This window comes from Rhinichthys klamathensis, unplaced genomic scaffold (assembly GCF_029890125.1).
Source record: "Rhinichthys klamathensis goyatoka isolate OS25496 unplaced genomic scaffold, OSU_Roscu_1.1 h1tg000786l_1, whole genome shotgun sequence".
NCBI lineage: Eukaryota > Metazoa > Chordata > Actinopteri > Cypriniformes > Leuciscidae > Rhinichthys > Rhinichthys klamathensis.
The window spans coordinates 403,578-665,030 of record NW_026607183.1 but is presented as its reverse complement, the minus strand read 5'-3'; the positions used below and the strand labels follow the sequence as shown (position 1 = coordinate 665,030).

Here is a 261,453-nt window from a genome sequence, read left to right as displayed (position 1 = left end):
TTAGGTGAACTATCCTTTTTACATATTAGAGCATTTAGAAGATTGAATAAGGATGGCTTTGAGAGAGGGACTGTGTCCTTTTAAGAGTTGATGTATCACTAAATGATGATGATAATGTGAAATAGCCAATGAGCAGTGATCAGGTGTTGGCGTCACTTAGCAATCGGCTGGTTTAGCTGTCAGTGATTTGAGGGACCAATGCAGAGGTTTTTCTGCCAATTAAAAATGACAACACAAACTCTGTTTTACGCTCTGCTGTCCAGTGGTTGCCATTGAGACACTGCTCTGTAGTTGTTTGCGCTGCTGTGGGCGGGACTGTGATGTCATGCTGAGGTGTGGTTAAGCCACACCCCTAAAGATGGGGCTGGATCTCTAAAGCCCCTCCCCTCACTGCCATCCCCATCACACAATCACACATCTTAACCTGCTTATTTAACACACACTAGACATTAGACCAACACAGAGACACTGTAAACCATGTACGAATGCACATAAAATACAGGCACTTTTCAAAAATTCTATCAGCACATGCTCACATACACATGTACAAAGCTGGCATCCAAGTATAAAGCATTGCCTTGGAGACCTGGGTTCACTGTGACTAAAAAAAATACTTTAGGGAGGGGCTTAAAGGTCAGTAGAATGATGTAATAAAGGTTTACACATAACCCTACTAACTAACATAACTAACAAAAGTCGCCACAACGAAAACACACAACAATGTAGTAGTTAGGGGGGAAAGGTAAAAAACCAAAAACAGAGGGGGTGCTCAGTTCTGCAGACCCCCAGATGCAGTAGCACATGTCACCAGTAGATGGCAGTAACAGCCTAGTGTTCTTCATATGCACTGCGTTCCAATTCGCATACTGTGTGCTCCAAATATGTACTTTACTGGAGAAGGGAAAGTATATACTTCTGAGTGCACTGCATTAACATTAACACATTACAGTAACATTAACATTTATTACCTTAAATTCATATCTTAAAACATAAAATTCATCAAAACTCAAAGTATTTTGGTCAATATTACCAGAAAAAAAATATATTCATGAGTGTACATTTTGAAAAAGTATATCATCAAATCATTCTTTCTATTTTCAATTTACTATGATTTGGGACACAAATTATAATCTAATATATACTATATAGGATGCACAGTATACAAATTGGGATGCAGACAAAGCAGAATTGCATCATGGTATTAGCCTATAGTGAGTCTAACCATCTATCTTTATAGTTTCTAAATGCTATAAAGATTAAAAGCCAAAATGGAAATATTCAGGTTTCTGGGGGAATCTGAAACCATTTAGATCTTTGTATTGCGAGTTTAGAACAGTTAGTGATCTCAGATGTCACTCAACACAGTGAGTTCCTATGGAGTCACATTCATGGATCCTGAGATGAAGCCAAACAGGTTCAGGTTCTAGAACACTTGCATGGGCGGCGCTATAGGGAGGGGCTAGCAGGTGCTTCAGCACCCCCAAGAAAGACCAAAGCACCCCGATAGCACCCCCAAAAATGGAAGCCCTGAACCACATGGTGAAAAAAAAAGAAAACTTATCTTGTTATTTCGAGATTTTAAGTCGTTATTTCGACATATCTCGTTATTTCGACATAATTACTCATTATTTCAACATAATATCTGTTATTTCGACATAATATCTTGTTATTTCGACATAAGTCGTTATTTCGACATAATATCTGTTATTTCGGCATAATAACTCGTTATTTCAGCATAATAAGGGGACATTCTAATCTGCATTAAGCCACATTAAGCATTCTTATAATGGTTTTCTATGGGAGGAAAATGCTTAACATGTAATTAAACACGTTGCGTTCAAATTCTGGGCTCATCTGATTTTTTGTACACAGTATAGCCTACTTTATTATGATTTAGCATCATAATGATTAATAAATGCATGCACAATTATCCGTGAACTTGATAAATGTTGCAGATATGTTTTACTATGCACAAACAAACGCCTTTCAACTTATGTGTGCAAAATTCAGAATTAAATGAATGTGCAGCAATTTGTACAAATAGAGAGTCTGTAGGCCTACTATATGTGTTGTAGCCATTAAATAAGTGCATTTAGTTTCATATTTGTTAAAATATTATAATATATATATTTTTTTTCATCTATGTTGATTATAAAAAGTGAACAGCATGAGTAAGATAGGATGCGCAATATATCGGGAGACATGGAGTGGGTCAGACATGATTTTGACCACTTCATTAAGTTTTGTTTTGTAGAAAGCGAAAGTGTATTTCGTTTTGTATAGTTGTATCTTAATTTGAATCAATTTTTCATCAACCAATTGCCTGGATTTAATAAATAAGAAGCAAATATAGCAGACAATATATTCATGACATGGTGGCGCTGTTGCGGTCACTTGCATTGCACGTGAACTGGAGTGCATCTCATCATAAATTAACAGAAACTCAGCGTATGCCTAAAGAAACTCAGCGTATGCCTCAAGAAACTCAGCGTATGCCTCACAGACATGGGAAACATATCTATAGAAATCTTGAAATGTCTTCAAAACAATTCAAAACGAAAATAAATAGGCTACTCTCTGATTATGTAATCCATTATGTGCATTTCTCTATATAGGCGAGTTCACTACGGAGATGGCGATCGTCAACTTCATCTTTGCAGCCGACACTGACACAGAAAACACTCGTTTATTAATAAAAATCAATGCACGAGTGTCACCGGATTTACAAATGCACATCTTGCTTGTTGCACGCGCACATATTATGTCGAAATAATGAGATATTATGTTGAAATAACATTATTATTAATAATAAATCTTTAAGAATATTTGATTGAATGCTGAATGTTGTGCTTGTTCAATTTAATACAATTAAAACTTTAAATATTGAGTGGCCAAGTTTTGCTCATTTATTAATAACGGAAGAATTTATATATAATATACTGTATATATATATAATTGCGCAGCTCCCCTGCCAATGATCTAGCACCCCCTCGGCACCTGCGTTAAAAATTATCTGGCGCCGCTCCTGCAAGTGGAGTTCTATAATGCATCCTGATTCTAATGCAAAATGTTTTAGAATACGGGTTTTCGTGGCATATACTTTGAGAGTTTGTTCTTTTACCACCTAAATTGAAAGAGCAAATTATTGTTCCTCCAGAGTCGTTTGCAGTGATTTTCCAGTGCACTTATATTTTACCCATACAAAGGGATCTTCTTATATACGAAACATTTAGTTTCCTAGATGTTGGAGAGAAAAAAATCAGAAAATGAATCAGTGTATACTTCATAACGATGATAAGATAACTTTTTAAATCAGAGGAGTTCAAATAGTGGTTGACACACAAACACTCTCATTCACACACAATCTGTTTCTGCAGTTTTGAGTATTTGCAGTGTGTAAATATTCTCTATTTTAATCAGTGGACGCGTTTGTTGCACTTTGGGAGTGTAACATAAGCACAGTGGTGTCCAAGTGTGCGTGTGTGTGTGTGTGTGTGTGTGTGTGTGTGTGTGTGTGTGTCTCTTTTGCACTCAGAGTGTTGAAGTCTTTACCTTTTCTAGTATTTTTATTTTAGAATGTCAAAAAAAAAGAGTACAAACGAAAAGAGTATGCTCTTTGTATCACTGTTTTTGTTTTGAATTATTTACAGAGTATGACAGAAATAAATACGTATGTTTTTGCATATTGCTGTCGTATGTGTGTTCATTCAGGTTTCAAACTCTCTGACTTGTATGCTCACCAAGTCTGAATTTATTTGAGCAAGAATACAGTAAAAACAGTAATATTGTGAAATATTATTACCATTTTAAATAACTTTAATACATTTTTTAAGAGTAATTTATTCCTGTGATGACAAAGCTGTATTTTCAGCATCATTACTCCAGTCTTCAGTGTCACATGCTCCTTCAGAAATCATTCTAATATGATGATTTGCTGCTTAAGACACATTTCTTATTATTATTATCAATGTTGAAAACAGTTGTGCTGCATAATAATTTTGTGGTAACTGTGATATTTTTTCCCAGGATTCTTTTATTAAATAGCATTTATTTAAAATAGAAAATATTTGTAACAACATGTCTTTACAGTCACTTTAGGTTAATTATGCGTCCTTGCTGGATAAAAGTATAAGTATGTGTAACTTCTTTAAAAAAAAAAAATCCTCTGTATGCTACATACAGTAAATAATAACATCACACTCCCATGGAATCCATGATTTTTTTTTTAAATGTAAACCATGACTTGATCTGCTCCACCCTAAAGTTGTTTTTGGGTGCCTTTGCAAATAAATAAAGACAATGAATATAATATCAATAGCAACAAACCATAAAAGGATCCACATTAGAATCCACAAGGAATCTCTAACCTGCCACAGGAGAATTATTGTAAGAACCTGTTTATTTCTATAGTTCTCTACATAATTGTGCTTTAAAGAACCCAGAAGGAAATGGGCCTACACAACAACAGACCTACACACTGTTTTGAACATAGTATAGCCCCAAAATCTAAAATGTACATGTTAACAACAAAAGTGTGTGTTAGACTAAACTGACCTTGTCTGGGCAATATATTCATTATATATTGTCTGGGCAATTAAATTAATGTTAATTTCAACATTTACTAATACATTAATAAAATCAAAAGTTGTAGGCTATTTGTTAACATTAGTAAATGCACTGTGTAAACTAACATGAACGAATGGACAGCTGTATTTTTATTAATGAACGTTAACAAAAATGAACAAATACAGTAACAAATTTCATGGACCGGTACGTAGTTCATGTAAGTCAATACATTAAATAATGTTAACAAATGAAACCTTGTTATAAAGTGTTACCATAGGGAGTTAAGCAACATCAAACATATTTCTTTATGAAGTAGGTAGGATAGCTAATTAGCCTGCTAGCTTGCCGTAAAGCTAACAATTAGCCTAATTAGCATCACATTAAATTATTTGCCTGATTGCTTTTATGTCAGTAACCCAGAAAATGTATAAGGGCTATTATATAAATGTTTTAGGCCTAAATTATAACTAATTTGAATATTTTATATAATTTATAGGCTGGCTATATCAATTATATATTTTTACACAGGTTTGTCCACCACGAAACAATGTTAGGGTAATGCAGATTTTAGAGAATAGTCTAATCGATGTAGGCTACCCTATTTTGCTTATAAACCATCAAAATGCACGTACCTGTTTACTTCCATTTTAAGTGCCTTTCGTAACTGTGACTTTTCATAATCTGTAGTATTAAACTCAAAGCATTCCCGAAGGATAATTGTTTTGGGACGTGACACTGCACGAATGGAACACAAGATGGCAGTGTACTTTATCAATCAGCATCACTCTCAAACATTCAAGAATATATTGCCACATTGCGCCATGTGTGTGTGTGTGTGACAGTGTGAGTGAGCGTTCGGTTCGTGCGTGCAGTCCGTTGCTGTCAGATATGACCACCAGCATCCCAGGTGTAGGTTACATGGAAAATATCCTGTCAGCGATCACATACCAGCATGCACTTTAACAGCACACGTTTATTTCCCTCCATAGACTAAGCGTTTCCACTGTAAGTGCAGAAAGTGTGTGCGCTGTCCTATCAAATGCATGCAAGTGTGTGTGACGGCCGCTACCCCAGGGCAAAAGCCTGTTATTTACTTTATAAGGGCATTCCTTCGCTTACACCTTTACCAGAGAACCTATTCGTGCTTTCTTCCATATGTTACCTCTCTCTCTCGTTCTCTCTTCTTTTTCTTTTGCTTCTGACCCTCTATCTGTTCACAGCATGTCTGCCTCCATTCTTCTATTATTCATCTCTCTTTCATTCATCACTTTCTTCATTTTTTACTTCAGTGTTCATGCCCCCTTCAGTCCCCAACAACAACCCCCCAAAAAAACTCATGAGTGAAAAAATAGTGAGAGAGTTTGGGGCAACTTGAGGCAAGGAACCCCCCCCCCCCGCCCCCCCCGCCCCCCCCATGAACTCACTGACCCCCCCATACCCGCCCCACACACACACACACACACCCACCCGGAGGACTAATCCAGGCATTTATCAGCCCAAATAGAGGCAAAGATAATCATTCCACCCCCATGAGATCACCTCGCTACCACCCCTGCGAGTGTGTGTGGATGCATTTATGTGTTTGCCTTCCCCTCGAACCTCAGAGCGCCACACAAAGGACACAGGAAAAGACACGACATCTCCCTAAAACACAGGGCCTCCAAATGAGCCTCGGACTCCTGAAGCGGTCTCCAGAACAAAGACATGCTCATTCCCTGAGAGCAGAGTACAGCAGAGACACATGAAGACTTCATCTGTGCGCTGTGATGCCTGGAGACAAAATAACCTGCTTTTTAATCTGACATTTGTTCTTCAATAAAAATATGTAAACATCTGTGTCTATGTCAGATGCAATAAGATCATATTGAAACTTTCCAGAGAAATACAGGTGTTTTATATATATAACACTCTTACTACTCTGAAAAGTCTAATATAATATTATCTATTTAGTATATTATAATTATTATGATTATTATTGTTATAGGCTACTATTCACGTTCACTATCCACATTTGTACTTATTATTTTATATTTAATTTATGATTTTTTGTTATTTTAAACAGTTTATATTTTTATTTTGTCTATTTAATAAGTAATATAAAATATTATTTATTATGCATATAATTTATATTTATTGTTTTTTTTATTTAATATTTTTTTATTATATATATATATATATATAATTTATATTAATTATAATTAATACAAATCTCTCATTGTAACCATAAAACGGCTACATTTCAAAGTTAGTTTAGACTTTAAACATCCAATAAAACTGACCTGGACCAGTTGGTTAAAAGTGAATGCAAAAATGTTTCATAAAATTCAAGTTTGGTTTGGAACAAAATTAATACATTGTAAGTGACTTAAGAGTCATTAATGTCTTAATTTAATGCCTCAGTAGTCAAAGAGAATTTTTTTTTTATATTAAAGTTTTTTATATAATATATATCATTTTTTCAATAATTTTTCATCACCTGTCCTTCGAAATATTCTCATTCAATTGGCAGATTTGTTGACATTTTCAACAACTTTTCATAAAACAACGGAGTTGCATTGTCACCTTATTAAATGAATGATTGTACTTTTTTCTTATATTAAATAATACACAAAACACATTGCATATTTAAAAAATACATACAATATTTGATTGTACATATTATTGTGCTACTTTCCAACATTCATCTCCATGTTAAGTAATGCCCAGCACATTTCAATGTGAGATGTCTGGCATTTGTGCCTGAAAATGTTTTTATTTATACAAATAATTAATAATATATTGTTTTTTTAATACATCTTTTTAATTAATATCCGCATTTATTTAATTTCCACATTTTACAATTCTTTATTATTTTATTATTTTAAATATGAATTCATTTATTATATTAGATTAATTTTCTATTTATTATAATGATTTATACTAACTCTATTCCTTAAAACGTTATTTCAACTTGCTTAAGTAAATGTAAACTAAACTAAATCCATTCAAAATGACTTTGGGACCATTTGGTTAAAAATAAAAGTGCAAAAATGTCTCAGAAAAGTGAGTTAGTTCTGAGCAGATCACCAAGTGTCTTAAGTGTCTTTTTAACCCACTGCAGCTCATAATGTGAGCCTCTATAAAACACATTAACTTTGGACAAAAGTCAGTAAGTCAGTGAGTCTGTGAGGATGTGTGTGCACGAGTAAAACGACAGAGAGAAACACTAAAGATTTTATTTCCACACAAAAAAGTCTTTCTCTCGCTCATAAACACAGACAATTCAAAACAAAAACACTCAGTGTTGCCAGCCAGAGGACTCAGGCTTTTGTGAGTCCTCTCTGTCGAGCTCCCTGCCTCGACATCACATTTTAGTAGACAAAGCTGGCCCCCCCATGCACACTCACACACACACACACGCACGCACGCACGCACGAACGCGCACGCACGCACACACACACACACACACACACACACACACACACACACACACACACACACACACACACACACACACACACACACACACACACACACACACACGCACGCACGCGCACACACACACACACACACACACACACAGCTGAATGGTCTGCCTGTGCTTTGATCTGTTAGGCTGTCAGTGCCACTTGTCCAGGGTTATGGGTGGAAGTAATGACCACAGAGAGTTCACTCCAGGAAGGGCACCCCTCCACCCCGTCCACACACACTCACATCAGCGGGGTCATACGGGACAATGGGGTCAGCCCTACCACATCCACACGCACATGCACGCACACACCGACTTCCAAAACATGAAACTGACTCCCTATAAAAGAAGCTGTGGGCCGTGATGAGGAAACTCGTCAAACACTTCCAGATCCCACACTTAGCCACACACACACACACACACACACACACACACACACACACACACACACACACACACACACACACACACACACACACACACACACACACACACACACACACACACACACACACACACACACACACACACACACACACACACACACACACACTCTCTCTCTCTCTCTCTCTCACACACACTCTCTCTCTCTCACACACACACACACACACATTGACTATTATTAAAAACACTAATATTGACCAGTTCAATAATTTTAATCAAAAATATTAATCGATACCTACTATAATAAAAACTCAACAATATTATAAACGATGTTGATGATATTGACAATAACTATAAAAACAGTAAAACTGACGAAAAACATTCATATTACTGTAATCGATATATGATTCTAAAAACTAAAATTTACCAATATCATGAATAAAAAACACTTTTATACAGTAATTAAAAACATTAATATTGGCCAAACATAAAAACACTAATATTATTTTAAAAGCACAAAAAATTTACAGATACGTCAAAATAAAAACATGAAACAAATATTGATCAATAAGATAATTCAAAAACACTAATATTGATACCAATCATTTTAAAAAGTACTAATATAGACAAATACATGAATAAAAAACCCCCACTAATATTAATTTATACAATGATTCAAATATAAAACACACGGAAATATTGACCAATACCAATTATTAAAAAATGGATCAATGTATAATAAAAAACACAAATATTGATTAATATTGAACAAATGCCAATTTAAAAAAAACCCCACTAAAACTGATGGATATGATAATAAAATAAACACAAATAATGATCACTATGATAATTTAAAAACACTAATATTGACCAATAATTAAAAAAAAGGACTAATAAATTAATAAAAAACACTAATATTGATTGATACAATGATATGATAAAAAGAATAATATAAAACACACAAATATTGACCAATACCATTTTTTTAAAACAGACCAATGCATAAAAAACACAAACATTGACCAATATGATCATCAAAAAACACTAATTTTGACTAATATGAATACTTTTAAAAACCACTAATGTTGACAAATACATGAACAAAACTTCATTATTGAAAAATACTGAAAAAACACTAATATTGATCAAAAATAAAAATAAGAATTGGCCAATAAAAAGACATAATAGTGTTATGGCTATCAGTATTTTACGTTTATTTTTTCTTTGACTTTTGATAGCAGTAGAGTTAGTCTAGAAGACACTTTCTCTCAGGATATCTAAAGCAGGAGACTTCAGCAATTCTACATTTAGGCCTAATCTAATTGCTGTCACAGAGAAAAAGGTGAGATATATCCAACATTTATTTTCTAGGACTTTCTCTGCACTTTCTTATGTTCAGCGTGAAGTATCTTCTGCTAAGATTCTGAGCTTTTCTCAAGTTCCTCTCCATAAACGTCTTCATACGTTTGTCCTCAAAAGCCCAGTGATTCATGTGCTGAATTACAGATATTAGAAAACACAGACACACCTTCACAGACGATGTGTTGTTGGACTTTCTGTTACTGTCACCCATACACACACCCGTTGGATGCTCTGTGCGTTATGTAAGAGCGTGTGTGTGTGTGTATGTAGGTCAGTTGTAGCCCGTCTCCACGCGGCGTCAGACTGTGTAATGAGTCCTGCTGTTCTGTCTGTACTGGGCATTACATCATCCCAAGCTAAGCGGACACACACAAACACACTAGCTCATGTCTGCTGTGTGTTCATACGTCCAGTAAACAGGACGACGCTTGTTGTTTTACCACTGAAAGAGGAACGTTTGCTCTCTGGTCTTGATTGCTGCATTACACTGTGTAATCGAAAGGCAGTCGTGTTTGGGTTTTTATTGGTGAGAATCCATAAATGAAATTGTTTTGTGAGTTTGTGCATGCATATGTATGTATGTGTGACTACTTTGATGCACAACACATCAAAATGAATGTCAGATTTAGGGTCAGGGTTCAAAGGTCATAGGTGATGGGGCACGGCAGGTCTTTGATTGCAGTTTCTATTTGAAGCACCATGTGAAAACACAGAGGAAACACACACACACACACGCACGCACATTAACACATTCTTTTCCCATGCTCCCATTGAGGAAGAAAATCAGTTAGTACGCAGTTTCATATAATTGAAGCAGTGACATTCTTTTTTCTCTTTTTTATTTGATTCGTTTAAAAAAAAAGACATTTAAAGGTGCTGTGTGAAGTCTCTGCAGTGTGACGACGTGTTTCCATAATTATTAACATAGCAAATTAAGTATTTCATATTTTCATTATATTTAATTTCATATATGTGAACCTGGATCACAAAACCAGTCACAAACAGCACGGGTATATTTGTGGCAATAGCCAAAAATACATTGTATGGGTCAAAATTATCGATTTTTCTTTTATGCCAAAAAATCATTAGGATATTAAGTAAAGATCATGTTCCATGAAGATATTTTGTAAATTTCCTACCGTAAATATGTAAAACATTTATTTTTATGAGTGAATGCAGCACAATCAAGAACATAAATGGACCACTTTAGAGGCGATTTCCTCAATGTTTCGAATGTTTTGCACCCTCAGATTCCAGATTTTCAAATAGTTCAGACACATATTATCCTATCCTAACAAGCCATACATCATTAGAAAGCTTTTTTATTCAATATGTGGTCCAGGCTCACATATTTATAACACCTTGCATGATCATACCTCTGCAGTAAATTAAAAAGAATGATAATGTACGCTGCTGTGTGAGTGTTTCAAATGCAACGGCTAAGGGAGTGATGGCAAATTTCACATCATTTTTGGGAAGTTGTGGAAATGCGATCATGGATTTTTTCTTTTGCTATTGGAGTAAATGGAGATACAAAAATGGTATTTGCTGTCATCTCTCGTTCTCCACTATAGACGTTTAACCAACTATGACGACTTCCCGGAAATGTGAAAAAGGGCCATTTGTGGAACCAACGCGGCTACTCACTGCAGACTCATGGGTGGAGCGTGAAGTCCAGCTCCCCCTCTCTGGCTGTAATATGGTGCAATGAGTAGAAGGTTAGAAGGCTAGAAGGTTCAACCACACCCTAACCCTATCCATAACTCCACCCATTAGATCCAGAAAGGTGGAACTCAACCCATGATGGGGGAGCTGGACGTCATTTGGCTCTGCAGTGAGCAACACTTGGCCAAAATCTCCATGATTGACTCTAAACAGGTTTCCAAAACACTCCCTAAATCCCCAAACCTGCCATTGGTTAAGCCGGTGGGTCTCATTCTCAGACATGCGAATGCATGTAGTTTCATGTAAAATTTGCAATTGTATAGCCTATTGTAATTGAAGCCTATATTGTAAAAAAAAGGTTGTAAATATTGTAAAATTACACTCACCTAAAGGATTATTAGGAACACCATACTAATACTGTGTTTGACCCCCTTTCGCCTTCAGAACTGCCTTAATTCTACGTGGCATTGATTCAACAAGGTGCTGAAAGCATTCTTTAGAAATGTTGGCCCATATTGATAGGATAGCATCTTGCAGTTGATGGAGATTTGTGGGATGCACATCCAGGGCACGAAGCTCCCGTTCCACCACATCCCAAAGATGCTCTATTGGGTTGAGATCTGGTGACTGTGGGGGCCATTTTAGTACAGTGAACTCATTGTCATGTTCAAGAAACCAATTTGAAATGATTCGAGCTTTGTGACATGGTGCATTATCCTGCTGGAAGTAGCCATCAGAGGATGGGTACATGGTGGCCATAAAGGGATGGACATGGTCAGAAACAATGCTCAGGTAGGCCGTGGCATTTAAACGATGCCCAATTGGCACTAAGGGGCCTAAAGTGTGCCAAGAAAACATCCCCCACACCATTACACCACCACCACCAGCCTGCACAGTGGTAACAAGGCATGATGGATTCATGTTCTCATTCTGTTTACGCCAAATTCTGACTCTACCATCTGAATGTCTCAACAGAAATCGAGACTCATCAGACCAGGCAACATTTTTCCAATCTTCAACTGTCCAATTTTGGTGAGCTCTTGAAAATTGTAGCCTCTTTTTCCTATTTGTAGTGGAGATGAGTGGTACCCGGTGGGGTCTTCTGCTGTTGTAGCCCATCCGCCTCAAGGTTGTGCGTGTTGTGGCTTCACAAATGCTTTGCTGCATACCTCGGTTTTAACGAGTGGTTATTTCAGTCAAAGTTGCTCTTCTATCAGCTTGAATCAGTTCGGCCCATTCTCCTCTGACCTCTAGCATTAACGAGGCATTTTCGCCCACAGGACTGCCGCATACTGTATGTTTTTCCCTTTTCACACCATTCTTTGTAAACCCTAGAAACGGTTGTGCGTGAAAATCCCAGTAACTGAGCAGATTGTGAAATACACCGGCCCGTCTGGCACCAACAACCATTCCACGCTCAAAATTGCTTAAATCACCTTTCTTTCCCATTCTTACATTCAGTTTGGAGTTCAGGAGATTGTCTTGACCAGGACCACACCCCTAAATGCATTGAAGCAACTGTCATGTGATTGGTTGATTAGATAATTGCATTAATGAGAAATTGAACAGGTGTTCCTAATAATCCTTTAGGTGAGTGTATATACTACATGCAACAGTTTGTTTCTGGGATAGTCCTAAAATGGTTCAGGTCATACTTAGAAGGGAGAGGTTATTATGTGAGTATAGGAGACCATAAGTCTGAGTGGACATCCATGAGATGTGGAGTCCCTCAAGGCTCAATTCTTGCGGCACTCCTGTTCAACCTGTATATGCTCCCACTGAGCCAAATAATGAGAAAGAACCGAATCTCTTACCACAGCTATGCAGACGGACACACAGCTCTACTTAGCCCTATCGCCTAACGACTACTGCCCCACTGACTCCCTGTGCCAATGCATTGATGAAGTCAACAGTTGGATGTGCCAAAACTTTCTTCAGTTAAACAATGACAAAACTGAAGTCATTGTGTTTGGAAACAAAGATGAAGTTCTCAAGGTGAACGCATACCTTCACTCTAGGGGTCAAACAACTAAAAATGAAATCAGGAATCTGGGTGTGTCTCTAGAGTCAGACCTTAGTTTCAGTAGTCATGTCAAAGCAATAACTAAATCAGCATACTATCATCTGAAAAACATTGCAAGAATTAGATGCTTTGTTTCCAGTCAAGACTTAGAGAAACTTGTGCATGCTTTCATCACCAGCAGGGTGGATTATTGTAATGGACTTCCTAAAAAGACCATGAGACAGTTGCAGCTCATACAGAACGCTGCTGCCAGGATCCTGAGCAGAACCAGAAAATATGAACACATTACACCAGTCCTCGGGTCTTTACACTGGCTCCCAGTTACATTTAGGGTTGATTTTAAAGTATTATTACTGGTATATAAATCATTCAATGGGCTAGGACCTCAATATATTGCAGATATTCTCACTGAATATAAACCTAACAGATCACTCACATCATTAGGATCACATCAGCTAGAAATACCAAGGGTTCACTCTAAGCATGGTGAGTCTGCTTTTAGCCATTATGCTAGCCGGAGCTGGAACTAGCTTCCAGAGGAGATCAGATGTGCTCCAACAGTAGTCACATTCAAATCCAGACTCAAAACACTTCTGTTTAGATGTGCATTTATTGAATGAGCACTGTGATCTGAATCATTCCCTTCCGAATCTTGCAGAGACTGAGAGAGTGAGTAGGAGCTGTCCATGAGCTAGCAGCAGGAGCAACTTTATGACTCTCTATGGGCTTCTCCCTTGACTTTATCGGACGTTATGCCTCCACGTCCCCCCGATTGCCCATTAGCTTCTCCTCCTGTCTATATGGTAATTTCTCTACTGTGCGACAGAGAGTCGTGTGGTTATGACGCAATCGTTAGCCTATTTTTACAAAAACGGCTTCTACAGGGCCGTAACATAAGATACAAGGTAATAGAGCCTTTTATACATTGTCGTGTTTCTTTAGAAATAAACAATGGACAAATGGAGTCTTTAAACGAATTAGGTCTACTTCCAAATCCACGTGACCATATCGTAGCCTACCTGCGCCTGTTATCCCTCTTCTTTCCCAGCGCCACCTGTTGAGATCTGCTACTGGGTTCTACTACCATTTATTGCCGCAGCATTTCCTTTGTTTGTTATTTTTGACTAAGCTGAACAACTTATTGTATTCGTTTATACCGTTTATCACTCATGTAGGCTACCGGCCGCCGAGAAGAGCTTTAACTCGAAGTTTCTGCCGCGCATGCTCAGTGTGCGCGAGAGTGAGCTGAGATGAGGTTATGCGGAAAGCCCTCGTGCTCGTGCGTGTTTTATGCAAAGTACGCTGTGGTACTCGCTCTCTCATTTAATTTAATACGGATTCATTATTAGAATGAAGGTAAGAAAATCTAGGCTACGTTTATGTCCGTGCGCACCTGTCGCATGATAACGTTTTCTGCACACATAAATAGGCCTACGCAAATTTTCAGACATTAGCCTATTAGTGAATAAATCCAATGTTTTTAAATTGAACAATTTCAATCTAAATATTCAAGCAAGGAACAGTAACTTCCACATACAAAAATATACATACATTATAGCCTATAGACACATAAATTGGCCTAAATCTCAATACATCTATCTTTAGTGCTTTCGCAGACTCAGATGCTCTAAATAGTAGCCTATTAAAAATCAGTATAAAAGAAACAAAAGAAAAATCAGTATTAAATAAATAAAACTAAAAATGTACTTAATTTTTCTTTTGCAAGTTTTTGCACGCAAATGTGTCGTAGTCCTGAGAATATTAGCCCACTTTTTGAATTCTAACCGTGTAGTAGTGTGTGTTTGTTTTTGAGTGGATGAGTGAGTGTGTGTGTGTGTGTGTGTGTGTACGTGCCGGAGGAAATGTCTCCACCAGGAATGTGTTAAAGGGTTAAAGAACCGGACTTTGTTGTTGGCATTGAGGTTGTCGTGGAAACAGGAGAGGAATGTTGAGACCTGCTGTCCCTGGTGGGGCCGCACTCAGAGCAGCCGTGTGTGTGTGTGTGTGTTACTGAAGTGCGCAGGCCAGGGGTAACACATGCCTGGCGGTCGTCCTGGAAATCGTCCCACCATCCTGAAGGACTTAAACACATACACATTGATATTGCATTCACAGATATACATTTACAGTTCAAGAAAGAAAGTATATTTAGTATTTCCTTTTAAAGTACTTTTCAATATACCTTTCTTGAAATGAATACACAGAGATTACTTCCCCCCAAAGTTAAAACATCTGCAGAATTCTACAAGACCCATTACTAAGACGTTTTGCTGTATGTTCCTCTGCACTTATACGCACTTGTTTATTAAATATTTTGGCCAATTTGGGTTTAATCTTTTCAGCTTTAGTTCCATGCAATTCCACTGACTTCCCCCACAATCAGCACAGAAAACATGAAAAATATGAGAAGATTAACTTGTCAAATGGATTCCCCAAATTTCAAACGAAATGTCAAATGAAAGTCCAAAAACAAATCCAAACCAAGCAAACTTAACTAAGACGGGGAATTATTAAAACCAAACCAAAGATAGTTCAGATGAAGTTGTGCGCTTTGCTGTTTGTGTTTGTTTTGGAGAAAGTGTGTGGAAATGCGCAGAGGCTGATGAAATATGTAAACACACACAAATTGCATCACTTTTTCTAAACCCGGTAATCATTTGGTATGAGACATCGTTAAAATCCAATCTCTAATCTCACCTGCAAAGGCAATTTCATATCCCATATTTTTTTCTTTAAAAAAGTATGCAATAAAATATGCAAACATTTCTATTCCCATTATGATTTTCACATTTAGAATAATGATACAGAATGCAGCTATACACTATAAAAGATGATCTTTCGAAGCTGTACATAGCTAAATACATGGACAAAGTTAATGAAATGAAAGGAAAGAATAATTCTAATATTTACAAACGATTATAACCCGTTCAGCATTTTGAAGGCAAGCACATTACTCTGGCAACATTGTTGTTTGCTCTGTTCTTTGCACTGGCTCCTCCTTTCCCTGAGGGCATCATTAAATGTGCCCCTGTTCTTTCTTGTTCTCATGACACCTTTTTGCCTGTTATGAGCAAAAGAGATTGAATTGAGAATTGCTACAGAGATGCACTGGTCTAATAGCCTAATGTAATAAGCAGGATTATTGCTGAAGTCCAAAAATGTTTTTGTTTTGTGGCTTTTAGACCTGTTAGAGGTCGTCTATATGTTTGTGTACATCTGAATGTTGTCAAAACAAATGTTAAGCACAAATTTACGGTCTTTGTCTTCCAAGAAAAATGGAAAATGTATATCTTTTTTTCCAATGAAATCCTCTCTAGAACACCCTCCCCCTAATACTAAGCATTTGCCAGTACAAATTACGTTTTAAACTAAAGACTATTGGCTATTTAAAAATTATTTTTGACATATCCTACCACAACTTCGTTTTTTAATAGGAAAAACATGCACTGGAAAGAAAATGAAATAATATGCTAATATGCTCACCAAGGCTGCAATTAAAAATAAATGTTCTCTATTGTATTTTTTTTTTTAAATTGAATTTATTCCTGTGATGTCAAAGCTGTATTTTCAGCATCATTACTCCAGTCTTCAGTGTCACATGATCCTTCAGAAATCATTCTGATATGATGATTTTGTGCTCAAGAAACATTTATTATGATCAATGTTGAAAACAATTGTGCTGCTTAATATTTTTGTGTAAACAATGATACTTTTTCTTTAGGATTCCTTGATGAATAGAAAGTTCAAAAGGACAGCATTCATTTGAAATATAATTTTTTGTAACATTATAAATGTGTTTATTGATCAATTTAATGTGAATAAAATGTTAAATAAAACCTCTTTTAAAATCTTACTAACCCTAACTTTTGAATGGTAGTGTAGCTATATTTGATAAAACTAATCTAAATATTTTTTTCCCGTACCACAATTCACATTCTACTTACAGTACCGATTTATCTCATGAAACTAAACCTATCCGGCGTATAAAATGATATCTTGCTGAAGTGTTTTGCGAGTGTGTGATATAGAAACGCATAGCTTCTGCTGGCCTGGCTTACTCATCGATGACTCAAATTACCCTCATGCCGTTTGACCACAGCGTCAATCAAATAGTCCCACACGCTTATACTAAGATTCCCGTCTCTTTCACTGTCACACGCACATATTGAGATGTGGAATGTAGCTTGTGATCTGATCAAAGACTTTACACTCTCCCTCAACAACACACACTACAGTGCTGTATATGTGTTTGCTCAAATGAGTGTCTGTCCGTTCTAACATCGTGACCTAGAGAATGCAAAGGTCAGTAGAGCACACCACACCTCACACAACATGTTTATCAGAGTGCTCGTGTATATATTCGTTCATGACATGTCAACCTTTGTAACATATTCCAAATGTCACAGTGTGTATATGTTTATCCGTGGAGGCTCAGACTGAATGTTAAAGTAATATTTAGCTAAAGATATACGGGAACTGTAGTGCCAAGGATAACAGCATGCTGCAAACACTCATAAATACGTCTACTGTGATTTCATTCTCACGCCTAGCTTAATTCGCCTTCTGTTAAAGCGTCTTGATGACATCGCTAGGGCAAAGGTCAATGACTTATAATGCGTCTCTTTTGCGTCATTACGAGGAAGGCGGCAACATGTTCCCTGGTGGTTTTATAACAATTACTAGTGGCGACTTATACTTGTGTATTATAATATTTACACAACTAGCTTATGATTCAATCCAACGTCATTATCCCACTTACATAACTGACAAATGCATCAAACACAAACAGTTGAGGACATGCAGATTGTGTTTTTAACTCTAATGTTGTAGACTTTTATGGTTAATCTCTCTCTCTCCCTCGATTTCCGTAAGCTATTGTTTTTATTGTGTCTTGGGACTCACAATGTCTTAAAGAGTTACAGCAGCTTCTGTCTGTGACAGTCACCCATCTTTCTGTCTCTGACAATTTCTCTTTGTTATTGGTAACCATAGTTTCTACATCTACACTGTAAAAAAAAAAAAAAAAAACAGAAGTTGAGAAAACTCAAAAACTTCGGCTGCAGGACTTTTTGAAAACTTGAAAAACAAATGTTGGATTAACTTAAAGGGGTCATGACCTGTTGTCTGAGGTCCACCTATAATGTTATCAAGATCTTTACATCAAAAACATCCTAATTTAGGAGTAATAAGCTATTTTCTATCGTGTTTTTGACCGTCTTTCGATCACTAAGTTTTGATTGCCGTCTATTATGTTATAAACGCCCACTGCTATGATTGGGTAACAGTTTTGCATATCAAAATAATTGTTGTCGCATGTGGAATTGTTTTGAAAACTTTGAAAAATATCTCTTTACAATGTTGAAACATTTGCCAACAATGTGAAACATTTATGTGTATTACATATGCTTTAAAAGTCTTGGTTGTAAAGTATAAGTACTTGGTGTTCCCACAGCTATAATTGACAAAGGATGACTTGTGTGTTTCATAAACGGAATTATGAATGAATGTACCATTGATTGTTGTCACACTGTTGTTCTTTTAGGCTATTCAGTTCATCCTATTCAATTAAGTGAAAACGTATACATTGTCATTTGCAGTGTCTTACTGACGCGATCTGACTGGAACTTCAGTAAAAATAAAGTTCATCCCTGCTTTAATGTTAGGATCATCAGAAAGGCAATGCACAGACTGTTTTTCCACAAATTGCCACTTTGGCACATCTTGTAACTCAGAGGCATCCTGTGTTTGCACTTTTACTATGACATCCGTGGATTGGTGGGTGGGGCTAAAGAGACAATGGGCCCTATCATACACCCGGCCCAATGCGGTGCCAGGCGCGAGCCGCGCGACGCAAGTGTTTTTTGCTAGTTTCAGCCTGACGCAGTTATCATTTTCACGTCATGATGTTTTATTAACAAAGTTCGGGAGGAGCACGTTCAGTTAATTAACACGAGTGGAGTGAACTCAACCATCAATGATAAGAGGTGTATATATAGATTCAATCTCACCTCACTCCATTGATAGTTTAGCAGCATCCCTCCACTGCCCCTTCTCCACACTTCCAGTCCTAAACACTTACATAGGGGGAGAGTACTCTGGGTTCGGGCCAAACTCCGAGCTCGGAGCCCTCCCCCCGGACAGCACGCCAAATACGCATTAAATCTTATCCACTCTAATTATATGTAAGTGTGAACTCGTGAACTGCGCCATGTTGTTTAAAGGGGTCATATAATGGTACATGCACTTTTTCAAGTTGATTGTACTGAAATGTGTGTTGGCAGTGCCTGTACACAACCATCATATAATGATAAAAATCCATCCAGTGTTTTTGTTTTAATCTCCTTATATGTTTTCCCCTGCCTCAAATCGAGCCGTTCTACCGTGTGACGTCACACGGTCGGACGCCCCTCCCGCGATTGTTGATTGACAGCAGCATTTCAACACAGACCCGCCCTCGCTCGTGAGGGAGCTGTCAATCATAGTCTGCGCGGACCGGCGCGGTCATTGTTGATATGCTGGAGCACTGTCTATGAGCAGAATGGTGTCTAAGCGATTGTGGTGTTCTGTTCTTGGGTGCAATAACGAACACAGCAGTCATTTTATTGTTCCCAAATCCGAACCGCTGAAGACGCAGTGGCTGAGTTTTGTTTTCGAAGGGAATATTCCCCACGAGCAACGTCAATGCTCTCATGTTTGCGCGAATCATTTCTCACCAGACTGCTTTATAAACGAGGATCAGTGTAAAGCTGGTTTTGCTAAGAAGCTTCCTGAATAAAGGATCGGTACCAGATATTCGTGTTCCTGCTGAACCTCCAGAAGAACTGAAGTGAGTGTAACGTTTTATTAACCTTTATATTAATATTTATATCTTTGCAAATCGCTTGCATGCTTCACGATGAATGAGTCTAAGGTTTACACTCAGGGTACATTACGGCATGTTTTCTATGTACGACGTTCTCAATATAATTCATAATCCCACGTTTATAATGAACAACGTGTTATGGTTATTGTGTTACAAACGTGTACGCACAGAACAGAGAGGCGGAGTGAGCACAGCTCATGATCATTTAAAGGCATATGCACTGAAATGGCGTGCTGAAAACAGAGCTGTTTTTGACCAGGTAAAATAAGTGTTTTCTTACAATACTAATGAGAATTTTTAAGTAAAGTATATTACAAACTTTTAATTTAGACCCTAAAGAATCATATTAGCTTGTACAAAAATGGCATTATATGACCCCTTTAAATAGCAAATGCATTTGTGCGCCCATGGTCGTGCTGGTCTGAAAATAAGGTGTGTTCAGGCGCATTGTTGGACCGTTGCTATTTTGAGGCAACTGAATTAGACTGCGCCATTGACCAACTGAAACCTGGTCTAGGTTAGCAATATTTTCTTTTGTTATTTAAAGGTTCTCTAAGCGATCCTGGGTGACGTCACTTCTTGTTGACGTTCGAACTATTGTCAAACAAAACGGAGGCTAGCTCGACCCTCCCTCCTCCTCATCCGCACACTAACCCCCCAAACCACACCCCAAACCCTTCTTGTCGGTCATTGGCTGGAACAGTTTGTTATGTTTCGTGGTGCGGGTAAGCCCAGTTTGTTTTTGTTGCCGTTTGTGGAGCCTGGGGTGTCTGCAGAGACCGCGTTTCTTTACAGTGTGTTCAGGGGACATGCAGCTAGCGGATAGTGAGGAGATGTTTGCTGTATGTGACAAAAAAAGTTTTGGCCTAAAAAACGCGTGACATCGCTTAGAGCACCTTTAAAGAGCATGCTAGTAATGTGCGCCTATAGGCGGGTGCACAAGCCGCACACTTGTCCCGTAGATGTTCTGCATGCGTGCTTAAACCTCGCTCACGAGCAGATCCGCTTCCACGCTAGAGAAACGTTCAGTTTTTCTGCTTGCAAATTCGGCCATGCGATATCGAATCCGCCATGGCGCGAGCGCAACTGGCTTTTAAAGGGAATGGGAGATGAGACTCTGATTTGTTTAGTGCACGTTACGCCCAAAACACACCCATTACTCATTAAGAGAATCGGGACAACACTTTTAGACCATACACCGGGCCCACCGACTAGCAAAACAAGTGGATTCTGACACGCCCTAAGTGCACTTGCGCCGTGCGCTTTAGACCATGCACTTAGATCGTTAAAATAGGGCCCAATGATGTAGACGTAGGCGTTGATCCTCTTCTGCAGAGGCTGTCTTTCGTTGCAATGTGATGTCATAATGTGACAAAATCCCAAATGAGTCGTTTTCTGAGTTTGGTTTCAATGAAAGCTGTTTTTGGACTAACAAAGAATTTTTCGTGAATTGGAATGTGTGCAAAGGATTGTGGGTGATTTAAAATGAGCTGAATGAAGGACACGGAACGAAGGCTGCCTTCCAAGGATTCTTCAAATTCAGATGGCCTTCGGCGGCACTTGATGACGTGCACCCGAGATATGCAGCCTTACGCAGCATTCCGTTTGAAAAGGACGTATACTGTTTTTTATCTACTATATAGTTTGGAAGTAGGCATATTCGGATGCAGGGACTGATTATAATGAGATCTGTTGGCTTTAGATGTGTTGCATTGCGCCGCTCGTGTCTGATGTGGACAGGCCATGTGTTACAAAAAGATCTCTTGCTTAATGTATTTCACACTCCTTATACCGTCACATCTTATTCTTAACTGAGTATGCTCCAGTAATGGAGCCGTTTCCATCGAGGACTTCACTGGCATTTCTACTGCAGCACAAACACATTCACATAGATGATTTATTGTACGCATGGCCCAAATTGACTCGGCACCCTGTGTGCCCGGTAAATCTCAATTAGCTCCCAACCGCTGAGGAATCATTTGACATTACTGAGCTCAGAGAGGAAGACCTGTGAGGATGGAAGGGCCTCGGGTATTGGCAGCAGTAAAACTGCTCTTTCAATGACCCTGAACCAACTAAGAGACGAACACGTAACAGCCTTATCAGAAAAGACTTGCTATAAATTTGAAATGTGTTGGTGACAGTGACTTCTTAGTTATGCGAGAAAACACAGATCATGTATCATCACTCTGTACAGTATTTCTACAGAATCTAGTATGGATATTGTGCTCACATTCTAATTTTCTGTATATGCACAGAATATGTGTCTTTGTGTTGAATGAACCGGAAGTAATATCAATCATTTTTGTTGGACTACCATGAGATAATTCTCTAAAGATTTTCAAAATGACGAAAATCAAGATGATAACTGGGTGTTACTGGATAACACAGTTTATATTGTGCAGCATAATAAAATGTAATTCTATCAAAACATCTTAAATAATCTATGTGTACCCTTTCATCCCTTGTAATAAAAGAAACGAGCTAATGTGTCATACGGCTGCGGTTTGAGGTCAGATGAGTCTTTAGGTTCAAACAGGTTATCTTGGATTAAGCTGGATCATTTTGTTTCTCTAACCCTTTATGTGAAAGAACATCCCGTCTCTACCAAATAAGTCTTCTCAAACCTTGTCCTCAGTGCGATACATATCACCTTTTCAGACAACGCACTAATCCTGTGTTTACGACTTGAACTGAATGCTCGCATTTTACGGCATATATCCCTAACCTAATCTGAGTCACACACGCTGAAACTGAATTACCCCCGAAACTTCCAGTGTCCGGCTTCAGATGAGCGCCGCATGACCGCAGCAGTATTTACTGTTTTTACCCAAAACGTGCCTGATTAGGATTCAAGCGAGCTATATTTAGAGACAAACACACAGAAAAGGGAGTCTGAGTCAAAGATCACGTTCGGGTTGAGGGAAAACAACACTGAGAGAAAGGAACTTCGCAACCCCCCTCTTCCAAAACCACATCTAACATCCATTCAGAGAAAAGCGGCAGAGAAATTATTGGCGTGTGCGCAGCTGTTTCAACTGTATGTATCAAAAAGATTTAAAACGCTTGACAGCGCGGCTCGGCTTCCAACCAAAATTGTTTTTGTTCCCGCTATTGAAGTGTGCTTTAAAACTAGCGGAGGCCTGCCCTTTAAATACATCTGATTATTCCCGAAGTTTCATGTGGCTACAAACCGATCGCTCCAAACGTTTTGATTTTTAAAGCTAGCTAGGAAGCTATCTGTCAGTGCAAAGATTGTGCCTACAGTCACCGCTAACTCAAAGCTTAATGACTGTTTATCAGTGGTTTCGGCCTTACTGTTAATGAAAGGGTGGCCTACCACCTCAAGAGCCCTGTCATCTCCTCTTGGCCTCTGATAAAAGCACCCGACTCGCCAGGCTTTGATAATTTTTACCCTAAAAAAGCTAAAACGTAGGACTTGGCAGTCAAAGAAGCTGCACAACAGACTTCGTCAGACCTCTTGTTGTGCCTTCAGGCTTGAAAAGCGTTTTAAGAGGCCAGATACTTGGCTGAATTAATGTTGCGTTTGGTGAGGTGACCCACCGACTTACTGGAACTTTTCGCCCTCCCTTCACATTTAATTACCAATTATCAAATCGGAAATTCCTTGGAACGTCGGTTCAGCCATTTGCGACGTTCGATTATGTTAATCGTGACCCTGAAACGGTCATTTGGTCGCAGACAGGCGTAAGCACGCATTCATACGAACAGCTCTTTTGCCATTTTCCCCTCCGTCTGAGTTCAGCTCTACCCTTCTCAGAGTCAGATAAGGACACATCTGCTGAGTATTATCCCCCAGACTGCCGTGGGGCCCCTTTATACATCAAGCCCTCACATACTGCACACACACATACATGAACACATGCACACACACCCCCTCGTGGTTTCTTCCACACTTCTACTCTGTTTTCTCTGTTCCCTTTCTGCTTCCAATGCATCGCTCTACCTCAGTTTCGTTATTCTCTCTTTTTAATCAAATTCAAACCCTATTTTTTTATTAGCTGCTTTTTCCCCTTCTCTTTATTTACCTTTATTCTTCATTCATGTCTTCTTCCTCCAGACCCAGAGGCCAAGGATAGTCCTGGCCCACCCAAACATGAGTTTGACTCATCCAATGGCAACCTCCTCTTTCTCTGGTACTCAGTATTAGAATCTGAGGCCTTGTCCACACTAATAAGTTTTTGTTTGAAAACGCATCTTTTTCTCTCCGTTTTGGCACTAAGACAGCGTTTTTATAAATGAAAACAAAGCTTTTTGAAAGTGATAAATTTGAAAACGCCATTTGCGCGTTGTAGTGTGCACTGTCAACACGGAGGCATTTAAAAATGTACGTGACGCATATTTTACCAATAGATATTCATGTTTATACTGCTATTGTACCTTTTATGTGCTATTCACTTTCACACTGTTGCTAAAATATGTTACTTTGCACACTCTTCATATCACAGTCCTGCAAAGATGACAGAAAATGTACTCACATTTGCTGTCATGCGGCAGAGAGAGCAGTTGCGTTTTAGACCAAACCTATGGTGACTGAGTGCGACCTGGACGTATCAGTGAATGGTGAGATATTTTAGTAAATACAATTATCCTGCCAGAAGAATTTCGTGATAACTTTATTTGTATAATCTCAAAGAGCTTTTTGTGAGGTTTTACGCATGCCCAGTAAGGTGAATTGACGTTTCAGTGTGAATGAGAAACTTTTGGAAAACGCCTGAAAACGCGAGTGTGGACGGTTTCGACGGTAGATTATTTTTAAACGAAAACCCCATATTTATAATGTATCCGGATTAATGTAGACGTAGCCGGAGTCCTGCTGTGTCTGGATTCTTTAGAGTAGGCTAAGTGTGTTACTAAATGTATTAACTGTGTTATAGTATAAAGCAGAAAGATGATTTTTGAAAGTGTTTCGTTTAACAGCTAGACCTTTTTTGGACCTGCTGTGTCTGGATTCTTCGGAGTAAGTGTGTACGCTTGTGATGGAGATTCAACTTTATCAAAGCAAAGCAGAGAGATCCGATTATACCACACTACAACAAAGACAACACTGGGAGCATGTGCTTTTAAAAAAGTCATTGTGTGTCTGCATGTTCTGATGGACCTCCGTCGTTCTCTCTGCTTAATGAGAGACCATGACTACATGTCTGGCATTCCTGTCAGTCAGCAACCTGGTTACCTATAAACACTTTATAAAACCAGGTGTGTGTATGTGTCCGCGAGGTGAGGAGGAGGAGGGGGGTTAAAGACTTTAAAAGCTTTCTTTGTTACAGCACGTCAGCTTCATTGTTTCAATATTGCTCATTGTCCTTTGTCAGAAGCATTTAAACGTTTTTTTAGTGGAACATAACCCATTCCTGCACCATTTGAGAAAGCATAAATGTTACCTTAAATAGTGCTGCTTGAATATAGGTGTGATTTAATCTTTTTTTAGTGATCAGATAAAATGCTCATTTATGTCTATTTTAATATTCACTTCTTAGCTGACGATAAAAAAACACTTACATTGAGCAATATCTATAGACCACAGTTTGCTTTGATTTAAATTGCAGTGATTTAAAAGCAGTTTTGCTGGTTGCTTTAATATGTTTTAACCTGTGCATAACTAATCTGAAACAGTGAATGGTACACAGATGAGTTTACTGGAGACTAATTGAGTTAAAGGAGGGTATCTGAGGACGGCGTCCCCGGCGAGAGCTCTCCGAATCTGGGGCGGTGAAACCAAGGACATGCAGGACTTTTTTTTTGCCAGAAAGCATGTTCCAATCTAATTACATACTAAATACTATTACAATCAAGGTAAAATCCTGACACAGGTTAAAGTCTTGAGTGTATATCTACCTGAGTTCTTCCACCCACACAAATTGACCCCAGACACACACACACACACACACACACACACACACACACACACACACACACACACACACACACACACACACACACACACACACACACACACACACACACACACAGAGTAAGGAGATCTTTTGTTTGCTGCTGGCCCGTCACTGAGCTCCTGCTGAAGGAATGTCTGTGGAGAACTCCATTGATGAGGTTCACCTCATGTCATTCTTTCCTTCTCCACATTCTGAAAGACTTTCCATATGTTGCAGGCCTCTAGAGCCCCAGTCTATGTGCTGCAATTCCAGACACTCCTGTTTAGTACCTGACTCTATGGAAATAAAAGCCAAGACATAGTGAAATATGACTAGAGGACAGATGTACAGGTAAAACCCCCCACCATTATACCACTACTAGATCCCACTCTGGCTCGGTTTCATACTCCAGCTGTGCTAAAACACGCTCTTCATTCGAGTATGCGTAATTTCCTGGAAAATAGGAGGAATGAGTTAAGTACAAGGGCTTTATCTTTGCAAGCACACATGTACATATATATATATATAAACAGGGGTGCACATAACTGGTACGCAGGTACGCATGCGCGACATAAATCAGGAATGCGTAATGCCACTTCTGTTACTACGCGCCTTTGCGTAACTGTCGCCAAAATGCAACCTAGGGTCTTTTTGTTAATCTACCCGAGGCAAACTTTCGTTTTAAAGCATAATTAGAATGGAAACGCCACTTTTAAGTTTGACCGTATTTTCGTTTTCGGAGAGCTAGGGGCACGTATATGATAGCAACAAAAATCGCTATTTTTAAAACACTAAGAAGGCTCGACACAACATGAAACTTTGCTCAAAGTATCACCAGGGGACATGAACTCCAGCATTGAGAACATTGTTTGTGTACACAGAGTTTACTAAAAAGAAAGATTTTGAACAACTCACTGTAGCTGTGTCTGCCGGAACAGTAACACCGGCATTTTGTCAGTCAAAAATAGTCGATCTCCGAATGCGAATGAACTGACTCTGAATTTTAGTATTGTTTCTTATGAGGATCCTTTTTCAAATACAAGGTCAATATTGTTTTTCACTTATGACAAAACAACAAATTATCCGTGAATTTTTAATGGAACTAAGCTTTAGGAGCTTTCCATCTTTACTCTCCTCCCTGTTAAGTTGCATTCGGAGATCGACTATTTTTGACTTACAAAATACCGCTGACAGTGAGTTGTTCAAAATCCTCACCATGAAGTCTAATGAACGCGATGGAAACTAAACTATCAAATTACACTTCAAAATAATTATTTCCAAAGATGTTTTCTGTCATTTTAGGTAGTTTTATTCACGCTGATGTAAATTTAAGTGTTCGTTTTTTAAAATAAGTTTGGTCTTTAGTTAGTTATTTGATGCTATAAAACCGGGAATGTGACATTATGATTGACAGCTTCTACACTGAGGAGGACTGCACTTATTAAGACCAGGCTACATATGGGGTGAGTACCAAACACCATCTCCTGGTACTCACCTGAGTAACTCACTGAAAAAGTTATGTGCACCCCTGTATATAAACATGATGATTTGACTACATTTTTCTCGTATTTTTGATCTCCCCCATTCATTTTCAGTGGATGGTCATTTTTGAGTTCATATCAATGAGGGCTATTATCAGGCCCTTAAACTATTCCTAATTGAAAGAAAACAACTTGACAAAAAGATTGAATCCAATATTTGGTGATAATATAGCATAATGAGAGATTTATAAGATTTTTTTGTAGGCCAGTCATTTTTGACCAGGAACACCACAAGGTGGGAACCCCCCAAAAAGTAAAAAAAATGATCCCCCAAATTTTGTGAAGTAGTTATACCATGTGTGAGCAAGCAAGTCAGTACGTTTTCAGTCCAATGCGATAGCATTAACAATTTTGGGAAAAAGAAAATCCTCTCCAGGTCAAAATGACTCGAACACAAAACATGAATTAAAATACTAAAGTTATAAGGCACTCAAAGCCACACTATATCATGAATCTGATTATTATGGAAGGGGTTGCAGGCACTCCACTGCATGTTTTTTAACATCAGCCTGATTCGCAGTATAGCCTCTCGACTTGTATGTCATCAGGGAGACACGGAGCTCAAAAGACAGTCATAAAGAGCACAGGAAACAAGTTCAGAAAAGATAAGCGCTTCTACTTTATTACACGTCAAGGTTCCAGAAGATACCATTCTTCTAAATAGGGGGAGGGGAGGGGTATATACAGCCCTCTCCTTACTGCCAATCATTTCATTCATTTAAAACAAACATCTGTTTACATGTGCATTCATCTGTACATACACTCATACTGTTTACATGTTTCAATTCATTCATTAAAGGTGACCAATCATCTGCTTGCTTTGAGCATCCATAAAACCAAACATCCCCGGTCAGTCCAATATCCACCAATCAACGGTTTTCTTTTATACAATTCATTATTTACAAAGAAAAACAAGTTTGTTTGAGATGTCGAAGGTTTGGCCACATAATGGTGGGAAGAGTGAAGCCCCACACCCTGTATCGCAACACAACCGCAGGGTGCTAAATCGACAACTGCAACCTATCGAATGACAGGCAACCTTTAGAACGGCCTATCAGATTACAGGAACATCACTGTCACAGCCAATCAGAGCTCAGGGAACCGTGTAACAAGTTCTCAAAAGTTATTCAATTCGGAGTTGGTGGGGGGGGGGGCAAGGGGGAAGTACCTGATGTGCGTGTTACATTGAGCATCTCTAAAAAAAAATGAAGAAAACTATAGAACCGTACCATTCTCTCAAAAATATTGGATTATACATTTTACTATAAAAGCAAATATTCCCAACAAAAAGAAACTTAAAAACAGTAGACACATTTTTTAAAACGTGTGTCGAGATTCTTAAGGAAAACAAAAATTATAATGAAACACCAACCATGAAATGTTAAATACTTTCACTCTTAAAAGAGAACCAAGAACAACATTTCTATATATTCAATAATTTACAGATTGTTCATTGTTTGTTTAATTTCAGCAGCAAACATGACAGACATTTTGAGTTTTTTTTTCTTTGTTAAACCTGCTGCTGTGACTTTACCATCGCCACAGCATATTATTTATAAGCAAAAATGAACCATACGAAATAAAAGATTCAACTCAGACTGGCTTCCAAGGCTTAACAGCAGGATGCTAAAAAAAAAAAAAAAAAAAAAAAAAATACTGCTGCCTGTAAAACCCACTTGCACTTAAAGGATTAGATGTTTACGGAAACTTTACGACACGTTCTTGTGCAAGTTTTTGTTCAGTTTGACCAAATATCAGTGAATTTGATCAGAAACATTAGTTACAGCATTAATAAGCTGTTTATTTAGCCCAACCAGGGCTGTAAGGCCTCTTATTCACTCGTGATGTTAGCGTCATATTTAAAAATGTTCGCCCGACATCATTCACAAAATCTCAACTGAATTGTCAGTTGCCAAATCAGGTAGTGATGGAAAATTCAATCTATGGTAACCAAACCCATGTGTATAAAAAATATATATGTAAATAGTAAAAATATATATGTAAATTTGTGTGGAATTTTGTTTGGAAGCCAACATATACTCTATCTGAGATATTCTCTAATTAAATTAACATAAAAAAAAAGAAAGGATTCAAAATTGTAAAAAAAAAAAAAAAAAAAAAGAATAGTACCAACATTTTTTAGGGTTGAGTTTTGTTTAGAAGCTAATATATATTCTATATAAGACATACTCTAACTGATAAAAAATTGCATAAAAAAAAAAAAAAAAAAAAATTTGGTTTTGAGGCCAGTATAACCTCCAGATAAGTTACATGCTTATTATTACAATTAAACAGGATGTAATGTGAGCAGGTATGAAATGAAACCAGGGTTTGACAGACATCACAGTGTGTGTTTGGCAGCATGAGGTCAGTCATGGCTCACAGTGCTGAAACACAGTGTGTGTGTAAACTCTTTCGTAAAGTCCTGAGGTCAAGTCTGGCTGTTTGAGGTCGTCCATACTGGGTGTATAAAAGTGTCTAATTGAGAGCTGGATTGCAACATGTAATCTCATCTGTAATGGAAATGTCTGGCAGTACTGAAGGAAACGGGTACAATCAACACTGTTGCAAGCCCAACACAATATGGCTGCTTTGTAAAGCATCCCTGTACCAAAAACACTTGTACCATCATTTACAGAAATATTATTAATGTAACATTGTTTTAGAGACTACTACCACTACTACTGAAGTAGCATTGCCCTTCACCCCAAAAAGGTGCCATTTTACCATGTTTGATCATGGTAGAAATCGATTTGTACCGAGTATGTAACAGTTGAACAGTAACGTCTGGTAATGTCAAAAAAGGTGCGCACAGTGAAAGTCCGGTTCTGGGAGATTTATGGTAAGTGGAACCCAGTGTTTGTGAGGTCCGGATACGTGATGTTATGAGATCTGTTATGTCCATATGGTTTTGGGTGATAATGTTGTCCTGGAGAATGAGGTTACTGAGTTTATTGAGGTCCAGTTTTCTGAGGTCCGGCTTGTGGTGAACGGGGAGAGATTTTGAGTCTTGGTGCTTGAAGAAGCGGCGGCTTTCTACTCTTCATTCTGGTGGAAAAAAAGGAGAAATGAACATTAGCTAGATGATCAAACAGCCACGGACAACACGAAACAAAACCTAAAGGCACTATTTACAGTGGAAATACAGTTAATCTGCTTTTTTTCGGAACACATTTGACAGTAGCCCCTTCTCGTTCACAAAAACAAGCAAATCCTCCTTTTCTTCGTTTATTTCAAAACACTCTTTCTTGGATCCTTCCTTCGGCCTGAGGAGTAACTGACCTTGCCAACGGTTGATAAACAAGCATCATTGTTTCCCTGGAAACGTTCAACACAGATTTGAACAGCCAGAGAGGAGCCAAAAGCTTTATGACATCATCGCTCGGCAGAGAGAGAGAGAGAGAGAGGCTGCTGAGGACAATCTACTCTCTTTCTGTTTCTCTCCCTTTATCCATTCAACAAGCGTATGTGAGCCTCATCCGAAAGTGCCGTTCCCGACTCCACTCCTGCCCTGTTCTATCTAATCCACTCAGACACACACAAACAACTACAAGCCGTTTTTATTATATAACACTCACTGACTGTGATTAAAAGATCAGATTTCACGATCACTTCTGAAAAAAATGGTGACGGCATTAAGACGTCACTCATATGTGCCGTAATGCTGAGCTTATGATTGGTCATGATTTCAGATACGGGGTTTAACATGTAAAGCCAACATGCAAAGGCATGCTATTGTATTTTCTATATTGTGATGAGAAACTGGATATCTGAGAAGAAAAAAAAAGAGACATTTACTCATCCTCATGTTGTTTTAAACCTGTATTTGCGCAACATATCACAGGCAAAATCCAGCCATTCCAATAGGAATCCGCATAACTGGGAGTTGTCTATGCAGAGTTCGCTTGTTTTCAAGCTTGTGTTCAGCATGCGACTTCTCCATGTTGACCAACAGAAAGCTGTTGGGTTGGAAAGGGACTTCTATGCGGGCCGTGCCTCATACATTGCGATACACTATTGACAATGGATGGTTTTTGTGAGTTTTTTTGAATAATGAAATCGTTCGCTTTTTACCACGCAATTATAATGAATGGGGACTAAGCATACAAGTATCAAAAAAGTAGTCCATACAACTTGTGTGCTACATTTCTGAAGTCTTCTGAAGCCATATGATAGCTTTGAGTTAGGAACAGACCAAGTCAGTGATTGAATGATTCGGTTGACAAATTGAACTGATTTGGTTCTTGAATTCCAGTTTTTGTGAACTGAATCAACTGATTCATTCAAACGATCCAACTCAAAAAGAAATATTTGTTCATGAAGCACAAGTTGTAAGGACTAGTTTGATGAGACTTTGCATCTTCAAATGCTCTGGTACCTGATCTTTGCAACTGCATAAAACAATGGAAAAGAACGATCAGTAAATTGCTTATGTAAAATCACACACACACACACACAAACAGGCGCACACATCTTTGTGGGGACTCTCCATAGGCGTAATGGTTTTTATACTGTACAAACTGTATATTCTGTCCCCTTACACTACCCCTATCCCTAAACCTACCCATCACACACAACTTTCTCCATTTTTACATTTTCAAAAAACATTACTTAGTATGATTTATACGCTGTTTTCCTCATGGGGACCGCTGGCTGGTCCCCACAATGTAGGTGATTTCAGGTTTTACTATACTTGTGGGGACATTTGGTCCCCACAATGTAATATAAACATGAACACACAAACACACACACACACACACACACCACATAATAAAGACAGTAGCTGTGTTTCCATTACCCTTCTAATTGCGCAATTGCGTAAATGACAGAATTTTAATTTCGATCTCTTGAAGAAATTAAATAAGGTCAATTTTGACGTTCACTTTTACTAAGTTTACAAGTGTTTGTATCCGTGTACGTATTCCTTTACTAACCGCTGCCCTCTTTCCATCCAGCTGACATTACTCTGACACAGCTCTGCCCTGGAATACACAACCACTCCTGTATCGCAGTGAGCTTATTTGTTTAGACTGGTCTGATTTTGTTCCCAGACCTTTTACCTGAAGCTGCCGTTGCTTTGGACACATGATGTCATACATGAAAGAGCACTATCCATTACGACATGGAACGACTGACCTAATTTGCTATTTACATTCTAAACAAATACAGATACATCACTTAACCTCTAAAACCAATTGTGATCCTTTTCCATTACTTATTTCTACTGTACACAGAAGGCCTGACAATCGGCCCTGTGAAGGAGCTCACAGTTATGATTAGGCCCCAGTTTAAATCTATGGGAAGGACCAGGCTTGAGCTCACAGCTGAAGTGGCAGTGGCTTGAGACAAACCTCAGCTATAAATACAGCTGTGCAGCAGTGGAGCAGAGAGCCACGGGTCTAATAGTGCAACGCTGAGAACATGAAAGCCCCCTCACATCTCCGCAGCAAACCCGACGTCAAGCGCTTTTATAGTGCGGACATTTTTAGGGCCTCTTTCCTCTTTACTTAGAAAACCAGAGAGATGGAGAAAATTGCAGAGGGCCAAATTATAAGCTGCCGGACTGTGCAAACACGTAGCGTGGGAAAAAAAAGAAAAAAAAGAAGAAGAAGAGAAGGAGTGCCACTCAAAAATGCCGCTCCCGGAAGTCACAGCATCCCGGAATGGAGGGGAAGGAGCTACTGGTAGTGTTGTGCATTTCCAGAAATCAGATTCTAGAATTCTATTCCTGGAATTATTGCACTACAACATGCATACATTGATGATATATTCTTTATTAGTACTGAAAAGTAAAATTGAAAATTGAAAATTTGGGGTCAGGAATTAATCCTTTTAAAAATAATCCTTTTATTCAGCAAGGACTCATTCAATTAATAAAAAGTGACAGTAAAGACATTTATAATATTACAAAAGATTTCTATTTCAAATAAATGCTATTCTATTGAAGTTCATATTCATCAAAGAATCCTTGAAAAAAAATACGTATCAGTTTCCACAGAAATATTAAGCGTCGCACGTTTTCATCATTGATAATAATAAGAAACATTCCTTGAGCAGCAATCCAGCTTATTGGAATGAATTCTGAAGGATCATGTGACTCAAAAGACCGATATCATGGCAATTAAATATTTCAGAATTTGGAATAGTAATACAATTTATGGATACTATAGAAATTGAGAATGTAAGATTATTAAAGTAGCCTACCTCTGCAGGCCTGGAAAATACCTTTTAAAAATGGTAAAGTTTGTCATTTCTGTACCATGAACGGCAGAAAACACAATTGATGACTGTTTCCAAACAGGTAGTCCCATAGCAATAGTTGAGCTCATGTTATTATGTCCAGCCCAACTGGGCGACTAAAACAAACTGCAATAACATTTGGATCTCACACTTCACCTTCAACATCTCATAAACTTCATCCATACACCCTGTGGGACTATCCTGGTCTCCTTATTGATTGTAATCGACAGCTTGATTTTCCCAAAGGGTATGTGTGCCTCTTCCATCCTTCTACATGCATTAACATATTACATGCATGTGTTCAAATAAGCACATGTAATAAAAGCCAGCATTACGGCGTACTGAAACGTCACACACACTCAGTCAGTACAGTTATCTGCACACTCATACAGCGTCTGCAGAGGAGGGATTTGGAGCTTTACTCTGCAGAGAGCCTTATAAGGCTGCAAGTGAGGGGTGGTGCTCATCTACCATCAGCTCAATGAACTAACGTCATTCAGCCGTGTAACACACACACACACGCACGCACAGGCATGCTGTGCCAGGACCCGGGAGAATGGGGACATTTTTAGCCCACTGAAACTTCCACACACATCCATCCCCACGCGCTGCAAGGGATATGGTTACAGATGTGTGCCGCAGTGTGTGCTGACTGACGTCAGTACACAGGTCGTATTCGCTGAGAGAGAACATTCAGCGCTGATGCCAACACACAAACACACACACACGATGAATTCAATCATAGACTTCTGAAGTGAGATACGCTTACTTAACACAGTCAAACTTACACTCGTACAGACACAAAACAAGGGATGTCCATGTGCATCAACTAGTTGACGAAATGATAATGGTGCTGGCTAGTCGACGTTGAAAATACTAGTAAATTAAATCTTTTGTGCTCATTTATGTTTCGCTTTATATTTTTACAAAAGCTACATTCAAATTAGTGTCATGTTAATACTATAGTTTAAATGAACCTTGTATTATATTTCTGGAGCGGATAATAAAATCAATTCATTTTACTTAAGACTTTGAATGTGCATGTTTTCTCCATGTCTATCGCAGCTCAGAGAAATGGCCATTCAAAGGACACACTTGCTTATATTTGAGAAATTCTGTTTATAATAGGCTATTGAGTTTGTAACTATTGGTCCTGCACTGCCTATTGATTCAGCTGTTTTTTTAATAAATATGTCTAAATATTAGTTAATGTTGATTAAGTGAATGCTTAAGTTTAATGTACAATGATCATAATGCAAGGCAGGCACACTGCATACTGCATATATTTTTCACCGGCTTTCATTGGGGTGTGATTCATTGATTAAGCAATTTCAAACAAATTGCTTTTTTGACTTTCCTCTGGGGGTTAGACTAGTCGATTACAAAATTTCCATTTAAAATACCCCTATTATGCTATTTTAAAGGTTCCTAATTTTGTTTTGGAGGTCTCCAACAATAGGTTTACATGCATCCAAGATCAGAAAACACTTACATTTTCTCATAATTTATTGTATTCTCATAAATTATAATAATACATTGGACAGAACATCACCACATTTCTCTAAGAGTCTGAAAACAGTTTATTTGAAGATTTAGCTTCTGGTCAGACACCCTGTTGTGATTGGTCTACCGCTTACAGATTAACATATCTGAATTTTCTCGGCATGTCGGCAACACAAACCAAATTCTTCCAGTCTCAGAGATAACTACAGTGTTCGAGGGTGGGTCAAAGTAGACGTCGTTCGCAGGGCACCCAATGAAGACCATGGGTGGTGGGCATTATGCACATTTTTTACATTGTGACATAGGTAACAAAAAGTGAGGCTGGTTGAAAACTCGTTTCAGCAGTTTAGAATTGGTTCTTTCTTTTGGGAGACAATAACTTTATTTGTCATGCACTTTGATCTTTAAAACACTGCAGACCTTTTACACGCACAGCTATATTACACACTGCATGAACGCTAACATCTGAAAAAGAATAATAGAGGCAATTTAAACATTAATGAAATCAGTCTTGGCGCACATCCCTAAACAAAACGATGACTAGGAACTTCCCGACTACCTCACGATCGGAGAACTTTGCGTTCTCACAGCACTGGGGGAGAAACCACACACACGGCCACATCAGAGGTTTCCACAACACACCCCGAAATAACACACCAATGAAGAATTCAGACGCAGTTGAAGGAAAAAACGGAAAAAATGTGAAATAAATCGAAGGTTCAAAACAGAATGAGGATGAAATGTTGGTGTTTGTGACAAGCAAACACAATGGTGCGGCCCGTTTTGGGGGCCAGAGAAAAACAAAGCGGCTGTATCAGCTCTGTGTGTGTGATGTGGAAGAGACAGCGTGTGCCAAATACCATTCCCTTTAGCAAAGGAAAAACTTCCATCTCCCACACACACACCAGATGTTTTGCCTACTTCAGCAAGTTGAGACACACACACACACACACTCGGTTTTCCCTCCCCTCGCCGCTGCACTCATCCTAGGAGCTGTAAACTGCAAGACTCAAAGCAGATTTTCCCTCAGCCCAAGATGGCCGACGGCCGCTGGCCTCTTTTGATATAGACGTGAGGTGAAAGTAGCTGCTGCTCTTCGTCGTCTCTGACTCCTCACATTCCTCCGGACGTGAGAAACGGCGGATCTTCAAAGAACTTATCAGGGGAGGCTTATGGAGACCTACTTCACACAGCTCACAAAGGCTCTCTCATGTTCGCTCACACTTTGAAAGCGGTTACATGTCTTGATAGAAAGGGAGAGAAATGATATGACTTATGACCTTCACAAAAATACCATGGGAAATTAAAGATTTTCTGAACATGGTATACAAGGTACTTCACAGACACTTTATTACCATGTTACCACCATGTCCGAAAAACATGACTACTTGCACCCTGATGGATCATATAAACACAATGGTATAAGAATACAGTAATCATATATAAATATACATGCAAAAAATGTCGACTAGCAGCAGCAGTATCGCTTAGTCGACTAGTCTTGCACATCCCTAATGCTAATACACTCTAAAAAAGGATCATTTGACAACATAAAAATTAAGGCAACGGATTTCCTCACTTTTTTAAGTAAATAAACTAATTGAAGAAATTAAGTTATGTGGCGTTCACATACTTCCATAGATAAATATGGAAGAACCATGGTACATGAATATTGAAAACCACATGGAAAGCAAATGATGAGGGAAGACTTGGTTAATTTAAAGTTTATTTTTGGTGAAGACAGATATAGAAGTCTCATGATAGACAGCGACAGAATAAAAAGACCAAAATGTACAAGAGGTGTGAACTTCACCTGACAAGAGTCGGCTCTCAATGTCGAAACTCAGTGTCCCTGATAAGCAAGAGCAGCATGACTCACTTACACGTGATGTACCTTTAAACAAAAGGCATCTGACAACAAAGGGCTGGAGCTCGCAACGCAAACTATTACAGAGAAAAAGGGGACGAAAAAAGAGAGAAAGAAGAACATAAAAGGCGGCTTGCTTGAGGCGCAGGCATGCCTGAGCGGACTCACTGGAGAAACTTTCCACTGACGCTCTGACCTCAGTGACAAGGGCGCGCACACACACACAGAAAGACTACACAACAAATCCAAAACTGTCAAACGCGACCTGTAAGCGCTCACACAGTGCGTAAGCCTCTCTGTGAAACATGTCCCAGAACGGCTTTCGGCTCCGCGCCATGGTCGTATTTACCGCCAGTAATGCAAACACAAACAAAAACAAATGTCAGTCAGTGACTTTGCCACAGCTTCATTTGGATGGCGTCTACTATGTTGTTGTGGGGAGAACTGTGAGGAGAATGATTTACCCCCATCCTCTAAAAGCAAATATAACATTGTAAAGAAGAATTCAGAGTCGCAAATATCGCACATCACCTAAAACAACACTCTCACTCACACACACACTGACGTCTTTCTCTGTCATATCTTTATGAACTCTCTGTTCTTGCATTGGCCTTGCCCCAACCCTGACCAGAGAGAGAGACAGAGAGAGAGAGAAATAAAAAGAAGGAGTGCGTGTGGCTGGGGTGAAGTAAGGACATGAAGCTCATGGATCCAACTGGGCCATGAGGAACACGTCCAGACCAAGAGAGCTGGGAGGAGTGGAAGAACAGTACCGCTTCTCTCTCTCTCTCTCTCTCTCTCTCTCTCTCTCTCTCTCTCTCTCTCTCTCTCTCTCTCTCTCTCTCTCTCTCTCTCTCTCTCTCTCTCTCTCTCTCTCTCTCTCTCTCTCTCTCTCTCTCTCTCTCTCTCTCTCTCTCTCTCTCTCTCTCTCTCTCTCTCTCTCTCTCTCTCTCACACAACTTTTGCTCAACAGAACTAAACATACATATGTAAGACACATGGAAACACATACTAGGGTTGTCATGACACCAACATGTCAGTAATCAATACAACAGAAAAAACTGCATGATTTAATGCATGATTATTTCCCTTAATATGATTTTCAGTCCATCTAACACTCACTAAATCTTTTAAAACACTAATAATTGTTAATAAATGTGTTTCTTTTTAACCTTTTATTCATCAATGAATCCTGAAAAAAGTTCAACAAAAATGTAACATATGTATGTATATTGAAAAGACTTGTGCCTCTTAATATTTGAAAGGGAAATATTGTGTAAAATTGTCTTAACGGTTACTTTTGACAAAATGTAATGCATTCTTGCAGAATAAAAGTATTAAATTATTTTATTAAAAAAATCTTACTGGCCCCAAACCTTTGACCGGTGGTGTGTGTAAATATCAGTATTGGCAGAACTTTAATACTGGTGCACCGCACCCCAGTTTTATTTTAGGATTTAAGTGTTGATCCTATTCCCAACCTAACACGTATATACATCTTGACAGCATCTGAGGAATGGGCACATCTAGTGCTGTCAAGGAACAAAGTCTTCTGTATTAAAGCTATTGATAGACTTGACTTGTCAGTCCAGGCATTGCGATCTCTTAAATGTCCCGTCCAAAAGTCCATACCTTTCCAGCCTGTGGCCGCACTATGGGACACCTACCAGTGCCCGACAATGCAAAACACTCTGCTCTCATTCATCCATCCGTCTGGTTCAAATGCCTGTCAAGCAGTGGTGGAATAGCAGCACGGATCAATCCCTACAAACCCATGGCTCACGTCCACCCATTTGATGCCAAGTCTCATGGTGGGAGCTTGAACACTCTGATACCTGGCCAAGCTCACCACATCCTTCCCTTCCGTTCCGACCCTAACCCTAAATAGTAGCAACACATTAGCAGTGCGAGTACTCTGTGTGAGATTTCTGACAAACTTAGAACTACTTTGAAGAACAAAAAGGGACGTGGGAGTTCATGTGGTTCTATCTTTGGCGGATAAAGCAAAAAGTAATGCTCTGATGTGGAAATGATACAATAACCACAGAATTCAACATTAATGATATAAATGAGAAGAGTAGTCATTTATGCGAGTAATCACGTCATGGATAGAGCTCATATTTGACTTCATAGCACCAGATAGAAACTGATATTTTTTGTTACTTCCACTTCAGTTTATCAGCATTTCTACAAAGCCAAGATGTTAGAAATTGCCTTTCTGTTAATCTCTATACTTCTGCACTTCAATATAGATAGTTGACTCAAAAGTGATAACACTGTCATTATTTTCTCAACCAAAACTTGTACAACTTTCTTCTGATGAATACAGGAGAGATTGTAAAGAAGTCCACTAAGCTCTTTTCTGCACATTGAAATTGGTTTGAGGACAGATGCTGTCAATGCGCAAAAATGCACATACAATAAAATGATAAAACTATTGTGCGTGATTTTCAAGTCTTGCTATCTTGTTAAACGATAGCTTTGTGTGAAGAAACGTTAAGCAGTTTTAAGTAGTTTATTTACTGAAAATGTAGTTCTCAAAACTCTTGCTTTTGTACAGCTAATACCAATATGCAAAAGAGAACATGACATTTAAGAGATGTGACCGATAAGGTTATTTTTTTTTTAAATAATGGCAGCTGTTTTTTCTTCCCAAAAAACAATTACATGACTTCAGAATACTTGGATATATAGCTATATAGCCATATACTGTAACAAGAGAAACTCTTCACTGTTTTTTATTTTATTTTGTCCTTTTTGGAGTTTGACAGCCACAGTCCACTACTGATGTATGGAAAACAACTGCATAAATATTCTTAATATCTTCTTTTGTGAAAGTCATACATGTTTGGAATTGGAAGAGCATGCATTTTCCTTTTTGCTAGGGATGTCCCGATACCACTTTTTCACTTCCGATACCGATACCGATGCCGCAGCTTTGGCTTTTGCCGATACCGATATTAATCCGATATTTTTATTTTATTCTTAAACTAATAAAAAATATAGCAATTTTCTCAATTAGCCACCTAAAATATACCTCCTATATAGTCCACAACAACAGTTGATTATGAAAGATTGCCACCCTTTATTCAAACACTACAAAAAAATAAAGAAATATATAAATGAAAGAAAATACAGATACTTCAGTACTTAAAGCTAGCTAGCAACCAACAGGTTTAAAGTTAAAACAATTTAAACAGCAGCATTCTACATTGTAAATACAGGTACAGTTTTTGTTTTTTAAATCAAGTAGAATTTCTATAACTGTGTTAAACTGATTATCACTCTTGTGTGTGTTAAACACAATCTACTTAATACAGACAGCTTCATTATAAAGATAAACAACAAATCCCCAAAATATATGATCATAATCTATTAGTGGATAATACACATTGCTCTTCTTATTGTTGTAAAATACATTCATGAAAAACAAGGGTAACAAAAATGAAAAAGATAATTATTTTAGATATAGCTAAATCTGCTATAAAATTGAGACATGTTTTAAGTGTATTGCACAGCTATTTAATGAGGCAGCAACATTAATAATTATTAATGTTAATAAGCTTTAATTGCGTCACTGCATTATGATATGAAAGGCTTCAATACAGTGCGGCACAAAGCGCGTATGCGCATCCCGAGCGGAGAATGATGCGCTTGAAGCCACGTGGAGTTACAGCACGCAGCGCGTCGAGTCCGCTTTGAAAAGTTCAAAGCACAACGGAGATACATATTGATGGACAGTGTATTATACAGTATCTATCTATGCAATCGTTTATTGAGCCTTTTCTTTTAACAGTTTTAAATTTTAGTTACTGTGCGCGTGAAGAACAATTATAGTGCTCTGACTCTAGTGTTGTGATCAAACCCTATGGATCAAACCGACAGCGTCCGACACCCGGTAGAGAGTAACACGATTGAGTTACAGCAATAAAGTCCAGCAAGATAAAGTTGTTATATGCGAAAACATAGACCTTTATCTTACAGATCAAGTATAATAGTATTAACATTGAATCATCTTGAAGATAGTTTCATCATTGACTGTAACCGAACGCGACGCGCTGTTTGAATGCTGAATGGAGAATGACTGACAGCCGCGAGAGGGAAAAGTTTACGTGATCTTGAATTTAATGACTTAAATATTAATTTCTCTCTCACATAATGGCTTCAGAACACTTATAATAGAGTGCACGAAAACGTTATGGTACTTTAGAATGTTTTTGTGCCTTTTGTGGGGCTTAACAATAACACATAATAGTATACCCACAATATCGGATTTGGATCGGCCTCGTCTGATCGATGTCTGATCGATACCCGATCCCGCAAAAATGGCAGTATCGGAGCCGATACCGATCCTGAGTATCGGATCGGGACATCCCTACTTTTTGCGTGAAGTAATTAATTTAAATACATTCTACGTACCTGTCAAAAGTTTGGAGATACATATATTTTTTAATGTTTTCAAAAGACGTCTCATGCTCACCAAGGCTGCATTTATTTAATAAAAAATACAGTAAAACAGTATATTGTGAAATATTATTACAATTTAATGTAACTGTTTTCTATTTGAATATATTTTAAAATATAATTTATTCCTGTGATGGTAAAGTTGAATTTTCAGCATCATTAGTTCAGTGTCACGTGATCCTTCGGAAATCATTCTAATATGCTGATTTGATGCTCAAGAATCATTTCTTACTATTATCAATGTTGAAAATACTATTAATATAATATAATATTAATGTGCGTAATATTTTTTTGGAAACCGTGATACATTTTTCAGGATTCTTTGATGAATAAAAAGTTAAATGAACAGTGTTTATTTGCATTTATTAAATTTATTGAAGCCTTTATTAAATAGGGAGGACATTCATAAAATGTTACAAAAGCTTTGTCGCTTTTGATCAATCCTTGATGAATTAATAGTATTAATTTCTCACTCTCTTTTTCGAAATCTTACCACAAATGTTTGAATTGTATCACAGTTTCCACAAACATTGTAAGCAGCAAAAAAGTTCTCTTACAGTTTTTTTTTTAATTATAAACATTGATGAAAATAATAAGAAATATCTCTTGTAGCAAACTATCATAGAATGATTTCTGAAGGATCATGTGACACTCAAGACTGGAGTAATGAGGCTGAAAATTCAGCTTTCACACTGCAGAAATAAATTGCATTTTTAAATGGATTAAAATAGAAAACAATTCTAATATTTTTTGTTTTTTATTAAATAAATGCAGCCATGGTGAGCATAAGAGACTTCTTTCAAAAACATAAAAAATGGTAATGTTTCCAAACTTTGGACAGGTACTATATAGATGATATATCTATAATGTAGATAAGATGCAAGACAAAAACACTTAAAAGAACTGAGGAATCCTTGCACATTCTTCCACATTACTTATATATTTGTCATTTCTGGGGGCATATGTGCTCTGAGCATCTGCTAATTTTTTTTACCTTGATACTAAAAATACAATTTGTATGAATGCACATGAGAGTACTTTAAAATGTTCAGAGGGCTGAAAGGAATAGGTTATCCCTATTAAGCAAACATTTTACTAGCTGCCTTAAAACACTTCAAAGGAAAAACAAATCCTATATGCTGTATGGATATAGATGGGTCATTCTGCATGAAACACTGATTGGAGAATTTCTGGTTCCTCTTACACACGGCCTTGATCAGTTAATCTCTTAAACCCTCCTTATTTCCCTCTCCTTCTACTGTGTGCCCCTTCCTACCTCTCTCTTTACTTCCTCTCCATCCCTCCATATCTCTGCCTGGGTCGACTTTAACAAGCGGCTCTGTAAAACAGGCACAAAAGCTGCTGTTACATTCCAACCCTGGAGCTACACACACACACACACACACCTCTCATTTCCCCGTTCACACGCATTCCAAGGATCTCATCAAAGAACAAAGCACTAGACCTGCCAACCTCATCCCACTACTGATGACCTTGACAGTGATCTCTAGTTCAGCCATTTTTATGAACCTGCTTCCTTTTTATGAACGTTGCTCATGCGTCAAATAGAGATTTCCATAATCATTTGTCATTTAAATAAATACTCAATTAGTAGTTAACATTAACAACGCAAAATGCACTGTTACTATTGCTCATACTTAGGGGTTATGGGATTTTTGTACATGATGTGCTGCATAACTGCATCATTTTATACCACAAACATGAATAATGACAGATCAAAATGATGTCCAATTACTTTTCTGTGCATTCAGAATTAGGATTTTGGTGGAGGATAAAGCATGAAAATATAATTTCCATTCTTCAAAAAATGCAAAATAATAGGCCTAATCATTATCTGAAGAATGTAAATGAGATAAATAAAATGTATGTTACATACTAAAGAAATTGGAATATTGGCATTTTTTCCCGTTACAAAAATTCAGACTGCTACATATGAATGCATTTAGAGTTCTGTTCAAAAGTCTCGAGTCAGTAAGATTGTCTCTCCTTTTTGGAAAGAAATTCATACTTTGTTCAGCAAACATGCATTAAAATTTAAATACTTATGTTGTTACACATAAGTTTCTTAAAAATTCTTTATATAAAAAACAGTATATTTTTAAAATTATAATGACATTTTAAAGTGCAGCCTTTTAAACGCTGCTTTTAATGTATTTTGGATTAAATAAATGCAGCCTTTGTGAGCATAAGATACTTCAAAAACATTAAAAAAGTCAGAGAACCCAAATTTTTGAAAGGTAATGCATGCTCAGTATACATCAATAGTATAATATATAAGCTTCAAATTATTAATGACAACTAAACAATAGCCTAATTTTTAAACTCAAAACAGCTCCCTGATTTCATCCAGAACGGATGCTTTGGTTCTACCCTGAATATTTCTCTCTGATCTGATTATGATCCCAGAGCTCCGCCTCTAACCCGTCAGGCTGCTGCACAATGGCATTTCAAATCTCTTAAAGGATGCAAGAAAGGGAGGGAAAACAAAAAGGAAAACGTGTTTGAAACGGAGCAAGAGGGAACGAGAAGGATGAGAGAGAGAGAGGGGACAAGAAGCCACTCCGCAGGGTGACCCCCATCACGGTGGCCTGAGGTGGGCTGGGCTTATAATCGTCTCACTCTCTGACCAAACCCACCGAAGAACTCTGTCACCCCGCCCCACCCCACCACTGCCCAATCCTAATGCGGCTTTCTGAAGCCCCCGACGTCTCAGCCTGTGGCCCCTTAATCCACTGTGACATGGGGAAAAAAGCAGTGCAGCAACAGCGTTACCATAGAGATGGGTGGCACTGGCGCTGAGCCACACAGGAGCATGCCATGGGCAGAACATGTGCCGATGACATTAGGAACTGGAGGTTTAGACAGACAACCTGCCAAACAGGGGCGTTTCTAAGGGGCTGAGCCCAAGACATCAGGGGCTAAAGAGGAGGAGGCATCACACACCTCTTAACTTGCCTAGATATCTCAACTCTCCTTTCTCAGAGATGCAAACTCACCAGGGGTGAAAAAGGTGACAAATTTGTGACCTTTCTAAGCCCACCTACACACAGCAGCAGAATACAGTTGTCATTTCTGTATTTGAGTCCTTAATATGGTTATGCTCACACACAGTCCAGTGATTTACGCAGTCAGTGATTTACAGAAGTGACAACCTCATTCTATAACCGAACTCACACCTGTATTTTCAGGAGTCACACAACCGCATTCTCGGAAAACTTGCGCAGTGTGAAAGAAACCGGACTGGACAACTAGTCGGTCACGTCATGCAGTGCGAGTGAGCTGCTCTGCGCTGCACAAACGTGTGTCTTCAGTGTTTCGCTTTAGAAGAGATACAGTATGAGCTGTGTTCTCCACAGGAGATGCTCCTGTCAGTTCGACGAAATTTCAGTGAAATTAGACATTTTTAATCCAAAATAATGCACTGCACTGCACTTTAACAGTTTATGGTTTCCCCGTTTACCAGTCACGTGGTGTGTGTGTGTGTATGTGCATATGTGTATAAGAGGAAAGAGAGAGAAAAGCGAGCAAGAGCAAATTCTATCAGTCAGCATCCAGTACGGTAAACAGTCACAGCACTGTACTAAGTTTAAACAACTAACATTTACTTAATTCCTTTCTCATTTCCACTAAAGTCCTGAGCAGTTGCAGGCAAAAAACATTCGGGGCTCTAGACTAAAATCATTCGGGCATACAGTAAGAAGAGGTGTTTCTATTTCCTGCAGATGATGTTCACTATGTTGCATTTATTGCAGTCGTGTTAAAACCATCACAGTCACAGTTCTTGTCTCCAGAGACACACAGGGGGTTTTACTAAAATACCAACATAGGGCTTCTTAGAGTAAAAACATAAATTGGTTACACAACACTGAAGCCCCTGTGCACTCTCTCAACAACACACACACACACAAAGCACCCTTCTCACCCCATCAAAACAACTGCTTCCTTAGAACAAACCAGGGCAAATTCATTGCACGGTTGAGCAAAAAACTAAAAATCTGAAAATCACAATTTATCAAATTCAAATCTTGAAATTCCACTTTCACAAAATAAAAAAAATAAAAAAATCATAAAGGTTTGGAATGACAAGGGTGAGATTTTTTTTTAATTCAATTAACCAATAATGCTCTTTTGTTTGTGCCAACAGCATAAGCTATGAAGTGATAAAACAACAAAGACAGTGCATGCAAATATTTAACTATAATTAACATTAATTTGGTTCAGTGAACACATAAGAACAGGAATAACAACGTCTATGCAGTAATTCTATACGAACATAAATGCGACTATACATATGAGCAATACTTGAATATGAATATAAATATGAGCTATTGTTGTCTATAAATATATATTTTCAAATGTATTTTAATGCAGTTAGTATCAATACTACCTAAATCGTTTTGATTGTATGTGAAAGGATTGTCATCAACCTGATATGCAATCATTAGGACACAGTCACACACACACACACACCCCATTCTGGGAAAAAAAGAGAGAAGTAAAGGAAGGCCAAGAGGGTGGAAAACCCTACACTCACTGGAGGGCAAGTAAATAAACTAAAACAACGACGATACAGAGTCAGCCAGGCATGACACACAAACCCTTGGGCAAAGTGAAGAATGCACAGTAGTGGCAGCTCTGTAGACTTCTCACAGCGCTTGATTCATATCAAAGACATACATGAAGAGTTGACTCGCACACTAAGTAAACTTCCATTCAGGAAAAAGACAACCTATAAGCTGCTTAGTGACTCACAATTGCATATATGTGCTGTTTTTTCCTTTTGTCGCATCAGGAACAAGTGTAGACATGCTAACCCTTTCTGCCTCCATTCACAAATATGTCTATTTATCAGCCTGAAGAGAGGCCCAGTCATCAGTGGGAGGGAATCTAAACCCCCCTCAGCTCTCTCCTAAGATTTCAGAAAGGGATTTTCCACCAAAGACTCAAACTGCAAAAATCAATGGGGGCTGTTTTATAAATAATAACATGATATGCATATTACCCATTAAATATTCTAGACAGGAATGATAACAAAGATACTAAGAAATGTATAGCTTACATTTGCCAATTGTAAAGAACACAACATTCTCAGATACTCCTTTGATAACACTTTTTCTTACCTTCTCTGTGTGCGAGATTCCCTCTGGTATCATCCGATTTCTGGAAGTTTATGCTGGCGTAGGCACTGAGCTCTTCTATACCTTCCACGGCTCCCAGCTCCACTGGTCGAGACTGGCACGCATTCCAGTCTGGAACATGCTGCTCTCCATTCTGCACTAGATCCAGATCGATGTAGTTCAGGCCGTTCCGGCCATGGTTTGTTAACGTGGGAATTGGGCCTGAAGTGGTTTCCCTTCGTCCGTTGGTTACTGTAGATGCAGGAGGAGCAGTAGAAGCAGCAGAGGCATCGCCAGGTCTTAACCATACATTCTCGAAGGAGGCGGAGCTGTGGCGTTTTACATCACCTGACTGACAGGTGGCTGATGTGTCAACTGACCCTCTTGTTGTAGTGGAGGCAAACGTCTCTGAACTGTGTCGGCGTCGGCCCTGTGGGTCAGCCCGGATTACTTTAGCCCCCTGGTTCCACCCGGAAGTGGAGTTAACCCGTGTAAATGCACTAAGACCTGACAAAGGGCCGATCAGAGCCTGTCTTCCTGGGGCACCGCTTAACGCCGTCACGCCATGATTGGGTGATACAGAACAAAGAGGGGCATCCGCATCTGGCAAGGCCTCGGTCCTCAGCATCATTTGTGTGATAGGAAAGCTAGTGCAGGATGCTAACTGCATGCTGCTGTAGTCACGTTCACATATGCTCTCACAGGGCAGAGGAGGGGTGGATGCAGAGTTTGATGGGGTGATAATGGCATAATCTGAACAGGAAGTGGAAATCTCCATTTCTGGACACAACTGCCTGGCTTGTGACCCTGGCTGCATGTTCATGTACTCAGATGATGAAAGGTCTGATTGGGCCTCAGCATCACTTACAGAAAACACAGGTGGGAACAACGACGCTAAGCTCGCTGAAAACGGCTTGTCATTGAACTCAATGTTGACATACTCGCCAGGACTTTTGGGCTCTGCGGGGAAGGGACTCTCACGTGTTCGCGGGAGAGTACTTGCTTTGATAGCATCCAATGACAGCCGTGTTGGCCGTGTCAGCCTACTGTTGCCCTCTGACCTTTTGGGTTTGACGGCAGACTGCTGGGAAGTGCCTTGACCACCCAAGCTGTCGCTGCTCGTCGAAGACGAGGACGATTCTGCGTACTGCAATCGATTAGAGCCCAGTGGTATCCGAAGAGGGCTCTGGTCCTGCTTCCTGTTGGCGTGCTTGAAGGAGCGGGGCAAAGAGAAGTAAGCATACATTGGCCTGGGAGGATCTTCGACAGGGTTGAAAAAGCAGTCTGGAGGCGTACTGGTCGTTGAACAACTAGCCGGGGACATGTTTATGTAGTCTCCGCAAGATGACACTTTACCTTCCATGCTCTCTACGGAGAGCTTAGGGTTGATGCCATTAGTCCAGATCTTGCCATAGTTTGTTGTGCCATCTGGAGAGCAGCTGCCACTTGGTGACATCATCATATAACCATTGGAGTCCACATGCGTGTGTTGCCGGGGGTTGATAATTTGCTGTGGTGCAGAAACACTTTTTGGACTCATTGGCATGTAGTCACCACTTTTCACCGTTGGGGTCGCAGGTGCAACGCCTGGCTGCATAGGCATGTAGCCGTCATCTTTGTGATCTGGTCCACTGTGGTCTTTTGCTTGTGACGCGTCTATACCTTCTTCTGGGTATGAATGTGTAGGCATGAATGAGTGCCTGTACGTTGACGACGATGATGATGCAGTGCGGCTTCGTGGGTATGTCGGCATCATTACAGTATACTCCTCCAGCGATCCGGCAGATGACTGTGAGGGAGTCTTTTGATGGCACGGAGTTGGCGGCGATGCACCGGAAGAATGAGTTCGTTTCCGGAAACATTTTTCCAACTCGGGCTCCTCTAGTCTCGATGGCGTTCCTCTGGATTGGCTTCGCGATTGGCTCCCGGTGCCTGGAAGTGAACCGGGCTTGGCCATGCAGATGTAGTTGTTTATCTCCTCCTCCCTAGCAGGCGGCGTGTGGCCAAGCGAGTCCGGAGTCACGCTACGGAAGGAGCTTCGAAAGTCACAAGGGCTGGATCCGTATTCATCAGAGGAAATGAATCCGCCATCACTGGGCGATCCAGATATGGAGGCGCTAGAGCGGCGTGGAAAGAGGCAGTCAGACGTGGATCCATGGCCGCTGGTGCTGCTGGAAGACAGGCTGATGGGGCTGATGGCTGAGGGGGAGCACCGCGAGGTGGGCGTGGGGATTGATCTGCTGTGATTGAGCGGAGGGTGAAGTCTGGATCCACCCCTGTGTCGCTGCGATTGAGGGCGGGCTGTGCTCGGGCTGCTTGGACTCCCATCCACGGACGCCGGCCTGGACATGGTGCCCTCCCCATCACTGGACGCTCTCACTCTGAATGAATGGCTGTGTTTGCCGGGTCTTACAGGAGAAGTGGCTGTCACACTCTCCGCCCGAGAGCGCCTGCCTAAGCCAACCTGACTGGGGGGAGGATTATTGTGATGATGCCTCCTGACAGGTACTGAGATGGGGTTTGAGCAGTTGGAAGATGACTGACTTTTGCTGCGGGGTCTGAACTCCTCACTCATGGCTTTCATGGCTTCTAATATAGTTTCATGCATGTTCTGAGCCACAACTGAGTCATCAACTTGCATCCAAAACTCCCCGGGCCCTGTCACGGCGGATCTCCCAACTTCAATGAAAAAGAAATTTTCAGAGTGACCACATCTTCTAATGTTCATCAACTGCAGGACCACTGCGGCCGCATCTGAATTGAGTTTCACAAAACTGATAGTCTTATTAGTGAGACATAATCTGTAAACGCCAATCAAGTTCTTTATGTGACCCAGACCCTTTGGTTTCAAAATAACCTGCCAAACCTCTTTGAAGGCAGGTCCCGGCGTGGCTTCGCCGTAATTATCCTCACCAATTCCGTGGCCTGTGGCAGTTTCGTGGACTTTACCTCTGTTATGAAGATCAACGAGGGCTTGATACCATGACTCCTGCTCTAACTCATTGTCAGCAGCGATGGCAAAGTACTCATCCTTGGCGTAAAGCGCAACGAGATGTTTGCTTTTAGAATCCGCTCTTTTGTTGATGTTAAAGCAGCTCTCCAGCGGAATGGACCTTTTCGGTGCTCCAGACTTGTGTCTCCACTTCTTCTCGTTTTCATAGTACTCCAGTCGGGACGGTCCGGAGGCACTTGCTGCCCTCAGTACAAAAAACCTTTTGTGCATGCTTTTGGGTTTCCTTAAATAACCCACCTTTTTCACATCCGAAAAACATCCTTGCTCCGTGGTCGGACTTGCCATGGTATAAAAAATAATTTATGGAAAAATTGCAGGATTGAAAGTCAAAGCCTTATACATTTACTCTTCGCCAAATGTGAACGCTGGGATATATTGCTTTCCATTGAGTAAAAATTGAAAAATAGCACTCAAAAAGACACTTTTGTGCGTACCGACAAAAGCTTGAATTATAACAGTTTCTTCAGCAGCATTACATTGTTAAAACTAAGTTTAAATAATCCACCAGGCATCCTCAAAGAATATTGCAAGTACCGCAAAAGCACCAAGTTTATGATGTACAAAAATACAAAACAGTGAAAATTAGAAAACAGTGTCCTTTTCAGTCCGGAGATCCGAATGCATTATCAAAACAAGCGCAGTCAGCAGCGTACCACGAACCCATTTACCCCGGAGATCAAAGCGCTGTCTGCAAAAATCCCCAAAGTGCAATTAAACAAAGCACGAGCGCAAAGTGTGCATCTGACCGTTATTTACAACGGAAACGTACCGAGTCCGTTTGAACAGCTGTATAAGTTCCTCCAAAAGTCGCTGAGTTTTCTCTTTTGCGAAGCCGTAACAGACCAAAACAAGGCAGCGCTCGTGTGTGTTTGTATGAAGGAGTTGAGACTGGGGGGGGGGGGGGTGGTTGCAGCCTAGCTTGTTACGACACAACTAAGAATCCCGCCCAGTTTGGAACTGACCTCGCTGATTGGAGGGATCTAATGTCAATCATCCTAGCGGGCTGTGAGAGACATGTGATTCAAATGTACTGGTGGGGATTTTGATTCATCCCAGTGACTCGAATCTTTTGAATAAGTTCACCAAGAAGATTCATTTACACGGATGTTTCATGGGCTTTCTTTAGATCCAGCGTGAAGCATGTGAGAGAACGATTCGTTCAGTTAAAAGATTCGTTCTAAACACTGAATCATTCACGAGCTAAACACCAGTATAAAGTTTTATTTAGAGGCGGTGTTGAAATACGCTATGTAACTATGCGCTGCCGTTATTTATAAACACACAATTGTAAAATGGGAAGTCATACGTTTCAGTGTTCATGTTACTGTCTATTTACATGGATAAATATAGTGACAACACAATGTAGGCCTACTTGTGTAATTGCCTTGTGGAAGTGCTTTGTAGGCTACACATTGTTATTGGTATTGCTATTATGACTATGATTAATTATAGTTACATGTAATGTGTGTAACATAGACAGTGTAATGAAAAGTGGACTTGTTTTTCTTTCCTCCTGGTGGGAAAGCGTATGTCGGTTCACCGAAACGAAAAGTAGGCTACATTAATTCACAGAGACCATATCCTCCTGAAAATGAACTAGAAAATGTATATTTAACAGAAAACATGGAATTATAACATGAACATAAATGATAATAATAATAATAAATTAAAAAGGAATCCTGCCGATGCGGGCTAGGCTATACCTTGAAAATGTATTTCTGGTTAAATCCTTAAAAATAAGAAATAGAATTGGATAAAATGGACAATAATATCATAATGTCTTGGCGATGGATCACTAAAAATGTGTTGCTATTTGTTATGGCTGTTCAACGAATAGTCATCGCTAGCCAAATGTTCTTTTACAAATGAATTTAAATGAAGCACCTAATCAAACATACAATCAGAATTACACTGTAAAGACATTTTTAAATCTAACATGAAGTAGGGGTGAATTCAGGTTGATTGGTAGATCATCTCAATGGCAAAAAGTGTCCCAATGACCCTGAATTCATAAGCCTGCAAATATAGTTTAAGAATCTCATCTCTGCATTCACTGAGCAATGCTGCCATCTGCAGTCAACATTGAAGAGAATTTCTTCACATGTAAAGTTGTAAACAGCAACTTATACATTTTATTTTTTTGTGCCTTTTGAGTTTATTCATGTACATGTAATTTAATCGTTTGATAAATCAAGTTTCATCTTGTTAAAACAAGCGTTAGGCCTAAAGGCGGTTGAAATTTCAAGGTGTGAGCCATGAGGTTATTTTCTTACATCAGCTCAAAAATATTAGTGCTGTCTAATTATGTTTTCACTGCCAAAAATGTATTTGACCAATATTGTGGGTGCACCACTGGATATGGTCAACAGCTAACCTCCCACGGTCCCACATTTTTCTCTTTTACCTTTTATTGACAACAGATAGACATCTGAACCGTACATTCATCCATCACTGTCCATGTACAGTGTATTTTGAGTCTGTGCTCTCACAGGTATTTGTGTAATGAGACAGTAACTCTTTTTGCAAAGGTCAAAGAGTTCACTTGTAGAAAAAAACCCTACAAACGTCATGAGGGATGAGGTCACGCGACCAGAAGTCCCGTTGCGTCACTTCCGTGTTTACTACCTGACGAAACATGGTGAAATGAAAGTAAAATCTGACGTGTCCTACTCTTTTTATTACAGTCTATGGTCCTACTGTTGATCGCTAATATTAGGACTCGGGAATCGCTTGACACAACATCAAATTTACAACGTAAGAACTTCGAGCATTCAAAACAGCAGCTGTACATTCAGATGTAATGGTAAGTCATAAATGCACAGTAATTCTGTCTATGTAGCCTAGAATACTTTATTTTTAATCCTCAAAATAATAGTGATTGCATGTATGTAGTAACGTTAGATAAGATTACACGCGTGATATTACCCATAATATTCTTATGATGTTTAGTATATAATAGATTCTTCATTAGGGCTTGTAAAGGGCACGTAAAATGCTCTGTAAATATTTGTTTCAAACAATTAAGAAGATACAGTGTCTTGTTTTGATGCTATTTGTATTTGAATGCGCTCGTGTGTAGCACTTACTATGAATGCATGATGACTTTATTGTCAAATGAAATGAAATAATTAATGTTATGCTAATACCTTGAAGGGATCCATTTCCAACTATTTTAGATTCAGATAAAATACACAACTACATTTAATGACTCTAAAAAAAAGCCCATCTAATTTGTTTGTGGCAAATAATACACACTTTTAAAAATTCACATCTTTTGGAAATAGACAGGAAACGTTGATGACTCATCTTGCGCCACACAGTTTTTGTCCAATCAGATGCTCTCTAGAATGGAATGCCCCTCCCCCAATACCATTGCAACAGACAGACTCCAATCATGCTTCATGATTTTACATGCTTTACAGACAGATGGTATGAATTGCACTGGTATTTGAACACATTAATGTAAAAGAAGCAGTCTTTCAAGAAATGTAAACTAAAACGTTTACATAGATATAAAACACTATGTGTATGAGAATGTGGTTGTGTGTTTTAGATGCGCAACAGACACAGGGGATCCAATCTCGGCCTGCTCCTGCTGGCCTCTCAGGTTTTCCAGCTGGGAATAGACAACATCCCACCTGTCACTCTTGCAACACTGGGCCTCAATGTCTATTTGTTCCTGTTTCCTGTCAAACCCCTCCTACAGGTAGGCTAGATAATATTATAACACAAAGTTCAACACAGAACACAGGGCACATGCAGGGTCCAAAACAAACAAACATCTGACGATAGCAAGTGAATGTATAAAATTTGCCAGCCATTAAACATATGCATACTTTTATTAAAAAAGTTAGTCAAATTTGTAGACACATTTCTTAATATGTTAGTGCTGATAAGATGTTTTGTGAATCTGGTCTGTTTGTGTGTGTTTTTTAGACGTGTTTGAGTGTTCGGGAGGCGTACTGGTACGGAGACTGGGCTCGCCTGTTGCTGTCACCGTTTCACCATGTTGACGACATGCATCTGTACTTCAACATGGCCTCCCTCCTTTGGAAGGGCATCAAGCTTGAGAGGAAACTGGGAGGCGCCTGGTTTGCGTACCTGCTGTCGGTCTTCTCTCTGCTCACCGGATTGGTCTACCTGCTCCTGGAGACAGGACTGACACGGATGACGGAAGACTCGTCGTATAGTCTACAGTGTGCCGTGGGGTTCTCAGGTGTGTGTTGTGTTGGATCATGATAACAATATCAATTTATTCCTGTGATCAAAGCTGTATTTTCAGCATCATTACTCCAGTCTTCAGTGTCACATGATCCTTCAGAAATCATTCTAATAGGATGATTTGCTGCTCAAGAAAGATTTTTCACTATTATCAATGCTGAAAACAGTTGTGCTGCTTCATATATTTCATAAATCACGATATGTTTTCAGGAATCTTTGATTAATGGAAAGTTCAAAAGAACAGCATTTATTTGAAATAGAAATCTTTTGTAACATTTCAAGTGTCTTTACTTTGATCAATTTACAGTTTTTTCTTTTTTTTTTTACAAAACTTTGCCTCTTTTTTAAAAACTTTACACACAAATCCAAGAATTGCAAACACAAACACTCTTGCAAACTGAAGCACTGCATTCTAAATATCACAAACACATCTCAAAGGCAAACATTTGTCTCACGCTGCAAACACCTTTGCCATTATATTATATTTTGGATATATCATATACAGTTATTCAAAACCTAAAGCTCTTCTTTCACGATGTACATTTCTGTACAAAATTGAAAGTAATTGGCAGAGAGATGTTGAAAAATTCACGGTAAACACGAAATCAAGATTGAAACCAAACTATTTATTTTTTTACTCTAAGCGTTTGTGGTTGTGAATTACGCAGTCCGAAAAACCTATAACTTGACCTTTGGCCTATTTATAGGCCTAATCTAAAGCCATGATTGGTGGTGTTAAGTAAAGCAATGAGTGTTTGCACATGTGAGGATTTCGTGTGAGGCATTTTGATAGGTTGTGTTTGAAAAAGGAAACAAGATTCTTCTTGTTAGATTTTTATGTGTTACAGTACATAGAGAATTCTGTGTTGTGGTTTGCAAAAAGTTTTTTATGACATTGAAAACTGAGTTGAAGGCCAAGAATTAGTGTATGGTTTTGCAGATTTGGTGTGTGGTTCTGGTGTGTGATTGTCAGGTTTCAGAAATTGTGTGACAAGTAAGGATTTTGTGTGTGAGTAGTTGAAAAAAACTGTATGAATTTCTTTTTTTTTTATGAAAAAAACAACAAAACTTGTCTCTAAACTTTTGAAAGGTAGTGTATATTTTACTATCACATTAATCCTGTGCATTGGTGTAAAGAATAAAAATGGAGTGGAACAACAGAAATCAATGAATTTATAGATGTAATTTTTATATTTCTCTTGTAAGAAATGAGCATTGCAGCTGTTTGTTGTTCGTTTTAGGTGTTCTGTTTGGGCTGAAGGTGGTGAATAATCATTATCATCCAGGCGGAGCCACGTACGTCATGGGGCTGCCCATAGCCAATCGCTACTCCTGCTGGGTGGAGTTGGTCCTCATCCATGTCATGAATCCGGGGTAGGCATGACACTCATTTCAAAGACACTAGAGAAAAACAGCAATACTATTAGACTTAGGCCAGTCCTGAAATAGGGACCTTTTTTCCCTCGCCATGCAAGACATAAGCAGTGCCCCACATTTCATTTATGTCCGTATTTTTTTTTTATAATATAATTTTTTTTTATTGCCGTTTAAAAATCCATTTGTGCAGCCATCATGTTCTAGCTAGAGCAGGAAAGTAACCAACCAGCACATTCATAGAGAGGTATTTTTCCACTTGTCCACTTTTTTTTTTTTTTTTACTGTGAATTGACAGTTCCATGTTTTTATTAAAATCAAGAAATACAAGTTCAAGATGCACTGAATCCGGTAAAATGCATTTATTGTTTGCATAGTCTAATAAAAGAAAGGTTTTTACCTACTAGCCTGTTATTCATAATATTTAGCAGACTGAACAGATGAGATGCCATGGAGTAAATGACATTGTATCACTCAAAACTGGGCAAATTAAGGGAACATTCACAGTCTCACAGAGCCTGTCACAATTAACAAAGCTTATTGGCGTTTTAAACCATGTCATTATCCATCATAATGGCAAATAGGCTTTCCAAAGATTGTAAATCAACATTTACGTAGTATAATTGTGGTACATTTATCTCTCACTCGTGTCCCACATTGTCCCGCAAAATCACATCTACATCCTGCAACAGAGCGATAACCAGGTGGTTACACTACAGATAATATGACTGTTTTTTTCCCCCTAAACTTTTTGATTTATAGTTGGCCTAGGATCTGATTCACAGCTTATATTAACACACTTTCACTCTTGCAGGACGTCATTTGTTGGACATCTGGCTGGGATCCTGGTTGGGCTGCTCTACACGAAAGGACCACTAAAGAGATTAATGAAAACATGTGCAGGTAAACACAACAATTTGAGTGTTCTTGTGTGTGTTTGACATCTTTGTACCTTAAATATGTTAATACTGTACGCATATACACTACACTACTGTTCAAAGTTTGGGGTCAAGGATGTGTTAAAGTGATCAAAAGTGACGGTAAAGACATTTATAATGTTACAAAAGATTTCTATTTAAAATAAATGCTGTTCTTTTTAATTTTCTATCAATAAAAAAAATCCAGATTTTTTTTTTTATCAGTTTCCACAACAATATTAAGCAGCAGCACAACTATTTCCAACATTGATAATAATAAGAAATGTTTCTTGAGCAGCAAATCAGCACATTAGAATGATTTCTGAAGGGTCATGCGACTCTGAAGACTGGCGTAATGATGCTGAAAATACAGCTTTGACATCACAGGACTGTTTTAACTCTATTTTAGATCAAATAAATGCAGCCTTGGTGAGCATAAGACACGTCTTTCAAAAATATTTTAAAACTTTTGAATAGTAGAGCATGAGGACACTTAATCCGAGAATAAATGCATCCGGTCACATAAACGGCCATATCTATGTCATTTCAGGCTTTGTGACATCTAATGGGCATCATGGAGGGCAGCAGACATACTACAACTCATCAGGTATACAGTTACAGATCTGGAATAATATCAAATCGGAATCATTTTTCTCTTTTTGTTTTATAGGGAAATATTCAATTCGTTAAAAAGGCAGCCATCTGATATTACTAAATCACATCCGTCCTCAGAAGAAATGGCTCTGACTTTGAGAGCCGTTAAAGATGAAAATATTTAAGGACTGCTTACCAGTCCATTATAGTCCTCAAGTCGAGATGCATCATTTGTATGTCTGTGTTCACAGGATACAGTGGCTATGGCATGCCGAATCCTCCAAACACACATTATGGACAGCAGTCATTTAATCGCAGGCAGTATGGCGCCCCCTACAGGGATCCGTACGACACACACATGCCCTCTGCGCCGCCCCAGCATCCCTATACAGCAGGACTGTCAGATGAGGAGCAGTACCAGGCCGCTGTCAGGGCCAGCCTCAGCGACAGAGGTGAGTCAATGACCACGTTATGCCATTTAAAAATGCTTAGTTATAAACAAGCTTGTAAATAAAAGTATTATACTTTCATGGGGTCAGTAAGATTATTTAGTTTATTTATTTGAAAGAATTGACACTTTTATTCATCAAGGATGCATTGGATTGATCAAAAGTCATAGTATACTATATACCAGCAGTTACAAGGTGCAACGTTGTTATTTTTGCTTTGTAGGAGATTCTACGCAGGCTAGATCTTCACATGGCACTTATTCCCACTCTAACCCGACGCCTGAAGAGATCCGCTGGCGACGACTTCAGAGGTTTACCAGCTGAGCGCTTGGGTAACGCCACTAGATCGTTTACATGAAAGACAACACTAAACAACCAATCGGAGCTAGCGGAGAAGACTCTTCCGCTGGTGATTGGTTGTGTCATTGTAGAGCAGATCCCCTCTAATGTGTGGGAGGTTTCCAAGGCTGCTGCCTGTACTTTTTAATTGCAAAAAGTTTGTAAACACATTTGTTTTTGCTTTAAATGCTGCTCTTAATGTATTTATGTTGAAAGTGTAACATCCATGACACGTGGTTGTAGATACGAGTGCCTTTTGCAGTGTTGAATGCAACTTTCAATGTGCCAATACGTCTTTAAAAAAAAAATGTTTTGTGAATCTTCTCTAGCACATTGCACTTGATTAATTCCAAACAACTTTTCTTCTTAAGTAACTTATACTTTGTTTCTTAAGGAAGTATATTTTTTGTAATCAAACAATAAACCATGCTTTTTCTGACATGTTGTTCATTGGTTCCAAGATACTTCTGTGCTCATATGGTATATTATAAAATATTGAGTAAAAATAAAACCGGTCAATATAAAGAGATGGAGATCAATTAAAAATTAAAAGTTAGGTTAGTCAGTAAGATTTAAAAAAAAAAAGAAAAGAAAGAAATTAATGTTTATTCGGCAAGGATGCATTAAACCTCAAAAGTCACAGTATAGACATTAACATTGTTACACAAGTTTTTTATTTTAAATAAATGCTGTTCTTTAACATTTTCCATTCATCAAAGAAACTTGGAAAATTGCAGTTGCACAAATGCACAAAATATGAACTGTTTTCAACTGATGATAATCAGAAATGTTTCTCGAGCATCAAATCAGCACATTATAATAATTTCTGAAGGATCATGTGACTCTGAAGACTGGAGTAATGATCCTGAAAATACAGCTTTGATCACAGGAATAAATTACATTTTAAAAATATGATTAAATTAGAAAACAGCTATTTTAAACTGTATTAATATTCCCCCAAAAATATATATTTTACTGTATTTTTATCAAATAAATGCAGCCTTGGTGAGAATAAGAGTCTTAAAAACATAAAAAATTGTACCGAACCCAAACTTTTGAACGGTTGTGTATTTATTAGATTTTTATACAGTCCACAAATGAAAAGTGTTTATTTCATTCAGAATGCTGGGTTTCTCTTTATCAGTTAGTGTTAGTGAGGATTACAGTGAGTTATGTTGAAGAAAAGAAAGTGGGATATTTTAATGGAAAGAAATCACTTCTTACATTATGAACGATATCAGAAGCCACAGAGGTAATTTCTGTAAGATTTAATGGAAGGTGCTGAAGGAGTATTCAAGTAGTGTGTTCACAACCAAAGACTGAATGTTCAAACCCCAGAAGAAGTGATACGTTTCTACCATCTGCAGTGTATGCTTAATATTAAATTTGTATCATGAATATAGTGTATAAAAGAACCCCTGTATATGATGTGAAACCCCATGCAGATTTGTTAGGTGTCTCAGTTGGGTGAGTTTATATTTTCTTTTTTCCAAGTCATTATTGTTATTACAAATATCACAATTTATTATACATTTAATACACAGTAAGAGTTTAACCTGATTGTTAAATTTAAAAATGCATATGACAATGAAAATCAAACTTCTTGGGAAAGAGTTTTTAACATTTTGTGATGTCCTTATGTGTACGTCCATGCTCAGGTGTAACAGTACTCAAGACATTAAAATGTCCCCACACACAGTGAATTGCATTTCTAACCAGCTTGCAGCAATATCAAAATCAGACAATAATAATCACTTATTTTTAAAATATGGGAACAAGTGTTTAATTCACTGTTATCCAAAATAGCACCAAAGTAATCTCTAGCTAAATAAATACTCTTGACATTTAGTAAAAATATAAAGCAAAGCTGCAACTACGGGCACTTTTGACTATCCCAATTTAAAAAAAATCAACCTCTATGAATTATCTGTAATATAAAAATTTACACAAAATAGAATGTAGTCGTTAAGATTTTAATCTGGAACATTATTTTTTATGTTTTCAGGTCATCTTCTTAAAAAGTGTCCTTACCGCAACGTTACAATAACGTTCATTTTATACATTTTTCTTTAGTAATTTCTATAAAAAAAAAAATATATTTAAATAGCTTTTTCAAATTTGATGCAGTTTTGTAAATACTGATATAAAAATAATAATATACAAAATAGGGAATTTCATGTTTTTTTTCTATGCCATGTAAAAAAATGTACAGTAACCTTAGATGTCAATTGTTTCCATACACACAAAAGATAACATATTTAACTTTTTATGACAGATGTTGCAATTTCAATGTGTTAATCATCTCAGCTTAAGTGTAAAAATATTTTTTTGTAAATGAAAATGTGAAAAAAAAAAAAAAGCGAAAATAGAGCAGTGCTGCGGTAATGGCATCTTGTGTCGGAAAGGACACAATGTTAAACTGCCACGACAGAAAATGGCATGTTTATATATATACACTAATATATACTTCAGTACTAATAATATACTGAATATTTGTAATTTAATATACAGTAAACCTTGAATTTGTCTCTACCGCAACACCTAAATTTGCTGCGGTAAAGACATGTTGCGGAAATGACATTTTTGCTAATATTTTAGCTAATTGGCAGCTAGCAAGGCCTACCACATTAGTTTTGACTCTAAGCATCTTAATATACATGAATTCAACAGTAATATACATTTATTTTTAAAATGTAGTTCAAAATACACAATTATTAAGCTGAATGGTAAGGACGCACAATAAATACTAGAGCAGAAAAGATGATGTTTACTTAATTTTTTTGGGAATCTTGTGAGTGAGGTAGTGTGGGTGGCCCAGTCTGTCAGCAATGTGCTCAAGTGATCATTTCTGTTTCCATAGAAACTAGACTTGTTTGTGTTTGATCAAATTTCATAATAAAAGCTTTTTTTCATCATTGCGGTAAGGACTCAAAAGTGTGGGACAGGCACATTTAGTTAAAAAAAAAGCATAAAAATGATCAGTAAATAATACAAAGAATTTTAAGATGCTGTAAATGAATCTATATATTAAACAATTCCATATGAAATAATGTCAAATTGTAATTAAATTAGCTTATTTTATGTATCTCAACATTGAGACCGCAGGTGTGGGACATTAAATATAATATTATGAAGCATATAGCTCAAAACACCATTTTTGTTAATCACATTAATCAGTAATTATATTTTTTGTCAAAGTGTGTAATGGCACTGTGAATATATTTATGAAACATCAAATGACAAATTTTAACATAAATCTAAAATTTCACTGCTGGGACAGTGTTTAGACAGTGAGAGGAGGGAAATATTAAAGTTTTTTTTTTTTTTACCAAACAAAAACAAAAACTAAGCAGGTAAGGTTTTCAAGTGTCCAATAATGAGTGGGAAGTTCAATTGAAATGGTCTTTACACAAAACAGCAGAACAGAAGGAGACAGAAATGAAAGGTAAAGGACTATTTTTTTAGGCTAACTACATTAAACAGAACTTTCAGATGTACCTTGTGGCCTGAAGGGTGTTTTAGAAATGGTGCATGTATGGAGTACAGTGAAATAAGGAGTGTTTTAACACTGACTGAAGTCTTGAATATCATCCAAGCATTCACATTCACAGCCATATTCTGACATGATAATGCTAGTCTTTGCCACAGGATGCGTTTCCTTCAGAAACCAGAGACAAGTCTTATAGGCCGGGAGCCAGGTCCACTCCTATGGATGTTTTCTGCTACCTTTTTTTGCACTATTATTTCCTATTATCTTATACCTTGGGCCATTACAAGTTGATAATTACCACCCCCAACTCGGCCCCGTTTGGTCTCAGGGGCCAAAAAACACCCTTTTTGTGAAAAGCTTTAGGGGGCATGTGTCGTGTCAGGATAGACCATGCAAAATTTTAGGGTTATGACCATTTATGTAGCTGCAGCACCTTAATACATCATTCTGCCAAAAACTTTTCCCAAAAAGGGTGTTTTTTGGCCCCTGAGACCAAACGGGTGGTCATTATCAACTTGTGATGGCCCAAGGTAAAAGATAATAGGAAATAGTGAAAAAAGGTAGCAAAAAAACATCCTGAGGAGTGGACCTGGCTCCCGGCCTATTAATGAAATCCAAATGTTTGTTAGTTCATGCTGTAGATTGTTGGTTAAAACAGCCATTCACACAGAACGTGTTTTCGCTTTGAAAATGCGGGCAGTGGAATGGGGAAAAAACACAAGGTTTCGAGACGCGTTTTTTAAAATTGAACTACTTTTAACTTGAGCGCCACGATTTCAGAACGCTGTGTCATGAGCGAGATGCTGCAAAAGACGCAAGACGTCTAAGCGCGTGTTTACATTGAAAAATAATGGAAAAGTAGCGCAGTGGAATGAAAAATAATGGAAAAGTAGCGCAGTGAATGGAAAAACACAATAGGCCTACTGATGTTTCCATCCAAAGTTGCGAATTTAACTGCTCAAAATTGGAATATCGGACAAACATAAAGCAATTTAAGCACAATCTCCATCCCATGTGTTCAAGAGAACAAAATCGTCACTTCCTGGGAAATTGGGCAAATTATCTGTAATAAAAAAGGAAGTTGCTGCAATGAGTGCAATGGCGCTGGTTCCATTCATTTTTCCAAAAGGGAAAACTTTAAATCGAACAGAAAGTTTAAAAAAATTAGACCAAAGGTACAACAAGACAATAGGCTTGTTTGAGATGCGCCTTGCCTCGCCTGAAATGTAGTCGAGAGAGTAGGCGGCTGCAGTAAGAGGAGGAGTGAAGAAAGCGCAGGCAAGCCGGACAGATCTCTCTTCTCGCAGAGGATCTAACACCTGCGAGATCGAAGATGGATATCGCGGGATTCACGCTCATGCACAGTGTTGCTAATAAACTGGATGTAATTTAAGTTATGTTGCTTTATTATGAAAATAAATATAATGAACAAAACACCCAAAGTAGCCTACTTGTTATTTAATTCCATTCCAAATACGTGTTTATCAATATTTTTTTCTTTAATACAGATGTGTTTTTTTAATTTTTATATAAAAATTACATTGCATAACCCATTAGATCGCACCGTCAGAGAGTTTGGGAATATTCACATAACGTATACACTTACAACATGATATCAGAGTTTTAAAAACAAACATTTTACACAAAAGAGAACAATACATCACGGTTGTTTAAACCAATGAGCATTAGGCTGTGTCGTCAGCAAGTCGTTTCCCATCGTGCTTTTGATCAGCGCAGTCGGTGGAGAGCAACTGCGCGCGACTGCAGAATCCGACACGTGCGCCTTGCGCTTGCGAGAGTTTTTTGACATACGTCAGCATGACATCAGAGCAAGGCGGACCGCACTCGGACACATTTCTTACCGGCATGCATCTCGCGCTGATCACCAGTGATCGGTTCTGCGCTGATTTTGCTCATCTCAAACAAGCCTAATGGATTTACTGAGGGAAATAAATCCCATGAAGCATTGCGGACAGAATAATCGAATTAGAAATATAAAACAACTCATCTACAAATGTTGATTATATATAAAAACAACATATTTAAAGTTTATTTCAAAATATGCATATATACTGTATATACAAACATGTAAGTATTTTGAGAGCGTAGGGAGATCGACGAGATTATGTCATTCGAAGTGCTTCATGGGAGTGGGCGGAGCTAAAAAGCTCTTTTGGCACGTTCAGTTTCTTTCGACTGATTGTTGTAGCCTACCGTAACTTTCTGTACAGTATCATGGGTAATGTAGTTTTTCCACAAGGGATTCTGCTGTTAAACACAATTAATGTAAAAAATAAGCTGAAATAATGCAGGCTGAAGGCATCAGCAGAAGCAAACGTGGATTAACAACCTCATAGCTCATAGTAGGGTTGTCTTTAAAAGATTTATAAGTTATCATTCAAAATCAATTTACCTATGGATTTTTTTCTTCTGGAACCCAACGGTTTCACTCCATAGGTGGAGCCACTGTTTTTTTTCATACGTCATTTGCACCTCAGAGCCTGTCTTGATAAACAATATATATACAACTCAATGGTACGCATACGTTTTTATACGTGCATTTTTAGAATTTATGCACATCTTGGTGTTTGCGTGGAAACATAGCAGATAATAATGTACACCTTGATTGCCTTGAGATTAATTTGTCTCCCAAAAAAAAAAAGAAGCAGATTTCTGTTGGACCACCATGAACCTTTTGTGAAATCTGTGTGAGGAAATCTTTCGCCCTCAAGTGAGTTTCCAGATTTCTTGGATTCCTATCAAAATTACTGGCTTTTGGCCAATGGATGTGCCGAACAACGGGAAAACGTGACCACAGTTTGATGCTGCACAAAATGCTAGGTTTGAATTCAAGAAAATGAGAAATTCAAGTCTAGAAAACCATTTTTTCTTTTTAACAGTCATTTGTTCATTTTTATATAAAGAAAACTGCACCTACATGACAAAAGGTGCCTTTACTCTGACCGCAATATTAATTTAGCTAGCAATGGCAATAGCTGCAAAGAGACGTTCCTATTTGATTTCACTGGATCACGAGAGTTTCATTATCAAGGTGAGCCGCCGGCCTCAGTGTTAGGAAGTATCGTGTGATATCAGGTCTCGCTAGGTAACGAATTGCTTTACGGCAAAAAACAGATCTGATAAAATTCTGATGAAATGAGCATCAAACAGAAATAACCCGGCGCCGTATACATGTGGTGTTGGGCGCGCGCAGCTCTTAAAGGGGCCACACCTTATTTCCACTCGTTACAGCGTCCATCCTACTGAACAGGTACCGGTGTACAGGGGGAGGAGATCCGGCCGTGAGTGCGAGCCATCTCTGCGTGAGTGCTATTCACGACAGTACAAGTACTCCACAGCGACTCTAGGGGTCGCTGTTTGACAAAAACGGAATTCCTACTTAGTGCTGCTTTAAAGACCTATAAGCACCATAGACCTAAACTAGCATTACTATATTGTGCTGATAATGTTTGATAATTTGCACACAAACGTAATAGTTGCTGATACAAGGATCCAGGGAGAACATGAATATTGGTGTATAGGAATTTGTTGCAAATGGTCTGGGTTTTTACAATTTTTTTAAATGTAATAAAAACTAGAAGCAAAACGTGCACTGAGTAAAGATGTAAAAGAAGTCATGTAAGACAGAGCTATGTTGGAACAAATCCAGTAAAGTAAAAAGTTCACAGTCTGTAGTTTTTTGTCATCAAAAAAATGGTCACAAATTATGTCCATTTTATCCTTAAAGCCAAAAGCATCTCCATCAATTCCAATCCAGTGACCTATTTGCATTCTAGTTTTTATTACATTTAAAAAAAAAATTAAAAACCAAGACCATTTGCACAAATTCCTATACACCAATATTCATGTTCTCCCTGGATCCTTGTATCAGCAACTATTATGTTTGTGTGCAAATTATCAAACATTATTTGTTATTTATTTTATTTTTTTCATGACTTGTATCAATTGTTGGGATCATTCATCATGCAGACGTTGCATTTGCTGACGCTCTCGTGGTTCTCCTGCACAGGACTTTGAGGATTGGAGTTAAAGTGCTGCGCGTTCACTTTTGTCAGCCAGAAACTGTAGCTGGTGGCGAAATAATGGCATGTGCCAGCCGGACCTCGGCACTCCACGAACGGCTGACTGCGGAAGTTCTGCAAGCAGCTTCCTGTTGACGCCAGAGACTGTTCACCTCCCTCTTTCTCCGATCCTGTATACTGGAACACCGAAATTAAGTTGCATCATGTGATTGGTTTAAAATGTAAAGAGATACACACTACTACTCAAAAGTTTGAGGTTGGTAAGATTTTTCTTTTGTTTCTGAAAGTCTCGTATGCTCACAAAGGCTGCATTTATTTGATTAAAAATAAAGTAATATTGTGAAATATAATTACAATTTTAAATATCTGATTTTTATTTGAATATATTTTAAAATGTAATTTATTCTGTGACCAATGTTGAATTTTCAGCATCATTACTCCAGTCTTCAGGGTCACATGATCCTTCAAAAATCATATGACAATTGTATTATTATCAATGTTGAAAACAGCTAGTGCTGCTTAACATTTTCTTTTGGATATATATATATATATATATATACACTGATTGGCTTCATCACTCTGTCTCCTCTCCACCAGTAAGCTGGTGTGTGGTGGGCGTTCTGGCGCACTATGGCTGCCGTCGCATCATCCAAGTGGATGCTGCACATTGGTGGTGGTTGAGGAGATTCCCCCTTCCATGTGAAGCGCTTTGAGTGCCCAGAAAAGCGCTATATAAATGTAATGAATTAATTAATTAATTAATTTCTTTCAGGATTCTTTAATGAATAGAAAGTACAAGAAAACAGCATTCTTTTGAAATATAAATCTTTACTGTCACTTTTGAACTATTTAAAATATTTGTGCTGAAAAAAATTATTAATTTAAAAAAAAAATCCTATTGACCCCAAACTTTTGAGTATGATGTTAGCATGATGCTAACAACGACACAAGAAAAATGACATTACAAAGATACTGGTCCATGTTAATGGTTCAGTTTAATGGTTCATGTTAAACTAAATGATTTCATTTTTCAGTATTGAATAAAATATATTCTTAATTGAAAAAATATTTATTCATCATTCATCTTGGATGAAAATATTGTCTGAGATGGTTGCAGTGCATTCTGGGATAGCCTTAAAACCCCTTTACACTGTGCGGGATGCGATAAAGCGACGAACAGTGCTTTCACACCGAACGCGAAGCGATCGATCGCCTACGGCTAATTCACACCTGCACAATAGCTGACGGAGAATGCATTTTTCCTTGTGTATGCATCTTGTAGTTTTTTCCATTTGGTTTTAACCTCGTCCACTGCACAAAAACAACAGTAAATTAAGATAAATAAAGTTTGGCACTACACCAGAAACACAAACTATAAGAGTATATATAACTATAAATGAGACCTTACAAGAATTCTTTTGACCAAATTCATCTTAAATATAATCGCATCTAGGTAGCCGGGTGCATTAGCTACAATTAGCATCAAATTACATGTCAGAATTTATAAGATTATTACGGTTTTATCTCAAAACCCATCATAACAGACTTGTAATAACTGCCGATCGCGATCTAAAGTGGATTTTGATTATATAATGGACAGACATGCATTATTTGTAGTGTTTTATAATAGACTGAATGCTACACCTTCTTAGCATTTCCCATGTAAACACCCTTTACTGTTATAAAATACCCCGAGCCTCATGATATGATCAATTATGCGTAATATGATCGACAGGTTGCGTTTTTAGACATGTGAAAGACCCCTAAGGCAGCAGCCTTCGCAGTGGGAGAACAAGCTCTTATAGGCAGCTTACTAGGGTTTGGAACAGAGCTGTACTTCTCTTCTCTTACCATAATGAATGAATATCCGGTCCAGAGGCTTCTCCAGTTTGGTGGACAAAGTGGTGTAGACAAGTCTTGACTGTGTATTGCAATGGCTGGCGATGAAGCATCACACACCACACACCTGCTGATGTGTGTCTGAATTTCCATTCCTTTTATAGGCGCCATAGAAATCGAGGCGGTTGTAGACAGCCAATAGGATTTTTCGTTGCGGCTGGAGTAATTACAGGAGTGCATATCACAGGAAGAGAACGGGATGGTGCTGAACATGGGTACACATGAACCTGCCTGGCCTGGTGAAAACACACACACAAAAATAAGTTTGAATATGTCACATGTCAATATGCTGTGTTGATATCAGGGTTTTTATAGTTAAATAAAACCGTGAAAAATATTTGTTGCTTAAATTAAAAATAAAAGTTTCATCTCAAATAAAACAAAAAAAGCAAACTTATTTTATTTCAGCTAGTTGCCAAAGCAATATTTTTTTTGATGTACTGAACTACTATATATATAGACATTTAAAACAATAACAAATAAAAATGACTAAAACGGACTAAAATTAAAATGAAAACAAAATACAAAAATAAAAAATCCCAAAAAATCTCAGTGATACTAAAATAACTAAAATTCTCTGTTCCAGAACCTAATCAACATTTAAATGGAATCACAGGCACTTTTGAGTGTGACCGTGTGTATTAGCCACATACCCAGGTCTTGTGTGTGTCCTCTCTTCTGACCCTGCATATATAGCAGGCTATAGCCGGTCCATAACACGGTTAGGCCCAGGGGACAAGTTGGCACAATCTCAGACTGGCTGTGCATCACCAAAAGGAAGCCTGAGGAAAACATCTCATTGTTTCCAGGAAGACCCTGATCACCATCTGGTCCCGGGGGTCCTGAGATAGATAAAGTGATGGACAAATGGTTGGGTTGATAATAACTGGCTCGATGTGAGTCGCTCTGGATAAAAACATCTGCTAAATGAATGTCAGTGCAGTTTGATGAATGATTGGATAGAAGGAGGAAAGAAGATATAACAGTGTCAGGCCTAGTTGAGTCAGTAAACACTCTAAGTTGTTAACGATACACAATTGCATACCCTGCGAGCCTGTGGGTCCTCTTACGCCTTCATATCCAGGGTTTCCAGAAGGCCCGTCTGGTCCTAGTGGCCCAGGAGGTCCAGGGAAGCCATCAGCTCCCATTGGTCCCTTCACACCTGAGCAGAAACTACACTGTCAACTCTACTAGAGTGACAACCTGTGATTTTACGGTACAATCAGGATGTTGATTGTTTATAAAAGCAAGAAAATATAGTTGGTATATATATATAAATTAAAGTATGGACTACTTTAATAAAGAATCTATGGTGCTTTTTTTGCAAATATAATTTAGCAATATAGTCTTGGCATTCAAGAATTAGTGTAGTGTTAGTAATATTTATATACTATTATAGTATTTATTAATATGTTGAATTGGACTTTTTTTTATATTTCAGTGTTTTATTTTTATTTTTAATAATTTAGTTTTAAATATAGCTTTAATTCGGTTTTCATTTTTTTATGTTTTAGTAATTTTAATACTTTAACTTAAGGTTATTTATTTCAGTTAGTTGCCAAGGAAACATTTTAAGTTTACGTTTTTTATATTTTATTTTAACTTAGAGCTGCAGTCCTTAACTTTTTTGGTGTTAAAAATATAAAAAAAATTATATACTAAGCGAGTACATCATGAATCCGTTTTTCAAACCGTGTTTTTGTCTTATCCTAAATCACTACGGTACACCTTTAATAAGTGCTTATATTCGGACTATTTTAAACTGGTATGGGTCGTACCGCTGTGGAGTAGCACAGTACCTGTGTGTGAGTCGTCATAGACATAAACAGAGAGAAGTAGCTCTTGTTCTTCCGCAAGACGGCATGCAGTTCTGTTTATTAACCGCTAGAGCGCCAAAAGTTACAGACTGCAGCTGATTTAATTAAGTGACTTAGTTTAACTTAACAATAACAACACTGCCAAGAATAGGAGATACTTCATGATCAAATGAATCCTGGTTACAAATATACGCCCTGCTGTTGAATTGAGTTGTACCTTTCGGTCCCTCACTGCCATTAGGTCCGTCTTCTCCATCTTCACCATATGGGCCAGATGGACCACGAGCACCAGGAAGGCCCTGAGAAGGATGACAAGGATTAGGACGTCTGACATCGCCAGGCTCTCCTTTTAGACCTACAAATACAAAGGGAGAGAGATTGAAAGGGGTATACATTATAAATATATTGATTTATAAGATGGCCAACTTGATGATCTGAAGGCTCCACTGACCTGTGTCCCCTTTCTCTCCTTTTGCACCACAGGGTCCTGAGGGTCCACAATCACCCATGGGGCCACAGGGTCCGGGAAGGCCCATAAGCCCACATTGCCCTCTTTCACCTTTGCAATAATAATAATAGAAAAACCTAAATCACAAAACTGCTGGAAAGCATATAGTTTCACAAAAAGTGCATGTATACTGACACTTAAGGTTGATTATTTTACCTTTTGGACCTCCTGGGCCCTGACACCCTGGCAGGCCGTTGGGCCCAGGGCATCCTTTTTTTCCTTTACATCCTGGTGATCCAGGAACACCTGGGACACCACAATCACCACTCACTGCGAAGACATTGCCTGGATTTCCCATCTCTCCCATGGGCCCTGGAACAGCAAAACACAGACCATGCACATAATACATAATCTTATACATAAACACATACTGCCATCCACCTTAGCTCTCATGTAAACTCTTCTCCAAATGACCACACACACCTGGAGGTCCATCTAGCCCAGGGAAACCCTGTCCTCCAAAAGATCCAGGTTTAAGAATCTTACATTCTTCACCACGAAATCCAGGAGGACCCATTGGACCAGAATCACCTATTCAAAAAAGGAGAAAGACAACAGTGAAGTTTAAAGTCATTTCTGCACCTGAAAATTGTGAATTTTCACTGGTATCTAAAATTATTGGTGTTATGATTGCAAAAATAGTTGGTAAAAAAAATACTTATGTCCGGTACATTTTCTTAAGTCACCGGCCATTGGCAGTTGTGGCAAAAAGTAAATTTTAGGCCCTGTGTATAACTATTTGTCGAGGCCTTGCTCTGGAGGCATTCATATACATATATATTTGCCCTTGTGATGTCACAAATCCCGTAATATCCAAACGAGTCATTTTTGGAGCTTGATTAAATAAAGGCTTTGTTTATATTGAGGAGGACGCTTTAAGCTATGAAACTCGCAGGATGTTTCAATGGTACAAATACCTCTTTTGTGTCAAAAGATGTCATGACCCCTTCAACAAATTGAACCTCATTGTAAAGTGTTACCTATTTATTTCATAAAAAATAACACCGTTCATTTTGAGAAGTATTATTAAAATTTAAAATAAAATTTTTCTATTTGAATTTTTTCCTGAAATGCAAAGCAAAATTCGAAAATTTCAGCATCATTACTCCACTCTTCAGGTATGATCCTTCAGAAATCATCATAATATGCTGACTTGCTGCTCAAGAAACATTTCTTATTATTATCAGTGATACATTTTCTGCTTAACATTTTTGTGGAAACTTGTCACGGTTAATAGGTTGAATAGAATTTTGAGTCATGTACCTTGGCATCCCGGTTGTCCTTTTGGACCTTGATCACCATTTTTTGATATCCCATACAACCCTGGGTCTCCTGGATCCCCCTTGTCTCCAGTCAGTCCTTGATTGCCTCTATCACCTTTTAAACCCAGCCCTAAAGCACAACGAAAGAGAGAGGGGGTGAGAGGGATGGCAACCAGGCAATAACAAAACAAGCTTCTGACAGCACATGTATCTCACCTCGAGATCCAATCTCACCCTTGACACCCTTCAGGCCATCTAGCCCATGGAGTCCTGGGAGCCCTGGAGATCCTGTAAGTGATAAATTAATTATCAAAAAAAGTCACGTTTTCAAGTTTAAAATGTATACATGATTGTTCTATTTTTTAAATTAATGGCAGCATCACTTTGTTTGTACATAGCATACGTATTCAAACCTCTAAGGCCAGGGCATCCCATGCTTCCTTTAGGGCCTGGTGGACCTGAAGGCCCTAGAACACCCTCTGGACCATGTCTTCCACACTGACCTGGGGGCCCAACCACACCTGTAAAACAGAAAGGACACTATTTGAGAACACAGCAAAACTTAATATGGTGCATGACATTGGAATTGAGATGATGTAGGCTTGCTGCGGTAGTCATAGTTACCGGTGTCACACAGTGTTCGGCCAGTTGGACAACGAACTCTACAATTTTAAACTGAAAGCATCTGCTCTGCTCTAGAGTCACAGCACAGTCAGCAGGAGTTAGATTTCAATTAAAAGTGGCGGAGGATTTGGTCACTGTCTCTCCTAAACCCCTGTGTTATCGGTAATACCTTTGTTATCACAAGTTTATTTACCGGTGGGGAGATTTCCTCATCTTGACATCCCTAGTCACAAGTGCACATGTATCCACTATTTTAGAGCCAGATTGATCCGTTTAACAATGGGTATTTTACCAGGAGGTCCATAATGGCCAAGGTTCCCAGGTGGTCCAGGTGGACCACAGTTTCCATAAGGCCCTTGTGGTCCAGGGTCACCAAGGTCTCCTATGTCACCGGGGGGAGCTATTGGGGAGAAAAGAGATGTTTCTATAGCTCAGAACTCATTTTTTTCAATGCATTTCTGTATTATAGAAATATATATTATTTACAAGAAGGGTTAATTATATGAAGTAAACGTTAAGAAAACCATACCTGACACTCCTTTTTCTCCATAGGGCCCTCTCTCACCTGTTGGTCCTGGCTCACCAATAGACTCGCCTTTGTCACCTATTCAACACAGTACAAGGAGGTTTTGCAATAGATCTCATTTCACATGAGGCTTAAAATGTGCAGATTTAATATGTAATGATTGTGTAGTGTTTGTAAGGGTTGTAGCTTTGAAAACATACATTACTGTTCTAAGGTTTGGGGTCAGTACGATTTTATCATATCGTAAGAAAAATAAATACTTTTATCCACCAACAATGCATTTATTTGATACAAAAGAAATCTATTTTAAATAAATGCTTTTAGCTTTCTAATCAAATAATCCTAAAAAAGTCACCTGGTTTCTACTATTAAGCAGCACAACTGTTTTCAAAATTGCAGCAAATCAGCATATTTATTATGATTTCTGAAAGATCATGTGACACTGAAGCCTGGAGTAATGGTGCTGACAATCCAGCACTGATCACAGGAATAAGTTATATTTTAATATATATTCAATTTATTCAAATATATACAGCCTAGATGAGCATAAGACACTTCTTTCGAAAACATTTAACAAAATCTTACCAACCCCAAACTTTTGAAGGGTAGTGTTGGTTTGTGTTTGCAAGGTTTCAAGCATTGTTTTTTACCTTTAGGACCATCAAACCCAGGGAAACCAGGGGTTCCTGCCATACCAGTCAATCCAGGATCACCCTACAAACGAACGTGTTAATGACTAAATCCTACATATATGGTCACAGACAGTTTCTCTACACAACTGTTTATGTACACTATCTGTGTTTGGATCAAAGACAATCAAACCAACAACAAAACTCAAATAATTTGGCAAGAATTAAAAAATAAGATTCATATAAATAAAAGACCATCCACTCACTGAATCACCATTTTCCCCTGGGAATCCCATAATTCCCTTCGGTCCAGGTCGCCCACTTGTGCCAGGCTCACCGGGAGACCCAGGAATGCCTGGCGGTCCACACAAGCCACTTTCAAAGCCAGGAGGACCATTAAGTCCCGGATACCCTGGTGGTCCAGGCGGACCTGGGTCACCCTTATTACCTTAGAATTAAGAAGTAGAAACTACGTGATCTGCAAGGTCTTTTCTATCAAAGTTAGAAACCAACATACTGTAGGATCTTAGGCCCTGTTTACACCTGGTATTAAGATGTTTTTTGGTCCATCGGATCACAAGTGGACGACGCTAAATACAGGTGTAAACGGCTCTAAAACGTTTTGAGCTTGTCCACTTTCGACCACTTTCAGAGGTAGTCGAAAATGTATTCGACCGGATTGCTTTCATAGTGCAAACGCTCATGTGGTTAAATGCGTTGGAACAGCCACAAAACATCGCTTACTCACCGCATACTGACTTAATGCATAAACATTATGGAAAGCGCTCTAGTCAGACGGGTTTTAAACTTTGTCAGCTGAAGACCCAAGTTTAGTTTGGAGACAAAAATGTATCAAGCACAATGTTCTCTCACCATTCCTGATTTCAAACTGTCCAATTACATGACATTACGTGTTATAGGGTTTTAATGTCAGAGCAAAAACTAAAGCTGCTGCTCCGTATGTTTTCCCGTCACCTCTGGTCACGTTCATATGTAAATTGCGTGCTCTTATTTTGTCCATTAGATCCAAAGATCTTTAAAAAAATGCATACATTTACCCACCCCTAGACCCTCCCCTCGAAGAAATCAGGACAGAAGAGTTTGAAAGTGGACAAAAGAGATGGATTAAAACACATGGGGTACATGGGTATGTGTCTCCCTTGTCCCTCGTTTAGTGATCTGAATCATCTGATCGACCAAAACGCATCTTAATACCAGGTGTAAGCAGGGTCTGAGTATCTGTTACAGATTTACCCCTTTCTCCACTGAAACCATTCTCCCCATGAGGTCCAGGTGGTCCTACCCGGCCTTTGACTGGCACTGAAATCATGTCTCCTGGAGGTCCAGGTGGCCCAATGCATCCTGTAAAAAAAAAAAGTAGTACCTTTAACTGCCATCATCACATTAGACCCGACCTAAAGTATGACAATATGGTATTTCACACTGTTTTGAAGTACCTTTCTGGCCCTTGGTTCCACTCCCCCCTGGGCAACCTGGACATCCATTCAGACCCCTAAGGCCTTTTTGTCCAAGAGCCCCTAAAGGGCCCGTCTGCCCTGTGTTCCCAGCACAGCCATCTTGACCAGGAAATCCAGGCAAACCTGAGATGTAATATGACAGGTGAGAATCATGTGTCCCACTGACACCTTTGTTTTTTAACTCTAAATATCTAAAGCACACACATTTAAAAGGAAATTTTATATATTTGATATATTACAAAGAAATTGGCCTAACACATTTTAGCGTTGAAGCTAATGTCAACATAAATGTAATACACTAACGTTCAAAAGTTTGGGGTCAGCAAGACTTTCTTTTTTTTATACTTTTATTTTGACAAGGATGCATCAAATTGATCAAAAGTGACAATAAAGACAATAATGTTACAAAATATTAAAATTTTAAATAAATGCAGTTCTACTGTATGGTAGTATATATATATATATATAGAACATTGATAGTAATATCCATCTTAACAGTAAATTGTTTCAGGCAACCAAAACATTACGAACCACAGTTAGGCATTTGTTTAAATAAGGTCACATAACAGGGTACATTCATTGAATAAACTCCCTAAAGCACATCAAGACCAGTGGAAAGACTCTTTACCCTTTGGTCCAGTAAATCCAGGATTTCCACTGTCCCCTTTGAGTCCTGAAGGTCCCTGAAGGCCTGTATATCCTTGAATGCCTGGGAAACCAGGCTTACCAGGGTCTCCTTTAACTCCAAAGCCTACAGGTCCCGGCTCCCCAAGTGATCCTTTCTCTCCAGGGGTGCCTAACACAGAAAAGTGACATTATTGTTATTAGAACAATCCAAACAAGCTTCTGTCGATACAGTGGTCTCTACTGACCTCTCTGTCCACTAAAGCCTGGTGGTCCTGTCTTGCCAGGTGGACCAGCTTGTCCTTTGTCACATTGTTCTGGTCTCCCACCTGGGAAACCAGGTGCCCCTTGTTTACCATCCTCTCCTTCTTCCCCTTTTCTTCCAGGAAGTCCAGGAACACCTGATGTACCTGCAGAAAAAGTTATTTAATATTGACTATATTATTAGTTAATGAACCGGACTATTGTGAACTCATGACTAACAACTAACTAGACTGTGCAAACATCACAAAACATCTTACATCTTCAAAACAGTGACCTTTACTATTTTTTTCTTTATATCATAATCATATTCCTGTTCGCCAGATATTATTTAACTGTCAATGCAGTACCTTGCAATCCAATTGGTCCAGGAGGTCCAGGTACACCTTTAGGGCCCGTCCTTCCCTGAACCCCAAAGGGGCCCATCGGTCCTGGGGCCCCAATAACATTGTCTCCAAAAGACCCTTTCAGACCCTGGGGTCCACGAAATCCAGGTGTGCCAGGTGAGCCGCTTATACCGTTGCCGTCGGGGCCAGTGTCACCTGGATCTCCTAAATATCCATCTGGACCTGCGGATGATATGGCAGAGATATTAGTTTGATAAAACTTTTCTAATGGATGCGTTCTAGTCAAGCTGATACTGTGGAAATATCATGCAGATATAGAATAATTAATAAACGCATTTTGAATTAGGGGTTGACCTAGTCGACATCGACTAGTCGCTGATGACGTCATTAATGAACAAATAAGCCTGAACCTCGAGCTGACACTCGAGCGCGGGTTGCCTTGTGCACAGCTATGGTTGATATACAGTCGTGCTCAGAATTAATGGCACCCTTGGTAAATATGATCAAAACTGGCTGTAAAAAATAAATCTGGATCGTTTATCCTTTTGATCTTTCATTCCAAAAATTGCCAAAAAACTAACCTTTCATTGAAGTAAAATAATTGAAAGGGGGGTGGGGGGGGGGGGTCACATTATGAAATAATTGTTTTTCTCCAAAACACGTTGGCCAGAATTATTGGCACCCCTAGACTTTTTACAAATAAAATATCTCTGAAGTATATTCCCATTAATGTTTACCTTTTTTTTAGCACACCAGGGTGACTAGGAACATGAAATTGTCTAGCTATGACTTCTTGTTTCACAGGAGTTTAAATATGAGGAAACACAAATGCCAAATTCCCTTAATCATCCATCACAATGAGTAAAACCAAAGAATATAGTTCTGATGTGCAACAAAAGATTGTTGAGCATCACAAAATAGAAAGTGGCTGTAAGAAAATAGATAAAGAATTGAAAATCCCCATTTTGACCATCAGGGCAATAATTAGCAACTAGAAAAAGTTCGTCGAGACAAACTTTAAGTTGGCTTGTGAAAGTTTGGACCGCAAAGTTTGAAGAAGTATAAAGTAGTTTGAAGTTTAAATTAGTTTAAAGTTTAAATTAGTTTAAAGTTTAAAGTAGTTTAAATTAATTTAAAGTTTAAATAAGTTTGAATTTTAAAGTAGTTTGAAGTTTAAATTAGTTTAAATAAGTTTAAAGTAGTTTAAAGTTTTAAATAGTTTAAAGTTCAAAGTAGTTTAAAGGTTAAAGTATAGTTTCAAGTAATTAAATGTTGCTAGGATGTTTCTAGTGGGTTGCTAAGGTGTTGTGGGTGGTTGCTAGGTGGTTTCTAAGGTATTTTGAGTGGTTGCTAGGGTGTTCTGGGTGGTTGCTAGGGTGTTCTAGGGAATTTTAGGTGGTTGCTATGGTGTTGCTAGGGTGTTTTAAGGCATTTTGGGTGGTTGCTAGGGTGTTGTTAGGGTGTTCTAAGGTATTTTGGGTGGTTGCTATGGTGTTGCTATGGTATTCTAAGGTATTTTGGGTGGTTGCTAGGGTGTTGCTAGGGTGTTCTAAGGTATTTTTGGTGGTTGCTAGGGTGTTCTGGGTGGTTGCTAGGGTGTTCTAAGGTATTTTTGGGTGGTTGCTAGGGTGTTCTGGGTGGTTGCTATGGTGTTGCTATGGTGTTCTAAGGTATTTTGGGTGGTTGCTAGGGTGTTGCTAGGATGTTCTGAGGTATTTTGGGTGGTTGCTAGGGTGTTGCTAGGATGTTCTGAGGTATTTTGGGTGGTTGCTAGGGTGTTGCTAGGGTGTTCTAAGGTATTTTTGGTGGTTGCTAGGGTGTTGCTAGGGTGTTCTAAGTTATTTTGGGTGGTTGCTAGGGTGTTCTAAGGTATTTTGGGTGGTTGCTAGGGTGTTGCTAGGGTGTTCTAAGGTATTTTGGGTGGTTGATAGGGTGTTCTAAGGTATTTTGGGTGGTTGCTAGGGTGTTGCTAGGGTGTTCTAAGGTATTTTTGGTGGTTGCTAGGGTGTTCTGGGTGGTTGCTAGGGTGTTCTAAGGTATTTTGGGTGGTTGCTAGGGTGTTCTGGGTGGTTGCTATGGTGTTCTAAGGTATTTTGGGTGGTTGCTAGGGTGTTGCTAGGATGTTCTGAGGTATTTCGGGTGGTTGCTAGGGTGTTGCTAGGGTGTTCTAAGGTATTTTTGGTGGTTGCTAGGGTGTTGCTAGGGTGTTCCAAGGTATTTTGGGTGGTTGCTATGGTGTTGCTAGGGTGTTCTAAGGTATTTTGGGTGGTTGCTAGGGTGTTGCTAGGGTGTTATAAGGCATTTTGGGTGGTTGCTAGGGTGTTCTAAGGTATTTTGGGTGGTTGCTAGGGTGTTCTGGGTGGTTGCTAGGGTGTTTCTAAGGTATATTATGTGGTTGCTAGGGTGTTCTAAGGTATTGTGGGTGGTTGCTATGGTGTTGCTAGGGTGTTCTAAGGTATTTCAGTTGGTTTCTAGGGTGTTCTGGGTGGTTGCTATGCAGTTGCTAGAGTGTTCTGGGTGTTTTCTATGGTGAACTATTTATGAGTTTAAAAGTTCATAAGTGTATGAATTCATGAGAGTTCATACGTGTATGAATTAATGCATTTATAAGTTCATGAGTTTATAAGTGTATGAATTTATGAGTTTAGAGTTTATAAGTTTAAATGAGTAAGAGTTCAGAGTTTATTAATTTATGAGTTTGAGTTCATAAGTGTATGAATTCATGAGTTTATAAGTGTATGAGTTTATAAGTGTACGAGTTTATGAGTTTAAAGTTTAAATTAGTTTGAAGTTTAAAGTTTAAATAAGTTTGAAGTTTAAAGTTTAAATAAGTTTGAAGTTTAATTTAGTTTGAAGTTTAATTTAGTTTAAAGTAGATAGATAGATAGATGGATAAGTGTCATAGATAGATGAGTTTATTAGTTTGAATGAGTCTCATTGGCTCATATAGTATATAGAATGGCAGTTTGATTCAGTCTAGGGTTTCAAGGGATTTACATTTGAATTTTTGACAGTTGGGGAGTTTGAAAATCTGAAGATTCCGCAATGTTAAGTCAATGGGAGTTTTTTCCGAGTTTGATCGTAGTTTTTAGGAAAACCGTAAGTCCGATCAGTTAGAAAAGATATAGCACACCGAGTCAGAACAGTTTGAGTGTCCGTGCCGAGTTTGGAGTATGTGGAGTTAAAGCTCTAGGAGGAGATAGAGTTGTAAATTTTAGTCTCAGAAAAAGAATAATAATAACTAGAATGTACATTTCCAGAAGAAAATGTGAAGTGGTGCTTGCAGTGGCAAAACTCGCCGCTCGGTTGCTAGGGTGTTGTTGGAGTTTGCTATGATGATGCAAGGCAGTTGCTAGGGTGTTCTGGGTGGTTGCTAGGTGGTTGCTAGGGTGTTCTGAGTGGTTGCTAGGGTGTTGCTAGGTGGTTGCTAGGGTATTCTGGGTGGTTGCTAGGGTGTTGCTAGGCGGTTGCTAGGGTGTTCTGGGTGGTTGCTAGGGTGTTGCTAGGTGGTTGCTAGGGTGTTCTGAGTGGTTGCTAGGGTGTTCTGGGTGGTTGCTAGGGTATTCTGGGTGGTTGCTAGGGTATTCTGGGTGGTTGCTAGGGTGTTGCTAGGCGGTTGCTAGGGTGTTCTGGGTGGTTGCTAGGGTGTTGCTAGGCGGTTGCTAGGGTGTTCTGAGTGGTTGCTAGGGTGTTGCTAGGTGGTTGCTAGGGTATTCTGGGTGGTTGCTAGGGTGTTGCTAGGTGGTTGCTAGGGTGTTCTGTGCGGTTGCTAGGCGGTTGCTAGGGTATTCTGGGTGGTTGCTATGGTGTTGCTAGGCGGTTGCTAGGGTGTTTTGAGTGGTTGCTAGGCGGTTGCTAGGGTGTTCTGGGTGGTTGCTAGGGTGTTGCTAGGCGGTTGCTAGGGTGTTCTGGGTGGTTGCTAGGGCGTTGCTAGGGTGTTCTGGGTGGTTGCTAGGGTGTTCTGGGTGGTTGCTAGGGTGTTGCTAGGTGGTTGCTAGGGTGTTTTGAGTGGTTGCTAGGCGGTTGCTAGGGTGTTCTGGGTGGTTGCTAGGGTGTTGCTAGGCGGTTGCTAGGGTGTTCTGGGTGGTTGCTAGGGCGTTGCTAGGCAGTTGCTAGGGTGTTCTGGGTGGTTGCTAGGGTGTTGCTAGGGTAATTTGGGTGGTTGCTATGGTGTTACTAGGTGGTTGGTAGTTGTCAAAGATGGTTACTGTTGAGTTTGTAGCATTTTATTGGCATGATTTAGCACTTAGCTAATCAATATTAGCATGTAGCTATTCACTGCTAGTATGTGTAGCATGTAGCAAGTCCTGTTTGCTAGCATGAGTCAAAAGACCCAACCCCCATCTCTATACGATGTTCTGATGCAGAGATATTGGTCTTGCAAAACGGTTGCTAGGGTACTCTGTTTGGTTGCTAGGGAGTGGCTTGGCAGCTGCCAATCATGAAGCTCCAAAGTCAATGTGAATGTATAAACCAACCCCCATCTCTATACGATGTTCTGATGCAGAGATATTGGTCTTGCAAAATGGTTGCTAGGGTACTCTGTTTGGTTGCTAGGGAGTGGCTTGGCAGTTGCCAATCATGAAACTCCAAAGGCTTCTTGTCACTATGAATGATATAAACCAACTCCCACGCCTTTGTGACATTCAGAATGGAAGATATCCCTCATTGGATTTTGGTTGCTAAGGTGCTCGACAATGGTTGCTAGGGCGTGGCTAGGAAGTGTTGAGGTGATTCATGATTGGCTGTTTGCTGCCCCGAGTCAAACGAGACCACCCTCATGTTTCTATGACAATTCAGTCCAGAGATATCCCTTCGATCTCTTTCAATGGAAGTCTATGGGAGTTGTTGCTAAGGTGCTCTAAATGGTTGCTAGGGCGTGGCTTGATAGCTTCACAATGATCCTGAGAGACTGATTGGTTGTCTGAGTAAAATGAGCCCGCCCCCTTGTCTCTATGACACTGTGATCCAGAGTTATGTTCAATATAAAAGCGGTTTCTATGGTGTAGGACGGCCCATTTCATGGGCCGTCCTACACCATAGTAAGTCAATGGGGAAACTTTGGGCAGCTCCTGCCCCCCAGGGGTGCAACTTTTACCCCATTGTGTGGTATGTTCTTACAGAGTCTGTCAGCCTCTTCAAATGTGGCAAATTTCACGTTTCTGCGAAATTCACACTCTGAGCTATGACTCGTCAAAGTTTTTCGCAATGTTAAGTCTATGGGATTTTTTTGGGCCGTTTTTCGCCCCTGGGGCGACCATCGTACCCCCGATCTCTTAGAAAAGTCATAGCACACCATTCCCGAACAGGCCGCACGTTTTGACACCTCATTCATGGGTCTGTGACAAAAACTGCGGGAGGAGTAGCGCGTCAAAAAGTGGCCAGAAGAATAATAATAAGAAGAATAATAATAAGTATGTGAGATAACAATAGTGTTGCTTCGCCATAGGCAAGCACCACTAATAATAATAATAAGTTTAAATAGCATTTCAGTAAGTTGGCTCTCCAAGCCAACTTAATAAGAAGTTCCAATCAACTAAAGATGTGACAAATCTGCCAGGAAGAGGACCTGTGTCTATATTGTCTTAATGCACGGTGAGGATGAAAGTTTGAGTGGCCAAAGACTCTTCAAGGATCACAGATGGAGAATTGCAGAGATTAGTTGAGTCTAGGGGTCAGAAAACCTGGGGGAAAAAAACCCCCAAAAAAACCTACATCACCACATGTTGTTTGGGAGGGTTTCAAGAAAAATCCTCCTCGCTCATCCAAAAACAAACTCCAGCATATTCAGTTGTCAGACACGGCTGGAACTTCAAACGGCACAGGGTTCTGTGGTCAGATGAAACTAAAAAAGAGCTTTTTGGCAGCAAACACGCTAGATGGGTTTGGTGCACACAAGGTTAAAAAGTACCCCATGTGTACAATTTAATATACCGTTGGATCTATAATGTTGTGGGCATATTTTTCTGCTGGAGGTCCTGGACTTCTTGTTCAGATACATGGCATCGTGGATTCTATCAAATATCAACAGATAAATCAAAACCTGACGCCTTCTGCTAGAAATCTTATAATGGGCCGTGGTTGGATCTTCCATCAGGACAGTGATCCAAAACAAACATCAAAATCAACACAAAAATTTGTTACAGAGCACAAAATGAAGCCTCTGCCATGACCTGACCTGACGAGTGGAGTGAACTGAAGAGAAGCACCAACATGGATCTGGGAATCTGAAGGACCTGGAGAGATTCTGTATGGAGGAATGGTCTCTGATCTCTTGTCAGTTGTTCTCCAAACTCATCAGGCATTATAGGAGAAAACTCAGAGCTGTTATCTTGGCAAAAGGAGATTGCAAAAAGTATTTAAAGCTGCAGTCCGTAGCTTTTTTGGGGTTGAAAATTATCCAAAATACATATTTGAGAAAATACATAACCAGCCAGTGTTCAAAACTATCTGCTTGCCTTAGCTCGATTCAAAGTGGTAAGCTTGTAATAATGTTTTTAATTCCAGTGGTACTGGTGGATTTCCGCGGGAGATTCGAGCATGTCTTTGCGTCATTACGTCACATCTGTACACATAAAGAAGAGTCTCGGCTAGTATAAGCTATATTGCGTGTGAGGATGCTGGAGGTGGAGATTTATAGCCTTTTCTCACAGCACTTGATATAATTAAACTTATCAATTTGATGGCGGATGCAGAAAGGTTCAAACAACAATCACCGGTGACAACTGGAGATTCACCCGCTGTAACATGCAAAAGACTTCGTTCGGACTTCGGAGTGGCTACAGAAAAAAAGAGACTGCAACCGGCCCATGCGAAAACAAGGATAATATCGGAAGAACATTACATGTAGTCACGCAATGCTGACGTTGTTAACATGAACAATTTGAGAACAAAGTATAATTTGCACGGTTTTGCGTGATATGATAAGCGATTTTTAGATTTAATCAGCGCGATTTACTGCAATGTCAGAACCAGAACAAAAGTGGATGTTACTTGTTCAGATGACATTTTCTGGTGAAAATTATTATGTTGGTCATACTTCCAAAAAGAATAATCTGTGATTCTGAATGGCAGTATCCACACCGGCACGGTGACTGACAGCTGCACACTCTCCTCAAACATTGTGTTCATTCGCGCTGTGCCGTGTCAAAGTACAAATCACGGCACAGCGCTTGACAGCTTGATAAAATAAGTTGATAATTCCACAAATAACTGCAATTGCAGATTTCGAACAGAGATGGCGACAAAGAGGAAAAACTGCGGACTGCAGCTTTAATAAAAGGGTGCCAATAATTGTGGCCAACGTGTTTGGGAGAAAAAACATTTATTTCATTATTTGATCCCCCCCCCCCCCCCCCCACACTTTCAATTCCTTTACTTCAATGAAAGGTTTGATTTTTGGCAATTTTTTTGAATGAAAGATCAAAAGGATAAACGATGCAGATTTATTTTTTACTGCCAGTTTTGATCATATTTACCAAGGGGTGCCATTAATTCTGAGCACGACTGTATATCAATTTTGAGCATTCAGATGGTAAAATCAAACATATCTAGTGGAGCGCTCTCTGAATATGCATTTATTTGTTATTTTAACTGTTGGAAACTGAACGTAAAAGTGTATTTCAAAGATTTCTTATCCTGTTGCCTATTATCTTCTTACTATCTATTGCCATGATCAGCGACTAGCCAACGTCGAGCTTAAAGTGTGATGGCAGAGCATTAAAGTCGACTAGTCCTATGTTGAATAGAATCAAAGAGGGTTTATTTAAGTAATGAATAATCAAGTAATGCATAATTATGCATAAAGTTCAACAAAAATGGAAATGCATCAAAACCTCAAACATGTGACTAGCTCTCAAATTATAGTTATAATCTCTACCTTTCAGTCCGCTACACCCACAATCGCCAGGGTCTCCGTTCCCTCCTTTGGGACCATCTGGTCCATTTTTTCCTATGCATCCTGGATTTCCAAGCCTACCTTTCCCACCTGGAAGGAAAAATTAAGGTTTTGGGCATAAACTGTATTTGGTCATTAATCAGTCATCTGAGCTGCCAAATTTATACTGCAATTTGAAGACATTCAACACTGTTACACAACAGAATAACTTCATTAGTCCAAAACATCAATAACTATGTCACTAAGTCTGAGTAATTCATGAATTAAGTTAAATTCTGTATTCACATTATGTCAGAACGGTTGTCTCATTGTCAGCTCCAGAATTACTGGCACCAAATAATGAGCAAAAGCGAGTATGTAAAATATAACATACAGGGAAACCTTTGAGGAAACTCTATACTTTTACATTATTGTTATTCCTACAGTTGCATCATTTCTTTTTTTTCCAACCATCCTTCTTTCTATGGAGGACCAGCTCTACCATATTTAAAAATAAATACAGAAATGTATTAATGCTCAATAAATAAATAAGCATAAAATTAATTGCCCCAAAAAATACAATAAACAAATAAATGTAGGTAGAAATTAAATTATACAGTGAGACATAAATGTATATATCTCTTAATTAGCTTCTTTATTTATTCACCTTTGTAATAATTACCTTATTTATTTATGTGCATGTTATAATATTTTTGTCTGTTTTATTCTTCCTTTGTATTTTTTTACCCTATTTATTTCTTCAATGCTATTTATTTCTGCCTGTCGTTTTTACATTTCTGTATGCATTTCTGCCTCATTATGCAAATGAGGAGGGGCTGTCTTAGGGGGTCAACTTCTGCCCATTGGTTGGTTAGCATTTTACTGCATCGGTCGAATCTACATGCCACCGGCCACAGTCACAACAAAGATGGCTACCAACGATGAAGTTGTCAGTGAGCTGAGGCATTTAGCAACTGTTTTTGAAAACAATGCTAACGTTATAAGTATTGACTTTATTATTTTTCGTTTGGACGCTCTGACAGAACGTGTGTTTCAGTTATCGGCACACATGGACACAGATGTCATGTCACAGCTGGCATCCAATGAGAGTTGCATTACTGCCACTACCACTAAACAATGCTTTATGGCGGGGAAAAGCCATGTAGATTCGACCAATGCAGTAAAATGCTAACCAACCAATGGGCAGAAGTTGACCCCCTAAGACAGCCCCGCCTCATTTGCATAATGAGGCAGAAATGCATACAGAAATGTAAAAACGACAGGCAGAAATAAATAGCATTTAAGAAATAAATAGGGTAAAAAAATACAAAGGAAGAATAAAACAGACAAAAATATTATAACATGCACATAAATAAATACTTACAAAAAATAAGTAATTAATAAATAAAGTTGAAGATTATAACGGAAAATAAATAAATAAGGTAATTATTACAAAGATGAATAAATAAAGAAGCTAATTAAAAGAGATATATACATTTATGTCTCACTGTATAATTTAATTTCTACCTACATTTATTTGTTTATTGTATTTTTGGGGGCAATTAATTGTATGCTTATTTATTTATTGAGCATTTATTTATTTCTGTATTTATTTTTAAATATGGTAGAGGTGGTCCTCCATATCTTTCACACTCTTTCATCAGAAAATCATTTAATATATGTTACCTTTACATCCAGGCATTCCTTTGCAACCAGGGGGTCCAATAATGCCAGGCCCACAGGGCAGTGTATCACCTACCAAGAATATCAACAATCAAGATGTGTGCTTTACAAATGACCATACTCTACCTTACCTACCTACCTTAAGCAAGCAAGCAACTTTATTTATATAGTACATTTTCAAACAAAAGACGTTGCCCCAAAGTGCTTTACAAAAATGATAACATTAAAATCATACAACAAAACAAACATAACTTATTCGTATTGTATTATACTTTATTGTCCCATTCCTGGGAAATTTGTCTTGGACAGCATGACACGGCCAGTGCACAACATCAATCACACACACAACACAATACATACAATAACATGCGATAATAATCAATAACACATTTCAATGAATTATATAAAAACTAGCAGCATACTACATCAATTAAAGGTATAGTTCACTTTAAAATTAATTTTTGATATGTTTTAGCTTACCTCAAGGGCATCCAAGATGTAGGTGTCTTTGTTTCCGCAGTAGTTTCAATTTTGATATTTTTAGGTCAAATCGTTCTTGTCTATCAGTCATATAATGCTGGTCTATGGTCACCGCCTCAAAGAGCATGCACAGAGAAGTCCAAATTAAACATGATTTAATGACTCGTAAATGTAAGTACACATTGATGGCCTAAGACACGAAACGAGCGGTTTGTGTGAGAAAACGAACAGTATTTATATCGTTTTTACCTCTTATAACGCACAGACCGAAGCGCCCGCACCCTCAGATCACTTGGACGTGGCTGTGTTTACAAGAGGTAAAAACGATATAAAGACTGTTCGTTTTCTCACACAAACCGCTCGTTTCGTGTCTTAGGCCATCAATGTGTACTTACATTTACGAGTCATTAAATCATGTTTAATTTGGACTTCTCTGTGCATGCTCTTTGAGGTGGTGACCATAGACCAGCATTATATGACTGACAGACAAGAACGGTTTGACCTAAAAATATCAAAATTGAAAATACTGCGGAAACAAAGACACCTACATCTTGGATGGCCTTGAGGTAAGCTAAAACATATCAAAAATGATTTACAAAGTGAACTATCCCTTTAAGTAAAAAAAAAAAACTCTATTTAAAATTTTGATCGCAGTTGGAACAAAAGAGTTTTATAACGATTAGACTTGCACATCAAGACCCTGAATCTTCTCCCTGATGGTAGCAAATTAAAATACTTGTGTAAAATATGTGTATCGGAGACTATTCTTTTAGCTTGCCTTGAAATAGATGCCTCGTACAGTTCTAATATGGTTCGTTTTTCCTCCCCCCCTATGATTTTTTGAGCTGTATGCAGCAGTCGTGCTAGTTTTGATTTAGATTGAACAGTCAGATTTCCATACCATGCAGTAATACAGTATCTAATTAAGCTTTCAAAAACAGACTGATAAAATAGAAACAAAATCCTCTGGTTTACTCCAAACATGTTTAACCTTCGCAAGTATAGCCTCTGCTGCAGTCTGGAACAAAGAGTGTCGTTGTGAGAAGACCAGCATAGTAAATTGTCCATATAAACTCCTAAGTATTTATATGAAGAAACCTGTTCAATAATATTACCATGTATTATTACAGGGCTATGGTCTCCCACAGACCTAGGATCAAAAATCATTTCAACAGTCTTCCTTTCATTTAAAACCAAGGAATTAGTGTCACACCAGCTGACAAATCTGTCAACATCAGATAAATAGTGCAAGGGATTTGTAATCTTGTTCAGTAAGCTCAATATTGCTGTGTCGTCAGAGAATTTGATGAAATATGTATCATCCTGACACACTCATTAGTGTATAGTGAAAATAAAAAGGGTGAGCTAACACAACCCTGCGGGGGCCCTATATTGGTAGTTTTCATCTCAGAATAGAAATTATTAACTCTGACTTGTTGTGTACGATTAGTTAAAAATGAATAAAACCACTTAATTCAGAATGGGTTCACTTCTGTCTCTATCAACTTCTCCATCAGTATATTGGGTTGAAGTGTATTAAAGCTGCCGTCGGCAACATTTTTTTTATTATCTTTATTTTTTATTATCTCTTATTTTTATTACCTTATATGCAAACTGAAATGGATCAAGGAATGATTTAACCTGATCCTTTAAGACAGTTACAACAAGTCTCTCAAGCATTTCATAACATTTGAAGTCAAAGCCACAAGTCTAAAATCACAATTTCCAACTGGACAAGTTTTCTTAGGAACAGGTATAATTATAGATTTCTTCCACAAAGATATATAATAATAATAATAATAATAATAATTCATTACATTTATATAGCGCTTTTCTTGGCACTCAAAGCGCTTCACATAGAAGGGGGGGATCTCCTATAAGATGGGATAATATGTGATTTCTGAAAGATAGGGCAAAATGCTGGAGTAAGTTCATTTGCACAAGTCTTTAGCAAAAAAGCTGAAATTCCATCAGGACCCATGGATTTTTTAGAACATATACCTCTAAATTGCGAGCTTACTCTATTAGTTGCTATCTCTAGCCTTTGACCTGGAGCTAAAGAAAAGCTAAAGAAAATAAATAAGACTTAAACTATCGATCAACGGAAGTTGTTTCTGAAACTGAATATATAACTTTAATATAACAAAGGTAATGGGCCACATTACGGGCAAAAAGGCAGTGCAACAGAAAGTCTTCTTGATAATTATTAACAAAGGAGACCGGAAACCCTGGAACAGGTTGCAGTGGTCAGCGGGCAGAGACCGTAGTAGAAGCAGATAGCGGGAGGCGGGATGCAGAGCCGGACCAGCCTTCAGCAGCAGGGTGACTGGGAAGAGCACAAGTCAAGCGAACATAGAGCCATTAACCAGAATAGACTCTACCAAGCAGGACTCCGACATCAGCTTGATACGAAATAATCTCGCAAGGAAGCAAACAGAGAGAAGGCTAGAAGTAGCAAACATAATCGGAGGAAAGGGAGGACAGGTGTGAGAGGATAAGCGCAATTGCTGGCAATAATGAGAAACAGCTGAAGTAGAGAAAAGGTGTGTGTGTGTGTGTGTGTGTGTGTGTGTGTGTGTGTGTGTGTGTGTGTGTGTGTGTGTGTAAATGAGTGCGCAAGAGACTATTTAGGAGAGAGAGAGAAAAGAGGAGGAGAGAAACCTGGTTCATGAAAATACTGGTATTCCAACCAGAGTATGCAGGTCAGATGGGGTAATCTCCGCTCCGTTTAGTGTTGGTATGGAGTACGACAAGGGGGGTTACTCTCCCCAGCCCTTTTCAACCTGTATATGAATGACTTATGAGAACAACTAAGAGGCGGCAAAACTGGTTGTATGATTGGTAACGCTCTAATAAATCATCTTATGTATGCCGATGATCTGGCTATTGTTTCTCCTAGCAGTGCTGGATTTCAACAGTTGCTGAATATATGTTCTGATTATGGGCTCAAATATGATGTGCAGTATAATGCTAAGAAGAGTGTTGCCATGATATGCAGAACAAGAGGGGACAAAGACCTCAACTTTCCAGTTTTTTATCTGTCAGGCAAAAAGTATTTGTAATAAAACAAAATACCTGGGGCACTTCCTCACAGATCAATTGTCTGATGATGATGACATGTATAGGCAGTGTCGTATGCTTTATGCTCAAGCTAACATGTTAGCAAGAAAATTCTGTATGTGTTCAAACCATGTTAAGATAAGGCTCTTTCAAGCCTACTGTACTCCACTCTACACTGCCCCATTGTGGGCCAAGTATTAAAAGACAACCATACATAAGCTTCAGGTGGCCTATAATGACTGTATGCGGATATTGCTTAAAAAGCAGGTGGTGTAGTGCAAGTGACTTGTTTTGTAAGGCAAGAGTCAACACTTTCCAGGCTATATTGAGAAATCTGATGTACAAATGTATTGGTCGACTGGATGGTTCTCAGAATGGTATTACTAAGCTACTGACAAATCCGAGTAAAAGTGTTGTGCGATACCAGTCACCTCTGTGGAAGCACTGGTATAACTGTCTTTTATAATTGGTAATTGTGTTGTTGTTGTTTTTAGTGTCTGTAATGTTGTATGATTTTCTAATGGACCCTGAGTCTGACAATAAAGTTGAACTGAACTGAACTGAACTATTGTTCATTTGGGGTCAGTATGAATTTTCACGCTTCTGAAATAATTGTCTTAAGGTACACCAAGGATGTATTTATTTGATAAATTTAAAATAAATTATATAAATATAATTTATTCCCATGATGGAAAAGCTGTATTTTCAGCATCATTACTCCAGTCTTCAGTGTCACATGATCCTTGAGAAATCATTTTAATATGATGATTTGCTACTCAGGAAACATTTATTATTATTATCAATGCTAAAACAGTTTTACTGCTTAATATTTTGTGGAAATGGTGACACCTTGTTTCAGGATGAGCAATGGAAAGTTCAAAAGAACAGCATTTATTTGCCATAGAAATCTTTTGTAATAATGTAAAAGTCTTGAGTGTCACGCTTGATTAATTTAATGCAACCTTGCTGAATAAAACAAAAACAAAAACAAATACTGTATTGATGCCAAAATTTTGAACGGTAGTGTACATTACTTTTTTTTTTTTTTACTTCCTCCATACTAGCATTATGGAAGAAGTTAACAATAGTTAACAACAAATTTGTTTTTACTACATACAGCTGGAATAGTGGCTTGATACCAATTTGTCACATAGAATATAAACCTTACTCAGCACTGTGACTCTTACCTTGAATTCCTTTAGGACCAGGTGGCCCTGTTTGGCCTTGAGGTCCAGGATCCCCTTGTTGCCCTCGTCGCCCATTTGACCCCATCATACATGGTCCAGGAGGACCAGTTGGACCTCTGCAGCCTTTCACACCAACAGCTCCTTGACATCCCCTGTCACCTGTCAGTCCAACAAGATTATCTCCCTGGGAAGAGAAAAAGGGTTTTTAAAAAGAAATTAATGTCTGTACATTACTGTACGTGTACATACAAATCATCCAAAATTCATATGAAGAAAAGGTTCAGTAATGAACTGTCCAATTACATTACATGATATTAATTGCTCATAACACATTGTAACTAGTAAGGAGTCTTATATATATATTTATGTTTGTGTATAGTACAGCACAACTTTTTTATGAATGTTTATGCCGTACCAGAGATCCAGGATCTCCAGGAGCACCAATCTTCCCATCAGCCCCTTTCATCCCATTACACCCTGGCTTTCCACATGGTCCAGTAGATCCCGGGTCACCTTTCGCTCCTTTAACATAATGCAAAAATTTCAATACAATTTCTGATAATTGCACGTCGGTTCACATGTAAAATTTGATTTGATGGATAACTTGATCAGAAAAATCTGAAGAAATATAAAACCTGTGTCAAAAGTCTGGCCAAATGCTCAGGGATCAAGAAACTGCACTGCAATTCTACTATCAAACATTTAATATCAAACCAATTCATGCTTTATTATTCTATTGAAAATATCCTTCGTTGTTAGACCATTTTGGGTTAGTCTTAAAATGTTTAACATATCTAACAATAATCTATAAATTGCAAATATGCTTCACCCTTTGTGCATGACACAATAACACCTCCTTTCTCTCCTTTAATCCCTCGGACACCTGTGAAGCCTCTGGGACCCTGAGAAACAACAACAGACACAAACAAAAAGAAATCCTTAGATACACAAACATATACAAGCACAATACAAACTTATTTTGAATTTCAACCAGGTTTACATACAGTAACACCTCCCACACCCATCTCTCCGATGAGTCCGATATCACCAGTGAGACCCCGGTACCCTTTTCGCCCAGGATCACCAGGGTCACCCGGAGGGCCTTGGAGACCACGATCGCCAGGTAGATCACCAGGTGGGTCACATGCACATCCCCCATCAGGACCTGAAAGGGAACACAAACAAATATAATAAGCACAGGTGCTCATACTTTGGTTAGAAAATATGCTTTTCCGCCCCCTAATGGGCACTGATACACACTACTCACAACTTTACAGCTAGGACAAAAGAACCAGAATTAAGCAGCACCATGGACAGCACCAGATAAGATGCTCTTATACTTATGAGCAGGTTCTGCACATTCATATCAGTCCTTCACACAGATACCTCCTCCTGTATGTTCAATTCTTACATATTTTGGCTAATTTGATAATGCTTCAGCTACAAACAAGCTGCATAAACAAATTTTACTATGTTTAAAAAAATTTAGAAAAATATGAAAAAGTTCACATATTCAATATAGACCTATTCATGAGATAAATCATAGATTATAGTATATAGAAATGCCTATTCACTAAAATAGTATCACTAAAAAGTTTTTGGACACTTAAGTCATGATTAAAATGTATGACTAAAAATTTATAAAAATGACAAAATGTACTATATATGTTGTAATGTCAGTCTGTGTTCCCCTGTCATTTCTTGTTTTAGCAGTTCCCCACTATGTCTATTAGTCTTCCCAGGTGTCCCCGGTTAACCACGCCCCCTTGTTATCTTGTTCAGCTCGTTTGCCCTTGTATTTAAGCCCTGTGTTTCAGTCCAGTCTTGGTGAGTTCTTGTATTGTTACTGTTAATGTTGGATGCCCTGTTCCTGTTCTGAGTCTGAGTCTTTGTGAAGTTTTCAGTTTATTTAATAAAGTGTACTGCATGTGGATCCTGCTTCCTCCGTGCTTCAACCACCATCGTAACAGAAGAACTCACCGAAACTATGGATCCAGTAGTCACAAACAACCAGGCCCTAAGGAGATACCTGTTGTCAATGTCACAAGATGGCCAGCCCATAGTAAGGTATGTGAAGGACTTCTGGGCTTGCTGCCATTTAGCGTCCCTAGACGACGTCCAGCTTATAGAGCTGTTCCGGAGCGGACTAGACGAGGGCATCGCTCTTATGATGCCAGATGACTATACCGACTGGACGCTAGAACGGTATATCGACCTGGCACTTTTCCTGAGCGATTCGTCGTTTGCTGTGGACATGGAGAAGAAACTCCATCAACCAGTAGTATCCCTTCAGTCTGGTCTTTACGTCACTCCCATTATCAAGCCACCCACCAGATCGATCTATAGCCGTCTGGTGTCCAGCGTGGCCGATCCCCCGCTGAGGTCAGCACGGGTTGCCAAAAAGGCTAACCTGCTTGGGACTCGTTTCGTCCAGACCGTCCCGCCTGCCAAGCCAGAGACCGTCCAGCCAGAGACCGTCCAGCCAGAGACCGTCCAGCCAGAGACCGTCCAGCCAGAGACCGTCCAGCCAGAGACCGTCCAGCCAGAGACCGTCCAGCCAGAGACCGTCCAGCCAGAGACAGTTCACGTCACGTCTGCTCAGCCAGAGACCGTTCACGTCACGTCTGCCCAGCCAGAGACCGTTCACGTCACGTCTGCCCAGCCAGAGACTGATCACGCCACGCATGTGCCACCTGAGCCCTCAGTGACCGCAACACTGGCCATTATGGCCACAGCCATGTGGTGTGTGTGGGCTACGCACACACTTGAGCCGGTGTCCGCTGATCCTGCGCCAGAGCCCGCTGATCCTGCGCCAGAGCCCGCTGATCCTGCGCCAGAGCCCGCTGATCCTGCGCCAGAGCCCGCTGATCCTGCGCCGGTGTCTGTTCCTGCTGATGACCCCATGGCTGCCCCTAAGAAAATTTTGGGGGGGGGCAGTAGGACCCTGGATGGGACTGTGAAGGCCGCACCGCCATGGCCGCCCGAACGGTCTTCTCCGCCATGGCCGGCCGCAGGGTCCTCTCCACCATGGCCGCCCGAAGGGTCTTCACCGCCGTGGCCGCCTGAAGGGTCTTCACCGCCGTGGCCGCCCGAAGGGTCTTCACCACCGTGGCCGCCCGAGGGGTCTTCACCGCCATGGCCGCCCGAAGGGTCTTCACCGCCGTGGCCGCCCGAAGGGTCTTCGCCGCCGTGGCCGCCCGAGGGGTCTTCGCCGCCGTGGCCGCCCGAGGGGTCTTCGCCGCCGTGGCCGCCCGAGGGGTCTTCGCCGCCGTGGCCGCCCGAGGGGTCTTCGCCGCCGTGGCCGCCGGAAGGGTCTTCGCCGCCGTGGCCGCCCGAACTACCTAGTCCACCCTGGTCGCCTGCGCAGCCTGCTCCGCCCTGGTCGCCTGCGCAGCCAGCTCCTTCCACGTCCCATGGCCCAGGTCCGCCCACGTTCCTGGCCCACCATTGCAAGGCCCTGGTCCTGTTCCCCGTGCGGACCTGGCCCGCCATCCCTCCCCCAGGACCGCCTCCGCTCCACCACCCTCCTGAAATGTCTGTTTTTTGTTTTTGTTTTGATGGGCGTCGGGAGCCGCCCATTGAGGGGGGGCTATGTTGTAATGTCAGTCTGTGTTCCCCTGTCATTTCTTGTTTTAGCAGTTCCCCACTATGTCTATTAGTCTTCCCAGGTGTCCCCGGTTAACCACGCCCCCTTGTTATCTTGTTCAGCTCGTTTGCCCTTGTATTTAAGCCCTGTGTTTCAGTCCAGTCTTGGTGAGTTCTTGTATTGTTACTGTTAATGTTGGATGCCCTGTTCCTGTTCTGAGTGAGTCTTTGTGAAGTTTTCAGTTTATTTAATAAAGTGTACTGCATGTGGATCCTGCTTCCTCCGTGCTTCAACCACCATCGTAACAATATATATATTTCAACAAATTTTAGAATAAATTTTTTTGGGGGGGTTAACATTTTGGTAAAAGCATATACAGCTCAAAATTGTAACTGCTCTTTCTGATTTAACTGGCTTTACACTACATTTCAAAGTAATTTTTTGGGGCAAGTTTTGGGTAATTTAAAAAAAAATTCAAAATACGGATTTTATGCTCAACAAGGCTGCTTTATTTGATCAAAGCTTCAGTAAATGATTGTGGAATATTATTACAATTAAAAATAACTATTTTCTATTTTAATATATTTTAAAATGTAATTTATTCCTGTGATGCAAAGCTCAATTTTCAGCATCATTACTCCAGTCTTCAGTATCACATGATCCTTCAGAAATCATTCTAATAGACTGATTTGCTGCTTAAGAAACATTCATTTTTATATTATCATCAATTTAAAATCATATGTCAATGTCTTAAAACTCACCTTTTCTCCCCTGGACACCTGGTAATCCAAAAGGCCCTCTCTCTCCAACCTGTCCAGGTTCTCCACGTTCTCCAGGAAGGCAGTAGTAACCTACGTCACAGACAGATACTCTCATCACTGTGTATCAGCTGTACTTCTTTTGAACTATAGTGTAACGTCTTATGTATTTAGGTATGATGTTACTTGCATAAATGTGTTGGATAAATGTATGTAGCATGTGACAGTTAAAATGTTGTGCTCACCGCAAACTGTTCACTCGAAACACATGACGAGACAAACGTTGACATCATGATAGGATGGACATGCACACAAAAACAACATGCGAGCAGGCAAACAAAAAATGATGACAATGCTTTAGAAGGACATACAATAACTTCATTGATGATGCACACACATGTACATTATCAATAATACCTACAAAATGAGACATATGTTAGTGTGTCTACATTAAACATGCTAAATGTTTACTTGAATGAATTACAAATCAAATGAAAATATGTCAAAGTACAAAAAAGGCACTAAGGGAACTAAGTAAATGCTTACATGCTCTCAAAAGTTTAATTGCAAAGACTAATGGCTTCGAGTCGCCCTCTAACATGCATTTTATACATGTATGTGCAGGTATGTGCAGATAGCTTGATGTGACTGAATCAAAATGTCATCAGGGCTGGTTAAGACAGACAATGGAAAATGGAAGAATGCGAGGAAAAAAATCCATATCCACTCACCGGGAATGCCAGGATTTCCTTGTCGTCCTTTACGTCCAGGAGGGCCTCGTTTTCCAGGTTCCCCTAGATGAAAAGTCATGATGTTACTAACTCACATTACAAAAGTATAAAAAAAAAACTATTTTCTTCTCTGTCTTCTCTCTCTTAAATGGAAAGAGTACGATAACAATACGCTACCGTATTTGAGGTCAGTAAAGTTTGGGGTCACTAAGGTTCCCCTTCGTCAGTTCACTATGACGTACGTCATAACTGACGAAATGGGGATCTCGCTTGAGAGACCAATCTACTTTGAGTGTAAACTAAACGAGCCATTGCACATTGGCATGTGATAATAGCACCAGCTCCTGAGCATATAATGAGCAGCAGGTGCGATCTTTGTCTTTCGCTTTGGAGCCAGACGGTGAATGCTGTTCCTGCTCTGCATTCTTATCTGAGAGTGTTTTAACTTCAAAAGACAAGTCTGCTTCCTCAGGAGAACGCAGGTGAGACTAGGTGAGAATAACAGACTTCTTTAAAAAACATTTAAAAATCTCACCGACGCCAAACTTTTGTTAGTAGTAGTGTAAGTATATTGTATGTCTTATGTAGCATCCATTCACCAGGATTGTCATTCGGAGAGTCATAGTATGGGTATATGTGAATTGGCCTTAACGTGTCAGTCACACACATAATATTCTTTAAAAATATTACAATGTCTAATAAAATGTTTACTGAATATTATTATGGTCAGCCAAAATATGGGAAAAAAATCAGAAATATTACCGTAGCTTAAGAGTGACCCATATGTTTTTCCTGGGTCACCCTTTTCTCCTTTGAATCCATTGAGACCCTGGAAACCAGATTCACCCATTGCACCTAAGAGCAAAGCAGAGCAGAGTTAGAACGAGAATCAAGAAATGAAAGAGAAACAGGCAGAAGGTTTGAGCCTAAGACCATAACTATGATTATAATTTACAAATGCCATAAAAAAGATTATATTTATGATTATTCACACCTGTTACAGATGCTCCTGAATCACCAAGGGTACCAGGTATACCTATCATCCCTCTATCCCCAGGTGGCCCGGCGGCACCGGGGAGCCCAGGATCTCCAGGTGGTCCTACAGCACACATTAATATTACATCATTTTTAAAATAAAAGGACAATTTATTTGAACACATTTTTAAATCAAATCATACATTTATAATTATATATATATATACCCTTCAAAATAGATAATGCTGTACAATGAAAATTGCATCTCAAAAATCTCAGTTCTCGCCGTCTCTGAAAAGCCAAGCCAATGCTGATTTTCGTTTTATTACGAGCTCTGTCACGCTCTCTTTTTGCCAGCAGACTCCCCTCTATTTAGCATATCTTTAAAATGGATGGTTCCCCAGGGGATTGAGATTTAGAAGCTTCCTCGCTCATTGTGACAACTAACCTATGCCACTCCCACACTATAGACGCTTCAAAGTAGCCAGAGAGCAACTTTTTCACAGCCATTTTAAGGCAAGCCTCCAAGGTTAGCAAAACAATGTGTACTGCTGCGGTACACAGGGAAGGAGACCAGAGGCCTTTTTGTCAATGGAGGAGAGGCTTTAATACATTGAATAAACAGCTTTTGTATGAAAACAGCTTATCACTTAAATGGATAGTAAACCCAAAAATACAAATTCTGTCATAATTTACTCACCCTCAAAGTTTCTCAAATTTCTATGTTCTATTAAACGCAAAGGACCATTATTTGTTTGGTTACCAACATTCTTCAAAATATCTTCTGTTGTGTTCAACAGAAGAAAGAAACTCATACAGGTGTTGGAACAACTTAAGGGTGAGTAAATTATGACAGAATTTTCATTTTTGGGTGAACTATCCCTTTAAGGAAATCGACAGCCTATCGGCTAAACTTCAACATATTTGCCCTTAAAGTGGTTAATATTATCTAGTAAATGGATTTCCACTCTAATCAAAAATTATATTACAAACATAATAAATGTAAATATTTAAAAGAAGAAAACAAAGGTTTTGTTATAGCTTTTGTAGCAAGGGCACTGCCATCTTGCATTAATACAACCCGTGACGTCACAAGGTTGGTTGGCTTCCTTGGGTTAATAAAGATTATTATAGTTTCGCTTCTGGTCTTTGATTTTTCTGCTTAGTTGCTGTAATCGTTACTAGTAATAGATAGACTCACAATATCTGTCACGAAGTAGACAACCAATAGAGGGCTTGCAACCAATAAGTCAGAACTCCAGCAGTGAAGGAACAAAATGTATTTGCGTGGTGTGCAAAAGGATAAAAAAAAGGATGATGACAAGGAAGATGATGGGACTTTTAATCAAAGATTATGTTTCTTTTTTTCAGTTTTATAGGAGAAGTCAGGGACAATTTTGCGGCAGTTAGGATTCAGTTTACGGCACTTCTTATTCATTTCTATGGAAACCGCAAACAGTGACTGCTGGTTGAGAAACACCCACTGACTTTTCTCTATTTACATATATGATGAGACATGCACGGACGAGTGTCGTATGTACACATTTCCCTACAAAAAACACCCAGTCAGGTCTAAAACATAAACTCTTATAATAGGCTTACCATAGTGAATCAGGGTAAGACAAAGACACATTTTGGAAGAAGGATTGATGATGTATTGACTCTTTTAAATTTAAATTTTGAACAAAAAAATGTGCATAGTGTACCTTTAACTTCACTGAAGCATTAATTACAGTTTGCACAATAAATTTAAGCAAGCCATGAAGTGAAACACTAATTGTACAGTTTTCAACATGTTTACAATGTGGTTGTGTACTAATGTAAAAACGATTACCTGTCATATAGTTATAATAGTACTGTGGCTTTCCTTTAGGACCGGGGTCACCTGGGAAGCCCTGCCACACATTCACAGCAGCAGCGTCAGTGAACAAATGACAATACACCACAGGTTTAAATATCTCTTACTAAATCTCTATCTTTCAAAGTTCATACAATGCAACTGAGCAATATTTAAAATGCAAATGAAAAGTCTATTCAGAATGTGTGTCTGACCTTTGGTCCTGGATTGCCAAATAGACCAGGGAGACCGTTTTCCCCAAGTTTCCCCTGTATATGTAAAAAAACATAACAACCGAAGAGACAAACAGTATAAATCAACAAAGCTATTATGTTAATATAAATTACTAATTTTGAATAATAATAAAGAATTATTAACACATGTACCTTGGGTCCTTGAAAACCTGTTCGGCCCGGAAATCCAGGAGGGCCCTATGATTATTTAAAAAATAAATTATATTAAGATCTAGTACAACAACATCTATGACTGAAAAAGTACACAAAGGATAGAGTTGAGTTAAATTACTTAAATTAGATCTGAATGTGTAAAATTAGTGGAATTTGATGTGTTGGATTGGTTCATTTTCAATGTTTTGACTGGTTGGTTTGGAATGGTTGAATTTTTATAAATTTTTGTTATTAGATGGTTTGTGGTGTTATTGGTTGGTTAGAGTGTTAGAATGGTTGGTTTGAGGGGTTATGCAGGAATCATTGCAGTGTTGTGGATTAATTGATATGGAAACGGGTAAATAGTCTTACTCTGGGTCCAGAGAACCCAATTATGCCTTTCTCTCCTTTTTCTGCTGGAGGCCCTTCAGAACCCTGAGAAACACATAAATGAATGTAAAACCACATTATTGCTTGAACTAATGTAGATCTCATACTGCTGCATGCTACGTTATTTCAGAAATTATTAGGTCTAATTATTGAGATTTACAATACTTACGTAAGGGCCAGGAATTCCACAAATTCCTTTTTGTCCCTTTCCCCCCTACAAACAAAGTTATAAGTATTTAAAAAAAATCCACCATCATTTACTATCTGGCATCCTTATAAAACTGAAAACACATTTCATATTTCACTCATTTTACCTTATCGCCTTTTACATAGTCTTCTGGGTTGGGCTCCACATATTCAAATGGACCTGGATCCCCCTGAGGACCTTGAACCCCCTGTAAGAGAATCAAGATGAAATCATTAAACACAGCTTCACTTGTATTCTGTAAATTCAGTACCACCATGTGTGTCATTTACTTCATCTCCTTTTGGTCCAGGCAGTGATCTTCCCGCGTCTCCCTACAGGGAAACAGGGCAAAATTTCATTTAAAAAAAGGTACAATAATCTAAATGATTCCATATTACTCACAGATGGCAGTCAGAGAACAAGCAGAAGTTCAAGTCAAAATAAAGGTACACTATGTAGCTTTTTTTGTTCAAAAGCCAATACATCATCAATCCGTCTTCCAAAACGTGTTTTTGTCTAATCCTGATCCACTATGGTAAGCCTATAATAAGTGTTTATATTTTAGAACAGACGTGATGGTTTTTGTGGGAAATTACATACATGCGTCACTCGCCCGTCCGTTTCTCATCATATCCGTAAATAGAGAAAAGTTGCACCGGCCGCTTTGACGCATGTATGGTGTGGGAGTGTCAGAAGTTAGTTGTTATAATGAGAGAAAAAGGCTGACATGAAGCAGCTAAATCTCAAACCTCAGGGGAATCACCCGTTTAAAACAAACACCGAACAGAGGAGAGTCTGCTGGCAAAAAGAGAACGTGACAGAGCTTGTAATAAAACAAGAACCAACATTAGCTTGGCTTTTCAGAGATGGCGAGAACTGAGGGATTTAAAATGTTGAGGGAGTTGGTGTTTTTATTACTCAACATGTGAGTAAAGTATTTTATTGAAGATATAAACTGCCATATGTATCTCTCTAACAGAGTTGATTGTAAAGCATTATCTATTGTGAAGGGTAATTTCATTATGGTTGTTGTAGCACTGTGCTGGAATTTATTTTCAAGGAAGTATCGTGTCTATTAATGGGCAAAGTTACAGTAACATCTTCAGCTAGTCAGCTTGAGATCCTCTCCATCTAAACAGATTATTTCTCTTAAGCCTAGTAGTGAATGTTTTATGAGCAGTAGGATAACCATATTCATCCGCAAAATAATGCAGAGCCGAAGCACAACCAAAACAATGTTCTTCTGCAAAATACATGCAGTTTTGTTTTTAACTGCTGGAGGGCCAAAAGTTACATACTGTGTATAGTGTACCTTTAACTTCAGTCATCTTAGAGAATATTCATTCTCATTGGCATGTACATGCAAAACTCACCGGTTGGCCTTTCGGACCTGGTAAACCCCGTATGCCCTAGGATAAGCAAAGAAAAAGGAAAAAACAAATACAAGAAATCAAATGAAAGAATTTAGAAACATTTAGATAAAAGAGATCAAGCAGCTGAGCTTAAGTTTGTATATATATATATATATACAGTATATATACAGTTGTAATCAGTTTTGAGATTGCAGAAGTCATTAAAAGTCGCATTTTCAGTTGAATTTGGGGAAACCACTTGAAACAGTTGTTGTGTTAAGCTATTTCAATGACTTTTGTCTGATTTGTTCATTGCAAACAGCTGAACGTATGTAAATATTGCCAATAAACCTGATTTGCAATGGGGGTTGAATCATTTTGATTACAACTTTATATTAATACACACAAAAACTGTTGTGATATTCAACAACAAATAAACAGGGAAAAAGAAAAAAAACATACTACATAATTTTGCAGATGTAGTGCTTGTAAACAAGAATGCTTCCCTCACCATACTTCCATCACGTCCTACTCGTCCTGGTGGACCTTGTGGACCAAAACCCCCTCTAATTCCCTTTGTGCACATGCAAACACAGACACAGACAAACAAAGCAAACCTAAGTAATAAATAAAACTGCAATAACATATAACTACATTGCACCAATTTAATCTATTATATGTTCATATAAGATCTGCTTTTTTGCTCTTAGTACATACTTGTGGTCCACGTATTCCTGGTGATCCAACAACACCCTGTGAATGAGGGTCACAAGTTTACAGATTTGTTAGGTATAAAAAGATTCATTTTTGTAAAAGTTTAACATAAATCAGTTTGGGCACTGCTTACTTTCAATACATTCAGCAGTACTAAAATATGAACGACATGAATTTATGGCATTATACGTACAGGTGTTCCAGGAATGTAAGTTATCCTATAAGAGGTGTCCCCTTTGATACCTTTCAACCCAGGTAGTCCCTAAAACACATATGCAAGTAAAAAAGAAGGGAGTCATGGAAACAATTTAGTTAAAACAATCGTTTGTTTGTTTATTATGTTTTTATCACCATTTTATAGCATAGCAAACACAAGGTAAGTATCACAATCCATAAAATCTAAATTATTAAATAAAACATTTTAACTTACCATAAGATAGAAAATCTAAAATACATTCAGGTGATACATTCTGAAATATTCCATGTAAACATGTTTCTGAATAAAAGCGTTTTCTGGCAGTATCATAAAAAATACAGTCCAACAGACTATGTTTAACAGTCAAAGAAAGTTGACACGAGAGACATAAAAAAGTCTTCAGTGACCCAGTCAGCACCTAGTGAAGACGACTTGGTCATGCCTAGATTTGAAGTTATGGAAGACACTTTTGTTTTAATCCTGGGGTTTATTTCATTGAGTTTATTGTTTTTATATTCGTCCCATTCCTTCTGCCACTTGTTGGTGAATGTGGTTTCACCAAGTACCACATGTTCCTGGATCAACATCGTTGTTGATCCTGGATCAACTTTCCAATCAACCAATCAGATTTGAGGGACAAGTTTACAGTTTATGTCAAGTTTAGGCTTAGAACCAGGGTGAAGTACTTACACATCAGTGTCATTCACCTTTCATTACCCTCTGATTTTAGGGAAAAGTTATGCGTAGGGTTAGGTTTAGGGGTAGGGATTGGGTAAGGACTACATTTTGGGACAGGAATGTTGATCCAGGATCAACAAAATATGTTGATCCAGGACCATGTCTTACTTGGCAAAATCACGGTGACCGCCACTTGTTAGTGTCCACTCTCTCATACCAGTCAGTCCAATGTGACTTGGAACCCAGCAAAAGTTGATATTGAAGTTTTCCTTCTACAAAAGATCTAATTTAGTTAATATTTTGACAATTATGGGGTGGTCAGTCTTTACGGACTCAAGTGCTTGAAGACAAGACCTTGAGTCAGAGGCAATTAAAAATTTTTGTTCTTGACCCTTCTCAATATTTTCCAGAACCAGAAATAATGCTAGAGCCTCAGCTGTGAAGATAGCGCCTTGGTCTGGAATTAAAATGTTAAAACAATCGTAAAAACTATCAAAAATCATAAAAGCTGGAGGCAGCTATGTTATTGCTGTTTTGAGAACCAGAGGAAATGGTTAAACCGAATAAACCCAGTCAACAGGAATTCAAAATGACATACTGTTACATTATTGTATGTGATTTGTTTTCTTGCATGCTCCTGTTCTAATTGTAAACGATTTACTGTGTTACACCAGGATTTTTTTTGTTGCATTTTTTTCTAATATTTCTTTTTAACCCCTCTCTTCCAGACCACTTTTCACTATCCAATCGATTCCCAAATCAATCTCACCCTACAATTTTTCTTGTCGAATATCCTTTTTCAATAAATCAGACTATGAAAATAAAATGGGTTCATGTTGACTCTAAGAACTGTTTCACATGGGGATGCTTGCTAAACCTATGTCGTACCATGGGTCCTGGCAGGCCTTCTCGTCCTATCTCACCATCCAGCCCACGTTCCCCTCTGGTTCCATTACATCCATCCTTCCCTGGAAGCCCAGGAAGACCACCAGGCCCCGGATGACCCTGGAAGATGACCAACATAAGGTGTCCATATAGGGTAAAAACATGCAGGTAAATTACTAATCAAAACTATTGTATTAATACAGTTCAGTACAATATGATATGATATGATGTAATGTAATGTAACGTAATATAATTTTTTTTAATTCAAAAAAAAACTTAATTAGATTTAACCATTTGCACTCATGATGTCTAGTAGCACATGTATGTATTGTTAACTACAAATGGATCAATCGTTGCATAGAATATAGGTTGCATTTCTATTGATGAATACTGCAGACTGTTACTTACAGGCACTCCATCTAACCCAGCATGACCGCTATATCCTTGAACACCCTATTACAAAAGAGTGGAACAGAATGAAGGTCCTTGTATTGATTTGTATGAGAATTGTGTATGGGTATGTGTGTGTTTCTGTGTACCTGGTCTCCTCTTGAGCCAAACTCCCCAGGGAATCCTATGATACCACGTACACCCTTCTCGCCGGAAAGTCCTGGGGTGCCAGGCAAACCTGGGGGGCCATTGGGGCCCTGCCGACCTAAGATACCAGGATTTCCCTGGAAAGCAAGAGAGGGAAAATAAATATAATACAATGCTATTATAGTAATATCTACTGCAACTCTACCATGGAAAGTCAAAATTCTTGTTTAAGAAAATATAGTATATTATAGTTAATTGTTATGACCATTTGTGACAGTATAGTGTAACTGAATCCATTCTAAATTTTCTATTTTGGAATGTACACTACCGTTCAGAAGATGCTGAAAATTCGTCTTTAGTCACAGGAATAAAGTACATTTTAAACTATATTCAAATAGAAAACCATTATTTTAAATTGGAATCATCTTTCATAATATAATAACAACATATGTTTATGAAATTAATGTATCAATTAAGCTTTGTTGAGCATAAGAGAATTCTTTCAAACCCAAACTTTTGAACGGTAGTGTGTTTTTACAAAATCACCACAAGGGTGTGACAAAACATAAAAAACATACTACGGTATATGCACAGCACTGCTGTGTGTCACCAATTCCTACTTGTTTTAGGATGGAGTGTGACTGGTCAGTGATGTTAAGTGAGTTGTGCTTGAGTATGATGGTTAGTTTTAAAGTGCTCTCAGTGTGTGGTGTAAGTGTGATTAGTGAATAATTCTGTTGTACATACTTGTAATGAAAGACGGTGGATGGGGTATAAAAATGCTTTTACTTCAAAAATAAATAGTAATGACTGTTGCGTGAGAATGAATTATTGAAATTCATAAATGACTGACTATCCAAAAGAGCTCTGACTGAAACAAAACACACACTGACGGGAACTGAGACCGCGCACACACACATACGGGAACAGCAGTGGAGCACTGTATATACAACAGGGGTGTATGACAAAAGTAGATGCTTCGCGATTCTCTCTCCAATGATTCTTGATCGATTCTGACAAAATTCTGTGCTTAGTTTTTAACCGCAGATATGTGTGATGACGCTGCGTGTGCTTTAGAAACACCCGTATTCTTCTCGGTTCCAGTTCCAATTCTCTCTCTCTCTCTCTCTCTCTCTCTCTCTCTCTCTCTCTCTCTCTCTCTCTCTCTCTCTCTCTCTCTCTCTCTCTCTCTCTCTCTCTCTCTCTCTCTCTCTCTCTCTCTCTCTCTCTCTCTCTCTCTCTCTCTCTCCCTCTCTCTCACCTCCATCTCTCTCTCTCTCTCTCTCACCTTCCATCTCTCTCTCTCTCTCTCTCTCTCTCTCTCTCTCTCTCTCTCTCTCTCTCTCTCTCTCTCTCTCTCTCTCTCTCTCTCTCTCTCTCTCTCTCTCACCTTCCATAAAATAATCTTTCATAAAGTTTGGAAATGTTTAAGAGAATTACAAGGGCATTCACTGGCTTCATCGCCCACAGGTATTTTCCTTACAAATGCTCTACGAAGGATCATTTATGTCGATTGGAATGCTGTGGGCTTATTAAAAATATAAAACTCACTATCAGAAGGCTGCTTTCAATTTCAAATGTGTGCGCTTTGTGAAGAGCGCTCACGCATGCGGCTGTGCGCGACTCCGTGTAAGTGGTTAAATGTACTAACATCTCAAAATGCGCTTAAGAAGCAAAATTGATGTAAACAGTCAGTTCCCTTTCAATTGGTCACGTTCGACGCCATATCGGAGTGATCCGACTGCATAGGAAACCCTCCTCAGAGGGTTACTTCAGACAGTGGTGCGGGTGACCTGAGGATCACGGTGAGCCCGCTTCCTTCGGGGCACCAACCCCCTAGGAACCACATCCCTCCAGCTCTCCACAGCCAGTTGAGCCGCAGAGAGAGCGTGCTGGACCATCCACAAGGTGTGTACCAGCCGTTTCTTTCAGTGCTCCCCCGATGACCGGATGTCGATCGCTGCATTGGAGGGTGAGTCAGACTTCTCAAGGGATGATGATTCAGCTGTGTTGTCTTCTTCGGACTTAACTGGCCAGGCTTACCGGGCCTGTGGGGAAGCCGCCTCTGCCTTACACGCCATGGCATTGTTGCAGGTCCATCGGGCCAAGGCACTGAAGGACCTGCACGAGGGTGGTCATGATCCCCAAGTTCTCCAGGAACTTCGTGCCGCGACGGACCTCGCGCTTTGAGCGGTGAAGGTGACCGCAGGCCCCTGCCAAGAGGGGTGGCAAAGCCAAAGGCAAGAGGCCCTAGGACGGGCGACCAAGAGATAGTGGGGACTGCTCTTCAGGAGATGGTGACCGCACCACTCCCTCCCACGGAAGAGGGCTGGGTGGAAAATCTTGTGTTTCCTTTTATTTGTGTTCCGCCGCTGGCGTCAAAACCAGCGGTACCCAAATTTTCAATAAAAGAGCAGTTTCTTCAATCTCTGGGTCCGAAGAGGGCCCGGAGAGCAGTGGGTGGAGACAATCTTCACCACTCTCATCCGCCTCTTCCATCGCCAGCTGGCAGCAGCGCGCAGTTCGAGACTGCAACCAAGCCTCCTCCTGCGCCCCCTGCCCTGTGGAAGCAGGTAAGTGTTGCACAGCACACTCAGACCCAGCTACGGGCTGGCATGCAAAGAAAGCCCCCCGAGCCGTGTCCCTGTGTTCCACCTCACTGCCCCACTGCGGGTACACCTGCGTTCCCTTTGGTCCCCCTTGTACGGTCTCTGCGAGCCTGGCTAGCACTCCCCAGTCCGTCTCGCTGGCTCATTCAAACCATCAGGCTCGGCTATGCGATTCAGTTCGCCCCACGTCCCCCCAAGTTTCGGGCCATCTGCTCCACTTCAGTGAGAATGCCCATGCGAGCGGAGATCGCAGTCTTACTGGCGAAGGACGCGATAGAGCTGGTCCCTCCAGCCGATGTGAGGTCAGGGTTTTACAGCCCCTACTTCATTGTACCCAAGAAAAGCAGTGGGTTACGACTGATCTTGGACCTGAGAGTTTTTAAGTCTTCTCAAGCTATCGTTCAAAATGCTCACGCTGAAACGCATTTTCGAATGCGTCCGTCCCCGAGATTAGTTTGCAGCGATCGACCTGAAGGACGCATACTTTCATGTCTCGATTCTCCCTCGACACAGGCCGTTTCTGCCCTTTTCTCCGGCCCTGCGGCCGGTCCTTGTCTCCCCGCGTCTTCACGAAAGTCACGGAGGAGGCCCTTGTTCCCATGAGAGAACAGGGCGTTCGCATCCTCAACTATCTCGACAACTGGCTCATACAGGCACACTCTCGAGATCAGTTTTGCGAACACAGAGACCTGGTGCTCAGTCACCTGAGATAGTTGGGTCTTCAGGTCAACTGGGAAAAGAGCAAACTCTCCCCCATGCAGAGGATCTCTTTTCTCGGTATGGAGTTGGATTTGGTCGCACAGAGAAACGCGCTCGGTCTGTGCTGAACTGCTTGAATATGTTCAAAGTCAGGACGGTGTTCCCACTGACCTTTTTTCAGAGGCTCCTGGGGCATATGGCAGCGGCGGTAACGCAGCTCAGCTTCACGGTAGCGTCCCGAGATGGGCGCAGCAACGCGGCACTCACCGGTGACTCACTGGCGTGCCACCAGACCTTCAGCCCGTGTTCAGACCCCTTGTTTCTGCGGGCAGGAGTGCCATTGGAACAGGTGTCTAGGCATGCTGTGGTGTTAACGGATGCCTCTGCCACCGGCTGGGGTGCCACGTACAACGGGCATGCAGTGTCAGGGGTGTGGACGGGCCACCAACTGCATTGGCTGCCTTGAGTTGCTAGCAGTACGTCTCGCTCTGAGCCACTTAAAGAGGCCGCTACAGGGCAGGGACATTCTGGTCTGTACGGACAACACTGCGACCGTTACGTACATCAACCGGCATGGTGGTCTACGCTCCAGTCGCATGTCGCAACTCGCTCGCCATCTCCTCCTCTGGAGTCAGAAGCATCTGAGGTCGCTTCGGGCCATTCGTGTCCCCGGGTGTGCTCAACTGTGTTGCCGACGAGCTATCATGAGCTGCGCTCCCGGGAGAGTAGCGACTCCACCCCCAGGCGGTGTAGCTGATCTGGAGAGCGTTTGGGAAGACTCAGGTAGACCTGTTTGCCTCTCCGGAGACCTCCCACTGCGCAAATATGCAATTCCCCCAGTGAGTCACAGACCCTGTGCAAAGTCAGGGAGGACGAGGAGCAGGTCCTGCTGGTGGCCCCCTATTGGCCCACCCGGACGTGGTTCCCAGAACTCATGCTCCTCGTGACAGCCCCTCCCTGGCCCATTCCTCTGAGGAAAGACCTTCTTTCTCAGAGACGGGGCATCCTGTGGCACCCACGTCCAGACCTCTGGAAACTCCATGTCTGGTTCTACGAAGGTTCTAGGTGACTTACCCCCCGAGGTACTTAACATCATTACTTGAGCGCGGCATTGTCTACTAGACCTGCATGCGCCTTGAAGTGGGACCTATTTGTCGAGTGGTGATCCCCCGAAGATGTTCGATAGGGTCCGTGCTTTCCTTCCTGCATCAAGGGTGGGACCGTGGGCTGCCCCCTTCCACCCTCAAAGTGCATGCCGTCGCTATTTCAGCTTACATAGATGGCAAATCAGTTGGGATTTGCCATCTGCGATTTGCCATCTGAGCGCTCTGCGACTGTACGGGGACAGAACTCAAAGCCTCAGGACCTCAGACCAGTCTTTGTCTGTTACGGAGGCCAGCAGAAGGGAAAGACTGTCTCCAAGCAGAGGTTGGCCCACTGGATAGTTGATGCCATCAAGGCGTGCCCTGTCCGTTCAGGTTGCCGGCTCACTCCACGATAGGCGTTGCATCCTCCTGAGCATTGACACGTGGCGCCTCACTAACAGTTATCTGTAGAGCTGCGGTCTGGGCGACACCTAATACGTTTGCTAGATTTTATAGCCTACAAGTAGAGCCGGTCTCCTCCCGTGTTCTCACCCTAAAGAAGCACTGAGAGGCCCAGCTCTCCTTGCTGCTCCCTACTCTGCGCTTATATTGCTCCAGAGTGAAAAACCTGTTGAGTCCTCTACCACCCTCGGAGCCAGACATGACGGAGCGTCCGGCGCCAAGCCATTATCTGTTGAATCCTTGAGAACCAGGTTTAGGCTGGGTTCCATAGGTGCGACTCTGCGGGGATCCCATATGTGTATTCTTCCATGGCTGCTCCTAAACGGAAGCCCGTGTCTTTCCCTTGGGCTAAGTCACCCCAGTATTTCATATGCAGTACAACCTTCGGGTTAGATGTATCCCCACGTAACTCCTCCGGGGAAGAATGTGGCTTCCGCAGCATTCTCGCTGTATGGGTTATCACGGAACACCAGTGTCAGACACTCTCTTTGTAAGCCCTCTCCTATAGTCCTTCCAGGCAAGAAGGGGCAGGAGGCTTGTTCAGGGCACTGGAAGAGGGCAGCTGCTGTGGCACTTTGGTAGGGATTCCTATATAGCCGGATCACTCCGAACAGGCGTTGAACGTGACCGACTGAAAGGGAACGTCTCGGTTACGTATGGTAACCCTTGTTCCCTGAAGGAGGGAACGGAGACACCACGCTACGTCGCCACAGCTCCTGTACCCCGCTGCACGGCCGGGCCAACTGCTCGGCTCCTCAGCGAAAAACTGAAGTGTAATAACTCCGACGTGGCGTCTCCGTTCCCTCCTTCAGGGACGAGGGTTATACGTAATTAAAACAGACAGGACAAACCACATCTTAAATTTTAAAAGAGATCTGTGCATTAGTGTGAATGCAGCTTATCAGATCTCCCGCAGTCTATGATGTCACCAGTAATAATCAAACAGAAAAATCACTCACAAAAATCACGTTCATAGGCCTACTGAAAGCATTCTTTGTTTATTGCATGATTCCTCTTAGTTATTTACTATTTGCTTTTGTTTTGAAGCTTAATTATATATTTAAAATTCTTAAAATACAATTGTTTTAATAAAATTTTGTAATTTGTAACTATTTTAAAAAGTAGGCTACTTATAATTACATTTGCAAGTAAAATAAAAAAAGATTTTGAGAATTTCAAGTTGGCAAACAAATGAATTAATTCGAAGAAAAAAAAAGTAGATCAAGAATCGGTTTGGAATCGGATCATGATTCTCAGAATCGGAATCGGATCGGATCTTTAGGTGCCTAAAGATTCCCATCCCTAATATACAATCAACAAAAATATTGCAAAATGTAGTGGCACATATGTCAAATATTTGACTGAAAGCAGTGCACGCACACACAGCCTCCCTGAATTGGAGGAAAGGATGCTAATTGCAGGTTCTTCCCACAGCTGGTTTGTGACAGTTTCAGTTTCAGAGCACTTTAAATTAAAATACCAGGAACGGTTTCTCTCTTTCTCTTCCTCCGGTCAATATCTTGAGCCGACAAAGCCAAACGGTTTCATCCTCTATTAATGCAAACACACACACATAAACAAGCATTTTTTATGACCCGTTTTGGCCTGAAAGGCACTTGATTTTACTTTGATCAGAGACAATAGCACAGCACTGAAAAGTTTTAAAAAGTAAACTAAACTAAACCAAGTGTGTGTGTACTTATTGCTCAAAGCATTAACACATTATCATTCTCTACTTTGCATATATTTAATGCTGCTAGAACAATGTATTCGATGTATAAAGGAAAGTGTAAATCTTATGTAATTATGTCATGTACACTACCGTTCAAAGGTTTGAGGTCTGTAAGATTATTTTTTTTTAGAAGATATTGATAGTTTTATTCAGCATGGATGCTATAAACTGATCAAAAGCAACAGTAAAGACTTTCATCATGTTAACAAAGATATCACTTTCAAATAAATCCTGTTCTTTTGAACTTTGTATTTATTAAAGAAACCTAAGGAAAATGTGTCATGGTTTCCCAAAAAATCAAGCAGCACAACTGTTTTCAACATTGATAATAACAAAGAAATGTTTCCTGATCAGTAAATCAGCATATTAGAATGATTTCTGAAGGATCATGTGAAGCTGAAGTAAAGTGTTGGGAAAAGTTACTTAACCATTTGTTCTGTTTATGGTCTTGAGCATGATATTTTATATACTGCTAGTAAGAGTGTTGTGTTGATTTGCAGAACGAAGGAGGACAGGAGTTTAAATCTTCCAATTTTTTAATTGTCTGATAAGGATCTTGCTGTGAGTGCGAAAGTGAAATATCTTGGTCATTTTATAACTGAGGACATGACAGATGATGAGGACATTGAACGGCAACGTCACATTTTGCGTATGCAGGCTAATATACTCTTGCGTAAGTTTGGTTCTTGTTCAGATAAAGTTAAGACATCACTGTTTAAAGCATACTGTACACCACTGTATCCTACTGCCCATTTGTGGACAAGTTATTAAAAATCTAGTTTACAGAGGCTTCAAGCTTACAATGATGCAATGAGAATGTTATTAAGGAGACCTAGATGGCATGGTGCGAGTGAAATGTTTGTAAGTGTGGGAGTTAACACATTTAAAGCTGTGTTAGGAAATCTTATGTACAGATTTATCTGCCGACTTAATGCTTCTAAAAATGAGGTTATCATGGGCCTATCAAATATAAGGTTTAGCACAAAGAAACCTGCGTTACTTATTTAAAAAACGTAACTCAGATATTTTAAAGGTAAAAGTAATGCGTTACTTTAGTTACTTGAAAAAAGTAATTGATTACGTAACTCACGTTACTTGCAATGCATTACCCCTAACAATGCTGAAGACTGGAGTAATGGCAGCTGAAAATTCAGCTTTGCCATCACAAGAATAAATTACATTTTAAAATGTATTACAATTTAAAATTATAACAGCTATTTAAAATTGTAATAATATTTCACAATTACTGTTTTTACTTAATTTTTTATAAAATAAATGCTACTTTGTGATCATAAGAGACTTCTTTTGAACTTTTAAACAATTAGTATGCAGTATGTAGGTGCAATATTTATCTTCCAACAAGACAAATGTTTTAAATGTACCAACTTAACAAATAAAAAAGGAGAGAAAGAGATACATCGGATCCTATTCTGCTTGACTTTGTGATGTGAAACAAGTATGAGAATATGTGTGTGTTAAGCAGCATGCACTCAGTGGTTGTGACAGAGCTAGATCAGTGTGTGATGAGGGTGTTCACAGTCTTTCAGTAAAAGCACTGACTGTGATAATTACTAAAGACTCAATGGATTCCCCTAGCAACACACACACACACACATATCCGTACATCTCTGCTTTACGATTAGGCCTTGCACAGCAAAATACAGCTGTCCACACCATAACACACGACTCCTGAACCATACAGACATCCACATGTTAAACTCATTTAACCTGTTAAGCTTCAAGCCCATTTTTGAAAAATCCCCAGATATGGCATTCCCAAACTGAAACAGATACAGTTCATGAACCCTTTGTACTAAAAGCACAAGTAAGATCTCATTTGAAAGCTGACACCTGGAAGTTTATTGTAAATGTAGAATTAATTATTATCATAATGAAAAAAAATTGTTATAAATAGCTTCAAAGTTTTGTAAAGTTATTATACATTTATTTTTATGAAACATCTTCATGAAAATAAAATTGAAGTTGGCATTGTAGCAATCTAGAAATGCACTGCAGCTAAAGCCACATGTCTAACCATGTTATATTTAAAATCTGAAGATGATAAGTCTAAAACTCTGTATTTAGTTCAATGTTTTTCAAGATCATGTCATATGACTTTATTTTGATTAGACTGGTGTTTATTGTTTTCTTATAAGCATCTATTCAGTCTATTGCCTCTATTGTTTTGTGATGCAAAAACGAGCCCCATTCAGTCTCAGTCTCCCCTGCACATATTCACACCTCTCCAGCCAGTTTATTGCTCTAAATATGCTTTTCTTTTGTCTGCATTATAATCACTAACGACTAGCAATTCACACTGTTTCAATCCCTCATTTATTTTATAAAAGTTCTCACTTCACAGTGAAACTGTATCAAATGCCCTTTTTGAAAAACGAAACATTTCAGTAAGCATTCTTATTTAGAAAAAAATCATAAAAATTACACCGAAGTAAGGTAGCAGGTGCTCAGTACTAGCTAGCATGTTAGCTTAGCACACCATCAATACACGACAATTTATGAGAATAAAACTATGTTTGTTCTCCAAACTTACTTTATAGCGCAAGTCGAGTGTTTTAAATAACTTTCTGTAATCTGATTTGGCTTCAGATAAAAAAATCAGATAGAAAATATATTATTTTATTGTATTCTGCACAATTTGAAAGTCTATCTCGATTAGCATTACATTATACATATAATCAATTATTATGAAAATACCTGACATGACTCGAAGAACACAGGTAAATCAAATATCATTGCAATCATGTTTATTGTCTTCAAAACATCTTTATCTGCACTTTACAGCGATCTCGGATAGCTTTGTTGTGGCAGGACTTCCTGAATGTCACATGATTATGGCTCTTCTTCATGTGATCCATATATGGACTTCTGTGCAAACAGCGCCCTCACTTTCAGGATGAATTGATAACACAGTACAGAGTATACAGCGCTCAAAATGATTACATCGACGCATTTGGGTATAAATTCAATAAATATTATTCCTGTCTATAGAAGTCTGATGTAAAGCTATGAGAATCTATCAATATTTCTCCAAATCTGCACATGTTTGAGCTAAAAGCCCTGAGGGACGTTGTTTTGTCAAGCGCTGTCATGACGATCGCACGGGAGTTTTTTTCTGAATGAGACCGGCTGACGCTCATAATTCATATTAAAGGTAACGACTCATTTTTTAATTTCATAACTCCTGACACAAATTAAGACATAACTGTCACTATAAGTTTCTCAGAATACAATAGTGGTCAAATACTGAATCTTGAGTCTTATATCTTTTTAATGATGTATAGTTTGTCAAGGTATAACATTAAATCTGATAGTATATTTGAACTAAATAAAAAAAAAACGCTTCAGTGCGCCGACGCTCTGGAGACGGTTAAGAGGTTTTAAAGATCAATAGAGCTGTTCGGGTTATAATACTAAACACTGGAAGTGAAACCTTTCTTATTATTATCAATGTTGAAAACAGTTGTGCGGTTTAATAGTTTTGTGGAAATCATTATATTTTTTTTAGGGTTCTTTGACGTATAGAAAGATCAAAAGAACAATTTAATATTTAATAAAAATAAAAATATTTCAATGAAACCCCTTTTGATCAATTTAACCCATCCTTGCAGGATGAAAGTATCAATTTCTATAAAAAATATATGGACTACAATGGTGACTTGACATAAGGTCATGGGTTCGATTCCCAGGGAGTGCATGAACTGATAAAATGTATACCTTGCATTTAATGCAAGTCACTTTGGATAGAAAAAAGGGGATATTTCCGGTGAACGAATGCCTGCTTTTACAAGACCCCATAATCCCTTTCATGCAAACATTCCACCGTTCTAATGACAGCCACGCAAATGTCCTCAAAATCCTCCCATAATCTCCTATTTAAGACTTCCGCTAGACCAACACGCGTGACACACCGACCAAAGTACAAAGTTAGAATTAAAAAAAGCTGAGGTAGACCATTTAATTCAATTAGATATACTTGAATACTTAGCAGCTATGCCCGCTGTGTCCCAGCAGTGAACTCTCAGAGAAAGATAGGCGACATGATGGATAGTATTATTATTTACAGTAAAACACGCTGAAAAGAAAAAAACCATAGGTACAAGCAAGCACGCAAGCGCGCGCACACACACACACACACACACACACACACACACACACACACACACACACACACACACACACACACACACACACACACCTTTCATTAAAGAAAGAACAAGCTGTTAGCATCTCCAAGTCAAAAGACTCTGTGATGATGGGAGCCAGAGAAAGTGACTCGCACACTCACACAAATGCACAGACGCTGAGCTGTACCTTAATAGTTCAGAGGTCAGAGACTAGACTAGCAGGCATGTGGCCTGAGGCATGCGAACTTGTGGCAATAGGCCTCATTTTGGAACAATAGAACTAAGACATGAGAGACAAAGTAATACAACTGGGTCCATTGTTATAGGTTAGAAGGCTTATTCCTCTATGCAGATTACTGCTTATTACTTCACTAAGACTCAATATGTGGATATGGTCAAAATGGAACACTAGTTTACTACATACTGCATAATCTTTAAAAAAATATTGTGTGAAGCAGTAAGCAACATGTCATGGTAAAAGTTTAGGGTCGGTTAGATTTTTTAAATGTTTTTGAAAAGTCTCTTATGCTCACCAAGACTGCATTTATTTAAGTAATATTGTGAAATATTATTATAATGTAAAAGAACAGTTCTCTATTTTAATTTAATTCAAAATGTATTTTATTCCTGTGATGGAAAAGCTGTATTTTCAGCATCATTTCTCCAGTCTTCAGTGTCACGTGATCCTTCAGAAATCAGTAATATGTTTTTTTTTTGATTCTTTGATGAATAGAAAGTTCGAAATAACACAATTTATATGAAATAGAAATCTTTTGTAATATTATAAATGCCTCTACTGTGACTTTTGATCAATTTAATGCTTGCTAAATAAAAGTATTAATTTCTTTCAAAAAAGAAAAATAATAAACTTTTAAATGTATGTATGTGTTAAATTAATGGCACCCCTGGTAAATATGAACAAAGAAGCCTGTGAAAATAAATCTGCATTGTAAATCCTTTTGATCATTTTTTAAAAAAAGAATTGAAAATGGAAGGAAAATCTCATTATGAAATGTTTTTCTCTAATACACATTAGCCAGAATTAATGGCACCCTTTATTCAAAACTTTTTGCAACCTCCTTTTGCCAAGATAACAACTCTGAGTTTTCTTCTATAATGCCTGATGAGTTTGGAGAACATCTGACAAGAGATCAGAGACATTTCCTCCATACAGAATCTCTCTAGATCCTTCAGAATCTCAGATCCATGTTGGTGCTTCTCTTCAGTCCAGCCCACTCATTTTATAGGGTTCAGGTCAGGGGATTGGGATTGTCATTGCAGAAGCTTCATTTTGTGCTCAGTGACACATTTTTGTGTTGATTGTCCTGGTGGAAGATCCAACCATGGCCCATTATAATATGTCTAGCAGAGGCGGTCAGGTTTTGACTTTTTATCTGTTAGTATTTGAAAGAAAATTATGCCATATATGTGAACAAGATGTCCATAACCTCCAGCAGAAAAATAGGCCCATAACATTAAAGATCCAGCAGTATATTTAACCGTGGGCATGGGGTATATTTTATTCTCAGTTTGCACCAAACTAGGGATGTGACGGTGAGGATATTTTCCCACTGGTTAATCGACGTGTGACAACACCGGTAATACCGGTATCACCGGCGGGGGCTTTTAAATCACTAATTTAAAGGCAAACATAAAATGTGCGCGTTTGCACGGGCATTCATAATTGTGCAGTCGTGCGGAGCAGCACTGTTTCGTTGTTGTGCCCTAAATTGGCGCTAATTTGAAAACGAAACTAACATGTGCACGGCCGCACATTATATATATATATAAAAAATAAAATCGACAGTGGGTGGGGGGGGGGGGTGGGGGGGGCTGCCGTGGTGGGCAAGAAATGTAACCGGTGTTGCTTTTGAACACCGGTAACACCGACTATCGTAGTAGGCCTACACCAAACCCATCTGATCATAGAACCTGGTCCCGTTTGAAGTTCCAGTCGTGTCTGACAACTGAATATGCTGGAGTTTGTTGCACATGTCTGTTCCTTCGCATATTGCAGGCGACAGAGGGGAATGTTTGGGCTGTATATTGCAAATAAAATTTAAACCAAACATGTCTCAACATCAGAGCTCTTTTCCACCTAACTCTTTCTTGTGCATTATAAGCAGTCCCGCTTTCGATGATGTCAACATTCCCCCAAAAGGCGGCACCCTGTTATCATCATGGATGCTCCTGGCAAAGCAGGCGATAAAAACAATACCACCGGATCATATGGAAAGTGGTAGCCTGACGTCGTCATACTCAGATTCTAGTCAGAATATGAGTCTGATACTGCTCCATTGAGCTATGATTATAGGGTGTGTTTCAACCGAACCAGGAAAGAAAAAGCCTCTGCACTCAATTGGATAGACCTACAACTAATCAGAGCAATGGTGACGTATGTTGAATCCCGTAGAAAGGACGTCAAAAACATCTTTCCGATCGGCAAATGCCTTGATGGCGGTTCTCTGTTCCTCTTTTAAAATGAATGCGCTGTCGATATCTTCTATAACAGACGCGAAGATGGAATCTACACATTTCAATTCTCCAGCGGCAGCCAACTTTGTTTAAACGAATTCAACCCAAGCGCTCTTTGGTGACGTGGATGATTACGTTACTGTTGATCATCTGTCCATCATTGTATAAAGCCCACCCTCACAATTTGATTGGTCCGAACAGCTCTGGTTCGAGCATAGTTGCTCGACAACGGATCAAGTCCAGACCGAACTTCCCGACTTCAAATGTTGTGGGCGAGGCTAAGTTCAGCTGGCATCCAGGCTAGGAAAGAGGCCTCTACAGTCGCTATTTCCTAGTCCCCAAAAATGATTTCAGATCTGAGGCCGCTGAATCGCGATGGCGAAGCGCTCATTCAAAATGATAACTGTTAAACAGATCCTCTCGCATTCAGCCCGGAGATTGGTTTATCTCGGTGGAACTAAAAGACGCCTATTTTCATATCCAGATAGCCCCTCGTCACAAGCGCTTTCTGAGATTTACGTTCGAAGGCAGAGTTTATCAATTAAAGGTTCTCCCATATCGGGCTAGCGTTGGCTCCAAGAACCTTTACGGAATGTGTAAATGCGGCTCTTTCCCCTCTCAGGTAGAGTGGAATATGCATTCTGAATTATCTTGGCAATTGACTTATAGCCCAGTCTCAGGACGTGCTAGAAAGCCACAAGAGTCAGCTTCAAGACCACCTGAAGAGTTTCAGGCTGTCAATCAATGTGCGGAAGAGCATGCTTCGTCCCAATGAACTTGGACTCGCGAGCAATGAGAGCCTGTCTTTCTCAGGAGTGCACACAGTCTTTGCTCGGCGCTCTCGCCTCATTCAAACCGGGGAGAGTTGTTATTCTGAAGTGTTTTTTAGAGGTTGCTGGAGATGATGGCAGCAGCGGCAGTAGTGTGCTAGCTCGGGATTCTACATATGAGACCGCTTCAACTATGGCTGAAAGCGGCCAGATGCGCGTCTTAGTGACTATTTTACCAAGACATTTAGCTCCGAAGCTCTGGAATAGCCTTCCTGATATTGTTCGTTGCTCAGACTCGTTCTCCCAGTTTAAAACTAGACTAAAGACGCATCTATTTAGCCAGGCATTCATATACATTTTTTATCTTACAGTTACTGTAAATTCGGCCTCTACTTCATAAACGTTTTTTTTTCTCCATTGGGTCATCTGATGGAGTTTTAGGACACCATCGGGTCACTTGATGGAGTTTTTCGGTTCCTTGCCACTGTTGCCTTTGGCTTGCTCAGTTGGGGATATTCAAATTAAATGACCCATCATACCACTGATCAGCTCTACCAAACTTGTATGTCTTTTTCCAGTAATAAACAAACACTGTTAAGTTGTTTTGATTGATACTGTTAAGCAGCTTTGATACAATCTGTATTGTGAAAAGCGCTATATAAATATATTTGACTTGACTTGACTTGACTATTTCGGCACTAAGCCCTATTTCGGATCTGATGCAGCTGAATCGCATGCTGGCGAAGCGAAGCTCATTTAAAATGGCACATTTTGACCCTTTGAACCACTGCATGCAACAGAGTTGAAATGGTCTCATTCAAGAAGGTGCTATTGCTCGCTTTAGCATGTGGTACGAGGGTGGGTGATTTGCATGCACTGTCTACAGGCGCTGCTTGTATGAAGTTTGGTACGGACGATTGTATGGTCAGACTACAGCCCAGACGGGGATATGTGCCTAAAGTGCTTTCTACTTCATTTAGAGCACGGGTAATGACCATAGACTGTAAAAAAATATGGACGTAGTGTCCGTGACGTCACCCGTAGGTTTCTGAAGAGCGTTTTTGAAGCCTAAAGTGGGCGGGGCCGGCCGTCGCCATCTTGGCAGCGCGTCACCTCTCGTCACTACCGGATAACAGAAAATGGGCAAAGAGGCGGGACGTGGGTGGAGCTGAGGTGCTAATGCTATATGCTACTGGCCTCGCGCTAAAGTGATAGCTGTTTGAAGAAGTAAAGCCAATAGTGAAAGTTCATGTTTTTGCCCTTTGAAATATTATAATAGTTAAAAGACATAACTAAAAGTGAGACTGTGTATCGTGATGTATTATTATTCTGCTATAGAAATGTATTATCATGCAGTAACTTACAATATTGCTCTGAGCTTGCGTGTGACAGTGATTCATGCACATACATGTCAGTCAGCATGGCATCACACGTCAAGTCCGTAAAGAGCTTTATTCAGTCCATTTTAAAATCTGATTTTGGCCGCCTCTCATTTTCTCAAATGGGTTACACCAAAGATATTACCTCAGAAGTTCAAGTAAATGCGGTAAATGCACTAGAAATCCGCGCTCATTCAAGGGTGTGCATCTACTGCATGGACGGAGAGAAAGCACTGACACCTGCAGGATTTCATCTGACGGTACTTTTTATTTAACACTAAAAAGTAAAATAAGCATCTGTTCCGTGAGAGCAACAGTACATAACGAGTGTGGTCTCTCTATCTATAGACTTTTTTAGCAAGGAAATTGTCAGACATTCATTAACGTTAGTGCATGCGAGGAAAACAACTGGAAATACAGCGCTGGTTGTTCTCTCCATACCAGTCTATGGTCCATACTCGACGACAACAACGGAATCCAACGGCGTGGGCGAAGGTATAATGCGTGTATTAAATTGTATGAAATAATCCCGAAAAAAGCACAAACACGGCAGAGATGGCAAGTACAGCAGCTGCTGGAATTAGCTGAGAGTGACAGACAAACGGCCGCAATCCACCTGTCACTCAAGTGGCCACGCCCTTAATTATGCAGGCTTAATATAATTTAAACGGATGAGTTGTAAAAAAATTCACCCCCCTCACAGTTGTCATGAAGGGCAAAATAAGCTATAAAGACCAAAACCACTTTTTGCTCCAGGCTGTAAACATGTTTTTTTTCTGCTGTAAAGTTGGGCATTTTAACATGGGGGAGATGCAGATTTGACTCACTTCTGCAGCCTGCCTCAAGCGGTCAGTCGATGAATTGCAGTTTAATTCACTTCCGTGTTGGTTTCAAGAGAGAGATAGGAGTTGCCGCTTGGTAATGACGCTGCAAGGATTCGCTCCTCAAGACTCTGCGTCAACATCGCATCCCCGATGCCCAGTACGCGCTCTGGACAGGTCCAGTCACTTTAGTCTGTCTGAGCAGCTGTCTGTTTCATTGGCCGCACTAAGGGACTGCCATTTTCGAAACAGAGGCTGTCCCATTGGATAGCTATTTTCCAACAATTTTATTTTCCAAATAATTTTACAGCCAATTTAAATAAGCTGTGTAATACGCTCACACTAACTGGAGGAAGTCTGAATACTTAACTTTTTTTGCCAAAGTGCAAAAGATATGCTGACAGTCCACATTTTCAACTAGACCTTAAACTATGATACAGACAGAAAAAAGTGCACAATTAACACTAGAAAGATTCAAATTCGATCTCTAAGTCACTGTCATCATCGGATGCCACATCCACTTGTGCTGTGTTGGCAGATGTTGTTGGTTGGGGAATCCTTTTACGGTACAGATTGGATGCCGTCATGGAGCGCAGCATAGTGTTCGTCGATTTGAAGGCGTGACACCCACCAGCATTCTTCACACACTCCGATGTGTGCAGGAGTCCATTCAGAGTGTCTGTAATGAGTCGGTTTCGTGGTTTTGTTTTGTTTAGATTGACTTTTGAAAACACTCGTTCGCATGACGCATTTGAGTGGGGAAACACAAGCACATCCAGAGCAAACTTTCCCAGTTCGCTGAACACGGCTATCCCCTGGAAATCCTCCAACGTAGAAATATGATGCCAAAATTCATCGACATCCATTTCTTTCGTGTCTTCACTTAAGGCCATGAGAGGCAATCACCTCCACTGGTCATCAATGACTTGGGAGACTGTCTGTGTCTGACATGTCAATCAGCCGTGGCACTTGTTCCATGAGAGGGAGCAGAGACGGATACTCAACTCGTGCGTTTGCATCTGTTGCAAATCGTTTCTTGATTTCCCCGCAGGCAACCTGTAGAAATTTTTGACAGTGCACATAAAAATCTGTCAGATCACCTTTATGCCCATGTACATTGAGCTCAGTGTGACCTTTGGGCCATTATTGATGTCAAAGTCTTTCAGTAGAGTGCGCATGACATGGTCCCTATCCATGAATGTCAGAAGCAGATCTTTATAAGTCTTGCAGACCTTGATTCTCAATGAAGTGATCACCACCTTTTCACTCTGGAAATACTGATTAAGATCTGTGAATTTCGGTAGGACCCATTCAAGGAAATAATAGAAGGGGCGTAGAGACTGGTCATTGAGTGAGTGAAAAATAGTCTCCGCAGCAGTAAGTCTGGCCTCAAGCCACTGATCTGTGAAAAAAAGATGGAGAGCATCCCATTGCGCAGACACACGTTTTACAACGTCGTTCAGTGACAGCCATCTAGTCTGTGGACGGCTTGAGCATTTTGTGGGGCTCAACATGGCAAAAATCTTGGAATTCTCAGTTGCGCGATACGTTTTGAGCTGTTTCTGAAGTACCCATAAATGTCTCTGTCTAAATCCTCACACCTGCAAGGGAGTTGACTGCATGCCTCGCTTGCGCAAAGGTGCAGTGAATGGCACACGCAGCGCTGCACTGTGATGCCTGGAAGATCACTGGAGACAGAGTTGTGTTTCCCCATCATTGTGCTGCAGCCATCTGACCCAAACCCCACAAAATTTTCGAGTGGTACACCTGCATCAGTGAATGACTTCATCATCTCGGCGTAAAGTCGTTCCGCAATGGCTCCCTCTCTAGCATGTCTGTGGTCGTCTGTGTTCGAGAAGATTTGTACCAGTTTCCAAAACCTTGTCTGAATCTTCCTTGGTCCCTCATCAAAAATACGAACAACTACACACAGCGTTTTTACATTGCCTATGTCAGTTGATTAGTCAACCAAAACGCTGAATTTCTTTCTTTTAAGAATTTCTGTTAGACTTTCAGAATAACAATCCTCAATGACATGCTTGGTTATAGCAGTCGCCTTTGTGCGCCCAAGGGGCATATTTTGGGCTATTTGTGAATCGTGGAAAATATCTTTTAAGACCAAGACCAAATGGTCTGAGATTCTCAGAGGTATGTTGTGCTCTGCCATGAACCCTGTTAACTTGATTTCAGCATTCTTCACAGATTCATCTAACTTTTGCTTTTCAGATGGTTTCTGTAGGCATTGTGGTATGGACCTTTGTGATGGGGCTAGATTTTTCTTTTTATCTGTATGTTTCTTAAACTTTTCATGATTTTTTAAAACCGTGATCTCTGCCACAATTTGGACATGCAACAACAACAGACTGCTTTAGCATCGTTTCCTGGGACAGGTTTTAGCCATCCTGCAAAAGTGGGGTCTTTTTCCCACTCTGTCCTATATGTTTGTGGCCTATGCTTACTTTTCTGCTGCTCTTCAGACTCTGCCTTCCTCTTCGCCCCTCCACTGTCCTCACCTTCCCTTTCTGAACTCATTTTTTTAGCACTTTACTGCTTCGTTTTGTTAAACTGATCTAAACTGAACTGTCTTCTTCAGCAAAACTGTAGTGTAGTGTTGACGTGCGGGCCGGGCAACACCGTGTGGTGCCTGTGTGTGTGTGTGTATACGTGCTTGCGTGCAGGGAGGCGAGACTGCGAAATGATTTGGGGTCAGAGAGAGAAGCGGTAGGATGTGTGTTTGGACGAAAGACTGAAAACTCTGAAATTTTTCGTACATTATGGGATTTTTTTCATTATTGCTCGTACATCGTACAGAGGTCAAAATTATCGTACAAATACGATAATTATTGTACATCTGGCAACACTGATGACGGTGAGCGCTGAGCTATATAGTGGGGGGCTCCACCCCAGCTTGTGCGTCATTGGCTGGTAAATTTTACCGTCGTGATGCAATCAGGCTTCAGTTTTTGTGGAAGAAGGGGGATAACCCTATAGTGTTAACTATGGAATTTCTCATTCCCTGCTCTCAGGGAACAGAGGTTATGTAAGTTTTTTGGCATCTCCATGTGGGCCTGTTCGGTATCGTAACTTGACTCTTTGCTGTTGCACTGTACACTTACTATACATTTTGAATTTTGTAAAGATTTTTTTCTAATGGGTGCTCTGGTGTGCATTAATTCATGAATTATGGACTCCTTATATCTTTTGGTTATTTGGTGTATTTGGTTGTTTGTTTTGTTGCGTCCAGAGCCGTAAGGTTTTGTTTGTGTGTGCCCAAGCTGTGCTGTTTCTCTCTCTCTCCCTTGCTGCATTCCAGTCCAAAATTGTCATGCCCTTCACTCGCTAACTTCCCTCCGTCTCGTTCACTCGGATGTACGACATTGCTTACGTTGCATGAGTGCCCACTACTGGCGGAAACTGCAATTGGCTGAACTGGAATGTCCTAAGCCCTTGATCACTTGGAATCAGCTATGGAGTTGATTTATAATTTTTTTTAAAAAATGTTTCCCTTTAAGAATTTGTTTAATGCCGCATCCGAATGTATATAGGTGTGTTTGGGTTGTTTTAAATAAAAAAAATCATAATTAATATATCATAGGGTTGTTTGTGGTGGTGGTGATTAAACGAGATCTGCGGTGACGTCACAATCGTGTTACATTGTTGTATATGGAGCTGCCTGAAGTGTACATATGAAGTAGACGGTCAAAAATTCGGTCATATTCGTCCATATAAACTTCCCTCGTCCACTTCACGAAGTGGAACGCACTTCCAAATGGCAGCAGGATTTCCCTGAGGGGAAGTGCTTAGGGAAGTTCGCAAGTGCGTGTCTAAAAGTGGACTGGAACGCAGCACCTGTCTCTCTTCGTAGGAGAAATGGTTTCCACTTGATGCCAATAATCAATGCCCTGCTGTGATTGGATGCTGGGAGGGGAAGGAGAGTATTTAAACTGCAACCATCATCAGAGCTGTGTAGGTGGTTCAACAGCTTTGAGGTCTCATCTTCAACCCCAGACTTGATGTTGTGTTGAAGCAGCCCAGTCTCATCCCAAGACGTCATATGAAAGACGCTTTTGACCATACGTCAACATCCGACGTTTTAGGGTACCCTTTAACGTCAGTTAGATGACGCTATCTAATCCTAACCCTACCCCAGACCTAAACCTACCCGCGTCATCTAACTGACGCTAAAGGTAAAGCGTCAGATAGATGATGCCCTAGGATCGTCATCTAACTGACGTTAAAGGGTACCCTAAAACGTCGGATGTTGACGTATGGTCAAAAGCATCAGTCATATGACGTCTTGGGATGAGACTGTGTTAGTTGAAGCAAGTAGTTGGTGGTGTTGCGTATCTTTACCTCATTTGTGTTCTACTTATTGAAGTAGAGTTTTCTCTTTAATCTCTTTTGATTACACTCTATGATTGAGACTTAAAAGGCAGAAATGAGTGTTAACTTCAATGATTATTCATTGTATGGTTTAATTAATCTGTTTTTCTCTTGGTTTACTTGAAGTATGCTAGTTAATCTATTAATTTATTTATTTGTGGGGTTAGTAGGGAGGTGGGTGCCATTTTATTATGAACTTGACTTTTTCTCCTGTTTATGTTAGCAAGGGAGTCAGCTTATTTTGCTGTACTCTTGTTTTCTTTTCATTTAGTTTAAAATAAGGAGGTAGACTGATTATGTTGTTATGGCAATACCCCCTTCTGAATCTGATACCCCTCTTTTTCTTTTGCTTAATTTGTAAATACAAACTACTTTCTTTCATGAAATATTATGTGGTTATTTGGGTTGTTGTGAAACAATTCTGGGCCTGGAGACGGGGTGGCTTCATGCTGTTTCACATTAATTTCACCACCATCCATTTTTGCGGTTGCTTTCCTCCCCTAGACCAATCAGGAAATCGTAACAGTATGATTTGCATTAGCACAGACTGTTAGAGTCTGATGATTGGTTAAAAAAAGACAAAAAAAATGACAGTTATGAGAAATATTTTCAATACAGATAAGTGACATAATTTATCTGTTAGTGTGTGTGCTCTAGAAGGGTCTGTAAGCAGCTGTGCACACTCTTGTAACTGCGCTCTGAACTGTAATTGGGCTGCTGGGCTTTACGAGGCTGCCATAAATTTGTCGCTCTTGTCCTAAAGACTATTATTTTGACTTAAAAACCTTCTGCAAGGACACATTCACTTTCTCTCTCTGCCACACAGACACACAAATCTATACATCCGTACATACTTCCCTAAATGTCCTGTCATTCAAATGCATTACATATATCCATTTTGGTTTATTCATTCACTCACACCCACATTAACTCTTCATCCTGCTTCACATAATATTTGTCCGACTTTGTAAGTTAAAAATTGAAGGGGCTGTCCCAAATCTCTGTACACTATAAATATTATGCCAAAGATACCTACTTTCTCTGCGTGTTTATTAATTGTACATCCATGCATGCAGTGCATTTGTGAAAGTGTTATAAAACGGTGCGTAGGATCCTTACTAAAAGTGTACGTGCGTCCGAAAGCCAAAAATGGCGTACGCTAAAAAATATTCAGACTTATAAAACCGTGCGTTCGCCAGAACCTGCGCAAAATTCACTTTATAAATCCCAGTCAGCGGAAGAATGTGCTCACATGCGTCTCCTCCCCGAAATAACCATATATGGAGCTTACAACAACTAGTTTTACTACGCATATCCTCATCTGCATATCATTTGCATATGATTATTCATCCATGTGATACCATGTTTAAAGATACAAGATATTAGGAAAATATGAAATACGGATGTGCCGTCACATTAGGCTACATTAATAAAAATCATAAGCCTATCCTTGCCTTGTTTTTGAATAAATAAATCAAATAGTGTAAAATACATTTCAGAGAAAGTTTCTCAATCTCACTGGCCAAATAGTATTTTTAATTGATTATATTTTTAATGGAAACAGATAGATCTTGTGCATTATTTGCACGAAACTATTTTCTCAGACAATCTGCTATTATCATGATGAGCAATTATGTATGTAAAACATTAAAACACAGAATGCCAGAGGAAAAGTGTTCAAAAGCATTGCATCCACAACAAATATTTATATTTATTGAATATAAAAAAATGTTGTAACTTCTCAGTAATGATTTCATGTAGTTTAAGTGTTTAACTCCATTAATGGGAATGGCATATTTAATCTAAATGTTTATATCAAAAGTAAAACATAGTTTAAATCATTATTTTATTTATTTAAAGTGTCATTGTGAACATGCACTCTATTTATGATTATGACTCATAATAAAGATTAACGGTTTTACTTCATCTGCCGTTAGATAGGCTATATATGTGTCAGTTTCACTAAACGGCCCAACGCGCTCGCTGGCGCAGACATTTAAGAAGGGATGGATATTTGCTTCAAGTGATAGGCTTGGTGAGTGAAATTATATTTGTATTATCTTTCTGTTTATGTATCATTTTCTTTAGATTTTCTGTCTAAAAGTGACCAAAAAGACATTTAACTCCAACTCACCATCTGTGTCGCCAATTCCCTTTGTCTCCAGAATGTGCGTACGCACGGCTCAAAGTTTGCTTAAAGGTGCGCACATTCTCCCGTCAAGTATGTTTTTTATAGATCACAACCTTTGCGTGGAAACTGCCGTACGTACGTTTCCAGCCCCGTTTTGTGCGTACGCACGCTTTATAAATGAGACCCCTGGTGATTTTTTTTCTGCCAAAGTGGTGAGAAATAAGAGTCTGAAGTTGCCACTGCAGTTTTTAAATGAAGTATGAACCTAAAAATGAAGTAATAATTAATTGCCAGAATCTGGATGTTGTTATTCAGGCAGCTAAATATAAACATGCTGATGGCTTAGCTAACGTGAACTAACTTTGAGTTATGAATTGTGCAGCCTGATATTTTATCCACCATTTAAATATCAAACAACATCTGTTTGGCACCAAAACACTGTGTCTGGATTTTTCTGTAATGTTGATTCTAATGATATACCCTCTCACTGACACTCTGAAATATTATTCTATAATATTAACAAAAATATTAAGCAGCACAGCTGTTTTCGACAATGTTTCTAAATCATAATATCATCACATTAGAATGATTTCTGAAGGATCATGTGACACTGAAGACTGGAGTAATGATGCTGAAAATTCAGCTTTGACATCACAGAAATAAATTACATTTTCAAATGTATTCAAATTGAAACCAGTTCTTTTAAACCATAATTATATTTCGCAATATTACAGTTTTTACTGCATTTTTTATCAAATAAATGGAGCCTTGGTGAACACCACAGCCAATCCAAAGCTGTTATTCATTGTTAGTCGTTCATTCTTCAGAGTTATTTTTGTAGAGGAGGAGGATAAGGATAGCTGGTTGGCTGACAATATATGAACTGACAGCATAATGACATTGCTGAAACATTGCTGAAAACTAAGAGCACACCTGAAACGCACACACACGTGGACACACACACACACACACTGTAACATTCCATTGTAAAACTGCACTTAATTGAGGTGAAGCCTTCGTGCCTCTGAAATACTCATTAACACGTTTAATCTTTTTCCCTTTTCTAAGAACATGCCAAGAACGTAATTATGCCAACACCTGGATGGAGCTGCTCAGGTACAGACATGAACAGGCATGTACCACTGACAAAAAAACTAGGTCAGTGTGCCAGTGCATGTGTGAGTGCAGTGAACGTGCTAAATGTTGTGCGAAAAACTGAATAAATAGGATTATGGTGAGACATTAATGAGATTACAGAGCTCCTGTAACTGGGGGAGACATCCTGCCTCGCCACACAAACAAAAACACCCTGTGTCTCACAACCCGGCCTTCCGGGAACAGCTGGACAACTTTGAAAACAGACACTAGCATCTTTTTGTGATGTCACAATGTTGCAAGGTGCTGCATGGTGTGAAAATGAAGACATTATATTACACAGTGTCTATGATGTCATCATGTCCACAAAGTCAAAACAATGTAATGGAGAGAAGACCTACCCGCTCTCCTTTTGGAGGGAAACACTGGCAGACGCTGCAGTCTCGACCTCCGCACTCTTCTGTCTTGTCCCCCTAAAACACAGAAATACAGTGTCAAGAATGGAGTAAAACACATTCATACACACAAAGACTCATACACTAGCAATTCAAAATGGAAACTCAATAATTACCTTTAACTATTGTATACAAATTCCATATTTTGAAGGTTCAGAAGACAATATTCATTGCTTGTGTTTAGTGTTTTCCTTAGATTACACACTTATATTGTTGAGAGGTGTTTGCCTGTGGGAAGTGCTATCCCAATGCTACTGTCTTCTGGCTGGTTTCCACAGAGTTGCTACATATTTGCATGTGTTCTGAATAGTTTTTAGCATGTTGTTATATGATTGCTATGGTGTTCTGGGTGGTTGCTAGGAGGTTCCTTACAAGACCAAATAAAAAGAGGCCTCCCTCACTTATCTGACACCTAAAGGAGTGTTGCACTATTTAATTTAAATGTAATAGTCCTACAAATAAACTAAACCTCTGACTGACAGACTTCATCATCATATATAATTGATTAATTATATGAATAAGTGACATTTTATTGGCTTTCTAGCATGAAATAGATGTACATTTCTTGTGTCGCATAATAGCTTCAAATTCCAATACATCAATTACTACTGTAATTATATTTATAGGCATATTTTATACACACACAAAATCACCAATACTGTTATATAAACTAACATTATTGGTGATTAATGGTATCTGTAATGGTTAATCCACCAGTATGTGTAAAGTCAAAGTCCGGACTTGACAACAGTCTTGAGACTGTGGGAAAGTACTGTACATTTCCCACTGTGGGAAAGTACTGTACATAAAAACAATGCCAGAAAGAATGCAAGCTGTTATCAAGGCCAAAGTACGCCATACAAAAAAATAGTAAATTTTTGGGTAATTATGTGTGAATAAAGACTACTGTATTGTAAGAAATTGTAGTCTGCCTCGACCCAGATTCCACTCCAAAATATATTTTAGAATGAGCTCATCCCCAAAATGGCTTAATTATCATAGAGATGAAGGAAGAGAAGTTATATTGTTTCTTCACCATTTGGGTTGATCACATAAGATGCGATTATAGATAATACTCTATTACATACAGAAATGGACCATGGTGAACATCTTTAGGGTGTGTGTTCAGTTTGGTTCGCTTGGTTTGTTTGGTCCGGACCAAAAAAAAAACATTTAGTTCTGGGAACCCTGTTTTGTTTTCAGAAAGTTTAATATAACTTTCAAAAAAGTCCAGTACAAAAGTTACTGCCTCTCATAAAGAACAGTCCTCCGTAGGCTAGACCGTCCCACCGTAACAACGCTTGTTCCTACCACTCTGTATCCTTCAAAGGATGGAGCCTCTGAATTGGAACGCAGCTATTGGTTCTCATGCGTTAGGCACGCACATTTTGAGCTTCTTTTCCTTTTAATGGTGGTTGGCAAACCCACTTCAATGTGCATATCGCCACCTACTGCACGACACCTGAGTGACAGCTGACGTAAAATAAAGGACCGAGCTTAGGATAGAGATAGTACCGATACCGATCACTTAAAAAAAAAAAAAAACTTAATTGGCCCCGATACCAATCCTTGAGAACAGCTCGGGACATCCATATTTCATACACAACTTTACACATACTTTGCTTACAAATAAAAGTGCTTGTGACCAACTAGCTAAGTATGATCTACTTTGCAGGCACCAATAACAATTATTTTATTTAACCTGAGGTGCTATAATGAATAACCAACAGTTTCCTAAAATGCTAAACCAGACTAGATGTTTGATATTGAAGTCACGGGTCACCCACAAACATACATTTATGCATTTGGAAGACGCTTTTATCCAAAGTGACTTACATTGCATTTTAAGGTACCCGTTTTATAATCTTATCAGTTCTTGCTTTCCCAGGGAATCGAACCCATGACCTTGGCGTTGCAAGCGCCAACGCTCTACTGTTTGAGCTACAGGAAAGCTTGCAGGAATGTAAACAGAGATAACAAAATACCAAAACCAAAGAGAGAGAGACCAAGACCAAGAAAGAAAGAGAGAGAGACAAAAACATGAAAAACAGAGGAGGGACAGACTGAAAAATCTGAGTACATTACGTACAAGAGGGAGAGGATGTTTAGGTCAGGCATGTTATGTCTTTTTGGAGGTAGTCAGTCACGTAATAAAAAAAGGAAAAGGTAGAGTGATAAACTGTACTTGCAATCAGAAACCATTCTTTCACAAACGCACACTCATTGTGCACAGTGTCTGACTCTGCAAACATAGACACACATCTAAAATGAGCACACGCTCCACAAAGAGGCACACAATCATTTTACCGAACATTGACAATTACGTTCCTCTGGTGGAATGATCTTCCCAACCCTACAAACAGCTGAATCCCTTGATAGCAATATTAAAAAACGGCTTAAAACACATCTAATCCATAAGCACTGAACTGTTTGCTGCTGATGTTGACTCCGTCCTATACCATCTTTATCACATTGAATGATTAGCATATCTCAAGTTATTGCCTTCTTAAGATGAATAGCGTTGCCAGATTTCTAATTTGTAAGCTGTTTTGGAAGAAAGTATTTGAAAAATGAGTAAATATAAAATACATTTTAAATCACATTTAAACATTTGCCTGTAGAAGTCTGTCCATTTAAAGTACACAGAAAACCTTTTTCCCCAGAACACTTTAACCAGGCTTAACAACAACAAAAAACCTTTCCACATTTTGGCAAGGGGACAAAGAGTGTGTTAAAATTTACCAAAAGTGCAAAAGGCCAATCTATCACAACATAAACAAGTGGAAGTCTGAAGGGCACACAATGATAATGCATGCAACAAGCCGCAAACTCCTGCAAGCGCGTACAATATTTTACAAAGTCAGCACACTGAGCATAAAGGAGAAGAGAGAAAGTGATTGTATGTTACCTCATTTATACTCCTAGTAATTGTGGGACAATGTGAATATACTGGGTGAATACTGCAGAGTTATTTTCCTCATAGGGTGCTAATAACAATGCAGATTTATTTTCACAGCCTTCTTTGCTCATATTTTTCTGATCTCAACTATGTGTATCATGTGTGTGTGTGTGTGTATGCACACATAATAGGGGCTGTGAATTACACAAGAGTTAATGGTTAAGTGCTGGGTTATGACATCAACTCAGGGTTTGAGATGGTCCGTGCTGACTGGATGATGAGCATAACCGCACGCTTCACTTCAAGTCAGATGTGTGAGATTAGAGAGTTAGGGTACGATGGTTGCTGCATGGCAGAGAGACACGCTTCCCTTATTCTCACACTTCTTCTGTCTTGCTCCCTATTTTTCCATTCCGCTTTCCCCTCATGTTACCTGTATTGCCCCTGATTATCCCATCGCAATCTTAAATTATCTGAGATTGAGTTACACCCGATCCTGGCTTTTTTCTACTTGATGATTTTGAGTTTGAGTTCGATTTTGTCTTAAGGGATGTTTGGTGGCTTGGCATTACACAGGACAGATTATTAAAATATCTATAATTTGTAACCAACTGAAAACACTTGGATTAGCCTCACCTGCACGATAAAACCAGTTTTAGATGATTAATTAATGTTTTTTTAAAGGAACTATAGCTTAAGATCACATATTTGCTCCTCAATGTAAAAGTTAACAATGTAACAATGCTAGTTTTTTTAAAGCCAGCAAATCAACAGTATTAAAATTAAGTAAAAGCCACACCAAAGCCACATTCCAAAACCACTTACGGGCTACATAAGCACTTACAAAAAGCATTATCAGCAAAAAATAAAATAAAATAAAAATACAGTTGGACAGGTGAACTGATTCAAAATTCGTTTTTTAAATAAATTAAACACTTGATTTTGAACTTGGTTTAAACGAAAATATTAAGCAGCACAACTGCTTTCACCATTGATAATAATCATAAATGTTTTTTGAGCATCAAATCCATCATATTAGAATGATTTCTGAAGGATCATGACACTGAAGACTGGAGTAATGATGTAACTGTACTGTAACTGTTTTTACTGTGTTATTATCAAATACATGTGGCCTCAGTGAGCTTAAGAGGGTTCTTTCAAAAACATTAAACATTCTGAACAGTAGTGTATTTTAGAGAAAAGCAAAGCTACAAAAATGAAAATACACACTGCAAAAATATTTCCTTTTTCATTTTCATTTCCCAAGTGCATGACTTTTCAAGGTCTGGATTTCCCAAATCCCAAAAGTTATTGGACTCCTTCCCATTTCTTTCTTTCTTGCTTTATTTGAACATGAGTTCAGTTACAGTATGTCACCAAGGTAATAACTTATGTATTGGGACATCTGGATGTGTTTAAATCTTTCTTTTCCCCATATATCTGCTCTTCTCCATACCTGGAGGAGGTGCTTCCCTCTGCACCTCCGACAGGATGTTGACCAGACAGCCAATCAAAGAAAGTGCAACAGATAAATCTCTCTTACTTAGACTCTATCCAGATCTCCCTCTACACTTACTCTCTTCCCAGCAGGGGTTCTCAACTCTGGTCCCGGGGTCCACTTTCCTGCAGAGATTAGCTCCAACACTAATAAAACACACCTGAAAGGGCTAAGCAAGGTCTTCAACATTATTATAAAGTTACTGGCAGGTGAGTTTGATCAAGGTTGGAGCTAAACTAAATGGACCTCGAAGGCCAGAGAATGAGAACCCTTGGTTTAGAGGCCAAAAGATTTAATCAAACATGTAATCATCAAAATCTGGCAACATCAAAATCTGGCAACCAATTTTCAATTTTCAAGCATTTTAAGCCTTTAGGTTTGAAAGATCATGTAAAACAATCAAATCAAGTTCGTCTAGCTGGTACTGTAAATCGTCAGGTTGGAAGTCGCTCCTTCATGGAGTGAGACAGAAAATGTACACGTCATTCATGAGTAAGTATTTCTGATACATTTTCCCTAGTGTGTGTGTGTGTGTGTGTGTGTGTGTGTGTGTGTGTGTGTGTGTGTGTGTGTGTGAGGCAGCACCTGCTTTGTGACACCTGGTCATTTTTGTCAGGTTTACAACCTTACCCCTGACCCCCTTCACACAAAATCAGACAGAACGCCTTAGGCAAAATGACTTATATGTGTGCAGGAACCACAACGTACCATCAATAAAACACTCTCACTTTCCCCTATTCTTTGAACTTAAAAATCTAATTCTGTCATTATTTACTCACCCTTATGTTGTTCCAAATCTGTATGGCTTTCTCTTTTCAACGGAACACAAAAGGTGAATAGTCTGCGGGCAATTTTCAGTAAAATTAAAGAGGACCATGCAAATAACAAATACATTTGTTAGCTTTCTGTGAGGAAAAGACTGAATTTAGGTAATTTCGTTGAGAAAACCTGACATTTACTAGCCTGGGAAAACCCAGACAACTTCCGGCAAATTTAGATTTGCTCTGAAAGTTAGTCTGGCAAAGTGCTCATTCAAGCTCATTTCCAATCCGCCGAAATCGAGGCACCAATCAGAAACGTTGGGGCGGGCTTTACACGATGACGACAGCGCTGGGATTTTGAAGCAGATTTAGTAGCCTACATTACAAAGATGGATGCCGCCGTCGAACATCACTCGTTCGAATCAGCTATCGCGTCTGTTTTAAGCGATTTGAACGTTTCCTTTTTGTTAAAAACCGAGCAAAACACTCGGAGATGTTTCTCCGCCGCTCTGCATACGTCATCTCCTTCATCGCTCTGATTGGTTTTAGGTCTATCCGCGACGTACCGTTGGTGACGCCCCTCTGGAAATGATTTGTCTATGACGCTTTGCCAGACCATAACTCAGTTACAACTGAGAATGGTCTGGTTTTAACCAGGCTAGACATTTGCCATAATGTAGCTCTCAATGAATCATTTTGCTTCAGATCTTTTCAGTGAATCTTTTATGCTGTTTATACTGATCAGGGCTGTGATTCCCAAAAGCACCACCAATGGTCTCTACGATAAACGTAGCTCACAATGCTTTTGAGAAACAGCCCTCAATGATCAGGTCTAGAGGATAAGATTATTAGTAAATAGTGACTTAAATTTGGAAGGTTCATCACAAAAAAAGCAATCGTATGACTTTAGTGAACGTCACTTTCGTGATGTTTTTATAGTGCTTTCACATCCGTTTTGAAGTTTGAACACTTTTTAAAACTTTTATTTCATGGAGGAAAGACAATCACATATGTTTGGAACAAACTAAAGGTGAATAAATGATATAATTTTCTGAGTGAACAACCCAATTTAGTTGGATTGTTTACATTAGAAATATGTCTGCATTCCTCTCTTCTTACGTAAAAGCAGGGATGGGCATCAATGTAGACGATGTTTTCTTATCTTCTCAGCGATTGTACCGCACTATCTCTCTTTTCTGTTCAGTGTGAAGGTATGATGGCAATCTCCATCCATCTGCCCTCATAAGTAATGTTCTGTATCCATCTGCGCCTTTGGATTCTAGCCACATAGATGATGCCTGAAAGGAGGTTTTATGGGCAGACGAGTTAGCCTGGATGCCAGCCGAACTTAACCCCGCCCACAACATTTGAGGATGGGAAATTCGGTCTGGACTTGATCCGTTGAGAAGCAAGTATGCCTGAACCAAAGCTGTTCGGACCAATCAAAATATCAGGGCGGGCTTTATGCAATGATGGACAGATTATCAACAGTAACGTAATCATCCACGTCACCAAAGAGCGCTTGGGCTGAATTAGTTTACAACAAAGATTGGCTGCCGCTGGAGAATTGAGATGTGTAGATTCAGCCATTGTGTCTGTTATAAAAGATGTAGACAGTGCATTCATTTTAAAAGAGGAACAGAGAACCTCGATCAATTGTCGATCGGAAAGATGTTTTGCCGTCCTTCCTACGGGATTTCGGCAAAAGTTTAATTTATCAGCTGGCCCCGATTGTCGCTAAGAAGATGGGGCGCAATGAAAATTGAGGGCAGAGGCATTTTCTTTCCTGGTTCGGTTGAAACACGCCCCATAATAACAGCCCAATGGAGCAGTATCAGACTCACATTCTGACTAGAATCTGAGTATGACGACGTCAGGCTACAGACGAGTTAGACTACAGTACACATTTGTCAATTACCTGGTAGGAATGCACATACAGTACATACAATAGCAGAATCCATTACACCCACTCTCAGTGAAACATATATGAGCTGGGTTTGTTCTCTCTCTCTCTGCATGCTAGGAGTTTTGGGGTAAGAGTGGCATTGAGTGAGAACCGAGCTGCAAAACTTTTTTTCTTTTTTTTCTTGTCTTTTTCTTTTTCACTTTTTTCTCTTTTGCATGTTCTGCCAGTTTTTTGTTTTGTTAGTAAGCGTTTAATCTTTGAGCGCAACAAAGTTTGCAGCTTGGTGTGAGGTGTGTACCTGATGACGGTGTTATGGTAGAGGACGTTCTCGTGGCAGTGGGAGATGAGGTAGATTTTGAAAGTATTATTTGTGCCTCCCGAATGAATAAAGCGGTTGTTGTATTTGTAAAAGAGAATGTAAATGAAAATGGTATTGTCATACGTGAGAATCTTGCGCAGGTTACTCCGCTTTATGCACCTTCCAGCAAAATCATTATTTCAAATATTCCGCCTTTCATTTCAAATGAGGTGTTGGAACGTGAATTAGTGAGATTCGGTAAGTTTACTAGCGAGTTCAGAACGATCTCTTTAGGTTGTAAACATCTGTCTTTAAAACATGTGTACATGTTTTTGGACTCTCCAGAAAATACATTGGATGTTTCTTTTCGTCTAAAGTATGAAGGAAGATCATATATGGTGTATGCAACTATTGGTAACTTGCAATGTTTTGATTGTGGTGACATAGGGCATAATTGGATTGCGTGTCCACATAAGGAGCATGGAGGAGCGAAACAAATTGTTTCAGAGGGGGAGGTTGATGCTATGATCACCTCAGAAAAGTGTGTTGACAATGAAATCGCAGGTCCTTCTGGGTTCCAATCAGATACTGGTACAGTAACGCGCGTCATCTCTGAGCCAGTACCTGAGGTGCCGATACAGTCAGCTGAGTGCAGCGTTAGTGACGTCACTCGCAGCGGGAATGCTAAGAACGCCACAGCTGGACTGGACCTAATGTTATTGTACCAGGAAACAGCAACGTTGAGCAAAGTGACTACAATGGTGAGGAATCTGATGAAATTTAATCTGAGTTTGACCTCTGAGTTAATCTTAATGACCTAACTTGTACAGGCAAAGATAGTATTGATGCCATGTCTGATGATACAGATTTTATTGACATTGATAGTTCACAGGGAGATTTTCAAAAGAAAATTTCCTTATATCCCCTCGAGGAAATAAATCATTTCTTGGATAATACCGTTGGCAAACAGGTGAATGTTAAAGATTTTTTCCCAGACATTGAGCAGTTTGTTAGGTCTGTTACAGTTTTTCAAAAAGCAGTTGGTTTTGATCTTTTGAGTGAAAAGAAGCGTTTTCGGCTAAAGAAGTATCTTACAATGATACGAAAAAGTAGGAAGGGGACAAAAAGTTCTTGAAAAACTGACCAGAAATGCATCACATGGGTTTCCTTTCTTTTTCTGTTATGTCTCTTTCCTCCTCTTAAATACATGAATGGATATTTTAAGGGTGGGCTCCATTAATGTTAATGGTGGGGAGGGATAGACATTAACGTGATTTGTTATTGGAAAGCATATAGCTAAAAAGATTAAATGTTGTATTGCTTTAGGAAACTCATTGTGATGTAGATAATGAAGCCGATTGGAAAATGTGCTGGAAGGGGCAACAGATGCTTAGTCATGGGACAAATTTTAGTGCAGGTGTGGCGATTCTTTTTTCTCTAGAAACTAGAATATTTTAAGCTCAGAAGAAGTTATACAAGGGCGTCTTGTTTTAGTGAAGGCTGAAATTGAAGGTTTTCTCTTTTGTTTCATAAATGTGTACCGAATGTGGGACATGAGAGAATCACGTTTTTTAAGATTTTAAGTGGAATATTGAAACAGTGTCACAATAATGACAATGTGATAATTAGGGGAGACTGGAATTGCACAGAAACTTTTACCATTGATCGAACTTCTGAGGAACCTCATATGCAATCTTCAATTTACCTGTTGAAATTAGTAAAAGAAACTGAACTTTTAGATATGTGGAGGATTAAACATAATACAGACAATTTACTTGGGTAAAAGTATCTGATAATAGAGTGAGTGCTGCCTGGTTGGACAGAATTTATATATCTAAATGTTTTAGTAATCTGGTTATTGAGTGCTTCATTTGACCAGTGGGGTTTTCAGATCATCATATGGTTTGGTGAGGCTTGGTGAGGTCTCGTTTTATTGCAGTACATGAGATGGATATTTTTTTTAACTTGGAACGTTCAGTAGCACAGCACAAACGGCCTGCCTCCGTCTGCCTGATGGAAGGGTTACCACTAACATTGCAGAAATGCGCCATCATGCAGTGGATTTTTATTCCTGTTTATATACTGCAGAACATTGTGAACTGGACTGTGCTGAACAGTTATTTCAAGGTCTTCCTAAATTGGACTCTGATTCAAAGACTGCTTTGGACTATTTTTTAACTTTTGAGGAACTTTCATGCTGCCACACAGCTCAGCTCGGGGCATTCCCCTGGTGTTGATGGTTTGACATCAGAGTTTTACAAACACTTTTGGAACCTTCTTGTTGTTGATCTCTATGAGGTTTTCTGTGAATGTTACAAAGATGGATTTTTGCCTGTTACATGTCGGCCTGTTGCATTATTGACCACGGAATATTTTGTCAAAATGTCTTGCTAACAGGTTAAAGAAATATGTACATATTGACATATTGCATACCAAATCGGTCAATAATGGATAATTTGTTTTAGTATGGTTTTAGTACGAGACATTTAGACAAGACATTTCGACATTTGTAAAACATTTAATTTAGGAGTTGGATTAGTTGCCCTAGATCAGGAAAAAGCTTTTGATCGGGTAGATCACAGTTATTTATTCAACTTACTTAAAGTTTTTGGTTTTGGGGAAGGTTTTTTAAATTGGATACAACTTCTTTATGCAGGCGCTTCATGTATGGTAAAAGTTGGGGGCGGTTTGAGTAAACCAATTTCTGCCCAAAGAGGAATACGGCAAGGTTGTCCGTTGTCTGGGTTGTTGTATAGTATTGCCATTGAACCTCTACTTTTTAATTTAAGAAAGACTTTATGTGGATTTTCAATACCAAATGTGATTCAGAATGCAAATGTTTCTATTACTGTTTATCCTAATGATGTGACTGTGTTGGTTAGCGGTGGGCAGGATGTTAATGCTCTGTCTGAAGTCCTTCATTTATATGAGAAGGCTTCATCAGCAAAAGTAAATTGGGACAAAAGTGAGGCTTTTTGAGCAGGTCAAGATACTCTATGTTGTCTACCATCACTGCCAAGAAAGCTTATTTGGGGCAAAGAAGGGTTACAAATATTGGGAGTTCATTTTGGTTCAAATGACTTTCAGAAATTAAATTGGGAGGGTGTAATGGAGCAAGTACGCACCCGATTGTCTCGCTGGACCTGGTTGCTACCCAAACTATCCTACAGAGGGAGAGTCTTAATTGTCCATAATTTGGTTGCTTCCACATTATGGCACAGATTCCATGTGCTACAACCACCTGCTGGACTAGTCTAAGAAGAGTAGCTCAGAGAAAGTTGGTGTCCTTTTTCTGGTCCGGACAACATTGGGTGCGTTCCTCTGTACTGTTTCTTCCGATACAAGAAGGAGGCCACAGTTTGGTGGATATCAGATCCAGGCTAATGACATTTCGTTTACAAGCTGCTCATAGAGTATTATTATGAAGCTAGAAGAGACTGAGCTTAAAGATCTTACACCTTTCATCAAATCTGTTCTGGAAGCCTGGAAAGTTTTTGCATTTTCAAGATCACCTGAAGTACCTGCCGGGATGAGGCTGTTGGAGGAACCCTTGTGTCTTAACTCTTTCCTGCCTTCGAGACTTTTATCCTCAGCCTTTCTGCGTTCACGTTTACTGTCTGCTGGGTGCACAGAGCTGGGTCATTTACTACACACCAGTTTGGAATCCTTGGGCAAGAAAGCTGGAGTTAAGTCAATACGAATATTACAAAAGCTCACCGCAGAGGTGATTAGAGAACTGGATTTTAACTATCTTTCTTGGACAATCCAGCTTTAATAGATGAATGGAGAAGTGGATGTGAGTATTGTTTTCCCTCTCTGACTGTAAAAGCTGCTGTGGGGGACTGGCAGGAAGAGAGGAAAGGTCTACTGCCATTCAGAGCTCCACAAATGGATGGATTTGAGTCAGAGGGAAAGAAAGCCCTTTATGTCACCTGTGTGAAGGTGTCTAATTTACATTCTTTGACTGGGGTTCTTTCAATGAAATGGACAGACGTTTTTGGTACCGACTCATCCACTAAAGATAGTTGGCGTATCCTGTACAAACGTCCGATCGACCAGCGGACTGGTGACCTCCAGTGGAGGATTGTACACGGATCTATAGCTACAAACAGACATGTGGTGCATCTTGATCCTGGTGTTAGTTAGTCCTTTTTATGCAGAGATTGAATCTGTCTTTCATTTGTTTATGCAATGTACAAAGTTGATGGATTTGTTTTCCCTTGAAACTTTTTCTTTTCAGTTGTTTATCTTTGGTCCAAAGTACACCGTTGAGCAAAAGAATGTCTTGGTTTTACTTAATTTCTTATTTGGTAATGGAAAATTAGCCATCTGGAAAACTAGGAAAAATAAGATATCAGGACAAGGTGCAGTATCCAATTTATGTGTGTTTGGGCCTAGTGGGTTCTCGTCTCAGAGTGGAATACACGTATTACAAATTGGTTGGGCGTTTACAACTTTTTATGGAAATTTTGGGGATAAACCATGTCTTATGTACAGTTTATGAAGATGAATTGGTGCTGAAATTTTAGTGTTAGTTTATTTATTTATTTTTTGTGATGATGAATGATTGTTATCATCATCATCATCATCATATTGTGGAGAACAAATATGTTTGTTTATAATTGTTGTTAAAATAAAAGTGTGTTAATCCTCTGTCGTTATCAGAGACAGACATCTGTTTATGCAGGCTCTCTCTCTCTCTCTCTCTCTCTCTCTCTCTCTCTCTCTCTCTCTCTCTCTCTCTCTCTCTCTGCCTGACTATTTTTCCACCTGTACATCCTTGCAATTAGCGTTTGCGCTGCTTCTCTGTAATACCTGTTCTCACTCTAGTCTCATTACTTTCTCTCTACTTCTAGCGTTTGTTCCCCTTGTTCTTTGTCGGATTATTACGTGTGTACGTGAGTCATGCCTGTGCTATATGTTTTCTACCTTGTGTTGTCTTATCTTATCTTATCTTGTCTAGTCTAGATGAGTTGTGTTCGTCTTGTGTGCTTTCTTTGCCCTGTCACCCTGCTGCTTGTGACCTTCTACCAGTCTACTCTCTGCGGCTTTGTGGCCTCTTACAAGGACTGTGTTACTGGCCAACGTGAATTGCCAGCTCTGCAAACTGTCACCAAGACAGGAGTCTTCTGTTTCTGCTGACATACTGTAGAGTACACTGACTTTAAGTTTATTCCAGTTCTTTGTCGTTGCACAACAGACTGCCTATGTTCTTCATTAAAGACTATTGCAAGAACTTGCCTTTGCACTTGGATCCTTTGTTTCTTCTGACAATATATCTTTCTAAAACACTTTTCACCCACAACAACTCTTTTTCTCATGGGCGGTTGGTGATGAAAGACATTTCTGGATCCCTTATGCCATCATAGCTCCTTTGGATCATGTGACTCTTTACTTCAAAGGCTGCTTCATGCCATTGAAATCAAAAGATGAGTGCATGTAAAACAAAATATTGGTTCTCTAGTTAAGATCTCTTTCAACATAGCTCAATGAAACACCCATACAGGACCAATACATCAATCTTACCATCAAGCTAAAGAGGTGGTCACACCAGACGTTAGACCAAACCTAGTGAACTGCTTCACCGCCTCTACACAGGCAGGTGTGGTCACATTTACCATGGTGAACTTTTGCAGGAGAAATCTAGTCATTTTAATTCTAAGGGCCTATAGAGGACAAAGTTTCATAGTGGATCGCAAATGTTAAACACAAAGTTTCTCGTGTGAGGGCAGGGATTATATTGAAATATAATTTTTACATCACCACGTCCACATCCCCATAGGGGCTCCGCATTTCAATGGGAATCCACATGTTTGGGAGTTGTTCCTCATTTCAAATCATGTTCTAGTTGGTTAAGCAAATTTGTCGCATTGACCAACAGAAATCTGCTTGGTTTAAAATTGACTTCTGTTCTTCATTCGTCGCTACACCAGTGGTTCCAAAACTGGGGGGCCTGGAGTTATAAAAAGGGGGTTGCAGCATGGCTAAGAGAAAGGGTACAGTCAGCAGATGCAGTAAGCTAAATAAACTTCTTCAGGGTGATACAAGTCCCCACTGCAAAATTGTCCCGCTTATTACTCGGCTACTTGCAAGGATTTTGTAAGCAAAAGGGACTTGAAAATGTTTTTCTCAAAAAAAGGGGGGCCCGGCAGAAAAAGTTAGGGAACCACGTGACTGTGCTACACTGTTGACAATGGACCTTTTTTTTCTTAGAAATTTAGTTGAAATATCGCTAATGTGAGGTACCCTTAAGACAGCATCCTACCCATCAAAGAACATAATATGCTCTACATACATCAGCAACTCAAAAGCCCTTTTGAATTCAATAGAGATTAACATTAAAGGGATAGTTATCCCAAAAAGGAATTTCATCATCATTACTGATCCTCATGTTGTTGATTTATGGAGAAAAAAAAATACTATGGAAGTCAATGGGGTTCATCAACTGTTTCGTAACTGACATTCTTCTTCTTCAAAAAAAAAATGTTGTGTTCAGCAGGAGAAGGAAATTCATACAGGTTTAGAAAAACTTGAAAAAACTACTGATCATTTAAAAAAAACACCTTGTTTTTTTTTCTGCAGAAGAAAGTTATACTGGTTTGTAACAACATGAGGGTGTTACAGTTTTTTTCAATTGCTTACACACTAAAATTAAAACTTTCCCACTATTAGCAAAACCTTACACTCAAGGAGCAAAACACCAGCCTAGATTTGCACAATTGTAAGCACGTTGTCAGCTTCACCCTTTTTGCAAAACATTACACACAGTAATTTGTAAAACTCTACACACATTTTCACACCTTAGACACAGATAAGGATTGTGAGGTTACTTCCTTGTCATTACAAAGCCCCGGTTTGCCATTGACCACACTAATGAATGAATTGGATATGCACATCCACCAGGTGTGGAAGCACACATGTGCTAATTTGAAAACGCAGCACTCAGGTGTGCTATAAAAGGCAGCAGGTTTCAGTTCACATGTCTTCAACAAAAATGGAAGGAGCTAGAAGAAGAAGAAGAAAAAGAGTGAGAATAAGAGGGGGAGCTCAAAGAGGAGATGAAGGAGGTAGAGGAAGAGGAGAAGAAGGTAGAGGAAGAGGAGAAGGAGGTAGAGGAAGAGGAGAAGGAGGTAGAGGAAGAGGTGAAGGAGGTAGAGGAGGAGGAGAAGGAGGTAGAGGAGGAGGCCCAGGTAGAGGAAGAGGAGAAGAAGGAGATAGAGGAAGAGGCCTAGGTAGAGGAGAAGAGGTAGAGAAGGACTTGAAGAGTTGATAGAACCTGAACAAAGAAGACGAGGACCAAATTTGACTCAAGAAATCCGTGCAACACTTATTGACCATGTTATCAACCATGGACTGACACTGATGGAAGCTGGACAAAGAGATCAACCAAATCTCTGGTTGATACTGTAACTGAATAGTTACAGTATTCTTGTTGCTTTTACAGTAGTTTTTCTTCAGAGTCAAACTGTATGTACTTCATGCAGTAATTTTTATTTGTCTACAGATTTTATTTTTTTCATTGATTTCTTTGTTGGTTGATTACTGTAACTGATTATGGTAAGAAATACTGTAAATAAATACTTGAAATATGAGTCTGTAGAAATCAGTGTTGTGCAGTGCTTGGCAAGTTTATAGTAGGCCTATTTGTGTACATTCTCCCTATATCTCAAACTAATCATGAAGAATGTTGTGGGTTTGTCACTATTTTTTTTTTTCATCTAAATTATCCCTTACATAACAATGTCTGGCCAAAAATCTAGCACATGCTATTTCCTAAAAATTGTTTTTTTTACAAATGTGTTTTTTATTTATCACAGCCGTGTGAAACTGGCTGCAATAGTGTCTGGTCATTGAGGACTGTGTTGGTTAAATGAAAACTAATAGCATTTTCACAAATATGTGTATATCTTTTGACTGAAGTGTGTATGTTTTGACAGAAGTGTGTCAATTTGCAAACAATCTAGGAATTATGCAAATTGAGTGTGGTGTTTGGATAATTGTGATTATATTTTGAAAAAAAGAACCCGGTTTTCAAAATTGCATGTAAACAATTGAAAAAAACTGTAATGACAACATAATTAATTTTTGTATGAACTACCCCTTAAACATATTGCTAAGCTAATGGTGCAATACTCTAATATGCATAAAATAAGCTGCACATACAAACAGCACAGGAATTTCACAGGCAAAAGACATTTATTGCCATTTGACTCAGCCAGCATCATCTGGCCATTGTGAAACCATTAAAGCAACTTCATGAAGATAATACAAAAACAACTCACCCCCAAAGCTGTGTGTATAGTCATAAGTGCAAATAAAAGCCTTGTGCTGGAAAAACAAACAAACAAATAAGACAATTATGAATAAGACATACGTAAAGAAGTTAGATGCCTCTTTAAGGCACATAAACTACCATTCAACAGTTTGGGGTCAGTAAGATTCGTGTGTGTGTGTGTGTGTGTGTGTGTGTGTGTGTGTGTGTGTGTGTGTGTGTGTTTAAGAAGTCTCTTATGCTCATCAAGCCTGCATATGTTAATGTTTTTTTTTTTATGTAATGTATTCCTGTGATGTGAAAGCTTAATTTCAGCATCATTACTCCAGTGTCACATGATCTTTCAGAAATCAAATCAGAAATAATCTAGAAATATTCTAAAACCAGAATAAAGTTTGCTGCTCAAGAAACATTTCTTATTATTATCAATAAAGGTAGGGATCTAATCGTCTAATTAGGATCTGTTTGATCTAGAATGAATCATAATAAATGTCATAAGACATGCAAACAATGATGATGGGAATAGGACAATGGGGACTCTAACCAGAAAAGGAGGCTGGTCGAGGCGATCCGGCGGGGGTGTGTCATCTCAGCCGCCACTCAGGGCATGTACCTGTTGACCTTTCTCCACTGCCTCAGAATGATGTGGTCAGTGATGTAGCTATGACTCCTGACGTCCCGTCGGACAACTCACCCACCTGAAGGAAAAATTAAGAGATGGATGAATGGGTAAATCACTGTAGGAATATACGGATAAACAATAAATAATGCATGGAATTGACAGTTGGGTAAAGGCAGATTCTCTCTCCTTCAATGACATTCCCAATGGCTGACAATATGGCAGAGGTGATGTGAGAGGTGGGGGTGAGAAAGAAAGAGACAGGCTGAATCAATACAATAGATGGAACTTGGACAAAGTTGATCTTTCCGGATGGCTTCTTTTCCATGACACACAAGTCAAGACTGGCAAAGATTGTAAAGCCAACTCACTGACACTGACAATGGCCACATCAAACTACACACCATTGCAGACAGATGCATATCCATGCCATTCTATGACATTAACGTCATAATTATGAGGGCTTTAACCATCATGGCTGAGTTTACCAGACATTAGTTTAATGTCCAAGCCATAACATTTCTCATACCACTTTCTGACCTGATTTGATAATAAATGTTAGTATTGCTAACAAACAGTAATTGTAATGGCCGACATAATATTTTCATTTTTGTTGGCTACTAATTTAAATCATTTTGAAAACTGCAGTTGGTCACAAAATTGTCCAAGTCAATGTCAAGTATAAAGAGCGCTTCTGTTACTAATAACCTACCTCACTAGTACTACCTATTGAATCATACCGATGGGTTGTGGAATATTTTACATTTTGTGTCTAGATTTACTGTGGTCCTTAAATTTACTTGTTCGTAATAATTATTATGCCATTCAAGGTCACTCAGACACACATTTCATTTTAAACATTTCAATTCAAAACTCTAACATATAGGAAATGGAACTTAAGGCATTATAGGAAATAAACTAGGAATCAAATATAGTTCATAAAAAAGGCTAAAACGAGGTTTGTCACAATTGTAGCAAATATGGCCTATGCACAATGACCCATTTTGTACAATCTTTGTGGGACCAGTAGTAGCCTACATTGAAGAGGAGTGTTACAACCTTCCCCATCTGCACAGCCAATGTTTTTTTTTATGGAGATGACAAACTTGTGTGGAGGTATATCATCAAATAAAACATAATCTGCTGATCAGTTCTGCCATTTAACATTCATTAACATCACAAATCAAATAAAAGCAGGCATCATGTGATGCTTTATTACTTTAAAACTGTGTTGCCCAGTAATTCCAACACAATCTTTTCACCCAGAGACGTACTTCTGTCACCTCAGGAAGGTGGTGGTCATGTAGACTACAGTGATTTGAACCCATTATTCATTTCTAATTGCTAAAATTCATTGCATTACATTTGATTTGACCATAAGCTATTGACAATAAGCTATTGGTCTCCTTTTCTAAAGACTCGCATTAAACAAAACCAGTCTCCAGTATTTGGAAACAAATACACGACATTCACAAGTGCAAGACCTTCACAAAACAACCAACTAGGCTACATCAAGTAAACATCCTCACCTGCTCCCGTAGTTTCCTGTAGCACCGCTTCTTTTCATTAAGGCGTAAAATACAATAGGCTAACATACAGAGAGGTGCACGCCGAAAACTTTATCAGAAACGCGTAAAAGAGTGGGTAAAGTGAACATGGGTGCGCGCTTCTCCGCTGCGGTCAGAGTTTGCTGTGACGTCATGGGGTCGGTTTCCCTATCCCAACTACAACTGGGGGATAATACGCCAAACACACTTCCCTGTTGTACTCCCGCTGATTTGATATTCTTGAGGATACACTGACAGTCCAAAAATAGTAATTTCGTTGACAAGTCCTTTAAGAAGCCTAAGTTTAAGCTTTATTTCTGAGATGGTCGCAGTGCTGCAGGTGGTTTGGCAGGTAGATTTGGAGATCCTACTGCTGTTCCACTCTGGACTCCTGAATAACGTGTGATTCTGAGATTGTTGCGGGCTGGACCGGTGGGAATTGTGTGCGGGGTCTTTCGTTTTCTGTGAGAAAATGGATTCTTGCTTAATATTGCGAGCGACGCTTTTCGGGATGATGTTGCTGGGACTTCTAACACCGGCACGAACTAAAGAAAAAGGGGTGAGTTTAATATTAAATGATTAGTGTCTTCTAAAACGTTTTACTCTTAAATTTTCTCCACCATATATTTTTGAAGTAGCTACGAAACATTTTAACGAAGTAAGTTAGCTAGTATGGGGAGAGGGTGCTGAATTATTTAATTCATATCTCTACTAACTTAGCTGCGGATGTTATTGATTAGGCTGTATGATAGCAGATAGTTCATACAGAGCAGAAGAGCAATGAAAAACTAATATCAAACACATAATATCGAAAACATATGTTCTTTTATCAATGGTGTGAATTATTTGGGAGTAACGTTAGCTATTTATACAGGCTGTCGTTTTCTCAAAGACACTCGCGCAAAGAAGTTGCGTTTATGGGGTGGTAACCTAGCAACAGCTCGAACGCTTTCCGTTGCTGGACGGTAGGCCTACAAAATTGTTTATCGTTTTATTACACATATGACAACGCTTTGTTTAGGAATGCCTTTAAGATGAGCTGGAGTACAACTATTCAGCTACGCGAGACGAAGATTGTGTCTTGGACTGAAATTTCCTTCAATTTAATTGAATTAGACTTGACTAGCCTAACGTTACTTGAAATCATATTAGGCTACTACCTTTTGACTCCAGTAGGGGCGCTCAATTATGACGTCAAAGCTCCAATCAATCAAACTTCAAAGATCTTGAGCTGTAGACTACTGTATTATGTGACAGTATGGGCTTCACTTCTAATGAATGTTTTCTCCAGTTACCTCATCTTTCTTTGGGGAAAATGCGGCTCAAAGTTTAGCCCTGTGTGTGTGAGAGAGTGTGTGTCAAGGTTGCAATCTGATACCATTATGGTACCGTGGTACTGGCACTACTTTTTTTGTAAAAGTATTTCTCAGCATTGTAGGCTACTAACGTTAGTCCTAAAATTTAAAAGACAGCTATATATTTTCATATATAGATTAAATTAAGACTTAAAAATATATATATATAAATAAATATGCATTAAATTGTGTTTAGAACATTTTTTTTTCTACTCACTACAGTCTATTACTGTTAAGATGTATTATTTATTTAATTTAATCAGTGTAATTTATTTATTTTTACACTGTTTTTCTTTAGACTTTTCCACAGACCCCCTTGCACCCCCTTGCGGCCCCCGGACCCCAGTTTACAAAACCCCTGTCCTAGAGCATGTGTCATATGCAGTTAGATATGCAGATTTGTCTGTGTTTTTGTGTATTGTGAGTGTGGGGTCAGTGTGATTCTATGTGCACCATCTCTGTCGTTATCAGAGACAGACATCTGTTTATGCAGGCTCTGTCTTGTCTCTCTCTCTCTCTCTCTCTCTCTCTCTCTCTCTCTCTCTCTCTCTCTCTCTCTCTCTCTCTCTCTCTCTCTCTCTCTCTCTCTCTCTCTGACGTACACACAAATACTTATCAACACAACTAAACGGAACATTTGAAGAGTAAACTTTGCATTCCATTATATTCATTTATTTAAAAAAAAGTCAGAGGTTTTGGTTAAGTCTGTTATTTGTACTGTTTGTGCTGTTAGAGATTTAGGCCACATGCTTCGGGATTTCCATGTTGTGTCAATTACGCTGTCTCGCAGGAGAGTGTTTGTCAAAACATGATTCCAGGGTGCAACAGAGAGCAACATGTTTGTGTTCAAAGTAATATGGAGAAAGTCCGAGATGTTTTTTTGTGGCTGGATGGAAATGTGGAAATAAACCGGGAAATGCCAGGAATATTATGAAGTCAATAACCTCAGCCCTGAGGGTGAAGAAGATATCATGGAGGAGAGAAAGAGGAGCAGAGGGAAACATAAGAAGCTTCTCTCTTCTCTCCTCTCCACTGCTAGAACTTAATCCCATATCCCGACTGTGAACTGTGTTTTTAGTCCCTGGATTCAGCTCATTGTCCAGCCTGCCTGTTGATTCAGAGTTCCTCTATTCATATAAAGCCTGTAGGACCCATTGTGGCCCACCGGGGGATTTACAGATGCAGGACGGACCCCGCCATGTTTATCTTTCTGCGTGTTTGACCAATCAGAAGGCCTGACTGAGCTCAGCCATTCCAAACTGCAGGAAGTCAGAGTACTAGTGTGTGGTGTGTATGTTCGATGGATGTTGGGAAGATGCTGTTGATCAGGAATTGGAGTCTTTCACTTTTACAAACAATTTTAGCTGGTGGAGATGGAGAATAAAACGGATGACATTCTATAGACTTGAAGCAGGAAGCTGTATTATACAGTATACCTGAATAACACAGAAGACCGTTTTAGAGAGGAAGAAGTCACCTAGCAATCATAAGTGTCTATATTGATACTATACAACATGTCAACCAGATATAGGCCTACACAGCCATTCAAAAGTTTGGTTTCGGTATGATTTTTTAATATTTTTGAAAGGATTCTCTTATGCTCACCAAGATTGATTTTATTTTATCAACAACAACAACAAAAAAAGTAATATTGTAATCTATTTTAATATGTAATTTATTCCTGTGATGGCAAAGCTGAATTTTCACATCAGCAAAATTTTGCATTCAAAAAAGTCCATTGTCCATATGTAGCTCCCTCCAGTAGCCTAGTCAACACGAAGCACGAGGTCTTGGTTAAATAAACGGGGTTTTATTTCTACAACATATCATATCAACCCGTGAGAACTGGGTTGAAAGAGAGAGAAAATGCATAGTATACGTCTTGAATACAGTTTGTGCCGTTATTACACATTATAGTTAACGCAAGCTATGCACATGAAATATATCACAGAAAACCCGGATAACTTACAAAAGAAACATACCTCGTAGGCTGCTTTACTTAAGAGGGGCTAAATCTTAAAGTCTTCTTCCATGTCTTCTTTTCCTCAGATAATATACATCTAAATCTTTATATTCTTAATATTTACTTCGCATGAAGAGCTCTTACGAACGATGCTATGTTTTATACAGATGTAAAATAGCCTTTGGGATAATTCTGGCATATTTACATTGCTGAAAAGCTAAGATGTCCATTAATATGCACTGTCCCTTTTAAATAAATAAATACTAAAAATAAAAAAATACTTTTAGCTTAGCACTTCAGGTGTTGTGCCCTTTTTAATTGTGTACGGAACACAAGGTCGGCGCTAATTAGTTCCGCCTCTACGATCTCCTGTTATTTTTAGGTAGGAACCAAAAAATACTAACAAACTTAAGCTGTGAGGCAGTTACACCATAGCTAGAGATGATGAGGCACCGCTCACACAGAAGTCAATTTCAAACCAAGCTGCTTCCTGTTTCTTTTCAAGGTCTTTCTGAGCCTCGAATAAAACTTATCCATCAAGCAGATTCCTAATGGAATGAATAGTTTTCTGCAGAGCTGCTGTAAAAGTGATCGCACCTTAATATGATGATCAAGAAAAATTACCTATCATGCCTTGCTGCTTAGTTTTTTTGTAAACCATGATGCTTTTGTTTTTCAGGATTCTTTGATGAATATAAAGTTTAGAAGAACAGCATTTATTTAAAATAGTAATATTTTGTAACATTATAAATGTCCTTACTGCCACTTCTGGTCAATTGAACACATACTTGCTGAATAAAATGATCAATTTCTTTAAAAAACTTCTTTTTTTTAGTATACATAAAATGTAAAAACCGAATTTATCAGGAAAATCCTGTAGAATGAGTGTGTACTAAGAGATATTCAATGATTTGTACTTCTCTTTACATCTGGTATGTATTCTGACAGCGTTTCCTGATGGGTTTCCTTATGGGTTTTGTGTTGAGTGTAATTGTTTTTGTATGACTGTCAGTCAGCTTCCAAGGGCATGTTATAGTGTTACTGACAGTCTGCCTGTGAATTTGACTAAATTTGACCCACAGCCTAGGAGGGTGTTTATGAATATTCCTTATTCTTCGCTACACTGCTCTTAATTCTGGAAATGGTTCAACTATTTGCTGTGCTCACATTTCACACGTTAATTTCATTCTTACTGTTTTCAAAACACTCTCTTCTCGTCACTTTTTACCTGTTCTCATCCAACAAATTCATATATTTTCATCATTTATGTTCTTGTTTTCTCCTCCTTTCTCATTTAGTCTCTTCTTGTCTCACCACTTTTCATCTCATCTTTTCACATCTTCTCATCTCATCACTTTGCCTTTGTTCTCTTTTCTTCTTTTTGTTCCCCTCTTGACCAGTCTCGTCTCTTACTTAGGCCTATTCGAAATCATTTTGGCCTTGCTTTTTGCCGCATAAAATTATTTTACAAAAGATTGATGGATGTCTTTTTAATGCGAAACGTGTTTTGTACAAATATTTTGAGTATGTTGGTGTGTGTGCTCTGTGTTTACAGTACCTGTCGGAACGTGACTGAACCTGAGCACACCTGCATAGAGGCAGTGCATATGTGAGCGCACACAAATAATCTCATTCTGCAGAACCTTTTGAAGCATCTTGAGGCCCCTATAGTACATCAGGACTCAGGGCCGTTCTCAATCATCTTTAGATGTTTCAGTAGGCCGCATATTTCTTTGCACGTGTCTCTTTTTTTGTATTGAAGTCTGTGTTGTGTCATATCTTATCTGCACTGTCAGCAGAGCTTTCGATTTTTTTTAATCCAGAGAGGCACAAAACTTTGTTAAAATTGATAGTAGTTCATAATTTAGGTTTAGGTTACGTTTAGATTTCACTTTCAAAAAAGTAATGTTTTTCAGACCGTAATCTTTGATGTACCATTTAGAAGTATCTTATGCTCACCAAGGCTGCGTTTATTTGATTAAAAATACAATAAAAACTATAACGTTGTGAAATATTTTTATAATTTAAAAGAACGGTTTTCTGTTGTAATATATTTAAAAATGTAATTTATTCCTGTGATGACAAGCTGTATTTTCAGCATCATTACTCCAGTCTTCAGTGTCACATGATCCTTCAGAAATCACTCTAATATACCGTAGACTCATGTGGTCGAAAGCAAAGGCTGCCTACTCTCTGCATACTGACTTAATAATACATAAACATTATGGGAAGCGCTCTAGTCAGATGGGATTTAAACTTTGTCAGACGTCTCTGGTCACGTTCATATTAGCTTGAGGTTATATTGTCCATTAGATTGAAAGATCTAAAAAAAAGGCCCATGATTTACCCGCCCATGGACCCTCCCATGAAAGAAATCAACACATGGGTTTTTGAAAGTGGACAAAAGAGATGGATTAAAATACCGGGTGTAAACGGAAAAGTGTCTTCCTCGTCCACTTGTTATCCGATCGACCAAAACTCATCTTAATACCAGCAGGTGTAAACAAGGCCTAGTTGCCTGTTATTATACACTTTCTCTCACAGAAAAAAAAAAAGACTGATAGCAACCCAAATTACTGAAACTGCTTTGAAAATGTCATTGTTGGTAATGGCACTTTCCCTAAGATCAGAAACACAAAGAGATGAAGGCCCGGTTTCACAGACAGGGCTTAGGTTAAGCAAGGATTAGCCTAGGCCTTAGTTCAGTTGTGCCTTATAAAGACACATCACTGGTGTATATCTTGAGACAAAACAATGGCACTGACATATTTGAAGATACGTAAGTGCAAGTGGCTTTCAGTTAAAACAGCTCAAACATGCATTTTAATCTGGACTTAGACTAGCTTAAGCCTTGTCTGTGAAACCGGGGGGAAGAGTCTTCCTCTTCTCCCAGTCTTCATCTCTCTCTCTCTCTCTCTTTCTGCAGGAAAATGCAGGTCTGTATCTGATTCTAGTCTGTTCTGATGGTATCTGTGCTATGGCATCTGGTTCAGGTGTTCCACAGCACATTGACTATGGTAGATCCATTCTAGACTGATAAGATGAACATGCACACATGCAAAACCATTCCAAGGGGTTCATACGGGCCTATGCTTGAACCCATTCACACCAAATACATATAAACCATATTTCCCATTCTTCAGAACCACTCATAGACAATGCACACAATGCCAGACAGATTCGGTTACAATCTGAAAAACAGGCTGCCCCAGCGACAATAGTTGTGCTGATCTGAGATCATCAGGAGACATGTTGTGTCTTAGTGAGTTCAAGGGTACGCCGAGACAGACAGGTCCACCCTGTGTATCTGAACTTTGAGATCAAATCTACAATCAGATGTTTTTGCATTTTTATAAACTATGCATGGACACTTCTTGTTATTCTAAAAAGTCATTAACATTTCCACCACATCTTTCAAAAGATGTATTGTGCTTGATAGCATTTATGTGGTGGAACGTACATTTTTAACATTGAAATAAAATACAAGACTTTTGTCTTGTTAAAGCTTCATGCACTGGATAAAAATACACACCTTCATTCCCTCCCCTGGCCATTTTGACTCGAAATTAATAATAATAAAAAATGTGTTTATCGGAGTGGTCTAAGACCTTAGGACTTTTGTCGCACTTGAACCACAAATATACACACACACAAAAATTTACTGGATTCGATGAGTTTATGTGGTTGCAATACAAAAAGTAACAAATCCTTCCCTTGAGTGTCAAATTGACCCCCTTAGGAATGAATGCAATGCGAGGAATGCTTGAGTATACAGTACATAGAAAAAATTAAAAATTATACAAATTATAAAACTTTACCAAATAATTATTTTATAATGTCTACACGGATATCTGAATGCATACTAAAGAGAAAATAATTGACTTTAGGACCCAGCGGAACAGCTCATTTGTTCCATATACATATACGTAGAGCTATAAGGCCATCTAGTGGCAAGAGTCATGAAATATCATGTTGTATTAACTTTTTTCCACAAGAGGTCGGAGGCGACACCCAAATTAACCCAATGTGAGATATGTACTTTGAGCTGGTTATTGCATATATTGGAGAGTTATTTTGAATTTAAGGAAGAATGTGCTTAGATTATATTATTTTTTTGTCTAGAAATCTAGAAATTTAAAGATTAAAACATTTCCAAAAAATTGCTGTAAATAAATAGAAAAAATATTATAAAAATTAAATGATATGACAAATTAGTATAATTGGGTTTCAGGTCATTTTGACCGGCGAGGGAAGGATTTGTTACAGGATCCGAGGGAAGGATGAAGGTTAAATAATATTTTCACCCCTTTTGCATAATTTGAAAAAAAAGTAACATATAGCCTTTTTTGTTTTATTTTTATGTTTTTACAGATCACGTCTGATATTTTATCTCAAGCGTGCTCTTCTCACACACTGTTGTCTCATTGGTAAACAAGTACACTTTTGATAAGTCTTTATTAGGGAGAAAATTGTTGGTTGTTTCGGAAATTATGCCATAACTAGTCCATGCCGTAAAATTATTTTCAGGCAATAAGTATGTACAGTATGTAAATGATCATAAAATGTACTAATTCAAATTTTTACAAAGGATTAACATCATTTAAGATTGAAAGTCTGGGACAAGGATAAAACAAATTTTTTAAACAAAGTTTTTAAAAATTAAACGATGAAGGCACAGTAAAACTTTTCCAAGGAAGTTTTGATGAAAGAAAAAATAAACAAATAAAAATCAATTCATGGGACATGATATTGCTCAATTAAGAAACACCCATTTATCAACTTCTGTTGTTGTCAATGGAAGCATATGCTTTCATTCAAAATATACCTTTCAAAGAGATAATGTATGAGTCTATGATCTCATACGGTAAGATGTGAGGCCATGAACCAATGCTTGTCGTTCATCTGTAACAATGCAAGTTCATGCAGAGAGCTGGTTAAACTCCCGGCATTCCTTTCAGCCAGGCATTTTATGCATTTCTTGATTATGTGATTCCATTTAAATTATGTGTGTCTGTTTGGGCACATCCATGCCTTCAGTCAATTAACTCAGAAATCCTAATATTAAGATGCTACAAAACCACTAGATTTAGACTAGATTCTGTTTTTTCACCCCCCAACCAACCCCTCTTTTAGGTGGCCTTCTATTCTTTTCAGTGAGCAAGAATCAGAGTGAGAATTCATTATTGAGTGAGAGCAATAATTGTTGTTATTGTAAATGTTTTCATCCAGTCATGGTGTTGTTTTGCTTGTGTTTTCCTCTCAGGGGTGTGTTTGCAGTGGGAAATCAGGATGTGACTGTCAAGGAATTAAAGGACAAAAGGTAACAGAACATGTAAACATACATCATATCCACACAACAGATGACAATGTTATATTATATCACAAAACATATTGCTAAGTGATCGCCATTATTCTTGTAGTGTGTTCAAAACATCAGCAGAGCTATAGTGATAAATTATCTAGAGTCAGGGATGTTCATATTTATATTGAATGTAAATGCTGCCCCCTTCTGGTTTCTTATTTACTCCTCTCCTTACTGGTGCTAAAGTTTCCATATTTGCCACTTAAAGAGATAGTTCACCCAAAAATGAAAATGTTGTCATTAGTTTATCACCCTTAAGTTGTTCCAAACCTGAACGAGTTTCGTTCTTCTGTTGAACACAAAAGAAAATATTTTGAAGATTGTTTATAGCTAGACAGTTGATGGCACACTGTCTTTCAGAGTAGGAAAAAAATACTATGGAAGTCAATGGCTACCATCAACTGTCTTTTACCAACGTTCTTCAAAATATCTTCTTTTGTGTTCAACAGAAGAAAGAAACTCATATAGGTTTGGAACAACTTGAGGATGAGTAAATGATAATGGAATTTTCATTTTTGGGTGAACTATCCCTTTAATAGTGGAATCATGCCAAATTAATTTGTAAAGCGCTTTTCACAATACACGTGATTTTTTTACAGATAATCATGCTAATGTTTATTATATCTTAATATCTTCATACCTTATAGTTGCATTTAGCAGATTAGAGCTGGGCAATAATATAGTTGACATTTTAAGAAAATGTCCTAGGATTAAGGAGGTCCTAAACACAGTTAAAGTTACTATGAAATCAAAATGGACAATTCTCATTTTTGTCACACTTTATACACTTTATATTAGGTGCCTTTAACTACTATGTGCTTATATAAAAAAAACAAGTACAACGTAGGCTACTCATTGTGGTAATATTGTATTGCAAAACATTTGCTGCTATTGAGGTGGGATGCGTCGGTCCGGGTAAGGTTAGGCATAGGTTGGGTTTGGTGGTATGGTTAGGTTTAAGGTTGGGTTAAGGTGAAATGGAAGGCTCAAATTTGTAATTATAGATTTAATTACAGAAATGAATTACAGCTGTAATTACATGCAGGTATTTTCAATTCAACTTTTATTCGCCATGTATATACTAGAAATTTGATTTGGTCTTCTCCATGCAGGCAACACACAGTAAAACAGAAAGACAAGAAAACAAGGACAAAAACACAATACAAGGACAAACAAAGACATTATGAGTAATAAGTTAATATGAATGTAAAATAGTGTTGTGTTAAATAAAAAACAGAATGCAATGTATTCCAGGTTTAAAAGTCATTTAGGAGGGCTATTGCTTGTGGGAAAAAACTGTGACGGTGGCGAGATGTTTTGGACAAAATGGCCCTGTACCGCTTTCCAGAGGGGAGAAGATTAAACAGACTATTGGCAGGATGAGAGGGGTCGGGCACAATCTTCACAGCTTTGTTAATGGACCTGGAACTGTACAGGTCCATGATGGAGGGCAGGGGGCAGCCGATGATCCTGGCTTTTGCATTGGCTGACGCAGAGGCAAACCAGACCGTGAGGAAGGATGTTAGCACACTTTCAATGACGCTCTGTAGAATTGTACCATAATGGGGGGACTGAGCAGTAAACCTTTCAGGTATTTTTAAAAAGTACACAAGTACAATGTAAAATCATGTATGTATACAATAAGTGCATTGTATCAAATTATTAATTTAAATGTTAGAACATAGTAGTTAAAGACACCTACTATAAAGTGGGACACCAGTTTTTATGGAATACTTCAGTATATATTATAAATTATTTTTATTATTATTATTTTTTTAATTCATGTGCCCTCCTGTAATGACATCTCTTCTCTGACAACATGTTTTTGGCGCCAGGACGGGACAACCTGTCTCTCACATGAGATCACAGCAATATAAAACCACAACCATCCAATGAGTTCCATCCTACATATCTACTTGTTCAAGAAGCTTTTTTGCTTAGAAATGTCACAGTAGGAAGAAAAGACTATCGCAACTTCTCTTTGATCCCTACACTTTACATGGCACATTGAGACATGATGCTCATCCAGGAAAATTGAGATTAAATCTGGTATGCAACATTTCCTGATCCAGGATTTCAGTTTAGATTTAAATTAAACAACTTCCACCATTTCCGTATCTTGATTGTAGCATCTACACTTTTGTCTATTTCCTTGTTGCATTACACAAAGATCAATCATTGTTTGTCATGAGATCGGGAATTCTGAAGATTGGCTGGTGGCGCGACTGAGTTCAGACGCCGCCGTGACTGCTCCCGTATGACTGTGCTTTATTTCGATTCATTTGTACTTTTTTTCTTTTCTGTACTTTTCTGGACATGTTACATTATGACCGAGATGCACTTTTTCGCATCAGAATGCTGCAAACAAGCAGTTTTACTGACCTTTCACGACTCTCCGTCGTGGCCTGTGGAAATACTGAGGGACGAGGGCAACAACAACGGCAACCCTAATAATAATAGCGGTGAGACCCGATGGAGGTGTAAAAGGAAGCACAGAGGTCGTCGCGGGGGTGTACAGAACAGGTTACGGTCTCAGGCCCATCGACCACCTTTGCGCAGTATCCTGCTCGCAAACGTACAATCTCTAGAAAAAAAGTTGGATGACTTTAGAGCCAGGATAAAGTTCCAGCGGCACATAAAGGACTGTTACATCTTTTGTCTGTCCGAAACTTGGCTGACTTCCCTCGTACCGGACACAGCTGTTACTCCGGCCGAGCATTTCTCTGTCTACCGCATGGATACAACAGAAGAGTCCGGTAAAACAAGAGGTGGAGGAGTCTGTTTCATGATAATGAACAATAACTGGTGTAGCCCAAAGGGGACCAAAATCCTCTCGAGTTCCTGTTCGCCCCACTTGGAACATCTGACGATTATGTGTCGCCCTTTTTTCCTTCCTTGTGAGTTCACCTCAGTTATTTCCACGGCTGTATACATCCCACCACAAGGCTTTGTCGGTGTTACACGACGTGACAATTGGACTATAGACCAGACACCCAGACGCTGCACTCATAGTGACAGGGGACTTTAACAAGGCAAATCTTTAAAAAGTTCTGCCTAACTTCTTCCAACATATCAAGTGTCCCACCAGCAATGACAAGACACTAGATCACTGCTATACACCCTTTAAAATAGGGTACAGATCCATTCCTATCCCAGCTTTCGGGAAATCTGATCATAACGCCATTTTCTTGATCATAAAAACAGAGAATGAAACGAGAGCCGGTAGTGACGCGAGAGGTCAGACGCTGGACAGCCGAATCAGAGGAGATGCTAGGCGACGCACTGAGTGACCTGGACTGGGGGATGACGTGGACAGACGATGTTGTACCCACGGCCACGGCGATGGTGAAGTCTTTTCCGAACCAAAAACCGTGGGTCGATAGATCCATATGCGCTGCACTGAAAGGCCGCACCACCACTTACAACGCTGGACTGCTGTCGGGTGACATGACGGAATACAAGGCTGCATGCTACAAACTGAGGCGGGACATAGCGGATGCAAAGCGGCACTGCAGGGACAAGATGGCGCTGCAGGGACAAGATGGAAGCAAAATTCCAGATAAAGGACACACGAAGCATAAGGCAGGGATTACATGAGATCACGGACTATAAAAAAGGATCACCCGTGTATGGTGAGTGCGGACGCAGCGTTGGTGAACAAACTGAACTCCTTCTATGCACGTTTCGAAGCTAGCAATGCTAACGCTGGCCATGCTAACGCAGGCCTGACTAACGCCAGAGACTATTTATATAGAGACATGCCACTTCATCAATCCTTAATACAACTATATAGGGAAAACCCGTAACACCAAAGATGGCGGTTGTGTGCACATGCCCCGCCCCTCCCGCTGGAAAGCCAATCGTCTGCTTTTAACAGTCAAGCCGGGAAACATTTAACCCTATCGTCTGGTTCCACTGACGCATGCGCACAGTTGAGGTTTGCGACAGCGCAAAATCGTTACTGTTTGAAAAGGCGGCAGATTTGATATGCAGTGTATGAGTTAGTTCAAATTTCCCGGAATCTAGAGCGAGCGAGCGAGAGCTCACACACACTGTGCTTCAAACTGTGTAGCGCGCGCACGACCGAGGGAGAGAACCCTTGCGCATGCGTAGTAAAAGTATAACCTGTGGGAAAAAAGGCGTTTTAAACTTTATTTTGGGGCAAAGTCATCAAACTTTTTCAGCGATTTTTATCATATTTTACTGCTGTTTCTATACATGCAGTTTTTATGTCCCGGTGACCAGTGAAACTGCAGTTCTGACTCTCTGCCCATTCATTTAGATAGGAGCCTGGTCTTGTTAGTCCGAAATAGCTGCCCGGAGGCGTTGCCAAGATGGCGGCCGAGTGGCATGACTTGCCTAAAAGGACTTTGCTAACGCAGATAGAAGGAGTTCTACCAGTGGGACAGCACTCAGCCCCGTTCTCTCTGAGCATGACGTGAGAAGGGAGCTGAAAAGGGTGAACACCAGAAAGGCGGCAGGCCCGGATAGGATCTCAGGACGAGTCATCAGGACCTGCGCTGACATTCTGGCTCCAGTGTTCACCTGCATATTCAATCTTTCTCTTGCACAATCCACAGTCCCCACATGCTTCAAGATGTCCACCATCATCCCCGTACCCAAGAACGCCTCCCCAGCCGGTATGAATGACTACCGTCCCGTAGCACTGACCTCGGTAGTCATGAAGACTTTGAGAGGTTGATAAGGGACCACATCTGCTCCTCTCTTCATAGTATCTTAGACCCACTGCAGTTCGCCTACCGCTCCAACAGATCCACAGACGATGCTATTTCCCAGGTCATGCATGCCACCCTCTCCCACCTTGACATCGTAAGAGGGGGTTATGTCAGACTGCTGTTCATAGACTACAGTTCAGCTTTCAACACTGAAGTCCCCAGTAGGCTGGCTACTAAGCTGTATGACCTGGGCCTGAACCCATCAATGTGTGCCTGGATCCTGGACTTCCTGACTGCCAGGCCTCAGGTTGTTAGAGCGGGAGGGCACACATCACTAACAACGACGAGCGGCCCTATCTACAGGAGGTGTCAGACCTGACAATGTGGTGCAAGGACAACAGCCTACTGCTAAATGGGGAGAAGACCAAGGAGATGGTGGTGGATATCTGCCCACAACGTTGCAGGACCTACACCCCTCTCCTGATAGACGGGACACCAGTGGAGAGGGTGAGTAGTTTTAAATACCTCGGAGTGCACATTTCCGAGGATTTATCATGGACTGTACACACGGACACCGTGGTGAGAAAGGCAAGACAGCGCCTCAGACCGCTCAGGAGATTTAAGGTCTCCCAACGGATCCTGATTTCCTTCTACTATGCTGCTGTACAGAGCATACTGACTGGAGCCCCATCACCCTTGCAATAAACTGTTTGTAACCCTCAGGTCAGGCAGACCCCTGTGCTGTCATAAAACACGCACAGAGAGGATGAGGAACAGTTTTTTCCCTGCGGCAATCAGAGCCCTGAATTCTGCACTCTGAACACTTTTAACATTTAATACACTTTTAACATTTTTATCCAAGTCATTGAACTTTAACAGTTGTACAGCTGGCTGTTGATCTAGGTTTAACTTATATAATATTCTTATAATATAGTTTTGTAATTATTGTATTCTATTGTATTCTTTTATTTTTATGTTTGTTTTTTATTACAATTGAGCACAGAAGTACAGTACATGTCACAAAAACATTTCACTGCGCATCTTGTATGAGTATGTGACAAATAAAACCTTTGAATCTTGAATCTTGAGATTGGGTCACCAGGTTCAAAAGAAAAAGAAAAATATGTCTGGTGGTGGTGGGTGGCCTCATGACTATTTCGAGGTGACTTGAGAGATGTATTGGCCACCCAGGTGTCCGTATCAGATCAGCTGTGCTACACTATTGATGCCCAAAGCTACAGAACACTTATCAGCATTATAAGTCACGCATCTGCTCCTCTGTATGTGTCCACCTGTGTGTAAGAGTCTGTGTTCCACTTCTCTCTATACACTTGAGTTTGGCATACCTGTCATGGTATGTTCATTCATTCATTCCCATAAAAGCTCAAATGTCCATGGACCTACTTTGCAGACGTTCTTTTTTTTTCTGGTCTCTGCATTGTTGATGAATATTTGCGAATAATCTTGAAAATCTGCTTCAAAAAGTTTATCCTGCAAATTCACCCAGTTGAGCTTTGATGAAGTTCTCTCTGCTCCGTCCCATTTGTGTTGGCGAAGGGCATCATGCACCTATTTTTAAGTCACTGTCATGTAGACTGACGACTGGATATAAAAATAAAAACGAGGTTAATTAAACAGGAAGGCAGTAACCCAAATATCACAAACACAAACAACAACCAACAACTGAAGGGTGAGACCGAGCAACTTAAATACAGGGTAAATGAGGGAATTAATGATTATCACCTGTGATGATAAATTAATGTCCATGATGAGAAGTGGGAAATTGAAACAAAGGAACACAGGAACTACCAAATACAAACTAGAAGTCCTTGAAACCAAAACTAAGAACAAACGTAACTGAATATGTGAAACATTCACCTTTAAATCAAAATCGACAATTCTAATATTTGTGTATTAGAATATTGCATTAATTATTATAAATAATTTATCTGTGCACATCATAATTTTTAAATCACATGCCCTAGTATAATTTAATCAAATTAATTTCCACTCCCCTCGACATCTCTTCTCTGATGACAGGTTTACTGGCATCTTTGACAATTTGATAATAAACCCTTGTGTCTCCTACAGAAAATTCAACACTGGAGTGAAACAGATTTTAAAGGGGTCATGACATGGATAAAGTTTTTTTTCCACAAATAACAAACAAATATATATGCCAAAAAAACTATTATTTTCGGCCTTCATGCTGACCATCTGTCTGAAATGATACGTTTTTAAGGGGCGGCTCCTTTAAGGCCTGTCAGTAAACGGCCACTGTTATGATTGGCTAATGTCACTGAACAGGAAACAGTATCAACGCCCATTAGCTATTGCATATGAGTAAATGTTTTGAAAGCCATATACATCCGTCATTTACAGACAAAGCATTGTGAAAGTTTATGATTCAGCTGCTGTAAGATCCAATACAGCTGAGTTGACTGCTTCATTCTTCAACAAAAGATTCTTTGTGAACTCTCCATTGCACTTTGCCTCGTTTACAAAACAAAATGCTCCGAACAAACATATAATCCTGCGATGTGGGACACCATTACAATAAACCATCCACTTGTTCCTGACGCTGGGATCCTTCTGAAGTCTGTACAGAGACGCAAACAAGCCGTTTAAACTGGACACGGCAAAGCGAACACTCTTTCACTTGTCCTTTCACAGATGCGTGACTCTTGTCGACAGAATCAAGCATGTCAGAAACTGAACACGCATCTGTATACTGTATCCAGTTTAGACAGCATCAGTGATTATAATGGGTTCTACTTGCTTTTTACGTGACGCTCAAATCTGTTTTTTACGTGTCAGCTGTTAAAGGTGCAATGTGTAAAAATTTTGAGTATCTATTAACAGAAATGCAATATGACATCCATAACTATGTGTTCAGTGGTATATAAAGAACTTACTTAATAAACCGTAATGTTTTTATTACCTTAGAATGAGGCATTTATATCTCCATAACCGCGGGCACCCCCTTCTATGAAGGTCTACCGTAGCCGGCAGCGAACAAACAGCGCTACAGAGCGCGTTTCGTCACTACATTGAAAGAGAAGCAGCAGAAAGCTAGAAGCTAGCCATAAACACCGTGAGTAGTGACTTTTCCCTTGTCAGTGGTGTAATCCAACTAAAATATGTTGGATTGTTTCATGTTACTCAGTTCTTCTCCCTCGCTGTGTTATGGCTTTGCTATGTGGGGATAAATGTGCTGGTTACATTCGTGAGACAGCTGATTAGTACTCTTGTCATTGACCGTAAAACTGTATGTTACAGGAATCACCAACCCGTCGATCGCGGTCGACAAGTCGATCTTGGAAGCATTTTAAGTCAATCGAGTTTCCAAAATCAGAGAAAAAAAGCCTATTGTGTGTAGTAAATGATGTCTAGGGGATGCAGAGGCGCGCGCGCTGTTACAATCACGTCATTTTTGCCGCGCGCACCTTTGGGCTCATGCGGACGCGTCCAGTATAAACAAGGCTTTAGCCTTTAACCAGCTCAGCCACAGTAACAGCTCATATTAGCCAGCTAAACTTTTGCTACCCTGTTAGAAAAAACTATGTAGTTGGATAGTTTCATGTGGTTCTTCTCCCTCGCTGTATTATGGGTTTGCTATGTGGGGAGAAATGTGCTGGTTACGTTCGTGAGACAATCAGCTGATTACTATGATTATATTATATATTAAGACCCTTCATCCTCACCTGACTATGGCTTTGTAAACTTTATCCATGATGTGGTTTATAATGGACTGTGGTACAGAAACTTGGTTTACTCTGGCTATTCTCTGCTGTCTCAAACGATGATATGTTTGTCCCGTTTTAGCCACCGTAGCTTCTTCGAAAGGGAGGGGTGAGCAGTGGGCTGAGCCCTTAGTGCAAACTCGCAACCGAACCGCTAGATGTCGCTAAAAATCACACACTGCACCTTTAAGCAATGATGTTCATCAATTACATTTATGCTCATTTGGCAGACACTTTTATCTAAAGTGACTTACATTACATTTCAAGATAGACATTTTTACATTCTTATCAGTTCTTGCTTTCCTTGGGAATCGAACCCATGACCTTGGCGTTTCAAGCGCCAATGCTCTACTGTTTGAGCTAAAGGAAAGAGCTGTTTTTGGAGCTTGATTAAATAAATGGGTTTTTTTTGAGGCATTGAGGAGGACATTTTAACCCTTTGATGCACAACATGGGTCTAAATAGACCCGACTGAGTTTTCATTTTCTATATCTTTGCAAGAAATTAATTTCATCATTTAGTATTCCAGGTATTCCTCAATTAACTCGTTTTAGATCATTACAAATCCTTATTTAAATTTTTCCTTTCTTACTTTTCGAATAAAAATCGTTTTTGTTTCACTACCCTTCTAATGCGCAACATGGGTCTAAAAAGACCCGTATTCATATTTCTTTGCTGAATATTTGAAAGAAATGTATTTTATCATTTATTAATCCAGGTATTCATTAAATATCTTGTTTTTGATTTCCACAAATCATTATTTTTATTTTTCCTTTATTACTTTATAAACAAACACGGTTTTTGTATTTCTACATCAATTTTACACACATGGGTCAAAAATGACCCATATAGGAACCTTTGATATTTATAAATAGTATAAATATAATTACTGCAGAAAACTATTCACCTGCCACACATTTCACAACTCAACACGGCTGTTTTTGTATATTTCATGCATTATTTAATACATTTTTTGTCACAGAAAATATTTGATATTTTGTGAAAGACATCTAGATATAGCCTAAAATTTGAACGTTTAGGCTAAGCTTACCTTGACCTTGAAATCCATTACTAGTGCAAAAGAGAAACATGTCCAATACTATTAGCTAGCTTGCGGTCGACATATTTTATTTTATCTAATGTTAGCTAGGTCAACAAAATAAAAGTTGCAATAGAAAGTTATATATACAAGTATATATTGGCGGTATTGGGCCGAAACCTTACCTGGGCAGTACCTCCTCCATATTAATTTTTATTTGTGGTCATAAATCAATGCTATCGGTCACATAAGCCGTCGTGTGGTGGCGTTCTGGTGCACTATGGGTGCTGTCGCATCATCCGGGTGGATGCTGCACATTGGTGGCGGGGAGATCCCCCTACCGATCACACTACACTACAGTTCAATTTCAGTGTTATCGGTTATATGTGTGTTATGCGTGACAAAGTGGCCGATAAACATATTTCAAGTGTTACAGTAAATGTGTTGATCTAAACAACTGTGACAATGGTTATTTTTACAAAAAGTTTTCTTTATTCTTTTGTTTTATCACGCTTGCATAGATGGGTCATTTTAGACCCATGTGTGTAAACTTGATGTATTTACACAAAACCTAGGAAATATTCAAATATGAATTTGTGATAATTGAAAACAAGATATTTTGAATATTCATAAATCATGAAATTTATAGATCATGAAATATAAAATGCTCAAATAAAGTGATATCAAAAGGTGAAACAAAAAAATGCCGAGCCATGCATGAAATAACATAGGAAATGAATACGGGTCTTTTTAGACCCATGTTGTGCATTAGAGGGGGTATCCATAGCTTGTGCATCAAAGGGTTAAACTATAAGACTTGCAGGCCCAGGGTGTTTTAATGATACCTCAAATATTTCAAATCATCAAGGCAAATTTGATTTCTCATGTCAGGAACCCTTTAAAATAGGCATCATACACTTGCTGTTTTTGTAGTTAAACATTAAAAAATAAAGTAATTTTGTCAACTCCGACTGCCAAAATCTGCAGAGCGGCTTTGACTTTTGGCAGCTATAGTGTTGTCGACTCTAGACCGAAACGGTGCAAAAATCTCATCAAACAATGTGTAGTGTATTCCACGCCTTTAATCTGTTAATTCTTATGAATTCATATGATCTCATTTGTACATTTTCGTATGATCTGCTTACCCCTCACTGACCGTTAGGGCTACTTACTTTTTTCCTAAAAATCACATGTTTTTATACAAATCAAATTATTTGTCACAATCTCAATCTCTCAATAATTTGTGTTTAAAGCTACCGCTGGTTTATCTGTCTTCCTCTCAGGGTCAGAAGGGGTTTCCTGGTTTGGATGGTGTAATGGGAGTTCAGGGGCATCGAGGAAAGGAAGGCCCTCCTGGACTTCCTGGTCCAATTGTATGTAACATACGGCTGCTTTACAAGCACACAGTTTCAAATGTATAAAATATAACGTTCTAAATCTTACACATGCTTTTAGAGGAACAATATAGAATTTCTCCTCTATTTCCTCTCCGGTGCTTATGGAGTTTTTCGTTCTTTGCCACTCACCTAGACCAATATATTAAGGCATAACTGTTAAATGATGACCTTATAGAATTTAAGACATTGTTACTGCAATATTTTTGTGTAAGTCCATTGTGAAATTTGCTATATAACTAAAATTAGCTTGACTTTACATTATAACATGTTGCCATATTCTTATACTGAGATTGAGGGTATCTTTTCGATATTCAACAACATATAAACAGATTGATTGTTGTATAGACTCTGTATTAGAGTACTGATTAATGTTGATAAAATGTATAATTTTTTTTTTTTTTTTTATCACACAGGGAAACATGGGACGTACAGGCATGCGCGGACATAAAGGTTCTAGGGTACGGAGTGTGTGAGTGTGTTAATATATTTCCGGTGACACTTGCAGTATAATTGAACACTAGCAAATCTCTCTCTCGTTCTCATTCTCTCAATAAGGGAACTTCAGGGACGCCAGGATTCTTTGGCCCACCGGGACTACCGGTAAGTTTTGAGAATAGTTTTTGAGAGCTTATTGCTTAATAACTTGAATTAGAGTGTATATATCCATTTCTGGCCAAAATGCTTAAAAGAGGAAACCATATGCTACTTATGTCATAAAAGTTACTTTTTTATGACGTCATCATTGCTGCTTTGCAAATATATACAGAGAATATAATTTTGTAAGTATCATGTTCTCCTCTTTTAGGGGCTCCCTGGGAAAGAGGGGCCGAGGGGGCATCCTGGTCTCCCAGGATGCAATGGAACAAAGGTAATCCAGAAGAATAGATCATTTGTGAATGAGTAGTTATTACTTTAACCACACTAAAGCCCACCAACTGTCACCATACTAAAGGTCAGTGTCAAAAAAATTTTGTTGTATTTTTCAGGGTGAGCCTGGTCCCCCAGGCTTTATAGGCCAGATGGGACGTCCTGGACGGCAGGTGAGTTCTGAAAATGAGTATAATATCAGATAATATTAATATACCGTTGGCTGAGATAGCAAAGTGAACCCAGTTGCAGTGCTTTATTTTGGGAAATAAAAAACAAAAGTTCTTTGAGGTGGGAATGAGGATACAAAACACATAAATGTTTAACATCCCAAATCACATATTGTCTGAGTAGGTACTACATTTGAATTGAACTTACTTCGCGACCGTTATAAAAGTCTTCGAATGCACACCTCAGAATCTAAGCAGAAATAGCAGATCATCTGGGGACTTCTTGCCTACCGTTTTTCGAATACTATGTATTCTGACATACTAATATTTTGCCGTACTGTTCTTCATATTGTTAAGATTTGGTGTTGGTGGAGTGACAGCATTCAGCAGAGAGTGTGAGAATCCAAAAGCAGTTTATTGACAATCATAATCCAAGGTCATAGTCCATACCAGACAGAAGGTCAAGCACAGCACATGCAATCAGTCCAAACACACATACAATCCATGAAGGGCAAACAGGAACGAGGAATCCAAGACTCATAAAGAAAATGCTGACAGAGAGCGTGAACCAAAACAAACAAACAAGACTTTATAATGAATGCGGGGGAAAAGGCATTTAAATAGACAGGGTAATGAACTAAGAAAACAAGACACAGCTGAAACAGGTAAACTAATAATGAGCGGAGAGTTCTGGGAAATGAAGCCTGGGGATAACAGAGTTCATGGTGACAGTGAGGCTGCCATCTGCTGGTACTTAAGGGTACCGCAGCTGACAGATGTAACACATACAATATATAGTAGGAAAGTAAACGATTTCGGAGGCAGCGTAAGACCTAATAAATAACTAAACATTGTGGCTTAAAGGAGCTGTATGTAAGAAATGTTTTTCAATTAATCATAAAATGGCCCTGATGTGTCTCTAGACATTAAAGGAGCTGTATGTAAGATTGTGGCCAAAACTAGTACTGCAATCACTTTCAAATTACTGTAGAGTGGTGTATCCCCTCCCCCTCCTCCCTGACTCGAGGTTGCCAGATCGGCTGCAGGATCCAGCAGGAACGTGACGAGCTGCAGAAGTGGTAACTAGAGCAGAGCTGGCAACCCGGATGCCGCAACACTACTGACTTCGTGATTGGTAGATAGGTGGAGGGTGGAGCATCAGACCAAAACACAACATGACAACATCAACATCAGTTGAGGGCTGCAACTTCACTTTTTAAATGACAATATCCTGGCCAGACTACTGTTGTCAGTGATATGAGTATTTGAAATGTACATGATTTCTTAATGTCTAGTGACATTTCAGGGCCATTTTATGATTAATTGAAATAAATTTCTTACATACAGCTCCTTTAAGAAATCATGTTCATTTCAAATACTTATATCACTGACAACAGAAGTATGGCCACGATATTGTCATTTAAAAAGTGAAGTTGCAGCCCTCAACTGATGTTGATGTTGTCATCTTGTGTTTTGGCCTGAAGCCCCACCCTCCACCTATCTACCAATCACGAAGTCAGTAGTGTTTCGGCATCCGGGTTGCCAGCTCTGCTCTAGTTGAAAGCTCCTTGTAGCAGCCTACGTTCCTGCTGGATCCTGCAGCCTATCTGGCAACCTCGAGTCAGGGGGGAGGGGGAGGGGATGCACCGCTCTACAGTAATTTGAAAGTGATTGCAGTACCAGTTTTGGCCACAATCTTACATACAGCTCCTTTAAACTAAAAGAGCAACAGGTGTACAAAGGCTCTATTACTATTTTTACCAAAATAAAAATAATAATTTGTTATATTATTATTATAGCAGAAAAAGTAAACCAAATAATATATTTATTTGTTTATATTTATTTTATATTAAATACATTTGCATATGCAGGAAACAGGAACAGGAAAAATGTTTCATAATTTCACAATTTCATAATAAAAGTACCTTAATCAACAAGTATAATCAACATGAAAATATGAAGATGCAATCAATATATGTGTACATTTTCGTGTTATATTTATGTTTTAATCATAACATTCAATGCACAACATATAATTCACAATGTATTAGAACATTCTGAAACCTCCACCTAAGTGGCACACAGAAAGACAGATGTCGGTATGAACCTCATAAAATGAAAAAAAGTAAATGCTCTTGTTTTTCTGCAATGTGTAAGTCTCATTTGAGCCTTACTCTGATTAAGGCTGCTAATTTAAACCACAAATTTGTTGTTGTTATTGTTGTTGTTGTATTTAGGGAGGACCAGGAATCCAAGGACCTAAGGTGTGTTGTATTCGATTAACTTCAGTCCTTTAGGAATTGTTAGCTTAATTGCTCATTTAACATAAAATGCTCACACATGTACAGTATTATAATATTATGATGACCTTAAATTATTTTTTAGGGAGATAGCTATGTCTTTCCACCCTCCGAACAAGTGAAAGGAATGTGTGGTCCTCGAGGCAGAGATGGAGATAAAGTAAGAAAATTCAAAAAGTGAAAAATTCAGATTGAACATTTTGGCAAGCACTTTGTTTATTACTTTATGTATCTTTAATGTAATTCCATATTGTTGTATTCTGTGTCAGTATTTTGACTGAGATTCTGTGGTTGTGGATCTACAGGGTCCACTAGGATTGCCAGGATTTCCAGGACCAGAGGGACCAGAGGGGCCTAGAGGTCCACCAGTAAGTTGTCCAGTGCTTTTATATCCTCTCATTATGATTAATATCATGATTACATTATTGTTGTATTGATTTAACTCTTTAATTATTTTTTAGGGAATAGAAGGCATTCCTGGATTACAAGGAGAGAAGGTTAGTTCTGATTAGCTTAATATGATAAAATCGGGTATTCTTCATTTTCCTCATTCTGCTCCGCTTGCACACAGTTGAGTGTGCAAGCCTTTCGAAGTATACTTCTTTGGCCGTGAGTACGTGCAGAATCTCTATTGGACTTTGTTTTCAAGCACTCAATTTACTCGCACATGCTCTGTTGTATGCGCACCGTCCGCGCGGGCCGTGTGTACGAGCGTCCACGAACCCTCCTGATGATGAAACCGCTGGTCCTCTGCGTAACGTGGATGACCGAAGCACTTTGGGCTTTAGTATGTATGTTTGTATGTGTAACATTTTTGCGTTACATATAGGGTCGAGAGGGTCGAATCATGGGAACACCTGGACCCATAGGTCAAAAGGTCAGTATTTTCATCGTTACTTTTTATCGAGCTTTTGCTTACCCTTACAAAACAAGCATGTCTGACACTTACAGTATGTGAATGTGTAGGGTAAACCAGATGAATAATCTGATTTAAATTGAATAATGCTCTCTATTAACTGATTATATAAACTCTAAAATGCATTACGGGGCTCTTTTTGTAGGGGGAGAGAGGACCACCTGGTGTACCAGGACAAAAAGGTGTAAAGTTATTTGTATCAGGACCAAAGGAGCCTAAGGTAACATTTCCCATAAAAGTAATTCATTGGAGTTTTATTTATTTATGTATTTCAAAATCCAGTTTTACACTGTAATACAAATGAATGATTTGAGTTTTGTGAAAAATCACTCTCTTTTTGGTTTCAGGGTGACAGTGGGGATTTTGGAGACATTGGATGCCCTGGGTCATTTGTGAGTAAACAAGGCCACTTTTTAAAAGTTCTTTTTATTCTTCTGCTGTTTAAATCGTTTATTCCATTGGGATTGCTTTAAGTTACTTCATCATTCATAAAGCCCGACTGCTGTATTCTGCAGGGTCTTCGTGGTCGTCCTGGTCCTACGGGGAAGAAAGGGGAAAGCGGAGAGCCTGGGGCTCCGGTAAATAACTAAATAAAGAGAGAGAGAGAGACAATGGAGACTCATTCTCTCCCAATTTGTCCTTAAACTTATTCTCATCAAGGTCAAATGTTTGGCATCAAACAAGATTTAAAAATATATGTTTAAAATATCACACTGCAATAATCATTTTATATATATTGATATATATATATATATATATTAACAATTTGTAATTATGTATTGATTTTTTTAGGGGAAACCTGGAAAGGAGGGGCTGCAAGGAGAGTTGGGCCCTAAGGTAAGCATGAAATATTTTACAGTGGCCCATCCAAAAAGCTTTTGGTTTTTAAAGGGGTCATGACATGGATTTTTTATCTTAATATGTTCTTTGTGGTTCAATTTTAGGTTTTGAGGTTTTTTTTTGCATACTAAAAAAACTAATATGCAGGAAAATGATTATTCTCAACCTTCATTTTGACCCTCTGTCTCAAATGATCAGTTTTTAAAGGACAAGCTCCTTTAAGGCTTGTCAGTAAATGGCCCCTGTTATGATTGGCTAACTGCTTATTAAACAAGATGTGTCAAAGCTAACATTCTTTTTCCTCTTTGTCCTGTTGTCGTGTGAAGTGCTTGGAGTATGTCAGAAATTGAATGGGTATCTGTACTGTATTTAGTGTAAACAGTGACAGTGATTATATCGGGTTCTATTTGCTTTTGTATAGACAGATGTTATCCGTTGAAGTCAATCCATAGTCACCATGAAATCAAAATGGACAATTCTTCTTATTCTTTTTTTTATTATGGAGTATTGCAGCTTTTATTATAAATGTTTTATCTATGCACATTATTTCTTTTTTTAAAATTAATAATCATATTCTTTAATCAAAATAACACCCCCTCCTTCTTCCAGCACAGACTGTCTCTCACATGAGATCACAGCAATAGCAAACCACAATTCAATTCCAGATGGACAAAATCAAGTCCTGCCCGATTTTTACTTAAGTAAAAGTACAGAAGTACTTGATTTTAAACATACCTGAGTATCAAAAGTAAAAAGTAAAAGTCAATGCATTGTTGTTTTATTATTGTTGCATTGTTACAGCACCTTATGTCGATTAATAGATATTTATTATGACCAAGATTTTTGTTTTTTCTTCCTAGGGAGTGCCTGGAGATGTAGGATATCAAGGAGCTACTGGGATAGCAGGGGAAATGGTATCTATCTGTCTGTCTGTTCTTGTGCAGTCATGTGCTATACACCATGTAGAGTTCGGTTTTACTTTGGTTGGCAAGCCAAACTGACGAAAAAATATAGTTGGCCATTTTAAGTGCAGTTGAATCGTGCCCTCTAATGAGTGGACTTTTTAAATGGAATCTCAATCTTTCTTTAAAATCTTTATACTTGAATTCATTAATCTGTTTCTTTGTTTGTGTCTTCAGGGTTTGAAGGGTGACCCCGGTGCCCCTGGGGTCCCTGGAGAGGTAGTGAAACTTTCACTTATGGCAATCTCTAGATGTTTAATCTCTCTTTAATCACGTCATATTGCCTGTGGCAATGAAACTCAATAAAGAGTTATTAGCTGATGAAGTAATAATAATATCTGTCTCTTTAAATTTAAAAAGGAATTCATATTTTTGTACCTTATTGATGAAGTGTTATTTAAATTTGTGTTTTAGTTTGTTATAATTGATACGGAGATCAAAGGTCAAAAAGGTATTCCTGGGCCACCAGGACCTCCTGGTCTACAAGGCAGTGAAGGTTAGTAATCAAATTTATTAAAACTACTTTCATTCAAAGACAACCAACAAAACCAGCTAAATATGCCATAAACTGGTTTTCTTTCATTGATAAAAAGTGGCAGTACAGACATGTATAATGTCATTTTTTTATTTTTTTAAAGCAGCCGAAAAAATTTATCACGATTTTCACAAAAATATTAAGCAGCACAACTGTTTTCAACATTGATAATAATAATAAATGTTTCTTGAGCAGCAAATCAGCATATTAGAAAGATTTCTGGAGGATCATGTGACACTGAAGGCTGGAGTAATGATGCTGAAAACTCAGCTTTGACATCACAGGAATGAAATACATTTGAAAATATATTAAAATAGAAAACTGGTATTTTAAATAATAAAGCTATTTCACAATATTTCAGTTTTACTGTATTTTTAATCAAATGAATGCAGCCTTGTTGAGCATAATTCATGTTTAAAAAACAAAACAAAAAATCAACTCTGAACTTTCGAATGACATTGTATGTAATAATTAATAATAATTATTCTTATTTTATTGAGCCAAAGTATATAACCAAATGTTGTTATCTCTGGTATCTTCTTTAAAGGTTTCAATGGTTTTCCTGGACCTCCAGGTCCTCCAGGTAATTGATGTATCTCTCACAATATACACATCACAAATATACACATCACAAATGCTAACTTTCTCTTTTCTCAAATATGTCAGGGATCGGCCTACCAGGACCTAATGGAAAACTAGGTCCCCCAGGGTTTAGAGGTGTGAAAGGGGGAAAAGGAGAACCTGCACCTGACATCAGAGGACCCAAAGGACTTGATGGCCAACCAGGGGAACAAGGACCCCCTGGTGACCCTGGACCTCCAGGAACTCCACGTAACTTTGTCAAAGACTGCCATCTTCAGTTTATTTGATTTACCAAGCTTGACTGTTGTGCATGACTGTTTGACATGACACTGTTTGTGTGCTCCTCTCCTGCATCCCCAGAAGTCAAAGGTCGCTTGGGACCAAAAGGGCTCAAGGGTGACAAAGGCCTAACAGGCCCTGAGGGTCGATATGGAGATCCTGGAAAACCAGGTGAGATTCACTCTTTTCATGGTGTATGTTAAAAATAAATATTTCAGGTTCAATGGTTAAATTAAGCTCATTACTACTGAACAACTTCGATTAATTATTTGCAATGTCTTTCCCCATAATAATTATTTTCTAAGGTAAATGGCATGCCACAAATGTTGCCCATATAGTTGGACCCAAAACATTCCTTTGAATAAAGTGTATGTTACATATTAAAGTAACAACAGGTAACTTTTCAGCCTTCATAATATATTTCCAAGTCTCTTGTGATGGTACATCGACTTACAATAGGTTGAATGACACGTCTGCCATAGCCTGACGGGGTCTGTAGGGTTTTTAATCGTACTTTTAAACTTCGGGTTTCGGGTAGTAACCGGCGAACAAAGAGAACTACAAAATTCGACTGCTTTACGGCATATACGTCACTTCCACCACCACCCCCACTTCCTTAAAATCGGACTTGCGAGCCAAATGTTATAGTCATGGCCGAAGCAGCACAGAAAAACAAGAAAGCAAAGGTTTTATCGGAGCAAAGCAAAAAGAGAAAAAGAGAAAGTGATCGCGTTAAAGGCAGAACGAGGATCAACATTGCAGAGCTGCCAACTCTCACGCATTGGCCGTGAGACACCCGCATTTAATTGGTTTCACACGCTCACACGCCACACCCCCGGTTTCTCACGCTAAAATCTAGGAATCTAGAGCGAGCGCGCACGCGAGACAGAGACTGTGCTCCAACGCGCGCGGACGGCAGAGAGAGAAAGCGAGCGAGAGACCTTGCGTGTGCAGGGAGCATCGAACCCCCCATCGAAAAAAGAATGTATCTCTCTAACCTCTCTAATTCGCTAGAGTAGTAGCGAATTATCAATCTGGTAGCTAGTAAACGATATTCTAGTTTTTGATGGTTAGCTATCGCTAGTATTCTCGTTCTGATTTGAACTTTGCAATCGATGAAATGCAAATAGCAAATGTTTGACCTAAAAAGTGTAGTCTACTCAACATGTACAAAGAAAGGAGGAAGATTATTAATAAAATCATATTTTAGGATACCTAACATGTCTGTGATATTTGTTTATTTGTCTTGCCTCAAGCTATAATGCAAATCGATTTGTAAAATTTGCAGATTCATTTATGGTAGCTTGATATTATAATATTGACGATATATGGTTATTATCAACCACTCAAACATTGCATTGAAGTATCATATAGATTCAGTAAAACGGTAACCAATAGACTAGGCTACTATAATGACGCTGGCTTGTAAACGCGATCATTTGTCGTTATACAAAAAATAAAACAAATGAAATTATATTCATATGACATGCTGAAATATATGCCACTGTACCTGGGATGAAGACATTTCACACACGCGAGAACACCTGCATGTGACCTCCTCCTACAGTGTTCAGGGCTATCATGGTTGTCAACAAATGCACGTGCATGTAGGATGACAGTTTACGACAGTAGTAGAGGACAATACTGTTTTCCAACTGTAGGGGGAGCCCGAGAGCAAAAAACTACCTGTTGTTACTTTAATGCATACAGTACAACCAGTAAACATGCTAGTCACCTGTTCACAATGCTGTTTTCCGTGATTCTAATACAGGAGAGCAAGGAGAACTTTGCAGACTGTGTGCTGCTTCTGCTGCTGACCCTGGACCTCCAGGACCACCTGGAGTTTCAGGAGAACCTGGAGATCCAGGTGAAGTCATTATGCAACATCTTTACAACATCTATAACACTCTATGAGGAAACCTCCTATGGTGCATCCATATTGGTGCATATCTGCTTTAAAGCACTTTTTTATTTAATTGATTTGGTTTGGTTTCAGTAACAGACCTCAAAAATTCAATTTCTTTGTGCAGGTCTTGGAGGAGTTCAAGGCAATAAAGGATTCCGAGGCATCAAAGGTCCAGAGGGTCCACCGGGTCCTCCGGTCAGTTTTAACTGCAGACTGCCACTAAACCCAATCATCATCCTCATAACTCAGCAAAAACTATCATTTGTCCACTCCCATTATGCAGTTGGTATTGCAAATAAAGGTTTCATATTCTCAAAAACAATTGTTTATGATGTGAATTAAAATCTTTTCACAGGGTTTCTTAGGTCCTCCAGGATTTACAGGGCCTCCAGGGCCCAAAGGAGATCTAGTGATGATATCTGAGATTGGGGAGAAAGGACAGAAAGGAAACTCTGGTGGAGTAGGACCATTGGGGATAAAGGGGCAAGATGGTATGCCGGGCACCCCAGGCTTCAAAGGACCATCAGGAGCAAAAGGAAACCCAGTTAGTACTTGGAACTTGTTGTAACCATAAACTTTGAGATAACTGCTATAATGTTGGTCTAAATTTGTGTAACCAATTTTAAAGCCACAAGTTTGGATGTTGACAGAACTTGAAACTGACTTTTTCCAGAGTCCTCCAGGGCCTAAGGGCAACCAAGGAGATCCAGGGATTTGTGGAGACCCTGGCTGCACAGGTCCAATGGGCAGCCAAGGGTCAATGGGTGTCGGGCAACCAGGAGCACCTGGAGAGAAAGGAAGTTTGGGAGTAGTGGGCCGGCAAGGAAATCCTGGAGAACCAGGTATGAACTGATGCAATATATGATAACATATGGGATGTTACTGAATAGTTTAACCCCAGGAACTTTGTAGAGGGTGTTGAGTAGAAAAGCTCACACTCACACTCAGACCAAGCTTCAGAGGTCCCGCTTTTTTTTTTATTGTTTTTGGTAAACTGTAGTTTTAAGGAGAAAATAGTCAGCAATGATTTTGACGGATGAATTTGCACATGGTTTGTCTTAAAGCATATCAAAAACACCACATATAAACAACATTTAAAAACTTGATTTTCACCACAGGGGGTCTTTAAAGCACATTCCTTTATTGGAATACAAATGCAAAGCAGACACTGGCCTTCAAACTGTAGTAAAACTCAGAAGCAGGTGACCACTAGTGGTATGAAGGAGAAATTGTAGGCTTAAATATTACAGTTGCATCCCACAGGTGAGAAAGGATCTCCAGGACCAGTACAAACAACACCTGGAGACCCTGGTGAGCCTGGACTGCCTGGTCCACCTGGTCTACCAGGACCTCCAGGTAAGCAGAGGGGATAACAGACTTGGCAGATGGACAAGTAGACTGAGAACAGGATTCAGAATGGATAACCATGAATCAATGTATGTTTTAGGTAATGATGGTTGTGCTGGGGTTCAAGGATTTCCGGGATTGTGCGGTTTAAAAGGAGAGAAAGGACTGTCAATACCAGGAGTTCCTGGACTTACTGGTCCCAAAGGTTGGAAGAAACTTAAAGAAATAAAATAAGTCAACATAACCAACAAAGTTTGTTTCTGATAAATCTACAAACAGCATTCATTAGTTTCAAATTAGATTAAAAATTATGGTTTTGCGTCCAATTTTCCCTTGGCTGTTTAATGTTGTGGATGGGTGACTTCTAATGATGCCACTCCTCTCTGATTGCAATTTCTTCTCATTGTTGCAGGTGATAAGGGTGTGAAAGGGAAGCCAGGTCAACCTGGTTATGGATGTGTAGGCCGTCCTGGCCCTCCAGGACCACCAGGAATGCCAGGCACGAAGGTCATAGACTTGTTATATAGTGTCCATTTGTATGGACCAGTTTAATCATGTTTTATACTGAGTTTTTGACATTTTTAAAGCTTGACAGTGGTCACTGTATGCTTTTGTTGTACTGAAAAGTAAAAAACAGTCCTCAAAATGAGGGTGACTAAATGAGGACAGAACTTTACATCAAAAGTGTTTGTCATGAAGTTTTCACAATTCTGAAGTAAAATTAGCAAAAAATAATTTAATTGAGACGACGTGAGTACAGTTGTGTTTTTTTAAATCAGAATAAATTTAAATTCCATCCTAATTTAAATTCCATACACAGGGTGAAATAACATTCGGCTCCCCAGGGCCCCAGGGTCGGAAAGGCCTGCCAGGAGATGAAGGGTGTCTTGGGGTACCAGGAATCTCTGGCCCTCCTGGATTATCAGGATGTCGAGGTCAAAGAGGAAGGGATGGACCACCAGGAGACCGTGGTTGGTGGATTCCATGCCAATACATTTAATTACACAAGCACAATTCTTCCCTAAGGAATATGCAATATACACAGCTATACATGCACACAAAATATCTGTCCATCTACAGTATACAGTATAGTCCATCTCTCACCTGCACTGTTCACACAGGTGCACTGGGTCTGGATGGTTTGCCAGGAGAAGTTGGTGTTCCAGGATGTTGTATGCCAGGAGCTAAAGGTGACGAAGGGCCCTCAGGCATCAGAGGACTAGATGGACCCACTGGTAAGAAAATCCAATAATTGTAGATATTAACATTTATAACTAGATATTAAAGTTAAATAATTGATGGCATAGGTCACTATCAAGATACCAGTTTGTACAAATCCCCACAATGGTGTCCACTGTGACATATATTGTCTTTAGGGCTGCAAGGGCTGAAGGGGCCAAAAGGTGAAACTGGATTACCTGGAATGGGTTTACCTGGTATGCAAGGTGTGTTTGGGATACCTGGGAAAATTGGACAGACTGGTTTGGTTGGTATCCGGGGACCAAAAGGTTTCCACGGTCGGGATGGTTCTCCGGGCTTTCCAGGTACTTAACTTCCAAGTTTTTGGAACATGGAGACTGGTCAAACAATTAATAAACAGATTATATTTTCCAAAACACATCAACCAATTGAAGCTTTTTCTAAGTGCTTTGTTTTGTTTCAGGTACACAGGGATGTCAGGGTAGTCCTGGAATGTTTGGTCCACCTGGAGTGGATGGAAATCCTGGACCACCAGGGCTCCCGGGACCTAAAGGTTCAAACATGCACACATACAAATCTAGCAAATATTTTTGTTCAAGGTGCTTTTTTTCTTTTATATTGGTAAAATTAGACATATTTTAATGATGGTTATGGTCTGTCATCAGGTTTAATGGGTAGGAATGGAGTGCCTGGTGACACAGGAAAACCCGGGGAACCAGGAGACCCTGGGACCTGTGGTCCAAAGGGACTGGCATCAAATATTATGTGTCCAGGGGATCCCGGTGACCCTGGCCTACCAGGTGACCCTTTCAACATCTGGTTTCCACTTCTGTTAAATATACAAGCATTTATGTCTATACATTCAGTTTGTCTGTTCCTCGATTCGTTTTCTGTAAGCTCAACCCTGTTGATGGAATTTGCAACACTTCTCAGACATTATATTAAACATCCTCCATTTGTTTTAGGTCTTCTTGGTCTACCTGGCTCTAAAGGGGAATTAGGATTCCCAGGCAACTATGGACAATGTGGGAAGAATGGAGTTCCAGGATTTCCTGGTCCACCAGGTATAGATGCTTAAATCCAAAACCTTGCTGTCCACATTAGAACATAGTCCATATGTACAAACCTTCTTTTTTGCCAGGCCATCCTGGTGACCCTGGCCAGAATGGGCTTCCAGGAAATCGGGGTCTTGATGGAAACTTTGGGGATCCAGGAGTTATGGGGTTTCCAGGCAAGTTCATAAACGCTCGTCAATCTAACCCTTGTTTCAACACCATGATGCTTTAAATGTATTTTCCATAAGCCGTTTCACATATGCAAATGTGTGTGTTTGTCCCACAGGAGTGAAAGGCTTCAAAGGTTTACCTGGTGCTCGTGGGGGGACTGGAACTCCTGGTGTCCTAGGGCCAAATGGACCAAAGGGGATCAAAGGTGAACCCAGCCCCCCTGGGCCAGGGCTTCCAGGACTACCTGGTGAGAAGGTATCAATTTCCATTGTTCAATTCTCATTGTTGAAAAAAAGTGGCTTTTGCCTTTTAAGGCAGGACCCTAACCCAGGACCCACTCCCTTGCTTTCTTTTTCTTATTCTGTAAGGGTGAGCCAGGCTTTCCAGGGTGTAGAGGGGAAAAGGGTGACAAGGGTATATATGGGACAAATGGTCTCCCAGGTTTCTCAGGGGTTCCTGGGGAAAGAGGCGAAACTGGATTACCAGGAGATCCAGGTATTCATTTATACAGTAAAATTTAGTCATTTTAATTCAATACTCATTGAAATATTGTTGAATATATCATTTCCAATATATATATATTCATCCCATCACTTTCTCAAAGACACATGAAGTATTATCCTGTTATCCAATGTCACATTGTTAGGACCTCCAGGAGCTCCTGGTGATGAGGGTTTAGATGGGCTTCCAGGTCCACCTGGATGTGAAGGGCCCTGTGGTCCACCAGGTACGATCCTATTCTAGCATTAAATTATCCCCTTCTGTTAAATGTATTGTAATTTACATATAACACCAAGAATACATATTCTGTAAAACATGATGAAATCACACTACTGGTTTGTTGTTTTTTTCCAGTCATATATCTCTGTTTATTAAGGTGTTCCTGGTTCAGCTGGAGATCCTGGGTCTTCAGGATATCGAGGAGTTCAAGGCAGAGATGGCATTCCAGGATCTGCTGGAGATAAAGGAGATAGAGGGTGTAAGATGTCACACACAAACACACACGTTCACATGAAGGAATATTCTTATCATTCTTTATTTTGTTCTTTTAGGCACTAAGAATGGGGATCCTGGCCCACCTGGCATCAAGGGTGAGAAAGGTAAGTCCACGATTAGAAAGCCTACCCTTCTAACATGCAAAATCTTAATCACTTATCCATGCTAACACTTTATGTGTATGATTAATTTCAGGTATTAAAGGCTGTTGTGGACCCCCAGGGCCATGTGGGCCACCAGGTCCCTGCGGTCCAGCTGGAGTTATTGGTCCTCCGGGCAAACCAGGAGATATGGGGCGACAAGGGTACCCAGGGCCACCTGGTGTCTGTATTAGTGGTCCAAAAGGGGAGCGAGGACCTAATGGATTACCTGGCCCTCCAGGTGATTAGTCATCTTTTATAATTAGTAATGTGCTTTCTTACTATTGATCGTACCAAGGCTTAACATTTCTTTTAAATCCTTTAGCCCATTATACTTGCTACTGACATGAAAGATACCTCAAATTATCAAGCTTGTCGGAGAGAGGTGTGCTCTTGCTTTTCTAAGTGGTCAGACTTACCTGGTGGAGACTTACCCTGAATTTTACCTGGTGGATGATTAAGAAACATAGAGAAAAACAGAGACTTGGGGGTGGTTTATTTTGTAGGTCTAAAGCAATGACATAGCAACCACCTAAAGACCCTAGATACCACAATAACATACTAAAAGCCACTCAAGACACTGGCTACCACCAGCAAAACCCTGGTTTTGTGGTAGTGAGTTTTTATGTGCAGACACCAATCTTTAGGTTTGATATTAATCTAATTGGAAATGTGTCCTGACAATGCATGTAAATAAATAGACTAAATGTAGATTCTTCATGAAAAATGTCATATTTATGGTTCTCGCAACATCTATAGTGCTTAGCAGCCTGCTACTGTTTATTCTCAACCTGCTATTAATTACTGATCACATTCTGTTGTTTCTGTGTATTTTTAAATACAGGTCTCAGAGGACCATGTGGTCCTCCTGGTGACCCCGGTCCAGGCCTAAAGGGAGATAAAGGCAGTGACGGGCCCCAGGGACTTGTGGGGCCACCCGGTTGTGCTGGTGATAGAGGTGTTCTTGGTGAACCAGTAAGTGCTCAACTACAGTAGATCTCCATCAATTTATTGATATATTGTTGGCTTTTATGAAGTTGTTTATATTTAGATCTTTAGATTTAAGTCTGCAGAACCAGGAAGAAATATTCTCTAATAATTACTGTTAGCTGAAGAACCGCCATTTTCAAAATAATTTATAGTTATTATTTAGATTTGAAAATGTGAATCTGTGTTATTTTAGTATTATTTATTTATATACTATTATAGTGTTTTAATATTGTTCATATTTTGAATTAGATTTTATTTTTATATTTTCATTTGTTTCAGTTAGTTGCCGAGGCAATTTCAAGTTCATCTAATATTTATATTTTATTTCAGATTTATTTCAATTATCGATAATAATAATTTTAATAGTTTGACTTTTAGTTTTAGATTTATTTAATAATTAAAGGCCCCCTAAAACCAAAATTTAAGTTTTTTTGCTTTTAGTATGTTAGCCTTACGGTTATGAATAAGCTGGTGTGTTCCAAAACATTGGCATTTAGGAGATATAAGCATTCAAAACGTATAGTCTCTCACTTCTGCTAAAATGGATCGCGGATTTTTATGACACCACCACAGACTTAAGCTTCTCATCACATCTTCTATCCAATCAAATGCTCTTTAGAATCTAACGTATCATCAGCGTTCGGATTCGCTTCCATGGTGCTGTCAAGTACGACTTGTAGTCTGTGAGGTAAACGCTATTGGCTATTTGAAAAGGGGGAGGAGCCATTCAATATGTCCCGCCTTAGCATCCTGTTTCAGTGGAAATCATGTCAAAGCATCATACAAAGCTGCGCATTCCAAGGGCTTTTCAGTGGGCCTTTAAAGCACTGATGTGAATCTGATTCACATAGAATTTATTGTTGAATAAATTGTGGAGTTTGTTTGTTAGACCCAGACCTGGGATAAACTGTACTGTATATTTTCAGGGGAGAGATGGATATCCTGGTTTCAAGGGACTGAAAGGAAATATGGGGCCATTGGGTTGTGTTGGACCAGTTGGTAAGAAATCTTAATTAAATTGGAATTTAATGAAATGTAAATAAATCTTCAATTAATGTAATAAATTGACTGGTAGATAAATATTCATTTTATTTAAAGTTTTTCTATACTTGCATTATAGGCCAAAAAGGAAATTGTGGTCCAATTGGGCTTCCTGGATTAAAAGGTTGTAAAGGACCTCCTGGAATTAAAGGTGATCTTCTATATACTGGCATATTAACATATTAAAATAGAAGCCATTGCAGTTTGTTGTGTCATATACACTCACCTAAAGGATTATTAGGAAGACCATACTAACGCTGTGTTTGACCCCCTTTCGCCTTCAGAACTGCCTTCATTCTACGTGGCATTGATTAAACAAGGTGCTGAAAGCATTCTTTAGAAATGTTGGCCCATATTGATAGGATAGCATCTTGCAGTTGATGAAGATTTGTGGGATGCACATCCAGGGCACGAAGCAGCTCCCGTTCCACCACATCCCAAAGATGCTCTATTGGTTTGAGATCTGGTGACTGTGGGGGCCATTTTAGTACAGTGAACTCATTGTCATGTTCAAGAAACCAATTTAAAATGATTCGAGCTTTGTGACATGGTGCATTTTCCTGCTGGAAGTAGCCATCAGAGGATGGGTACATGGTGGCCATAAAGGGATGGACATGGTCAGAAACAATGCTCAGGTAGGCCGTGGCATTTAAGCGATGCCCAATTGGCACTAAGGGGCCTAAAGTGTGCCAAGAAAACATCCCCCACACCATTACACCACCACCACCAGCCTGCACAGTGGTAACAAGGCATGATGGATCCATGTTCTCATTCTGTTTACGCCAAATTCTGACTCTACCATCTGAATGTCTCAACAAAAATCGAGACTCATCAGACCAGGCAACATTTTTCCAGTCTTCAACTGTCCAATTTTGGTGAGCTCTTGCAAATTGTAGCCTCTTTTTCCTATTTGTAGTGGAGATGAGTGGTACCCGGTGGGGTCTTCTGCTGTTGTAGCCCATCCGCCTCAAGGTTGTGCGTGTTGTGGCTTCACAAAGGCTTTGCTGCATACCTCGGTTGTAACGAGTGGTTATTTCAGTCAAAGTTGCTCTTCTATCAGCTTGAATCAGTCGGCCCATTCTCCTCTGACCTCTAGCATCAACAAGGCATTTTCGCATACTGGATGTTTTTCCCTTTTCACACCATTCTTTGTAAACCCTAGAAATGGTTGTGCGTGAAAATCCCAGTAACTGAGCAGATTGTGAAATACTCAGAGCGGCCCGTCTGGCACCAACAACCATGCCACGCTCAAAATTGCTTAAATCACCTTTCTTTCCCATTCTGACATTCAGTTTGGAGTTCAGGAGATTGTCTTGACCAGGACCACACCCCTAAATGCATTGAAGCAACTGGCATGTGATTGGTTGATTAGATAATTGCATTAATGAGAAATTGAACTGGTGTTCCTAATAATCCTTTAGGTGAGTGTATATATATATATATATATATATATATATATATATATATATTATTTTACGAGCAAATCTGAAAATGTTTCCCCTCTTTTTGTGTAATGATTAATTAGGGCCAAAAGGTTGTGATGCTGTGGGTGAGGTCATCTCTAGCTCCGGTGACCCTGGTTTGCCTGGAAAAGTCGGGGAGAGAGGAGAACCAGGAGAACTTGGACCTAAAGGATTACGAGGTCCAAAAGGTACAACGCCACAAACACAATGATCTAATTTTCTCTGATGTTTAATGAATACATCTTGTATTTGCATAATTCCCCACCTTTTAGGAGCACAAGGTCAGAAGGGATATACAGGTGCAGACGGAGGTGTTGGACCAAAGGGGAGCCCTGGACCGAAGGGCGACACTGGCCCACCAGGACAACAAGGTAAGTCTTAAAAATGGTACGCCTAGAAGTTTGGACTTTTCTATTTGAACTATAGCTAATTGTATTTATAGTAAACTTAGCATAAAATAAATGTATTTCAAATGTATTTTGGGATATATTTATTTTTCACTAGGGTAATATTGTCATGTATCATTTTATGATCAGGATTCTTTGTTGAATAGAAGTTTTAAAAGAACAGCATTTATTTGCAATATTTTTTTTTGTTACATTATAAATGTCTTTACTGTTACTTTCGATCAGTTTATTGCATTCTTGCTGGCTGAAAGTATCCATTAAAAACTTGTTTTAGGTGACATATGTCCAAAATTCCCAGTAAAAAAGTCAAATGCCATCATGTAAAAAAACAAACAAAAAAAACAACCTTGTTTGCCTTTCAAGGTCCTTGTGGTTTGCCAGGCGAAGTGGGTGCCAAGGGCTCACAGGGTCCACCTGGGCGAAAACAAGGAAATGGGAAAAGAGACGGATTTCTTTTTACCAGGCATAGCCAGACAATCAATGTACCAGTTTGTCCTAGTGGGTCAAAACGTCTGTACTCTGGATATTCGCTTCTCTTCATCAACGGCAATAACGGCGGGCACGGACAAGACTTAGGCATGAAACACAGACAGAACATTCATACGACAATTCTCAAACAAATACACATAATGCAAATGGACACATTTAAACAACAAATCTGAGCACAAAAATTCAGATTTTCACAATCTGGTTGCTTGTGTGTTTGTAGGAACTCTGGGAAGCTGTTTGCCAAGGTTTTCCACCATGCCTTTCCTGGTCTGTAATCATAACGACACTTGTCGCTACGCCTCTCGAAATGATTACTCCTATTGGCTGTCTACAGACACGCCGAAGTCTGCAAACGAGGAGTTGATTTTTGGAAATACATTGGCACAGTATATCAGCAGGTAAACACAGCCTGTGTTTCCTCAGTAGTACTTGCATTATTATACCTGTTGTTCTTAATGGCTGAGTCAGTTTGTGTTAAACTTTAAAGGGATACTCCACCGTTTTTTCATATTAAACTCACCATTCTTGGTCGTATTTAAACTGTATTTAAGATAGGGAAAACGTGGAGGTGTTTGGTCGCTTCTCTGTTTGGATCCTAATGAATGAACTGGGCTAAGTTAAGTGCTATCAAAGTGTCTCGCGCGCCAGAGCGATTGAGTGCACGCACTGAGACGAGAGAGGTATGTATCAACTCCTCTTAGTTAAGGGAATAACATAGTTTAATATGAAAAAACGGTGGAGTATCCCTTTAAGACATCTGTGGATAGATAATACGATAATAATATTAATACAAACAGAAGAGTTCAACTGTCTCTCTCTCTCTCCTCCTCAAAGGTGTGCTGTGTGTGAGGCATCAGCTAATGTAATAGCAATTCACAGCCAGACCATTAATATCCCAAAATGTCCAACAGGATGGCTTCCACTATGGCAAGGTTACTCCTTTGCAATGGTAAGAGGCAGACAATTTTTACTAAGTATGGCAGTAAGGACATCATGACATCAAAATCAAAGATTTAGCTCATGTTCATAATCTATCTATCCATCCATCCATCCTAGCAAACGGGGGCAGGTGCAGAAGGTTCCGGACAACCCCTCGTCTCACCTGGATCCTGCCTGGAAGAATTCCGGAAGATTCCATTCCTAGAGTGTCATGGTCGTGGCACCTGTAACTTCTATCCTGATTCCTACAGCTACTGGCTTGCATCACTTGACCCAAGCAGAATGTTCAGGTACACGGATTTAGAAGGTTAACCATTTTTTCTTGAATCCGCTTTAGATGAAATGGGCGATTCTGAAATTTAAAGCATAGTTTTAAAAATACTATTATATTAAGTAAACAACATCAATGAACCTTTACCTTATTTCTTGTTCTTCAGTGTGCCTGTCCAACAGACAGCAAGAGAGAAAGAAATCATCAGCCGCTGTCGGGTCTGTATGAAGCAGTAGCCTTAAGGTCAGAGGTGACCTTGGTATGAGACTTGAACTATGAACTTCCACTTGTCAGTTTTCCATGACTTGTGTAACGTAGGTAGGATCCGTGAAGTCAGCCCTCAAGTGTTTCAGCTGGAAACAACTGGTTATGAGTGAGTTGTCATTATGTTTGCTGTTCCTTGTGAAACAGTCAACGAGTGGAATGATGCACTTATGGGTGGAGCAACTGGTCATTTTTAAACATATTTCACCCAATCGGAACTTTTAAGAATACACTGCACAACTTTTGCTCAGATTTTTGCCCCCATTTGCAGTTTAGATGAGGCGACAATAGTTGTATGATAGGCACAGACTCTGATTTTTTAGCTTCAGACATGATTCCATTTAGTCGGAGGATATCAAAACACGAGCCGATTTTAGAACACTTATCATAGCGTATGCCGCACCGCTACTGAAACCGAAGCTGTCCTCTATCTACCAGTGTTGCAATGCAAATACAATAACAATACAAAAGTGAATTAACAGAACATGCGTAACCAGTTAGCCTCAATATGTGACTCATCAGCACAAATAAAACAAGAATCACCTCTAACTCCCACTTAGTCCATACTGACCACGTCTACCCACCCAAGGCTGCATCCAAAGTTTTTTCTTGCTACAACAGTTGTTTAAACTGTCATGCGTCTAAACAACGAGGCGTGTGTTTGTTGTGTTCAAATGACTTGGAAGTCTGGTAGTGCATGATCCTCATCCGTTTAGAGAATGAAGTCCAGTTTTTCTCTGTAACCATTTACAAAGTCGTCATGTGTATCATCATGCCTAATGTTTTAAAATCTGTTCAGATTTGAAAAGTTGTGTAGTGTATTCCAACCTTTAGTTGATTCTAACTTTTTTAGGAACAAAAAACAAACAAAACAATGGAAGTTCTTTGTATTGGATCTGCTCTATCCGAAATCCAAGGTTAATCCCAGCTAAGGATTCTTCAGCGTTCTGTCCTCTGTGTCCTGTCCAGCACTTATAAATGTGTTTTTCACTCAAATTTACTTATAACTGAGACGGAAAATCAGGATTTTGGGTGACTTCAGTTATGCTACTTCTCATTACTATACAGATTTCATGCTCTAAAGTGTAACTATTTTTCAATTGTAGTTAATTATGAATGACTTTTGTGTGTGGGAATAGCAGCTGTAAGCCATTAGAAAATACTTTTTTCCCCTCCTGGCAAGATTCAAGCATGCATTGAGAAACATGCACTCAATGAATAATAGTTTGAGCTCAGGTTGCTCATATTGAGCATAAACTGTATATTTAATTCAGTATTTAAAACGAATAGAAACAGAATAGGTAATCTACACTTTAGCAATGCTACTGAGAAATAGTTTAGTAATTAAAGTTTAAATACCTACATTTTAATAGTTAACTATTACACATTAATGTCTTCCTGACTAACACTCTATAAACACATATTATCTTCATGTGTTACTAATTTATTAAACAATAATGCGTAGTAAATAATTGTCATTCTTCCAAGCTCCACATTTATTTTATAATATACATCCTTTAAGGAATTGCCTAAATATCTCAAGTATTTTGCATGTGTCTGAAGCAGTGTGTGCAATTTTCAGTGTAAGCAAGGCATGCTTATAATTTCACAATGATTTTCTGACCGCTTTAGTATACAAATACATTGCTATATCTACTTTGCTTTTGGAACTTTATTCAAAGAAAAAAAAATCAAAGTCTGTTTCTTTGAATTTCTCTGAATTGTTTGTGCAAAGCTTATTTGAAATAGCTTTTTGTGCTGAAGTTTTGTTTTGCAAAACATATTTAAGCTTGTTCATATTTAACTCTGAATGACTCAGAGGTAGTGGTGCTATTAGGAAAAGAAACTTGAGAAACGTTGAGAGAAAACGTGTGTATGTGTGTAGTCATTACAGTATGTGAATTCCTGATGACTCATGTTCAATTTAAATGTAAAAGCTTGCCAAATCCATTGAAAAATTATGAGTGTAGTCTTAATATACATAAAATATGAAAACTGCCTTCATTGTATAATCTGCTTTGTTGCAGGTCTGTCGCACTCAGTCGGGTGTATATTTCTTGTCTTTTTCTGTACTGAATGATGGGAAGCTGAATTGGCTGAACGTGTGATTTGTGTGTCCATATGAATCACAAACACTGTGTTTTGCAGTTTCATAATTGCAACTAAAAACATGATTGCACACATTTAGTTTTGAAGTTAATGATCTCTTTTTTTTTTTTTTTTTTTGACTGCAGTGTTTAATAGCTCGAGAACTGTATAATTTAAAATGCTGTAATGGTTTTTGGTCCAAAACAATGTGTATATATTGAATATTTCTGTAGAAAATGTATAGGATCACAATCTCAGTTCCAAGTTTTAATTGGCCTATGACACTTTTTTTGTCCCCTTAATTCAGTCCATAAATAATGATTATTGTGTTTGGATGTGTAGTAACATTGCACTAATTGAATAAATAATCTTTTGGATGAAGATCAATCTTTCAATCTTCCGTGAGCACTTAACCTCATAAAATTTTTTTTTTTTTTTTTTTTTTTTTAATCCTCCCTTGTCTGGCTTATGCTACTCTGAGAAATGCCTGCACTTTGTATTTTAAGCATTTCTTGCGTTGTTTTTGCCTCTCCACAAAGACTCGCTTTAATTTAGTCCTAATTTGTAAGTCGTTTTGGATAAAAGCGTCTGCTAAATGACTAAATGTAAAGATGTAGATCTATCTATCTATCTATCTATCTATCTATCTATCTATCTATCTATCTATCTATCTATCTATCTATCTATCTATCTATCTATCTATCTATCTATCTATCTATCTGTTTTATGTAACCTGGTTTTGAGATTTGTTTGCCTTTTCAGTAAGTCATGACTGCTTAAGGCTGACCACAAGATGTCAGGGCAGAATCTCTTTTTGAATGCCTAGTGCCAATGTTTTTGTGTTACATTTCACTATATGATTTTGAGTTTGGCTTTGAAAAGTATCTATAAACATTTGTTATCAAAATGCACTCGTTTTTGTATTAGGTGGTGATCTCTTAAGGACATCACTTGCAGTAAAGCACTACTGGAATGTCACCTCGCACTCAAAATCACCAGTGCCACCGTTTCTAACTAAATGCTACAATGTGGGACATAAAATGGTCAGAAATCCAAATAAATTCACATTTAAGGCAATCTGTATGAACATTGGATTCATTTAACACAAAATGGCTTCATTCAAGCAAAAGCAACGGTTCTTCTACTGTCTTCTACTTGTTACGTTTGGGCTTTGATTTATATATCACACCTGTCACTTTATCGTTCATCGATGCTTTGAATCTCAAATTCAGAATTCACAAACCATTTAATTCATTCATTTATCTTTTTTCAAAGGGAATGGAATATGTCCTCAACAGCACAAACGCACTTCCTTCTTGTGTTAACACTTCAAGAAAAGACACATTAAACTCTTCACTCAGAATCAATTAAGTTAATAAACCTTTTATCCTTCACTTCTGCCGTGGCGTGCGCTTCAGAGCGAGGGAGACGCAAACCCAGGCATTTCTCTGTTGTATTTGTTTTAGATTAGCTGAACAAACCCAAATCCATTCAGTCTCTAATGCTTTTATTGTAGCTCCCATTGTCAAGTCGCAATTCGTTCATTTGCCTTATCTTAATGAGAGTGTCTCCCATTAGTGTGGGACCAGAAGAATCTTAATGCTTTATGACTTCACAATCCACCATCACCCAGCAACCTGGGCAGCTGTCAGTCAATAATACGAGAGGAGGGAGAGTTTAAAAAGAGCGCTTGGGATTTCCGAGGGTCCAGAACCAGAACCACAGCTCTGAAGAGACACTCTGTAAGCGGAAAACAGAGGTTTGAGATGAGACTGTGTGAGTTGAAGTGTTATTTGGCCCTGTTGGGTCTGTCTCTTGTGCTGTGTGGTCGCAGTGCGGACTCCCATCTAGAACAGGACCTGGACTTCCGCCATCGCAGACTTCTGCAGAGAGCAAAAGCGATTGGACAGGCTACACAGGTGAGTCTCGAAAGCGCATTGACATTGAGTGGCCCAGCTAACAGGGAACGTTATCAGAACTTTCTGCCAAATTTCTCTCAAAATCTTCCGGCATGTTCATTCTAAGTTATCTGGTCTTTAGTAACATTATCAAAACAGCACAAAAATATTATTTATACATTATTCATGGTATGTTTTTCTGTTTTCTGAGAAAATGATACTATGTGTTACTTTTTTTCCAGATGGTGCAGAGAACTTTCAAATGTTACGTTCAATAATACTTGCAAAATGATCAAATAATCTTGTTCAAATAACCAAGAAAAAAAAAAAGATGTTTTTTACGTTCTGAGAACTTAATGGGGGCATTAGCAAAACGTTCCTAGGACATATTTTTTTTACCATCTGTTCAAATGAATTATCTGCATGTTCAGTCCTGCCATCCCACATTCAAATATTTAACTTGCATTATATTCCAATATCAATTTAGACTTTTTTTTCTAAATACACATAAATGGTCATAAATAGCGTAAATAGTTTACCCCCCAAAATTGTGGTTTACTCACTCCAAACCTGTACTGACTGGCTTTCTTCTGCGGAACACTAAGAATATTTTAGCTGTTTTTGTCCATAAAATGCAAGTTAATAGAGATCAAAACATCATTGGAACCCATTGACTTTTTATGGACAAAAAAAACAACAACAACACTAAGGTATTTTTTCAAATATCTTGTGTTCTGCAGAATAAATATATATATATATAAAAACGTAAATAATGACAGTTTCATAGTTCGATTTCTATCCTTTTCAGGACTATTTCAGTTTCAGATTGTTGAAATGTTCAGTTTGTTTAATGTTCTAGTTCATTCTCCTAGATGTTTAAATGGGAAATTACTATATTCTAATTCTATAGGAAGACATCATTACTTCCATTCCCTCTTTCCTTTTCCTACACTCACACACACATCTCTAAATGACCCTCTGTTTTTCTCATTTACATCTTGGCAAGTAAATGCATTATCTTTTACTATACAGGAACTTTGAGTTAATGGAATACATTTAGCTCTAATCAAAAAGCACGTTCCCCTATAAATACAAAATGGCTTTTCTGGGTTTTCTCATACGTTAATCTAAACGAATGCACACCATTAGCTTTACTAGACAGTGTTTATTATCCAAATAAAAGGGAAAGTGAGGGGGGGGAATGAACTTAAATGTTGATCCCATCATATGTTTTCCCAGGACTGGACCAAGAAAGACGTCGAAGAACTCCTTTCCCTGCTCTCCATGCCTGAAATGGAGATGCATGAGAATGATATTTCAACGGTGGACGAAAACGAGGGCCTGCGTGTGGAGCTAGAACGTTCGGCAGAGAGCTCGAACCACATTCCCGCTCGGGAACGTAAAGCGGGATGCAAAAACTTCTACTGGAAGGGCTTCACTTCCTGCTGAGCCCCTCACTTGAAGTTGCCAATTTACTTCTCAAATCTCTTGATAATAACCGCTGTGGTCAAATCACCAGTTAATTGTTTCTGTCAGTCAATCGACTGATAGGAAGTTAATAAAGAATAAAATAAAGAATACAAATAAAAGGGCTTTTTTTGTGGTGGATGATGTGAATATGATGATGAGGTATTATATGCCGTCTTTTCTTTGAACTATTTGTGTAGGGAACATAGCATTAATGATGTGTGTGTGTGTGTGTGTGTGTGAGAGAGAGAGAGTGATGTCAGTGGTGATTAGTGGTAATTAACAGGCATTAAGGATTATTTCATCATTATTCTGTTTATCATGGTGAGAGGCACGACACACCAAAATGACACACCATTCTCTTCTGAATGCTTGTGGACACCGGCTAACAGGGAATGTTCCCACAACTTTCACTAATGTTTTGTAAAGGTTATGTAAATGTTAAGATAAAATGTTCTTCAAATAACATTTAGCCTATAGTGTGTTCTTAGTAATATTATAGCTATGCGATTATGATGTTGTGAGAAATGTTCTTAGAACAACATTTTCAGGACATCCTTATGATGTTATTTGTACTTGATGGTCGTTAATGTTTAACTTCTTGGAATATTACAAATAAACGTTCAAAGAATGGTATATATTGTGAAACAATAACGTTAGGAAAATAACTACATTATATGTTCTTACCACGACAAGATAACCGGATATTTTAACGTTAAACATTAAAAATCACTGTTCCCACAACTTGTTTAGAACATAAATGTGTTAGCTGGGGCCCACCGTTCCGTCATAAGAACCGGACGAGCACGCATGACTGATGGAACATCTTTGAAGAGAACAAATATTCACACGGATCATTTGCAGTTGGTTCTCCAGTTTGCATCTTCATTAGCGTGTTATTGTCTGTGAAAACACACACTGCTCCATGACTCGAGCTCTGTCCCTGAGGCTCGCGCACGAACGCACAGACAGGGTGGAAAAAGCTGTTAGGCAGTTGTAATTGTTATTTAATTATGGTCCTGAAAGGACCGCAAATATTTCAACACATCTGGACTGTTTGATTAGCAAGCCTGAGAAGAGACTTCCGTCATGCATAAACGGCCCTCTGCTGCTGTGTTTACCGAGTAGCCTACACACATTTTCTCAAGTCTGTGTCTTATATACGTCATGCTCATTTAACTTGCATTAGAATAACCATATGGTATGTGCGTATCTGTGTTTATGTGACATTTTCTATACTTGTTTGAGCCAATCAGGAGAAAATAAGTGCAAAAACAAAAGTGCTTCTCAAGAAAAAAATCCTACAGAAATATATCTTCAATTCCTCCTAGTGAGAAATGAGATCAAATGGAAAGCAAATGAGACTTTTAAGTCTCCTGCTTCTCCGATGTTTCTCCTGAGTAAATTACCCCTGTAATCACAATAATGTCTCAAACTGTGCTCAGATGCCATAATCTGCAATCAAAGTTCTGGAATATGAACTCAAATATTCCTCATCAAATTCTACCAGTGTAAACTTATAGCCTATTATATCCTAGTTTTTACTAATATATATATATATATAAATAATTGTAAAATTGTAATAGTTATGATTTTTTAATGGAAAAGGTCTCCAAAACTATAAAAGATCAATAATATTTTCCTCTGTATACTGTAGGAAGGAAAGATTAGCATTTATATCTCTCATGCACACATGCACCCACACAAAGATTTTCCATGTTATTCCCTCATAATTCCCCTCATCCAGCTAAAAACAAAACACAAATATCAGACAATCCTTCTGTTATGAGGAAAACAATAGGCCCAAAACATGAATTGAGTGTATCTTCGCTGTCCACACAGCTCTAGCAAAGCCAGTGACGTGTCAAGCTCTCCAAACAAAAGACTCATCATTTATGACCTTCTGCATGTAAAAATAAATGATGAGAAATAGGCACACAGCCAAAGTCATTCCAATTCATTGCAGTGCAGCTTATATGGTATTTTGTTACTTAACTATTCTTTAATTTCAATCTGGTCAGATGGAGATACACACCCACTGTATCTACAGCTGTCAATCAAACCAATTAGTTGTGCTACATTGAACGTGATGAGTCATCGTGTCAGCTGGTTAATTTCTGCCAAACTGCTGTTGAGCTACCGAAAAAGTAAAAAACGATTTTAAATCTGCTTTTGAGAGACAGTTAAAGAAAACCTCTTTTTTTACTCTCCAGCTCATATGTGTGTTATGAGGACAACATTTGCCAGAAGTTCTAAAATCTAGAAACATGACAAAACCCTATGGAGCGAATTATGTGCCAAAACCTCACACACACACAAAACGTGTTTTACTCACACCCAATGATTCACAAACAAACTCAATGTGGTTTGTAAATACAAAACATCACTCACAAACTAATGCATATTGTTCTGCAAATAAAAAATGTACCTATCAAACAAATACAGTATGTTTTACATATACATAGAAACGTATTTCTTCAATGACAAAAATATCATCCAAGTACAAACTAAAATCTTTCAAGTACAAAACAAAATTCTACAAGTACGAAACAAAAACCTTCATGTACAAAGCAAAATTCTACAAGTACAAAACAAAATTCTACAAGTACAAAACAAAATTCTACAAGTACGAAAAACTGTCACATGACTTTTGACACTATTTTTCCGCGTCCAGGCAGATTTTCTCACAAATGCAGTTGAGCAACTTCCTCTTCTAGAACAGTAGATGGCGCTAAGATAGGGGATCAATTTCGCGCTAGTCTCTCGGGAGAAACACTGATGTGAAACGCGTGCTTGCCTTTGCCAATGGGAAAATGAGCGGTGAACAGGTGTGTTTCTGTCTTACTTTATCTAATTAACCTTATTGAGGTTTTCTTTTGCAAAATGTTTATTACATCTAGACAAAAATCCATATTACCGCTTAGTAGCACTTCACTCTCTCTAGGATAGGGGAATCTAAGCTGAAAGCTCTATCATATGTTGCTTTAAAAAAAAAAAAATCTACATAAGACGCGTGTGAAATTACTAAATTAGTGATTATGTACACTGAACGAATCTATTTCTTTCGTTCTTCATAAATTAATGAGAACATTTAATTTAATTGAAAGGAGGGTTTCATTTGTCTGTCCAAAATAATAATTTGGGCAATACGTCACAGGGAAGTTAAGAAACAATTGTATATTGTTTGTTTTGTTCATTCATTATTTTATTACATTAACAGTTACGCTGACTGAATTCCAACTAAATTAATGAATAAGTGGGACCCTTTCAATTAAATGAAATGTTCTCATTAATTTATGGAGAACGAAAGAAATAGACTCATTCAGTAAATGAAACGTTTTTACAAAAATGTAAAAAGCAACATGATGGCAGAGCTTTCAGTTTATAGATTCCCTTATCCTAGAGTGGAGTGCTACTAAGTGCTAATGTGGATTTCTGTCTATATAATAAACATTTACCAAAACCTCAATAAGGTAAATTATAGATAAAGTAAGAAAGAAACACACCTGTTCACCGCTCATTTTCCCATGGGCAAAGGCAAGCACGCGTTTCACATCAGTGTTTCTTCCGAGAGACTAGCGCGAAATTGATCCCCTATCTTAGCGCATGAAGGTTTTTGTTTCGTACTTGTAGAATTTTGTTTTGTACTTGAAAGATTTTAGTTTGTACTTGGATGATATTTTTGTCATTGAAGAAATACGTTTCTATGTATATGTAAAACATACTGTATTTGTTTGATAGGTACGTTTTTTATTTGCAGAACAATATGCATTAGTTTGTGAGTGATGTTTTGTATTTACAAACCACATTGAGTTTGTTTGTGAATCATTGGGTGTGAGTAAAACACCTTTTGTGTGTGTGTGAGGTTTTGGCACATAATTCGCTCCATAAAAACCTCTTTTGGGAATTAAAATAAGTTGTATTGTGTATTATGCGAAAATAAAATGTGAGTAATATATATATATATATATATATATATATATATATATATATATATATATATATATTATATTATATAGATAGATAGATATATTATATTATATAGATAGATATATTTATTATATTATATAGATAGATATATTATGCCTTTCTCGATATGTTTACTTAATATCCTGACGGCCAGCTAAACTTTTTCCCCACACCAAGACTCTGAAGATTAATTCGTAGTTCGACAGGTTTATTGGAGTTAGAGAAAACTGTGAAACTGCAACACAAAATAGCAAGGACAAATTAGCGTTGCACCAACTTTCATTCAACGTAAACTCCACATGAATAAAGGCTAATTTGCACTATTACCGTTGCATTTCGTTTGTACTCATTTTACATTAATATAAGAGCAGAAATACATGTGAACAACATTCAGGTCATTATAACACATTTAACGTACAACTTATAAACAAATGACACACGCGAGAGCTAGCATTCACATAACAGACTATCACCAGATTACTCTACAACTTAAATTATTGTCAAAAATAATAAATAATAACGCCAGACAATCTCACAAAACAAGATATACATACCAACGATGCTACGCCAGACACAAGAAGTCGACATACGGTTGAAAGGCAGTGTTTTTAACAGACTTGAAACCATAGCGCTTAACACGCGTGTGAAATGCAAGAGTTTTCCTGTAGACTACGGATCACGAGATAGGACATAGAACCATACGAACCATGCATATTTAAAGTGAACATGACTTAAATAGAAACGCATAGGAAATGCACATTAGTGCAATTCTGAAATGCTGATTAAAAGTAAAGCATGTTTATCTTATGCTTATTCACACTTTCTTACTCATAACAAAACAAACAGAGATAGATAAACTGTTTACAGCTCCCAAACAACATAACTTTAATATAAAATGCAGGTATATGTAACGATTCCACTGAAGTGGAGTCCGTTTTTTGAGCCCAAATACAGTTTATTCCATAATAGTGTATCAACAAAGCAATCACTTAGAAATAAACATAAGTTAAATATAAACTTGAGTAGGTAAAGCATGGCATGAACATGAAACTCAGAGCAGGGGACTACAGCATCAAAAGATGACAAAGCTAGATTCCCACACATAAAATCAGGTCTGTAAATACACCATCTACTAATGAGCAACACCTGAATGTAATGAGACCAATAAACCAATGAGAAAGTAACACAAATGAAGACAAAAGCACATGGCATGAACACAAGGGAAACGTGGGGATCACATGACACATGAAAACAAAGAGCCCAACCAAACACCATCTTTACATATTCCTCCCTTTAAAGGGTGCCTCCGGACACCCAAACAGCACAAGAACATAAACAAAAAGTCCTGGAGGGTGGTGGAGAAGAGGCAGTTCAGGGGGAGGGATGGAGGGCCAGGCCCGTGAAGTGGAATGAGGTCAGGATCATGCAATGGCAGGCCTGGGCCGTGGAGCGTGGTAGGACCTGGGCAATGGAACATAGGCAGGCTTGGATCATAGCATCGAGACAGACCTTGACTGTGGAACAACGGTGGACCTGGTCCATGCAGTAGAGGTAGGACTAGACAGTGGAGCGATAACAGGCTTGGACTGTAGATTCTTGAACTGGATGAATTGTTGGATCCGAAGGCCATGGTGGTTTAGGAACCTGAACATCATTCATGATAACATGGCTGGCAAGGACTGACTCCTTGGATGTGACACCGTTGGCATAGATAACCTCATTGAACATGATATGACACATGGGCAGTTCAGTAAAAGCCTCTGTGGACTTGTTGTGAAGCAGGCATGGTGCATGAATGGTCTCTATGGCCTCTGCCTCAGTAAAAGATGTAGAAGATGCTGACCTTTCTGAAAAGGTGTATGTGGATCACACACACAGCAAGGCAGTGGCCACTACTGAAAGTACTGTGGACAGTGGCATGATCTCTGGAACACCCAAACTCAGACTTGGAACTTGCAGACTTTGAACAGCTGGACTTGGACTTGATGCCAATGGGTCCGAGAACAGAGACATGTTTGATGACTTTAATGTTGGGCCAAGCTTTGTATCCACTAGAGCTTGGACCTTATAGCCCCTCCACAAAAAATCTTCAGGGGAAACTTGGCTTGACTTCAAATGAGGGGACTCAGGAATGGTGGATATAATGACAAAGTCCTGGCGTCAGGGCCATGACGACCGGAGGCTCTGGCGTGGCGGCGGCCATCTTGAGTGAGGGCTCACGGGCTGGAGCCGAAATGTGTGCTGCCCACATACACAAAATAGCCGTGGTGACTATGATAAGCACCGTCTCATCCAGAGCTGACTCAGGTGCGGCGGCCATCTTGTCCGAAGACACAGGCACGGCGGCCATCTTATCCGAAGACACAGGCACGGCAGGTATGACGTGAACAGTGAACAGTCTCTGGCTCGGCAGGCATGGCGTGAACACTGAACAGTCTCTGGCTCGGCAGGCATGACGTGAAGAAGCTCAGGATCAGCAGGCATGACGTGAAGCTCAGGCTCGGAAGGACTGACGTGAAGCTCGGGCTTCAAGTCCAGCTGACTGACTGTTCAAAACATGACAGAAGTTTATAGTGTGTCCTGAATATAGATAAATGTGTGTGTTTAAGTGAGTGTGAATATGTAGGCCTACATGAGGACATTAGTCAGTGAACGATGCAGGCAATCATCAAATAATTATTCAAACAACACAAATCACAATCACTCATCCGTTTTAGAGGAAAACAGCACGGCCTCTTAAACACAGTGGTGTGTGCGTTTAAGTGTTTATGTGTGCTTTGAGAAGACCAGCATGCCGTCTACACACACTGAGCTGGTCCATTAGCCTTTGAGGCCTTAAACACTCCCTACCATTCATCTCATAAACTCCATTTAACATTCTCCCCACTGCTAGGCCACCTATAAAGATCTCTTTAGCATGTGTGTGTGTTGTGTGTGTTTTCATATGCTTTGATGCTGATGGAAGCTGACTGAAATGATGACAGACCATGGCTTTGTCAAATGGTCTATTACATGATCACACAGCTAATACTGACACACACACACAGAGAGAGAGAATCTCTCGGGTCTAAATATTTAAAGGGTGAGGTAAAAATTAAAACAATTCTGGTATCATTTTCTGGCAACTGATTTAATAAATAAAGTATGAATGAAATTGTATGTAATATATTAGATAGATAGATAGATAGATAGATAGATAGATAGATAGATAGATAGATAGATAGATAGATAGATAGATAGATAGATAGATAGATAGATAGATAGATAGATAGATAGATAGATAGATAGATAGATAGATAGATAGATAGATAGATAGACATACATTAGACAGACAGATGCCATTTAATGACATCCCATTCTTAATCTGTAGGGTTTAATATGGAGTTGGCCCACCCTTTGCATCTATAACAGCTTCAACTCTTCTGGGAAGGCTTTCCACAAGGTTTAGGAGTGTGTTTATGGGAATTTTTCTATCATTCTTCTAGAAGCGCATTATTGAGGTCAAGCACTGATGTTGGACGAGAAGGTCTGGCTCGCAGTCTCCGCTCTAATTCATCACAAAGGTGTTCTATCGGGTTGAGGTCAAGACTCTATGCAGGCCAGTCAAGTTCCTCCACACCTCGCTCATCTATTGTCTTTATTGACCTTGCTTTGTGCGCCGGTGAGCAGCAGTCATTTTGGAACAGAAAGGGGCCATCCCCAAACTGTTCCCACAAAGTTGGGAAATCGTCCAAAATGTCTTTGTATGCTGAAGCCTTTCGCTGGAACTAAGGGGCCAAGCCCAATCCCTTAAAAACAACCCCACACCATAATTCCCCCTCCACCAAATTTTACACTTGGCACAATGCAGTCAGACAAGTACTATTCTCATGGCAACCGCCAAAACTAGACTCATTCATCGGATTGCCAGACAGAGAAGCGTGATTCGTCACTCCAGAGAACACGTCACTCTAGAGTCCAGTGGCGGCATGCTTTACACCACAGTGTAAATACAATGCTTTGCATTGCATTGGCAGCTGCTCGGCCATGGAAACCCATTCCATGAAGCTCTCTACACACTATTCTTGAGCTAATCTGAAGGCCACATGAAATTTGGAGGTCTGTAGCTATTGCCTCTGCAGAAAGTTGGCGACTTCTGTGCACTGTGAGCCTCTACATGCACTGACCCTGCTCTGTGATTTTATGTGGCCTACCACTTCGTGGCTGAGATGCTGTTGTTCCCAATTGCTTCCACTTTATGTCATGTCTGCTGGATGAAATTCGGGAAGCAAAAGCGAGTTACTCTTTTAATAAATGAATAGTGGAACACAGCCGATGGTGAAGTGACGCAGGGACTTCGATGGTCAGGATCCGTGAAGAAGTGCAGTGAAGAGGTGACGATGAAACGACGACCCAAACCCACACGACAACGATGATGACGACGACGACGACGACGACGACGAAGAAGAAGAAGAAGAACAGGAACACCAGGCGGAACAGGACACAGGAACACCAACACCGAGGACATCAAGACAACGATCTGACAATGATGAGGAAACAGCGGGAAGTATATATGGAGTTGTGAGATTGATTTCAGCTGGTGATGTGATGATGATCAGCTGGAGCGGATCAGGAATACCAATCATTCACGCCCACACGCATGTGCACTCATACAACAACATAAACACGAGACTAGAAGAGAGAATAGATCTACCGTGACACTTTATTATAATACCACTAACAGTTGACCGTGGAATATTAAGTAGTGAGGAAATTTCACAAATGGACTTATTGCAGAGGTGGCAAACTATCACGGTATACCACGCTTGAATTCATGGGCTTCTGAGAGCGACCCATTCTTTCACAAATGTTTGTAGAAGCAGCCTGCATGCCTAGGTGCTTGATTTTATACAACTGTGGCCATGGAAGTCATTGGAACACCTGAATTCAATGATTTGGAGGGGTGTCCCAATACTTTTGGCAAAATAGGCTACTGTATGTCTATCCCTCACAGCCTCGCTTTCATTCCCTTTAAAAATCAAAGATGGCGCTGCTGTGAATGAGGTCTATTCCTCAGTAGTTTTTATGAAATCACATCCAATATAGACTGCAAAACTCCCATTCTCAACTCAGATAAAATATGATTTATTTTGGCGTGAGGCTGAATATTCATCACAGGTGCAGAACCACAGCAGACAGCGGAGCACACTGGTACGTGGTTTCTATCATAATTGTTGTGTGTTTTATCTGCATTACACAAGAGACCTTCAATTCTGCATCTTATTTGAAAGTTTTCTACCACAACAAAGTTCTAATGAGGTCCTGTATCTACTAAGAAAGTGTTCAGCGCAAGGCAGTGAAAAGTGTCGCCTCCCAGTCATTTTACACTGACATTAAATTAACTTCATTACCAGCACACTGCACCATCAGCAGGGAAACAACATTAGAGAAATGAGCCAGCACAAATATGTCCACTTCTGCCTCCAAATCCCCATTTAAACTCGCTTAAAGTGATCACACGGCTAGTTCTACCTCCTCTGTGACTCATAGGCTTCAGAAAATTACTGTAGGACAAACCGAAGCCAGACTGTACAATCAACTGCTTCTGCTGTAAAACTGCAATATGTTTACCGCCATCATTAAAACCCTTTGGAGGGACTCCTCTATTGTGTTGTGATGTTTCTGTTTTGAAAAATTGGGTCATTGAGGGTCAGAAAGATATTTTGGCTCAGTGCTTATGTCATGACATGATAATCCAAAACATTAAATATTTATATTTATATGTCAAAATTAAACAATATTTCATATTTCATAATATTGTTTTTTCTAGTTCTAATTAGTTGGTGCATTCACATTTTATTTGTCAAATGTCTTTCTTAGAGATACTTTTCTGCTGTGTCGTGTTGCCAAGTGATGAGCTCACATTTTTAATGTTGTTTAATTTTTGATTCACCAGTCCTCACTAACCTTTTTTTTTATCAAATTGGACCATTTTAAATAAAATTTTCCATATTTAACGCTGTGGTGTGTCATCGTTTAATTTTTTAATTACTCAGTGAACGCTATTATATTTTACATACTTCTTATGTTTTGATTTTAGTGCTCTGAGGCTGTGGAATAAAGTGTCTGTGTTATTTTCACACCAAAAGATTAGACTCATTAAATGATGCTTGAAGCAGATTTGATGACTACATCCATGTTAAAATATTCTGTTGTGAAACCCATTATACTGTCATATGGGAAAGCTAGTTTGACTATTTGGAAAAGGAGATATAGAAAGAGCGAAGGATGGAGGGAGGGAGATCACCTGACCTTCATTGAGTAGATACTGTATTTTCTGTGATACGCCTTCAAACCATTTTAAATACAGTTTGAAGTGTGTCACATCTCTCATTTCCATAAAGATCAGACATGTATACTACAGGCAGACAGATGCATTAACACACAGCCTGTTCGGTCAGTGGATGGCTCACTGAGAGCCAAAGAAAGGCTAAGATGTGAGGATATCAAGACATTAAATCGAATCCCTGTCCCTTTGGCTGTCATTCTGTTACCTTTCGAAGTGAAACTCAACACTATGGCACTATGGGGAACGTCATCAGCATAAACGGTGTCTGAACCATGTGTGTAAACACAACAATTTTATTTTGCAGGCGGTCCAGCTGATTTGGAGGCGCTTCGGGGCCACACAGGTAGATCTGTTTGCCTCCCCGGACACGTCGCATTGCCAGTTGTTCTTCTCCCTGACCGATGGAACCCTTGGCACAGATGCACTGGCACACAGCTGGCCCCGGGGCCTACGCAAGTATGCTTTCCCCCAGTGAGGCTTCTTGCACAGACCTTGTGCAAAGTCAGGGAGGACAAAGCGCAGGTCCTGTTAGTGGCCCCCTATTGGCCCAACCGGACCTGGTTCCCAGAACTAGTACTCCTCGCGACAGTCCCTCCCTGGCCCATTCCTCTGAGGAAGGACCTGCTTTCTCAGGGACGGGGCACCCTATGGCACCCGCGTCCAGACCTCTGGAAACTCCATGTCTGGTCCCTGGATGGGACGCGGAAGTTCTAGGTGAGCTACCCCAGGTGGTGGTAGACACCATCACTTCCTTTGAAGTGGAACCTATTCGTTGAGTGGTGTTCTTCCCGCCGGGAAGACCCCCGAAGAAGCCGGTCAGAGTTGTGCTTTCCTTCCTGCAAGATGGGTTGGATCGAAGGCTGTCTTCCTCCACCCTCAAAGTGTATGTCGCCACTATTGCATCACAATGCAGTTGAAGGTAACTCAATCCGGTATACTCTCTTGGGACCTGTCTCTGGTACTCAGCTCACTGCAGAGACCTCCCTTTGAACCACTGCAGTCAGCTGAGCTAAAGATCCTGTCACTAAAGACAGTGCTCCTGACTGCACTGGCTTCAATCAAGAGGGTAGGGGACCTGCAAGCGTTTTCGGTCGACGAATCGTGCCTAGAATTCGGGCCGGCCAACTCTCACATTGTCCTGAGATCCCAGATATGTACCCAAGGTTCTTACCACACCCTTAGAGACCAGGTAGTAAACCTGCAAGTGCTGCCCTCGGCAAAGGCAGACCCAGCCCTGGCTTTTCTCTGTCCCACCCGCTACTTGCGGTTATACGTGGACAGAACGCAAAGCTTTAGGACCTCAGACCAGCTCTTCGTCTGTTACGGAGGCCAGCAGAAGGTAGAGGCTGTCTCCAAGCAGGGGTTAGCCCACTGGATAGTGGATGGTATTGTTTTGGCGTATCAATCCCAAGACATGCCTTGCCCGTTCGGGTTGCGAGCGCAGTCAACTAGAAGTGTTGCTTCCTCCTGGGCGTTGGCTCAAAGTGCCTCGCTGACAGATATATGTAGAGCTGCGGGCTGGGCGACAATCAACACGTTTGCTAGATTCTATAGCCTTCGTGTAGAGCCGGTATCCTCCCGTATACTCGCCCCAAGTGGCCAGTAGCGCGGGGAACCAGCTCAAGTGTCGGCTAGCTACGCCATTCTGGTCTGATCGGCCAGATACGTGCGTCTATTTGCTCAAGTGTATTACCTGGAGACGGCTAACCCTGTTGAGTTCCTCCGTCACCCCTACGGCAGTCATATGTTGCGGAGTATCTGACGCCAGACCTAACACTCGAATGCATTGAGGAACTTGTGCTAGGCTGGGTGTCCACAATGTAGCGGTCCCTGCAGCGACCCCATATGTGCTTTTTCCATGGTAAGGCTACCCTATCGGCTAGCCAGTGTCTTTCCCTTGACAGAGCCCGCTCTGCTTGCCTCCTAGAATTAGGTTGGAACCACCCCAGAAACTTCCATATGTCATACTACCCTCCTTGGCTAGTCCATATGTGTATTCTCCACAGGTTATGTCCGTCCGGGCAGGTCGTGGCTTCCGCAGCGTTCTCCTTCCCCTGGGAAGGGCACGCTTTCCCAGTGTTATCCAATGTTCTCACTGACTGGGTCTTTTGGAACATCAGTGGCCTGGAGTCCCCGCATAAGCTTCTGCCCCTAAGGGAGAGAAGTGAGGCTTATGCAAGGCACTGGAAGGGTCAACAACATGGCGTGTTGGTAGGGATCCCATTCAAGTCGGATCCCTCCGACAAACGTAGGTGGGACCGACATGAAAGGGAACGTCTCGGTTACGTATGGTAGCCCACGTTCCCTGAAAGAGGTTCGTTCCTTCGCCATGTTGTTGTACCATCGCTGCATCGCTGGCTCGGCTCCTCAGCGAAAACCAAAGATGCGTTGCACCTGCTTCTCATTCTATACCCGCGCTGCGTGATAGAAGCAGCTACGTAACCGAGACGTTATCACTATGCATGTCTAGAGATAAGTTTTTGATTAAGCCTGGTTCTGTGAGTCAAGTCTGTTCTGTTATGAAAGTGAAATGCACTGATCTTGAGTAAACGAATAAGCACGAAGTAGCTAAAAATAACTCTCTGTTTCCTGGTCTTCTGTACACACCACATCGGTCACGAGTATGATGTTCACCATAGCATCAATCAAAGTGTTTCGTTCCCCTTCTCAGGGAACCATGGGACCTGAGACATTAAGTGTTTTGGATAGAGACCCCTATATTTGTCTGCATTTAAATGTACAAATAGTTTAACATGTCTGTTAAGAACACAAAATGGAATCTGGAATGATGTCACAATGAGATTTCAGAATGTATTTGCTACGAATTGTTCTAAAACCCTGAAAACGGAATATGTAAATAAGAGTGAATCACATTCAATGAATATGTAAATCAAAAAGGTGACAGTAGGAAGTGACATCATGGCAAACTGTGTCTGATTGTAGTGACTTCAAAAGGAATAAATTAAGCAATTAAGAAGTGTGTGTGACAAAAAACTGATAGTTGCATAATTTGTTAAACAAGCAAACTAGTTTTGGAGCTGTCGCCTGCTTAGCATGAATTCTGCATATGTATGAATAGAAACTGCTTACATTTTCATATTCCTGGTACAGGAAAAAGAGATTTGATTTGATTTAAGCTGCATAAATGAATCACAGCGGTTAAATTGCAGCCGATTCTTTGTTGCAAAAACGGAGATGAAAAGTTTTGAAAGCAATTTATTTTTCGAGTTTATTTTGACCCGCTCAAAGACATTCATACGCACACACACACTTGAGAGAAAGTATGTTCTCTCTGTCTAAGTTGAAGAGCTGATTAGCAGTGTGAGGGCGGGTAGACAGGGTTCGGCGGGGCTATGTTTAAATATCAATGCTGAATGATTCTGCTGCCAGGTGCTCTTTTCTCTCGTCTCTGCCTGACTGCTCCACCACTAAATACCATTGATTCTGCTATTACACATACGGGGTGTAACGCTTCACAGAAGTACCATTTGTTTGGGACTATGTGAATATGTTTGCGTGTGCCTGATGAGAAATACAGGGAGTAATGTTATATCATTGGGTAGGTGCCTGAAGCACATGATTCAATGCATAGAACTGCTAAAATGTTGAATCATGCTCTTCACATGGATGCTAAAGTGGTACAGTATATTTTACAGGAAGTGTTAACTTTATGAATGAGAGCGAGCAAAAAAGACGTGCATATATTCATTAGTATACAATGTGATCTCATGGGTGAAAAATGCATGGCCTTTATCACGCCTAGAGTGGATTTTGATATCATCTGTGCCGGTGTAGATTTTTGATATAGTGTGATTGTAATGACTTGTGACTTTGATATGTGTCTTATGATAATGACAGTTTTTGCAAAAAAAAAAGTTTTATATATAAAACTTTTTTTTTTGCAAAAACTGTCATTATCATAAGACACATATCAAAGTCACAAGTCATTACAATCACACTATATCAAAAATCTACACCGGCACACATGATATCAAAATCCACTCTAGGCGTGATAAGCTTTTATTGACCTGATAATTAAATTGGCATGGTTTTATATATTTACTATTTAGAGAAAGTTTTAAAATCTGGGTGGGGAACAAATTTAACCTCTCAACACTTAACAGCCATTAAATATATATATACATTTTAAATTTAGCACTACATGTTACGTCTAAACCTACCTGAAAACGTTCTGCTATTTTAGATTTTCAAAACATATCATTCTGTATGATTCATAAGTTTCCTCATGGGGATCAAAAAATGTCCCCACGATGTAAAAATTTACTGGTATTACTACACTTGTTGGGACATTTGGTCTCCATAACGAAGGGAATACCAGGACCACACACACGCGCACACACACACACTTTGTGTTTTCATGTTTTATGGAGACATTCCATAGACATAATGATTTTTATACTGTACAAACAAAAGGACAAGAATTTCACATATTGCCATCTTCGTGAGGTTGTCCCCATAACGTAGCATATACCTGAACCATACACACACACACACACAAATTAGTCTACCATTACATCAACCTTTGTTCAATCATATTTCATACTTAATGATAATTCAATTAATCTAAACAAAGAGTGCAAATGATTTTACTTATGTTAGATTGGATTTAATTTGTTAATAAATCTGTTATTAAAAAGGTAATTCTCAGATAAAGATTTTCCATCACTGATAAATGAGTGTCCCACTATTGGGTGTCTGAAAATTGAACCTGCTCACCTGTGACGTTACCCTCACAAAGTTTCAAGTTATCAAAGGATTCATAAAGATATTTTGTATGTATTTACATAAAATGGTTGAAGAGGCTGTCATTATGTATGTATTTTACAATTCATGTTTGCTCTAACATACAAAAATGTATGTACTAGAACCTCAGGTACTACAGTGTTAATAGAATATGCACAAATAACTACGAGAGAAAAAAGAGAATGAGATGAAGGCCTAAAATGACAATTTGACCTTTAACGTAATTAAAAGACTTATGTGGTTGTTTACAGTTTGAAAAATGTATGAACCACTCACATTTCTCATGCTTAATTCATTTAAACTTTGCTCATCTTGGTGTGAAATTTCTTGCAATTAGCCGGCAGCTTATTAAAAATCTTTTGATGGTGACAGAGATGATAAGAATGGATGATAGAAGTATCACAAGAAATCTAACAAAGGTGATTTTATCATTTCATCAACCAAGAACAAGCGCAAAAAGAACAAATCAACACAATGGAACAAACTGGCCCCGATTTCACTCCAAGACCAGAAGCTTATATGTTTGGTGTTGTTATGCATAAAATACTTTTATGTCAGCTATAGAATATGATTCTATCATGCATTCTATCATGGGTGATTAAACAGCGAAAACATCCCACAGATATTGAAGAAGGTTACCGGGTCACAAAGAACAAGATAGTATAGATATTTAGCATGGATTCTTTTAATATGGGCCTAAAAACTTCTTAGCAACTGCATAGCAATGCCCTGGCAACCACCCACAACACTCTATCATCATAAAAAAATGTGCTGTTGGTCTAATTGCAGGGGTGAATGAAATGCATTTTTGTTTGCTGGGAGAATGACAGGTTCTCTGTTCACTTATGCTTGTGTGTGTGTGTGTGTGTGTGTGTGTGTGTGTGTGTGTGTGTGTGTGTGTGTGTGTGTGTGTGTGTGTGTGTGTGGCTGCAAGTCATTTCACACCTTCATACACAAATTACCACGCTTTGTGTGTGTGTGTGTAAAAGTGAGGAAAGACAAAATGCCAGCGGAAGAGGATAAGCCTGCGAGGTGGACGAAGGGCAAGTGAGTAATTCCTCTGAGTCTCTGACGAGCCTGAAACCTGACAGATGAATTTAAGAGCATGCATTTCAAATCAAAGTGCTTATTTATCAGATTTGCAGCTGTATCGGCATCTCTCTCTCTCTTTATCGCCATCTCTCTTTTCCTCTATCTCTCTCCCTTTCTTTATCTATTGTAAATATCTAAATTGTAAATAATACGTTTTTATAAATAATAATAATAAAATAAGTTTTTTTATATCTATTTCTCTCTCTCTCTCTCTCTCTCTCTCTCTCTCTCTCTCTCTCTCTCTCTCTCTCTCTCTCTCTCTCTCTCTCTCTCTCTCTCTCTCTCTCTCTCTTCCTCTTCCTCTCGCTCTCTCTCTCCCTCTCTCTCCCTCTCTCTACATATATGCACCTGTTCATCTATCTATATTAGGATAAAGAATATAATAAACGAGATATATCATTTATTGTATTATATTTCTCCCCTCCCCCTCTCTCATTTACTTTTAATTCCTGTTTCGTGAATAAATTAAAAAGATGAATGATGCACTGGAGTAAATCTATTTATGAAAGGAAGGGAGAAGGTGGAGAAACAGTTGAGGGAAGTGACAGGACGGAAGTGAAGAAAACAAAGGTTAAGGGAGGGAGGTAAAGAGAGAGGAAAGGAGATGTGATTAATGGAGCGTACAATCCGCCGCTCCCCCAAACCCCACGCATCCACCTTGACACATCCCATTTCCTTTGCCAGATGGCCATCAAAGTCTTCATCATCACATCCAATATGTGTGAATATGTGTGTTATAGTGCATGTGCTATAAATATATGATGTGTGTGTGTGTGTGTGCACAGGTGACATGACACTGTTTAAAATATGATTGAAACACTGCTGGACAAATGAATGGGAAGGTGTTCATCATGGACAGGCCTGTCTGTCTGTTTGGGATGATGGACAGATGTGTCCAGATTGCTATGGCCACCTGGAGTCACACTGGGCACCTGACCCCATTTTGTATTACAGTGTGTGTGTATTTGACTGGTTAATGACCTTTCAGTAAAACAGATGAGCCTTTGTAGCACCTCATCAGTCAAACATCTTCATTTAAAAAAAAAATCCTGTTTTTCTTGAAAGTCTCTCTCTGTAAATTCCAATTAACACAACTATGTTGCTTGGTGTTTTGAATGGTTGCCAGGGTGTTGCTATGCAGTTACAAAAATGAGTCGAATAAGTAGTTTTTAGCGTCTTGTTTGTCTGTAGTTCCATTGTGATCAGTCAAATAGCTTGTCCAGCTGTTCCTGTTTAGTTCCCTCAATCACTATGGGTATACTCCCTGTTCTGTTCAGTCCTTTGTCGGTTATTGTTTGTGTTGAACGTACTTGTGATTCTTCTGAGTTTACTATTTGATTAAAGACTTTGTATTTCTAATCATCTCATTCGTTGTGCGCTGTCTACAGCCACCAGTCCATAACTGTATGTTTTAATATAAATTTCTCCCTTTAAATGGTCAGTTCAAGAATTACGTATGCAATTTTATATTATTGATTTGAAAGTATTAAAAGAGCAGCTTCATGTATATCCCTGTATTGTTCAAATGGTCAATGTTTATATGGGATTAAGAAAGAAATTAGTAATAAGTAATGTACAGTAATCTAATTACACTGTTAAGGATAATTAATAGATTGTTTATCACTGTTTCTCTCATTGAGAGAGTACTTTATTTTGTGTTATCATTCATGTCTCAGGACAAGCTACATCCAATGTTTAATACTTTGTATAGGGTTATAAACAAACATTAAATATGCCAACTATTGCCTAAGTATGAGCAATCCGCCTTAGCAAGCAATTGCCAAACCTGAAGGCTGACTCACAATCGAGCAAAAGTGACTATAGTTGACTGTATTTGAAGCCCAATTCTGATTAAAGATTGGTTTTATTAAGCTTCAAATTAAAAATTCTTTGGTTTTGTGCATGTAGTTCATCAGAAAGGCATTTTCTTGCTGCAGTGTAGGATTTCAGCCACTCAATTTTAACTTCAATCAGCACATTCATTATAACGAGAAAAGGCCAACATTCATTTAACAGAGAAAAAGAAAATGAGATTGTGAACCACCTTCAATAAAACTGAAGCTTTAATTAGAAACATTGCAGGATTGTTAACCCAATGAAGAGTGCTTGGCCTGTATCTGCAAGTGTTAAAGTCCTTAAACTTATTTGAACACTTCAAATGCACACTTAATGTATGATTTTTATTGAATATCCCAAGACGTCATATGACTGACGCTTTTGACCATACGTCAACATCCGACGTTTTAGGGTACCCTTTAAAGGGGTCATATAATGCCATTTTTGTACAAGCTAATATGATTCTTTAGGGTCTAAATTAAAAGTTTGTAATATACTTTAATTAAAAATTCTCATTAGTATTGTAAGAAAACACTTATTTTACCTGGTCAAAAACAGCTCTGTTTTCAGCACGCCGTTTCAGTGCATATGACTTTAAATGATCATGAGCTGCGCTCACTCCGCCCCTCTGTTCTGTGCGTACACCGTTTGTAACCAAGGGGGTAATCCATCGACCGGAAGTTGAAGCCGGCCGGGTGCCGCCATGTTGTAGCAGAACTTCACTTGCGTTAGCATTCCCATTGACTCCCATTCATTTTGGCGTCACTTTGACAGCGAATAACTTTACATCTGAGGCGTTTAAAGACTCCATTTGTCCATTATTTATTTCTAAAGAAACACGACAATGTATAAAAGGCTCCATTACCTTCTATGTTACATTATGGCCCCGTAGAAACAGTTTTAGTAAAAATAGGCTAACGATTGCGTCATAACCACTCGACTCTCTGTCGCGCTGTACAGAAATTACCGTACAGACAGGAGGAGAAGCTCACAGGCAATCGGGGGGACGTCCCGTCAAGGGAGAAGCCCATAGATAATGAGTCCATAAAAGCAACGGAATACTTACTCCTGCTCACTCACGCCAAAGAACTCTTTGCTCAAGTTCCCCGTCTCTGCAAGATTAACGTTGGCAATTTCACGCACAGCTACTAGAAGAGTAACGTCTGTCAGACAGGTTGCTCACGTCATCAAGCTTAGTTTGAGTCGGTTTGAGTCTGCGCGTCAGGAACGGAAGTGCTCAGAAATCGCTAAGAATGGGCTTCAACTGTCTCAACTGAGTTCCAATGAGATGGCTCTGTCCATTTCTTATACTGTCTATGTTTGTAACACAATAACACAATAACCATAACGCGTTGTTCAGTATAAACGTGGAATTATGAATTATATTGAGAACGTCATACATAGAAAACATGCCGTAATGTACCCTGAGTGTAAACCTTAGACGCATTCATTGTGAAGCGTGCAGCTAGCGATTTGCAAAGATTAATATATTAATATAAAGTTTAATAAAACGTTTCACTCACTTCCGTTCTTCTGGAGGTTCAGCAGGAACACGAATATCTGGTACCGATCCTTTTTAGCAAAGCTTCTTAGCAAATCCAGCTTTATACTGACCCTCGTTTATAAAGCAGTCTGGTGTGTGAAATGATTCGCGCAAACATGAGAGCATTGACGTTGCTCGTGTGGAATATTCCCTTCGAAAACAAAACTCAGCCACTGCGTCTTCAGCGGTTCGGATTTAGGAACATTAAAATGACTGTGTTCGTTATTACACCCAAGAACAGAACACCACAATCGCTTAGACGCCATTCTGCTCATAGACAGTGCTCCGGCACATCAACAATGACCGCGCCGGTCCGGTCCGCGCCGCGCAGACTATGATTGACAGCTACCTCATGTGCGAGGGCGGGTCTGTGTTGAAACGCTCCCGTCAATCAACAATCGTGGGAGGGGCGTCCGTTTTATTGACGTCACAAAAACGAACGGCTCGATTTGAGGCAGGGGAAAACATATAAGGAGATTAAAACAAAACCACTGGATGGATTTTTATCATTATATGATGTTTGTGTACAGGCACTGCCAACACACATTTCAGTACAATCAACTTGTAAAAGTGCATGTACCATTATATGACCCCTTTAACGTCAGTTAGATGACGATCCTAGGGCGTCATCTAACTGACGCTTTACCTTTAGCGTCAGTTAGATGACGCGGGTAGGTTTAGGTCTGGGGCAGGGTTAGGATTAGATAGCGTCATCTAACTGACGTTAAAGGGTACCCTAAAACGTCTGATGTTGACGTATGGTCAATAGCGTCAGTCATATGACGTCTTGGGATGAGACTGTGTTATCTGCGCCCATGTTTTTCTCAGAACTAACTCCACAATTTTTTGCTGTTTTACAATAACTTCTAATGAATCGCTCTTTAAGATGAAAGTAAAAAGTTTCGCAAAAAGTGTCCTTAATTTATTTTGTCTTACTCTTGAACAGTATATTGTTTTACTTGTATTTTAACTTATTTGTGAAATTATTTTCTTTAAAGGTGACCTATAATTCAAAATTGAATTTACCTTGGTATAGTCAAATAACAAGAGTTCAGTGCATGGACATGACATAGAGTGAATCTCAAACTGGACTGTTTTCGCGTTCTCATTTAATTCACGTTTATGAAAAACACCCCTGAAAAACGGTCGGTTCTCCACACAATACCGACTGTGACGCAATAGTCGGGATCATTAATATGTACGCCTCCAAATATTTGCATAATGCCAGGCGGAACTGCGCAGCCGAAGCATGGCAGTTGCTCAGTGTGGATGTACACATGAACACAAAAGTATTTTTTAGTACCTTCATCTGGGGCTCTGAAGAAACAATGGGTTAATTTTATTTTCTCTGGAAATTTCCAAACATTTCACCGACTGTTTCCTCAACTTGGGCCAATACAGAGCTGGCCTCGGATCGTGCTACCAAGCAACACTTTCTGATGTGTAATTGTTCAAGTTCAGACAGGTAATCTTTCTCTCAAAATCGTTCAATACTGTTTATGCATCAGTAAGTCAAGCCAGTGACTAAAATATCAGCTTCACATCGTTTCTTTTAGTAGGATGAAAATAATCGTATTTAAATTGTGAACAAATTATATACAGAAAGCGATCAAAGAACAATCTTTCCACACAGCGCGAGTTTATCTGGACACTTGCCAAACTCGTTATGAAATCAATGACGCACGTTACTGCACAACGAAGCTCTTACTGTATTTACATCATCGTGTTTGCATTGGTGAAAGCAGAGAGAGTGCAGAAACTGCTTTGCAATGATAAGATCTTCATTCTCGCGATCAACACACTTTCATCTGCTCAATGCTCATCACGGCAAATTATGTGATGGGAATAGATCTAAATACTTTAAAAACATCTCACGAATCGTTAATCTCGATAGCTGTTATAGTAAAAACGTATAATAGCAGTAGTAAAAGTATTCGAGAGAGTTTCACATGTAATGCGTACTAGCTATTTCATCTGCAAGCATGTCAGCCAATCACAGCAGTGGCCGCGGTTACACTGAATCCCACAGCAGACACGCCCCTTCAAACAGAGTGTTCAAATCAGAGGCTAAAAGCAGGCTAGGAAAAATGCCATTTATTTCTAAATTATGATTATTTTTTATCCAAAAAACATACTAACATTATAAGGGTAACCCAGGAAACATTATAAAAAAAAACAACAACAAAAAAACATTCTAGGGCACCAAACGCCACTTGGTTTGATATTTTGCTGAGTGTCTTCACTATCCAAAACATTTTAGGACATTTAAATGTGTCCATGAGTTTTTGTTTGTTTACAGACAAGGATTTATTTGTGTATCTCCATAATATTATGCATATGAACTTGTGAATCTAAATCTCATTCTCATGAAAGTTTAGAAGATCTCGTGCAGTTCGGTGGCCTCTGCCAAACTCTATAATGCTGATAGAAATCATTGCCACTAGCCATGTGTCTAAATATGTTTGTATTCTCAAACCGCCAAAGGCTACTGCGTGCGCTCCAAGCACACAAGACTGCAATTAGCATTGACAAATACAGGCTGTGAAAAATTCGGTCGGTAAGTGTTAGTCTGAGATTAATTTGCACTTAACAGCATGCGCAGCGTGCTGGTGTGCGAAAAATAGTAACTACGCAAATAATGCTGCTTCGGATGAGTCCCAAGTCACCGGGTTCGCAGCCTAAGTGCGGGTACGGCCGTTACGCCATCCTCACGGGTTCAACGGAATCAGTGCGAGTTCTCCTCTAACACATCACGGACCAGAAGGCGCGCGCCCGGCGTGGATCATGACTGGCCATTACCGTCACTTAATCGGAGCTTGGGTCTTGATTAGAAGTACGCAGGCGACTGAGAACCCCCATGGAGGGAAGAGGCAAACATATCCACGACCCGACCGGCCTGGAGAAAGCAGTAGGACACGAGGCTCTTCTCGGAAACATTGACGTCAATGCGCACATGTGTAAACCAAACCTTCAATTAATTGTTGCGCGACCTGGGCGAAAAGGTTACCAGAGAACCAACTTGAAGCTCCGGTGCTCTGGAATCTGACTGTTTTCATTGCTATTTTAAATAAGTTTTTATTTCTTACTTTTTCATTTCCTATGCATATTATATTTATTTTTAAATCCCTTTTATGTAAAGCTCCTTGTGTATGAAATGGGCCTAAATACACTTGCCTAGTCAGTGCATAGACTTTATGAAAAATAATTACAAAAAGCTCCTCAACCTAAAGGTCTGGCAGGTTTGCTTGATACATATATTAATAATGATAATATACATTATGTGTTATGGCAGCATAATTATTGGTAAGCAAAGCAGCACAATTGTGTGATATTGCTTTTAAAGTTCAGTAAACAAAAATGTAATATTTAGTAATAAGTTTAGTTCTATCTAGACAGTTTTGACAGTGATTTTTCTGATTTTTTCGGTTTTTGCTCTGTCAAAATACTTCTAAACAATCCCACAGCAGAACCGTTTAACAATATGAATATTGACGTTTCGTTCCTGCATGATTCAATGTTTTTGAATCAGTTGAATAAATGATTCAATGAAACATTCATATGGCTGCGTTCGAAATCACATTCGCTCGAGTATAGGTACATATATTGAATAAATATATGCTACTTATTTTGCAAGCGCTAAAAAAGTATGTTATATATTATGAATGTGTGTGTAAATGTATTCCGGACCGGACTACTACATTCACCATGTCATTATCATGTGACCTACCAGCATCGGTTGCGTCGCTTCACGGACAACACATCTTCTCCCGTGGCCTCATGGGATAGTTAAGTGTCAATCGTATGCACACTTAAGAATCTTGCCGGAGGGAATAGGTCATCCGTGTACTTTTTTACTCTATTATGAATTCAGACACTTTTTTTTTTCACATACTGTTTTTCGCCTACTAATAGGCTATCTCATGCAGTGGTTTTTGCAGAGACGATGCTCTAAACTCTAACCATAATTCAACCCTCTCATAAACATGTTGATATCTGTAGATTTAAAATAAAACATTATTTTGGCTGATTTATGAGGCTTTCAAATGGAGCGCTTCCAATGTCATCACAAGTAAGATTTGGGTTAGGGATTTATAATTGTGAGAGCATTTTCCACAATTTGAGCCTCACATAGTGGGACTTTTCAATGTTTTGTTTAAAACTGTGCTAATTATATTTTCTCCAACCACAGAACTTTTTATACATTTACATACATTTACACTTTCGTTAGGTATTATTATCGTGTTGTTTTTTTTAAGTGATTTCAGGTTTTTCTATCCTTGTGGGTAGACTTGGTCCCAGGTAAACTCACACATAGACAAAATACAGTATGGAATATAGTTTGTATTTAGGGTTAACGATCAGGTTAAATCGCTCATTAATCCCTTTCACCTCCAGTATAGGATTCACGCCCCTAATCGGTGTCATCTTTGTCACTCAGCATCACTCAAACGCACGCGGAGGAAACCCCCCTTGCCTCCTGACGTCAGACGGATCGTTTAAAAGGCAACCTTGGAGGAATGATTTTCAACAGAAGGAGCATTGAGAAGAGGCAACTTACAGCTTGCGCAGCGCTACCCGACGCATCTCTCTCCTATTTCTTTTACTCACCAAATCAATACTTTCAAAGATGCTCTCAACGCGTATCCAGTGCGCACTGGCGCTTCTGTCCCTTGCGCTCGCCGTCAGCAGCGTCTCAGCAGCACCGTCAGACGCCAAACTCCGCCAACTTCTGCAGAGATCTCTCCTCAACCCGGCTGGAAAACAGGTACATTACTTGAATAGTTTGGGCAATTTTATAGACTTTATAAATGACTTTAGATTGAGTCTAAATGCTCATATTCTCTCTGACACGACAGCAAACAAACAAAAGCACTGTCCATGGTGCTGAAATTGACGGACTCATCAGCACTTGGAAAGTAGCAAAGTTCTGCAATTTATATACAGAGAATGTATAGATAATATATCGTTTGAACTTACATAACGTTGATTATGATTAAAATAATCTAATGCGCACATAAACTCATGCTCATATGTTTTTCATGGTCCAACGTTAGGAATCAGAAAAAAAGAGCTAAAAATGTCAATGTCCCATGGAAGAAACACGAGAAAGTATGTGCAATATATTATATGTATGATAACAAGCGATTAACAATTAGGTTAAGATAATAGTCTTCATATAAAACACGGAAATATGGTCAGTGAATGGCGGATGTCAGACAGTGCGACTGAAGTTAAAAGAGCAAAGTTCTAAAAGTTGCAAACCTTTGGTTTATTTAACCCAACGCTGAAGTAGTTGATATAAAACTAAATGAGTGTCCAATTTTTTGACGTTCGTTTTAATTTTTGTCTCGCTTTATCGGACGCACCGTGGCATCAAGTGATGTAAATATCCTAATGTTTTCCCCCCCTCTCTTTTAATTTCAGGAACTCGCCAGATACACACTTGCAGACTTGCTCTCAGACCTCGTGCAAGCAGAAAACGAGGCGCTGGAGCCCGAGGATCTGTCTCGCGCTGTGGAGAAAGATGACGTGCGTTTGGAGCTCGAGCGCGCCGCCGGACCCATGCTGGCACCTCGCGAGCGCAAAGCCGGATGCAAGAACTTCTTCTGGAAAACTTTCACGTCGTGTTAATTTCTCACCGCGAACCGTTTCCTTTTGACTTATTCTTTTTTTTTTTTTTTTACTCCTTCATATTTCCTTTTCCCCGTCTTTCACATACTCTTCATCCTATCCAAACTGTAAATAAGAAAATACAAGCGGTTGTCGTTTAACAACGACGATAGCTCTCATTGACTATGCTTTTCGAGGCTATAATGTGTCATCGGAAATAATGTTTTACGGATGTGTGCAAATCTGCTTTTAACTGTACTTTGGCAGATATCACTATTTTTAATTGTTTGTTTGAATAAAATCTATGTTTCAGAGCCAATGCATAATGCAACTTTTTTTCCATCAACTTTAACATACAGACCATACAACACTGTATTGAAAAAATATATATTTTCATGATTTATCACAACGTTTTATCTTTTGTCAAATCAACTTAGATAATTAATGTGGTTCATATAACAAAATGTTTAGAGTTTCTATTTATTAAACCAATCTCCTTCATTGCATTAACTCAACTTTTTAATTTCAATGAACTCTTTCAATGAACTCCTGAAATTTTAAGACGACCTGGTAACTTCATTTTTTAAGTTAAACCAACAATATTTGGAAACATGTCCAAAGATATACCCCTTAAGATGTCTTTCCAGGAAGAAGATGTTTTATATAGACTTTATCAATAATTCTCTGGAATTATTTCACTGAACAGTTATGCAATGGTAAATATGAAAAGTAGTGGCAGGTGTGAGGCTGGCAGCTTATCAATAAGCTATAATTTACTGTGACCTGCACTGTGCGGAATCTTTCCGAGCCATTTAAGAGCCGGAGAGAGCTAAAGTGAATGTGGAAGAAGGAGAGAGAGACTCTTGGCTGGTGAAGGCTCTTAATAACCTTTGGTTTGCAGCATTAAGAGATTCAGTTAAGAAAGCTCTCAAACAATTATGGTTGTGTGTGTGTGTGTGTGTGTGTGTGTGTCAGTTGACAGGTCCTTTGCCCGCTGTGTGTTTGTGTGTGTGTTATCTCCCTGTGCAGCCTGGTCTGAATATGAGAATGTGAGATTGACAGCCAGGGACAGAGGAGTTCATCAGGCATGACCAGCCATCAGAAACGGGGACCACCGTTCGAATGTGTCATGTTCAGTGTTTTTTTCAGTTGACACATTATGGCCTCTGCTCTTACTGCCTTCATTCTGGGTATGTGCAGTAACATTTAGAACACATCATTATCTCTGACATTTACAGAAAAAAGGACAGGAAGACAGCTAGTGCGGTTCACTCTTGATATACTGCGTGTTCCTCTCCTGGTCCCCCTGATTTCACACATCTCTTTTAAATGTACAACAATGAAACTGTGTTCATATTTAGCAGTGGAGTTTTGATGTTTTGTGTTCTTTCCCTTTTGTAAATTTGTTTTCCCTTGTATATTAGAGTAAATCATATATGCCACCACTCAGTAAAGTTATTTTGCAGCACAATGTTAATTTTTGCAAAACTGCATTTTGCTAGGAAACCTATGGATTGGCCATTTGTTCTCATTCAGATAGATCGATAAGATTATAAATATGGATAACCCTAATAACCTACACATGTTGCTGTGTTTTGAATTCATTAAGCATAGCTGGGCAGAAATGTGGAAATGTTCCCATACATTTGTCAGAAACATTGTTCAGGCTTGAAGAGTTTTTTAAATAAGTTAATAGAAAAGACTATTTTATTACCCTTTTCTCATTAACTTTGCATGTGAAGCAAGCCAGATGCTTTAAAAGTGTTTCAATGTTTTATATAATTATATATATACAACTTATATATATATACAGTATATAACTAATAACATATCGTGTGGCAACAGTCTCCCTATTCTTTTATGGGGGTCCATATCCACCCACCCACGTATATTGTCTCTTGTTCACAAGACGTCACTATCTGTACCGCTCATACAAACACACACAGACAAAATAAAATCCTTTTAAACGGTTCACATTTTCATGCCACCCGTCACACAATCTTGACATCTGCCTCTGAGCTTTTAAAGTGATTAGAAAGCCTTCAATGCACTTCAATATGACACTCTGCAGCATCTCCATTTATTAGAGTTAATTAAATACTTTAAAAGAAGTCTTAAGAGTCTGTCGCATTTAATTCAATCTACAAGTGCCAATACTGCGTCCTAAAGTGGCTAATTCATTTTAGGGAGGCGGTTGCGTAAAAAGGTAGGGGCAACGGGTGGTGTCGGGTTATTCTTTCTGCGTGTTTGATATTTACTGTGGTGGCATTAATAGACAAAGAGTTTAAACAGCACAGCCTCATCTCTCTGCTTAATGACACCACACTTTGACTTTCAGGAAGGAGCGAGGGGGGGTAGATGTTGCTGTAAGTGAGTGTGTGATATTCTTCTGTCGTTTAAAGGGATACTCCACTTTTTTTGGAAATAGGCTCATTTTACAACTCCCCCAGAGTTAAACTGTTGAGTTTTACCGTTTTTGAATCCATTCAGCCGATCTCCGGTTCTGGCGGTACCACTTTTAGCATAGCTTAGCATACATCATTGGAGTAGACAAGACCATTAGCATTTCTAAAAAAAAAATGACCAAAGAGTTTCGATATTTTTCCTATTTAAAACTTGACTCTTCTGTAGTTACATCGTGCACTAAGACCGACGGAAAATGTAAAGTTGCGATTTTCTAGGCTGATATGGCTAGGAACTATACTCTCATTCCTGCGTAATAATCAAGAAACTTCACTGCCGTACCATGAGAGCAGCAGGCGTAATGATATGACGCAGCGCCTGAAAATAGTTCCGTTGTGTTGACGGAAGGTGGCCTATTTTCAGGCGCTGCGTCATATCATTGCGCCTGCTGCTCTCATGGTACGGCAGTGAAGTTTCTTGATTATTACGCAGGAATGAGAGTATAGTTCCTAGCCATATCAGCCTAGAAAATCGCAACTTTACATTTTCCGTCGGTCTTAGTGCACGATGTAACTACAGAAGAGTCAAGTTTTAAATAGGAAAAATATCGAAACTCTTTGGTCATTTTTCTTTTAGAAATGCTAATGGTCTTGTCCACTTCAATGATGTATGCTAAGCTATGCTAAAAGTGGTACCGCCAGAACCGGAGATCGGCTGAATGGATTCAAAAACGGTAAAACTCAACAGTTTAACTCTGGGGGAGTTGTAAAATGAGCCTATTTCCAAAAAAAGTGGAGTATCCCTTTAAGAGTGTGTTTGTATGTGTGTTTCAGGGTATCGTCTTACATGAGGTGGAAGAGAGATAGAAATGAAATATACCATGATGGACCATGAAGAAGATGAAGACTGAAGAAGACACACAACCGTTTTGTCATCACATGACCGTTTACTACCTCGTAAAATACTGTGCAACTGCAGTAATCACAAGACTGCAAAAAGACGTGGAACTGATTCACATCTGAAATTCTTCACACTGCTGGAGCTTCATATAATTAAACAAGAGTCAATATTCGTTTAATGACGTAATATGGCCCCGGTTCCATTAACCGCCAGCGGTTGAAGCAGTTCTCCGAGAGCTTTAGATTCTCTGGCGTGTAAACAATGTGTCTTCATTATGCAGTTTGTTTTGCTGTAATTGCCTATATTTTGACTTCAAATCACACTGTGTAATGTCTGTAATATGTGTGTGTTAAGATTTCATACTTGAGCGATGATGACGACGATTATTTTGAGTAAACAAAAACATTAGCATGTTCACTCATCCAATTTACGGTTTTCCCTAACTCTTTCGCACACTAAACCAATTCCTTGTTTTGCTAACTTAACTTTGATTGAGTTGCCATAAAAACAAGATCTCTGCAAAATGCCGACTATAATTTCCAATAACTGCAAAAATGAATGCGAATTTGAATTTGTTGTTATTTTAGCTGAGAATAACTCACAAATATGCACAATAATTTCAAGGCCACACTGAAGGTTTGAGAAAATAAAAGACAAATAAGATTATAACACGTTTTATCATTTTGAGGAATTTCATACTTTAAGATTATTTAGTAAAAAAGAAGAGACATATTTGGTGTCTTAATACCTTTTAATATAGCAAATTTGATTAAATCCATTATTACACTCACCTTTTAAACAACTTTTTTTTTCCACACATGCATGCCAAGTTGCCAACACATACAGGGTATTTTGAATCTAATGCTGTTTTTTTTATGGGAGGTTTGTTCCCTGAAACATGGGGAGGTTAATTTAGTTCCACCTCAAACTCAAAAGCATTCTCCAGATCTGCTCAAGTGCACAAATCCCAGAGCAGTTCAATGTCTCTTTTGGGGATTGAAATCCCATTGGATCCCTCTCTTGAGAACCCAAACTGGCAGTATCAGAGTAATTGGATGCAGGTGTTAAGATATAATACAAGGGAGGCACCAGTGGATGAGACACCACAAAAGGAAAACATCCGAACTCTGAGAAATGAGACATATCGCTGTGGCTGTGCAAGTTCTTGTGGAGAAATACGTACTTGACATAGAGTGTTTTACTGGTCTTTCTCCTTGCTTTAATAATGCGAAGCATTGTTTCTCTCTGACACGCCACACACAAATTTGCAAAGTGCAATCAGGAGAATCTAAATCTATGATGGGTTAGTAATGATGTCTACAGAGAGCTAAAAACTCAATAAGAGCCTCAGCATGTGTGCGTGTGTGTGCATATTTGCATGCATAGTCTTAGCAAATGCGACCAGGTCTGTCTGCCTGCGTTTTTCTCCATCATTAGCAGCTCTCAGGGGGGCAGTGGCCTGCGGGGTGTATGGGCTGATGACATAGCACCCCTTGCGCTTACTCCTAATGGCATACTTTCCTAATAACTCATTAAATCCCTCTTCTTCTCTGTAAAGGGAGTGTGAATGTATTTCTGTAACCTAGCCCTTGAAATCTCTATAATCGTTCATTAAGGTCGGCGTGAAGTGGAAGTTGCAATAGTCTTTTCTTCTCTATTGTGACGTATATTCGAGTGAAACAGCTTCTCAAACAAGAACAAATGTAGTGTGGGAATTGATTTTGTCCATTAGGAAATGAAAGGATGGTTGTAGTTTGCTATTGCTGTGATCTCATGTGAGTGACAGGTCGTCCTGCCCTCGCACTGAAAAACGCATCATCAGAGAAGGTAAGTCGCTGAGAGAGGGAGGGGAAGTTATTTTGAATAAAGAGTACACATTAATTTATTTTTAATAATGATGTGCACAAATAAATCATTTATAATAAATGCTAAAATATTAAAAAAATAAGAACTGTCAACCTTAATTTTCATACAATCATAATCCATACCTGTCAACACTCCCGTTTTTTCCCGGGTTTCTCCCGTTTTTTAGCCCTATCTCCCGGACCCCTCCCGGTTTGTTATTTTTCCCGGGAAACTCCCGTAATTTGCATGGCCCAAACTCCTCAATGAATAATCGGACCAATATGTTTGTCTAATGTTGACCAGTTGCCAGATTGTATTAAATGCCTTATATTCACACAATCCACAGACCATTTAGACCATTTACAGCTTCTGACCAAGGCTGTATCTCAATACTAGTTCTACTCGATCTTAGCGCTGCGTTTGACACTATCGATCATAAAATACTCTTGGATCGACTACAAAACTACACTGGTGTTCAGGGACAGGCATTAAGCTGGTTCAGATCGTACTTATCAGACCGTTACCATTTTGTCTGTTTAAATGGGGAAAAATCGAAGATAACGTCAGTAGACTATGGAGTGCCGCAAGGATCGGTGTTAGGCCCTCTGCTATTCTCAATATATATGCTGCCACTTGGTAATATTATAAGAAAACATGGAATTAATTTCCACTGCTATGCTGATGACACTCAATTATATATTCCATCACGACCAGATGAAAACACTAACTTATCTAAATTGACAGAGTGTCTTAAAGATATAAAATGCTGGATGACGTGTAATTTCCTGCTACTAAATCCAGATAAAACTGAGGTATTACTTATTGGTCCAAAAAACTACCCACAAAATCTCTTACAATACAACTTTAATTTAGAAGGATGTCCTGTTACTTTATCCACTACAGTAAAAGACCTGGGTGTTATACTAGACCGCAACTTGTCTTTCGAAAATCATATTTCATATGTTACAAGAACTGCCTTTTTCCACCTTAGAAACATTGCTAAATTACGTAACATGCTATCTGTTTCTGATGCAAAAAAGTTAGTTCATGCATTCATGACCTCGAGACTAGATTACTGTAATGCTTTATTAGCCGGTTGTCCTGCATCCTCAATAAACAAGCTACAGTTAGTGCAAAATGCAGCCGCTAGAGTTCTTACTAGGTCAAGAAAATATGATCATATAACACCAATTTTATCATCTCTACACTGGTTACCTATTAAGTTCCGTATCAATTACAAAGTATTACTACTGACCTATAAAGTCCTAAATGGTCTAGCTCCTGTGTATTTAATGGACCTTTTATCCCTAATCCATCGCGTTCTTTAAGATCCCTAAATTCGAGGCTTCTCATTCCTAGGATATCTAAGTCCACTAAAGGAGGGAGGGCGTTCTCACATTTAGCTCCTAAACTCTGGAATAACCTTCCTGATACTGTTCGTTGCTCAGACTCGCTCTCCCAGTTTAAAACTAGATTAAAGACGCATCTCTTCAGCCAAGCATTCACATAATGCTTACCTTTTATACCACTGTTAAATCAGATCGAATGCATTAATATTATGAACAGCAGCTACGCTAATTATTTCCCATCTGCTTTTCTGCTGTTATCTCGGGACGCTAGTCCAGAGGTAAATAGCGTTCGTCAGCTCCAGTTTGTATCCAGCCTCTCGTGGAGACTTCAGATGCCCCAACACCTGTGATGAGACGACTCGACGCCTGTGAAGAGACGACTCAACGCCGGCGATATGTTATGCCCTAAATTAATAGCCTACATGATGATTAACTAACTGTATTTTTCTATGTACATTTCTGAAATGCACTTTCTGTAAAGCTGCTTTGAAACAATATGTATTGTGAAAAGCGCTATACAAATAAATTTGAATTGTGTTGAATTGAACCATTTACAATTTCAACCCGTTTGTCACCTCAACCTGGCAACCTATAACCCAGTTGCGCAGTCGCGGAAAGTTTAACCCGAAAGCGAGCCGATAGACATGATGGCAGGTGAAGGTGGTGTCCCCGCAATGAAACTGAAGTACAGTTTGTAACGCGTTGCTTCAGGAAGATTAGGGATAGCTCACAACTGAAGTTATTGCATGCAGAGGCCAGACAGACACACGGAGGCGATTGGCATCTCACAACTCGCACTTTATTCCCAAATCGAACTCGTGTAGCCTAACTGTCTGTCACACGTTCTACCGTCCACATCGTTACTTAATAAACAAAATAAGATAAAAATTAGCATCAAACAGAAATTACCCGCATACATGGGGTGTTCGCATAGACAGTAAAAGGGGTGTTCGAGGCCCAAGGCCAAGGCACATACAATACAATACAGCCGACAGTTCAACAGGGAGCCCACAGCTCTTAAAGGGGCCACACCTTATTTCCAGTCGTTACAAGTTGTATATTTACCCCAACCCAGGATGCATTGGTTTTGATTAATTGATTTAAGGAATCGACTCATAAGAGTTATTAAAGGGGTCATATAATATGATTCTTTAGGGTCTAAATTAAAAGTTTGTAATATACTTTAATTAAAAATTCTCATTAGTATTGTAAGAAAACAGTTATTTTACCTGGTCAAAAACAGCTCTGTTTTCAGCACGCCGTTTCAGTGCCTTTAAATGATAATGAGCTTCGCTCACCCCACCCCTCTGTTCTGTACACCGTTTGTAACACAATAACACAATAACCATAACGCATTGTTCATTATAAACGTGGGATTATGAATTATATTGAGAACGTCGTAGAAAACATGCCGTAATGTACCCTGAGTGTAAACCTTAGACGCATCGTGAAGCGTGCAAGCAATTTGCAAAGACTAATATAATATTAATATAAAGTTTAATAAAACGTTACACTCACTTCAGTTCATCTGGAGGTTCAGCAGGAACACGAATATCTGGTACCGATCCTTTTTTCATGAGCAGCTTCTTAGCAAATCCAGCTTTATACTGATCCTCGTTTATAAAGCAGTCTGGTGAGAAATGATTCGCAAACATGAGAGCATTGACGTTGCTCGTGGGGAATATTCCCTTCGAAAACAAAACTCAGCCACTGCGTCTTCAGCGGTTCGGATTTAGGAACATCAAAATGACTGCTGTGTTCGTTATTACACCCAAGAACAGAACACCACAATCGCTTAGACGCCATTCTGCTCATAGACTCCAGCGTATCAACAATGACCGCGCCGGTCCGCGCAGACTACGATTGACAGCTTCCTCACGAGCGAGGGCGGGTCTGTGTTGAAATGCTGCTGTCAATCAACAATCGTGGGAGGGGCGTCCGACCGTGGGACGTCACTCGGTCGAACGGCTCGATTTGAGACAGGAGAAAACATATAAGGAGATTATTCCACTGGATGGATTTTTATGATGGTTGTGTAAATGCACTGCCAACACACATTTCAGTACAATCAACTTGTAAAAGTGCATGTATATGTATATATATATGACCCCTTTAATTCAGGGATCAGACTGCATTAGTCACGCTGTATATTTTTGATTCACTAAAAAGAACCAGCTCATAAGATTGATTTGTTTGTGTATCAGACTACACTGGTCGCGCTGTGTGCTTTGGATTCACAAAAAAGAACTGGTTTATAAAAGTTAGCTCTGTCATGACAGCTCTCGTAGTGTTTGGCATGGTAATGGGGATTGTTTTGGTATGTTTGGTCTTGGCGGAATAGATCCACTATGCTGCTGTTATTGCTGCTGCTGCAGAGCTAGTACGGTACTTGCTGATACAAGATCGCTTCGAACACCAAATAGTAATTTGTTGGTTGTGCCAAAAACACGGCTAAAAAATTGGCGAGTCAGCCTTCTTTAATTTCGGCCCCAAGCTATGGAACTCTCTTCCTGACAACCTACGAGCAATCGACTCGCACTTTTAAAAAGTATCTCAGAACGACACGCTGCTGAGATCAAGTAATTCATGCTGCTGCTGCACAATATAGTGTACATGAATTACCCGTAGCAGATCTATACAGGTGGAGCTGGGGAAGATGGAGGGTTTCTGAAAGCGCAGTGCAACTGCTACAGCAAATGCTGACCAAGTATTTGAAGGTTGAGCGCCGAGCTCATTGGCTTCTGATACAGCAGGAACCAATCAGGTGTGCCCTATAGGGAATGATGTGATTGCAAGCAGACTGAGTAAAGGACCTATCAGTCTATCTAGAGTTGTATGAAAGAAATTTGTATTTGTTGAATCGGGCCGTGTTGCAGCCAATATTTGTTTCAGTGTGCAGCCCGCGAGGACAACTCTAGAATGATGCTTCTTGGAATAATTTTGCGGTATACAATCTTTTTATTGCATTATAGCCTATTCAAAACATCATGCAAACTCACTTTGGATTTGTTTGGCTGTGGCACCGAAGATTCCCTGCTACTGAAAAGTAGTGCAGAAAACGCTGGTTAAAATAGGATTCTATGACGTTGAATTTCATCATAACACAGTAATATCTGCTAAAAGCATTGTGATTGATGCTATTATAATGGCACAAATCTGCTTTTCTTTCATATCTGCTCTCTACAGTATCTCTGGCCTGTCCGGTATTTCCTCAGCACATCAAAACTCGGTTCAAATGAAACATGTCCATTAGCTGTGTTTACATATCATTTGCATATCCATTATCACAGCTGACTTGAAAAGCATTGTGGGTAATAGACAGCAGCAGCGCCAGGCTGGAGATCCTCATTTTCTGCACAGTATGTGTTTAACTGATAAAGAGAGAAGAGGAATGGCTTTTGGTGTGTGCTTAACCGATAAAAATTTAGATGATTTTTCTGCGTTTCACTGAAATAATGACTTCTCTATTTGCAGTAATATCCTCTATTGGAAATAATTATTGAAGTAGCCAGTGGAACTATATCCCTGTTGTGGAATACCAGAACTGAATGTGACATCAAATGCACATTGTTCAACGCACACACACACACACACACACACACACACACACACACACACACACACACACACACACACACACACACACACACACACACACACACACACACACACACACACACACACACACACACTCTCAGTATATAAAGCCAATCAAAGAGCAACAAGAGGCTTATCCTGGATCTGTCTGAAGATGATTGTGTCTGATCGCTACAGTGATGAGTGGGTCGGGGTTGATGCTGAAAACAAAGCATTATGGGATCAGATAGAACGTACCTCATGACTTTATCTAACAGGGCACAAGGATGCGATCATCAGATATTCTTTCTCCTCAGACTTATCATCATTATCTTCCTCTATGCTTGACAAGTGATGTGAGGCGCTGCTGTGCTTGACCTAGACAGGATTATGGGATCCATCAAAAAGGCTGAAGAGGGTAATAGAGGTGAACATCTTCACTGGGACACTAAACCAACCACACACAGATAAAAAAGAGAGAAAACAGAATCTGTTGATATCCAACATTTGAAAGGGAGGAAATCTAAAATGAGCCAATTGAGGAGTTAATGAACAATTGAACAAGTCAATTAATTCATTAATTAATTCATTATGAACTGACTGACTGAACAAATAATTGAATAAACAAATTAACCAATGACTTACTAAATGAATGAATTAATTAATCAGCATCAATTTATGATATTACAAAAAGAAAGGACATCCCGCCAAGCAAACAAACTGTTGAAACGCATGCAGCTGTGGAAATAGAGAACATGGAAAATGAATAAATAAAAGAACCAATGACTGAAGGAACAAACCTATGATTGAAAGAACAAACAAACAAATCATTGACAACAATGAGCCAAATGAATGAATGAACGAACAACCAATGAATTAAGGTGAACTTAATTTCACTATGGGCAACATGTACCTGGATCAACATCTTTGTGGATCCTGGAACAAAATTCAAATCAACCAATCAAATTTGAGGGACAAGTTTAGAGTTTATGTCAAGTTTAGGTTTACAACCAGGGTTAGATGCTTCTACACCAATGTCATTCACCTGTCATTTCCCTCTGATTTTAGGGAGAAGTTAAGGGGATAGTTAGGTTCAGGAGTAGAGATAGGTTAGGACTAAATTTCCAGACAGGAATGTTGATCCAGGATCAACAAAACATGTTTTACTTGGCAAAATCATGATGGCCATGAATTAATTAAATAATGAATTCACAAAGATAAGTCAGGACTATGGTGGACATACACTCTAAAAAATGCTGGGTTGTTTTAACCCAACTTTGAGTCAAATATGGACAAATCCAGCCGTTGGGTTACATTTTTTAATTAAAATTTTAACCCAACGTTTGGGTTTGTCCATATTTGACCCAAAATTGGGTTAAAACAACCCAGCATTTTTTAGAGTGTACTGGAAAAATTTGAAAAAGTCACAAAATATAAATTAAAATATGGCTTGATATTTTTTTATTTAGCAACATGACATCATCATGACTTTGCGTAAACATACATGCCACTTTCAAGTCAAGTGGCGTGTTATCTATACGCATTTTGAGCTATCAGCGTTTATGTCCACGCCGAAACGAACCGTCCGTCATCTTTTGCGTGTATGTCTACGCCGTTAAATGTGCGAGTGATTCCGCGTGTATGTCTACGCCGTTAAATGTCCGAGTGATTCCGCGTGTATGTACACGCCGTTAAATGTCCGAGCGGAAACGAAGCAAAATCTACATCTGGGGAGCGATATTTCTTTTCCTAGGATGGTAGGGGAAGACTCATAAATGGTAGTGACGGGTAGGTTTAGGGACGGGGTTGGGGGTAGGTCATATACAATACAGTAATATAACGTTAAGTCAACGGCGTTGATAAACACGCTGAAAAGCGATTATGCGTGTTGATAGCAGGCACGTGCACAGGTAGGGCTCAACCTGTGCAGAGCACATGCCCTTTTTGCCGAAGTGCCCTTTTTTTGGTGGTGGTGTTTTTTTATTTTATTTTTTTATAAATGAATGCTATTGGTCACCCTTTAAGTCTATCTGTCTGTTTTAAAAAAATATTTAGCCAATGAAAGATCTTAAAAGGAGCTTGTGTAAATCTTGTTCGATCTTAAACTGTCAGTAAAGCTGATAACTCCGCCCCCTCTATCGTGACTGAATGAACTGAAGCTCTGCAGCGGCCACAGCAGACAGCAGCTGAACGAAGTTTTGCAAGGGTAAACAAAGATCTTGTTGTTTAAATAAGTACTAAACACGTTGTCTATAAAAGCGCATATTTTATTTATTTGATGTCTGACTAAGATATGTGGGACCAGAGAGAGAGGGCTATGCTAGCATTTGCCATAGTCATAGCCAATACATAGCCTACACTTAAATAGCCTGTGCATACAGCATTTCATTTTTTATAAAATGCGATTTTGACCAAATGTATTTTACAACAGGAAAAACTGAGCGCCTATATAGCTATAACAATCTAGTTGGTAAGCTGTTGATGAAAATGTAATGATGCCGCCGGCGCCGTTTCCATCGGAGAATCATAAGCACAGGTGCGCCCCCGCGCTGTTCGTACTGGAACTACTCAAAGCAACGAGTGATCCTCGTCACCTAGGTAACATATATTTCAAAGAAATGTGTTCTTTGATTTATGATTGCTGATACACTTAATTTATTAACATTTAATCATTTAACATTTAATGTTATGGTAATAATATTAAATTATGGTTAATTCAAGTCTGTTAATATGCACGTATTCGCTATCTAATTTTTGAATCTACAGTATTCCATACCTACTCTCCGGTCGTCCTCACATGCATAAATGTAGTAAAACATGGTTTTACTACAGTAATGTTGTAGTAGTAACTAAAAAAAATATAAATAAAAAACATTACAGAAGATCAATGTGAAATCTTTATATTTTATCATGCAGAATCTAATTCATGATTTAATTCATTCGAAGGCTTAATGTATTTGATCCAAAATAAGCAAAAACAGTAATATTGTGAAATATTTTTACAATTTAAAATAACTGTTTTCTATTTGAATATATTTTAAAAAATTTAATTTATTTCTGTGGTCAAAGCTGAATTTTCAGCATCTTTAGTTCAGTACTCTGCAGTGTCACATGATCCTTCAGAAATGCTTTTCACTGCAACTGTACTTTTCACACTATTTTATAATTTTTTTCATTGCTGGCTTATTTTATGGGAAGTGTAGTGAATAAAAGACCTTCAACAGACCAACATTGGTCCTCCACAGTATCAGGTTTTTGCCATCAACTGCAACTGTGGAGAGATCCTTTTCCAAAATGAGGTTAATTAAGAACCAACTCCGAAGCCTCTGCTCAGAGGAGAGACTCGCAGACCTTCTCCTCATAGCCATAGAGAGGGACAGCCCAGTGGATCACAGTGAAGTCATAAACATCTTCAAGCATGGCTCACAGAAGGTTGCTGTTGTAATTAGGTTTAAAGAAGCCCTGAAACCCTGTATATCTATATTATCTATATTATTATTATTACGGTTATTAATAGTGATTAAATCTAAAGCTTTTGAGACTATTTTTTTTTATTGAATTTGTCATGAAGATGAGACCATTTCCTCCTTTAATGTAGGCTTACTAAATAATCTTGATATAAAAAAAGGGAGGGGGGTGCCCTTTTTTAGTTTCAGCACATGCCCCTCAAAAGGTCTGTGCACGGCCCTGCTTGATAGTATGCCAAAAATGGAAATACGAATTGGCGTGTCATACGTCATTTCACGAGCTCAGTCTGTATTTAGGATCACGAGCATGAGAAGTTGTGGAATGTGCAAATACAATTCTATTATTACTCTGATGTTTGCAGATCAATTCACCCATAGTTCATAGTTAAAAGCTGCATAGAACCAACAAATATTTGTTTTTATTTAATGTATTTTGTTTTGGTATTTTATTTACATTTATGCATTTGAGAGATGATTTTATTAAAATAAATTTAAACAGCATTGATGGTGTACATTTTTTATCAGTTCAAGCATGTTCATTTTGCTGGGAATCGAATGATCTTGTTGTTGCTAGCACTGCTTCTACTGCGCAGAACAAGTGTTTTACTTGATTTTGTTGCTGTTGATTTTCATGGTGTAATTTTTGTTGAAAAATCATACCCAGAATTGGAACATAAAGGCTTAAGCTAATGAAGACAGAGGAGGACAGAAAGAGAGAGAGAGAGAGAGAGAGAGAGAGAGAGAGAGAGAGAGAGAGAGAGAGAGAGAGAGAGAGAGAGAGAGAGAGAGAGAGAGAGAGAGAGAGAGAGACATAAACAGGTGTTGGGTGATGTCATGTTCTCCTGAAGGGTGAAAATGAGGCAGACAAGGAGAGGTGTGGAAGATAAATAATGGAAGAGGAAAAATGTGGGAGGGGATGGAGAGTGAGGTATGGGGTTCCTCTGTTCGCTCCCCATTGTTGTGCTGTCTGTGTGAAGGAGGCCATTACCCTCACAAAGGAAACAAAGTCCTTTAATTCAGGCATTCAACTAGACAATGCAGCCACTGCTGCAGGAGCCTGCTGATAGAATGGCTCTTTAACCCTGAAGCCACCCACACACAGGCACACACACACATACACACACGTAATCAAATCATACAGTATAAAAACATAGAGCGTAGAACACATACCAACTCTAACAAATCACATTGACCACTCAAGTCATATTTCATTTCATCATGTTACATACATGATCAAAATTTGCTTCCAGAACTGTATGTGTTTGTGTGAGTAGTGTACTGTACAATCATCATTCACTGAAGCTGCAGTAATGAATGCCTGAAAACGGATATTGAAAAACCCAGCGTTCTCATCATGGCCATATAGACAAAACCATCATCTTTTACAACAAAAAGGTTCTTGTGGCTGTTGATGAGAAAACACTTTATCAGTACTTTCACGGCGAGACACACACATACACAGATTGTGCTAAAAGATCATCTGGCTGATAGTGTTCGACAGACCTAAATATGTGACTAATGTGTGATTCTTTTTAGTCATAACTCAAAATGAGAAGAATATTGAGCAGAACTGTTTACAGAGTGTGTGTTTGCCTGGTGTGGAATCATTTATCTTGGATATTAATTGATTAAAGTATTAAGCTTCTGAAGCAAACAGGGTCAGTTTAATGTGGTAAGATTAAAGACCTCCAGACCTGCACACACACAGCTCATTAAATGTAAATAAACTTAAGCACTGTAATAAGAATAATTAGCTTTCAATGGAGTTTGGAAATAAAGTTTTCCAAAAGTGCCCCAGGTGGTACATGAAAGAGATAAAGAATATACACAAAATTAAAGAGAGCTGCATACTTTTGCACACAGTTGGAAATGATATAGCCTATAGCCTATAAGCTTTGGAAATAAATAACGAATGCTCAGAGTGATATGATAAGAGTGCATATTTAAAATATTGGAGGTTATTAGCTATATTAAATAGACAGTCCCAGTGTCTGAATATGCATGCTTCCCGCAACCACATAGTAATGTCAAATGAGTATTATTCATTTAAACAGTATGAGAACAATACCCAATATTAGCTACTGCATCTGTGGTTAAGGAGTGTGCAACCAGCAAATAATATGAAAGAACAGGAATTCAGGCACAGCTAATTTGAACATGTTAAAGGAGTCATAATGTAGTATTAACTTTGATCCCCACGCTCTATTATAGTCATTTCATGCCCTTCTAAAAAAGAAAAATTGGAAAAAAATAAACAGAGAGCTCGTTTGACCCTTATTTCTGAATGCATTATTGTCTCGCGAGATCTGATGCGAGGTTTTGGCTGTCGTGGACGGTCATTTTAATAATGCAAATGAGGGGCGCGTTGATTGGTGGCAGGAAGGAGGGGGCTTGACACCGCAGGTAACTTCAGCATATCATTCCAAAAAGAGATCATGGCGCAAGTTGTTAATGAACCCGACCTGGCCGCGACCTACGGGACCGTATATGTTTGAGCCAGACTCTGAACCAGAGCTGGAAACGGAAGAGGAACAACAGTCAATTGAAGGACGTCTACATCAACATGTCTCTGAATGGTAAAGACAATTTTTTTGTCTGAGACATACATTAACATCAGTAACGAGCTAAAACGTTTTTTTGCTATTTTCTCCCACATAAGTTTAGCTTTAATTTAATGTAGATTACATTAACGGAGATGTAGTCTACTTTATTTTCAGCTTACAGTGGTTATAGAGATTAACGTTTGCTATAATGTGTTGTTTTTGCCTTTTTTGACGTTGTGGTTTTTTAGATATTTAATCATTTTCATCTGCAGACATGTAACGTTATGTTTTTCTTTATGTTTATTAATTCTTGACTGTTTTTTAAATGTATCTATCCTTATCTATTATATAAAAAAATCAATACAATGATATGTTGTCATTGTTATATTGTATACGATTATATTAAATAATAGCTGTATCATTTTCTAGTCTGTTTAAAGTGGAAAGATGTGGCTAGCATTCGTAGAGTCCATTCCCCGTGTTTACATCACATACATTAACCGCATTAGTAGCTGCTATTTACACATAATAAAAACACAGTCTTACCGTTTCAAATTCAGGCAAGTCCCTTATTGTTGGAATGGCACCTTTTTCCAAACGTAGCTTCGATGCCAACTTCGCCTGATATTGCCCCAAATTTGTAAAAGATTCTTTTGTGAAATGTTTAGCGCAGACACCTAACGTTGAGCAAGTTGAGATGGTTGTTGGAACAGCGTCATTGAAAATAAATTTCATCCACTTGTCCCTTGTAGTTTGGTCAGTTTTGGGTAAAGAAAAAACATTAGAATGTGGATTATGACAGTCAACCACAGAGCAACTCACGTGTGCACTACGTTTCTGCATCTTTCTTGACTGAATATGATGGGGAGAGGGGCAGGGCGGGCCTCCTCTGCGGTGTCCATATATGGTATATCCGGCCCCGTCTTGACGTCAAGTCGGGGGAGAAATTGAAATCTCGTATTTGAGTGTGCATGCACGTTGGCTAGTTTAAGAACCCTGGGGTAAACAAACGCTTCACTTTTGAATATCGGCATCCCGGCCAATGTATAATCGTTAGTCAATCATAACATACATTGATTCTCATGGAAAAGTGAAAATTGCACATTATGACTCCTTTAACAATCCGTTACTTACTATGCCTTTAAAAAAATAACATGGCGACTATAATTAGTAGTTTAAAGCAGATGTAAATAATATGCATAAAATATCCCTCTTAAGTTATAACTAAAAACTGCCCTAAGAAATCACATTTGCCTCTGTCAGGCTCTTACCGAGGCCTGCGCGTGTTAGCCAATCAGAGGGCTTGATGTCGACTTTCTGACTATGACGGGTATTTGGGGCGGGGCTGCATGTTTACCTGTACAATGACATTGCTTGTGAAAACCTGCCGTAGTGGCCCGAAATCTCTTTAAATGGGACCTCAAACAATTACAGTAAGAATGGTACTGTCTGTCAGTGTGTTTGTTTAATTTCATTATTAAACAGTTTATTCTTTAACGACAGTTAGCATCACACTGGTTCCTTCGACAAAAACCCAATAGGATTTTCCCATAGACTTTTTGGATTATCGTTAAAAACAAGCCCTGTGATCAACAAAAGTTTATGATTTTGACAAGTTTTGTCCTTAAGATAATTATCACAGAAGAACACAAGTCTTATGAATTCTGAAGCCTAAATGCAGTCGCCAGAAGTAAAAAGCTAAAGGTATAGGCTATAAACGAAATACACCACAGTCCCACGAATTCAACGTCACCACCACTAAGCTTCCGACAACTCTTTCAGTTTTTATCTAAAAACATTTTCCCAGAACTTTTGAGTTAGAATAGTTTATTAGAGCACACTTAAGCATAATGAGGCTGTAAAAGGTGACTGAGTTTATACCTGTTCAGCGTGATGATGACGTTTAATCTCCTTGACAGCCTCTCTTGCCACTTGGTAGCAACCGCTTTTTTTAAGAAACGTAACAGCTTCAAAAAATCACGAGTGGGGTAATACTAAGGTATTTTATGTCGTAGAATAAAACGTGAAAGTGTCTTGAGCTTGTGTTCCCCACATAGAGTTCCTTATGTCAGCCATTTAACCAAACCCTTATTCCAAAGATCTCATTGACTTAGGGACGGCCTACAAAGTGACATCACACCTGCACTTTGTTCAAACTTTCAGTAAGGATGGGCAGGGGCTACTCTTGTTCTGTAGTATTGACCAACTTCAAATTGAAACTTTTAAATTTCACTCTTCTTACTTTGACACGTTACCTTATTTAACCATTGTACACTTTTCTTAAAACATTTAGCCTATGAGAACGTTATCTCAATCTGACTGGCGGTTCGCTCATGAATATTCATTTCGCAGTGCTGAAATTTCTTGATAACTTTCCTGGAGCGTCCAGTCACGTAAACTGATTAAAATTCATGAGGCAAGCAGTCAGCATGTCATCATCTGGCAAAAAGAGACCACGAGCTTGCAGAGGTGGTCAACACCCCCCTCTAGAGGTCGAAAGGCTAATAGCACTTCACTCAATTCTATTGACTCCACTTCATTGTCACCCGTCCACTTCATTTACCCAAGGCAATCTTATAGTGGCAGCTGCCATTTGGAGAAGACATTCTTTAACCGGAGTGATAGTGCAGTAAGTCTGTCCTCCTAAAGCACCTGGGGTTAAGTACCTTACTTAAGGGCACAATTAATAATGATGGGATTTTGAGCTATACCACCTGACCTGAGACTGGACCTTCACCCATTAGGCAACAGACAACCCAGTGATCTAATTTTACAAAGTTCACAAAGGTGGTTACTACAGGGTCCTCTTTCATAACGGACATTGCTCTTTTGTTTTTTTTCCCTGTCTCTCAGACACTCTTGGCTTTCAAACACACAACTCATTACCCAACTGTCGATTATAACACTTGTTCTAACAGTCCAACTACCTTTCTCTTGCTATCTCATACTGAGAGAGAAAACAGTGGGAAATGGATCTTTCTGGAAATAAAGAACTTCTGGTTTCAAATACATTAATCAGCTCCAATCACCAACAGTGATAACCCATCAAGCATCTGCAGTACACACATACACAGAGGTGACCTCAAACAAGGACAGTGCTGGTGTTAGCTAGTGGTCATCAAACCAACACACACACACACACACACACACGCACGCACACACACACACACGTTTTTATATTTTTACGTATACTTTCCATAGGCTAGACATAATGGTTTTTATACTGTACCCTACCCATCACAGAAAACATACTGCATTTTTACATTTTCAAAAAACATCACTTGGTATGATTTATAAGCTGTTCCTCACGGGACCCGACCAAATGGCCCCACAATGTCAAAATTATCACATTTTACTATGTTTGTGGGGACATTTGCTCCTCTCAATGTAGGTTAAACAAGATCATACACACACATGAAATTCAATCATTGTGATTTTAGAGCTATAATAAATCCTTGGTATAGTTATGTTCTTTTAGCTGAACACTTATTGCAATTTTGGCTGACAAGCATATATCTTGAAATTATATGAAATATGATTATGTCATGTCAAACTGGGATCACCTCTGTGATTTAAAAGTGTAGTGAAGACCCAAATACATTGTGGACAAATCACATGGTCGGTCGAGTAGACAGAAAAGGAGCTCAGAACCTGGGTTTTAGGGGCAGATTATCATGTTCTCACAAGGACCATCATCGTCACGGGTCTTTGGTTTGAGGTTCTAAAGGCCCCTGGGAAATTAAAAGTACTGGCCCCACCACAGTCTGTTCAGTTTTGGTCTTAGTTAGCAAGTTATTGGAAAACGCAAAGAAATGATGAAGTTTCAATCAGCAACATTGTCTTAGACAGGCAGACAGACCGATATTTTTTTAACCTAAAATCTTTCTGTTCACATTCATATTATTTTGTCAACAAAACAAAATCATATAGCTAGCTATTAGCCTACATAAGAGAGATAGGCCTACATTTTTGTTATGCATATCATATATCCTGCCCTGATGTATTTCTCTTAATGCAATACTTGCATTGTTAAAACAAGTACATGTTGTTGTTTATATTGAAATGTAACTTCTCTTTTGTGCAAGTCTGCGTGAGAAAACACAACGTCCACCCCGCCCCGACATACACAGTCTGTGGGGGAGATCGAGCACTCATTGTAAACTGTTGCAATGGGACGAGTGTAGGAAAACGAGTTCAGACGGGAATGCAGCACCTTTCCAACTGACAGAGAAATAACGTTAAATGTCATGGAGCTTGCACGGTGAGAACTTTCTTTCACTTCAACTTTTCTTCTTCAGTAAAATATAGACCAAAATGTGCTGTCTAAACAATATCGATCTGTTCTGGTCATCTTCAACAATAGCTGATTATAACCTGTTTGAAATGATCTATTTAACGTTAGTCCGCGTGAAAATGATTTCTTTCAGAGGGGTCGACACTTCTGAATTTTTGTCCGTAAATTTTTGTCCGCAGTCTGGCGGAACGGAATTGTTTTTGCCGTCAACACCTATAAACAATACGTTTTTAATGGGCTATAATGAGATAGCCTATAAAAATGTGATTACAAATAATGACATTATACTTATATTTTTTTCGATGTACCGTCCCATACGAAATCTAACTGAAACCTGTAGGCTACTGTTGCTATGGTTACCTTACCACTTTCACGCAAACGCATCTTCTGTTCGCGAGCGACTATTAAGCCTCGATTTCATCCCGTCAAAAAATAATAATACCGTAAAAGATAATACGCCAAGCACACTTCCCTGTTGTACTCCCGCTGATTTGATATTCTTGAGGATACACTGATAGTCCAAAAATAGTAATTTCTTCACATTGACAAGTCCTTTAAGTGCAAGTTTAAGCTTTATATCTGAGATGGTCGCAGTGCTGCATAGATGGCGCTGCTGTGAATAAGGTCTTTTTTGATGTTTAATATTTAAAATGATGAATTTGGTGTTATGGTTTAAATAAAATGCCTCTATACACAGTGTCATTGTGATTTTGGCCCAGTGCGTATGGCCTGTGTGGACTCAAGTAATTCACCTTACGGACATGTATGGGACCATCATGTCACCAAACTTCCCTGAATCCTATCCGAAAGAGACAGACCTACAGTGGAATATAAGTGTACCAGACGGATATCAAATCAGACTCTATTTTATGCACTTCGACATAGAGCCATCATACTTATGTGAGTACGACTACTTGAAGGTAAGTGATTGAAGTGAATATTTACAAATGTTTCAATCTCCTCTCACCTCTATAACTCTTGTTTATTTAAATTAACACAAGAACATTAACCTTATCAGGTTTGCAGATTCAAGTAGCATAATGCTGTAACAATGGTATTAGATGGTAAAACCAAGGTACGGGATGATTATTATGGTATTTGTTGTTTGCCACTAATAGGGAATTGCATTATGCCATTGTCAACCATGTGTTTCAAAAGTTTAAATGACCCCTTTTCTTGGTGTCACAATCTGTCTAGACGCACTCGCAGGCCTTTTTTATAGCTTAGATTATAAGCATCTCATTTCCAGTCTCAGGAACTTTTTGTTTAAATGGGTAAGAATGGCCTGTTAGAGCGTTTGACGGACAGGTCTGTGGCAGATGCCCTGGTTTCCCGGGCGGATGGAGTTAACAGCATTTATTTCACAGGAGCCAATGTGCTGCCCACACTGCAGGGGGGCATATTCATATTCAAATACCCCCAGTGGGTCCCACAGCAACCTGCTATGGTAACAAGCCAAGGCAACCGACCAAAAACTGAGTGCCAGACAAAAAGGGCACAGAAAACATAGACACACACACACACATAACGACTGCTGTACACGTACACATAAAAATGCATGGAAATCTAATGTAGCCTATAGGGGTTTCCATGCATAACACTGCAATTGAACTGCAGCGAAATGCAGTTTGTCCCGCACTTGTCCTTTTTATGTGTTATTACCTGTGTTTGTGCAACCATTTTGCTTGAGGTGTGTCTGGTGAAATAGTTGTACAATTAGGATTCTTTCATTGCCATAAGCATGTCTCACACACCCACACACACACACACACACACACACACACACACTGACACACACACATTTTTGGTAGCCGTAGGTTACCCTCCGTTCACTGACACGGGTAAAGTAAACAGTCAAGCTGGGAGCCAGATAAGAGACATGTTTAGGGCTGTTTTTGTGCATGTGTGTGTGTGTTTGTGTAGGAGCACAATGAAGACTTGGCTGTGGTCTCGGTCTGCAGTGTTTGCATGACCCCGGTTTGATTGACAGGTTGGCTGTCTGCTGAGTGTAATTGTGTTCATGTGGATGCCAGTTTTTGTGTTTGTGCAGATATTTCGTAAATTGAGGGTTTGGCAGCATTCTTTGGTGTAATTTGTGTGGGTACATCAATGGCATGAGACGCTGGGAGTGTTTGAATTGTGTGGCTTTTTATATGTTCATGCAGGTATATTTAGAAATTGGAATGTTTTCAGTCCTCTGATTATGTCTGGTTGTGTCATTTACTCACCCTCATGTTGTTCCAAATCTGATTGACTTACTTTCTTCTGTGGAAAATAAAAGGGGAAATGTTTTGAAAAAAAGCTGCATTAACATAATCTATAATATATGCTTTTGTGTGTAATAGAAATGAGAAAGAAGGTTAGTAATTGATGAAATAATTTTCATTTGTGGATGATCTATCACTTTAAGTGTATGTGGAGTACCAAAAAACTGTGTAATTGTGTGTCTGTGTGTTTGTGTATGTGTATACACCATTCAAAGGTTTGAGGTCGGTAAGATTTTTTATGTTTTAAAAAAAAGTTTTTTTATGCTCACAAAGGCTGCATTCGTTTGACAAAAATATAGTAAAAACAGTAACATTGTGAAATATTATTACAATTCAAAATAACTGTTAATATATTATGAATGTGAATATATAAATGTTAATATTTTAAAATGAAATGTATTCCTGTGATCAAAGTTGAATTTTCAGCACCATCAGTCTTCAGTGTCACATGATCCTTCAGAAATCATTCTAATATGCTGATTTGATGCTCAAGAAACATTTCTTATTATTATCAATGTTGAAAACAGTTGGGCTGTTCTTATCTTGCTGACCCCGAAGTTATGAACGGTAGTGTTCCTATAGACCGAATGTGATTGTTGTTGTTATTGTGTTTGTTCACACAGGTATATACGGACACAGAGGAGCTGGCAGTGTTTTGTGGGAGAGAGAACACAGACACAGAACAGGTCCCTGCTGCCGATGTCATCATGTCCTCTGGGAGCGTGCTCAGCGTGGCATTTCGTTCAGACTTTTCCAATGAGGAACGCTACTCTGGCTTTGAGGCTCACTTTAGTGCGGTCGGTGAGTGTTTAGAGTAGCAAAATCATGCACATTATTTCAATCTCTTTATCCTGTGCTCTCTTCTTCTTTCTGCAGATGTAGATGAATGTAGAGACAGAAATGATGAAGATCTTGTCTGTGATCATTTTTGCCATAACTACATTGGTGGCTTCTACTGTTCCTGTCGTTATGGGTTCTTGCTTCATTCTGACAACAGAACTTGCAAAGGTAGCCTTTTAGTATCGCTGTAATGATCTCAAAAGACAGCTGCATTTTCTATATTTGTTCAGAACATTCCCTTTTTGTTTAATTACAGTTGGGTTTCCTACAATATAACAAACTTGCATGTTCAATACACATTGTTATACACATCAACCTGTCGCTCCATAACATGAAGGGCCAATGCCAAATGACATTGGCATTTTGACATCTCTTCACAAGAACAGAAGTTTGACCCATTTCTTTTTGGTGCCAAAAGGTGGCAAAGTTTAAAGATGATTTATATGTGGCTTGATGAGGAAAATCCTTTAAGTCTCCTAATACCCCTGAAAATGTTGATTTGTCAGTTAAGTTTACGTCACAACTAGAAAGATCATTCCCTTTCAATGCACGATTGTGTCTACACTGTCAATTTGAAGTGCAGACTAGCTGTATACACTCTTATAGACTCTATAGAACCTTAAATGAATAGTTCACTTATAAATTACAATTCTGTCATCATTTACTCACCCTCAAGTTGTTTCAAACCTCTTTCTTCTGCTGGAAGAATATTTTGGAAGATATTTTGAAAAATTTCGGTAACCAGACAATCGATGGACCCCATTGACTTCCATAGTAGGAAAAAAAGAAGAAAAAAAAAACTATGCAAGTTATTGGGGTCCATCAACTGTTTGGTTACCGACATTCATCAAAATATCTTCTTTTGTGTTCAGCAGGAGAAAGAAACTCATACAGGTTTGAAACAACTTGAGGGCGAGTAAATGATGACAGAATTTTCATTTTCAAGTGAACTATTCCTTTAAAGGTTTCTGTCAGGGGTTTCATATATACAACCTTTTTTAGGGGTTCCCATTATGGGATCATTTTACATTTAGTTTTAATTAATTAATTTTGTTTTCATTTTTATTAATTACACATCACGTAATCATACTTTATCACCAGAAAAATTCAAATAACCTGTTCAACATTAAAATATTATGCAATAGTTTAAGACATTTCTCCTTCCCCTAAGAATATACTTAGTTTTAACATCGGTTCAATCACATACTTTTTTATTTATGCATGATTACAAGAATGAAAACCAAGTGCTGTGTAGGTGGGCTCTAGTCAAACATTTGCTCTAAATTGCATAGATTTATTGTAATAAATCTTGTACCGTTGGATTATCCAGGATTAGTTGCTGGAATTCCTCCTAAAAGCAGTGCTTTAGGAGAAACCTTACAGCAGGTTAATTTGAGACTACATTTTGTAAGTCAACTAATTACAATTGTACACTTATTTATGTAACATTGGCTTAGATACAATTTTATCATGATTTATGTTGCTGTAATGTGTTGTGGTGGTAGTTAATGTGTGTGTTAAAGGGAGTCTGTTTTATGTCTAACCTTTGCCCCCTCCTCAGCTGATTGTAGCTAAGCACCAACAACTAAATATTTACATTGTGGTGGTCAGTGAGATGTGGATTAACTTGTGAACTTCAAAAACCCGATTAGAACGGGTGCAAGCATTACAACTTCCATGTGTTTCAATGTAAAAATAAATATTATAAAATATGTATATTTTAGCTGAAGATTTAGAGTAGGAAGAAGATTTAGTAATTTATGATCACTGTTCATCTGTGTGCATTCCTCTTTTAGTTGCTGTTTTTGAATGCTGAATGATATTGAAAAATAAATGTGTGTGTTTGTGTGTGTTTGTAATCATTGCAGTGGAATGTAATGACAGTGTGTATACGGAGCGGTCCGGAGAGATCGCCAGTGCTGATTTCCCTAAACCGTACCCCAAAAGCTCTGACTGCATGTATCGTATTGAGCTGGAGGAGGGTTTTCAAATCACTCTGGAGTTTGATGACACCTTTGACATTGAAGACCACCCTGAAGTCACCTGTCCCTACGACTTTATTAAAGTGAGAATAGAGTGAGAACATGTCATGTCTTTGTACCATTAACACACCCTCCAAAAATGCCTCGCCCCCCCAAAATTAATTTGTTGTCATAATTTACAATTACTCACCCTCATGTTGTTTCAAACCTGTATGAGTTTCTTTCTTCTGTTGAACACAAAATATATTTTAAAGAATTGAAGTCAATGGCTACTGTCAACATTCTGGTTACCAATATTTTTTTAATTTAAAAAAAAATAAAAAAATTTGGGCAAACTATCCCTTTAAAAAAAAAAAAAAAATCTATGTCGTGACCCCTTTCATTTAGCCACCATTATACACAAATAATATATATATATATATATATATATATATATATATATATAAATATATATACACATACAATTAAATAATAGATTAATAAATAAACGATATGTTCAGTATCGTTTTTGGCTAAATAAAAACTTTAATTTCGGTTTCAATGCTTCGGTAAACCATTCAGTTCAGTGTATCACTAATTATAATAATTTAATATTATGATAAATATTGATAAGATTCATGATGTTAGTGATGCTTTATCTACAGATTCATGCAGGAGACAAGGAGTTTGACCCATTATGTGGCGAGCAGTCCCCAGGGAAGATCCAGACCGGAAGCAACATGGTCAACATCCTGTTTCACAGTGACAACTCCGGAGAGAATCTCGGCTGGAAACTCACTTACACCTCCACAGGTCAGAGACTGACCGATGCATATCATTGCTAAAATTAATTTCATCCATATTCATCATTGTTTGTGTATATTGTTATCTTCAGGTTCTGAATGCTCTCCCCCAGTGGCGCCTCATAATGGACACCTGGGGCCTCTGCAGTCGAATTACATCTTCAAAGATCACATTACGTTGACCTGTGACCCTGGATACTCACTGAGACAGGTCAGGCGAAGGACACATTTCACTTGTGCTGATAAAGGCAGTGACTGGTGCAAGCTGATTGAGACAAATCCGTACTGTTTTACATCACATTCACATTCTCTCTTACAGGGTGATAATGAATTAGAGCATTATCAGATTGAGTGTCAGAGGGATGGGAAATGGAGCAGTGACTTCCCGCTGTGTAAAAGTAAGTATTTTAACAGAGACTCTGTAATTCTGTTTTCCTCCTGTCTTTTTTTTCTCACTTGCTCTTTCTCTCTTTTCTTCTTCTACTTGCTGCCACCAGAGAAGGAATCTCAAAGGAGGCGTCGTTCCCTACCAAGCATTTTAACCAAATAGTTACGGAGCTTATAATATATACACTACCATCAACTACCATTGGGGTCATAAGGGGTCTTTTTTTTTTTGGTCCAGCGAGGATGCATTAAACTGATTGAATGTGACAGTAAAAACTGTATAATTATACTGTATAACTATAATTTTACAAAAGATTTCCATTTCAAATAAATTCTGATCTTTTGAATAGTTTCTATTTATCAAAGAATTCTGAAAAATCATGATTACCATTGATAATAATAAAAAAGCATGAAATCAGCATATACCAATGATTTCTGAAGGATCATGTGACACTGACGAGTAATGATGCTGAAAATTCAGCTTTGATCACAGAAATAAATTTAAAATATATTAAAATACAAAAGGTAAAATACGAAAGTAGCCCATCTCATGACAAAAATATATTCTTAAATCTCTGTGTTTGTTCTAGGTTTTCCAGTTCCCAGTTTAAGCCTAGTCCTGGACTAAATGGGAATTGTGTGGGTTAGTTCAGGCCTAGCCTTAATTTGTGCCTGTGAAAAAATATATTTAAAAAAGATTTGAGTTGAATAAATTAAATGTTTTGACTCACTTCAGTTGACTATATACGTATGCAAGATTAATTTTGTTTAGGTTATGTGCAAATTCTGACAAATTCACAGCACTTGATAATAATAATACTAATTGCATAATAATGATCTGTTATTTTTTTTACCAGTTAAGTGGTGTGGTTGTGAAGGCCACACTGAGTTTAAGTATCATAGAATGTCTCCATCTACTGGTTATTAATGTTGTGCTGAAATAAACCAGTGAGCATACACTTGTACTGTATGGATGTGAACATGATCTTTAGTTTTTTATACATATTTTTAAATCTCTTATTCAATAGTACACATTACTTTTACTATTAGGTTCATTTTGAGACAGAAGTACATACACATAAATGCACTTAGACTTTCAGACAGGACTGACTGCAAAGCTGCCTCACCTGTTGGGAACGGACAACTCATGTGGAAGAGTGAAGACTTAATGTTTGGTATGAGTGTGATCTTCACTATTTACTGTAAATGGTAAATTTTTTTCTTCACCAAATGAAAGGGTTAGTCCCCCCAAAAATGAAAATTCTGAATTAATTACTCCCCCACATGTCTAATCCCCGCAAAACTAATCCATATGAATTGAGCGGTTTAGTCCACATTTTCTGAAGAGACACGATCGCTTTATATGATGAACAGATTGAATTTAGGCTTTTATTGACATATAAACATTAATCAACTCACACATAAGTTGTGGAAGCTCAAGCATGCTTGCTTGACAAATGAGAACCAATGAGATTCATTCTTGTTACGCAGCACGTTTGAGCTTCAGCAAGAACCAATGAGGTTCATTCTCGTGTGTTACGCAACATATTTGAACTTCAGCAAGAACCAATGAGGTTCATTCTCATGTTACGCAGCACGTTTGAGCTTCAGCAAGAACCAATGAGGTTCATTCTCGTGTGTTACGCAACATATTTGAACTTCAGCAAGAACCAATGAGGTTCATTCTCATGTTACGCAGCACGTTTGAGCTCATCAAGCTAGTACGGTTGAGCTTCTATTCATGTTTCTCAGATCAATGTTTATATGTGAATAAAAGCCTAAATTCAATCTGTTCATGATATATAGTGATCATGTCTCTTCAAAAAAATTTGGATTAAACCGCTCGATTCATATGGATTAGTTTCACTATCTCTATGGACCTTTTGAAGTGACAGTGGTAGTTGCGTGGACTGTCAAAGGAGGGACAGAAAGCTCTCAGATTTCATTGCAAAATATTCATTTGTGTTTCGAAGATGAATGAAAGTCTTAAGGTGATGATACACAGAGCAACTTTTTGAGCATATTGCTGGGCAATCTTGCCGAGCGATTGTTGCTTGGGCACTTTCACATTGAAAATGGACAATAAATTTATATCAGGATAATTTATATCGGCCGTGGGCCCTGTGTCTCATCTGGTTGCCCGTTGACGGCAACATTGCCCAGCAACATTGCTCAAAAAGTTGCCCTGTGTATCATCACCTTTACAGGTTTGGAGGGTGTGTAAATGATGACAAAACTGTAATTATAGGGTGAAGTAACCCTTTAAATCCATTCCATCAAGAGTCCGCTTACAATAAGCATGACCTTCTACAAAATCCACCAATCATATTTGAGAATTCCTGTCATTATTCTTTAATTTAAGATTCATTGCTAACATTCTGCAAATCATACAATTTTCACCTCCTGCTCAAACAATTCCTCCCATCTAATCCATCAAACAAATAATGCAATACGTGCATCCTGTCAAACCTTTAAATTTGAGTAAAATGCTATTCTAATAATTATATAATAAATTCTGATAGTGTACTTTTGAAGATTTTTGAAGAATCTCTTTAATAATAAAAAACTAAATTTGAATCAACCATCAATCAATCAAAATCTTCATCCAAGGAATCCAAATATGGCTATTATTACTCTAACTTGTCTTCTCTCCTATTATCTCTCCTTTAGTGGTTGACTGTGGTCCAGTAGATGTAGTTCTGGGTGAGGTTGTTTTCGAGAGTTCTGGAAACAGTACTGTGTTTGGATCCAGAATCCAGTACAGCTGTAGAGACTCTGTCAAGGTCAACAGTGAGTATTTCACTTTCAGTCATTGATGCATTAAAGTCCAATCATATTAAATGTCACTGTGGATTTGACTCTGACTGGCCTTACAGACACTTACACTTGTCATCAGAGTGGGGAATGGGTGAGTGAGGACGGGACGCCACTGCCCACCTGTCTACCAGGTAAGGTGTGTTACAGAGAGTCACTTACAGTATATTAAAATCACTCCTATGCCTATTCTATTTATTTTATTATAAACAGGGCTTCTTTACATTTAAGCATGGTAACTGTGTTCTAACCTACTACTGTACATGACTAGAGTAGGCCTATAAGTTACTGTTGTGTGTGTATTTATGGTAGGAGATTTTGAAAGAACCTTGAGTACCAGTCCTGAATCTCAACTTCCTACTCCACAAGCAAGCACTCCTCTTGGTAAGGCTCAAACTTCAAATGTAATGCTTTGGAATTGTAAAAGAATTTTGCAGGGCACTAGACTGTGATGAAAATATTTGTAATCTCAGTCAGGGAATCGCTCAAATCCGTATAATATAAAACTCAATACTCAATAAACCTCGAGTCATTTTTCGGTCCAGTTCGAAATGAACTGGGAAGCAACATTGTGATGTATCATGAGACATCATTCTTTTTAGTTTATGATTGTTCAAACCAATGATACATATTCACAACATTGTTTTACAAAAACTAAATAATGTATTACATATCTGCATATTAGCTTGATTGAATGATTTCTGAGTGATCATGTGACACTGACTACTGAAAATTCAGCTTTGTTATTCCAGGAATAAATAAAACTATATATTAATACAGAAAAGTGTTATTTTAAATTATAATATATTCCACAATTTTTTTTATGTATTTTTAATCAAATGTAGCCTTGGTTATGCATATCTATGTAAACTTGCACCTGTTTTCATTTAAGCATGCGGTGAGCCGTCACAGCTCTTCCCAGCCCAGCAGAAGCGAATCGTTGGTGGAAGAACAGCATCTCCCGGTCTGTTCCCCTGGCAGGCTTTGCTCTCAGTGGAGGATGTGTCCCGTGTCCCAGAGGATCGCTGGTTTGGCAGCGGCGCTCTCCTCTCCCCAACCTGGGTTGTCACAGCCGCTCACGTGCTCAGATCTCATCGCCGTGATCTTTCCGTCATCCCTGTCGCTTCTGAACACATCCAAGTGCACTTGGGCTTCACGGATGTACGGGAAAAGCACATGGCAACCAATCGGTCCGTAGAGAAAGTCATCCTCCATCCTCAGTTTGATCCTCAAAACTATAACAACGACATAGCTCTGGTTAAACTCAGCCAGGAGGTGGTGCTGTCTGCGTTACTACGACCTGTCTGTCTTCCAAAGCCTGGTGTAGAAGGTAATGTCCTGATGCCTCTTCCCAACACATTGGGTATCGTGGCCGGTTGGGGAATCAACACGGCCAACGCTTCTGGCTCCACCAACGGCTTGAGCTCTGATTCCTCCGCCGTTTCCGAGCTGCTCCAGTATGTGAAGCTTCCGGTCGTGCCGCAGGACGAATGCAAAGCTAGCTATGCGTCACGCTCCGTCAACTACAATATCACCAGCAATATGTTCTGTGCTGGCTTTTACGAGGGTGGACCGGACACCTGTTTGGGGGACAGTGGGGGAGCCTTTGTCACCCAGGACTCCCACAGTGGCAGATGGGTGGCACAAGGATTGGTGTCCTGGGGTGGGCCAGAGGAGTGTGGCAGTCAGAGGGTGTATGGGGTGTACACCCGGGTGGCAAACTACGTCCACTGGCTACACGGGCACATGGATGTGGAGCGCTGATGGTGAGGGTCTCGGAAAACAGCAGCGGAGCCATTTCTTACCATTTGTAACAAAATAACTTTTCTGTGCTTTTTAATGTGAACAAGAGTTACACCCAATAGTGGTAATTCTTTCATTTGGTCACATTCACTCCTGAGTTATGAACTTTTTATTTCATTCAAGTTCAAGTTCACAGTCTGTGAATTCATTAATGAATGGTATGAGCTTGCGCCGGACGCTTGAATCAACCAGTCAGAACCATATTCATTATGACAAGTAGTGTTGTACTCACCTCATTTGTCCCTGTGCTTAGATCATCTTTCATCATTTTTTCATCATTTTTTTTTTTTGTCTGCTGTTGTTTAAAACACTCTACAAAAAGTGTATTGTCCTTCAGTACTGGTTAGGGTCTTTAGCCTATCAAGACAGCATTATATAATTAACTACTGTTCAAAAGTTTGAGGTTAGTATGATTTTTTTTTTCTAAACAAATGAATACTTTTAATTTATCAAAATGTGACAGTAGAGACATTTACTGTATAATTTTACATGAGGTTTCTATTTCAAATAAGAACTGTTCTTTTGAACTTTTATTCATCAAAGAATCCTGAAAAAAGTATCACGATTTCCACAAAAATATGAAGCAGCAAGAAATGTTTCTTGAGCATCAAATCAGCATGATTTCTGGAGGATCATGTGACACTGAAGACTGGAGTAATGATGCTGAAAATTCAGCTTTGCATCACAAGAATGAATAACATTTTAAAATCTATTAAAATAGTTTTAAATGCAGCCTCGGTGGTAAGCATAAAAGACTTCTTTCAAACTATTATTATTATTTTATTTTAATTTTACCTACCACAAACATTTGAATGGCAGTTTATAGTACATAAGCAACAATCAAATATACACCTTTATATCTATATCAACATAAATCATTTACCTGATGAAACGCAGTTTCAGACCTATTTAACAACACCTTTCAAATGTTATACTTTTATAAACACTCCTATTTAAAAGCCATTATTTTTCTGTAAGAAATGCACTGATTTTATAGTTGTATTTGCACATGTTGGAGAAATAAATGTTTCAAGAAACGTGTTGCTTGCTATATGTTTAGTGTGTAAGCTTCATTACTAGAATATGTCTTTGTCAGACAAGTAGCATACGTTTATGGACTGCATTGTCCCCTTCTATTCTACAAAACTAGAAAAAGGGATCAACACCAACCACCAGGTATCAACAATTATGATATTTAACATTCATACATAGCACATATTCACTAATCAGCGTCACAGTGGACTCTTTGAATTTTTTTTTTAGCAGCTCAGCTCGCATTTTAGTTGAAATAAGAGAGACGGTTGTAGAATTGAATCTGTTTTATTGTCAAGGCTGAACAGCCTTCAGTCAAATTGAGAAAATAACAATAGTTGTGTACAGTACATAACAGCAAGCGAGACGTCGTGAGGAGTAAATATTGAGATGTGCTATGAGCAGATTCCTCTCTGATTGGCTATGCCTCTGACATAAACGGAACTCATTTTCTAAAAGGAATACAGTTTAGAAGTTGAATTTAAATGATGATGGATGCGAACAGGAAATAAACCGTTTGATTAAACGTTGAAAGTTTACGTCAGTGATCAATGAGAAAGAACAGCTCTGGAAAAGCGATTATTAAAAATGCGCTGATCATTCAGTGGTTAGTGAGTTGTGTTGGCTGGTGTGCTTGTCATGCATTTCATCTACCTGCGACATTCCCCTCTGTGGACAAAAGAACAAACAAGATATTTTCATTTTTACAATACATTTAACGAGATTAAGTAGACTCGTATAACATTATGTAGTTGATACCTGTTTGTCAGGGCGTGGTCGAAGCAGGCGGAGTCTATCCTCGGCTGTTGGGATTGGGAAGACGACCCACGCCGATCCGGTCTATCGGAACGCTGACTCGTCGCCGCGGCAACTCAACCTTTCTGCGGACATAACGAAAAGATACCAGACATTTCCTTCAGATTACTGTCGTTTTATTTCACATTCACATACTGCCGAGTGGAAAGACACGACAGCCTTCAGAAATGAAGCGGAGGCAAGTAGCCTATTTAAGGATGTTCAAAATTATGGAAGCCCATTTCCGGAAAATAGGCTAAGAAAAAAACATGCTGTGGTAAAATTATTTTTTAAAATTAATTGTATTTAAATAAAAAAAATTATCACCATAATTATGACATAGGCTACTCATTCCACAGAAAAGGCTTAAACCTAGTCCCAGACTATAATGCATGTTTGAGCTGTTTTAACTGAAAGCAACTTGCACTGACATAATCTTACAACATGCCAGTGCCATTGTTTTGTCTCAATGCACACCGTATAATGTTTAAGGCACGTTTATAAAAGCTACTTGAAACTTAAATAGCATACACATGGTACATTTTACAGATGTTCTGTATAGCCTACCGGACTGACCTAGCCTACTACATTACATTTGGTAAAATGAGAATTAGGCCTATATGACAATGCACACTGCATGAAATATCCCACAAAGCAATGGACAAACTCGCACTTGACCTTCCATTTTTAATGTGATTAATGAACCGAAGTTCCTTTTTTTCCTCATTATTTCATCAGACTGATGATTAAGATAAAAGAGTTGGACATTTTTACACAACAATGAAACGATGAGGTGTGGCATTCTACTATTTCACTTACTATTTAAAATGTGTATAGGTCTACTGAAGTATTTAGTAAGTAAGCTAGTTTTCCAGTACTAGCAATAGCTTCTTACATTTGCAGCGTTTACTCTATGGATATATGTCAAATTTAGCAGCTTATGATTTCCGCCTGGAAGATGCAATCATACTGTATTAGGGGTGTAACGGTACATGTATTCATTACAGTTTTGAATGATGTCTTACTCTTATGTATGAGCATCAATTATGGAGTTTTTTTTAAGTTGGTGAGACTAAATAATTTGGCATTGTGCCGATTTGTGTCATGACTCGTGGAAGTCTCACAACTATTCCACAGTTCAGTTCAGTGATAATATGTGCGTGTCCTGAAAACGGGAAGCCTCAGGTGCCGCTTCACTCGCTGTATCCTTGAGGAAAGGTGAAGTAAGTTATTATGGGGACATGTAAATGTTCTGAACCGTTACACCCCTATACTGTATGATCTCACACCTTCTTTAGAAGACTAGAAACAGAATTCAACATTTGCTTTTGAAATGAATATCTTTACTGAGGATCATTGGAACAGTCACATTATGGAGGGGTTTCGTGAGCTTTCATCATGTTTATCAGGCTCATGAGAGATGGATTCAGGTGTTGAGATTTGATAATGCATGGTGGTGTGGTGCTTTCACTGCTGTTCTTGGCTTCTGTCCTGATCTGATCAAGTGCTGAGGATCATTTAGATAGAGCCTTGTCAGAGCCTCAGGCCATGCTGTGTTACACACTGCGTGTTCCGTCCGGCAGGAAGATCAAATCATTCACAGAGATAAAACAGTTTTGATCATTGACTGGAAGTCCGATGATACAGTCATCAGCACAGTTGGACTGTCCGTTCCCGTAAGTCCGTATCAGACACTTATTATGTCATACAAAACCTCAATCCACACCACTGTGACTCCACCCAAGAAATAGAAGTAACTTTAACTGTGGGCTACAGACAAAACATTAATTGCTCTTAGTGAACTGTAAAAACACACAAAACTATCAAGCTGTGCATGACTGACTTCAGCCAATAAAAACTATGTGTTTGAGCCCCGGCCAATCAAAGCTACTTATGGTTCATCATCATCTGTGTTTTGTATGTGTTTCTTTAATTAAAACTTACAGTGCTAATGATTTAGTTAATTGAGACAATTTTTCAGCATGATATGATGATAATATAAAAAACTGTTGTTATAAAACACCAAATAAAGAATTAAGGTGTCAATTTAAAAATCTACTCAAAATGTTTAAATTATTATTAAAATAATAATAATGTGAAATATTTTAATCATGCTATTTTATTATTTATTCCCGTTATAAATGCTTTTCACTTCTTTTTCCAAACTAAAATGAAAGTGTTTTCTCTTGTCCTCTACCTTTGCTTGTTGCTTTTGGGATCCATGGTGCTGATTGACAGGCGATCAAGAGGCGTGTTGGATCCGGGGAAACTCCGTTTCCTCTTGGTCTCGATGACGTCGTTCTCCAGTCGGACCAGCTGGTGGTGCAGGAGGTGTTTAGCGTTGACGGCTCCTGAGGCCTTCTGCTCGGTTTGGCTTTGCTGGACACTGCGGCCCTCCACGACAGGTGATTCCACATACTAGATCAAAATAAGGAAATGCATGGTAATATTCAGTTTTCAAAATTGTCAGTAAAATCACAGTCTTCCCCCAAAATAAATATTTTCCCTGATGGACAATTCATTTAACACAATTTTAAGGAGGTAAACAGGTTTTACATGGTTTCTAGATGGACATGGTTTTGACTAAGCTGTTAGAGCTGTTAAACCATCTTGGAATAAAAAAACAATATATATACAGCTTGTACACCTTAAAGACCAACTCAAACCCTTTAAGATGCAATACTACAGCTGGTTCCTTCTATGTCATATTGAGAAACAGGCAGAATGAGAATGGGTGACCCAGTGGGTCAGTTCTCAGATGGGCAGAGAGGTAGCTCATGTTCATAAGGGGATGGCAATGGTAACCTCCTGTGGTGGCTCTCTAGGGGAAACCCCACTGTATTTATAGAGCACCGAGACTGATGACAGCTTATCATCTGTCACTTGTACCAGTTAATCTCATCACATACATGAAGTCTGTTTTGTTTGTGTTGTCTGAAGACAGGCAGAGTGAAGTTCCCTTACAAAACACAAAATGTAATCTAACCTTATTCTCTCTCTCTCTCTCTCTCTCTCTCTCTCTCTCTCTCTCTCTCTCTCTCTCTCTCTCTCTCTCTCTCTTTATATATATATATATGTATATCAGCGAGACCTGGACTTACCTCTGGTCTTTCTTGGGGTATGTGAAGACTTTCCACACTGCAGTGGAACAAGGTCAGTGTCAGCAGACCAGAGAGCAGCACACATCCACAGCCCAGCATCTTCAATACAATATTAACAATGTGATTTCTGACAATCATGTACATGTATACTACCATTAAAATGTATGGGGTCGGTCAGATTTTTTAATGTTGCTGAAAAAAGTCTCTTATGCTCACCAATGTAGCATTTATTTGATCAAAAGTACAGTAAAGCACTGATATTCTGAAATAGTATTACAATTTAAAATATATTTTTCTATTTTAAAATATTTTAAAATGTAATTTATTCCTGTGATGCAAAGCTGAATTTTCAACATCATTGCTCCAGTCTTCAGTGTCACATGATCCTTCAGAAATCACTCTGATATGATGATTTGATGCTTAAGAAACATTCATTATTATTATCGATGTTGCAGTTACATTGCTGATGCCTAATATTTATGTGGAAACCAAGATACATTTATTTTCAGGATCCTTTGATTAATAGAAAGGTCAAAAGATCTGCATTTATTTGAAATATAAATATTTTGTAACATTATAAATGCGTTTACTATTACTTATGATCAATTTAATACATTTTTGTACACAATATCTATCTATCTATCTAGCAACATAATTACAGTGATTAAAGTTTTTATGTCCCTGTGTCAGTGTATTGTCAATTGAGAGTTCACACACACACTCCAGCTTCAGCACCGTGTTGAATTACTGTGATACAGGGCGATGTTTACATTCATCCAGACTCCATCTGTGAAAATACACTTTGACTGGGCGGTCCGGCAGCCGCGAGAGTGTGAGAATGCTTCTAACACACACCCTCTACACAAACACATGAACTCAGCCCAAACACACACTCTGACCTGCACCCCTACCTGTGTGTCCCCAAAACACACTCTTAACCAAACTCGCAACAACAACAAAAAAACTTCCTCATGGCGGGACTGCACGTTACTGTTGTTTCGCATCACTTGAGCAAATGTTTTATAGTGCTGATAAATTTATTACAGTAAATATTATATTTAAGAGATCACCATTATCTTAGCTCTTTCTTTTTTTTTTCTAAAACCACCTTATTCAGATTATGATAATGCACTAAATCCATTTTGACTGCTGTCTGCTGGCAGTTGTGTTGAATTGCATTGCACCAGTGCCATTAAAAATGGCATTCATCTTAGTGGAATTTGTGTAATTTCTTTTAAACATAATTTATTTTTAAAGTACTTTAAAATAAATATAAATGAAATAAATGCAACTTTCAATGACTGGTAAAAAAAAAAAACACTTCTACCACAACTAATTAGGTTACTGATAGATGAGATAGACAATTATATAAACAAAACTAAATGTTATATTTGTGAAATTCTGACCTTGAATCATCCATGATTTTATTTTGCCCTTCTTTTATTGTCAGTTGTCACTTTAAAGAAATATAACAAAGTTTCTCACCAAATATGAACACCTGCCACATTATTTCTCCTAAAAATGATTCAAAACTCTTTGGCAGGATTGTATAGTATCTTTCCGAAATGCACCAGTAATGCAGTTTCACTTATTATTTGACCCAGAGTGTCCCGTCCTCAGTGTTCCAGGGAGGGTGCACTGAGCACCGGACCAGGTGTGGCCCCTGTCCTGCCCCACGACTGGGGAAATGCATTGTCCAGCAACATGGGCTAACTTTAGCATTTTCCGTGCCCAAAAATAAACAACTCCAGCCATCTCCCAATGCCCACACACTCTTCACTGCCCTGCATGCACACACACTCACTCTCTCAAAGACACTCTCAACGGTTCTCTAATATCAGACATGATTTCACACCTCTGTGTCACTATTGCAGCAATGCAAAATCAACAGGAGGTTTCACCCTAAAAATGCTGGGTTGTTTTAACCCAACTTTGGGTCAAATATGGACAAACCCAAACGTTGGGTTAAAATGTAGTTAAAAAATTTAACCCAACGGCTGGGTTTGTCCATATTTGACCCAAAGTTGGGTTAAAACAACCCAGCATTTTTTCGAGACAGGTTCATCTGTAACCCTGGAGCTCAAACTAATTCACAGTTGCTTATCAAACAGCAGATTCTCGACCAACTAACCAGAGTTATTCTACAACAACCCCTAACAGATGTCTTTAAATACATCTTCAACACCTGTCTGCTCACCTTTCCACCCAAACACACACAGCCCTGTAGGAACATAAAGGTTGGTCTTTCTCCAAGGCTCCTTACCCTTAATCAGATTCGGTTTCAGTCACACGGGGACGGACAGATGGACACCGTGCAGTTCCTGGAATTTCTCACGTTCTCTGCCTTTGCTGGTTCCTGCTGTTGTCTTTCCCGGTTTTATAGGCTCTCGTCGGGAATCTCCACTCCAATCGGTGGTCGCGATTGCTCTGACATCATTTCTGCAGGTTTTCCACTGTGGCTCGCCCTGAAGCCGCTCTCCCCAACTCTCTCATCCTCATTACGATTACAAACTAATAGCCACCCGAGGGAGCAGCTGGACACATTTGAATGTGTGTGTACGTGTCACTTCTCTCTTTCTGTCCTTCTTTTGGCTTACACGCACAAACGATGGCCAAAAGTGCCTGGAAGGTCAGCTTGTAACTGACAACCTGCTGTGTTTCCACTGGTTTGAAAGTGTGTATGTGCTGGAGTTCAGTATGCGTAGGTGGTTTATCTCTCTCTCTGGCGTAATCCAATCTCTTGTGTATAAACTATACTGTATCTGGCCACATGAGTGTGTGTGTTGATGGTCGTTGATGACCTGCATCTTGTAATTCACTCATCGAGTCTTAACCGGGGGAAAAGTGCTCAGATCTCTCTCTGTCTGAGAAAGTTAGGTGGCGTTAGGTTGTGAAGAGTTCCCCAGCAGACTGCCTGTTCCCACACTATATTTATCTGCACACACAGAGCTCATCTCTCTTTACTCCCACTGTTAAATAAAGAGCAGACCGGGCAGGCCTGTCCACCACACCAACATTTCCACAGAGACCCTACGACGATCCCTCTCTCTCTCTCTCTCTCTCTCATTCTCACTCTCCCTCACTAAGATGTTTTGGAAAATCAGGACACCAAAGAGGGAAAGCCATCCAGGAGATGTGCATGTGTGTGTGTGCGTGTACAGATAGAATCATAATGTCTGTGCCTGTACCATAGAACAATTGTATTTCTCTTTCATAGCTCATGAGACTCAATCAGTAAAGCATGTTTCTCCAAAAATTCCTCAGGAGATTTAAAGTGTTTATTAGACAATACACAACAATTGTCATTTGGCGACATACAATAAGAGTACAGAGCTAAAATGAAAGTGGATTGCATAGCTAAGATTATGTGGGCTTGGAATATTTGTTGAAAAAAGCTTGAGCTGACACTGAAATCTGACTTTTGATGGCAGACTTTGAAATCTTGGAAATATCTGAGTATATTTTGATACTTGTGAGATTACTGGAGTCTTTTCTCAGAAGAAAAATCTGAGAATCTTTTGTTCCGTATTTTGCCATACATCCCAAATGGATTATCGAAAATAATATATCCAGCATACATCACCAGAGAGAAGTCTGCCATTTTCCCTGGAAGATCCGGACACTTTCATTGAAAATTACGGTAAATGAATCCTTTTACAATACAAAATAGAGTATTTTCCCTTTTCATGTTGACTTTAGGCAAATGTGTCCATTTGATCTCCATCTAATAGCATTCCCAATGAATCATTCTTAAGAATCTGAGCTTTTCAATGAATCACTTGATCCAAAACCTGAATGATTCATTCACCAATCAAACTAAACTGATTTTCCAACTCACTGACTCAATGATCTGATTTCAGGGTGTAACAGCTCACTGGAGGTGAAGATTATCAGGTAGTAACAACTTCAATTTTGGTATGTTAACACCACAAAGCTATATCATCTTTAGACTTAAAATACCGCACACATTATTTTTAGGATAATTTTATAGTGCTTTTTGAAAGCTCCTGTCTCCAATTGCAATTAAAAGAGCAAACAACACCTTTGAAATCTTTCCTTTTGTGTTTCGCAGAAGTCAAAAAGTATTGTAATGCTTTTTTTGAATAACATGACGGTGAATAAAAGATGACAATATTTTCATTATCTGTGAACTGTTCCATTAAGATCGCTCTTTTTTTTAATCTAATAGGCATGATACAGAAAATGAACAAGATGAAGAGCAAAATGCATTATGGCATGAGACAAGCGAGAGATTGAAAGAAAGAAACGGGAGGAAATGAGAGAACGAGAGAGAGAGGAAACCTGTTTCTACACTTATTGAGATGTGGATCTGCAGTGTTCCGTTACCCAAAATCCTTAGGGTGAGTCCAGATCTGTGTGTATAGCGACCAGACTCAACACAACTAATCAGACATGAAGATGTGTGTGTGCGCGAGATCGTATCTGTGTTTTTGATCGCTTATCTGTAAGTCCATCGATTGGCAAGCTTCTCGCCGAGACTCTTACATCCAGGTGGATGTGAAATGAAGAACATCTCTTTAATTGCATGCATTTGCTGTTGCGTGTGTGCGTGCAACCGAATATCTCTTACGGCTCTGCCATTTATCGTTGTGTGGTGTCGGAAGCGTCTCCATGACGATGCTCTTTTAAAAGAGGAAGACCGTCATGTCTGGCCCGAGCTCTCAGGATCCCCATGCTCTCTTGAACATGATAGCTTTCACAGTGATCCAGGCGTCGCATGAGAGTGCATGTAGTTTGGGGAGTTTTGAAAGATAATTATCGGGTGCACAAATGTACACAAATGTTAATTTCGTCAATTAAGTTACTAACAAAAATGTTTGCTACTAAAGATGAGACTGAAAATGTGCATCATGACCATAATGAAAACATGCTGTTGACAGTTAGTAAAGTCAGGATTTTGTTACATATTGATGCATTTTTAAAATAATATTAAAAAGTTGGTTACACTATTTTAAGGTGTCCTTTATACAATTAAGTACATTAGTTACTTTAGGGTTAGGATTAGGGTGTGGTATAGGATTAGTTGCATGTAATTATGCATAATCTATATTACTACAGAAACTACATGGAACGTGTAACAATGACACTGTAAAATAAAGCACTTTTTCATTGACTAAATTTGACTAACAATGAATGAATATGACATGAAATTGACTATATATAAAGGACGACTAAATATAAAGGAGATTTTCATGAAAACATTATGCACATTATGTGTCATAAAGAAAAAACTGATTTTTTTTATGAAAACACTTAAGAAAAAAAAAGAAAAATCTAAAAAGAACATGATTGTTTCATTTAATTCTCAACATTACATGCTGATGCACTGTAAAAAAATATATTATGATCAATAAGTTACAACATGGTTTTAACATTGCTTAAACTCAAATTTTCAACTTTTTTATGTTATATAATTTTCAACTCATTGTTCAAGTCAATTCAATGCAATTTAAGTTGAATGACTTAAACATCCCAGTTGATTGTATTTAAAAATTGTACATGTTTAAAATATTTGGTTTCATTTTGCGGATCATCATTAACTAAAGTTTACTATAGGATATTTCTGTCTACACACAAAGAATTGCATTGTTGTGTTCATGAACTCAGTTTGACTTTTGTAGGTTCATGGCACGTGTGCGTGTGAGAAGCCTCTCGTGTCGGCTATCCGGCGCCCTGTCCCATCTCAATCCTGGCCCACATAGTGTCTATTCAGAGCGACAGAGGGTTTGCTCACTGTAAAAACACACCTGGCCTAATAATGACACTACTAATACAACAATAATGTGGTAGTAATGTCAGAATAATGTCGGAAAAAACAGCCAATCGTCATTAATGGGACGCTCTCCGCTGGTGATGTCATCTGTTCCACCTGCCGTAGCGAAGGAAGCACTTCCGTGCGCTCCAAGGAGACGGGGGTCACGGGGTCAACCACTTAGCGATCGCGTGAAAGGAAGGCTAAGAGTAGCCAAGCTAGTCGCCGGAGTGACGTTCCCACACACAAACACACTCACAGTAGCCCGATCTGGAAAAAGTGAGCATGTGCCCGTGTGTTGCTAAGCGTGTAAAGGTAGCTTTCTCTCTCAGCTTCTGCCTCCCGGCTCTTCACTGTGTTGTTTTAGTGGCCGGATCCTAATCTCCTTTGAAATGTCAATTTTCACGTAATCAAAACACCATCTATATTTAGTTTCCTGCAGGCGGGCCATTATGTTTTATGTGCTATGCTTGATAGCCTAGCCGGACACACTCATTCTGACATAACCTCAGCTTTAAAAACTATTAAGAGCCCGTCACTTGGATGCACTCTTTAGCGACCTTGTAAGAAAGGCCTCAGTGGTATATTTGAGTCACTTTCGGGGCGAATTTCTTTCAAAGTTCACTCTGTAATTGTTGCAACTGACAGGATGTTATAGTGCTAATGCAACTAGCTGGTTTCTATGGTAATTCCGCCCATGTGTTTACAATCACAGAGATTTTTTTTTCCCTTGATTTCAATTGTTTTTTTCTTGTTCAATCCTAAATCTCTAAAAAATTTGCCGTGTTTTCCTGGCGATCGTATAAAAATACTGATGATAGAGGTGTGTGTGCGAAAGAGACAGAGCGAGAGGTGGATTAAAAGAAGTGTGCAGCTGTGCGGAGCGACTCTGGGAGGGAAACCTGATCGGATGAGAAGTCCGGACAGAAGACGAAACAGGGTGTAAGGGTGCCGAAAATGAGAGAAAGACGGCTCTTTTTTCAGTCTGCAGATACAGTGAGAGTTTTCTCAGGCTGTTGTTTTAGCCACTGAGAGAAAAACCATGTGTGTGTTTTTCCATTTTTGTGTGAGAAGACCCTGAGAAGCAGAGAAATTCCCACTCTCTACTTAATACCTTTGTATGATGGGACTTGTCATTTGGCCGGCTGCAGGATTCTACGCACCTGTCCGAGGCTTAAGATACAAGAAAACGTCACGTGTAGAGCAATGGTTCGCAACTGGTGGCACGCAGGTCTCTTCTGAAAGAAGAAGAATAAAAACAATGTTCAACTAAACATATAAAACATATAACATCAAAATAAAACACTGTGTCTTTTGCTGTTGCCATTAAAAGTTTTGCGTCCAATCAAACTCATCTGTCACTTAGTAAAAGCTCAAATTAAGCATTTGCCAATATGGCCAGGCTGTGTGGCTTGCACTCCTCCTCGAAAACCTCAAGCAAAACTACAAGATAAAAGAAATTGGACCTAGATTAAATATGGCTTCACAAAAGTTAGGGGTCATTACAAATTTTTTTAAAGAAATAAAATTTCCTTATAACAAGGATGCATTAAACTGATATATGACAGTAAAGATATCTATAATATTACAATAGATTCTGAAAAAAGTAGCCTATCACAATATTAAGCAGCACAACTGTTTTCAACATCGATAATAATAAGAAATGTTTCTTGAGCAGCAAATCAGCATTAGAATGATTTCTGAAGGATCATGTGACACTTAAGACTGGAGTAATGATGCTGAAAATTTTGCTATAATAAATAAATACATTTTACTTTACATTATAGTTAAATATAAAAGATATACATTTTAAATGCTAATAATATTTCACAATATTACAGTTTTTACAGTATTTTTGACCAAATAAATGCAGCCTTGGTGACCACAAACCTTTAAACGGTGTAGTGTAGATATAGGAATAAAAATACTATTTTCTTTTTGCATGTTATTTGACTTACAGCTCAATATTAATAAACGACAATTACTGATTTTAAAAACATTTTGGTTTACTTTATGACTAACACTATATTGGGTTGCTACTTGGTTTCCAATGTAAAAATCTGGCTTCTAAAACAAAACCAGTTCATCTTAGTGTGTAGATCAAGGTTGAAAAATTATTTATAAATGACATTAGCACAAATCATTTAAGCATATTGATCTCTACACTAACTGGTTTTGCTCAAGGAGCAATGTTTTACATTGGAAATCAAACTAAATTGGAAATCTATAGATCAAAAATGTAGCATTATTTATTGCACATACTTAGGATCAATACTGGTAATGATGCATGTATCGTTACTATTATGAAGGACAGAAAAAGGAAAAGAGACAGTCCTGACAGTGTCAACAATAAGGCAGAAAGCAGAAGAAAGAAGAAAGGTTTGTGATACCATTTCAGATGGATAGACAGAGTGGAGTTTTTAAAGCCATTTGACATTGCTAGAAAGGGAAAAAGAAGCAAGCGATTAGCGTGACACACTTTTTCCCAATCTGAACTCATAATCACTTGCTCCAAACCACTGGGGACTGAGTCCACCTCACAGAGAGAGAGAGAGAGACAGTACGAGAGAGCGAGAGAAATGATGATGAGGCTCGTCACCCTGGAAACGGGCAGTGGTTACCCCAGTTTAAGGTAAACTTCCCGTCCACACACCTCCCAGTTCCATACCTATGCTTCTCTGGGAGGAAATTGGGGTTACGCTCTCACCAGAGGGCCAAATCTAAAGTTTCCCCACATTTATTCTGAGGGGAAGCGAAGCCAGAACATTGCCTCGGGTTACGGCCCAGACCGAGAGAAAGACACACAGAGAGAGGTAAGGATGGAGTGAAGGGAGTCAAAGGGTGAAGAAGGGAGAGAAAGAGAATGAAAAAATGTGTGCGATTTGTGTCCTTCGTATAAATATGGGGAATGATTTTAACTTTAATTAGCTTCACAATGTATGCATTCAGACATTACTAAACGAAAGCTACATTAACTTTTTATTTTGTCTTGAAGACTTCCCAATTTTGATGAAAGCTAAAAAAAAAAAATTGTGGAAACCATGTTCATTTTGTTTTCTGGATTCTTTGATGAATAGAAAGTTCAAAAGAACAGTATTATTTAGAAATATCAGGCATAATTATGTCCCTATATATTAAAAAGCATTACTTTGGCTTGAAATGGCACAATGCAATTTGTGACTTCTCTGACACAATGTTTACATTCTTACAAAGCTCATCAGATTGAAAAGGCACCATTTTTATAATTGAGAGAGTGAAAGAGAAAGTGAGGGTGCTAAAGGTACAGTCGAGGTCCTGAGGTTCGTTGAGGCGTGTGATTGCGCTCATTGTTGAGTAAACATCGGCTGACAAGGAAAACAGTAATGCTTCCTCCTTCCCAGAAACCCACTAGGGCTCCTCAAAAACACTGACGGGCCGCAGCGTGTGGCTACAGAGCCAATCAGATAACTCACAATGTGTGAGGGGAATTTAGAGTAGAATTTCAGGATTAAGATGTGCACATGATCGACGGTGGGCCCCGAGTAAGAAGAAGAAGAAAAGTTTCCCACTAGAGGTGAAACTAATGACTAGTGTTGATGAGAGCAGATGTGATAATGCAGACAGATTATGATTGCATTTGATAAAGACTATAAAAGATTTTAACAGTATGATTATGATAAGGAACCGCTAGAGATTATGGTATCATTAAAAGATAACAGTATTGCTTAGGGTGATTACGGTGACGGATATATATTATAAAATAATCATAAATATTTAGATATGCTATATATTAAAATAGTCAATTTGATTAAAAATGTATTGAACTTAGAGTGACACTGATAGACAGACTTCAGCTATATAAAATATATATCATAAACAGCTGGGGGATCTTTTAACTTTAGCCAGATAACCACCACCCCAAACACCCTAACAACAAACTTGCATTCGCCTAAAATGCCCAAATTGCATATGTGCTTAAACACACCTTAGCAGCCACACATCAATATTCTGGGAACCACATATTACTCATTGTGGGCATTTTCTTTAGCAAAGGTAAAAGATTAGCTTTGTGAATGTGATATAAGTGGCCTGACAGGAGTTTGTGTGTGTGTGTGTGTGTGTGTGTGTGTGTGTGTGTGTGTGTGTGTGTGTGTGTGTGTGTGTGTGTGTGTGTGTGTGTGTGTGTGTGTGTGTGTGTGTGTGTGTTTTTTAAATCAACGTGGGCATCAGATTTAGTTGGTCAATGCGCCACCTTCCTGTTGGCTTTTCACTGGTGGGACTGATTTGCATTGCAAACAGTGAGAGGCTGCAGGGCAGCTCTCTGAATCACAGCCACAATCGGCTGTA

General features: G+C 39.1%; 8 protein-coding genes and 1 long non-coding RNA gene across 10 annotated transcripts; 5 read left to right on the top strand and 4 right to left on the bottom strand.

The window, feature by feature from the left end:
- Positions 1-30,375: 30,375 nt before the first annotated feature.
- On the bottom strand, positions 30,376-50,892 carry irs1 (insulin receptor substrate 1). 2 transcript variants are annotated; one of them, XM_056243323.1, is made up of 3 exons: positions 46,964-50,892; positions 43,099-43,161; positions 30,376-30,796 (listed from the first exon to the last, which is right to left on the bottom strand). In XM_056243323.1, the coding sequence occupies exons 1-3, from the start codon at positions 50,256-50,258 to the stop codon at positions 30,792-30,794; spliced, it is 3,363 nt and encodes a 1,120-aa protein (XP_056099298.1). In that variant the 5' UTR covers positions 50,259-50,892; the 3' UTR covers positions 30,376-30,791. The 2 variants fall into 2 exon arrangements, with proteins under 2 accessions (XP_056099298.1, XP_056099299.1); XM_056243324.1 differs by lacking the exon at positions 43,099-43,161 and having other exon boundaries at positions 46,964-50,891.
- Positions 50,893-52,602: 1,710 nt separating this feature from the next.
- rhbdd1 (rhomboid domain containing 1) lies at positions 52,603-57,958 on the top strand. The gene is made up of 8 exons (XM_056243325.1): positions 52,603-52,776; positions 53,527-53,679; positions 53,910-54,189; positions 55,436-55,568; positions 56,383-56,471; positions 57,036-57,092; positions 57,331-57,531; positions 57,752-57,958. The coding sequence occupies exons 1-8, from the start codon at positions 52,774-52,776 to the stop codon at positions 57,850-57,852; spliced, it is 1,017 nt and encodes a 338-aa protein (XP_056099300.1). The 5' UTR covers positions 52,603-52,773; the 3' UTR covers positions 57,853-57,958.
- Positions 57,959-65,314: 7,356 nt separating this feature from the next.
- On the bottom strand, positions 65,315-145,041 carry col4a4 (collagen, type IV, alpha 4). The gene is made up of 48 exons (XM_056243326.1): positions 144,897-145,041; positions 143,293-143,446; positions 142,759-142,804; positions 127,061-127,132; positions 102,876-103,010; positions 102,745-102,789; positions 102,340-102,456; positions 100,771-100,839; positions 100,581-100,616; positions 100,375-100,437; positions 99,885-99,920; positions 98,802-98,843; positions 98,639-98,719; positions 98,494-98,538; positions 98,307-98,369; positions 97,935-97,979; positions 97,764-97,817; positions 97,546-97,606; positions 95,731-95,835; positions 95,499-95,591; positions 94,737-94,799; positions 94,009-94,098; positions 90,666-90,826; positions 90,491-90,563; positions 90,077-90,183; positions 89,662-89,845; positions 84,938-85,006; positions 83,255-83,362; positions 75,379-75,597; positions 75,016-75,177; positions 74,772-74,939; positions 74,123-74,266; positions 73,920-74,027; positions 72,932-73,113; positions 72,687-72,750; positions 72,040-72,114; positions 71,803-71,910; positions 71,300-71,407; positions 71,103-71,174; positions 70,888-71,016; positions 70,048-70,155; positions 69,781-69,936; positions 69,568-69,675; positions 69,334-69,471; positions 68,345-68,461; positions 67,953-68,141; positions 67,252-67,535; positions 65,315-65,577 (listed from the first exon to the last, which is right to left on the bottom strand). The coding sequence occupies exons 2-48, from the start codon at positions 143,334-143,336 to the stop codon at positions 65,320-65,322; spliced, it is 5,004 nt and encodes a 1,667-aa protein (XP_056099301.1). The 5' UTR covers positions 143,337-143,446; positions 144,897-145,041; the 3' UTR covers positions 65,315-65,319.
- A 4,591-nt stretch (positions 145,042-149,632) lies between these two features.
- col4a3 (collagen, type IV, alpha 3) lies at positions 149,633-184,867 on the top strand. The gene is made up of 52 exons (XM_056243316.1): positions 149,633-149,841; positions 153,496-153,552; positions 164,336-164,425; positions 164,863-164,907; positions 165,005-165,049; positions 165,255-165,317; positions 165,436-165,489; positions 167,724-167,750; positions 167,872-167,946; positions 168,092-168,154; positions 168,248-168,283; positions 168,616-168,663; positions 168,848-168,922; positions 169,050-169,094; positions 169,218-169,280; positions 169,495-169,539; positions 170,403-170,456; positions 170,682-170,723; positions 170,919-171,000; positions 171,587-171,622; positions 171,706-171,870; positions 171,982-172,071; positions 173,672-173,767; positions 173,931-174,001; positions 174,162-174,350; positions 174,480-174,648; positions 175,070-175,162; positions 175,254-175,358; positions 175,566-175,660; positions 175,974-176,124; positions 176,275-176,388; positions 176,530-176,697; positions 176,817-176,906; positions 177,019-177,153; positions 177,319-177,417; positions 177,495-177,584; positions 177,695-177,834; positions 177,948-178,074; positions 178,226-178,306; positions 178,457-178,558; positions 178,632-178,679; positions 178,771-178,956; positions 179,560-179,690; positions 180,632-180,704; positions 180,826-180,897; positions 182,272-182,397; positions 182,482-182,580; positions 182,980-183,192; positions 183,326-183,503; positions 183,940-184,054; positions 184,162-184,334; positions 184,482-184,867. Exons 3-52 carry the CDS (start codon positions 164,369-164,371, stop codon positions 184,549-184,551), a joined length of 4,809 nt encoding a protein of 1,602 aa, XP_056099291.1. The 5' UTR covers positions 149,633-149,841; positions 153,496-153,552; positions 164,336-164,368; the 3' UTR covers positions 184,552-184,867.
- On the bottom strand, positions 178,425-183,042 carry LOC130077907 (uncharacterized). The gene is made up of 2 exons (XR_008805850.1): positions 182,963-183,042; positions 178,425-178,534 (listed from the first exon to the last, which is right to left on the bottom strand). It is a non-coding gene; the product is annotated as an uncharacterized LOC130077907 (long non-coding RNA).
- A 3,404-nt stretch (positions 184,868-188,271) lies between the features above and the next one.
- On the top strand, positions 188,272-190,075 carry sst1.2 (somatostatin 1, tandem duplicate 2). The gene is made up of 2 exons (XM_056243317.1): positions 188,272-188,586; positions 189,805-190,075. The coding sequence occupies exons 1-2, from the start codon at positions 188,434-188,436 to the stop codon at positions 190,012-190,014; spliced, it is 363 nt and encodes a 120-aa protein (XP_056099292.1). The 5' UTR covers positions 188,272-188,433; the 3' UTR covers positions 190,015-190,075.
- A 24,001-nt stretch (positions 190,076-214,076) lies between these two features.
- Positions 214,077-215,488, top strand: sst1.1 (somatostatin 1, tandem duplicate 1). Its single transcript, XM_056243318.1, has 2 exons — positions 214,077-214,329; positions 214,989-215,488. Exons 1-2 carry the CDS (start codon positions 214,192-214,194, stop codon positions 215,193-215,195), a joined length of 345 nt encoding a protein of 114 aa, XP_056099293.1. The 5' UTR covers positions 214,077-214,191; the 3' UTR covers positions 215,196-215,488.
- A 19,882-nt stretch (positions 215,489-235,370) lies between these two features.
- Positions 235,371-246,533, top strand: masp1 (MBL associated serine protease 1). Its single transcript, XM_056243338.1, has 12 exons — positions 235,371-235,518; positions 236,249-236,471; positions 238,442-238,619; positions 238,695-238,826; positions 240,527-240,723; positions 241,285-241,432; positions 241,515-241,633; positions 241,742-241,820; positions 244,480-244,599; positions 244,686-244,757; positions 244,936-245,007; positions 245,516-246,533. Exons 1-12 carry the CDS (start codon positions 235,505-235,507, stop codon positions 246,385-246,387), a joined length of 2,226 nt encoding a protein of 741 aa, XP_056099313.1. The 5' UTR covers positions 235,371-235,504; the 3' UTR covers positions 246,388-246,533.
- A 1,194-nt stretch (positions 246,534-247,727) lies between these two features.
- ostn (osteocrin) lies at positions 247,728-254,171 on the bottom strand. The gene is made up of 5 exons (XM_056243336.1): positions 253,618-254,171; positions 251,355-251,453; positions 250,451-250,671; positions 248,218-248,339; positions 247,728-248,127 (listed from the first exon to the last, which is right to left on the bottom strand). Exons 2-4 carry the CDS (start codon positions 251,451-251,453, stop codon positions 248,252-248,254), a joined length of 408 nt encoding a protein of 135 aa, XP_056099311.1. The 5' UTR covers positions 253,618-254,171; the 3' UTR covers positions 247,728-248,127; positions 248,218-248,251.
- Between the last annotated feature and the right edge of the window lie 7,282 nt (positions 254,172-261,453).

Excerpts from the sequence above, each read along its gene's own strand:
- irs1 (XM_056243323.1), bottom strand. The coding sequence starts at position 50,258 with ATGGCAAGTCCGACCACGGAGCAAGGATGTTTTTCGGATGTGAAAAAG. Across the intron at positions 43,162-46,963 it reads GAATCTCGCACACAGAGAAG|AGCCGCTTGTTAAAGTCGAC; the intron begins GTAAGAAAAAGT and ends CCTGTTTTACAG.
- rhbdd1 (XM_056243325.1), top strand. Across the intron at positions 54,190-55,435 it reads GTGTGCCGTGGGGTTCTCAG|GTGTTCTGTTTGGGCTGAAG; the intron begins GTGTGTGTTGTG and ends TGTTCGTTTTAG. Across the intron at positions 56,472-57,035 it reads ATTAATGAAAACATGTGCAG|GCTTTGTGACATCTAATGGG; the intron begins GTAAACACAACA and ends ATGTCATTTCAG.
- col4a4 (XM_056243326.1), bottom strand. The coding sequence starts at position 143,336 with ATGACACACCCCCGCCGGATCGCCTCGACCAGCCTCCTTTTCTG. Across the intron at positions 97,818-97,934 it reads CAGGTTTTCAAGGACCCAAG|GGGAAACTTGGGGAAAACGG; the intron begins GTACATGTGTTA and ends TTACATATACAG. Across the intron at positions 75,598-83,254 it reads TGGGTGTAGCGGACTGAAAG|GTCCAGATGGATATTTAGGA; the intron begins GTAGAGATTATA and ends TATCATCCGCAG.
- col4a3 (XM_056243316.1), top strand. The coding sequence starts at position 164,369 with ATGGGAGTTCAGGGGCATCGAGGAAAGGAAGGCCCTCCTGGACTTCCT. Across the intron at positions 178,307-178,456 it reads AGGGCCCTGTGGTCCACCAG|GTGTTCCTGGTTCAGCTGGA; the intron begins GTACGATCCTAT and ends CTGTTTATTAAG. Across the intron at positions 183,504-183,939 it reads TTGGCACAGTATATCAGCAG|GTGTGCTGTGTGTGAGGCAT; the intron begins GTAAACACAGCC and ends TCCTCCTCAAAG.
- sst1.2 (XM_056243317.1), top strand. The coding sequence starts at position 188,434 with ATGAGACTGTGTGAGTTGAAGTGTTATTTGGCCCTGTTGGGTCTGTCT. Across the intron at positions 188,587-189,804 it reads CGATTGGACAGGCTACACAG|GACTGGACCAAGAAAGACGT; the intron begins GTGAGTCTCGAA and ends ATGTTTTCCCAG.
- sst1.1 (XM_056243318.1), top strand. The coding sequence starts at position 214,192 with ATGCTCTCAACGCGTATCCAGTGCGCACTGGCGCTTCTGTCCCTTGCG. Across the intron at positions 214,330-214,988 it reads TCAACCCGGCTGGAAAACAG|GAACTCGCCAGATACACACT; the intron begins GTACATTACTTG and ends TTTTAATTTCAG.
- masp1 (XM_056243338.1), top strand. Across the intron at positions 238,827-240,526 it reads TGACAACAGAACTTGCAAAG|TGGAATGTAATGACAGTGTG; the intron begins GTAGCCTTTTAG and ends TAATCATTGCAG. Across the intron at positions 241,821-244,479 it reads TGACTTCCCGCTGTGTAAAA|TGGTTGACTGTGGTCCAGTA; the intron begins GTAAGTATTTTA and ends TCTCTCCTTTAG.
- ostn (XM_056243336.1), bottom strand. The coding sequence starts at position 251,453 with ATGCTGGGCTGTGGATGTGTGCTGCTCTCTGGTCTGCTGACACTGACC. Across the intron at positions 250,672-251,354 it reads TACCCCAAGAAAGACCAGAG|TATGTGGAATCACCTGTCGT; the intron begins GTAAGTCCAGGT and ends ATTTTGATCTAG. Across the intron at positions 248,340-250,450 it reads CCCAAAAGCAACAAGCAAAG|AAAGGTTGAGTTGCCGCGGC; the intron begins GTAGAGGACAAG and ends TTATGTCCGCAG.